Raw genomic sequence first — 244,871 nt, 5'->3', positions numbered from 1 at the left:
CCTTTCCCTGCGGGGTTTCAGGTAAGTCTTACCTGCTCCTGGATCCCGGCAGCATGGCCAGGAGGCTCGGCTGCGGAAGGTCTGGACGCTGCGATCGCGTCACTGCCGGGTGTCGTCACTTCCGGCGCAGGAGCATGGAACGGCCGCCGCCATCTTGGAAATGGGCGGCGGACCGTGGAAGGAACCCGTGCCACGGCCGCTTCTCCACTAGCGGCCGTGAGAGGGGGGTCGGCGAGGGGGGATCGCAGGGGGGGGGGGGGGACGGAGCCCACCAGCCCTGAAAAAACGCCGCACCGAGGCAGAGTCTGCGGCAGCATGGAGGCAGATCTGTCAGGAGCGGGGGAGGCCTGCAGTAAGATGGGCCCACAGGAGGAGGATAGAGGGGAGAAAGAAGCTCCTTGTGAGCAGAAAAAGAAGTGTGCCACTTGTAGGAAGAAACTGGCGAGCTCCTGGAGGAAGCAGCTCTGCCAGGGGTGCATAGACAAGCTCATCAAGAAGGAGTCTGGATCTCTTTTTAAAGACTTCCTACAGAATGACACAAGAGATGTCCAAGACATTTCAAAGCTTCAGGGAACAGAAGCCGGGGCCGGCCCAGGATGAGCCCCAACCGGGCACTTCTGGCACCCAAGGGGGGAAAAAGAGGAAGCTGGACAAGGTAGCGCCGGTAAGGGACTGGGAAGAGGCCGAACAGTCGGACACCTCAGACTCGGAGGAGGGTGAGATTGAGGCTCAGGGCCCAAAGGCAGACAGGTTCCTTTTTCAGGTGGAAGACACGGAGGACCTGTTTAAGGTGATCTATGAGACCCTGGATCTGGAGGAGGAACAGCAGGACCTCTCTCTCCACGACCAACTGTACGCAGGGCTACAGGCAAAAAGCAGCCGTACATTCCCAGTACACCCTGCCCTATGGTCCACGATCAGGAGAGAATGGGAAGAGCCAGAGAAGAAGGCTTTCCTTCCCAAGAACCTCAAGAGACGTTTCCCCTTTAAGGAGGAAGATGCCTCGGTTTGGGAGACTTGCCCAAAGCCAGACGCCCCTCTCTCGAGGATCTCTAAGGACACGGACCTGTCCTTTGAAGACGGTGGGTCCCTAAAGGACCCGATTGATCGGAAAGCGGATGCCTTCCTGAAGAGGGCATGGGAAGCGTCCGCAGTGAATTTTAAACCTGCAGTGGCAACGACCTGCGTGTCCAGAACCCTGGATGTGTGGTTGGGGCAGCTCCGTTCGCATCTGGAACAAGGCACCCCGGGGGAAGAGATTCTGAAATCCCTTCCGGTGCTGGAGAAAGCGGTAGCCTTCATCGCGGACGCATCAGCAGAGACCATCAGACTCTCTGCTAGATCTACAGCGCTCATAAACACGGCGAGGAGGGCTATCTGGCTGAAATCTTGGCAGGGGGATCTGGCCTCCAAGTCTAAACTCTGTGGCCTGCCGTTTGAAGGAAAACTCCTTTTCGGCCCGGAGCTGAATTCAGTCCTGGAAAGGTCGGCCGACAGGAAAAAGCTTCCCGGTCCCCAGCAGGCAGGTTGGACGGAAGGGGTTTCGCCCATCCAGGCGATACACGTTGAGGGAAGCTAGGTTCCAAACCCAGCGCCCAGGCTGGGGCGCGAGAAGAGGCAGGAACGAGCCGAGAGGCAGGGGAGGGTTCCTTTTCAACCCCAGCCAGAATAGACCCAAAACCCAGCCGAAGTGACTGGAGAGGCCAGGTGGGAGCGAGGCTGGGGCGCTTCCACGCACAATGGCTAAGGATAACCCAGAACACCTACATTCTGGAGGCCATCCACAGGGGGTACAGAATAGAGTTCACAAGGGCCCCCCCTCAGATTCTTTGCAACACCCCTGCCAAAGGACAGGGCCATGGCGGATGCGTTGGACCTCCTACAAGACATGCTCAGTCAGAACGTTATCTGCCAGTTGAGAGAAAGAAATGGGAGAAGAATCCACTTCCCCTTTCCTCCTCTAAGGAAAAAACCGTCAGGTACTTACAGGATGATATTGAATCTGCGGAAGGTGAACGAGTTCGTGAGGCCCAGCAAGTTCCGTATGGAATCCATATACACGGTGAAGGAACTCCTTTCACCTGGGGTGTTTATGGCCTCGATAGATCTGCAAGACGCATACCTGCATGTCCCGATAAGAGAAGATTCCAGGAGATTCCTGAGGTTTGCGCTGGAAGGCGAAAAGGGTCCGGTGCTATTTCAGTTCAACACACTCCCCTTCGGCCTGTCGTCGGCCCCGAGGATATTCACCAAGATTCTAGCGGAGCCTTTAAGAGTTTTGAGACTGAAAGGGATAAACCTCATCCCCTATTTGGACGACCTGCTTTTATTTGCGGACACAGAAGGAGGCCTGAGATCGCACATCGAACGTACGATATATTTTCTGGAAAGTTTGGGGTGGCTTATCAACAAGGAGAAGTCACAGCTAACCCCCTCCAAGAGGATTACGTACTTGGGGTACGTCCTGGACTCCGCACAGGCCCGATCGTACCTAACATCAGAAAAAGCCCTCAACCTGCGGCAGGACACAAGGGCCCTCCGGAGGATGTCGACCTGCACGGTCAGGACCGCGATGAGAATAATCGGGCGGATGACAGCGGCAATACCAGGGGTGCAATGGGCGCAACTTCACTCCAGGGTTCTGCAAAATCACACCCTTTCCCACTGGAACGGCAGCCGAGCAGGTCTGAATTCCAGGATCCGCATCACGCACGAAGTGAAGGAATCGCTAAGGTGGTGGGGAAGCATCCTCACCTTGGAACGAGGAAGAAGTTGGAGGCTGGCCAGCCCAGTGCGGATCACCACGGATGCAAGCATGACTGGTTGGGGCGCACATATGGAAGACGGCCTGGCCCAGGGCACGTGGGGTGCAGTAGACTCCAGCAGGTCGTCAAATTACAGGGAGCTGTTGGCAGTTTTCAAGGCACTTACGACCTTTCAGGAAAAGATAAGGGGGAGAGGTGTCCAGATTCTCTCCGACAATACCACTGCAGTGGCGTATTTGAACAGGCAGGGAGGCACAAGGTCCCCAAGGCTGATGGAGTTGGCCGGATCCCTCCTGAGCTGGGCGGAGGAAAACCTAGAGTTCATCACGGCAGTACATCTGAAAGGGGACCTGAACCAGTTGGCGGATCAGCTGAGCCGAAGAGAGGTCATCCAGACAGAATGGTGCCTCAGCCAGTCAGCGTTCGATCAGATTTGCGCCAGGTGGGGCTCCCCCTCTATCGATCTATTTGCCAACGGCCAGAACACAAAGCGGGAAAGGTACTTTTGCCTGCAGAAGGACCCCAAAAGCGAGGGGATAGATGCGCTAGCCCAGCAGTGGGAAGGAGACCTCCTTTATGCCTTCCCTCCATTCAGACTACTGCCGAAGGTGATACAGAAGATCCAGTTGTCTCAAGCCAAAGTTATTCTGATCGCGCCATTCTGGCCCAAGAGATCTTGGTTCTCCCGGTTGAAGGAGCTCAGTTTAGCAGACCCTTGGATGATGCCACCCACACGCGATTTACTCACCCAAGGGAGGGTGATGCATCCTCATCCAGAAAGGCTGTCCTTAGCGGCGTGGCTTCTGAGCGGGACAGGCTAGCAGAAAAGGGGCTGTCGGCAAGAGTGGTCGCCACCCTCTTGGATGGCCGGAAGAGGTCGACGAACGCCTTGTACGACAAGGTCTGGAAGAAGTTTTCCGCCTGGAAGGTCAGAAACGAAGCATCGGGCACGCCCATTTTGCATACAGTTCTTGAATTCCTTCAAGCCGGGGCGGATAAGAATCTGGCCGCCAATACCCTCAAAGTACAGGTAGCGGCTCTGTCGAACTTTCTCGAGCTGAGGTTGGCGGCAGACCCATTAGTAATCAGATTCCTGAAGGCTATCTCCAGGCGCTGTGCCCCGCCCATGCCAAAACTCCCCACATGGGACCTGGGCACAGTCCTGAAGAGCTTTCAGCGGGGGCCTTTCGAGCCGCTGGATGAGTGTTCGCTCAGATCTTTGACTCTTAAAACCATCCTCACGGCACTAGTTTCTGCCCGCAGGGTCAGCGAGTTGCATGCCCTTTCAGTGATCGAGCCGTACTGCACCATCTTATTGGATAGAATCATCCTCCGCACGGACGCGGCCTTCCTACCTAAGGTCGCGTCACACTTCCATAGATCTCAGGAAATAGTAATACCTTCCCTGGCGGCCGATCCGGACAGCACGGAGGACTATAGCAGGTTAGACGTTAGAAGGTGTTTGATCACGTACATCGAACGCACAAAGACATGGAGACACTCGTCCCGGCTTTTCGTCCTATTCCAGGGGCCAAAGAAGGGGGACGGTGCCTCCAAGGGCACAATCGCCAGATGGATCAGGGAGGCAGTTTCGGAAGGTTACAAGTCGGCAGGCCTGTCACCACTGCCCGGCCTAAAAGCCCACTCCACGAGGGCCACTGCGGCCTCCTGGGCGGAAAAAGGGGGGGCCTCCCCCGGACAGATCTGCAGAGCCGCAACGTGGTCCAGTTTCGCCACCTTCACTAAGCATTACAGGCTGGATCTGATCGGCAGCAAGGACCAGGCATTTGGCAGGAAGGTCCTACAAGCAGGGTGCCCGCCCTAATGTACGTATTTCTATTCTACTCCTCTCAAGTGAGCTGTCCTAGAAGATGACTCGGGAAAACGCAGTTATTTACCTGTTAACTGTATTTCCAGGAATCTTCTAGGACAGCGTAACTCCCCCCCGATTACTGTTTGATCACACAATTATGTGCAGGTATGTTGCGAACCTATGGGGGATATCTTTATTACCGGTTTTCTTTGTTTTCTCCTAGGCCTTCGGTCATATTCTTATACTGGGGGCCAATGGGAGAGAGGACGCCTATAAAGGGAAAAAAAAAAAAAAAAAAAAGGTGGAGCGGGTGTTTCCTGGGAGGAGCCCTATCTCTCAAGTGAGCTGTCCTAGAAGATTCCTGGAAATACAGTTAACAGGTAAATAACTGCGTTTTTGGGTCTGTTTTTCCTCCTAAACTCCAATGTATGTTAGCTTATGTCTCCATGCACGCAAACTGAGGCAGGAGAAAAAACCTTCTGCCAGTACATCCAGGGGTAGCAGTGTTTTGGCAGAAAAGTGCCTAAAACATCTAAAAGCTCTTTAATGCTAGGCACGAATAGCACTTGATCATTACTTTCAATGGTCATAAATTCTGGCTAATAAAATGAATTGACTCCCAAATACTTGATGCTGGTAAATGCAGCTAAACACATTATGCACTTGTACCAGTGCCAGGCATTTTATTTTTGTACACTTAGAAGCCTCCTCCTGGCAGCAGCGGTTTGAACAGTCCAGTGTGCATGAGGCCTAAAGGATATTTCTACTTTTTGCAGTCAACTTTGAGAATCTTCCAATTCTCACAGCATACCTAAAACCTTTAAAAAAAAAAAAAAAAAAAAAAAAAAAAAGAAAATTCTTGAAAAGATCTTAATTTCAGGACTCTCGGTCCTGAAGAGAGCATGCAAGGTATGCAAGTAACTAACTTGAATGTTTAAAAATTGCTGGTTGAATTGATCAAATGGGGACCACCCTTGGAGGATATGAGCAATGGGCCTGTCCAAGCTGTGTGTGTTTTTTTTTTTTTGTTTTTGTTTTTTTTTTTTTTATATGTATAAAGGGTCTGGGGAGGATGGTTAAATATTCCTGGCCTAGCTCCAGTAGATCTGGACCATAGTTAGATTTCTAGGTTGACACTCCCTTATCTCTGTACTGCAGTATACCTTCTGTATGGCTTTACTGGAGGTATGTACTGCTATATATCTACAGTCACCTACCTCCAGTAAAGCCATACAGAAGACAGTGGCATGACTCCAGGACCCCTGTGGCCCTGGATGATTGCCGCTTCTTTTAAATGTAACTTAACAGTACATCAAATGAGGATTGTTACTGTATGTTCTGGAACCGGTTTGCAATTGCTTAATAAAGCTTTTGACAAATTGCTGGTTACCATTAATTTTTGCTATGTTAATGAGAACATGTAACATACAGTGGGTGTTAACTGTACTTACACTTTGGCTTAAATCTAGAGATTTTCACTAAACTTCAATTTGACTGCAAAAGTTAACTTCTCAAAGTGCCCTAAAGCAGCTGTCCACATGCTTGGAATACAGTGTAGACATTTCTGAGGTCTTTAGATCAACATTACAAACATTTCAGAGTGGTGGTGGCAGTTAACATACCTGCGTTAACTACTTAATAAGTTGCCATCAGAGTTGAAAGGGTTGACCAAGCATCAAAAGAAGAAAATTGTCAATTTTTATATTTTGGTAAGCTAGAAATGGATATTTAGCCAGTACTGGTTCTGAAAGTTGGCCAAAAATATTAAGTGCAGTATCATAATATGCCACTTTTGTACCTTGGCTACAATCTAGATTTTGGAATGTCCAGACAGATCCATCAAAAACAGAGGTGGTCATCATTCAGTCCAGATGGTTTCATTGTGAATGTAGGCACCAACCTTCTAGCTCTTGAAATAGAACCATTATGTTCTGACACAGCCAGCAAGTTAATATCTAGGAAAATTCCCCTTCATGAAATATCTGCAGAGCCCTGCCTGGATTTCTGAATGACTGCATGGTTCTGTCCTACATTCTGCATCTCTGGGGGCACATAACTAGTACAGTAGGCAGGCCCATTCCTTCATGGAATTTGTAGCTTTTGGAGAGCAGTGCACATGATTGCAGTATATATGCATTGTAGCCCGAAGGGAAGGGCCTTTGTGGGTGGTGCCCCAGGATAACCTAAATTTTAATAGCATGCCAACAATGGGGTGTGTAGACAATTTATGATTTAAATGGTTTTTTTTGATGGGTTTCGTGATGTATTTGATATGTATGGGCTTCAGAGGAAAACATTGCACTGAGCGATTTGACGCTGCATCTACCTAGGTGAGTATAGAGCTGGCATGGGACAAATGCCACTGATCCCTCAGTTCTTCCCCTCCCCTCTGACAATTGTGGCTCTCTGCTCTGGCCCTCCAGTGCTCATTGAAGTGGAAGGGGTGTGAACAGCTGGCTCAGGCTCTCTGCAGCTTGCTGAGGCTGAACCAGCTGCCGGTCCAGGCTTCTGTGCAAAAATCCTGACCATATGGTCAGGATCTGCAGAGCCTGTACAGTCTCAATAGCATCAGCTGACAGCAGGCTTCAGCCTGCTGTTGGCTGCAAATGGGTCGCAGGAGTGCAGAACTAACTCCTGTGCTTGATAGAACAGCTGCCAAAAGCTTTGTCTATACCTTTTTGAGGAATTCATGCAGCAAGGTTATGTACAATATTTAAAACCATCTCACCTGGCCTAGCCATAGCAGATTGATGGCCGTGTGGGATACTCCTCCTTGTGACTGGGCATCATGACGTCCTGTCAAAAGGAGCTGCTCACTGGGCATCATCTGTCACCGGCTGTCCACGGGACACAGCGGATGATATAACTACACCAGCCTGTTACCTTTGTCCATGTGACCTATCACAGCAGTTTCAGAGGCCCTAAAATGCCAGGTTAGTACAAACACCCTCCCCCCCCATTGACCCCTTTTTGGACAGACAATCCAAGGAATTTGGTAAGGGGTATGGTGAGTATTTTGCAGATTTTTTTTTTTTTTCATCAAGGTTTTGAAAGAAAAAAATACATTTGTTTTTCTTTCTTTTTCCAAAAACTTGCAACAAATGAGATCTGCAAAATACTCACCATGCACCTTAGCACATATCTTTGGAGAGTCTGCTTTCCAAAAATGGATAATTTGGGGTAGGATACTTCTACAATCCTGGCATTTCAGGGCCAACACTAGAAGCTTCTGCCACACAGCCCCGTGTTTTTTGTTTTGTTTTTTTGCTAGATAATTACTTTGAACCCCCCGAGCATATGTTTAAAGCAATGGGCCTAGAGAATACAATGTTGGGTGTTGCAAGTTTTTATGTTGTCACAGTATTTGTGACAATTTTTCAAATGCTAATTTTTTGGACAAAAACTTTTTTAATAATGCACAAAAACACCATATATTGATCAATTGTTTAAACTATAAGATAATGTTATGCTGAATAAATGGATACCAAACATGACATGCTTTAAAATTGCACATGCCCATACAACGGCGACAAACTACGTATATTTTTAATATAGATAGGCAATGCTTTAAAAGTATTTACAGGTCACCAATTTATATTTAAACAGGAGGTCTAGTACAGAAATTGCTGCCCCCAATCTGATCACAGCGATACCTGACATGCATGGTGCAATCTGTTTACATACTGACACAGGACTGACGTTTGCATGAGCACAGGAAGGGCGGTGGGGATGGGGATTTTTTTTCCTCTGTACTGTCACTTTTCTTTATATTGCCTGCGATAAGTGATTAAAAAAAATAAAAATATCCCCTCTGATAGCAATAGACAAAGACAGGTTTTCTTTTTTTAGACATCTTGGGTCTATTTAGACTCTAGATCTCTCCTCTGCCCTTAAAGCATCTTACAACACCAAGATCGGTGTGATCAGATGCTTTCCCAATTTAAAAATGATGCTGTTAATATCTGGTGAAATGGAAATTAAGTGCTCATCACTTCCAGTTTCTTAGACCATAGAGATGATTGGAGCCATTCTGGTCTGACTGTATAGTGAGCTGGCAGAACTTCTGGCTGCATTCGAAGAGTCCCCTGTGGGACAGAGCCCATGGAAGGCAGCGGAAGGGGGGGGGTTCCTTTTCTGCTGCTTTTAATGATCCAGCAGCTAATTAGCCACTAGGATTGCTTCAGCATGAAAGCTGACCAGCTGAAAAAAAAATTATACCAGGGTGATGCCTGTAGCTGCAGGCATCACCCCGGTATAACCACTCAAAGTGCAGCAATGTACTAGTATGTTGCTCGTCCATGTTGGACATGTATGTAACAGCTGAGAACACGGGCGTATGATAAATCGGGTCTGTGGACCAATATGACCACAATCCCTTTTTTTTTTTTTTTTTTTTTTGTAATGCCCATGTTGAGGGTTAGGCCCCCAAAAGTGATAGGTTTCCATGCGAATTGTATGACTAGCTAAATTTGGGTGGGCTGCGATGTGGTGATGTGCGTATAAATTGCTTTGGCTCACAATCAATTGGTACAAATCTGTGAAAAACAGCGAAGGAACTAAATGCTAGTGCTGGCAGCAAACTGGCCTGATCACTTTGTTTTTGGGGACAGTATGCAAAGGAGGCACTAGTATAGTTCTGTTCATGATCAATATATTGATCCATACAAATACTATACTAGTAATGGCAGTGATCAGTGACCTATAACGTGAGCGTGATAGTATGCAGGCAATCTAATGCTAACTGACCCTGGCTGGGAGGGTAGCTTACAGACTGACTATCCAATGTTGCTAGTGTCAGTAATACAGTGATCAATTCTATAAACTGACACTGCTAATGGCACTGGCTGGGTGACAGGGTGAGCAAAGGGTTAATAGGGGCGATCAAATGGTTAAATGTGCGATCGAACGTGTGCGTGTAAAATATAGTGCTTTTACTTACAGTGCGGTGTTCTCTTCTTTCCCTGGACCGATGGGGGCAGCGAGGGCGCAGGCGTGTTCACATTCGGAAATAGTGATGAAAGGTTGCACCACTTTGACCAGAACTGCTGCTCGCCCGCACAATACAGGCAGGTGGTCGGCAAGTGGTTAAGAAAAAACAAATTAAATTCTTACTGCAGTATTTTTTTTAAATTTTTTTACATTGTGTGGTGGTTTATGTAAGGATATATTTTACTTATAAAGGGCGTGTCCCTTTCCCTTAGATGAAATATTACAGTGCCTCCAGCCGTTAAAATACGGCATATATTTAGTATACCAATAATTTGGACACCTTGATAATTTGATCACCACTTATTATTATACCTTGAATTCTTTTAGCCAATATGATTTCGTACCATACATACAATTTGCCTTATAATAGATAAATATAAAAATTTATTTATGTACAAAAATGATATATATATTAACGCAAAAGACTGGTGATAAATGAATATTGGTACACACAATCAAAAATATACCCTACCAATGTAATACATAATAAGGTTTCTAACTAATTACATCAATATCACAATTTTTAAATGATCTGCTTATTAATTAAATTTATTAATAATTAATAATTTCGAGTATCTCAAAGGTGATATTCTCACAAGCCGTGGCCATAGGATTGCAAGAAGCTAGCCCTTGATATATTATACTCTGATTATTAATATTCAATAAATTATGAAATATAAAAAAATTTATAATATGGCACCAAACAATTTTTAACAGTAAAAACAGGATCTCTCTACATATATCTCGAACTACCCAATATTGTGATACACTAAGGTAATTCTATGATTCCACACAACGGAGAAAATAGGTAATACAAAATCAAATAAACAATCTCACCGCACCCGGCATTCAGACTAGGCAACTCTCCCGTGGATTTAGCTGGCAGTGGAACGCCTTTAGACTGATGACCACAGGGGAAATTGAGATAGAGTTCAATAGTGTGGGAGAATGTAGGAAGTTATAAGGATAGAGGTTTAGAAATTTAGTAAAGTTTTAGGAAGTTTGAAAGTATGGAAGAGTAGTTATTCAGCAGAGATCTCTTCAGATGTCAGGGTCTTCTTTTGATGAGGTCTTTTCTTTTGATGAGTTTTTTTTTCTTTTTTTTTCTTAAAGGTACAAGGGCTTTTATACCAACTAATCCATTGTTCTAAGATACCTTCCCACCAGGCTTCTTGATTGGCTAGTTGAGAAATGTGTGTACATAAGCTATTTCTCACCTGCCCGCCAGGTGGCGGTCATGTATCATAGAACAATTTGAGTATTTGAGATGACTCATACCTCGGGTGGAATCTTTAAGGTAATTTCAGGGATCAAATATACGTCTTTTTCCAGATATAAGTGATCATACCTATAATATTCTAACTAGGGACCATGGAATATAGGTGTATATTCAGTCATTCCTTCTTGAAATACCATCCTGTTTGTTTCCTGATAAGACATGTAACTAATGCTAGTTTATAATACATCTTACTTTCCATCATCTCAATACTCAAGTTAGTGATATATAGTTCCCATTGCTGAATATTTGGTGGTGTGTGAAACCTATTCTTTATAACACCTCTTTTATAATATGTTTTTGTAGTATATCTTTGTAGTTCTATACAGTCAATTTTTAGACTTAAATGTCCTGAATTTGTTTTAGAATCACATTTTCTATGTGTAGGGAAAAACTCTCTGTTTGCCTGGCTCTTGTATTGGAGTCACAGTAAACAACTGTTAATGCTTTCACCCTTGGTGGACAATAGCATATTGTGATAGTTTGAGAGTTCTGTTGGTTTATCACACTCTGCAAGGTTTGGGTAAGCTCTCAGACAATCAGTTTGGTTCCTCTATTGTCATGTCCAGACCTTGTATATGTTTACCTGCTATTGAAGTCTGAATAATGGTGTTTGACCACCTGTAGAACTTCAAAATAGTATATTGTCTCTGGGAGGAAAAAAAATCCCTTCACCCACCGTCTACACCTCTCCAGCCAGATGGTCATTCGACTTTCTAACCAAGACAAATTAACCCCTTAACATCCGGCTATATTGAGCTGCTTGTCATATAATATTATGTCTTGATAAAGTCATATTTTTGAGACATAATTCAAAAGGTCCACAACAAATCCCCCTTTGTTTGGGGTACAGGCACGTGTATAGGGGTGTCTGCATCGCAAAACATGAGTGGGACCTTTGGCTAGAGTGATCGTTCGTCTTCTCCGGTGAAGTGAATGAAATACCAAAAAAAATTTTTTTTTAATAATAAAATGGCAGCGGTGATGCTGGTTGGTCCTCAACTTGACTCGGCGTCTTTAGATGGACACTTCTGATGACGATCCTGGTCTTGTGATGAGGCCGGCCTGGCCTGGCACATCCACCTTGGGGTCCATGGGTCCTCCGCACGACAGGTCTTAGACGGTCTCCTAGGCGGGTCTTTTCCTCTGGACTGGCCCTTGGTGGCCTGGGACATCAGGTTATCGTCTCCGGATCGATCTCTGGCATCTGGTCTTTCCCACAGGACATTATAGCTTCCTTCTAGGGTCTGGTCATTGACACCTCCGATCGCCGGTCTAGTCATCGTCTGGGCCTTCCTTTCTAAATTATTAAAATGAACAGTTTAAGTATTGGATATATACAAACTTATATTACTGGATCCTGTAAGGGAAAATATGAATTATATGTTCTAAGGAAATTTAATGATTATCTCAGAATCTCCAGATAGGAACTGGTGGGTTAGTCTTCCAACAACTGCAATTGAGACTTTGGATGGCAAGCACGTAATTGGTTGATGTGCACCCATCTATCACTGATTTCACCATACCGGGTAACCTGCAATTTATATGCGACCGGAGAGATTTTATCAATGATAGAGAACGGACCTTTCCAAGATGGAAGGAATTTCCGTTCCTTGATCTGGTCTCTTGCAAAGTTGTATAGATAGACCTTGTCACCAATCTCATATTCCTTCTTGGAGGTTTTGAGATCATAGTATGTCTTAGCACTAGTTGCAGCTCTTTCCAAATTTCGCTGGGCAAAGGCAAAAGCATATTGCAGATGTTTACGTAAATCCTCTATGTACTGGTGTGTGGTGGTAGCATTGATCAAATTTTGATCTGTAGTGCGATACAATAAGTGCTGGGGCAGTACCATCCGTCTACCTGTCATCAGTTCAAAAGATGACATTTTTGTAACTGTATTCGGAGTAGCCCTCAACGCCATCAGGACCAGCGGGAGTTTGACATCCCAATCTTTGCCTGTTTCCTTAACAAATTTCTTAAGGACGTTAACGATGGTCTGATTGTATCGTTCTACACCACCACTAGAGGCTGGCCGATAGGCGATATGCAATTTCCTTTTAACCCCCAAAATTTTCCACAATTTGGCCATCACTTCGCTAGTGAAGTGCGATCCTCTATCAGACTCTATCCTCTGTGGTAGACCAAAACGTGAAAATACATGATTTATTATTAATGCAGCACATGTCTCGGAGCTATTATTTGGTGCTGGTATACACTCGACATACTTGGTGAATAAACATGTAACTGTTAACATATACCGATTACCTCGTGAAGATTTTGTTACGGGCCCAATAAAATCCATTTGAAGGTCTGACCAAGGCATACATATCCCCCTTTTCTGGAGAGGTGCTCTGTGAGTTGGCTTGGTAGGTTGAAATTGGGGACATATTAGGCAACCTTGGCAGTACTCCTTCACATCACGTAACATATGAGGCCAGTAGGCATAATCCCGCAGGATCTCATACGTGATCTTTTCTCCACGATGACCGGAAGTGGGAGCATCATGGGCATGCTGTAGCATTAAACCTCTAAATTTAAGTGGGACGACCCATTGTTGTACGCCACCCTTTGAGGTTCGTATCAACAATCCCTGGTATAAAGAGAATTGGGATTTGGATTTCATTAAGATACGTAAATCCTCCTTCCCACTACATACTTCCTTATTTATGGGATTTTGGTTGGGATCTTCTATATGACTATAAAACAAGCCAATTATTGGGTCTTCTTTTTGGGCAGTAATTAAATCCTCACTAGGAGAATCGTGACTCCACTGTAATGCATTCGGATCACCAGCTGTTCTGGCCTGTTGCCTGGTGACAGCTTCAACCTGTACGGTACCTAAAAATTGATCAATGTCTAACAGTTCACCGGTGATTGCCCCTTCCTTGGCTAGAGAATCGGCCAGATCGTTCCCTTCTTTCTCGGCACCTAAAACCTTGGAGTGGCCTTTGGTCTTCTTGAAGTGCAGGGTGATATCATTGGACCTTACCAGTTCATCAATGTGACAAAAGAGCTTACCATGTTTCACGGGTTTGTGATTACTCTTGTTCATGTTGTTTCGCTTCCACCTAGGGAAATACTCCACAAAACTATTCCTGACATAATTGGAATCGGTTATGATGGCACACTCTTTAATGTTGAATTTTATAGCCATCTCAACTGCTCTAAGGATTGCAGTAAGTTCAGCAACCTGACTGCTTTTTGGTCCAAGTTTGTATCCCGCAGAAATTGGGGTGACACCTTGGGTCCAAACGATTCCAATACCTGCCACTAGTTGGAGCTGTTCCCCATCCTTGTGATGAAAAGCACAACCATCCACATATACACACGGCAGCTGTTTACAGTATTCTTCATCGTAAACCTTGTAGGGAGAGAACAGTTGTTCTTGCAGAAAGTCAGTGTCCGGGGCCTCCATAGCAGGCGTAGTTGCGGAACAATCATGGAGCTCGGCTAGGCCCTGGGCTACTGGACTTTCCTTGTTCTGTTTGTACCGAATTTCAAGAGGCCACCCTTGCAAAGACAAAGTCCAAGCAGTGATGCGGCTATTAGACACATTTCCTCCCTTTATACGTTCACTCTTTAAATACTGTAAAGGCTGGTGTGCCGTTTCAACAATGATTCTCTCTCCCTGAATGTAACTGCGGAAATTCTGTAATGCCCACACGGTGGACAATAGAGCTTTTTCACAGTCACTGAACTTTACTTCAACCGGGGACAAAGTTTTACTGGCATAGGCAATCGCCTTACTGACATCACGTTTCTGGTAAAGAACGGAACTCATACTTACCTGCGTAAACCCTGTCTCTAGATAGAAATTTTTACCCCCTTCGGGATATCCTAGACACGGCGCTTGTGTGAGACGTTCCTTTAATTCCTTCATGGCGTCTTCCTGTTTCTTACCCCACGACCATTCGACATCCTTCTTCAGTAGGTGAAGCAACGGCTTGCTTATCTCGGCGTAGTTATCAATAAATTTACGCGAGTAGTTTACCATACCTAGGAATGATCTCAATTCTTTAAGGTTAGTAGGGACTTTACAGTTCAGAACCGCCTCAACCTTCTTCTTTTGTGGGTTCAAACCTTCAGCAGTAACTTCATGGCCTAGGAAGTTTACCTTCGTGCGACACCACTGGGCTTTTTGTAAGGACAGTTTAACTCCTGCTGCTTTTAATTGGCCCAGGACATGCCAAAGTTCTGTAATGTGTTTGGCCATATCAGTACTTTTGATCAGGATATCGTCCACATATGCCAACGTCCCCCTTTCGAAGGCGTCTGGCATGGCCTTGTGCATGAACGCAGCAAATTCATGTCCGGAATTTATGAATCCGAAAGGCATTCTCACCCAACAATATTGTCGATTCCCAAAACTGAAAGCCAGTTTGTATTGGTCTTCCTCACTCACCTTTATGGTCCAATACCCCTGTGCACAATCCAAGGCTGTGAAAACCTGGGATCCTTGGAGCTTGGCTAGACACTGGTCTATGTATGGGACAGGCCATCCTGACATGTACACACGTTTGTTCAGCTGACGGAGGTCAGTGCACAAACGCCATTGTCCATTGGGTTTTAAAATACCCAGGATCGGGTGGTTATAGGAGCTGTGGATGGGCCTAATTATACCCCTTTCATGTAACTTCCTGATAATCTCAGCTAGAGATTCATAGGAAGCTAATGGTAACCTATACTGTTTTACGAATACTGGTGGGGCATCTGGATCTGTTTGGATCCTAGCGATGTGTAGGTCAGTAGTCCCACAATCGTAAGAATCCTTGGCAAAGATCTCTTGGAATTCAAGGAGAAGCTCTCGGAGCAATTGTCAGTCAAGATCACTGGCACACGCGTCGGCGAGGGCCACCATCTCTTCCACTAACTCCTTGAATCCAGGAAAGCTTTCCGGCTGACCTATCTCACATGCCTCTTCAAGTTTTGTGGTGAGGTCATTGGGTATGTGATGTGTGTGTGTGTGTGTTCTCCTGCCATCCAGGTTCTTTGGGGTACTCTTGTTCTTTGATTGGGTGATCAAAGACAATTGATGTCTCTTCGATTCGACAGGTGCCATCTTTAGAATCGAATGGATAAATGGACTCTATGGTGAAAATACCCTCTGGTAATGAATGGAATGTTTGTTCAATTAATTGTTCCTCCAACAAATATTCATCGGGGATGAGTCCAATCACCTGGTTAGTGACCCCAAAGGTGTAATATTCAGTCTCTACCGCTAGACCAATAAGGGTCTCTTTGGGTAAGACGATGTCCTGATTAGACAGATTATGTATGTAAATGTACATCGGGGATTGATGTGTGTTGACTAGGGGCGTGTGTGTAATGTTCAGTCCCTCCCCCTGCATTCTATGGGAGAGGCATACTAATGCATCTGACCCCTTCAGTCTATGTCCCTTTTTAACTTGGATGGGGAGTATGAAGTTATTTATGCCCTTAGGGATTGTAATCTTCTGGGCTACCTGGACTTCAACAGCATAAGGCATCTGTTGCTGGGATTTTAAAGCTAAGTCCAGATTTTGGTATTTTTCGGGGTCCCCCTTTAGTCGACTCCATAAACAGTCATTAATTAGGTCGACTTGCATTGCAAATCGATGTAATACATCGTTGCCAAAATAAATTTTAGTTTGGGGAGTATCCAAGACTAGGAACACATGGGTGGCTGTTTTGTTTCCTACAGTGACGTTTAAGAGACACCTAGCCATTGAATTGTGATCATCAGAGTCATCAATGGAGTCTGAAATCCAATGACGCTGAGGTGTGGAGAAACGGATCATTTCCATTTCGGTCAGGTGTTTTATCAACCCATGGCTTACAAAGCTGTGTTCCTGTCTCAAATCTAGTTTGGCATATTTTGACCTATTAAGACCATTTATCCGGATGGGGACAAACAAGTCGCTGTTAACCCTTTCAATACCTGTCAAGAATTGGGTGTGGTTTCCCCATTTTCTTGGTTTATCCTCCTGATGAAAAGATATCGTAAGGATGTCATCTTGGAGGGAAATATCTTTTATTTTATCTTGGGGAATTCTAAAAATGTGTTCCTCATCTCTTCTGATAGGGTTATGGTCATCAGGTTTGATAACCGTTACATCAGGAAGTTGGCTGTTCCTGAAATGGATTTTTAATGATCCAGGCCTTTCTTCCACCAGGTGGCAGTGTTGTCGGGAATGGGGAGTTTTAAAATTCCCATATTTAATTGGGGTATTTACCTGTGACCACAGTACTTGGTTCACACAGTCAACTATTGTGTTCAGCCTTTTTAGGAAGTCCATCCCAATTATCATGTGGTGCTGGGAGATGCTGGCAATGATGATGGGGTGTCTCAGCTCCTTATTACCCAGTTTCAGTTTAAGCCAGGCGGTACCCATGACTTGTAAAGGGTCTCCACCTACACCAATCAATGAGCTGTCAAAACTTTTAAGTCTCGGCTTGGTGGGCATGACATTCGCCACTTTATCAAAATGTTCCTGTGACATGATGGTTGCTTGGGATCCAGTGTCTATTAGGCCGACAATAGAAAGATCACTGGCATCCTGCACCTGCACCGTGGCATAATATCTCCCATCAGATTCAGTCAGCTCACACATGAAATTGGTGTGGTTGAAGATCTGTGGGCCCTTCAATGACATATGACTAGCTCTTGTCTCACCGCATGTGGTGGACACATCACCCTTATCCTCCCTGGTGGGATTCTTGGACTGTCTCAAGACAGAAGCACAACTAGAAGTTGGTGCTCCGTCTGGCTTGTCAATCCTGACGACTTCCGATGCCGCGACTATATTAGGGGCAATAGATGGACACTGAAAAACAGGAGAATCGTTAATAACCAACAACTGGTCCCCCTTTGCCTGAGAACTAGCTTCTCCATTAGTAGGCGTGTCAGGGACGGGGCACACATCTCCTGTCATTTGACTCAGTGTTCTCCCCTGTTGGTTTAAGGCTTGGTTGCCTGTTAATTCTGTGACCCTTGGTTGGTCACAGGAGCTGCTCCTAAAAAAGGATTGGATGGAAATTGAGTGACAAGCCTGTCCATTTGTTCAGCCATTTTGCTGACCTGTGCTTCTATTTGCCCAATACGCTCAGAGGAGTCATTCTGTTGATTCTCCCTTTTCCTATACTTGCGCTTGTATTTTGGACGAGACTGGTAATGAGACTCAGAGTCAGAACTACAGCTCTGGTCCCGACGCCATTGTTCTCTCTGAGGTTTTGGGGTCTCCCTGTCATTAAGGGGAGCCTGGGGTACTGTATCCCCCCTTTGAGCTTGAGGGTGTTCTTGGTGTGGAGGAAATCTTTGGAAGTCGGAGTTCTTATTAAAATTGGGATTCTTATTGTAATTATGGTTCCTGTTGAAATTGGGGTTCCCATAAAAATTCCCATGTTGGTTTTGGCGGGGATAATAGAACCTCCGAGGATACCATTGCCCCCTTTGATTCTCATCACTGTACTGGCCCTTACCATACTTTTTATTCTTCTCACTTCCACTACCGTAGTTCCCTAGCTTTTGTCTATCCTTTCTCACCCACTGGTTTTGGGGTGCAAAGTTATGGACCTCCTTCACTTGCTGGGTTTGAGGTACAAATCTAGGGGAACCATTGGTTTTACCCCCACGGACTACTTCCGCATATGATTTCTTCTCTGCCTGCAAATTTGGATTTGGAGGGGAAACGGTAGTGGTTGCTACTATCTTGGGGCTATTTTTGGGTTCTCTTTTTATCCCGCCCTCACTGGACTGTTGGATCGAGAATAAATAGTCACTCTCTCTCACCAACCAATCAAGAGAGCATCCCTTTCTGTAATCCTTTGCAAGTCCCAATTTTATGTAAGCAGGTAATGCTTCATAGAATAGGGTCTTGAATTCTGGCTGGTTAGGATTGGGATCCTTTTCAGCCAGGAAATAGGCATTTCTGAGGACAGCCAGAAATTCTGCAGGGCTTTGGTGAGGACCACACTTTAAATTGTAGGCCGCAGCCTTGGCAGAGGTTACAGTTTTATAAGGCCCAAATTCCATGTGGCACTTATGTTTAACCTCTCTCCAGGACTGATTGGAATAGGCCCTCAAGGTCTCAAAGAATTGCCGGTATTTCTCTTCAAACACCCATGGCAGCAATTCTATTTTGGTGTGGTCATCTCTAATGCCCAGAATCTCTAACGTCTGTTCATATGTTTTCATGTGTTCGGTGATCTCAAGGGACCCTTTCTTAGAAAACATAGGAACAGTGTCCTTCAGGAACTTAATGACCTTTGGGGTGTCATATCTCCTGAATGACCCCTGGGATTTCCCTTCCTGCCTATATGAAACCTCATACTTTTCTTCTGAGCGCTCTGGAGTGTATCTTAAAAGCCTAGGAGGTGACCTATATTCTGACCCTGCCTCACTATCAGATACTTCGCTGTGATGCGGGTATCTCCGCTCATCAGCCTCCGGCTTGACTGGGTTGGTCCGGTTTTGGACCCCAGAATTTATTTGGGCCGTCAACCTCATAATCTGCTCCTCCAGAGTTTTCTGCTCAGATTTTATCAATGTAAGTTCTGACTGGTCATGCTTATCCCCTGGGTGAACTTTAATTTTGACAGGAGATAACCTCTCTGATCTGAAGTACTCCACCTCATCTTTTAAGTCCTGATACTTCTCTTGAAGTTGTTTTAATTCCTGAAAGTTTCATACAGGTCCTGAGCACTTCGAAAGTCTCTGACCAATCTATCATAACATTTCTGGGATTCGTCTAAATGAATACCGGCATGACCAAGCTTCCCTTTCAAAGATTCAATGTCCTGATTTCTGCTTTCTAACAAGAAGCGGGCTTCTGACAACTCTTCCCTTAAAGTTATGGTTCGCTGGGCAGCTCCAGCGGTCATGAACCATAACATGGGCCAAGCTTCTAGGAGAAGTCTGTCACGGCTTCTATCACTTTCTACTTTAGCAAATGCCATTAAAAACTCAACAACCTGGCCCTTTTGGTTGAACAGGTCCTCAAAGGTACTCATAGCCTGCCTTTTCTCTTCATCCACGAATTCATTATTGCTATCCCCCAAACTTAATCTCTTGCGGATGTAATCTATTACTTCACATTCAACATACTTCTGCCAAGCACCGACAGCTTTCCGGGCTGGCCTTGGAGTTTCCTGCTCAATGCCTTGAGCCGCCATATTTTCCTCGTTATGCTTGGAAGAGGTGGATCCGTGATTACTGGATGCCATTTTGATACAAAATATATGTTTGACCAAGTGTACAAATATATAATCACCAGTGCGTTTTGTGTTATGGTACGATTTCTATGGATCTCAGCAGCGCCTCCAAATTTATCCTGTGGTGGTTTATGTAAGGATATATTTTACTTATAAAGGGCGTGTCCCTTTCCCTTAGATGAAATATTACAGTGCCTCCAGCCGTTAAAATACGGCAAATATTTAGTATACCAATAATTTGGACACCTTGATAATTTGATCACCACTTATTATACCTTGAATTCTTTTAGCCAATATGATTTCGTACCATACACACAAAATTTGCCTTATAATAGATAAATATAAAAATTTATTTATGTACAAAAATTATATATATTAACACAAAACGCAAAAGACTGGTGATAAATGAATATTGGTACACACAATCAAAAATATACCCTACCAATGTAATACATAATAATAAGGTTTCTAACTAATTACATCAATATCACAATTTTTAAATGATCTGCTTATTAATTAAATTTATTAATAATTAATAATTTCGAGTATCTCAAAGGTGATATTCTCACAAGCCGTGGCCATAGGATTGCAAGAAGCTAGCCCTTGATATATTATACTCTGATTATTAATATTCAATAAATTATGAAATATAAAAAAATTTATAATATGGCACCAAACAATTTTTAACAGTAAAAACAGGATCTCTCTACATATATCTCGAACTACCCAATATTGTTGTGATACACTAAGGTAATTCTATGATTCCACACAACGGAGAAAATAGGTAATACAAAATCAAATAAACAATCTCACCGCACCCGGCATTCAGACTAGGCAACTCTCCCGTGGATTTAGCTGGCAGTGGAACGCCTTTAGACTGATGACCACAGGGGAAATTGAGATAGAGTTCAATAGTGTGGGAGAATGTAGGAAGTTATAAGGATAGAGGTTTAGAAATTTAGTAAAGTTTTAGGAAGTTTGAAAGTATGGAAGAGTAGTTATTCAGCAGAGATCTCTTCAGATGTCAGGGTCTTCTTTTGATGAGGTCTTTTCTTTTGATGAGTTTTTTTTTCTTTTTTTTTCTTAAAGGTACAAGGGCTTTTATACCAACTAATCCATTGTTCTAAGATACCTTCCCACCAGGCTTCTTGATTGGCTAGTTGAGAAATGTGTGTACATAAGCTATTTCTCACCTGCCCGCCAGGTGGCGGTCATGTATCATAGAACAATTTGAGTATTTGAGATGACTCATACCTCGGGTGGAATCTTTAAGGTAATTTCAGGGATCAAATATACGTCTTTTTCCAGATATAAGTGATCATACCTATAATATTCTAACTAGGGACCATGGAATATAGGTGTGTATTCAGTTATTCTTTCTTGAAATACCATCCTGTTTGTTTCCTGATAAGACATGTAACTAATGCTAGTTTATAATACATCTTACTTTCCATCATCTCAATACTCAAGTTAGTGATATATAGTTCCCATTGCTGAATATTTGGTGGTGTGTGAAACCTATTCTTTATAACACCTCTTTTATAATATGTTTTTGTAGTATATCTTTGTAGTTCTATACAGTCAATTTTTAGACTTAAATGTCCTGAATTTGTTTTAGAATCACATTTTCTATGTGTAGGGAAAAAACTCTCTGTTTGCCTGGCTCTTGTATTGGAGTCACAGTAAACAACTGTTAATGCTTTCACCCTTGGTGGACAATAGCATATTGTGATAGTTTGAGAGTTCTGTTGGTTTATCACACTCTGCAAGGTTTGGGTAAGCTCTCAGACAATCAGTTTGGTTCCTCTATTGTCATGTCCAGACCTTGTATATGTTTACCTGCTATTGAAGTCTGAATAATGGTGTTTGACCACCTGTAGAACTTCAAAATAGTATATTGTCTCTGGGAGGAAAAAAAATCCCTTCACCCACCGTCTACACCTCTCCAGCCAGATGGTCATTCGACTTTCTAACCAAGACAAATTAACCCCTTAACATCCGGCTATATTGAGCTGCTTGTCATATAATATTATGTCTTGATAAAGTCATATTTTTGAGACATAATTCAAAAGGTCCACAACAATTGCGTGTTTTTTTTTTTTTTTTTGTAATACTTTTGTCAAAGTAGTGCAATGTTACTATAGTAAAATTATACCACTCTGGGGGGGTGTGATCAGGGTTTTTTTTTTTTTTTTTTTTTAACACTTTGCATTGCATGAGCAGTGAAGGTCACAGTTCAAAGCAAGCTTAGCATTGCAGAGCAGTCATGAATGAGTTAAGTTCATGACAGTTCAATATAATGTGCGGTTGGCTAGAGCTGGTCACATGGTACAGGGTGCTGTGATTGGCCCCATGTAAGCCAATCACAGCTCACCAGAAAGAGAAGCAGAGCTGGTATGAATCGGATTTATTTATAACAGCTTTGATAACATTGAGATGCGATCACATGATCACCAGGTCCCGTTCACTGGGATCTTCATTCCCTTGGACAAAACGGTTGCGGGTGGGGAGCACTGCGCACCCCCGTGTTAGTACAGCCATACCCATATATCGCTTTGCCTGTAGCTGCCGCCCATCCGCAGTACACTGTAGGCAGGAGGTTGGCAAGTGGTTCATATGTATCCTAGACATTTTTCCCTCTTTTCTAGTATGTTGTATATTTTTTGATAATAAAGGAATTACAAAAAAAGAGTGACGAGTCCCTTGAAACTTGGCATACTTGCCACCATCTTACATCAGCAAAGGATTGACAGCTGTCATCTTCACAGTGCGGCTGGAGATGCTGCTGGCTCTTTTCCTTCATACTACCTCCTGGTGCTTTGGAGCCCCTGCATGCCTGGTAGCCATCCATTGCCTCTGTGTATCTTCAGCTGATCGGCTCTGGTGTCTCAACCTGCTGTGTTACTATCCACTGGCGGATTGGTGAATTTTGACATGCAAGTGTGCTGCATTCAATAAAGGTGTTTTTTGTTTGGTATTAACCTCAGCACCCTGCTTTTTTGCTATTTTTCAGATGGATCCTGAATTTCAAAGTCATTTCTGATTCCACATCGCTTTTGAGCTTTCTCCTGGCTACTTTTGAGGTCAGGCATTTCCTGCGGTATCAAGTTTGGCAACGTCAAACCTGGCGTTTGTTTTTTCCTGCGAGTTGCATGCAAATGTTGGGCTTGATGATATTCACTTTTGAAGCTGTCTCATTTGCTAAATTCCACTCTTGAACTTTGCAAAGGAACATTTCCACAGCATGAGACAAATCCAGTGTCTTGGACAAGATGATTTGATTACATCTTTAAGCAAAGATATCTTACATGGTTGTCACAAACCAAGATGAAGATTTTTTTCAACTCAGTGGGGCTGCTTTCCCCAAAGGTAGAGTCTAAGAGGAAACTGATCTGCCAGGGACCCCTTAACCACTTCCAGTCCGGACACTTTTACCCCCTTCCTGACCAGGGCAATTTTCAGCTTTCAGCGCTATCACACTTTGACAATTGCGCGGTCATGCAACACTGTACCCAAATGAATTTTTTACCATTTTTTTGAGACGGATAAAGCTTTATTTTGGTGGTATTTATTCACCGCTGGGATTTTTATTTTTTTTGCTATGTAAATGAAAGTTCAAAAATTTTTGAAAGGTTTTTTTTTTTTTTTTTTTTTTTTTCCATAAAATTTTGCAAATATTTCATCATAAATCTTGGCCAAAATTTATTCCGTTATCTCTTTAGTAAAAAAAATCCAAATTAGTTTATAACCAAAAATTATAATTTTTAAACTTTTTTTTACAATATTTTTTTATATTTTTTTTACATACTGTCACCCTAGCAGTACAGTGTCACCATGGTGACACTGTACTACTTGGGGGTGATTGAGATTTTTTTTTTTTTTTTTTTTACACTGATTGCTTTTACACCTATATAGGATGTTAAAACAATCATTTCTCTTTCTCTGTCTGCATTCTTGCACTCATTGAGAAGTATTGAGTGAGCTGTGATTGGTCACAGCTTGTCACATGGCATCAACGGCGGGCAAGGTGTTCTCACTGTCAGTGCGGTCAAATGGCTGACGCGTTTCGGGGATGAATCCCTTTCCTCAGAGCTTATGACCAACCTCTGATGCTGATGTATGATGAATGGAAAGTAAAGTAAGAGCCTCGCTGTTGATGCTACTGAAGCTGTGCTGTCTGTCACTGTTTGCCGCCGATCGCCGCTAAAAACCGGCTGTGACCCGGCGACTGACATCCACGGCGATCAGAGGGACAGATAGGGCGGCAGCGCGCCTTGTGCGCGCCCCCTATCCGTTTACAAAACACGCGTTTTAAAACGTGGTTTTGCCTGCCAGTGCCGCCCTGCCTCCATATTTCTACAGTAGCAGGGTGGCAAGTGGTTAAAACACATTTTAAGTAGTTCAGGGAGTATACACTGTGCACTACACTGAAGTGGTGATGAGCAAGACCTGAAAGTGGATAGAGAGGGACTGGAGCAGGGAAGGTAAGTAACCATTACACTACCCTCCTCTTTTACCTGCACGTTGAGACAGAAGAGATGGAAATACTGTACAAGCTGGAGGGCAAAGTTATCTAATGGCAATGATCTAAGAATGTTCTTCCAGGGTTTAGCCTTTCCAACCCAACAGGTAATACAACTTACCTCTAGAAATCTTGGTATCTAAGACTTGGACTTTTCTTAGCACAAAGCTGCTTGGGGTGAAACAACTTGAGTTGGGTGGGAAAATCTATTAATAACCAGGCATTCTATTAGAGGCATGAAAGGAGTTTGATATGTGGAGATTAGACGGGAGGCATAGTTTGATCAATACAGATTTGATCCACATAAATGTCCAGTGAATACCAAGATAACATGGAACAAGCTTGGTATGGGACATTAGAGGCAAAAATATTTTAAGGAGGGCTGGTTTATCTCCTCGCTAGAAGTTTGGGGCTTTGATATAGCGACAGTTAGCAAATCTTTTGTATCTGGAAGCAGAATTGTAAATACACTCTTAAACCTAGGACAACAGTTCTGACTTTCCCAAACTTTCATGTATCTTCCAAGTAAATATCAAAGTATTGACACCATTGATTCGGCTAAAAAAATTTCTTTGGTCTGAGGTCACCAAAATCTACTTCTTTTCTTCCTTAAAGCAATATTAAATCCAAAAACCAAAATTGTAATATATTGCAGTTTACCAATCATTTGATGTGGTGACTGCATTTGTTTTCTTTTGTAGGCTTTTCCCCTCTGTTTTCACCTGGTGATCTGGCCGATAACGCGCCACTTGTATCATCGTGCCTCCACTCTGGATGAAGGAGCGCAGGGGGCACATATGAACAGCAACATTGTCTTTCTGGGGGAAGTAAGTGTTAGATGCACTAGAAGACTTAAATACAATACCAATTTGAGGCCAAACTCCAGCTAATATTTTATAAGCGATAACGGCAAACAGTTTTCCTTTTTGGGAATAATGTTTTATATAAATGAAAGCTTATCTTTTGTAGGCATCCCTGCCAGGATTAAATGGTTTGTTTCATCCCTGTAACTGATACATTTGCAAAACAGCTTGTTCTGAAAAACAGACCTACTGGATGGATCACTAGATACAAATAGAAGAAAACTAATGCTATCTTCACATCAAAGAACTGGTAAGCTGCAATATAATAAATGTTTGCTATAGGATTTAAAGATTTCCTTTAATCAGAATCCTTTGAAGTTGCTTGTGAAATAGGATAGATGCAGAGATAATTGCAGATATTGGAGGAAAATGTATTTTTGTTTGTAAACTTTTCCAGTGTTTAGTAAATACATGCTTTCATTTCCTTTCACATGTAGGTTATTGCTGGAATGTACACCAAAACAGTCCAAACTACCGTATATACTTGAGTATAAGCCGACCCGAATATAAGCCGAGGTACCTAATTTTACCACAAAAAACTGGGAAAAACTATTGACTCGAGTATAAGCCGAGGGGGGAGGAATAGTGCCCCATCGTTGGTGTCAGTGGGGGGAAGAATAGTGCCCCATCGTTGGTGTCAGGGGGGGGAGGAATAGTGCCCCATCATTGGTGTCAGTGGGGGGAGGAATAGTGCCCCATCATTGGGGTCAGTGGGGGGGGGAGGAATAGTGCCCCATCATTGGTGTCAGTGTGGGAGGAATAGTGCCCCATCGTTGGTGTCAGTGGGGGGAGGAATAGTGCCCCATCGTTGGTGTCAGTGTGGGAGGAATAGTGCCCCATCGTTGGTGTCAGTGTGGGAGGAATAGTGCCCCATCGTTGGTGTCAGTGGGGGGAGGAATAGTGCCCCATCGTTGGTGTCAGTGGGGGGAGGAATAGTGCCCCATCGTTGGTGACCCCTGCTCCAGCCTGGGCTCGCTCGCTCCCTCCCTCTCCCATGGTACACACTTACCGGTCAGATGTCTTCCTTCTCCGGCCGCTCTCCTCCTCTTCACTCGCTCGATCTTCGCGGTGCCGCTCGGCTCCTCTCCTCTTCACTCGCTCGATCTTCGCGGTGCCGCTCGGCTCCTCTCCAAGCTCCACCTCCTCGCCGGTGATTGGGCGCCTGTGTGCCTCTCCTGAGCTACAGTTCCGGCGGCCAATCACCGGCAAGGATTGATCCCGGGGGTGTGTCCAGATGACGGGGACGGCATGTCATCTGCAGACGTTGACTCGAGTATAAGCCGAGGGGGGCGTTTTTCAGCACAAAAAATGTGCTGAAAAACTCGGCTTATACTCGAGTATATACGGTAGGTGGTACCAAAATCTGGTAAATATCCACATAACCTTTCCTTCACCTATGTTTTCTATTAAGGATGGGGGGCTGTAAGGGGCAGATTCATAAAAATAGAAAAGCGTTGCCCACTAGCCTCTATACTAATATTACTTATCTGAGTCCAAGCTTGATCCAGCAATCTACACGAGAGCAGAGGCTCTATTCCTCATTGTCTCAGAGACAGCAGAGGGAGCCAATGGCTCTCACTGCTGTCAATCACAGCCAATGAGGAGGGGGCAGGGTTGAGCCACACTCTGTATCTCTATGGACACTCAGAGCCAACTTGTGAGGGAGCCTGCACAAGTGCCTCCATAGCAAGCGGCATGCTATGGTGGGCTCTATTGGACCTGGGAAGAGGAGGATCAGGGCTGTGCAAAACCATTGCACAGAGCAAGTAAATGTTATGTTTGTAAAACATAAAATTATACATTTTAAAAACTCATTTTAATACTGATTTTTATTTTTGTCTCCACAAAAGATTTTGAATTGTGGACTAATAAGGGACTCATACACATAGGGCATATATGCAACGATAAAGGAATTCTGTCAAGACACATACATTCCAATGTGGAATTATACTGTTATGCTTAAATAGCACATTTTTTTTTTAATCTCTAGAATGACTTTCACATCTGATGATTTCAATGGAATATTTATGTAAAAATATCGACAATCTCAGGGCATGTATGCAAGATAAAAACCTGGCAAACCACCCCTTTATGTTAAAATGGGAAAGGGATTTGGATTCAGAAATTAATCTTTCGAATGGTATAAATTGGTAGCTTGCACATACAAATTGTTTTAACACCTCAATCACTGAAGCAAATTATAAAGTTTTATTGCACATGTATGTGGACCTGACGATTCTGGCTTCACACATTTTAGATGTACCCTCACCATAGAGGTTGCAGACAAGAGGGAATGGTATACCAAGTTTATTGGACATAAGAGTTAAACATTCTGGATATGCATACACAATTTCACCTAATCCCTTACATTAATTAACTGCAAATCCTAATTATATGATCTCCTAAACAAACTGGTTGAGGGGGCACCTGGACATAAAAACTAATCTCATTTGCTTTTATTGCAGCAAAAAAAAAAAGTGATTGTGAGCTCATGGCAATCAATATCTGTACCATTTGAACTGGTAAAAATCTAAATTGGCATGGTTAATGGTAAACAAAAAACTATTGTCTGTCTTATGATGTGAAAACATTTGAAAGTATGGGATCCATGCACAAATACGACTAGTGGAACATAATAGAACTTTAGATTTCAACCCTATGGGATGAGTAATGGATAACAATTAGACGAGTGACAAACTGATTTAACCTGGTTTAGACCCCTGTATATTTTATTTTTTTTTTTTCTTCTGGCAACTCTGGCCTCCTCTACTACTCTTTACTCATTCCCAGTACAGTTGTTCTTGGTTCCTTTTGGTGGTTAAATGGTGGGATTAATGCAGTGCCCAACTTTGCAGTGTTTCTATATCATAACATATACCATCAATACATGTGGAAAATGAAAAAGTGAACGCTGAACCCATTGTATATAGAGTCATGGCCAAAAATATTGGCACCACTGCATTTCTATCAGATAATGCACCATTTCACCCAGAAAATTGTAATTACAAATGTTTAGGCATTCTCATGTTTATTTCTTTTGTTTGTGTTGGTATGACACACAGTGGAGAAACAAAAAGCCAAATCTGACACACTCCACGCAAAACCCCAAAAAATGGACTGGACAAAATTATTGGCACCCTAAATTTAATATTTGGTAGCACACCCCATGTAAAAAATAACTGATATCCTGTAACCATCAATGAGTTTCTTACACCTCTATACTGGAATGTTGGACCACTCTTCTTTCGCCAACTGCTTCAGGTCTCTCAGATTGGAAGGGTTCCTTTCCCAACTGCTGTTTTTGAGATCTCTCCAGAGATGCTCTAGGGGATTTAGATCTGGACTCATTGCTGGCCAGTTCAGTACTCTCCAGCATATTGTCTTAAACCATTCCTGGTTGCTTTTTGACGTGTGCTTTCGGTCATTTTCCTGCTTTCCTCTGATGGATACCCTACTTTCTGACACTGGGCCCTACTTTGCACCTCAGAATCCTTTGGTAGTCTTCAGATTTCACAATGCCATGCACACTGTCAAAACATCCAGTGCCTGAAGCAGCAAAACAACCCCAAAACATCAGTGAACTTCCTTTGTTTTGACTATAGAAACTGTATTCTTTTCTTTAACCACCTCCCGCCCGCTGTATAGGGAAATGACAAACAGGCAGGAGCTCTCTTGTTCTGGGAGGACGTCATATGACGTTCTCCCACTCTAGCTGCGCATTCCCGCCTCCGGGATACACGGCGTGGCGATTAGTGGTGCGCTGTGTTCCTAGGACATAGTGGATCACCAATCGTGTCAAAGAGTCAATGATGTAGGCTCTACCATGTGATCAGCTGTGTCCAATCACAGCTGATCACATGTAAAGAGGTTATTCACAGTCCTTTCATGCTGACAGCGCGTGAGGAGAACTGGTAAGCGGCAGTTCCCAGAGCGGGCATCTACACTGATAATCATGGCACTGATTATCAGTGCAGGCCCATCAGTGCTGCCTTTCAGTGCCTGTCATTGCCGCCGATCAGTGCACATCAATGCCACATATCAGAGCTGTCTTTCAGTGCCCATTAGTAATGGCTGTCAATGCCCATCACTGCTGCCTATCAGTGCCCATCAGTGATGCCTGTCAATGCCCATTAGTGCAGTCTATCAGTGCTACCTGTCAGTGCCTATCGGACACTAAGAAAAACTTAGTGCCCAGCAGGTAAGTGGTTAAAGGCCTCATTTCTTTTTCTGAAAACAGCAGGATGATGGGCTTTACCAAAAAGCTATGACTTCTGTCCACAGTACATTCTGCTAAAAGGATTTTGGCTTCCTCAGGTAAGTTTTGTCAAACTCCAATCTAGCTTTATTATGTACAGTGAAGGAAATAAGTATTTGATCCCCTGCTGATTTTGACCATTTGCCCACTCACAAAACATGGTAGGTGTATTGTAAAACTGAGAGACAGAATAGCAACAAAATATAAAAATAAATGCATGTCTAACAAATTATGCACTGATTTGCATGTTCATGAGGGAAATAAGTATTTGATCCCCTATCATTCAGCAGGATTTCTGGTTACCAGGTGTATTTCATACAGGTAACAAGCTGAGATTAGAAGCAGTCTCTTAAAGGGAGTGCTGCTAATACCATTTTGTTACCTGTATAAAAGACACCTGTCCACAGGAGCAATCAATCAGATTCCAAACTCTCCACCATGGTAAAAACCAAAGATCTGTCCAAGGATGTCAGGGACAAGGTTGTAGACCTACACAAGGCTGGACTGGGCTACAAAATTCGCCAAGCAGCTTGGTGAGAAGGTGACAACAGTTGGTGCAATCATTCGCAAATGGAAGAAACACAAAACAACTGTCAGTCTCCCTAGGTCTGGTGCACCATGCAAGATCTGACTTCGTAGAGTGTCAATGATCATGAGAACAGTGAGGAATCATCCCAGAACTACACGTGAGGATCTTGTCAATGATCTCCAGGCAGCTGGGACCACAGTCACCAAGAAAACAATTGGTAACACACTACGCCGACAAAGATTGAAATCCTGCAGTGCCCGCAAGGTCTCTCTCCTCAAGAAAGCACATGTCCAGGCCCATCTGAAGTTTGCCACTGAACATCTGAATGATGCAGAGGAGGACTGGTTGAAAGTGTTGTGGTCAGATGAGACCAAAATCGAGCTCTTTGGCATCAACTTAACTCACTGTGTTTGGAGGAGGAGGAATGCTGCCTATGACCCCAAGCACAACATCCCAACTGTCAAACATGGTGGTGGAAACATTCTGCTTTGGGGGTGTTTTTCTGCTAAGGGGACAGGACAACTGCACCGCATCAGAGACGATGGACGGGGCAATGTACCATCAAATCTTGGGTGAGAACCTTCTGCCCTTAGCCGGGGCATTGAAAATGGGTCGTAAATGGGTGTTCCAGCATGACAATGACCCAAAACACATGGCCAAGGCAACAAAGGAGTGGCCCAAGATGAAGCACATTAAGGTCCTAGAGTGGCCTAGCCAGGCTCCAGACCTTAATCCGATTGACAATTTGAACTTTCAGCTCCCTCCAGATTTTGAAACATCAGCCACCAAACCTTAATGACTTAGAGAGGATCTGCCAAGAGGAGTGGGCTAAAATCCCTTCTGAAATGTGTGCAAACCTGGTGGTCAACTCCAGGAAATGTCTGATCTCTGATTTCCAACAAAGGATTTGCCACCAAGTACTAAGTCATGTTTTGTGAAGGGGATCAAATACTTATTTCCCTCATGAACATGCAAATCAGTGCATAATTTGTTAGACATGCATTTCTTTTGTATTTATTGTTGCTAATCTGTCTGTTACAATACACCTACCATTTGATTTTTAGACTGATCATTTCTTTGTGAGTGGGCAAACATTCAAAATCAGCAGGGGATCAAATACTTATTTCCTTCATTGTATCTGTGTCAGCTGAGAGGTCCTCCTGCGTCTCCTGTCATATTGTCCCTTTTCATTCAGATGGCAACGTATAGTGTGAGCTGACAGTTGTACCCTGTGCCCGAAGGTCAGCATGAATTTGTCTGGAAGTTGATTGAGGTCCTTTATCCACCATTCGAACGATCCTTTTGTTGCAATCTTTGATCAATTTTTCTGGAGATGGACTTGTAACCTTGGTATTGTCCATGCTTTTTCCACAGTTTTTGTTCTCAAATCCTCAGACAATTCTTTTCTGCCCTTTCTATTCTCCATGCAGCACACAGAACAGAAAGGTTGAGTCAAATTTTCACCATTTTAACTGGTTACTGATGTGATTTCTATATTGTCAGCACCTGTTAATTGATACCATTTAGTTTAATTACAGGAGCATCACAGACTTGGAATGCAATTATTTCTTACAATTTTAAGAAGGTGCCAATTTTGTCCAGTCCATTTTTGGAGTTGTGTGAAATGTCAGATTTGGCTTTTTGTTTCTCCACTTTTTTTGTCATACCAACACAAACAAAAGAAATCAACATGAGAATGCCTAAACATTTGTAATTGTAACAGTTTTCGGGGCGAAGTGGTATATTAGGTGACAAATGCGGAGGTGCCAATTGTTTTAGCCATGACTGTACAGTGGTTTAATGATGCATGTGTACTGTGCAAATTGTACTGTACACTGGCAGAATATTTGTTACCCTTTTTATAAAACCATAAAAATCAATGAAACAAAAAAGTTACTAGTGGCAGTTTAGTCTTTCAACTTTCATTTCATAGAACAATTAAAGTGGAAAGTTAGTCAGAAAATTGAGTCCTACTAGATCAGCGGTTCTCAACCTGGGGGTCGCGACCCCTTTGGGGGTTGAACGACCATTTCACAGGGGTCGCCTAAGACCATCGGAAAACACATATTTCCGATGGTCTTAGGAACCGAGACACCGCTCCTGTCTCAGGCAATGTGTGGTGTCAGTGGGGGGAGGATATGCTGCCCCTGTCACCTGGCCACACCTCCGGGATCACTCAACAGCTCCGCCTCCTCGCTGCTGATTGGCCACCGGAACTGTTGCTCAGGAGAGGCACACAGGCGGCCAATCACCGGCGAGGAGGTGGAGCTTGGAGAGGAGGAGCCGAGCGGCAGCGCGCGTAGATCAAAGAAGATCGAGGGAGCTGCAGGAGCGAGTGAAGAGAGAGGCCAGAGAAGGAAGACAGCTGACAGGTAAGTGCATACCTGGCTGCAGCAGCAAAATTGCAGACTGTAGATGGGAGAGGGAGAGAGCGAGCCCAGGCTGGAGCAGGAGTCAGCAAGGTAAGTATCATTGGTGTCAGTGGAAGGGATAGTGCCCCATAATTTGTGTCAATACCAACGATGGGGCACTATTCTTCCCCCCACTGACACCAACGATGGGGCGCTATTCCTCCCCCCACTGACACCAACGATGGGGCGCTATTCCTCCCCCCACTGACACCAACGATGGGGCGCTATTCCTCCCCCCACTGACACCAACGATGGGGCGCTATTCCTCCCCCCACTGACACCAACGATGGGGCGCTATTCCTCCCCCCACTGACACCAACGATGGGGCGCTATTCCTCCCCCCACTGACACCAACGATGGGGCGCTATTCCTCCCCCCACTGACACCAACGATGGGGCGCTATTCCTCCCCCCACTGACACCAACGATGGGGCGCTATTCCTCCCCCCACTGACACCAACGATGGGGCGCTATTCCTCCCCCCGCAAAATGACAGTTATGAAGTAGCAGCGAAAATAATTTTATGGTTGGGGGTCACCACAACATGAGGAACTGTATTAAGGGGTCGCGGCATTAGAAAGGTTGAGAACCACTGTACTAGATCATTTAAGGCTGGCCCTCTTTTGCAGTTATAGCTATGTAAAACATTAAAAATAAGTGCTTATATTGTTTAAAATCCAGTAATACACTGCTACTCATGGGCTCTGGGCTTCAGCAAAATTGCAGCCTCCAGAAAGAAGAAACAGGAGCAATGCTTGAGGCAATTTACAGCACACCCTCATTTTGGTAGAATTATTATTATGGAATATATGTTCATTGCCAAAGAACATTATTTTTATTAAGTTGTAATGGGTAACGTTCTACTTTAACCCCTTGGTGCCAGCACCTCCCGGTCCTTTAAGGGTTCCAGAAGCCGGGAGGCGGGGCGGGAATTAGGGTCATGTGACCGCCATGACACACCGTCACGGCAGTCACATGATCGGGAACGGTCCCGATCGAAAGAGGAGATCCGGACCTTTCTGTGATACCGGACATGTGTGCTGGGAGCTCGCAGGGCGTGCGCGCTCAGCACGTATGTTCTTTTTTAATAGAATGCAAATGTGCAGCCGCTCGGCATCTGGGCCCAGACCCCAGGAGGCGCACATTTGCGTCCAGGCGGCGTGAAGATTTTAAGCAAGAATTCTGGTCACCACAAGCATCTACTCCAATTATATGCCAGTTTGCTTTTCTCCAGAATTGGCTTTGCTAAAACAAATAACAAAATGTCAAAAACAAACTGTCATTACCAACAATTAGTTTTTATTTTCTCTGGTTTACATTTTTCACGTGAAAATTTGGAGTTGCTATCAGTATAGATATCCCTGACGGTTTGTTTCTAATCCTCTGGAATCCATTATTTAACCTCTTCACTCTGGTACCTCCCGGCCCTTTAACCTCCCTAGCGGTCTGATTATGTCCATATTTCTGTGCTCAAAGCGGTACATTTTTTTTGCATGGAAATATGTTTGTTTTTTTTTGTAGGCCTGTAATTTTTAGGAATAACTCACTGAAATCTAACTGAAATCTGTCTACAAGAGTCCAGTAAACATCCCGGGTATGTTAAAATTTGAAACACGAAATCATAAATTATAATTTAATAACTAATCATAAATAATGTAATTCAATAATATCAAAGCAAAAATACTGAAATTTGAAATATAGCGCCAAGTTCGCACATCACTGAGCTCAGTCGCAAAATCGTTTTCAGTGTCTGACGAATTTCCCCACGAATCATCACTGAATTCTGCGAGTAGTTCTAATTTACTATCGCTGTTCTCTAGCTGGTCCAAAAAGCGTCCCTTTAGATCAAAATCGGTTTTAGACACCATGGACGTTTCTCAGTTTCCAGGCAGAAAGAACAGTAAAAATTCAGGCAGGGCACAGGACAAAGCACTTGGGACAAAATGTATGTGAAATGCTTTGATACAGTAATGTTTTACTATGTGATTTTAGTGAATGTCACTTTTTGTCATTTTCAAATTTCCCGCCGCTCCGTCCCCACGGACAGAACCCAGATGACAGATGCCGGCATCCGCCGGAGGACATTGCCAGGGACACTGCAGGAGGGACATCGCGGGAGCGCAGGACAAGGTAAGAGAAGAACAGATCCCGGAGCAGTGCCGCATGGTAAGCCCGAGTGTAGCTCGGGGTTACCGCTTGTGGTACTGAAACTTTACCCCGAGCTACACTCGGGAATACCGTCAGGGAGGCTACAGGGTTTCAGACGCCGGGAGGTGTGGTGGGGTTTTAGGGTCATGTGACCCTAATCACAGCGGTCATATGATCGTAAAAGGTCCTGATCGCAAGGAGAGATTAAAACCTTTTCGTGAGACACCGGTTTATGTGCTGGGAGCATGCAGAGGAGAGATCTGGTGTCTGTCGCAGTAAAGAGTACCTGTAACTGCCCATGCTATCACAAAGGATGTTGGTCATCCCTTGTGATAGCAATAAAAGTGATCAAATAAATAGAGAATAAATTAATTACAAAATTAAAGCGTCCCGCCCCCCGTGCTCAAGTACAAAGGTGAACGCATGGGTATGTCCCGCACATGTATGTAAACGGCGCTCGAACCACATGTGACGTATTGCCACAACTATTATAGCAAGAGCAATAACTCTAGCACTAGAACTCCTGTGTAACTCTAAACTGGCTACCTGTAAATGTTTTTAAAACATCTATGGAGATTTTTAGGTACTGTAGTTTGGCACCATTCCACTGGTGCATTCAACTTTAAAGCATGATGTGTTAGGTATCTATTTGCCCAGCGTAACATCCTCTTTTATATGCTACCAAATAATGTGTATTATGTTGTGTTTTGTGCACTAAGATTCATTAAATTGTATTTTTTCCTAAAAAACTTGCGTTGAACAAACCACTGCACAAATGTCATGTGACATAAAAAAAATTGCAACACTCAACATATTATTCTCTCAGGCTTCTGCTTAAAAAATAGATAATGTTTGGGGTTCTAAATAATATTCTAGAAAAAAAAAAACGATGCTTTTTACATGAACCAGATGAATGTCAGAATTGGCCCGGTTGGGATGCAGTTAAAAAAAACATTTATTCCACTTAATTAAGGAGTTTTATTAGTTTCACATGTGTATAATGATATTCATATCTCAATAGCTTTCTGGATATCTTACTTTCTCTTTTTTTCTACTGTTTTTTTTTTTTTTTTTTTTCCCATTCATTCTTTGAAAAACCGGTGGCAGTTATTGCTCTTATTTAAGGAAGGGAGGCAGCAAATGTACATGCTGGGTACAGTGCATTTCTCTCTGAAATTCTGAGGAAAATGGGTCGTTCCAGACATTGTCCAGAAGAACAGCGTACCTTGATTAAAAAGTTGATTGGAGAGGGGAAAACATATAAAGTGCAGAAAATGATAGGCTGCTCAGCTAACATGATCGCAAATGCTTTAAAATGACAACCAAAACCTGAAAGACGTGGAAGAAAGCGAAAAACTACCATTTGAATGGATAGAAGAATAGCCAAAATGACAAGGACTCAGCCAACAATCAGCTCCAGGAAGATCAAAGAAGGTCTAATGTTACCTGTGAGTACTGTTACAATGAGAAGACGCCTATGTGAAGCCAAGCTATCTGCAAGAAGCCCCCGCAAAGTCCCACTGTTGAAAAAAAGACATGCTGAAGAGGTTACAATTTGCCAAAGAGCACATTGACTGGCCTAAAGAGAAATGGCGCAACATTTTGTGGACTGATGAAAGTAAGATTGTTCTTTTTGGGTCTAGTGGCCGGAGACAGTTTGTCAGACGTCCCCCAAACACTGAATTCAAGCCACAGTACACTGTGAAGACAGTGAAGCATGGTTGCGCAAGCATCATGATATGGGGATGTTTCTCATACTATGGTGTTGGGCGTATTTATTGCATACCAGGGATCATGGATCAGTTTGAATACATCAGAATACTTGAAGAGGTCATGCTGCCTTATGCTGAAGAGGAAATGCCCTTGAAATGGGTGTTCCAACAAGACAACGACCCAAAACACACCAGTAAACGTGCAACATCTTGGTTCCAGACCAACAAAATTGACGTTATGGAGTGGCCAGCCCAATCCCCGGATCTTAATCCAATAGAAAACTTGTGGGGTGACATCAAAAATGCAGTTTCTGAGGCAAAACCAAGAAATAGAGAACTGTGGAATGTAGTCCAATCATCCTGCGCTGGAATACCTGTTCACAGGTGCCAGAAGTTGGTTGACTCCATGCAACACAGATGTACAGCAGTTCTCAGAAACAGTGCTTATACAACTAAATATTAATTAAGTGATTCAAAGGAAAGCAAAATCTTCAAACAGTTTTCAGTTTATATAGTGAATGTTTGAGTTTGTAAAGAAGAATACAACACTGCTATTTTTTTGAACAGTCTAATATTCACTTTTCTTCAATTTTTTTTTAGAGGAACACAAATTTGATATATTTTTCTTCATGTTTTGATTTGGAATAGAATGTGTAGTGTTCTCAATGCATTTGTGTGTATGGAAATAAAAGCTATTAGAAGGATTTTGGGCTTTATTCAACACATTGCTATTATTTTGAACACAACTGTATATGCCTCCACTGAAACTGCAATAAAAAGTATCCTGCTTAAAAGCATTTGGTATCCTAAGAATAATTGTTTTGAAAACTGAGTATGGTTCTCTTCTCACATAAATTGTGCAGTGTATACTGTTCCCATAAATGTTTATGTAAAAGCTGTACCCAAATAGTGATATGATGAGGAACGTTGAAAAAGATTAAAGATTTAGAGGGAGAGGAGGGGAAAGATAAATGATTGAAGGATGTTTTATTTTATGCGATTAAAATTAAAGGAAACACATGGTTATGTTGCAGCAACTTTTCTTGATATTTGAAGACGTCTGAATTTTTTCGTGCACATTTGTTAACTCTGGTCCCTCCAGGACTCTGAACTAGATCAGTGTGGCTGGTCTGCTGCAGTGTGCATGTGGCTGTGCTGCTGGAGAAACTACCCCAGGTCACCACTAGAGGGAATGCTTGGACAACTGATAGACTGCATGAGATAAAATGAGCCTCCTGTGTCAAGATCTCCCTCTAGTGGATGCTGGCAGTGGTCATTTCAGCTGGGAAGCAGGATGTCAACAGAGACCCCATAGGGGCTGTAGGTCAGCGTCACAATTGTGCAGGGGGCACACATTCAATTAAAGTACACAATCCCAATTAATGTTTTTGCAGCTTGGTAGGGGAAAAAAAGGATTTGTACTGAAAGTCCAGTTATCCTTTAACCAATTCAAAACCAGGCACTTTTACCCACTTCCTACCCAGGACAATTTTCAGCTTTCGGTGATCTCAGTTTGAATGACAATTGTGCTGTCATGCAACACTACCCAAACTAAATTTTTATAATTTTTTTTTACCACACAAATAGAGATTTGTTTTGATGGTATTTAATCACCACTGGGTTTTTTATTTTTTGCTAAATAAACAAAAAAAGACAGAAAATTTAAAAAAAAATACGTTTTTCATTTCTGTTATAAAATTTTGCAAATAAATAATTCATAAATTTAGGCCAAAATGTATTCTTGTTCTGCTACATTTCTTTGGTGAAAATAACCCAAATTGGTGTATGTTATTTAGCCTGTAAGAAAGTTAGAGTCCACAAACTATGGGATATATCTGAAAATCAATCAATCCTGATGTACTGATGACACTGATCTGATTTCTTGAGGCCCTAAAATGTCAGGACAGTACAGATATTCCCAAAATGACCCCTTTTGGAAAGTAGACAGTCTGAGGTATTTAGCAAGAGGCATTGCGAGTTTTTAGAAGTTGTACTTTTTTGTCTTAATTTTTTTTAGAAATTAAGAAATTAAACTTTTCTTCACAATTTTTTTTCACATACTGTCACCATGCAGTTTTTTTAATAAAACACTAACCAGAGTAATTTAAAAAATAATACAAATTCCTCCTGCACTATATGGAGTACCTAGAGATTAAAGCTGCTCACACTCTAAACTGATACCTCATACAGTGAACCAAAATAAACCAATAATATAGTGCAGTGCTAATACAGTACTATCCCAACATCAAATCATATAAATAATCTGGTAAATAATCCACACATGTGAATTAAAGTGTTAACATACTAAATATATATACACCAATAAATAAATATACCAATAAATAAAGTGCCACAATGTGCTCCAAATCCAAGTGTTCAATTAATAAGTGACCTACAATCCTGATATACACTTCAGGACCTGTGCCTTAATGAGCCATTAACATGTGTATCAATGTAAACTAACCCCCCCATACATATTGCATAAACCACACACTTAAACGTGATCAGTGAACACAAAGTGACCAACTTAAATAAAAAAAATCTTCAAATAACGTTCCAAAAAATTAAAGTTCATAAATCCTCTATATACGTGCTCCACGTAACAATAGCTCATGCAAAGTGACGATTTTCTGTGATGGTGTCAGCACACCAATCCTCTTGTGGCTAAAATGCCCCCTCACCTTCAATCTTCAACCCAAAGGGCCACTAAGCCTCCAAGATCATTCCTAGATCTTTCTCCAGTAATGGTTAGTATCCTCAGTAATCCGTCCTTGGATCCCTTCTCAGGTTCATGATCAATACTCAAGACCTCTCAGGACAGTTTCACCAGCTAGATATATCACTCACCATGAACCATGATGAGTGAAAAAAAAGGATCTTGTTCAAAGCTCAAATATCAGCAATGTACAGTAAAAAAAAAACACATGCATGGGTGTACTGCATGAGTTAGGACTCATCTGGGTGTTCCAAGATGGTGCCTGCGCCGGATGTGTGTCACCACGGACCGGAAGCTGCATCACGGCGTATCTACACGTTGCGTCACTATACCATGTGACAGGCGGCTGAGTGTACTTGTTTGTAAAGTAGTGGAGGTTCTACATCCAAGGTTCCTCATTGTATAGATCGATGCTGTGAGGAATCTGATAACCGCTATGTGTTATGCGGGGAGGAAAATATCTGAGTGCCTTTTGGGCAGTTCTGGGACAAGGTCATCTAGCACTCAAGGTGAAGGGGACAAACTGCACCCCCCCCCCCCCAAAAAAAAACAGCACTAATCAACATGCTTACCCCTTAATTATAAATCCCTTCTGCAAGCCCAAATTCTACCCAAACAAGAATGCAAAAATTCCCCATCCTCACACTCCAAACCCCCCTTCCAGCACATATCTTTGCCCCAACCCTAACAAATCTTCCATGCCCCAAAAATCACCCCCTAGCACACATGCTCTTTCCTTCCAAATCCCCCATCCTAGTACAAACCCTCTCCCCCAAAACCCCACTCCTAGTACAAATTCTCTCCCAAATCCCCACTCCTAGCATAAATCTTTTACCAAATCCCCCCTCCTAGCGTAAACCCTCTCCACAAATCCCCTTTCTTGGTACAAATATTCTCCTAGAATCACCCTTCCTAGTACAAATTCCCCCCATTTCTAGCACAAACCCTCTCCACCAAATCACTCCTAGCGTAAATCCACTCCTCAAATTTCCCCTCCTAATACACATTCTCCCCCCTAAACCACCCCTCCAAGCACAAATCCTACCCCTAGTACAAATTCTCCCTCCCAAATCCTGCCTTCTAGTACAAATACTACCCCCCAAATCCCCCCTAAATCCTCCCTACTAGTACAAACCCCCTACAAATTACCCTTCCCAGCACAAATCCCTGCAAACCAAAATCACCCTAGTAGCACATATCACCCCCAACTCCCCCCACCTGACACTAATCCACCCCTCCTTCCAAATCCCTCTCCTAGCACAATCCCCCCCATTCCCCCCTCCTAGCACAAATCTTCCCCAATCCTGCCTCCTAACACATCCCCACCTCAAATTACCCTTCCCAGCACAAATAGCCCCCACCCCTCCTCCGCAAGCTCCCCCTCCCCCAATCTTACATGCGGGAACAACAGGAGTAATGGAGTAGTGAGGAGATGGGGGCTCTCTGTGATCCAGCTACAGATACAGCAGATTACATAGGATCGCTATTACATCCGACAGTACACGGCTTCAATACCTGCCCCCATCTCCTCCAAAGACTGCTCAACTCTTGGAAATGTGGATGGGGGCGGGTAATGAAGCCGTGTACCGTTGGATATAATAGCGATTCTATTTAACCTGCTGTATGGAGGATTTCTGTTATGACAGGAGGTAGAGATCACAGAGAGCCCCCATCTCCTCCCTGCTCTCTCCTCTCTGGACTGATTACTTTAGATGTGGTCGTGAGTGTAGGGAGGGTAGGGGAAGCTCAGCGGGCATGGCACAAAGTACATGAGAGCAGGGGGCACCCAGCCTGGGAGGGGAACAACTGAAATCTGGGGGGCACAGCCCACCCCAGCACCCCCCTAAATCCAGCCATGGTGTTCAGGCAGCACCACTGGGGGTGGGTCTGGTGTAGGTGGTGCCTGAGCATGTCATATGATGTCATGGTGCAAAGGAGCAGAGCCGAGCGGCTGGAGCCTTGTGTATGGGTCTGCAGGACGGGAACAAGGCAAGCTGAGAGAGGGACTGTCAGTGCTGTGTGGACTGAAGGGACCACCTGGCGTGGAGAGCAACTGTCACTGTGACTCAAGGCTGGACGTGTCGTGTCATTATCATCTGTGCTGCTGCACACTACTGTCAGTGTCACTGTGAGAGTCAATTTCATGTGTGTGCCTGCCCATTCTAACTTCTTGCCCCCCCCCCCCCCCCCCCCAGGGTACTTATGTACTATATCAAAAATAAAATAAGAAATGTATTTTTTGCCTTAACCACTTGCCCTCCAGAGGATTTACCCCTCTTCCTGACCAGGCCATTTTTTTTTGATATGGCGCTGCATTACTTTAACTGAGAATTGCGCGGTCATGGAATGCTGCACCCAAATGAAATTTATGTCCTTTTTCTCCTACAAATATAGCTTTCTTTCAGTTGTATTTGATCATCTGTGCGTTTTTTTATTTTTTGATCTATAAACAAAAAAAGACCAAAAATTTTGAGAAAAAAAAACATTAATTTTGACTTTTTGCTTTAAAACATATCCAGTAAAGAAAATTGAAAAAATTAAAATTCGTCAAATTTAGGCCAAAATGTATTCTGCTACGTCTTTGCAAAAAAAAAAATCCCAATATGTGTAAATTAATAGGTTTACGTGAAAGTTATAGCATGTACAAATGAGGGTATAGATACTGGAATTTTTTTTTTTTGTATACCAGTAATGGTGGTGGTCAGCGACTTATAGTGGGACTGCCACGGGCATTCTGACACTGGGGGGGAATTAACTGCCACTGGCATCCCAATGACACTAATACAGTGATCAATGCTAATAAAAAGCACTGACACTGTAATAATGACACTGGGCAGGAAGGGGTCAACATCTGGGGCGATCAAAGGGTTAACTGTGTGCTGTTTTACATCATGTGCTGTGTGTGTTTTACTAGGGAAACATGCTGCTGTGTATTTCTCTGCTGTGCAGAGAAATACGCAGCAGCATGTGCTTGCTGGCAGGAGAGAGACCTATTGTGTTTACACACAGGGCTCTTCCCTGTCAGTTTTACTTTGTGATTGCCAGTCCGGGACCCAGTGATTGACATCCGTACCTGCTAACGGTGGCGCGGGTAGGGCACCCCATACCCGGGAATGCAAATCACGTACAGTTGTGTTCAAAATAATAGCAATGTGTTGAAAAAAGTGAATAAAGCTCAAAATCCTTCTAATAGCTTTTATTTCCATACACACACATGCATTGGGAACACTACACATTCTATTCCAAATCACAACATGAAGAAAAATATATCAAATTTGTGTTGTTCCTCTAAAAAAAATTGAAGAAAAGTGAATATTAGACTGTTCAAAAATATAGCAGTGTTTGTATTCTTCTTTACAAACTCAAACATTCACTATATAAACTTAAAAATGTTTGAAGATTTTGCTTTCCTTTGAATCACTTAATATTTTGTTGTATAAGCACTGTTTCTGAGAACTGCTGTACATCTGTGTTGCATGGAGTCAACCAACTTCTGGCACCTGTGAACAGGTATTCCAGCCCAGGATGATTGGACTACATTCCACAGTTCTCTATTTCTTGGTTTTGCCTCAGAAACTGCATTTTTGATGTCACCCCACAAGTTTTCTATTGGATTAAGATCCAGGGATTGGGCTGGCCACTCCATAACGTCAATGTTGTTGGTCTGGAACCAAGATGTTGCACATTTACTGGTGTGTTTGGGGTCGTTGTCTTGTTGGAACAACCATTTCAAGGGCATTTCCTCTTCAGTATAAGGCAGCATGACCTCTTCAAGTATTCTGATGTATTCAAACTGATCCATGATCCCTGATATGCGATAAATAGGCCCAACACCGTAGTATGAGAAACATCCCCATATCATGATGCTTGCGCAACCATGCTTCACTGTCTTCACAGTGTACTGTGGCTTGAATTCAGTGTTTGGGGGTCGTCTGACAAACTGTCTCCGGCCACTAGACCCAAAAAGAACAATCTTACTTTCATCAGTCCACAAAATGTTGCTCCATTTCTCTTTAGGCCAGTCAATGTGCTCTTTGGCAAATTGTAACCTCTTCAGCACGTCTTTTTTTCAACAGTGGGACTTTGCGGGGGCTTCTTGCAGATAGCTTGGCTTCACATAGGCGTCTTCTAATTGTAACAGTACTCACAGGTAACTTTACACCTTCTTTGATCTTCCTGGAGCTGATTGTTGGCTGAGTCCTTGCCATTTTGCTATTCTATCCATTCGAATGGTAGTTTTTCGCTTTCTTTCACGTCTTTCGGGTTTTGATTGCCATTTTAAAGCATTTGCGATCATTTTAGCTGAGCAGCCTATCATTTTCTGCACTTCTTTATGTTTTCCCCTCTCCAATCAACTTTTTAATCAAGGTACGCTGTTCTTCTGAACAATGTTTGGAACGACCCATTTTCCACAGAATTTCAGAGAGAAGTGCACTGTAACCAGCATGTACAACATTTGCTGCCTTCCTTCCTTAAATAAGGGCAATAATTGCCACCTGTTTTTCAAAGAATGAATGACCTCACTAATAGAACTCCACACTGCTATTATTTTGAACATGCCCCTTTCAATTAGTGATTCAATTACACAGAATCAGCAGCATGCATGTCATGACTGTTGGGTCTGTTGGATTTCTATTACTCTACTACACCTGATAGTAAATTATTTGCCATGTAGAAATATCATTTCTACCAAAAACAGTGATTGATCAGGTTAGTGATGTCTGACTGCTATTATTTTGAACACAACTTTATATATACGCGATTTTGTGCAGCCCTATATCAGTACTTCTACTAGGTCAGCGGGCAAGCTGTTAATATCTACCTTAAATCACATTGCTAATTGCATATTGTACTTGTTTGTAGCCTAATTTCTGAAATTTGCACTTAAAACTGTATTTTTTTTTAATTTTTGGAAATGCCAGTAAAAACTTGAGTGAGCCAGTACAATTTGGGTGTCGTGTCAATTTCAATCTTGTGGGTTGGCAACACTGATCTCAGTCCACTGAGAAACTGTGGTATGTGCTGGAAAAACAGGTCTGATCCATGGAGGCCCCATCTGGCAAACTACAGGCTCTGCTACTGACTGTTTAGTGCCAGATACCACAGCATACCTTCAGAGGTCTAGGTGTAGGATCCATGCCTCGACGGGCCACGGCTGTTTTGGTGGCAAAAGGGGACCTACTCAATATTCAGTGGGTGGTCATAAAGTTATGGCTGTTATGTGTACATTTATGTGACTTTTATGTGCAAATGTAACGGACTATTAATACTGTAATATTTGAAATAAAATTATTTTTATTTAACACACTTGATGAAAGGTTGGCATCTGCAAGATTTTAGGCCTTTCTTTCATCCTCTTGCAAATTTAGCTTTTTGCAACAAACCAGCTCTTCGCTATTTTAGATAAAATAGTGGGCAAATTCTGTGATGCGTTAACGGGATATCTGACCCACTGTGCAGCCAGATGAGGCTTTGTTCTGTGATATATAATACTCACAGCTTGTCACACGATCATAGCATCGCTGTTTGTTCTCTGTAGCAAAGCCGACAGTCCTCTGTATACCCACCATGTACCGAGCCTATCAACCGACTTTGCCGACAGCCAACCTTTACTTGCAGGAGAAATGGGACAGAAACAAATATGCAGAACACAGAAGAAAGGTAAGTGCCCTTTCATGAATGTTATACCAGCTGTCATCTGTTCTACCATCATTGGACTCAGGCACTCAACTACCACGCTTTATATGGAACCTGTCCTACTACCTGGCGCATCCAAAGCTCCCATCTACTTCTGGATGCTGCCATTGTCTGACGTCTTGACGCCATACTGATTCGAGGGGAAACCTATTATTGTATGTTTCTGTCTGGAATTGGTTCTGCTTCAAAGACTGGGCAGCCACCAGGACAGAATGTGAGCCTCAGGTGTGACAGCTTCTGATAATTGTGCATGGACACATAGAATGACACTATTTAGCTTCTAGGAGCTGAAAAAAAATGCTGATAAGAGCTTCTAGGAGCTGAAAACCGCTAAGGAGCCTAAAAGATTCCTTTTTGCTATTAATATGTTGCTCATCTATGCAAGTGCTACCTAAAAAATCCAAATGATTCTCATCAAATTCTAATAAGTTGATCTGAATTCTACATGGGCATAAATGGAGGATTTAGAATAATGTTGTCTTCAGGCAATATATGGATATAGTAAAGGTATAAACAAAAGGAAAAAATGCCATCATTAGGGGTGTAACCACCCATCAAAGGGATCTCTGATTCACCCTATCTTGGGCTGTGGATTATTAACCGAATAAAGCATATTAGGAAAAAGCAGCTGACTAGAGCAAACTGCAAAAAAAAGCGGTATTTTAAATCCAATGCAGAGTAAACAATAAACATCAATAGTAGATGCAAATAATTTCTTTATTTTGATCATTAAGATCTTTTGAAAGGGTGGGCATATGACAACACACAGTCGATCAAGAATGTAAAAACAGTGAATATAAAAACAAATATAAACATAGTAAAGGTGCCTCAGTTTTCAAAATATTATGGTGTTTAGCCAGCACTATATTTGTAGCATTTATTGCTGATCACTCCTTTCTAAACCAATAGTTTTACTGTCATTTTTTACAAGTTTGCACTGATGCTTGTCAGAATTAAGGTCTTTTCTATGAACAATCTTTCACAAGCCTTAACAATAGGCAGTCGGGTTACATTTTTACCACTTCCCAACCACTTATCGATGCTGATCCAAATTGTTAAAATAGGGAGCAGATGCAGGTGTTCACACTGCAGCATTAGCATTGCCTCACATTGCAGCGTGGCAAAGACATGAATGGACACGCACACACCCACACAGGTTGAACTGGATGGACTATTATTATTATAATACAGGATTTAAATAGCGCTTTAAAATATAACAGGAGACAATACAGCAACAATACAGTTCAATACAAGAGGGTTAGGAGGGCCCTGCTCCTTGGAGCTTAAAATCTAAGAGAACTTGTGTCTTTATTCAACCTTATCAGCTATGTGACTATGTAACCCATTGTAAACGTATCTATGGCATTTTGTGCGCATTTAAGGCACAGTTGTATGTCATCAAATGTGATCATTTCCTATTTCATCCTTGCCTGACACAACTTGAGTGCCATGCAAGGCATCCAAAATGCTCATTAACACTACAGGTGTTTTAATGCATGTTAAAGGCTGCTTTAAAATATAATCCCTGTGAGAGCCCTAAAAATCCCATCTGTCAAAAGTGACAATGAATGGTGCTTGATGATTATGAAATGAGGCTTCCTTATACAGAAAATACTGTATATATTCTGTGTGAACATTCCCCTATCTTAAAGGAGGAACTCTAGCCCATACATTTTGTTTCAGTATCTTCTAAAGATGGTAAGTATTACAATATCTGTCAGGTTTGCATCACTGTCTGGGTCTGATTGCAAAGATTGCTCCTCACTTCATGTCTCAGAGTAACAACAGGAAGTGAGAGAAAATCTCCCTAAATAAAGGGAAGCCCCAACTCTGACAGTTGTTACTGGAACAGAGTTTGGGAGATTTGCCCTCTACTTCTGTTCCAGAGACCACTCTAAAATGTTCCGTTTTGGTGACAACAGCTGCAAGGACAAAATATGAGAGTACGTCTCCCTACAGGGATCAAAGAAACTTTCAGATGCGAAAACGTGTTTAAAATAAATGTCAGCTCTGAAGATCATGTTTACTGCTAATGTTTATTAAAGCTGAAGTCCAGGCACAAAAACTTTCACTCACGTATGTTCCTCCATAGCCACAAAGGATATAAATTAACTTTGTGTGCACCAAATGCCTTTGCAAACCCAGATATTACCATACAGAAGTAGTAGTGACATCATCACTGTGCTATACATAGCCTGTGCAGAGATCAGAGCTATGGGAGGGGCCCAGCAGCTCCACCCACTACAGGCTGCCTGCAGAAAACAGGAGGGGGAGGAGACAAGACCAGCCACTATGTGCAGGGATAGAGAGCAGCTTTGGCAGGTCTTTATTACAGGAAGCTCCTGCACAGATTTAAAGGTTCATACTGGATTACTGCACAGATCTCGAAGAAATACACCACACCCAGATTCAAGGAAGAAAACACATGACTCTAATGTATAGACAATATTTGATTATCCCAGAGGTCAGTTTTATTGAAATGTCATTAATGAATTTCATTAAAAAAGCAAAGGCTGTTCACTGGTAGAACAACAAAATTTGAATTTGCCTTTTTTTTTTATCAGACTGATAACTAATGCTCATAGGTAACCTTAGATCAGTGTTCTCAACATCTTTTAAGTCAAGGCACCCTTTAAAATCCTGTGCAATCCCAAGGCACCCTATTCTAAAATGTAGAAAACTAACCTAATAGTTTTACATAATGCAACATTACCCATACACACAGGACATCCAACATCCAAGTGATTTATTCTTCCAAAACAAATACACCTTTGCACACTAGTACTGACTAGGACTCCAAAGTTTCTCTTCTTCCTCAATAACTGTTTGCTGGGAACCAAATGTTATTTTGTAGCTTTAAAAAAAAAACATTGCATATCAACTGATTCTGACATCCATGAATAAAATGAGCAATAGTTTCAGTCTGAGAGTTTCTAGCTCTCTTTTATAAATGATGACTGGGTCATATATTATGCAGACTCACAGTTTGTATGTCATTGGATGCTGAAATGAATCTAGCCCAGAAGATAAGGCGCCTACACTTTCAAATTAAAATCAGGGACACCATCACATGCAGAGCACAAAACATGGTGCTTCATGACACAACTATACACCCATAACCGTACGCTGTAAAGCATTGTGTGCCATTGCTTGCTTTTACAGAGCCATGTGCAGCCTACTGCTCACCTAGATGCCCATGCAGCTTAAATACACTGTATATTTTCGGTGCCCATGGTGTTCTGGTGCTGCCCTCAGCTGTCCATAGATGTGAATAGGTGAGGACAGCATTACGCAGAGTACAGAAAAGGAGTACATGCTCATAGACATAATGTCCATAACACAGGTAATGTGTATTTGATACATTACATCCGTGAGCATGCACTACTTTTCACCAATAGTGGCACATAGCTACGTAGAGCTGCTTTCACCCATTCATGCCTATGGGTGGCTGTAAGCAGTTCTACGACATCCCGGCACCAGAAATACGCAGTGTATTTAGGCTGCATGGAAAAATGCACCCATGTTCATGAAATGTTACTCCATCTGTCATTGTCAAAGCAGTAGTATGTTCTTCTCTTGTGCTATGATACGCAAACAGTGGAACACGACTACCACCCTATCTATCCTTAACTAGTCTAGAGAACTATGTCAGATTCTGTGGATGAAAGAACTGGTCTCACACAATCACGATAGTCATAAATCTTTTATAGACAAATGCAATCATTAGATTTTATATATGAGAAAAGAAGAATTCAAAACTCTGACCTGAGACCCACCTAAAAATGGGAAGGAAATTTTGGATCCAGATCTGAGGAAGCTTCTTTCTTTCCTTTCATACCATAACGGGGAGATGTTCTGTATTCCACAGAGATAGCAGGGAACAATATAGCTAATAACAGCAGTGGCAAAAAACAGACCAAAGTGAGCCAAATAAATTACATTTATTGTTAGGGTTCACAAACACTTCAAACTGTCAATAAATAAACAGAGACTAGTAAAAACTATAGCTTCTGTGCCTCTAAACATCAGTACAATGTCTCTTGTTTCAGGTATCAATGGCTGTACCAGCAGTGAACACAAAAGGCTCTCAAACGCCTGCCCACCTCCTGGTGAACATGAAAAGAATACAGGTATGAAGCTGCAGGAGATCAGATGTCGAACAACTGACAAGGTGTCTCCATGTTATGCATGCTGGTGATTTGATGATGGGGCAGGTTGTGTACATCAGGGGTAATGAGGAGGCAGAAGTAGCAGAGCAGGACTTATACCATTATTCACAGCATTCTGAACCAGAAAGCTGGAAGCACAAGGTATAAAAGAAAAAAAAAGGAAGGGGCTTAGAATTTACAAATTTTAGCACATTAATAAAATGTCCTTGTGCTTGGGTTTATAGCTCAACTTTGGCTTCTAGGGTTGGCCATAAAGGAGGCAAGATGTGGCACATTCATACAACCTCTTAACTGGCTGTAATAACACATATCTCCTGCTACAGATTTGATTGCTCAAAAGTTTTGCTTTGAGTTCACTATACATTTTGACACATTTCTTAACCCTGATGAGGAAAGATTTGTTGAACCAATCAAATTGGTCTGAGAGGTAGCCTAGAGGATATCACAATGTATATGGTCATGCAACTGCCAACCCCTCCGATACAGTTTTCTAAATGCAAAAAAGTAAAATTCCAGCTTCATTCTAACTAGCCATAAAAAACTGTTCTCTCTCCCCTTCTAACATCTATGCTAACTAACCTATGTAAGAAAGGTACGTATACTTACCTATATATTCAGCCCACTTCATTCAGGTTAATGATTTCCCTTGTGTCAGCCAGTGGCGGCTGAAGGGGAGAGAAGAGAGCACTCCGACAATGGCTAGTTATGCCCAAAGCAGTGATGCCATCCATAGGATTCAATGGTTAATCCATTGTCGGCGCTCCCTCCTCTTCCCTACAGCGGCGCTGGCTGACACAGCAGAGTGGACCAGAGGTAAAAAAGGTAAGTATATGCATCTTTCTTATACAGGTTAGGTGTTAGGAGGGGGAGGGAATGATTTTAGGAGTAATTTGGATAAAGCCAAAATTCCACCTTAATATTCAAGTATATCACATCACGGTCTGATAACCCACATATTATTGTACAGTATGCAATTACCATTTCATAGAGACTAAACATAATATATAAATCCTTGCTCAGCATCCAAATTTGATCAAAAGTTCTTAAACGTATATTATCAATATATCTGGTGAGTTCTTATTTCCTTAATTTTCACCATGGATCTCTAAATGCTCAGTTCCTATATCTTCAAGGTGATGTCATCCTCTTCTTTTTTTTACCCCTCAAAAAAATATCAAATAAACCACACATAGTGTATTATCTCTTTCACATATAATAATGCAAACTAAAATACACTCGCGTGGAAGTACTCAAAAAGTGCCAAAATTTCACCACGTGTCACTGTATTATATCTGTAATTCTTACTCTTACCCTCTTGTCGGAAATCAATCCCGTGGATTCCTCCTTAGACGTTCCTCCTCATATGTGATAAATGACCCTCCGTAGAAACAAAATTCATACAGTGTAGTATTTTCAATACATAAACATCATATAGTGCCACTCTGTGCACCCTAAACACAAACCAGTGACCACCAGTCCGTGCATAACAATAAGGTGAACCACCACCTCACGGCTATTGCACCTTACCAAACTGCTTCTAAATAAAGCCTTGGATACAGGGGCATATTTACTGCTAGGCAAACAAGGCGTTTGCCTATGGCGGCATTTTTAAGGGGGGGCGGTGGTGCTTCCCAGCTGTCACTTGTCCTCCACTCCTCTCCCCCTAGGTGATCAGTGATCTTTTCCCCCATGCTGCAGTCCCACCCCACCTCCCTCTGGGTCAGCCCTCGGCTGCAGTGACATCACCAAGGAGCCGGAGAGCGGACATCTGGGCACAGCTCCTAGGACAGGAGTTTAAGAAGAGGCTGCATGTCACAAACACTGATGGCGACCTCTAGTGGCCCACTGGCCGAAGTCCCCCAGGGCGCGGAGTCTAAGCCCAGGTCTGCTGGTTCACCAGAGCCCCTGATGGTGGGGATGGACTTGAAGCAGACCAGGACCAGGTCGTGACCCCTGAGTGACACCAACCGTGGTAAAGGCAACCGCCAATGGCGTGTAGCGGGTAGGAGCCAGATATGAAGAGGTGTGACGTGGTCAGGCAAGCCGGGTAGGTAACAGCGAGGCAGACGGTACAGATCGGTAGACAAAGAGTAATCGGGTCACAAGCCGGGTTTGGTAACAGCAGGTCAGACAAAAGGAGCAGGAAGAGGATGGTCAGGGCGAGCCAAAGGTCAGGGCAGGAGAAGACAGCGGTATCAGGTCCAGGCAGGGTCAGCAACAAGGCAATCGGCATACTGGAAGAGCAGGAACAGGGAAAAGACCATCAGGCAACTTGTGTCTGTGTAGGGCTGGTTTAAGTAGCCCGCCTGGCACTGACAGGCGCGCCTGAGTCCTAGTGCCTGCCCACCGCCATCATAGGTGGCAGGCGCACCTGGGTCCTAGTGCCCGCTTGCCTGCATGTCTTGTCGGACACCTACGCATGTGCAGACTCATGCGTCGCGGTGGTCACTGACACTGCGCTGACACTGCGGCTGTAGGAGTGGATCCTGGCAGCTCATCCTTTTTTATGACTGCCAGGTGAGGGGAACAATCGTACAACATCTCTTGCTCTCTCTTTCTACAGCTCTTTCTTTCAATTTCTCCCTCTTTACAGCTCTTTCTTTCAATTTCTCCCTCTTTCTTTCTTTCTTTCTTTTTCTTTCCCTTTCTTTCTTTCTTTCTTTCTTTCTCTTTCCTTCTTTCTTTCTCTTTCTTTCTTTCTTTCTTTCTTTCGCTTTGTCTTTCTCTTTCTTTCTTTCTTTCTTTCTTTCTTTCTTTCTTTCTTTCTCCAGCTCACTCTCTCTCCAGCTCTTTCTTTTTTCTTCCTTTCTCTTTCTCTCCACCTTTCTACAGCTTTCTTTCATTTCTCTCTCTCTCTCTCTCTCTCTCTCTCCCCTCTCTCTCTCTCCCTCTCTCCCTCTCTCCCCCCTCTCTCTCTCCCCTCTCTTTCTCTCTCTCTCTCTCTCTTTCTCCCCCTCTCCCCCCCTCTCTCTCTCTTTCTTTCTTTCTTTCTTTCTCCAGCTCACTCTCTCTCCAGCTCTTTCTTTTTTCCTTCCTTTCTCTTTCTCTCTCCCTTTCTACAGCTTTCTTTCATTGCTCTCTTTTTCTTTCTTTCTTTCTTTCTTTCTTTCTTTTTTTCGCGCTCTTTCTCTCTCTCTCTCTCGCTCTCTTTCTTTCTTTCTTTCTTTCGTGCTCTCTTTCTTTCTTTCTTTTTTTCTTTCTTTCTTTTTTTCTTTCTTTCTTTCTTTCTTTCTTTCTTTCTTTCCCTCTTTCTTTCTTTCCCTCTTTCTTTCTTTCCCTCTTTCTTTCTTTCTTTCTTTCCCTCTTTCTTTCTTTCCCTCTTTCTTTCTTTCTTTCCCTCTTTCTTTCTTTCTTTCCCTCTTTCTTTCTTTCTTTCCCTCTCTTTCTTTCTTTCCCTCTTTCTTTCTTTCTTTCTTTCCCTCTTTCTTTCTTTCTTTCTTTCTTTCCCTCTCTTTCCCACTTTCTTCTCCCTCTCTCTCTCTTTCTATGGCTATTTCTTTCTCCTACAGCGCTTTCTTTATTTCTCTTTCTTTTCCCCCTCTTTCTCCCCCCCCCCCTTTCTCCCCCCTCTCTCCCCCCTCTCTCTCTCTCTCCCCCTTTCTCTCTCTCTCTCCCCCTCCTTTCTCTCTCCCCCCTTTCTCTCCCCCTTCCCCCCCCCCTTTCTCTCTCTCCACCTTTCACTCTCCCCCCCTTTCCCTCTCTCCTCCCCCTCTCTCTCTCTTTCTCTCTCCCTCTTTCTCGCTTTCTTCCTCTCTCCCCCCCCTCTCTCTCTCTCTCTCCCCCCCTCTCTCTTTCTTTCTCTTTCTCCTACAGCGCTTTCTTTATTTCTCTTTCTCTTCCCACTCTTTCTCCCTCTCTTTTTTCTCCCCCCCCCCTCTCTCTCTCTTTTTCTCCCTTTCCTTCTCTCTTTCTCTTTCTTTCTTGCTTTCTTTCTTTCTCACTTTCTTTCTCCCCCTCTTTCTATCTCTCTCTCTCTTTCTATGGCTATTTCTTTCTCTTTCTCCTACAACGCTTTCTTTATTCCTCTTTCTTTTCTCCTTTCTTTCTTTCTTTCTTTATTTCTTTCTTTCTTTATTTCTCTGTCTTTTTCCCTCTCTCTCTCTCGCTCTCTCTCTCTCTCTCTCCAGCTTTCTTTTTCTCTTTCTTTCTTTTTTTGCTTTCTCTTTCTACAGCTTTCTTTCTCCCTCTTTCTTTCTCTCTCTCTTTCTACAGATCTTTCTTTATTTCTCTATCTTTCTTCCTCTCTCTTTCTTTCTCCCTCCCTCCCTCTCTCTCTCTTTCTCTCTTTCTCTTTCTCTTTCTCTTTCTCTTTCTCTTTCTCTTTCTCTCTCTCTCTCTCTCTCTCTCTCTCTCTCTCTCTCTCTCTCTCTCTCTCTCTCTCTCTCTCTCTCTCTCTCCCTCTCTCTCTTCCTCCCCCTCTCTCTTCTTTTTTTTTTCCTTTCTCTCTTTTTCTTTTCCTCTCTCTTTTTCTCCCTCTAATTTGGGGGGGGGGGGGGGGGGCACACGATTTTTGTGTTGCCTAGGGCAGCACAAAAGCAAAATACACCACCACCACCAATACATAACATTTTTGGCTCTATACACCACCACAATGGATTTGAAATGAAATGAACAAGATGTGCTTTAACTGCAGACTGTCAGCTTTAATTTGAGGGTATTTACATCCAAATCAGGTGAACGGTGTAGGAATTACAACAGTTTGCATATGTGCCTCCCACTTGTTAAGGGACCAAAAGTAATGGGACAATTGGCTTCTCAGCTGTTCCATGGCCAGGTGTGTGTTATTCCCTCATTATCCCAATTACAATGAGCAGATAAAAGGTCCAGAGTTCATTTCAAGTGTGCTATTAGCATTTGGAATCTGTTGCTGTCAACTCTCAAGATGAGATCCAAAGAGCTGTCACTATCAGTGAAGCAAGCCATCATTAGGCTGAAAAAACAAAACAAACCCATCAGAGAGACAGCAAAAACATTAGGCGTGGCCAAAACAACTGTTTGGAACATTCTTAAAAAGAAGCAACGCACCAGTGAGCTCAGCAATACCAAAAGACCCGGAAGACCACGGAAAACAACTGTGGTGGATGACTGAAGAATTCTTTCCCTGGTGAAGAAAACACCCTTCACAACAGTTGGCCAGATCAAGAACACTGTCCAGGAGGTAGGTGTATGTGTGTCAAAGTCAACAATCAAGAGAAGACTTCACCAGAGTGAATACAGAGGGTTCACCACAAGATGTAAACCATTGGTGAGCCTCAAAAACAGGAAGGCCAGATTAGAGTTTGCCAAACGACATCTAAAAAAGCCTTCACAGTTCTGGAACAACATCCTATGGACAGATGAGACCAAGATCAACTTGTACCAGAGTGATGGGAAGAGAAGAGTATGGAGAAGGAAAGGAACTGCTCATGATCCTAAGCATACCACCTCATCAGTGAAGCATGGTGGTGGTAGTGTCATGGCGTGGGCATGTATGGCTGCCAATGGAACTGGTTCTCTTGTATTTATTGATGATGTGACTGCTGACAAAAGCAGCAGGATGAATTCTGAAGTGTTTCGGGCAATATTATCTGCTCATATTCAGCCAAATGCTTCAGAACTCATTGGACGCTTCACAGTGCAGATGGACGATGACCCAAAGCATACTGCAAAAGCAACCAAAGAGTTTTGTAAGGGAAAGAAGTGGAATGTTATGCAATGGCCAAGTCAATCACCTGACCTGAATCCGATTGAGCATGCATTTCACTTGCTGAAGACAAAACTGAAGGGAAAATGCCCCAAGAACAAACAGGAACTGAAGACAGTTGCAGTAGAGGCCTGGCAGAGCATCACCAGGGATGAAACCCAGCATCTGGTGATGTCTATGCGTTCCAGACTTCAGGCTGTAATTGACTGCAAAGGATTTGCAACCAAGTATTAAAAAGTGAAAGTTTGGGGGCGCTCGTGAGCAGCAGCCAGGATGGCTGCCTATTAATTTACTGTCTCGGCCACCGGACACATCGGCCGATTTCTGACCCTCAGGGGGGGTCCCTCCGCTTCCTCCCTGGCCCCCTGTCCTTCCAGCACCCTGATGGGGAAAAAAACCCCGGCCCCCCGCACCTCCAGCGTCCGGCAGACCGTTCGGGAGGTTGCCTACCCGCCGGTTTTCGCCCGGGACAACAGCTGAAGCCCTGGCTGCAAGTTTGGGTCCCCTGCCATCACTACCTGCAGGTGAGATGGATCCTGGCAGTGGGGAGGACCTGGATCCCGAGCCATCCCGGCGGTCGCACATTCCATCCCTGCGGGATGCCGAGCTCCTGCGCCGCTTTAAAAGTATGCTGCAATCAGAATTGTCCTCCGCTACCTCCAAGCTGGCCGACCGTCTTTCGCGGGAAATTCGGGATTTGGGCGATCGGACGAATGATCTCGAAGATAAAATGGACGCTGCGGCCACAGTCATTGAAACTCACGAACAGGACCTGTGCGACCTTAAGAAGGAATTGGCGGATGCACTACTGCGGCTTGAGGATTTCGAAAACCGTTCCCGCCGTGGCAATTTTCTGTTAAGGGGTATTCCGGAAACGGTCACGGATCTTACCTCCACTGCTACTGCTCTGTTTCAGGAGCTGACACCCGCTATTCCCATTGACCGGCTCGAATTTGACCGCATACATCGTTCTTTGGGCCCCAGACGACCGGATGGGCCCCCGAGGGACATTATCATCAAGTTTACTTATTACCGCACTAAGGAAACTATCCTCTTGGCGGCCAGAAATAACCCTGATCTTAGCTTCCAGGGGCACCGCTACCAGCTTTTCGCGGACCTCTCTCAGACCACTCTCCAGAAGCGACGCCAGTTGAAGCCCTTCACTTCGGTCCTGGTGAAACACAGAATTAAATATGCCTGGGGCTTTCCGTTCCGCCTAACCTTCACCTACCAGGGCCGCAGTCATTCTGTGGCTACGCCGGAGGAGGCCCATTCTCTCCTAGAATCTCTACATCTTCCCTCGCCGGAAGCTGCTGATCGGAGCCCGGCTCATTCATCTGGATCCTCGGCAAGGCCGCCCCCTCTGGGCCGCATCTGGGAGCGGTCGTCCAACAGGAGGGGGGCTCTCCCTCAGACCCCTTCGCGATCAAGTCCTTCCTGTTCTTCTCCAGGCTGAAGATGCGCCTTGGAACTCCCACATATCGTCTCACCGAGGGACTACCCTGACGAGATCGTGAGTTTGGCCCTTAGGGCCTCCCCGGTTTGTCGACATTCTAGGTTGAGACTGCTCCGGCTTGCCCTTTTGGGTTTCATCCCGGGTTGGGGGGGGGGTCTCTTCCTGGACTTAGGAATCGGGACTTTTTGCTGCCGCAGCCTGTTTTGGGTCCATGTGATGGTGCTTGGGTCTACGTTTGTGGCATTGGGTGATGGTTCCCTTGGGCTCCGGGGTGGGAGGTTGACCCGGTGGGCCTGGTTGGGTGGAGGGGGGTTGGCCCCTGTGGTTCTCCGGGTTTCTATGGGGAGGTCGTCGCGGAGGTTCCTGCTCCTGGGACTTTTAGTTTATTAAGATTTACTATATTCTATTATGTACATTGCCTTTTTGCCCCCTGAGGGCTTCTGTTTTGATGTTTCCATTTGCAGCCATGTGTCCGGTGGTAGAGTTACCCCTAACTGTATCCTTCATGTGTAGGATGCACGTCACCATTGGTGTGACACGATTGCACTGTTGTGTATATTTTTTGTGTCTTTTTCTTTTTTTCTTTCTTTGTTCTTCTCTTTTTCTCTGTTTTTTTTTGTTTTTGTTTTCTGCAGGGTTCCGGGACGCCATGGTCCGATCGCCATTGGGAGTGGAAATTGCTGGCTGCTTTGGGCTTTTTTCTGCTGAGCGTGTTGCGTTGATACCGCCATGGCCTCACCCCTTTTGAAAATACATTCACAAAATGTTCAGGGCTTCAATTCGCCTCAGAAACGGGCTAAAGTTTTTCATCACCTCAAGTCGCAACAAATTGATGTGGTATGTCTACAGGAGACCAGGTTTTCTCAGTCCTCCGCTCCGCGTTATCTTTCACCTCACTATACCATCTTTTACACGGCCTCGGCTCCTGAGAAGCGTCGGGGTGTTCTGATAGCTTTTAAACGCAATCTCCCCTTTGTCTGTGCTCGGAATATAGCGGACCCCACGGGCAGGTATTTGCTTCTGCAAGGCACCCTCTGGGACCAGGAGGTTACCTTTTTCTCTTACTACACGCCTAACCGTTTCCAGCATAAATTCTTTTCGCATCTTTGCACCATTATTTCTCGACACTCTAAAGGTCTTCTTCTTGTTATGGGGGATTCGAATGTTACCTTAGATTCCACACTGGATAGGCGCTACGCACAAGGAGCGACCCCCTCTCATGACTTGGTGCTGGAGGAACGTATGCGCTCTCTTTTGCGGACGGCGGGGCTAGCGGACGTCTGGAGGGAACTTCATCCAACTGAACGCGACTTTACATTCTATTCTAACCCTCATGACAGTTTTTGTAGAATTGATCATATATTCATGCAGGTCCAGCAACTCCCCTCGGTCCGGCGGATAACTATTCCCTCCTCACCCTGGTCAGACCATGATCCTTTGGTACTCCTCCTTGCCCTTTCCGGGTCAGAACGACGCCCTTTTCATTGGCGCATCAATGACTCTTTACTGACCACTCAGGCTACCTGCCAAGAAATAGAATTCTTCTTACGGACATACTTTACGGAAAACTCAGGATCGGTCTCTTCAGCAGTGCCCCTATGGGAAGCGCATAAGGCCACGGTGCGGGGTCATGTTATACAGCTGGCTGCAGTCCGGAAGCGGGAGCGGGAACGTCGACTCTCGGAGCTTCATTCGCTCCTGGCCTCTGCGGATGCGCGTTGGAAGTCATCTCCATCCGTGGCCCATAAACGCGCTCGGGACGCTCTGGCGACAGAATTGGACCTCCTTGCCTCTTCAGAGGCGGAACGGGCCTTGCGTTGGACCAAACATAAATTCTATTCCTGTGCTAATAAGCCCGGTCCCATGCTAGCCAGGAAACTCAATTCTGTGGGGAAACCCCATAAACCGATTCGGCTTCGACTTTCCACGGGTGGCTGTACTTCTAATCCCCAGCAGATTGTTTCCCGATTCTCGGACTTCCTTTCGCGCCTCTATGCTGCCCCAGATCCCTTCCCTGTGGCCCAGGCAGAGGCATTCTTTCAGGACCTCCATCTTCCTGGATTAACCGAGGCAGCACAGGTGGCCCTCAACGCAGGTGTCACCGTACCAGAAGTGCTACAAGCAATCAAATCTTTACGGTCCACCGCGGCCCCAGGTCCAGACGGCTTCTCCGGTCTCTATTATAAAAAATTCTCAGCCCTATTGGCGCCCTTTTTAGCTGCCTACTTTAATGAGTTACAACAGGGCTCCTTGCCCTCTCCGGACGCACTTAGGGCACATATCTCTATGATTCCTAAGACGACCGCTGATGTCCAGGAACCGCAAGCCTTCCGGCCCATCTCTCTTCTTAATGAAGACTTGAAAATATTGGGCAAGATCCTTAGTTTTCGCATCAATAAATATTTGTGTAGCCTGGTCCACAGGGACCAAGTAGGGTTCGTCCCCGGGAGGCAGGCGGGTGATAATGTCCGTAAGGTGGTCCATCTTATACATTTTCTGCAACAACGGAAAATACCAGGATTCTTACTGTCCTTGGACATATATAAAGCTTTTGATTCTCTATCCTGGGAATATCTGCGGTTTGTGCTGTCTCGCTGGGGTTTCGGGGATTCGATTCTCTCTTGGATTCAAGCCTTGTATTCCTTTCCTTCGGCTTCCGTTAAATACGCTGGGTATTTCTCGGATCCCTTTCCTGTTGGGCGAGGGACGAGGCAGGGCTGCCCGCTGTCCCCGGCGCTCTTTGTCCTGGCGCTTGAGCCACTGGCTTTAGCGCTCCGGACCGACTGCAATGTATCGGGGGTTCCATACGCGGGACAGGAGTTTAAGCTGAGCCTCTTTGCGGACGATGCCCTCTTGACCCTTACTAATCCTCTGACGACGTTTCCTAATTTGCAACGGGTTCTTGAGCGCTTTTCCTTGATCTCGGGTCTACGTATTAATTTGGATAAAACCGTTGCTCTCAATATTACTTTGGCTTCAGATTTGGTTTCGCGCCTACAATCCCACTTCCCTTACCGGTGGGCTTCCTCTTCTCTTGAATACTTGGGCATTCGCTTGACCCCCACCTATGACTCCCTTTTTGCTGCAAATTATTATCCTTTGCTTAGCTCCTTATCTTCTCTTATGCATTCCTGGCAATTTCCGCACCTGTCTTGGACAGGACGGGTTCATTCAGTGAAAATGACCATCTTGCCGAAATTGTTATATTATTTTCGCACCCTCCCAGTGCGGGTTCCCCCTCATTTTCTTCGGTTGCTTCAGGCGAAGTTTATGCGTTTTATCTGGGCCAATAAGCATCCCAGAGTTTCTAGAAATACGCTCTTTGCTCATAGACTCCAAGGTGGTCTTGGGGTACCCAATGTAACTAAGTATTATCAGGCGAGCCAAATTGCCCCGCTGTCTATGTTGCACGCTTCCTCCGATGTTCCTCTCTGGGTCCTGCTGGAACTGCCTAATTGTGCCCCTATCGCACTATCGACACTTCTATGGCTTCCCCCTGCCCTGCGCCCTACGGCGCTGAGTCCGATGTTGCTCCATGGCCTACGAGTCTGGGACTCGGTACGTTACTCCAGTGGCCTGATGTCACCTTTCTTGCCCTTGCTTCCAATCGTTAATAACCCTCTTTTCCCGCCTGGTCTAGATCACCCGAGGGCATTTTCTTGGTGGGTGGCTCATGGTTTCTCACAGGTGCGACACTTTTTGATTTTTCGGTCCTTTCCCACCTGGAATGTCCTCCGGGAGTCTCGGGATGTTCCCCCAGCGGAATTTTTTCGGTACCTTCAATTGCGGCACTGGCTACTCTCGCTGAGGGCCACTTCTGCTTTCCCATATCAGACATCTGCCTTTGAACGGCTTTGCCAGCAGCGTCCGGGCGCCCCGGGCCTTATCTCCCTTCTTTACGCAGCTTTGAACAGATGCTCGTCGCACACTTCTCTTTCATATGTAGTTCAGTGGGAACGCGACCTGGGAATGGCTGTGGATCCGGAGGACTGGAATAAAGCCTGGTCCCTCATAGCTAAATGTTCGTTTAATACGACCACGCTGGAAGCAGCCTATAAGGTATTGTTTCGTTGGTATTGGGTGCCGGCTCGTTTGGCCCAGGCTAACCCTGCCTGTAGTGATCGATGTTTTCGGGGTTGTGGCCATCGTGGCGATGTACTGCATATCTGGTGGTCATGCCCGAGGTTGGTTCGTTTTTGGTCTCGTGTGTTTGGCCTCCTTTTCACTTTGTTTCATCTCTCCATGCGCCGGGATGCTCGGTATGCTTTGCTTCATTGCCCCATACCGGGCCTCTTGGCTCGTCCGCAGCGGTTGGCTTCCTATTTGTTTTTATCGGCCACTAGGACAATTGCCCAGGCCTGGAAGAGTCCGTTTGTACTTTTTCAGGGGGTGCGGGATCGTATGACTACTATGATGCTCAATGAACAGATGTCGAGTATATGCAACGACTCTCAACATAAATTTTTGAAAATATGGGAGCCATGGTTGCAATATGCCTTTCCCACGCTCCCCCCGGCCAGTGTAGGGAGGTGATGGAGTTTTGTATTGGCGCTCATGGACCCTTGCTCTCTGGTGTGTGTTTTTGTTTTTTTTTTTTTTCTCTTTCTTTCTTCTCTGCTTTTCTTCTTTCCTTTTCTGTTTGTTTTGATGTGACAGTGGACAGCTGTCTTTAGTTGCGATAATCTGAGTTTCACTGATGTTATTGTTACCTATGTGCCATTGATAGCCCCTACGTGGGCATACGTTTTGCCTTATTGGAATTAGAGCGTTGTCTGCTCTATTATGCATTTTCTATCGGTGCAATTGATAGCCCCTGCGTGGGCGTGTTTTGTTGCCTCTGTTTTATACTGTTTAAAATTAATAAAAACCATTGAAATACAAAAAGTGAAAGTTTGATTTATGATTATTATTCTGTCCCATTACTTTTGGTCCCTTAAAATGTGGGAGGCACATATGCAAACTGTTGTAATTCCTACACCGTTCACCTGATTTGGATGTAAATACCCTCAAATTAAAGCTGACAGTCTGCAGTTAAAGCACGTCTTGTTCGTTTCATTTCAAATCCATTGTGGTGGTGTATAGAGCCAAAAATGTTAGAATTGTGTCGATGTCCCAATATTTATGGACCTGACTGTATATACTCTCTGCGACAATTCAGAGTACAATCACTCTAGCATAATAGACAACCATCGTGTAGCAGACCATCAACTGAATTTAATAAATGTAAAGGCAATAAAATAAAAGATGTACATCAGCGTTAGTATAGAGTTCCTAACATGGACCTAGCTCTCCCAGTCTTAGCAATGTCTCCTGTCTGGACGAGTCTCTGAAGAAGGAAGAGAGGAGACATTGCTGAGACTGGGAGAAGAATCTTTATCCAATAAGTGACATCAGACGCTAACCGGAAGTTCAGCGGTGGCCATCTTGGTTGAGGTCCATGCTAGGAAATGTATACTAACGCTGATGTACATCTTTTATTTGTAAGCGCTTTTACATTTATTCAATTCAGTTGGTAGTCTATTGTGCTAGAGTGATTGTAGTCTGAATTGTCGCAGAGATCTATTCCACCTTGTGTACATGATAGCCTAGTCATGTTTGAACTTTAATTGTTCAGTATTGTCTTCCACATTTTGGTAGTTTGTAGGTCAGGTAGGCCAGTTATCAATATAGATTAGGCCTAAATGACATTACAATATTAATTACCCTATGTAAGACATTTTATTGCATGCCATGCATTCATAATTCCTTTAAGCAAAGCTTCAGGCTCCCCCTAAAATATTAAGTCATTTTAAAAATTAAAAATCATTCAGTAAATTAATAGTCATCTCTCAGCTATGGTCCGAAATAGTATAGATATTAAAGGAATGCGGATAGGAGACGTGGAACATAAAGTTGCAGCGTATGCAGATAAGTTATTCTACGTGGTAAATCCTAGGTTAACATTACCAAATTTAATGAAAATATAAAAATTTTACGGAGAACTATCAAATTTAAAAGTGAACCTCTCAAAATCAGAGATATTAAATATTAGCGTCCCGAAGATAGAGAAGATGGCTTTACAAAATTAATTTCCTTTCACATGGAGAGAAAAAAAAATAAAATATCTGGGAATAAAGTTAACCTTGTCCTTTAGGAAAATATATCAGGCAAATTACATCCCATTAATAAACGAGATAAAGATTGAGTTGAGGAAAAGCTCAAGAGGAACACTTTCCTGGGTTGGAAGAATAAAAATTTTGAAAATGGTGAAAGTACCAAACATTCTGTATAAATTTCATATGCTCCCGATATACTTAGGGATCTTATTTTATCAAATAAAAAACCGAGAGTAAAATATGAAGTCCTATGTAAAGATAAACTAAACGGGGGTTTAAATGTACCTGATTTTAAGAGATATTATTATTCTGTATTGTTATCATGAGTAATAGAGTGGGTATATAATGCAGGAGGGAAACGTTGGGTAAAAATGGAAGGTACACTAAGTGAGATACAGTTAAACAAAATTATTTGGATTCCACAACAGTTTTGGATGTTTTCTGAAAACACAAACACTTTAACTCAAAATTTATTTAACATATGGGATGCAATTCATAAGTAAATGGGATGGAAGTACAATTCTCCGTTGATACCACTTGTGGGAACAAATTTTTTCCCACCAGGGAAAGATGACATATCAGGGAAATTGATAAAAGATAGAAATGCACAGCTAAAGGATGAAGAAGGGGGAAATATGTTCTTTTCAAGAATTGAAACATAAAAAGGAATTATTTTATGTATTAGATGAGTGGCAATATTATCAATTAAGACATTTTGTGGAGGCACTTCCATAACCAGTAAGAGCAGTAGAAGATCTGTATCTACTTGAAAAGATGTTGAGTTTGGGTGTTATAGAGAAACATGGTATTTCGTGTATATATAGGATACTTTCTAAAATATCTGGACCTATTTCTCCACTGTTTTTAGAGAAATGGGAGAAGGATTTTGGAATTCAACTAAATGAATAGCAAAAAAGGAAAATATTTAACTTAGCACACGGAGCGGTGGATATGAATGTGGTGGAAATGAATTATAAATGTATGGCAAGATGGTATATTACACCTAGTGTGGCACATAAGCAACAATCAGAGAATTCACCATTATGCTGGTGAGAGTGTGGGTTAAAGGGAACTATGGTACACATATGGTGGGAATGTCCCAAGATACAGGAGTTTTGGCAGGCAATAGTACAACAAATACAAGAGATCTCAGGAGTTCAAATCCTAAAAGACCCATGGGTTTGTTTATTTCATAATACTGAGTCCATAGTAAAACAATATAAAAATATGATGATATTCCATATATTAAATGTGGCAAAAGGACTGATTCCAAAGTTTTGGCAGGTCCAGGAGATCCCTAGAGTATAGGAATGGATATATAGGGTAGAATATATTTATAGGATGGAGGAATTATATCATAGTGGAGAACATAAAATGGAAACATTTAAAAAAACATGGAGGAATTGGTATGATTTCAGGACCTCTAAGAGATATGCAGAATTGATGGGAGTGTAAAATAGAGAGAAAGATAAATGGAGAGATGAGGGAGTGATGGTTTAATTAAACGGAAAAGATGACTACGAGGAGAGGAGAGAAATAAAATATATGTAGCAACTAGAAGAATAGGAAGAGAAGGGAAAAGAGAGGGTGAGGGTTGTAGATGTGGGTTGGGGACTGGTGGAATATGGAAAATATTGTATTGTAAAAGAAATATTATGGAACGATATTTTATGAGTTCCTTTATTTGTTTTTGTAAATGAAATTAATAAAAATATAATAATAATAAAAAAATGGCTTTGCAATATTAATTACCCTATGTAAGACATTTTATTGCATGCCAGGTATTCATAATTCCTTTAAGCAAAGCTTCAGTCTCCCCCCCAAAAAATTAAAAGTCAGCAGTTACAAATACTGTAGCTGCTGACTTTTAATATAAGGTCACTTACCTGTCCAGGGATCCAGGGTCCTCACCCGAGCCGATTCTTCAGTCGGCTTCGGGTGCAGGTGATGGAATCTTCAGTAAGGGCAACCAAAAGTAAAGTTTCCTACTGCGAATGCAGGTAGTCACAGCCAGCTTCTCACAAGCAAGATGGCGGCACCTGGAACCCAAAGACCAGTGAAGAACCGACCTAGGTAATGACAGCGCTGGATCCCTGGACTTGTAAGTGTCTGCTTATTAAAAGTCAGCAGCTACAGTATTTGAAGCTGCTGACTTTTAATTTTTTTTTTCACAATGACTAGAACTCCTTCTTAGGATAACCAGCTACTGAAAGACTGCAGTGCTCTGTTCCAGATATCTTATTAAGGCATTCAATTAGTTATATAAAGATTTTGACCATTGTCAGATCTAGGCTAAGTACGGTTTATGGTCCTGCTGGATCTCTGTGTACTATAGGCCTTGGAGATGCATTGCTAAGTTTATAGCCGTATTCTGGGAGATCACTTGCCTGTTATGTAGATATAAGCTCGCTCCGCATTTTCTATTGTACAAAACGTTACTGCTGGCTTATGATTTTTTTATTAACAAGGCTATCCTGTGTCTTCTCACACTATTTTTGGAATGCCCAGTTCTCATTATCATCACACTTCAGTAAATGCATCCTGATAAATGATTTAAATGTTGTGCTTCATGCATAAATTTTGCAAAGGTGAAAGAGTTAAATGTAAATGCAACCGAAATTAAATGAAAAATGGAAAGTGAGAGTTATTGTGCTTGTTAACAAATGTGTTTTTCTTTTGTCCACATTTGTTATTAACACAGATGGATAGAGATCTGCAAACACTTATAGAAAAACAAAATCACATTCATTCAGCCAAAATGAACGCTATTCGCCAATCTCATGGTTGCATTGATAACTGGAATTACTACTCCCAGTACAGGTAATCATCACAAGGGCAAGCTGACATTTTTTTGCTGCAAGGATATGCATATATGTATGCACAGTGTGCTTGTACTTATTATGGAAATTGTCAGGGTATTGTCAGTTTGCTGGGAAACAAATGCCAACATCAGCTTCTACAATGATCAGTGACTAAAAATGTCATACTAACAGTTTACTATTCACAATAAGTGTACAGTACTTTTATATTACAGACAGACTTTATTCTCTTGTCCATGTAACCAGCCCTCTATCCATTTTTCATCATATTTTGTTGTCTAAAAAGTTTGAATACAGGACAGCGCCGACAAAACCTGTCAAGAATAACTCAAGAGAACAGCAAGATATTGGAGAGGATCCTGAAGAGGCAGTCTGAATATGGAAAATGGGTGGCAGAATGGGAAAAGGTGGAACAGATTCGTACAAATATATCTCGTTATCAACGACCTGCTGGATCTGCTTGGGTAAGAGGGCGTTAGTTGAGTTGATTATATTAAACTAATTTTCTTTTTTTAAATTCTGTCATTCTGTTCTATGTTCCATTTCTTGGGGAATACCCTATAAGTGTTGTCTCTCCATCCCATGCCTCACAACAATAACACCTGTCATCTAAGTCAGCGTTTTTCAACCACTGTGCCGCGGCACACTAGTGTGCCGTGAGATATTGTCTGGTGTGCCGTGGGAAAAATTGCAATTTCATCCGTAACATGTGGCCTCGGCTCACAAATAGACCAATCATTAGAACAGCAATGGGCAAACTACGGCCCGCGGGCCGTATACGGCCCGGCGGACCTTTTAATCCGGCCCGCGGAGCGTGATACTGTCAGGATGATCTGTCCCCCTCGACGTATCTGCGCATGTGCCGGAGATCGCCGATCGGCTGCTAATGCCTGAAACTGGCACATGCGCAGATAGGTCGAGGGGGACAGATCCTCATAGCAGACAGATTTTCATGCTACACCGGAACGGCGAGAGGAACGCGCGGAGCAAAGGTAAGTGAATTGACACAGGGGGGGCTTGGGGACTTAATATGGGGGATGAATTACTATGGGGGATGAATTACTATGGGGGATGAATTACTATGGGGGATGAATTACTATGGGGGATGAATTACTACATGGGGGATGAATTACTATGGGGGATGAATTACTATGGGGGATGAATTACTATGGGGGATGAATTACTATAGGGGGGATGAATTACTATGGGGGATGAATTACTATATGGGGGATGAATTACTATGGGGGATGAATTACTATATGGGGGATTAATTACTATAGGGGGGATGAATTACTATGGGGGATGAATTACTATATGGGGGATGAATTACTATATGGGGGATGAATTACTATATGGGGGGTGAATTACTATGGGGGATGAATTACTATGGGGGATGAATTACTATATGGGGGATGAATTACTATGGGGGATTAATTACTATATGGGGGATGAATTACTATGGGGGATGAATTACTATGGGGGATGAATTACTATGGGGGATGAATTACTATATGGGGGATTAATTACTATATGGGGGATTAATTACTATAGGGGGGATTAATTACTATGGGGGATGAATTACTATGGGGGATGAATTACTATATGGGGGATTAATTACTATGGGGGATGAATTACTATATGGGGGATGAATTACTATATGGGGGATGAATTACTATATGGGGGATGAATTACTATGGGGGATGAATTACTATGGGGGATGAATTACTATATGGGGGATGAATTACTATGGGGGATGAATTACTATATGGGGGATTAATTACTATGGGGGATGAATTACTATATGGGGGATTAATTACTATGGGGGATGAATTACTATATGGGGGATGAATTACTATGGGGGATGAATTACTATATGGGGGATTAATTACTATGCTTACTATGGGGGAATATTACTATACTTACTATGGATGACACATACACATCATTCATCTACTCTTGGTCCGGCCCCCGGGTCCAATATATGAACCCATTGCGGCCCTCAAGTCAAAAAGTTTTTCAATAAATTTTTTTAACATTTTCTAATGGTGGTGTGCCTCGTGATTTTTTTCATGAAAAAAGTGTGCCTTTGCACAAAAAAGGTTGAAAAACACTGATCTAAGTAATTCAATTTATGCCACTTCCCTGACAAATAGCCTTTCCCCATGCTCTAGTGTTGGAATGTTCCTCAGCATCCTCATGTTCACTACAGGGCTATAATCCCTGCATCATGATGTCAGAGGACCTTTGTCTACCAGACCATAGGGGAGTAGAGGCTGTGAGAACCAGTCTAGCAACACGGAGGAGCTTGCAGTAGCAGAGGGTTAGTTAACTAATGTACTCTACCAAGTCCCCTAGACATAAACCAGCAGTTAACCATTGCAGTGTTAATACACTTAAAATCTGTGATGAAAAAAAAGAAGTTTAAGGATGTAAGAGTGCTGTGAAAGTTTGCATTGTTTTGTTTTTTTTTTTTTTGGTTTTTGTTTTTTTTTACATGTTTACTATAAGTTGTATTTATCTGAAATACAATAATCCTTTCTTTTTTTGTGATTTTTTTTTATTCTAACTCTGTGCATTTATGTTGTTAATAATATATATATATATATATAGTTTATACACTATTTTCTGTATTAACATGCAAACCTTTTTTGCCCCAAAGAAGGAGTTGCCTATAAAACCTCCAAACTGCGTTGGTTCCTTTGTGGGGAGGCGCAACATGGTGCAGCTGCAGTGAACACACGGGGGGAGATTTACTCCTAAAACTGAGTAATTTGGTTCAGCTCTGCATGGTAGCCAATCAGCTTCTAACTTCTAACAGCTGTGTTCAATTAAGCTTTGACAACAAAACCTGGAAGCTCATTGGTTTCTATGCAGAGCTACACCAAATTTTGTATGCTCCAGTTTTAGTAAATCAACCTCAAGGAGTCTTGTTGTAGTAAACTTTGAACCTTGTTTTGAGCAGAATGCCAATTATACAAACACCCCAGCAGGAGAGCGCCACTAGGGAAGTAACTCACTGTTCAATGCAGTCAGAGAAGTAGCCATCAAGAGATGCCAACAGCATATGTTTCAGAGGGTGAAGTGTGGTGCGGTCCAGTCCCAAGAATCTGATCCTTTAAAGAGGATGTATATTGTACCTTCTTCCACAAAAAAATCCTTTACTTAAAATTATTATTTCTGACTAACTATATATGTTATAAAGTATTTACATATTTTAGCAAGTAGTAAATCTGAACTGACCTTTGTAGGGGCAAGTACCGTGGAGCAAATTATCCCCAAAATTCTCTTCATAAGCACTGAAGTCATTCTCTCAGCAGCTCAGCTCCACTGCTTATCACTCCTAGAGCACCCACTCTTTGCTAACAATATTGATTTAAAGGCTTTTGACCCACTGACAGGACTTGTGCTGTGAATTTGAAGATGAATCGCTCCACAGTGGCTGCAGCTTAAGAGATCTGCTATAGGTTATTTTGAAGCTCATTTACTACTGTGGTGTCCATAGCTTCACCACAGGTTCACATTAAAAGAGAAGTTTGGGTTTAAAAAAAAATAAACATTTATACTCACCATCAGATTGATGCTGCATCTGCCCCCCACCAGCTCTAAGACTGAGAACTGAGCAATCAAACACTACTAATCGCATAGTTCTCCCCTGCGCTCTGAGCACAGAGTGGTGACTGTCAGTCTCTGGCTATCTGCTCTGCCCCTCCAGTGCTCACTGGATCACTGGGCTGTGGAGAGTGTGGGAGGGACTGGTTCAGGCTCTCTGTGGTGCACAATGAGGTTGAGCCAGCAGCCAGTCAAGGCATCTGAGTGGAACCTAACTTTATGGTTGGGATCTTTTCAGAGCCTGGACCGGCTCTGTGATGTCAGCCTGAAAGCAAGTTGCAGGAGTGGAGAATGAACTGCACCCCTGTGATCCCCAGGAAAAGTGTGGCCAAAATAACTTTGGCTATAATTCTCCTTTAAACTGTAATCATTTCATGAAAGAATGTAGTGTGTGTGCATTTGTGAACCTACAATGATATTAAAGCACAGTAATGACTGTCATTCAGTTTAATATAGATCATTTTATTATAAAAGTTTGGATGGAAGAGAGCCTCAACAATAATGTGACCTAACTAAATTGTTGCTGCCATTCTTAATTTTAAAGGCAGGATGTCAGAGAGCTACAGTTATGGACATGAGAAGGGATATGGACATCCAACAGTCAACAGACAAAAGTGAGGAAGACAGAACGCAGATGGGTGAGTAGATATTAGTAAATGTCATTAATTTTGCCATGAAAGAGCATAAACCAAACACTTGGCTCTGCCCTTGTGGGTATTGCACCAGTTAGCTAACTACACTCTTTCAGCCCCAGCATTTTAGAAGTGCACAGCACATGCATAGAATGCACAGTATGTAAGCATTCTATTACCTCCCAAGACCTTGAAGCACATCCAAACTCAAAAACAAAAATGGAATATACTGCAAGTTACCCGTCCTTAAATGTGATAGCTGCATTAGTTTTACTAATTGGGGGTGCATTCTGCAGTTTACAGAGGTGGACTGGACAGGGATGATAATACTGCATGATATTTTATTGCTGCACAGGCAGAATGCACAGGAACTTACAAGCTCACTGGACAAAAAGGGAGCAAATAACAGAAGTTCATGATTAGGATTTATATACAATAGTGAATACAATACAGTTTAATTTTTTGAATTATTTTTTAAACATGCATAGTTTGCTACATTTGACTAGAAATTAGTATCACTATTTCTACAGGACCAACAAAGAAGCTCAAGAGTATTTCTCATGTAGCAGGACATAGAAGGATGAAAGAGTCATCAGTTCTTACAGATAGGAAGGGTCAGTTCCCTTCAGTTCAGACTGAAACATCCAGAGACACATCATCTTGGGAGTCAGGTGAGGGTGGCACTGGACAGCAAACTGCTTGCAGTTTACATAAGAGGAAAGCTTCCTACAGTTCAGCATCCAAGAAGACAGATCATACATGTCAAGTGAGGTGTAAATCAAGAAGTCATAAGCTTAGAAATTCAGAAAGTGATTGTAATAATTATAGAGATATGTCTACTGGAAGAAAAAGCCAACTGAAACAACAGCTGGATGAAAACCCTGAAAAAACCTCAGTGAAAGGGAAAAGTCCTTCATTTCATGACCATGATCATGATAAACCAGAGCTAGAAAAAAACTGTGGAAGAGCAACAGCAGTGTCAAAAAAATATGCAGAAAGTGAGGCCTTTGATTCTGATTCAGAAAGAAAGACACCTCTGTCTTACAGTAAATCAGATCAGGACTTTTCATCAGATCAATCTGACACCAGCTCCTGTTACTCACTTCAAGACTCGGAGGGCAGTATTTCACCTGCTCCTTCACAATCCCCAGAGGCCACTGAAGCACTATCCAATCTGAGCCTGAACCTGAAAACCAGAGCAGTAAGTCCAGAAACCACCTCACAGAAGAGTTCTAAGTCTTCAGCAGCTTCAGTAAATCAGACAGAGAGTCCACAATCAACGTCACGCAATGCCAGCAGAAATTCAAAGCTTTCATCAGAAGGTTCCAAGAGAAGCCAATATCGGTTACCAGAATCCACAAAGACAAGTCCAAGTTCTTCATTGCAGAATACCCACAGAAGTGCTGATTCCACATCAGTTGTGACAAACAGGATTGGTGTTTTCTCCTCACAAGGAGCCAGTATGAGAGCTTTCAGTCGAAGTTCAGCATCTTCTTCTACCTATAGAGAAGGAAGCCCTGATGATACAGCTCATAATACTTACAGGAGTTATGAGGAATGTACAAGAGATTCTAGCCAGACTCCAAACTCTTTAGCTAAATTATCTTCCAGACATCAGGATTCATTTTGAATGTGAAATAACTAACCTTCCTTCAAGTAAAATTATAGGCAAAACATTTATTTTCATTTTGGGTAGAGCGAGGGAGGGTTATAACCCGTGTCAGAGTTTTTCAGCATCTGTATCCCATTGTGGAGATTTCCCTTAACTTCCTGTCCCATAGCCAAACAGGAAGTGAGAGGAAATCCCTGAAAATTAAAGCAGTAATAAACACAGCTAAAAAAAAAAAATCCACTGCAAGATAATGTCGTAATGCGCTAGTATGTATTGCATATGTGCACATTATGAAGGGCTTACCTTTAAATGAATCCCTCTAGAGGCGAGCTATCACAGGACTTCCATCTTCACACGGTCTTCCTTCTGGGTACGCGAGCTTCGGCCGTCTGACTGGCCAAGCTGCGATGACATCAGGGGCCACAGCACAGTGCTCTGAAGGAACAGCACAGGTATGTCATTCCTTCAATGTGCATGCGCCGGCAATCAAAAAGAGTCAATATCTCCTAAACAGTGCACGTTTAGGAGATATTCATTTTACCTACAAGTAAGCTTTATTATAAGCTTACCTGTAGGTAAAAGTATTAAAAAAGAGTTTACTATTACTTTAACCACTTGCCTACTGGGCACTTATACCCCCTTCCTGCCCAGGACAATTTTCAGCTTTTGGTGCTGTCGCACTTTAAATGACAATTGCACGATTATGCGACACTGTACACATATGAAATGTTTGTCATTTTTTTCACACAAATAGAGCTTTCTTTTGGTGGTATTTAATCACCACTGGGTGTTTTATTTTTTGTGCTATAAACAAAAAAAGAGCAAAAAATAAAAAAAAAAGTTTTTCTTTGATTCTTTGAAAATAAAATTTTTCAAATAGGTAATTTTTCTCCACTGATGTGCGTTGATGAGGCTGCACTGATAGGCAGCACTGATGGGCACTGATAGGCAGCACTGAAGGGCACTGATGAGGTGGCACTGATAGGCAGCATTGATAGGCAGCACTGATGAGCTGGCACTGCTGGGTGGCACTGCTGGGTGGCACTGATGGGCAGCACTGCTGGGCAGCACTGGTAGGTGGCACTGCAGGGCACAGGTGGGTGGCACTGCTAGGCATAGGTGGGTGGCACTGCTACGCATAGGTGGGTGACACTGATGGGTACAGGTGGGTGGCACTGCTAGGCACAGGTGGGTGGCACTTCTTGGTGGCACTGCTAGGCACAGGTGGGTGGCACTGCTAGGCACAGGTGGGTGGCACTGCTAGGCACAGGTGGGTGGCACTGCAGAGCACAGGTGGGTAGTACTGATGGGCAAAGGTGGGTCGCACTGATGGGTACAGGTGGGCAGCACTGATGGGTACAGATAGGCGGCACTGCTGGGCACTGATCATCAGGGTACTGATCATCAGTGCCGATCACTTCTCTGACAATTGCCAGTTATCAGCAGAACTTTCCTCAAGCTGTGACAGCGTGAGGAAAGTGCAGCCGATAACTGGCAACTGTATTTACCCAGTGATCTGCTGTGTTATTGGACACAGCTGAACTCGTGGTAAAAGGTTGCCGTGATTGGCTGTTTACCGTATCTCGTGATCAGATCATAGGACACAGCGATCACTGGCGGCTCTGGGTGCGCACCGCTGGGGGCGCGCAGGGGGCGTGTTCTGGAATGAGGTCCATGGACATCGTCCCAGAACCGGCTATAGCACAGTAGGGAACTGGTTAAGGGAATTCCTTGGGCACCCCCAGGCTACCAGGCTAGTGTCCCCATTGGAAGATTTCCCCTCTATTACTTTTCTGAGGACAACTCAAAATTTGGGATTTTGTTTTACTTCACTTTTGATAACGGTAAACAGGACAAATAGAGAGGGCGAACCTCCTTAATGGCGGCACAAAAAAACTGACAGACTAATCCCTCCTCACTTCATCCAAAATAAACATTTTTTTTTCCTTTAGCTATAGTTTCACCAAGATAAAAAAGGGACAATAAAATAAATAACAGCATAGGTAATGAGAAAACTTTGAAAGAGTAACAAGCAGAAAGACTGAATATTGTATGCCAATCAAATCTGTTCCTGTTCCATATCAATGAAAAAAATGTTCAAGTTAAAAATACTCATATTTTGAACGGGATACTGACATTAAGTTTATATAATATTTATAATTATATTCACCTGATGAACATGGGTTACATACTGTATAAATGATAAGTTGTGGAGTACCAAATTAAACTGGTATTCCAGTTCCAGTCACCTGTTATTCCCTTTTCTGAGACCAGAGGTGCAGCCAACAACGTAGTCATGTTTTGTCTGGTCTAGAAGGTGGTAAATCATATGTATGTTCTTTTTAAATAAGAGCCATTTAATTCCTTATCGCTGCATAGCCATTGTTGATGTGCTCGTATGAGCCATTCTATCAAAACGTCTGCAGTAGTTTGTATCTTCAATAAAACGTTTTTTTCCCTCTACTAAGGTTTCAGTCGGATGATTTTAAAGTGGAGCTCCAACCAAAAGGGGAAGTTCCACTTTAAGGCTTTGTCCCATACTCCCCGTTATGGATTGGCACCTTTGAGGAATGGGGGGGTACCTAAATTTGACGGGTACACACTCCCACTTCCGCTGCAATTGCCTAGGCAATTGGATATGGAAGTTGTCCTCCCTCCCCTTAGTCTTCTGGGACAGCAAAGCAAATTGGATCATGCTTTGCTGGGTTTTTGCCTTCCTCTGGATCAACTGTGGGTATAGGATTTTTTTTTTTATGGTTGAACTGGATGGACTTTTGTCTTTTTTCAGCCAGACTAACTATGTAACTATGATCTTGTGCTCATATTCCAGCAGTGAGCCTAGGGGCCTAGCCTATGTCAGGCAGGCATGAGTTAAAGCAGCAATTCTCAAACAGGGTTACTTGACCTATGCAGGTCCCAGAAGACTATGGGACCATTCAGAAAGCACAGCACTACTGGCACATAAGCAATGGGCACCCGGCTGTGAAGCCACAAGCTGTCTCAGCTGGGTGCCCACACTGAAGATGTTGGCACTGAGGAAACAGGACGGTCAGTCAACCCGGCCAGGATGAAGACACTGTGGGATCAAGGGACAGGTGACTGTATTGGAGAGTTTATGTAGCTGCTGACTTTTACTTTTTTTTTTAATTCCGAATGGACCTCCGCTTTAACCATACCTGGACAGAGTTTTAAAGAGGAACTAGACCCTTATCATAAAAATTACAACAAGGCACTTTTAGAAATGTATAGTAATCTTCAAACAGATACGTGTAGATATATGACAAAAACACACCCATCTACAAAAAGATTGGGCCCTTAAGACCGTTAAAGTATATCCTTCCACCCTGGAAATATAAACAGTGTCGGTCACCGTGAATATAAACCAAATGCCCCAATGTTCAATAAAAATTTAGCTTTTTCAATTTGAATCCATACACCCTAATAGAATCTTCATATAGTCCACCAGTTCTTAGTGCTCCGTCAATTCTCTATGTTCATCAAACCAATACGTCCTCTTCTATTCTTAGTACCAGATTGACAGGTAATGCAGGCTGAACTCAGACCAGATTCAAGCTCCAGGCTCTCACTACCAGTACTCCGAATCAGCGATGCAAATGCCCAGAAAGAAAGTACAAGATCATCGTGCAAAACCTTCTTAAAAGTTGTATGAATCTTTATTAAAAGCACTTACATCATAGCAGAGTATATGCAGCTTTAAAATCAGCCTAATAGCTCACTATCTCCTTTTGGCAGTCTGGACCTCATCCAAGATGGCCGCCACAATACTTCCGGTAACGTCTGACGTCACTTTCTGACGCTTTTCATCATCACGACTTTATCAAAGGTTTCTTTGATTACCTGTCAATCTGGTACTAAGAGTAGAAGAGGACATATTGGTTTGATGAACATAGAGAATTGATGGAGCACTAAGAACTGGTGGACTATATGAAGATTCTATTAGGGTGTATGGATTCAAATTGAAAAAGCAACATTTTTATTGAACATTGGGGCATTTGGTTTATATTCACAGTGACCTACACTGTTTATAGATACTTATAGATATCTGCAGGGTTTTATTCTTTGCATGCCCCATTTTTCTTTTTCTCCCCATTCTTCGCACAGTGGCCATTTTAACTAAGGGCAGATAAGTGCAATTTCCCTTTATTTACCAGAACTCTGCCTAGAGCTCTAGGTGTGCTTCGTGGAACTCTCCCCAGAACTCTGGGTGTGCCTTCTGGAACTTGTGACAGGAACTTCCCAGGATGCATCTCTGAGGCCCTGGTTACATCACTGGTGCCTCACTCAACCAAGAATTGGAAAAACATCACATTGTACGTAAAAGCAAAAAAATGTGTTTAACTAATGAATGTAAGATGGATTCATACCAATATGTAGAGCTGTATGATGGCATAATGTTTCAGCTAATGGACTAGTCAAGGGACCTATTTTCATGTTATTCTAGTCCTCAACATGCCCCCAACTCTGTTTAAAACTGATAAAAGTGAGCGCTGGTAAATTACTAAGATACTAAAATAATGTAAAATCCCGATCATAAATTAGCAGCTAGCTCTCGGGATATCGGCAACAGTCCCAGATTCAAATGTTAAAGGTATTAGTGCAGCGCTATAAACGCATGTATCATGTTATAAACACATATTACATCAACAAATAATTTAATAAAGTGCAAAAAAGTGCATCAAAGGTGCAATCTAAGTGTTTCACTCTATGAATAGTGACCAACTGTGAACAGTTCATACAACGAATTATAAGTACTGATAATGTCCTTTGTGGAAGGATATCAATTCAAAAGTGCCCTCATTAGCACATGCGGTAAAGAACAGATGTGCAGGAATTTGTGAAAGGAATCCACCCTTGGGACGGATGTACACTCACCAGACCAAAAGTATTAAGGCGCATGGGTTATACACATCACACATCTGGGGGTGCAGCGGTGTACTGACAGAGCCAGGTCTAGTCATCCGACTCCATCCATCCATCGGGGTAGATACCATGTGGTCCTGGGGAGGAATTAGCTCAGCCACAGGAGCCAGAAAGGTGCTTTATGGTGTAGTATTTATTTGTATCATACATAAATTACAATTAAAATCATCCACGTAGAGTATGCAAAAAAAACTGTATAAAATAAGTACCAAGATGGCCGCCGCTCCTCGGTAGCGGCGGTGTGACGTCAGCAATAGGGCGCCCCCAAATCTCTACTCCTATGTGCTTATGAGTAACACACCAGCAATAACAAAGGGAGCATGTACTGTAGTCAGGTCATTACCCACCTATATCTTCTTTACTCTCACTGATTGCCTCCTAAAGTGGTAGAAAAGTCTCATTAAGAGACTAAAAAATGTGCCCCCTGCAAGCTTAGGTTATGTTAACCCAATTTTGCTTCCGGTTCCAGTTTTTTAGCCGCTTGAATGGCTGGGTTGTGGTGACGTCACTCAACCGCATGCGCACTGGAGTCACTTAGCCGTGGCATGCAAAGCGGGCTGTAAATGCTGTCTGAGGTGCACATGTGTACATCTCTATACAACATTGAATACAAATATTATTGAAGAATAAGATAAGTATATCACCTCATTCATTATCCCCACAAAACAAGCAAAAACCCTTTGCAGTGGGAAGGGGGACCTATTGCAAGGGTAAATGTTTTTTTCACCATAATTCACCATGAAAGCAGCATTCAGATAAGGAGAGGGAGGGTCAAGAATGTGAGCCAATAAGGTATGCTGAATGCAAAAGTGCTAATAAGGAACATGCTGATAGGAGAAGAGAGGAGAGTGAGCAGAGCATTTTTTTACAGTCTACAAGTGGAATAGAGAAAGTGAGGACATCAACCTGGCTGTGCTCTGTGGCAGAGCTGTGTTTTTATCAGGACTGGATAGACAAAAATCCAAATACTTTGGAGAGTAAAACAGCTATCTTATATGTCTTTCATTGGTATATCTAGCTGTTTGCCTGAGGATCAGCTTTATCACTAAAAAAACAATATTGGTCAATAATACATTTACAGTATAACTAAAGGCAAAGCTTTAGTTTTGGATAAAGTGGAGAGGGATTAGAACCCCTGTTAGTTTTTATTGTTGTCTGTGCCTCCATTAACGAGATTCAACCTCTCTATTTGTCCTGTTTACCATTATCAATGAAAGTGAAAGTAAAGAAATCCCAATGTTTGGGTTGTCCCAAGAAATGTAATGGAGGGGGCCAGGGGTGAACTGACAACTCATGGGGCCCCTGGGCAATAGAGGATCATGGGGCCCCTGTATCCTTGCCCAAACTCAAAAAAGCCTATGAAAAAGGTACCAGGGGCGTCTCATGGGGCCCCCTTGACCCCGGGCCCTTGGGCAGTGCCCGAGTTTCCAAATGGTCAGTCCGCCCCTGGAGGGGGCTCCTTCCAACAGAGGCAACTAGTTCAGGTGACCTGGGGACCCAAAGGGATTACCCTAATTTGCAGGGTTTCCACTCACTTCCTCTTTGGCTATGGGACAGGAAGTGAAAGGAAATCTCTGAAATGGGACACAGTTGGTAAAAAAAAATCTAACACGGGTTATAAACCTCCCTTGTTCTATCCAAAATGAAAAAATTAAGTTTTGCCTATAGTTCTACTTTAATTTAGCATTAGCTGTATTAGGGGACATTTTGTTCTAGTTTTATTGAGTATTGTGGTCCCGATTTAAACCAGCCATCAGCAAGTTCTAGCCTGCTTTCAGCAAGTTTGGATTACATACAAGCATGTATCAAGTCTAGTAAGGGATTTAAAAGCATTCCAGAATAAATTGTATGACTCATGAACTTGCACTACCATATATGAAGAAATAGGTATTCTTCCATCTTATATCTCAGTTATGTTTTTTTCAGTTCATTATATACGGGCGCACAAAATGCTTGATTTAATTTAAGAATTCATAACGATTGACATTCATCATACAGTCCCAGACAACATTCAAGCACGACAATACAGGCATTTATATTTGAGTATGTTTACTTTTATTATGTAATATTCAAAATTACCTAGAAAAGATACACCTAGAAAAGTGGTTGATAAGAATGAAAAAACTAGGACTTCCTGTTAATATACTTAAAGTGCATGTAAACCCTCACCTTGTAAAACACACAAATCAGATTTAAATATAAATTAAAGGCAACAATTTGTGTATACATATAAAAAACATATTATATACCTTTTTTATATCAGATCACATACCCTCCGTTCTCAGCTGCATAAGTTGCTGGGGAGTAGAAGCAGCAGTACACTGATCTTCCCAGTGAATGACTATGGGGGGGGGGGGGGATCATGTCAGCACACAAGCCTGATTATTGGAGGAGAGCACACTGAGTCCCCAGCACAGCCAGAAAACTGACCATGCTGTGCTCTCAGTTGTCAGTTTTTAATAGGAAAGCAGAGGGACTGGCAGATACACCACGGATTTCACACAAAGGAAGCAATACAAAAAGAACAGGATACTTTTTTATATAAGTACATGCAGACACATGTCTCAGGAATATGAAATGTTTAGTTTACATATCAAGCCTTTTTTAAAGAGAAACAAAAATAACCTGTAGAACTTTAAAGATAACGTTCTAAAGGTTATTTTAATTTCTCTTTAAAATAATAATAACATCATACTTACCTGCTCTGTGCAGTGGTTTTGCACAGAGCAGTCCTAATTCTCCTCCTCCCGGGTCCACCATGGCATTTCTGACTCCAACCCCTTGATGAGTGCCCCCCGAGTAAGCTGTTTGCGCTGGGGGCACTCATGCGTGCTCACCCCCCAGCTGCCTCTATGTATCTATGGGACACACAAAGCGTAGCTCAGTCCCGATCCCTGATCCCTTCTCCCTTCTCACAGGCTGTGATTGGCAGTAGTGGGAGCCAATGGCAGTTCAATTTTGGGTACCAATTCACAAAGAACATTGGGGAACTGGAGAAAGTTCAGAGAAGGGCAACCAAACTGATAAGCGGCATGGAGGAGCTCAGCTATGAGGAAAGATTAGAGGAACTGAATTTATTCTCTCTGGAGTAGAGGAGATTAAGGGGGGATATGATCAACATGTATAAATACATCAGTGGTTCATATAGTGAACTCGGTGTAGAGTCATTCACCCTGAGGTCATCACAGAGGACAAGGGGGCACTCTTTACGTCTGGAGGAAAAGACATTAAATCTCTAAACACGGAAAGGTTTCTTTACAGTAAGAGCTGTGAAAATGTGGAATAGACTCCCTCAAGAGTTGGTTCTGGCCAGCTCAGTGTATTGCTTTAAGAAAGGCCTGGATTGTTTCTTAGATACACAGAATATAACTGGATACTAACATTTATAGGTAAAGTTGATCCAGGGAATATCCGATTGCCTTTCGGGGGATCAGGAAGGAATTTTTTCCCCTGCAGGAGCAAATTGGATCATGCTTTGCCTTCCTTTGGATCAACTGTAGGTATAGGATTATAACTTTTTTTTTTTTTTTTTTATGGTTGAACTGGATGGACTTTGTCTTTTTTCAGCCAGACTAACTATGTAAATATGCTGTGTTTCGCCAATGAGAAGGGAGAGACCTGGAAGAGCCGTTGCTCTCGTGCACATCGCTGGATCCAAATCGAGCTTGAGTAAGGTTTAGGGGGTGGAGAGGGGAGCTGCATACTGAAGGTTTGTTACCTCCATGCACAGAATTCATGAGGGTAAAAAAACCCTTAACCCTTTACAACCACTTTAATGTTCATAATCAAAGAAGTGACACATTCCTCTACAGTACTTTTGTACGATAGTGGCTCCCAGCAACTTCTGGATACAGTCTGGGAAACATGGAAGCAGAAGGTTACATCTCACAAAAATGTAATTAAACACATTGCTCAGATGTATAATAGGACAGTCATGCTTATAGTTCAGGAACATATGCAGCAAGCCCAAAAGCTGCAGGCCACTGATTTTAAATGGGCTGCTAAAACCAGAACCTTTAACTTAGGAAAGAGAGTGTTAGCTTTGATGCCTACTGTAGAGAATACATTTCTGGCAAAGTGGCAAGGTTCCTATGAGAACAAAAGAAAACTAGAGATGTTAACTAACAGGTATACAAGCCTGGGAAGAGAAAACCTCTCCAAATTTATTGTGTTAACCTAATAAAAATCCTGTAAGGATTGTGTGGTTCTTTCAGCTAATGCAATACTAAAGTAACATGACTTCTCCGTGGGGAAGAGGATACTGTCACTCATCCATGTCTTCCCCATTCAGAGATTACATTACATTCAGTGTCAACAATGCACTGGCTATTCTGATCGGAGGAGGAAGGAGTAGTGTGCGTTCCCGTTGGACCATCTCTAATACAGTTCAGCCCAAAGACCTGAAGACCATCGCCAGATGTTCAATGCCAGGAAGGTGACCGGGCACCAAGCAGAGAAGATTTCTACAGGATCTAACAACCTGCATGGAACATACCTCATTACAGATAAGCTGTAGAAAATTTTTTTGCTAAACTTCACCTTTAAATTTTATAGGGAGCACAGGCTAGGGACTGTCACTTGTCCACTGAATGTTGTGAAAATGTACTCCTTTCCACAGGTCTGCTTGAAGGAGTGGGGGTATCTGAGGCACCAGCTGGCAGAATTGTTGAAGGTTTTATCAAGGCTTCCCATTTACACATGATGATGGGTTCAAGGGTTTATGGCAACATTTTAATAAGTCTTGTTCTGTGTCCTGGAGTTCGGAGGCTTTCTGAAGCTTTTAGGAGGGGATAAAGCCTACATTCCTAGGTCCACATCTTACCTACACATTGTAGTAGCCAGACTTTGTTAGTCTACAGGCCTTTTATATGTGGGCAAATGCTCAGTGTCTCTCTTTTGTTCTTTCTGCTGTGGGAACCTGCTGCGGTGTGAAAAGGTTGACTGCTTACAGTTCACTAAAAAGGTACCAAGGGCTGCCTGTTTGGGGGAAAACATTAGGGGGTTAGTTAGGAACTAACCTGAATTTCGTTAGAAGCTCAGATACATTGTTTAGTCTATGTGAATGCTGGGATATGGCCTACATTTTTCGGATGACATTAGAACTACAGAAAAACGTTTTGTCTTTGATTCGCATTCATGCAGTCCTTCCAAAGCCAGGAGGGAGAGTTGTCTACGCTGTGGCATAAATGCTGCTGCTGATCGAATCCCAACCACGGCATCACCTGCCTGGAGTTTGCATGTTCTCCCTGTGTCTGCGTGGGTTTCCTCCGGGTACTCCAGTTTCCTCCCACACCCCAAAGGCATGCTGGCAGGTTAATTGGCTCCTGTATAAATTGGCCCTAGTATGTGTATGTATGAATGTAAGTTAGGGACCTTAGACTGTACACCCCTTGAGGGTTAGGGACTAATCTAAATGTACAATATATATGTAAAAGCGCTGCGTAAATTGACGGCGCTATTTAAGTACCTGAAATAAATAAATAAATTTGCCAACGTCAGTTGATAGGTATGATACAGATGTGATTCATGCAGTCCTTTGAGGTGATGGCTGTCAGGAGAGTGAGTGTACACTCATCAAGCCTTTGGACGATCTTCCATGGGATGGACTGCAGAAGGAGAGAGATTATTTTGTCACACTGCAATACATGCAAAAAGAACGAGAGCCTGCAGGGAAAATAATAAGGGTGGGTTGCGAACTGTGACCATGGTAAAAAAAAACTGACTTCCTTTTTAATAACTTAAGTTAGCCAATAAAGGTTATAACTTACTCTTCAAACTTTTTGCATTAAATAACAGTACAAAACCCTACTATAGCTAGAACTAAAGAAACAATCTTAATGCGTGTGCAATCACATAGGAACCTGCATAGGAAGCATAAAACACCATTTATTCATCAATGGTCCACCCACACCAGGGCAGTGCATTCCAGTTCATTCAACACATGCAAAGTATGTCACACCTCAATGTGTGTTGTATTAAAGCAGGTCATTTGCATGGGTTACTTAAGCCCAGTCATAGATTGTTTGAATCTCAGCTGGTTCAGCAGAGACCATCCGAGATGCAAACCATGTATGGAAAGGCTAAATATACCCAAGTTGATCGATCGATCAATCTGAGTACAACCAGCCTGCCAGACTTTACATGCGATCATCACTATTGGCTATTATAGCCACTAGCAATAATCACTGTGTTCTCCCAGCGGGTACAGCTTTCCCTGCCGCTCTGCCAACCGCCCCCACCCGGCCGGGAGAGCACAATGGCTCGTCAGGAGAGATTCCTTAGGCAACACTGTCTGTGTTGATGGATGAATTTAGCGAATTTCTTCAGGGGTCCCCATGATCCTCTATTGCCCGGGGTCCCATAAGTTGTCAGTCTGCCCCTGCCTCCACCTATGGTCTGCCTTAAGGTGGGAATACACGATTAGAAAATCGACCGATCGGTCATCTGATGACTGAGAGGCGTTCATTCATTGGTCAAAATAGTGGCCCACATTAACCAATCTAAAAAAATCGTTCATCGGCAATACGTAGTGTTGACGTCTTTCGTACAAGTGGAAGTGATGCAGTGTGTGTGTGACCTTGTAGCCATGCCCTTCCGGCCAGAATGAGCGATATACACAACAATTAACAGCAATGAGTATAATATAGTTTATTACATTAACTATATACATAAAAATATAATATGCAGAATTCTGGTTTCATTATCTCATTAGGACAATCTACTTTTAACATTTGGATTTTTCGTTCGTGTTTACGAAGATTCTATGGATATAAACATCCGGGTCATCTTCTGTTTCCTCTCATGCGTGATAGCGCTAGATAGAGTTTTTTGTACAACTGTCATACCACCGCATAGAAAATTGGTCATTCGTATGCGAAACAACATTTTTCACTGTTGTTCAACCAGATTTTTTCATTCACAATATGGTTATCGGTTAAAACATCCTGCTCATCAATGAAGAGAAAATCATTCGATCAGTGGTTCCGCAAAATTTTTTGTACGAAAACACAGGCAAAACAAATCCATGGGCAGCAGTTGGGTAACCATTACAATACATGAACAAAAAATTGTGACAGTGTATGAGCAACAAACAAGCAATCATCATAATCATACTGGCAATTGTGACAAAATGTAAGCAACAAGCTAGCAATCGTAACAAAATGAGGATAACAAATGGGAAACTGTGACAATATGTATGCAAGGTATGCAAATATGTAATCTTTGAAGATCTAGCTTCTGGAAGCATCCCCTTATGGTTGAAGCAAGGAAGAAGAGGAGCAGGAATAATGGGGCTATTCACATCCCTGTGGCTTGGGATGTAGGGCTCTGAAATAACCACTAAGGCTCCTTGCACACTAGCAGTTTTTTTTTAACCCCTTGATGCCAACAGTACACAAATATGAGGCCTCTCGGCGGCTGGGCCTTGAGGCCGAGCGGCCACATATTTGCTTACCATTTGAAAACACATATGTGCTAAGAACTCGCGCCCTGCATGCTCTCAGCACATATGTCGGTGTCTCTCAGAAAGGTCCCGATCTCCCCTTGGGATTGGGACCTTTTCTGATCTTGTGACCACCATGACAGCGAATCACAGTGGTCACATGACCCTAAAACCCCGCCCTGACTCCCGATGTCTGAAACCCCTTAAAGGGCCAGGGAGGTGCTAGCGAGAAGAGATTAAGCTGAAAAAGCACAGGAAAAATGCTGGATATAAAATGCTGGTAATAACATTTTTAGTAGTGTTTTATTAGCATTTAGGAGCATTAGCATTTTATTTACATTTTTACAGTACATGGTAGGAAAAAAAACTGGAAAAAAGCTGTTCAGAGTGTTTTAGGAGCATTCAACGATTTTTTTTCTGCTGGAAAAACGCTTCCAAAAACTCTACACCTTTTTTTGTGCTTCTAAACATTGAAGCTTGAAAAACAACACTAGCCTAAAATAGTGTGCATGAACACATAGGATGAAACTATTTAGCTTCTAGAAGTAGAGAAAAGTGCTGATAACAGCTTCTAGGAGCTCAAAAAAATGCTGGGGTGCATGGAGCCTAAAAGTATGGGCTGCTCCTCAACTCAAGTCTTATCTTTGCAACTGATTGTAACTAAGGAATGAGGAATGTCCCTTCACCATTTGGAATGACTGAAAGGATTTAAATATGTTAATCTGTTTTGTTTCAGCAAAGATTTAAAAGACTGTGTGAACTCTTTTTCTCCTTAGCTTAAGATGGGAATGCCTTGTGGAAATGAAAGTTTTATTGGGATTCATTGCCATAATACCTGAGGAAGATATGGTACAGCCTGGCTACTGCGTGGTGATGGTTAGGCCAGGTCAAGCCGGGTGGGGGCCTCCCAGAAGTACCTCCTATATTGGCAATCAGAGGAGGGTCTACAAAGGAGCATGGGGGAGCTCTTGTCCATAATGGGTATGGTATCGACACAGCTCCAGATGATCCACATTGGCTCACAACTGATATGATCCAGATATATTTAGACAGAATAAAGGTGAATAAGGCACCTGGACTGGATGGCATACACCAACGGGTCCTTAAAGAATTGAGCTCTGTCATTTCAAAGCCATTGTTTCTAATTTTTAGGCACTCTTTAATGACTGCATAGTACCACTGGATTGGCGTAAGGCCAATGTGGTGGCAATATTAAAAAAGAGATCAAAATCTTTACCAAGTACTTATAGACATGTTAGTTTGACTTCTATAGTTGGGAAGATACTGGAGAGTTTAATAAAAGACCACATAGATGAGTTCTTGCTGGAAAAAATATTTTGAGCAACAGACAGCATGTATTCATGAAAGACAGAAGTTGTCAAACAAATCTGATTTCTTTTTATGAGGAAGTGAGCAAAACCTTGGACAGAGGGGTGGCGGTGGATGTGGTATACTTGGATTTTGCAAAAGCGTTTGACACAGTTACCCACACCCGGCTAATGTGTAAGGTAAAGTCTACAGGCTTGGAAAAATCCATATGTAAATGGATAGAAAACTGGCTAAAAGATCATATTCAGAGAGTAGAGGTTAATGATTCATACTCTGAATGGTCTAGGGTTGTCGGTGGTGTACCCCCAGGTTCAGTGTTGGGACCCTTATTTTTTAATATATTTATAAATGATATAGGGTCTGGGATTAAAAGTAACATTTCAGTCTTTGCAGATGACACCAAGCTGTGCAGTGGAATAACGTCCTTGCGGGATGTCTTCAACTTACAAGCCAACCTCAATGCACTGTGTAATTGGGCAACTATGTGGCAAATGAGGTTTAATGTTGATAAATGTAAGGTTCTGCACTTGGGGGTTAAGAATATGCATGCATCATACATACTAGGGGGGGTACAACTGGGGGAATCAATGGTGGAGAAGGAACTGGGAGTTCTGGTAGATCACAAGCTTAATAATGGCATGCAATGCCAAGCTGCAGTTTCTAAAGTGAGTAAAATCCTCTCTTGTATTAAAAGAGGTATAGACTCCAGAGAGAGAGATATCATATTACCCCGGTACAAATCATTAGTAAGACCTCATCTGGAATATGCAGTTCAATTTTGGGCACCAATTCACAAAAAGAACATTGGGGGACCGGAGAAAGTACAGAGAAGGGCAACCAAACTGATAAGAGGCATGGAGGAGCTCAGCTATGAGGAAAGATTAGAGGAACTGAATGTATTCTCTCTTGAGAAGAGGAGATTAAGGGGGGATATGATCACCATGTATAAATACATCAGTGGTTCATATAGTGAACTCGGTGTAGAGTTATTCACCTTGAGTTCATCACAGAGGACAAGGAGGCACACTTTACGTCTGGAGGAAAAGAAATTTAATCTTCAAATACGGAAAGGTTTCTTCACAGTGAGAGCTGTGAGAATGTGGAATAGATTTCCTCAAGAATTGGTTCTGGCCAGCTCAGTGGATTGCTTTAAAAAAAAGGCCTGGATGCTTTCTTGGATACACAGAATATAACTGGATACTAACATTTATAGGTAAAATTGATCCAGGGAATATCAAATTGCCTCTCCAGGGATCAGGAAGGATTTTTTTCCCCTGCAGGAGCAAATTGGGTCATGCTTTGCTGGGTTTTTTGCCTTCCTCTGGATCAACTGTGGGTGTAGGATTATAACTTTTTTTTTTTTATGGTTGAAGTGGATGGACTTTTTTCTTTTTTCAGCCAGACTAACTATGTAACTATGATCCTGTGCTCATACCACCACAGTGAGCCTAAGGGCCTAGCCTATGTCAGGTAGGCATGGGTTGAAGCAGCCATTCTCAACCAGGGTTACTTGACCTTCCAGTCAAAGGTGCCTGTATAGTTCTGGGTCCAATACCACATGGCAAAGTCTCTTTTAAGCTATGTGTAAAGGGACATTCTTCTCATTGGCCCCCAGTTAATGAAAGTGTTACTAAACCCAGGACCCTGCATTCACTATATCTGGTCTCCCACAGTACACAGAACATTTATTTTAGTAAATATAAACTGCAAAATACCTTTTCTCATCAACACTTACAGCAATCCTGTGACTTCTATCAGTGTCTAGCCAAGCACAAGTTTGTAGGAGGAGATTTCATTCTCCTCTGACTGTCCTATGAGGCTGCATGACCCCTGACCTTCTGTCTGGACAGCGTTGATTGGCCCTGTGCTGATTACTTGCACCCTCCCAAAGGAAAAAAAACTCTCTTGCAATACACACCAAACTGAGCATGTGCAGATTGACTCCTAGGGTTCTATACTGTCAGCAGATGGATTGGGGACTGTGGAAGAAGGGGAGGAGCAGAGAAGACAGGATCAAACAGCTTTTTTACACAGTGCGGATGATTAGCCCCTTAGTGAGTATCAGAAGCATGTTTTACTGCATATACACACTGATTTTACTGTTGTGAGTTAAGTAATACTTTAAACTTAGGAGGGGTTCCCTGAGATCTGAAACTAATTTAAAGGGTTCTTCTGAGGTAAAAAGGTTGAGAAAGGCTGGGTTAAAGATTACAAGTGCTCCCCTACCACATGGCTATGTACATGGAGAATATGTTCCCTAGCACATGACTAGACCATGACACAACAGTACTAGGTAAAATGGAAGTCTACTCACTTCCACCTCATTGTTGTGGTGTCCCAAAGCTCTTTCTTTGGCCGAAGGTCAGTACTCTTCCAGGTTCCAACCATCAGCTGTTTTGATTGGTCAGGCCGAGTTGACATCATTTCCACGCATGTGTGAGAGTTCATTCATAACAGCAGATGCCAAAATTGTACCTGGACTTGAGAATGCATAGCTCAGTGTGCAGTGCAGATGCAGGTAAGAATTTTCAATGCAGAAGAGACATAACATGTTTATTCTGAATTTCAAATTGCTGCCTGTTCAAAATGTTTTTCTTAAATAAAGTTTTAAATAAAACTTTAAAGTGGAACAAAAGTTATAGATTTAATTTCAGTAAGGCCATCCCTAGCATATAGGGTTAATAAAAAAAGTAGACCTCAAATCAGAGTTTCCATTCAAGTAGCCCTGCATCCCTCCTCAATGCATATACTGCACCTACACTACTCTGCAGAGTAAAATTTTATTAGCTGCTTATCAATGAGTTCATGATCCATTGTGCACTGTGAGTTAGGACATCCAGACTGCTGCATACTGCTGTGAGTAGGGAGTGGAGCAGCCGGGCCGTGGTGTGTGTATGTGTCTGTGGACACACAAGTGCCCCATAGCAAATGGCTTACTATGGTGGCATTCAGAGAAGAGGAAGATCCAAGATCGCCAGTGGGGAACCCCAGAAAAAGAGGTTGAGGGCCACTCTGTGCAATACCATTGCACAGAGCAGGTAAGTATAACATGTTTAATTGAAAAAAACAAAGGTTTACAATCACTTTAAAGAGAGAATCATGTAGCAAACATATGGCGCTGCTCGAAGCTGGATAAAGCACAATCACCCCACCGGTAAAGGTATTCACAGGACACCATGGGACGGGTATGACACAGAGGCACTCCATGACCAAGCCCATTATGGTTGAGGTGAAACACATCAAAGGGCTTGGCCGGATTGATGGCTGAGGCCATGCACATCACAGTATCTTCATAGAACTCCTTGGGACAGGTATGACACAGAGGTACTCCGTGACCAAGTCCATTATAGTTGAGGTGAAATGCATCAGAGGGCTTGGCCAGCTTGATGGCTGAGGCCATGCACATCACAGTATCTTCATAGGACTCCTTGGGACAGGTATGACACAGAGGCACTCCGTGACCAAGTCCATTATGGGTGAGGTGAAATGCATCAGCGGCTTGGCCGGATTGATGGCTGAGGCCATGCACATCACAGTATCTTCATAGGACTCCTTGGGACAGGTATAACACAGAGGCACTCCGTGACCAGGTCCATTATGGTTGAGGTGAAACGCATCAACGGCTTGGCCGGATTGATGGCTGAGGCTATGCACATCACAGTATCTTCATAGGACTCCTTGGGATGGGTATGAGCGATGTTCATCCTCTCTCCCTGCACACTTTAAAGAGAGTATACACCAATCATACATAACTTTGTGACCACGAACAGGTAAAGTGAATAACATTGATTATCTCATTGCATTGGCATCTGAAAGTCGGTGGGATATATTAGGCAGCAAGCAAACATGTTGTCCTTGAAGCTGATGTATTGAGAGGATAAAAAAGGGCATTGCAGTTTGTTGTGTATGGGGCTGTGTAGCCGCAGATTGGGTGTCCATGCTGATCCATGTCCACAGCCATAAATGTGTACAGTGGGTATGTGGACATGAGAATTGGACCAGGGAGCAATGAAAGACAGTGGCCTGTGATGAGTCACGTTTTCATCACATCATATGTATGGATGGGTGTGTTGAAGAAGGCAAGTTGATGGAGGCAGTGTGATGCTTTGGGAAATGACCTGCTGGGAGACCTTGGTCCTGCCATTCATGATAATGTTACCTGGCACATACCACCTACCTAAACATTGTTACTGACCAAGTACACCCCTTCATGGGAATGGTATTCCCTGGTGGCAGTGAGGTCTTTCAGCAAGATAATGGGCCCTGCCACACAGCAAAAAATGGTTCAACAATGGTTTGAGGAACACATTGAGTTTAAAGCGGAGCTCCACCCAAATGGTTGACGTTCCGCTTTAAGCCTTTGTCCCCTGCTCCCCAAAGGTGCCAATCCTTAATCCCAAATTTGACAGGTACCCGTTCCCACGCTCCCACTTCTGCTGCGATCGGAAGTTGTCCTCCTACCCTCCCTGCCCGTAGTCTTCTGGGACACGTGACAGGCCCCAGTAGACTACTGGACCATTCATAAAGCGCAGTGCTTCTTGCGCATGCGCAGTGGGCACCCGGCTGTGAAGCCACAAACTGTCACAGCCGGGTGCCCACAATGAAGAAGCCGGCGCCAGGAAGAGAAGACAGCTGGGGAAACCAGCGGTTGTGAGGACACCACTGGACTGAGGGACAGGTAAGTGGCTGTATTTTAAAAGTCAGCAGCTACATTTTTTGTAGCTGATGACTTTTATTTAATTTTTTCCAGGTGGAACTCCGCATTAAGGTGTTGACTTGGCCTCCAAATTCTCCAGATCTCAATCCATCTATGGAATGTGCTGGAAAACCAAGTCCGATCTAGGGACACCCACCTTACAACTTAAAGGATCGGCTACTGGTGGCTTGGTGCCAGATAGCACAGCATGCTTTCAGAGGTCTAGTGGAATTCAGACCTCAACAGGTTATGGGAGGTGTCATAATGTAATGGCTGATCGATTTATATCTTATTAATGCCATCCTAATAATTAAAGTGATTGAAATGGCAGAAGGTTTTTTTTTTACCTTACTGCATTCTATGCATTAAAGTGTTTGTAAATCCTGAAGGTTTTCTACCTTCATGCATTCTGGCTACTGAATTAGCTATTTCCTTTTTTTAGCTGTAATTCATGGAGTCTATGTCTGTCATCTGTGTTAGACATTCTAATTCTATGGGAAGGTGTTCGGGGTCGCTGAGCTGATCACTTAGGTTTAAACCATGTTTTATGGGGGCAAATCCCCCAAAGAATTTTAATATGATGATGTAATAAAAATGTGTGATTTTACAGATGTTTGTCTCAATTTTTACCTGAGCAGAGAGTTGCTAGAAATATTAAAGTCCTGTTTACTCTTTTTATTTTGTTTATTAATTTTTTGGGGAAATGTGGAGCTGATGTTGGTGCTGTATAAATCCTGTATTATTATAAAAATAATAATAATAATCATCTTCATCATTTCTACCAACCAATCAGAATTCATGTAGCACAGGTGGGACTTTGGCAAAGCAAATCTTATTTGGTTGCAGCTGATTACTGCATTTCACTGCTGCAATGAACAGGCAGAGGGTACAAACATTATGTGCCTTTATGAAAGTGGAGCAAGGTAGAACATGAAATATGTAATGTAATGAAGACATGGAGTGTGCAGGTAAGACAGCAATAGTCAATGAATGGAAGAGCTGGAGCAGCACTTTCCCTCCAGTCCACTAGTGGCCGCCACTGACTGAAGCGTCTTGTGTGCCGCTTCCGCCTGTTTATAGCCTCGCTCCCGGCATCCTTTGCCCTCTTCTACCAGCTCGGTCCAACATGGTGGGTCATCTTTAGTAATCTATCTGCTATGTAATCCATTGCCATCCTCTGTGTTAACCCCGAGAGCCGGCTCCATCCCCCCCGTGCAGGCTCCGGGGTCCTGGCGCTTGTCCTCTGTATGGGATATGAGCGGCGTGTGGCGGTGCTGAGTGCAGTATGAGGGACGGAGTGGAGCCAGGCGTCATGGAGGCTCGCCGGCTTCTTCTGGACGGTGACCGGGGATGGTGGCTGGGTGTGTGTGAGCTGTGGCGGGGCCGCTTATGTACCGGGCGGTGGGTGCTCCGCTGGCAGACTCTCCGTAGTACAGGCTGGGGTTGCGGCCTGCAGTAGGAGACCTTTCCGTGTCTGGGGCCCGGATGTGGGGCTGAGAGGAGGACGGATGGTAATGTGTGTACATGGGGGGCAGACTATGACTGGGGGGGAAGGTGTACGTAGAGGGGTGAACTGTACACCACAGAGCAGGGTGGAGGAGGGGACTCCATGACTGCAATGAGGTCCTGTAATGGAGGAAGGGGTGATTCCAGGCACATCTCCCCTCTGGCTGCTGAGGGCCCCTCTCCCTCTGGCTGCTGAGGGCCCCTCTCCCTCTGGCTGCTGAGGGCCCCTCTCCCTCTGGCTGCTGAGGGCCCCTCTCCCTCTGGCTGCTGAGGGCCCCTCTCCCTGTGGAGCCCAAGACCCCAGATTTCCTTTAGACATTGTGTGTGAGAGGTCTGAGGCCAAGTTCACATGAAAGTGTTTGCTCGGGCGCAGCACCCGAAAGGTCCATGTAACTTTTCAAAGTCGCAGCTGCACCAAGCTAGTGCTTTTGCACGAGGCGGCCTCTGAAAGCTCACTGCACCCCTGTTATTGTTGCCATACAGCAGCATGTTCTGAGTGCGGGAAGGCATGCATCTTACACTCCCTCATACTTGTGAACTTGGCCTTAAGGAGGATCTAAAGGCCAAACCTTGTATGTTGGATATAGTAATGGAGGATTATAACCCCTGCCAGGTTTTTTTGGTATCTGTGTCCCATCGTGGAGTTTTCCCTTCACTTCCTGTCTCTTAGCTGAAGCAAGAGGAAATCCCTCCAAAATGAGGGACTCCTGGGGTGTCACTGGAACTAGCGTCCTCATGGGAAGATTTGCACTCTATTCCTATTATGGAGGCAGCCCACAATTTCTGTCTTTTTTACTTTCACTCTTGGTGATAACTGTAAACAGAATAGGGAGGGTGACTTCCATTTTGGATGGCTTAAGGGTGGGTTGTAACCCGTTAGATTTTTTGACATCCCATTGGGGAGATTTCCCTTTCCGTCCTATTGGGGAAATTTCACTTCCTGTCCCATAGCCAAACAAGAAGTGAAAAAATCCCTATAAAGTGAGGGAATCCCTGGTTGTCACTGGAACTAGTGTCCCCATTGCATGTTTTCTCCTCTTCCTGTTTTGGTGTCAAGCCAAATTTGTGATTTTTCTTTTACTTTCCCTCTTAGTAATAACTATAAACACAACAAATAGAGAGGGTGACTCTTACGGGGTTACAGACAGCAATACAAACTAAGTGTTCAAATCCCTCTCCACTCTAAAACAAAAAAGTTTAGCCTCTTATATATACAGTTTAAGCTCACCATACATGCTGCAATCTGTACAATCATCCTTTAGCTCTCTCGCTCAACCTGTATGTAAAGCAAGGCTCTTCCCAGTGGGATACAGATTGGAAGTTTTAGGTATGCCCTCATATTACATCGTTTCAGTAGCTGTAAAGTTGAGTGTACAAAGAGAGTAGGGTGACCCTTAATGCTCTATACAATCAGATTGTTCTCTATCAATACAACATTCTTTACACACAACTATGTACTAGGACAGATCTAGTCTGCATTCAGTCAGGTGGATTTTGCATGAGCTCTAAAGGAGATTGTGTAGTGTATGGTCACTTTTTTTTTTTTTTTTTTTGTTTACAAACATTTTTATGTATTAAGAAATAGGCTACAAAAACAGCTTAACAGCATGAGGTATAACATACAACAGAAAAAGGCACATCTGTAATATTCGTTTCAATAAGGTACAGTTATGTAGAACATAAAAGGTAAGTACATGAGCAAGGTAGGCAGAGCAATAAGGCCACCAACAGAGACACCATCGATTTAAATCATGAATATTCATTGGTCAGACAATAAATGTCTGAGTTCCAAACATCCCATTGTTTTGTCAGATAAGTGCATGCTTTCCAATAGTGTATAGTGAATCCGTTCCATGAGCATCACCTTATCGACTCTCCGTAAAATGTATGGTCACCTTTAGCTGTTTGTGCTCTATAGAATAGTGTATTAGGGGGGTAAACCCAAATTGTTTAACTGCCCTGTTTGCTTCCTCTTGTACACAGCCAGTCTGATTATCCTAGGTGGTTGGTTACTCTGAGTAAATACCTGTTGATCCTGCCAGCTTCAGCCTACTTGTTGGGTGTCTTGTAATGGGCTGAGAACACCTCTTGCTGCAGTAGTGTTGTCCCAGACCTGTGCTCATGCTGGGATTGTAAGCTCCAAGGAGTAGAGCCCTCGAACCCCTCTTGTATTGGTACTGTATTGTCTCATGTACTGTCCCCCCACTATAATGTACAGCGCTGAGCAAACTTTTTGGGCTATATAAATACTGTATAATAATAATTACAGACTATGCCAACACACAGCATACCTGCTGAGTCCCATTGCTGACCTGAGCTGCAAAAGCTTTCGTTTTTAATAGGGTGGCTAATTGTTAAATCTTATGTAAATTCCTAGTCTTTTTTTTTTTTTTTTTTTTTTCCATTTTTTGTTTCATTTTTTTATACTGCTGAATGTGCCCTAACTGGAGAATTCTATTTGTATCCTGTCCCAGTAGAGGAAATCTTCTTTGAAATGATCTACCCTTTTTACACTTAAATGCCTATTTTTATTTTTTTTGCACTCCATTCTCACTTAGGCGAGAATGAGGTCATCTTGCTTCTGAAGCCTCATGGGATATGCACATCACATATCTCAGGGGGCATCAGCTTCGACACAATAGCCGGAGGAAGGTGGCCCTGATTGCACATTGTCAGGTAGCCACTTACCTGAACCAAAAATAGCCTAATGTCAGTGCCATAAAGGAAGATGACAGCGCAGGAGTGGTTTGGCAAATCACAGCAGGACAATGCTGGGTTCGCTGGGCATGTGAGGTATGTTTGAGGAGAATCCAGCAAACCAGGTAAGAGGGGAAAAGACAAAAAGAAAATGTATAGTGGAAGATCTTCTTAATGTCATGTTGTTCTGAAGACCTGCATCGAAAGTGATTGTGGTACTGTATGTGTCCCAGTCATTGATACTGCAGGGATAGTAGCATGTGAAAGCATTTCCCGTGTTTGGGGTCCTGTCACTGTAGCCACCAAACCCTGAGGCTTTCACACACTGATAATGGCATTTTGCAGTAAAACTGTGCCCTTGATGTAGAAAAGTAGTAAAATAGGTCAGTTATTCTGTGGTGGGTTTTTTTTTGTTTTTTTTTATCCGGTTTTCTTAGTAGTACTGTAAAGTATTTATAACCTTTTTTTTTTATGCGTTTAATGCAGGGACGCGTCAGGACAAAGACCGTGAAAAAGGCTGCTCGGGTCATCATTGAAAAATACTACACCCGGCTGGGCAATGACTTCCACACCAACAAGCGCGTATGTGAAGAGATCGCCATCATCCCCAGTAAAAAGCTGCGCAACAAGATCGCTGGGTAGGGGAGTTTAAAGTAATATTTATTAAAATGCTATAATGTGCCCTTAGGAATGTGAAATTCAGCATGTCACGCTTAGACTTGTGGACCAGTCACCCTTTTGTGGGTGTGCATATATGGCCAAAAGAAACACTGGCTCCTCAATGGGCCACAATCCATGCAATAGAAAAAATAAAGCAGGTGTGCTTTTGGCCCGTGAATACACACTGTGTGAATGGGTCTTTGATCAAAATGGGAATGTTGATTAATCCTTTTTTAGTTTGTATGCAACCCCCCCAAGTCAGTCCATATGAAAAGTAATTGCTGGTGACCAAGTTGCCTAGTCATTGATGATGCAGGGGAAAAAATGTTTTGAATGGTGAGGCATGTTCATTTTGCTGTGTGTTAAAAATGCATTTTTAATGTTGTGTGTTGTCTACATGCATTTTTATATGAACACATTTAATGTCCATCGGTGTGAAATGCCCCCAAACCTTGCACTGTGAAATATTCACTTTGCGTTTTATATCTGCAGGTATGTCACACATCTCATGAAACGCATCCAGAGAGGCCCTGTCAGAGGCATCTCCATCAAACTGCAGGAGGAGGAGAGAGAGAGGAGGGATAACTATGTTCCTGAGGTGAGTATAGAGATTGCAGTTTGGTTAATGGGATTTATTTTGAGGTGAAACTATATAGACTATATTAAGAAATTAAATGAGCTGTAGTGACGACTGACTGTAAGGTTTCACAGTCCTTGCTTTTGTCTGGAATTGGTGACTTTGCCCAACTTTGAGATGTATACATGTTAAACGTCAATACATGAGTAGATTACCTGTACAGTTCAGTGTAGATTACTCATTAGCCTGCATACAGAAAAGAACCACTTTTTTTTTTTTTTTTTTTTCAAATTTTAGAATTTTTACTTGAGTGGTTGAGTGGTAATTGTCTTGAATCTTTAGGTTTATCAGATTATTTGAGTGTGTTATGCTTCTGATTCCCTTGTGAGGTGTAAAGGTACTCTGCAGTCAGTTGACAATTCGAGATGCGTATAAGGAACATAAGGGTCAATTCACTAAAGGTTACCGCATGTGTTATGAAGGTCACGTGACTCATTTTTCAGAATGAGATCATATAAGAGTCAATTCATCAAAGTAAAATATTGACACTGAGGTAAATAGCGCAAAAATACATGAGAAATCAAAGTCAATTCATTAAAAAAACGCACACATTCATTATTTATTACCTGGTGTTTGCTGGCAAAATAACAATTAGAGGAACTCTGCACTGGCCAGGTAGTGAAAAATATACAATGTATCAATGTGAAAATATTCTTCTCTGAGCTCAGGTATGAAAATAAATTGGGGGAGATTGAGGTAGATCATTTTGTGACTGAAAAGCACACTAGAATGTTTTTTGTTTGTTTTTTCATAGTTTCACATTGCTGTTTGCCATCTGGTGCAGTTTTAGCCTGCAAAAAAAGTGAAACACCACCAAAAATATCACAACGTTTAAGTGCTAAATCTCGCAAAACATAAATACTTTACGCATTCGGTAAAGAACGCATTTTTTTTATTTGACTAATTTTGAAATACCGCATGAGTTATTTTATCTCAAAATTAATGCGGTATTTATCTTAGTGAACTGACCCCTTATTCTCCATGCTTAGTATATTACACCCAAGCATTGCTGTAGTGCACCAGTCCACCCCATTTGCCTTTGTCAGTAATATAGGATCTGATAACCCATGCGTTTGTTGGAGAGCTATTCCCATTCCCAGCACTGGCTCCTTGGTCTGTGATTGAGAGCTGCTAATCCCTATTTATTGGTCACAAGGGAAGAAAAGTGGGATATACAGGTGAAACTCAAAAAATTAGAATATCATGCAAAAGTTCATTTATTTCAGTAATACAACTTAAAAGGTGAAACTAATATGAGATACTCATTCCATGCAAAGCAAGATAGTTCAAGCCGTGATTTGTCATAATTGTGATGATTATGGCTTACAGCTCATGAAAACCCCAAATCCACAATCTCAGAAAATTTGAATATTGTGAAAATATTCTAGGCTCAAAGTGTCACACTCTAATCAGCTAATTAAGCCATAACACCTGCAAAGGGTTTCTGAGCCTTTAAATGGTCTCTGTCTGGTTCAGTAGGAATCACAATCACGGGAAAGACTGCTGACCTGACAGTTGTGCAGAAAACCATCAATGACACCCTCCATAAGGAGGAAAAGCCTCAAAAGGTAGTTGCAAAAGAAGTTGGATGTTCCCAAAGTGCTGTATCAAAGAACATTAATAGAAAGTTGTGTTGAAGAAAAAGGTGCACAAGCAGCAGGGATGACCGCAGCCTGGAGAGGATTGTCAGGAAAAGGCCATTCAAAAGTGTTGGGGACTTTCACAAGGAGTGGACTGAGGCTGGAGTCAGTGCATCAAGAGCCACCACACACAGACGGATCCTGGACATGGGCTTCAAATGTCGTATTCCTCTTGTCAAGTCGCGCCTAAACAACGTCAGAAGCGTCTTACCTGGGCTGTTGCTCAGTGGTCCAAAGTCCTCTTTTCTGATGAGAGCAACTTTTGCATCCCATTTGGAAACCAAGGACCCAGAGTATGGAGGAAGAATGGAGAGGCACACACTGCAAGATGCTTGAAGTCCAGTGTGAAGTTTCCACAGTCTGTGTTGATTTGGGGAGCCATGTCATCTGCTGGTGTTGGTCCTCTGTGCTTCATTAAGTCCAGGGTCAACGCAGCCATCTACCAGGAGATTTTGGAGCACTTCATGCTTCCTTCCGCAGACGAGCTTTATGGGGATGCTGACTTCATTTTCCAGCAGGACTTGGCACCTGCCCACACTGCCAGAAGCACCAAAACCTGGTTCAATGACCGTGGGATTACTGTGCTTGATTGGCCAGCAAACTCGCCTGACCAGAACCCCATAGAGAATCTATGGGGCATTGCCAAGAGAAAGAGGAGACCTGAGACCGAACAATGCAGAAGAGCTGAAGGCCGCTATTGAAGCATCCTGGTCTTCCATAACACCTCAGCAGTGCCACAGGCTGATAGCTTCCATGCCACGCCTCATTGAGGCAGTAATTGCTGCAAAAGGGCCCAAACCAAGTACTGCGTACATATGCATGCTTCTACTTTTCAGAGGTCCGATATTGTTCTATGTACAATCCATCTCATATATTTCACCTTTTAAGTTGCATTACTGAAATAATTGAACTTTTGCACGATATTCAAATTTTTTGAGTTTCACCTGTAATTGCAGTAAAACTGTTTGCATTTAGTAGAGTGGATGGGGGCCCTATTCTAACAACCTGCATCGAAAGTGATTGTGGTACTGTATGTGTCCCAGTCATTGATACTGCAGGGATAGCAGCATGTGAAAGCATTTCCCGTGTTTGGGGTTCTTTTCACTCTAGCCACCAAACCCTGAGGCTTTCATACACGATTGGCATTGTGCAGTATGTATTTCAATAAAGCTGTGCTTTGATGTGAATAATTTAGTGAAAGTAGTAAAAAAGGTCAATTACCTTTTTAAGTGTTTGTAAACTGTACACACCTTTTACTACTGTAATAATCATGGTGAGCACATTTGCTAACAATCTGTGTTGCAAGAAAGCTATTGCATACCCAGTGCAGGCTTTAGTCTCGGTTCACACTACTGCGACCTGAAAGTGCGACTTTGCTAGGTGACTTGAGTGCTACTTTAAAGCAACTCTGAAGCAACTTTTTGGACATGCTTGGGTAATCTTCCTGTAATTTCAAATCCAAATCGCATCCTTATAGATGAGGATCGGACTTGGAGGTGACTTCCATGGGCACAAGTTGGATAGAAGTCGCCTTGAAGTAGTACAGGAACCTTCTCTAAAGTCGGAGCGACTTCAGTAGTGCTAATTAAGACAGCTCTCATTGACTCACATGGGATTTCACATGGGATTTCACATGGGATTTGACTTGAGACCCCAAGTCGCATGACAAGTTGCAGCAGTGTGAACCGAGCCTTAAGGGTACTTTTTCATGGGCATTTTGCTATGGTGAGAATCTAGTTCCTGCTGCTGGGTTTGACAGCTGCAAGCAGCTAGCTGTAGTCACTGAGCACATGCACTGTAATGACAGGCTATCAGCAGCCACAGGTATTTTGTAGTTGTTTGCAAAGCTAGCGATCACCTGCATTGGTAGCTTTGATATCCAAAAAGTGGCTTTCTAGATATCAGGGCTACCAATCGCAACTTTATTTCTCTTGCTTCCGGACCATCTATCTGATAAGTTGTTTTTTTTTTTTTTTTTTTCCCTCTTGTTTGAAATCACATGTTTACAAGTATATGCTTATCAGGTGCTGGAATACTGGAATACCTGATTTGCACTTAAATAGCAAAATAAGATTGGGTATGACAACCCAGAGCATGCACCTTTTAAAAAAATTTGCAAAAGTAGCATGCGTTTTTCCTTCCTATCAGATTTATTTTACAGTGCCACTTTTACAGATAAAGTTCTGATAGTAACTTATGAAATTGCAGGCTCTAGGGCAGTTATTTTGGCCCTGGTTTGGTGATTTGGTCTGACAGCATAACACAGGAGTTGTTTAGATTCAATTGACTGCTTGCCTTTTTCAAGACGGTGACAGCTTTGGCACTTGGCAATGAAAGTAGTGCCCATATTTCTACTCTGTGTGCTTGTTTCAAGGATAGGGATGGTGCAAATCTCCAGCAGATTGACCGCCCCAGCTCTGTTCCTGTGAGCTGTGTGGAGGGGGGGTGTCTCCTCCCTCCAGTCAGCTCTTGGAGCTCTCCTCACTGAGCTTTGCAGGGTGAAATGTCAGATCTCCGCCCCCTTTTTTCTGAGCTCTCAGATGGCCTTTATAAATACAGCACTTTGCACTGATGTAGAGAAGAAAAGCTTGCTGATAGATGTATCACCTGAGCCCAGTAGCGTCACTGGTTAAATGTAAGGGTTTACAACCACTTTAAATGCTAAGTTAGACTTGACAAAAAAAAAAAATCATTTTTGTTTTGCAGGTTAAGAAAAGTTTATTTTTTTTCAAGGAGTCTGCAGAGCATTGCACCCACAATCAGCAGATCGTGAATAGTCTCCAATTCCTGCAGACTGTCAGCATAGCTGTCTGGCCGTACCTTGTACAGGCTGTTGCCTGAGAGCATGAAAAAATGAATGGACTACCACAGCGTTCAGCAGTGTTCTCATCTTCATTGAGAACTACAATCCATCAGCTGTAACAGCTGATGGTACTTGTAGGCATTCATCTTAAAGGAAACTGATTGAATGGAGTGGCTATGTGGGTGGAGCTCCACACAGCCGCTTTATTTTTCAAATTGTGACAGCGAGGGCCGTGAAATGATCCCCCGCCCACTGTCTCAGGATTTTATTCTTTTGTGTTCTTGGGGATTTTTTCCTACCCCATTGGCAATATTGTGTATATTCTTGTGCAATAGCAGCTTTCACCTTGTCGAGGCTGGGTGCAGTGCTGAACTGCACTGATTCTGCAGCAACTGGTATGTGCTGTTAGCTTATGCAATCCGTTAACTTCTGCCTTTTTTTTTTTTTTCTGAAGCTGAACTTTAACCACTTGCCAACCGAACTATAGCCGAATGAATGCCACAGTGCGGTTGTCCAGTTCTGGGAGGGCATCATATGACGTCCTCACAGAACGCGCCCTCTCGCGTACCCCCAGGGGCGAGCGCCCGGCGTTCTCCTATGGACACAGCTGATCACGTGATATGCTAATGGCCCAAACACAACGGCCTTTTACCACGTGATCGGCTGTGTCCAATGATACAGCAGATCACCGGTAAATGCAGTTGCCAGTTATTGGCTGTACTTTCCTCATGCTGTCCTAGTGTGAGGAAAGTACTGCCGATAACCAGCAATTGTCAGAGGACGGATTGGCACTGATCATCAACTGATGGTTATATGCCCATAATTGTTGCATATCAGTGCAGCATCATCAGTGCTGCCTATCCGTGCAGCCTCATCAACGCACATCAGTGAAGGGGAAAAAGTTACCTGTTTGCAAAATTTTATAATAGAAACAAACAATTTATTTTTTTTATAGCGCAAAAAATAAAACACCCAGCGGCAAGTAAATGCCACCAAAAGAGAGCTCGATTTGTGTGAAAAAAATGATAAAAATGTCATATGGGTACAGTGTTGCATGACTTGTCATGCAGAGTGCAAGAGCGCTGAAAGCTGAAAATTGGCCTGGGCATTGAGGGGGTATAAGTGCCCTGTAGGCAAGTGGTTAAGGCTCGGAATACAATACAGTACACTGATCTTTTTTCCTTTGTTGTACTTCTGCATGTGTAAAAGAACAAGGTTTGGTTTACAATGGAGGAAAAAATGGAACCACAGCTCTGTAATAAGAGCTCAGCATTTAGATATGGTCAAGACAGGAAAAAAAAGCTGTGGTCAATGTCAGTTGTCTCTATGGCATTCTGAATGATTTGAATATTGCACATACCTTACAACACGGATGTCAAACTGGTGGCCCTCCAGCTGTTGCCAAAATACAAGTCTCATGAGGTATTGCAAGATTGACAGTTACAAGCATTACTCCCAAAAGCAGAGACATGATGGGACTTGTAGTTTCGCAGAAGCTGGAGGGCCGCCAGTTTGACGCCCCTGCCTTACAACATTAAGATATCACATGCCTTGGGAAATGTTGACCGAAAATTTCAAACGGCATCCCTCCTCTACACAGAAGCCGCTGATAGTGGGAGCCGCTTCAGAATAGGTAAGTATAGGGATCCTTTCTTACAGGGTTATATAGAATAGGCTTACAATGGGGGTGGGAGTTGGTCTAACCTTTTAGTTTTTGACTGGAATTCCACTTTAATTCCTATTGGATGAAACTCCTTAGCAGGCAGTCCAAGGGTGGGAACACTCCTATTGTACTGGTTCTGTGGAATTAACTTGGTTTAAAGGTTAAGTTCATATTTTGTAACGTGCTACACCCATATTCAGGGGGTAATATGTAATGATTGGACTGGACCACATCCCCCACCCCTCCCCCTCACTAGCTGCCACAATTGACCGGAAAAAAAAATGCGGCAATGTCAGGCTCCTCCCACTTGGCTGCATCACTTATTCACAGTATTCTGCTTGTAGTTTTCAATGAACTACCATGGCGTTCCACAGCGCCGTGGTAGTTCATTGACCCTTCCTGTCAGTAAGTATTGGCTTGACCATACGGAGTGTACGAGCAAGCAGTTATACTGACCGGTCAGGGGGAGACCTGCATGGCACCAGCAATCTGCTTATGTGCAATGCTTTAGAGGCTCCACAAACACAAAATAAATGCACTTTTTGTTTTTTTTGTTTTTTTTTTATCTGCAAAAAAAAGTGCATTTATTTTTTTGTAAAAAGGTGAACATCCTTTTTTAAAATGCATTGGGCCCATTTCCTGCATTAAGATGGATGTGAGGATGCTCTCCTCTGGCTGCAGGAAGGTCTGGCGTTAGAGCAGAGAGGAATTTTTAGGTGTAATGGGGTTAGGCATTGATGAGCATAATGCAGGATTGCTTTTATTACAATAACTATGCTTAACCCTTTCCAGCTGGTGGGAGCTAGCCCTTTATCGGGTTTAATGACCGAGACATTAAATGGGCTTTCTTGCCATGTGATCAGCTGTCAGTGGGCATGTGATGAGCCTATTCCAGCTGGCTCTTGATTGTGTGTAAAAACAAAAAAAAAAAAAGGTTGATTGGTGATGGCATGGTCACTGCTGGGTATGCCAATTGACTGTGCTCCCAGCACAAACAATGAATGTCTGTTTTTATGGATATATGTGGCGGGTTGACCTTAAAGCCCACCCCAAGTCTTGGCAGCAGTTGGCTGATTGAGTGGCTGGTGGTAATCACTGTCAGAAAGTTGTCCCTTTTGGTATGATTCACATAGTTGCCTATATGGTCTAATATTGTGCAAAACCATAATAATTGGTAACTCTGACCTGATTTCAGTATATTGTCATGAGTAAACCCTTGTAAATTGCCTGTAACTTAGAGGGGGGGGGGGGGATGTACAACTGCTGTCACAGAAATGGGACCTGCTATTTCTGGCCTCCTTACAATGACCATATCCTAGATGTACCTGGCACTTATAATTTTTTTTTTTTTTTTTTTTTTTTTTTTTAATGCACACATTGGGAGAAATATGTGCATTTAATTATTTTTGCCTTGGAGCCTGCACAGCAAGGTAACTGGGACTAGTGCATTGTGACTGCAATGAAAATAGATACAGACCTAGGGTTATGGAGCTGGAGGAAGTAATCGGTGGGTTATGAGTACAATGAAGTGACTGAAGCGCCTCAAATTGCGCCCCCCCTGCTGCTTTTAATTTGTGACATTGGCTACCTTCGTACTCAAAGTATGGGGACACAAGTGACCTAATCGCCTTCCTCCCAGGCTGCCGCACCAAGTGTCTGATGTATTTATGGCAGGAGGGTCCTTAGGGACTTGTAAGTGCTTACGAGACTAGCCTGAAGCTTACAAAAGGCATTTTAGCCAGTTATGTGAACCTGTTCATGCTAAATTACAAGTGGCTCCATGGACTAAGCTATAAAGGACATTCTATTACATAATGCCTGTGTCCAGTGTGAATTGAACACAGTTGAAATCAGTTATGGCAATTATCAAAACCTTCACAGCTTAAGTCCAATTGAAACCTCTGTTAAGCCCCCAGTCACATCGGGTGCGATTTGCATGCCAGGCGACTTGCGAATCGTATGCCAAGTTGCACCCTATTGTCTGCTACTAGAGCAGTCGTATCGGTGCAGTTCTGACTTGGTCGGAGCCGCACCGATTTCAAAAGTAGTGTACGCACTACTTTTTATGCTTTTTGCATAGACATCTGTGTCAGATGTCTTGCAAATTGCAAGGAAATCGGCAGGTCACCCAATTTTGAAATCGTGCGACTTCACTGTAAGTCGCACGATTTCAAAATTGGGTTTGATGTGACCGGGGTGTAAATCCGCTAAAAATGTTGTCGGTGCATCAAAACAGATGGTGCCCAATGTTTTATCTTTCTGAAGCAAACACAGCCTGAGAGACGTCTGTCCCCTACTAGCATGCTGCAGAGGGACCCCTGCATTTTAGAAGTGGTTCTCATTGCAGAGGGCAGACCTATAGCTCTGCAAAGCTCATGCTGATTTCGAGAGCTTTGATCCAGCAGGGGGCTTGTCAGACCTCTGCATAGAAGTAAGCACTAATGTGCATCAGTATAACATTTATTTCTGGTGGAGGTGAAACACCTTGCAAAGTTTTCAAGCAGGTCACTGCACCACTGCACATTTCAGATGTTTCTCCGTTTACCAAGCAGTAAGAGAAGCCTGGCCACATTTGTGGCCATACTTCTCTTGTGGGTCAGAGGAGTACAATTCATATTTGTCATGTGACCGAGTCCGCTGATGGCAAGCTATTGCCTGCTGCCAGGACAGAGCCACTTCAGGATTGGGAAACATCCCGACAATATTGCTGGGATCCACTCCGCTGCCAGATATATACAATTTGGGGGGGTTGTTTTATTTTCCATTCTCTGAGTGCTCCAATGTCTGAGCACATGGTAATTATATATAGTGTTTATGTTCTGTTCTTCCATTTCTTGTAGGTATCTGCCCTGGATCAAGAGATTATTGAGGTTGATCCTGACACCAAGGAAATGCTAAAGTTGCTGGTAAGTGCACATCCATTACCCAGGATAAGGGCCAGCTCACACCACAAAAATGCAATCTGGATACGTTTTTGCTTAAAGTTCACACCACACTCTGTTCCGTTGCGGTTATGTGTTTGCTGTGTTTCAGTACAATTCTGTGCAGAAAAATTGCAGCATGTTGTTTTTTTGTTTGTTTTTTTTCCTGCATCTGGAACTGACTGCACTGGTGTGAACTAGGGTCATTGGAATACATTGAAAACACTGTGCATGCATTTTTGATGCAGAAAATCTGGTGTGAGCCAGCCCTGAATTGTAGCTTTTGTATTGAAATAAAATCGTATTAGCCTTCCCTGGGTTTTTATGATCATGACTGTACATGGCTAAGTTTGCAAGATCCAGTGTTTCCATATTCTGAGTTTTGACACCTGCATCGAAAGTGATTGTGGTTTGATCAGTGGCCCAGTCATTGATACTGCAGGGAAAGCAAGCCTTGAAAGATTTTCCCGTGTTTGGTTGTAATTTTTGTACATTCCAAACCCTGTTCCTTTCATACAGCTTTAAGTGTGTAAGGAGTGAATGAATACAGTGACATCTTATGAAGCTGTTAATGTGGAAGGTTGAAAACATTTTGTGGAACTGTACTTGTTTAAATCTTGCTGGGATGAGTAAATGAAGCAACAAGTTTAAAATGTATCTGGCCTAAAATAGGTTAAAATATCCCACTTTCCTGTAGAAAATGCTGTTCTAGATTACTATCATTGCTGAAATTATGTTTGAAGGCCCAGATACTTGGTCATGTGATCTCTTTAGGGGATAATCTAAGTTCAATGGCAGAACCATCTCCTCAGTAGGTATCATAGATAAATGTATAGGCCTTCAGTCATGAGGTGAGCACTGAAGGAACCTAGATCTTTCTCTAGGAAAGGAAATCCTTAAATCCCCTGTATTACTCTTTATCAATTCAAGCAACACTGTTAACGGATGTATACATTTTTATAGCTTAACTCCAGGTACAAAACAAAATCTACATTTTTCGATTACACATGCACAAATTTTACTGCCAAGATTGTGTTCCATTCTTTCAATTCTGGGCTCACATCCTTTTGACACTTCTGTTAATTTCAGCATTACATCCATCTGTTACCTGTTTGTTCACTAAATGCTGAATTGGCAGCAAACTGCTCATTCACAAAGCAAAGAGCAGGCAGGTGACACAATATGATTCAAAGTTAAAACCGAATACAGTTATCTTTGCCATGCAAGTATCAGAATCACAAGAATGTCAGAATTGAAAATAAACCATTGCAAGTTCATGGCAAAAAAAGTTTTTGTATTTGAGTTGGTAGTATGTGGTCTTATTCCTGCTGTTTTTCTGATTTCAGGACTTTGGCGGCCTGTCCAATCTGCAGGTGACCCAGCCCACTGTGGGAATGAACTTCAAAACGCCACGAGGGGGTGTTTAATTGTTTGTATCATAATTTCCAATAAACTTGGGAAAACCCACATATATGTACTATTTCTTTCATTATGTGTGCTGTAACACTAAGTTGACTGCATCCTTTTCAGTACTGAAGTCATTTGGAGACCTCAACCCAAAGCTATATGGTGTCAAAAAAAGTTAACACTTTGTTCCACTGGTGGTGCCTGTGTTGGTAGATTTCCTGTTGCAGTTGGGCTCCAGCACATTTGATTAGACAAGGGACAATAGGACAATTGAAGACGTTGGAAGTACACTTGTGGAAGCAAACTACTAAAGCAGACTTCTTTTAATGGCCGCAAAAGATTTATACAATGAAACATTCGCAAAGCAGCCACTTGCACAAAGTGTAGTTCTGGCCCACTTTTTGCACTTGTGTATGCCTTTTTATTGTTTAAATGATAATGGTAAAAACTTATGGATGTTAAGACACCTACCATGAGAAATTTCTAAGCTGTTATAATGGACTGCTGGAAAATAAATTGATGCCTGACTGACTGGTTCCAGTTCTGTCTGGCTTACAGACCTGGGCCAAGCATTCATAAAGTAAAGTCAAAATGCCAGATCTGCATAATGGAAGGTTAGTAATTCTAGTACTGAAGCCACTGTATCGTCACTTGAATTATTTTTAGAAGATGTATGGAAATGCAGCTAAACCATCTGACTGACTATATTCAACTGCCATTTGATCATAAGGCACTCCGCTTGCCTGTCAAACTAAAGATACTGTCAGACTCCTCCACCCCACCGACCGCTCAGTGTCTGCCTCCACTAGCTTCCAATAGTACAAATAAAATTCAAAATATTCTGGTGCTGTTGGGGGTTCCTTCCCTCCCTTCCCCTCTAATCAGCTCTCACTGAGCTCTGTAGGGTGTGGCTTTGGCTCCCTGCCCCCTGCTTTTCAGAGTCGGGAGATCATGTGTAGGTTCTGCACTTTGGATGTGGTGGGTGCAGCTAGCATCGTGTTGCGTCTGTGTTTGGGGCTGGTTACTTCACTGGGTATATGTAGGGGTTTGCAACCACTTTAATCCCCCTTACCCCCAGCGCCTCCTGGCCCTTTAAGAGGTGCTAAATGCTAAGTGTTGGGCATTCTGATCATTTGATTGGCAGTCTCCACTGTCACATGATCAGAAACTTCCCGATCACAAGTATGCATCGGAAGCTTTCTGGTACCCTCGGTTATTGTGTTGGGAGCTCGCTCTCAGCACAGTAAAATGTTTACATTGGGATGCATATATGCGGCTGCTTGGCATCAAAGCTCACATGCCAAGAGGCCCACATATGAGTAAGGCCAGCAGGAAGTGGTTAAATTTCTGCAAGTACAGAGTAAATATTTGATGTGCCAGAAGTATGGTTTGCTTCTTCCTTCCTCTTGTATGTGAAAACCCTGTCCCAAGTTTCCAAGCATGTGGTGTCAGCCCTGCCTACTTAATTCCCCTTGTTGTGCACAAAGTGCAGGAAGTTATTAGCTAACAAAACTTCTGGCAAAATCAGGTATGTTTTGCACTTATCGAACAGCTACTTGAAAACACCTCCAATGTTTAGCAGACCAAAAAAGAGATCAAATTAGAGAAGTCCATTGTTAGTTTACATATTTTTAAATAGTGGGATCTTGTGAGCTACTATGGCATGTAAAAACATTTTTTTTTTAATGTCTGAAACCAATCCTGTGCTGTGAATAACTAAATTAAAACAAAAATAGTGGGTCGCCTACACATACTCATACCAATGTGTCATAGCAAATCCAGAAATATATACTAGTGTTGTGCTCCACTGACGATCAAAAATATGTGATATCAAAACCAAAATATTATCTAAAACAAATTCTGTATAAAGATACAATATAACTATAGCAGCAAAAAGTCAATAATTCAATCCGTGACTTCATACTCCTTTTTGGTGATGTAACAAATGATTTGTGTGCAATCCACCAATAATAAGTTGTGATATCAACCAAATGTGCACCTTCCCCTGTTGTGCTCTCACCTGGTATATATGACCAAACCGTAAAGTGAGGTCATTATAAGGCTTGTGTCCCTTTTAATTGGACTTAAAAACTGGATGGGAATGTCACTTTTCAACGTTAGGGATCCCCTCACTTCCTTAGGACTCTTCCTCCATAGATGTATGTACCATAAAAAGTACTGAAAACATAGTGCCTGATCTTCTTTTTAAAACATTTATTAAATAGTAGTGCATTCACATATAATTGTAGTTAAAATCGATTTAAACCACTATAAAATCAATCCACAATGTGCATTTGTAATCGCTGCTGTGTACTTGCGGTGTGTTGCCTGTCTTCTTAAGCATTGTGATGTCAGAGCCCCTCCCCTCTGACATCACGACGCTTAAGGAGACAGGCAACACAGCAAGTACACAGCAGAGATTACAAATGCACATTGTGGATTGATTTTAAAGCGATTTTAACTACAATCGTGTGTGGGTGTGCTACTATTTAATGATTTAAAAAGAAAATGTTTTTCTTTATTTTTTTTCATTACTTTATGGTACATTACATTTATAAAAGGGAGTACTGCAGATACTTGTTTCAGTGAGCAATGAAGGGTGAATGCAAGTGGGGTGTTTTGTTTTTTTTTTTTCTTTTTTTAGGGGGGTCCACATGTTTACAGTATACCTAAACTAAAAGTGAAGATTTCCAAAGTAACAGATAATCTAGAAATGGTAAAGTAACACTGCATTTCTGAGTCTTGGGCCTAATAGCTGTATATCTTTAATGTGCTCCAAGATGCTGTATTTCTGCCAGTTTCACAAAATGTGGTTGTCATTACTGTGCTGCTCACGGGCCTTGCTGGAAGGAAGGCTATACCTGAGGACCTGCAGTGCAGAGATTCTCCTGCTTCATCCATTCTGTGGAAATGTATTTCTCTAGTCATCTTCTAGGATGCCACACCTGAGATGACTAGCTCCACCTGACAGGAAATACAATTAAAAAAACAGTTTAAATTCCCTGCCCTTCCCTCCACTCAGTTTTTGATTGCATTTCCCTGGCAGCGAAACGTTTTGGGTTTTTTTTTTTTTTTTTTTTTTTTTTTTTTTTTTAAACCTAAGGCCTGGGGTTAGGTGGTCTCCCCTGGGGAGGGGGGGGGGTTAGGCAGCTGAGCAGGGGAGGGCAGGCTGTGAACTTGGGTCACTCACCCACCCCAGGGGGTCCCAGTATGTAGGAGCTTTCTGGCCACGGGATGTGTGCCTGGTGTTCTGGGGACAGGCGCCCTTTATCCCTCATGGCAGCGGGGAGGCGTGAACAGAAGAGGACCAAGCTGTGAGGCTATCTTACGGGTGCCTTGGGACCAGCGGCCGATACCAAAAATCGTGTGGTGTGATTCTATGCAGGTAGGCATAGAGCCCAGGGTCTGTGGGCGTAGGACCAGAAGTGGGAGCGAGACTGCTGTCCAGGCCTCGTTCTCAGTTGGATTTCCGGTTAGGGCAGGACTTTCACCTTAATGATTGCAGTGCTGGTCAGTGTTCCCTGGCCAGAAAGCCAGGCAGTGGCTACAGCCAGTGAGAAGACCATGGGTGGTGCATCTGACACAGATGGTGGGCGAGAGGATGGGGGTAGAGTCCTTACCCACTTCCCTATAGTTGTACCTAGGGAGAAGGAATACTGTTGTAACTGGGGCCCCTTGTTCGTCTTTCCTTAAAGCTGTGGTGAACTGCCCAGGAGAGCACCCACAAGACACCTAAGGCTGTATCCACAAGTTGTCAGGGAAAGAAACCTCTGCAGTTATGAAACATTTGGTTTGTTAGCCACCTTACAACCCTTTAAGACAGCTCTGACATCCAGGGAGGTGGATACTTGGTTCTCGAGGGAAGGGTCATCTTCCCAGCAGGGACTTGGATGGGAAAGCTGTGGGGGGGGGGGGGGGGGGCACTTGGGTTCCTCATCTTCTCAGGTCACGGAGGAAGACCTTGAGGAGGCTGAGGTCTGTTGACCAAAGCTCCCTGGAAGAGGGGGAAGATTTGATAGATGCTAGCATGGAATCTAAACTGGGTAGACACCTTTTTGCAGTGGAAGATAGAGGGGCTCCTAAGCGCTATTTATGTTTCAGAGGACATCCCAGAACCAATAACGCAGGTCTCAGCCCAAGATAAGATTTATAGGAGTTTTTCTGAGGCCACAGGCTAGGTTGCTACCTGTGCACCAGACTCTCAAAGATATTGTCTTGAGAAAGTGGAAGGATCCAGAGAAGTTGTAAAATTAAAGACCTAGAAAAAGCGGTACCCCTTTGGGAAGAGGAGGAAGAGACATTCTTCAAGACTCTCAAGCTAGACACTGCATTATCATAAGTGTGTAAAAAGAAAAAAAAATCTCACCTGTCCTTTTGAGGATTCAGGAAACATCAGGGAGCAAAAGGACAATAGGTCTGAAATGCTGTTGCGTAGAGCCTGGGATGCCAATGCTGCTACTATTGCTCCAGCCCTGGAATCCGCTTGCATCGCTAGGAATACTGATGCTTGGATGCATACAGTAATTGATCACTTCTCTCAAGGTACCAAGAAAAAGGGGGGGAAGTCCAGACAGAAGAGGTGTTAGAATCCCTGCAGGTGGGCAGTAAAGCAGTCTCCTGCTTAGATTCTGCAGTGGAGATGGTCAGGACATCAGCTAAGACTGCAGTGCTTCTCAACTCAGCCTAGAGGGTAGTGTGGCTTAAGGCAATTAGACGTCAAGAGCTCAACTCTTCGGTCTGCCCTTTGAGGGTTCCTTACTGCTTGGCGTGGGGCTGGACCAGGTGTTATTGAGGACTGCTGAAAAGGGGAAAAAAGTTCCCTGTCAAGGCCAAAAAGGATAAGGGGAAGAAGTTTTTTTTTTTTTTTTTGTTTGTTTTTTTTTTTTTGAGCCCCCCTTAATCAGGGCTGGCCAGCAAAGATTTAGGAAGGACTTGCCCAAGAAATGGGCCAAGAGGAGACAGGGAACTTCCTTTTTTCTGGCTTCAAACCCACCAGTAAGTACCCCAAATGACATAGATTTCAGGGTGGGCGGAAGGCTGTCCATTGGGGGAAGATTTTGGAGAGCCCTTACATCATGCAGTTGATAAGGGAGGGGGGGGGACGACAAGTTGTAATTCTCTTCACTCCCCCCCCCCCCCCCCCCCCTCATACCTTTTTGTCCTGTTCCCTGGGGGGATAAGTCAACACAGGCAGAGGGTCTCTTGGGAGGGATCAGGGGTTTAGCGGATCGGGAGGTGTTGTCCCTGTGCCAACGGACCAGCTTTTCTGGGGATTTTATTCCCACATCTTTGTGGTCCTGAAGCCTTTGGGGAAATTCCACTTTATTTAAACCTAAGAAGGTTGAACAGTTTCCTGCAGTACAAAAAGTTCCGTATGGAAACTATTTACAGCGCATGGAAACATCTGCTCAAAGAAGTTTTTATGGCCACGGTGGACCTCAAGGATGCCTACTTCCACGTTTATCGCCCTGGAATACCAAGCCTTCTTACAGTTTGCCGTTTTCACAGAACAGGGGGTCAGTCATTGGAAGTTCTGAGTCCCCCCTTTAGGGCTGGTGGCCAACTCCAGAATATTTTGCCAAGGTAGTAGCCTATTTACACCTTTCAGGGGATTTCCCTCATCCCTTACCTAGACGATCTGATGATCTATGGATTCTTACAGCACCAAGTCCTGAGCGACCTGGAAAAAGTGATCCTCACCTTGGATCTTTGGGGTGGATTGTCAATCGGGAGAAGTCCTCATTGACTCCCTCTCAAACCAAGGTGTTCCAGGGGTATGTAGTAGACTCCAGAGGCTCTTTTTACCCCAGGGCAAGTGGGGAAAAAGTAGTGAGGGCTGTTTCCGGGTTGGGGGCAGTTCCAGATTGCTCTTGGAGGCACATCATGAGAGTCCTTTGACTCATGACAGCCTGTATTTTGGCCATGGAGTGGGCACAGTTACATTCCAGGGAGCTTCATTTCTTTCTTCTATCCTCTTGGAACAGGACAGTGGAGTTGCTGGACGAGAGGGTTTCCCTCCTGGAGAATGTAAAAACCTCACTGGGGCGGTGGCTCAAGCCCCAGAATCTGGGGGAAGGAAGACCATGGGCGCAGTGGGTCACAGTTTGAGAAACCACAGATGCAAGCAAGTGGGGCTGGGGAGCTCATCTAGAGGGTCAACAAGCCCAGGGCCTGTGGGAGCCACACCTAAGGGGGACCTCCTCTAACTGCAGTGAGCTGTTGGCAGTAGGTCAGGCCTTGAAGTCCTTAGAAGACAGGATTGGGGGAAAAGAAGTCCAGATTCTGTCAGACAATATGTCAACAGTGGCATATCTGAATCATCGGGGGCACCAGATCCCGGTAGCTCCTGGACCTAGCTCAGGAGGTTCTAGGATGGGCAGAGAGCATGGTCCTTTTGGTGTCGGTGGATTTTCTCAGTCAACCGTTAACTTGCCAGGGAGAGTGGGAACTCCATCCTGAGGCCTCTTCAGATAAATCAGGTTTTTAGCAGACCGGAAATAGAACCTTTTTCCTACAGGAAAAACAGGAAGGTGAGGCAGTATTTATCCCTGGCGAAGGAGCAGGGGTCCGAGGGTCTGGATGCATTAGCACAGGAATGTGATTTCGAGCTGGCATATGCATTCCCTCCTCTGGCATTGATCCCATGGGTACTACGGAAGCTGAGCCAGTCAAGCTGCAGACTGATCTTGCTGGCCCCATGGTGGCTGAGAAGAGCCTGGTCTGTCACCTTGAAGAGGTGGTCAGTCACTCTCCCACAGTGTATCCCAGTCAGGAGGGATCTCCTCTTACAGAGGCCAACTCTGCACCCCAACCCTGAGTTTTTTTGGTTAACGGCTTGGCTCTTGAAAGGGAGATCCTTAGAATAAGGGGGTGTTCTGACAGGGTGATAGATACTCTTCTCCTCAGTAGGAAGCTGATCACTAGAAAAATATACGCCAAGGTGTGGGGAGTGTTTTCTTTTTGGTGTCAGGAGAAGAGGGTTCTATTCCCATGGTCCCTGTGATGTTAGACTTTCTCCAAGCAGGGGTGGATAAAGGTATAGCAATAAACACCCTAAAAGTGCAAGTGGCGGCCTTATCAGTTTTTTTTGGATCGGAGACTCGTGTCAAAGGCCCTAGTAAGAGGTTTCTGGGGGCCAGGGAAAGGGTGACCCCCATTAAGTTACATAATTTTCTGGCTTGGGATCTGTCCTTCGTGTTAGAGGCTTTAACCAAGCCACTGTTTGATGTAGAAGCACAGATTTCTGTTACGATTTTATCTTTTACGTTCGCTTTCCTTTTAGCCATCACAATGGCAAGGAGGGTAGGTGACCTTCAGAGCCTGTCGATCAAGGAACCCTTCCTGGTGGTATTAGAGGACAGGGCAGTGCTTAGGATCCTTCTTATTTGTCTAAGGTGGCCTCATGGTTTCATAGGATACGGGAGATTGCCCTACCGTTTTTAGATGTCAACGATATTTACTGACATGTTTGAATAGAGTAAGTGACTTCAGGAAGTCGAGTCACCTTCTGATTTTGTTTAGTGGCCCGGGGAAGGGACGGCAAGCATCTAAGCCAACAATAGCTAGATGGATTAGACAAGCCATCTCCTTAGCTTATGAGCAGTCAGGGTTTCAGTTCCTTTACACCTGAGGGCTCGCTTTACTAGATAGCTGGCAACCTCTTGGGGCAGAAAAGGCCAGAGCATCAGTTGAACAGATTGGCCGAGCAGCCACATGGAAAAGCCAGGCCACCTTTGTGAGACACTACAGGGTAGAGCTGTTGTCACCTCAGGACCTGGTGTTCAACAGAAAAGTATTACAGGCAGTGGGCCCTAAGGTAGGCCTGAGTTCCTTGCTTCTCATCTCAGGTGTGTCATCCTAGAAGATGACTAGAGAAAAGTACCAGTTACACTTACCGGTAACGGTGTTTCTGGAAAATCTCTCTGGACAGCAGGCCTACGTCTAACCCATGTCTGGTGTTGTTTAATTTGAGGCAGAATACCTTCCATGCATCAGGGTGTGGAGGAATACTCTTGCATGACTGAGGAGTGTAGGGAAGGGTGGGGAATTTAAACTGTTGTATTTTTGATTGTTTCCTGTCAGGGGGAGCTAGTCATCTCAGGTGTACCGTCCTGGAAGATTTTCCAAAAACACAGTTACTGGTAAGTGTAACTGGTATTTTTTCTAAATCTTTTGCTGCTGCATAATTATCCCTTTTGTCAGATGATCTGTCAGCAAGGGGATAGCTCTGAAATGACGCAAAACCATGATCTACCAAGATGGCCACTGCCACACAGGCACAGTGCCGAAGAGCTGCCAGGAACACACATGCAATACTGGAAACTAGTCCTTTGTTCTCTGCCTGCATTGTATCCACAGTTTGGGTCCCCTTTTAAAGTAACCTGCTTTTACCTGACTTGATTTACTGAGGAAGTGGAAGTTCTCTGCTGTGCTGTGTATACTGATAAGCAGCAGAAAGACCTTTGATTAGGTTAGAAAGCAAAAAAAAAAAAATCTAGTCTAGTGAGGGGGAAAAGGACGTGGAGCAATAGAATCTACATGCAGGGAAGAATGGGGCGATACAAAAAAACAAAACAAAATACACCTGTGAAGATCCCTCCCAACCAATGTGTTACAAATGGCAACTGGCCTTGGGCTGTCATGATCTCCTGAGTATACACTGGTGTCTGCTATCAGGCGGAGGATGGAGGCATATTCTCTGGATTCGCAGCTGTGGGAGAGGAGTGCTAGCCACAGCGATTTGAAATCCCCGCTGTTTTCTCTCCTTTCCTAACACGGGCTAGAAAGTTTCTGACTGGTCAGCACTGTGATGGTGCTGACCAATCAAGAGCCATTTAGCCTGTACTGCCATCCCTGCAAAGAGAGGAGAGAAAGCTGTGGGGATTTCATGCTAATCTGAAGGCCACGTGAAGTTTGGAGATCTTTATTGACTCTGTAGACAGTTGGCAACTTCTGCACACTGTGTGCTTCAGCATGTGCTGACATCACTCTGTCATTTTACGTGGCTTACCACTTTGTGGCTGAGTTGCTGTTGTTCCCAGGTGCTTCCACTTTGTTATATTACCACTAACAGTTGACCATGGAATATTAAGTAGCAAGGAAATTTCACAGATGGACTTATTGCACAGGTGGCAACCTATCACGGTACCACACTTAAATTCACTGAGCTCCAGAGAGCGACCCATTCTTTCACTAATGTTTGTAGAAGCAGTCTACATGCCTAGGTGCTTGATCTTATACACCTGAGGCCATGGAGGTGATTGGAACACCTGAATCCAATGATTTGGAGGTCTGGCCCAATACTTTTAGCTATATAGTGTAAATTGTACATTCATATCAGTCCTTAACCCTCAAGGAACATAAAATTTAAGGTTCCTAACTCACATTCATACATACATATACTGGGGCCAGTATAGACCAGGACCAATTAATCTACCAGCATGTCTTTAGTATATGGGAGGAAACCGCAGTACCTGGAGGAAACCTGTGCAGGCACAGGAAGAACATGCATCAAAGGATAAGTACACCTTTTTGGAACATGTTACAGCAGCTACAGCCTCTCCACCTGATCCTCCCTCCCAGAGACACCGAGCAGCCTCGGCGCTTGCTGTCACTATTTGAAAATACCATGGCTGTGTCGTTCATTCAGTTTCCTGTGAATAACGTGAACTACAAGTACCGTTAGACTTTGCAGCTGACTTGTAGTTCTGAATGGACTGCAACATCACTGGTGAGTTGCCTCGTAGTTCATCCACAAGCCCTGCAGCTTGTAAACAGGTGGAGGTACAGGCTGAAAGCTGCAGGGCTTGTCTGCGTGAATCTGGCACTGCACCCCTGATCCACTAATCAGGGGTGCAATGCTTTCCAGTCTCCGGTAAAATATAATAAATGCACATTTTTTGTTCCTGAAAAAATGTTTATTTATTTTTTCCCCTAAAGGTGAACTTATCTTTAGGTAATGTAAAAAAACTTTTTATGATCAGCTCCCCCTGAACTATTTGTTAAAAAAAAATAATAAAGCGTTACAATCACTTTAATTGTACATAACAAAGTGCAAGCCACAGAATAGCAAAAAAAGCATTCACATGTATGCAAACAAAAAATACTCTAACTATACAATGAATCAAACCAAATTTGTTTCTTGTTTTATTCTCTGCAACGCATATATAATTGTTTAGTTTAATGACTCTAAACCTACACTAAAATAGCTAATGTACACCAAAAGAGCTCAAGGCAAAATTTCATTTAGGCTAGGTTCACACCTATGCAGTTTGCGTTTGATCCGTTTCTGCAGTGCGTTTTGTGTTTTTGCACATGCAGTTTTGATGCATTTTCAATGCATTTTGTGATGTTTTTTACTTGTTGCTGGGCAGATTAAATGCAAAACGCATCAAAAACACACTACATGCTTTTCTGCAGTGTCTCCATTGAAGTCTATAGAACAAAAACAAAAAGTTTTACGTTTAAAAAAGTCCCTGACCCTTTCCAAAAAATGCACCGGGTGAAAACACAGAGATGTGAACCTGTCCCATAGGAAATCATGTTAAATGGACCAATGTGCATTTCTGCAAAACGCTGCAGAAAACGCATAGGTGTGAACCTAGACTTAGAGTTAGTTTTGGGGGGGGTTTTTTCCACCTGTATCCCATTGGAGAGAGTACCCTGATGAGGGAATTCACCAGAACTACTGTCTCCATTGGAAGATTCCTCCTCTATTCTTGTTTTGGTGACAACCCAAAACCCTTTCTTTCACTCTCAATGATAAATGGTAAACATGACAAATAAAAAGGGTGACGGGGCACAAGACAGTCATAACTAACTGACAGGTGTTTCAATCCCTCTCCACACTATCCAAAACTATAAAAAAATGTTTTCTATATGACTGTTGCCACTAATGGTAGTGTGTGTGTGTGTCTGATTACACATGGCAGATCTACTAGCGTAGATGGTGTACAATCTAATAATAAAGTATGATTACTGCTTGTTTTGTAAGAGACAATGGTTTCTGTAGAGGAAATGCACCAGAAACAGCTTGGACTTAGCAACACAGTAGTTCCCACGTCGTGCCACGCACTTTAGAGTAAATCTTTTCTGAGCAGAAATCTGCTTTTAGAGTTCTTTCACACAGATAGTAAGGTGTACTGTCCTCTGAAAATCAATCCACTGTGAATTGCATTTCAGAAGGATGTATAGCAGCAATTGTCAAGTATTACGGAGGCACTACTGCTTCTTCCTGACACCTGTTTTTTTTTTGTTAGTTGCTAAACAACAATTTTACATTGTGAGATTGTACCATAACTGTAAGCATTTGGCTCATGGTTGCAGTGCAGCCCCATTGATCTTAGTCTGATAGTTTATCAGGCGGTCCTGTCTATCAAACTCTGCAGCTTGAGTTAAAATTTCCATGGCCGCAAAGCAAAGTACCACAGCTGTGGCATGTGTACAGCCCTGTCAGACTGTAATGTTAGAATTCCAATGTGGCCTGGTGGGAACATAAAAAGCGTAGCTTATCTGCCTGTTTTCACTGCCCCCCCCCCCCCCAAAGCTGCCAGTGTGAACACGGCACAGCCACATCACTCATTCACAGTTTTCTGTGAATGAGAAAGCTACAAGTCCCGGCAGCCTTTGCGTACGGTACACAGATACAATGAAAGGTCTGCAGGAGACCTGCATGGCATCAGCGATCTGTTGATTGCTGGTGCATAATAAAAATATTATGAATGCACATTTTTTACCTGCAAAGAAATGGGCAGTTATTATTTTTTGTTGAAAGGTGAACTTATCCTTTTAAATTACAGCTGGGTTGTATTCTTAGCAGTTAAATGAAAATGGTAGGCCATGTTCGTATTTTTGTAAAATGATTAAATAAAATAATAAAGTATGTTCTTTTTTTGGGTCTTAAAAACGTGACCAATCTGCTGCAAAATATTATTTCTGCTCATGTTTGCCCTACTGCTAGGATCTGCTGCAGCACTCTGACCAGACTGAGGTTGCATGCAGCTCATATATAAAGTATAGGTCATTCATTTTTTCTTTTTGAAGGAAAGGAATTAGTCAATAAACAGGATTCTGGAAAAACTCTGTGTGCAATAACTAGCACTTCTGACACTTACACATGCTTGTTACTGCATTGAAGGCAACCACTATTAATATTGCTGCTACTACTAACTACATGATCTGGTTATATATTGTTGTCTTGTAGACATGCTCAAATACATTGCTCTTTTAGGCATACAGGCATGTATGGTCTACATTTGTGTTTGTGTATTTGTCTTTATTTCTTTTATTTTTAAAATGCAAAAAAAGCAGTGAAAAACTGCCTTATGGCCACTAGATGGCACTAACGATCATAAACATATTATTTATTTATTTATTTAAGGTATTTTTATAGTACCTTCTACATAGTGCTTTACATACAGGTGAAACTCGAAAATTAGAATATCGTGCAAAAGTTCATTTATTTCAGTAATGCAACTTAAAAGGTGAAACTAATATATGAGATAGACTCATTACATGCAAAGTAAGATAGTTAAAGCCATGATTTGTCATAATTGTGATGATTATGGCTTACAACTCATGAAAACCCCAAATCCGCAATCTCAGAAAATTTGAATATTGTGAAAAGGTGCAATATTCTCAGCTCAAAGTGTCCCACTCTAATCAGCTAATTAAGCCATAACACCTGCAAAGGGTTCCTGAGCCTTTAAATGGTCTCTCAGTCTGGTTCAGTAGGAATCACAATCATGGGAAAGACTGCTGACCTGACAGTTGTGCAGAAAACCATCATTGACACCTTCCATAAGGAGGGAAAGCCTCAAAAGGTAATTGCAAAAGAAGTTGGATGTTCCCAAAGTGCTGTATGAAAGCACATTAATAGAAAGTTATGTGGAAGGGAAAAGTGTGGAAGAAAAAGGTGCACAAGCAGCAGGGATGACCGCAGCCTGGAGAGGATTGTCAGGAAAAGGCCATTCAAAAGTGTTGGGGACTTTCACAAGGAGTGGACTGAGGCTGGAGTCAGTGCATCAAGAGCCACCACACACAGACGGATCCTGGACATGAGCTTCAAATGTCGTATTCCTTTTGTCAAGCTGCTCCTGAACAACAAACAACGTCAGAAGCGTCTTACCTGGGCTAAAGAAAAACAGACCTGGCCTGTTGCTCAGTGGTCCAAAGTCCTCTTTTCTGATGAGAGCAACTTTTGCATCCCATTTGGAAACCAAGGACCCAGAGTATGGAGGAAGAATGGAGAGGCACACACTGCAAGATGCTTGAAGTCCAGTGTGAAGTTTCCACAGTCTGTGTTGATTTGGGGAGCCATGTCATCTGGTTTTGGTCCACTGTGCTTCATTAAGTCCAGGGTCAACGCAGCCTTCTACCAGGAGATTTTGGAGCACTTCATGCTTCCTTCCACAGACGAGCTTTATGGGGATGCCGACTTCATTTTCCAGCAGGACTTGGCACTTGCCCACACTGCCAAAAGCACCAAAACCTGGTTCAATGACCGTGGGATTACTGTGCTTGATTGGCCAGCAAACTCGCCAGACCTGAACCCCATAGAGAATCTATGGGGCTTTGCCAAGAGAAAGATGAGAGACATGAGACTGAACAATAAAGAAGAGCTGAAGGCTGCTATTGAAGCATCCTGGTCTTCCATAATACCTCAGCAGTGCCACAGGCTGATAGCTTCCATGCCACGCCGCATTGAGGCAGTAATTGCTGCAAAAGGGGCCCAAACCAAGTACTGAGTACATATACATGCGTATACTTTTCAGAGGTCCGATATTGTTCTGTGTACAATCCTTGTTTTATTGATTGCATGTCATATTCTAATTTTCTGAGATTGTGGATTTGGGGTTTTCATGAGCTGTAAGCCATAATCATCACAATTACGACAAATCATGGCTTGAACTATCTTGCTTTGCATGTAAAGAGTCTATCTCATATATTAGTTTCACCTTTTAAGTTGCATTACTGAAATAAATTAACTTTTGCACGAAATTCTAGTTTTTTGAGTTTCACCTGTATATATTGTACATTCACATCAGTCCCTAACCCTTAAGGGGCGTACAATCTAAGGTCCCTAACTCACATTCATATACCATGGCCAATTTAGACAGGATACAATTAACCTACCCATCTTGGGAGTGTGGGACGAAACTGGAGGAAACTCACGCAGGCACAGGGAGAACATGCAAACTCCAGGCAGGTGGTGCTGTGGTTGGGATTTGGACCAGCGACCCTAGTACTGCCAGGTGGAAGTGCTAACCATTTAGCCACTGTGCTGCCCACAGACAGATATTAGACAAAGTACAGGAATAATTTGTGACTTCTGTGTAAATGCTTGAGACATTCGCATAGTGAATTTTTCTTATCAAAAGACCTAGTGTATTTATGTAGCGGTATACCTGGGAAACTCTATTGAATGGCTTTCTGACAAGTCCAAAAATTGAGCTGATGACCAGTGGGCCATTTGATCACTACCAGGGGGTGATGTTCACCCTGTACAGTGCTGTCCTGTCCATTTGCTTTCTTCCCTACAGCACAGGCTAGCTGCATTGAATAACCCATTTGTCTTTTCAGTACTAAGCAGAAAGGCGTGAACGTCTCAAATTATTATTATAATACAGGATTTATATAGTGTCAACAGTTTGCTCAGTGCTGTACAATATAAAGGAAGACAATACAGCAACAATACAGTTCAATACAAGAGGGTTAGGACGGCTCTGATCCTTGGAGCTTACAATCTAAGAGGGAGGGGCTGGTGGTACAAAAGGTATTAACTGTGGGGGAATAGAGGAATAGAAGATTCCATTATTAACTGAAGGTGGGATAGGCTTCCCTGAAGAGATAGGTTTTCAGAGATCGCCTAAAAGTTGGCAGAGTAGGCGATAGTTGGATAGATTGGGGTAGAGAGTTGCAGAGGATTGGGGAGGCTCTGGAGAAGTCCTGGAGACAAGCATGGGATTAGGAGACAAGAGAGCTAGAGAGCAGGAGGTTGTGGGAGGAGCGGAGAGGACGGTTTGGGTGATACTTGGAGACAAGATTGGTGATGTAATTTGGGGCAGATAAGGAACGGTTAGTAAGGTGGATGAGTTTGGCTGCAGCATCCATGATAGACTAGAAAGGGTATAGCCTGCGATTAGGTAGGCCAATGAAGAGGGAGTTACAATAGTCAAGGCGAGAGATAACAAGGGAGTGAATAAGTTGCTTAATGGTTTCCGAGGTTAGGAACGGGCGTATCTTGGAGATGTTGGGGAGGTGAAGTCTACAAGATTTGGACAGTGATTGGATTTGGGGCTGAAAGGACAGATGGGAGTGTAGGATTACACCTAGTACCCTGGCATGAAGGGAGGGACTGATGGTTGTATTATTGATCTTGATGGAGAAGTCAGGGGAGGGGGCACTGGCTGTAGGGAACAGTATGAGCTCTGTTTTGGAAACATTTAGTTTGAGGAAGTGGAGTGATATCCATGCCGATATGTCACTTAGTAGGTTAGTAATGCAAGAGGAGACTGAAGTGACCAAGGGAGGAGCTGTAGATGGAGAAGAGAAGGGGTCCAAGGACAGAACCTTGAGGGACCCCTACAGAATGAGGCAGTTGAGAGGAGCAGACAGAGTTAGAGGTAACAATGAAGGAGTGCTGCGATAGGTAGGAGCAGAACCAGGAGAGAGCAGAGTCTTGGAAGCCAAGAGAGTGGAGTTTTTTGAGGAGGAGGGGATGGTCAACAGTATCAATAGCCACAGAGAGATCAAGTAGTAAGAGTACGGAGTAGTGGCCATTGGTTTTAGCAGTTAGTAAATCATTAGTGAGTTTTAGTAGGGCAGTTTCAGTGGAGTGTAGTGAGCAAAAGCCAGACTGTAAAGGGTCTAGAAGGTTGTTGTCAGTAAGGTGGGAGCTCAGGCGACTGTAGACTAGGCGATCTAAGAGTTTAGAGGTAAACAGGAGCAGGGAGATGGGTCTTAAGTTGTTCAGGTTGGTGGTGTCCAGCGAGGGTTTTTAAGTATGGGAGTGATCTGTGCATGCTTTAGAGGGGTGGGGAAGGCACCATTAGAGAGGGAGAGATTGAAAATGTGAGTGGGAGTGGGAATGGGAGCATAGGACAGAAGAAGAGGGTGACCGTAGTAGTTGAGAGGGGACAGGATCCAGGGGGCAGGTGATGAGACGGGCTTCTGAGAAAACTTTAGTGACCTCTTCAGTAGTAGTAAGGTCAAAAGAGGAAAGTGTTGAGGGAGGTTTAGTATAAGCTATGCTAAGTGGGATGGATGTCTGTGCAGTGGAGATGCCCCTATGAATTGCATCAATCTTGTTTTTTAAATTAGTTACTAGGTGGATGTGGAAAAAGTAGAGTTAAAATTAGAGAAGAGATGACGAGGACTGGATGATAAGGTATTAATAAGAGTGACAACGTAGGCTTGTTTGGCAGCATGAAGGGAGGAATTGTATGTTAAGAAAGCAAATTTTTTATAGGGTGAATGCTTGCTGAGATTTGGTTTTTATGCCACAATCGCTCCAGTGTACGGCTATGTCTCTTAAGATTTCTGGTGTCGTCAATCTGCCAAGGTTGTAATGGTCGGGGCCTGATACTTCATGTAGTTAGAGGAGCAAGTGAGTCTAGTGTGGATGAAAGCGAGCTGTTGTAGACAGCAGTGGCCAGGTCAGGGCAGGACAGGGGAGAGATTCTGTCATAGAGGCAGTCAGTTGCAGAGTGGAAAAGAGAAGGGTTAAAGTCATAAAGGTTTCTGTAGGTAATTGTTTGCTGCTTGGAGGGATATGTGTTTGAAGACGAGGACACTATGAAGGTGATGAGATTGTGATCAGAGAGAGGAAAAGGGGTGTTTGTGAGGTTGCAGGGAGTGCAAAAATGGGAGAAAACAAGGTCTAATGTATTCCCATCAGAGTGAGTGGAGGACTGTATACATTGTGTTAAGGCAAAAGATTAGGTTGAAGAGTTGGGATGTAGCCGGGTTGTTCACATTAATGGGGATGTTAAAATCTCCAAGAATGATAGTGGGTATTTCAGAGGAGAGAAAGTAGGGTAGCCAAGCAGAGAAGTCATCAAGAAAGTGCGACACCGGTCCAGGAGGCCGATAGATCACTGCAACCCTCAGAGTAAAGGGAAAAAACAGCAGAGTCTTGAAAGAAGAGAAGGATAGGGAGGACTTGAAAGGTGCTCAGTGGGGATAGAAGCAAACCAACTCTACCTCCTTTCTGACCACTAGGTCTGGGTGAGTGGGTCCAGAGAAGGCCTCCATAGGAAAGTGCTGTGGGAGAAGCAGAATCTGCTGCTTGAAGCCAGGTTTCTGTAATTGCTAGTAGGTTAAGGGAGCGGGAGACAAAAAGGTCATGGACAGAGGTGAGTTTATTACAGACAGTGGGAATTTCAGAGCGCACATGAAAAAGGAAGGGTGGTTTTTAGATTAAGATTAAATTGAGTGGATTGCGGCTATTCCCAGAGGAAGGAAGGTACCTGGTGTGGGGGGTGAGATAGTGGAGGACCAGGGTACGGGGAGATATCCCCAGAGGTTAGGAGAAGGAGGGTGAGGAAAGTGAGATGGGAGTGGGATGTATACAAGTGCACATGCCTTCCAGTCCTGGTGTTTGGGTCAGCAGGTGAGTAAAGTATTAGCAGGAGGTGATGAGAGCAGAAGTAGGGAGATGGTAAAAGTGTGTGTGGGGGGGGGGGATATGTATAAGCTTTGGAGTGCAGCACAGGGGTAAAGAAAGGAGATTTTGAGAGCAGAGGATAGTAATATGAAAAGGAGGAGTAGAGGGGGCATTTTAAAATGTAGATGGAGTGGGAATCAAAAAAATCAAATCAAATAAACTTGTAGGAGATGCTTCTCAGGGTGTTTTTCTTGCAGTCCATCCAGCATGCAGTAGAGTTCTTTGTTGTATCTTCCTACTGCTTGAGTTATCCTGCTTTAGTTGAACTGCTGTATTCAACTGCTGTTTTGCACTCTAGTAGAAAATGCACTCACGCAGGACAATGCCCCCCATCTGTGACCTCCCCCATAAGCTGGTCTAACTTTATAGGGAGATGATCAAACGAGCAACTCTTCTCCGCCCCAATTAGGAACTGATAAGGATCACATGAATTTGGGGGGAGCAGGGGCGGACTGACCATTTAGGCACTCGGGCACTGCCCGAGGGCCCCGGGGTCAGTAGGGGGCCCCATGAGATGCCCCTGGTACCTTTTATAGGCTTTTTTGGGTGTGGTTTGAGTGTGGGCGAGGACACAGGGCCCCCATGATTTCCTATTGCCCAGAGGCCCCATGAGTTGTCAGTCCGCCCCTGGGGGGAGGTTGGTCAAAACCAGATCAAATACAGACACAGGCCAAAGTCATAAAAGATGATTCTCTGATCACAGAAAGGCAAAGAAGGTGAGAATCAATCACCACAGACAAATAGATATAAGACTAATTATCCTGAGTTTTGCAGAAAGTCAGTGCATAGCACGGAGACAGTTTAAGGTGGAGCTCACAGAACAGCATTTACCTGTAGAAAAGCAGAGAGGAGATGATCAGGGGCTGTGTTCAACTGCTGTTTTGTACTCCAGCAGAAAATGCACTCACGCAGGACAATGCCCCCCATCTGCGACTGTACCCCCTGTCATTCAAATTTATACCTTCATTGCGTCTTACAATTTGTAATCTTGTCATTTTCAGGCTACCTATAAATATAAGATGACAGCATGGACTTCAGCCAGATTGGTTGACAATATCACACCTATGGACACCCACTCTGCTCTTGCTCACCTTTAGTCAGGCAGACATATGTCCTATTCACACAAATGGCTACTTCAGGAAAGCTGATTTACTACATTTCTGGAAAACTCTTTCAATATATTTACAAAACATTTGCAGCGCTATTTGCCCTGCAAGACTGCATGTACATTCACTGCAAGTGCCAGCAAAATCAAATGTTACTAGGCTATTTTCTCTCCAGATCAGATGTTCATTCATGAAAATAGTGTGAAATGGAAAAAAAAGCATTATGACCAACAGATGGAACTAACAAACACAATATATAAGTATTTATGTCCTATGATCATCAGGTCCATCTAGTGGCCATATTGCAGTATTTTTCTGATTCACGCTATTCTGATAAATGAAGAACATCCAACCTGGAGAGAAAATAGCCTAGTAACATTTGTACATGCAGTTTTCCTGGACGAATAGCTCTACAAATTTCTTATGAATACACAGCATTGTATTTCTTGTGCTTTCGGTAGGCCAGTTAGATCTTGCCTGTAGATCTAACTACCCTATAATGGCTATGAGCTTTTGTACAGAATAATAGCACTAGATTGGTTTTGATGACACCCACAGCACTTGGCAAATTTCCCAGTCTTGGTAGTATATTGTTTCTTTCACTGACTGCCCATGGTTTCAGTGTGGTACTAGTTACAAAATGTAATGTCTTATATAAATTTATGGATTAAATTATACACTCACTGGCCAATTTATTAGGTACACCTTACTAGTGCCAACAAAATATCCCCCACACCATTACACCACCACCACCAGCCTGAACTGTTGATACATGGCAGGATGGATCCATGCTTTCTTGTTGTTTACGCCAAATTCTGACCCCGCCATCTGAATGTCACTGCAACCAGTCTGCCCATTCTCCTCTGACATCAACAAGGCATTTTTGTCCGCACAACTGCTGCTCACTGGATATTTTCTCTTTTTCAGATCCTTCTCTGTAAACCTTAGAGATGGTTGTGTGTGAAAATCCCAGTAGATCAGCAGTTTTTTAAATACTCAGACCAGCCCGCCTGGCAACAACAACCATGCCATGTTCATGTCACTTAAATCCCTTTCTTCCCCATTCTGATGCTTGGTTTGAACTAGATTGTAAGCTCCAAGGAGCAGGGCCCTCCTATCCCTCTTGTATTGAACTGTATTGTGTCCCGTTATATTGTAAAGTGCTGAGCAAACTGTTGGCGATACATAAATCCTGTATAATAATAACTTCAGCAAGTCGTCTTCGCTACGTCTACATGCCAAAAATACTGCCATGTGATTGGCTGATTAGCAGTTTGTGTTACCAAGTAATTTAACTGGTGTATCTAACAAAGTGGCCGCTAAGTATAAAACCCCAAGCAACTTTCTTAGTACTAGTTTCCACTTGCTCCTTTTTTCCAGGATAATGAAGACTGCACTATTATCAGCCCAGGTGTACCTGAGCATCTAGAATAGATATAGTAGATGCTTCTTTTCTTGTACCTATCCCTGACATGATGCAAATAAGAATTGCATTTAACAAAGATCTACCGTATTTTTGTTACAGTTCTGTGCCCTATGGGAAGCGTACTTATCCCATGTTGCTAAGTGCTTTCTTAGCATAGTTATGGGGTCCGGCCTGTCCTCGTCTCCTACTGCTGCAACAGATCTGACAACAGCTTTGAAGGAGACAGCTGATTTATAAGTGCAGTTTGTCTCATATGTGAACATTTACCACAGACAAGCAATGGCAAGAGTAATGCAGAGCCTGACGTGTGCCCACTCCCTCTGAATTTCTCTTGCTCCTGTGTGTCTGTAGAAAATGTTTAGAGCCAAGACAAGCTGCACTTATGAATCAGCCGTCTCCTTCAGCACTGTTGTCAGATCAGCCACAGCAGGAGGGGAACAGGGCAGGTTGGATCTCATATCTATGGTCAGGAGACAATTAGTACATGTAGTATTTTGTCCAATAGAGGACAGAACTGTAACAAAATTTTAATGACAAACCTTCTTTAATGTTTTCCTTTATATGCTACCCTATCAGGGGCGGACTGACAACTCATGGGGCCCCCGGGCAATAGGGGATCATGGGGCCCCTGTGTCCTCACCCACACTCAAAAAAGCCTATGAAAAGGGTACCAGGGGCATCTCATGGGCCCCCCTACTGACCCCGGGCCCTCGGGCAGTGCCGAGTTTCCAAATAGTCAGTCCACCCCTGTATCCTATCATTGTTAAGGGAGAGAAGTGCCAGCACTGATGATGTTTGCTGCTTTCAGTCATGGATAGCAGGGTGTGTGCTGGATATACACAGCTAGTATATAAAGCAGACGGTTGAGTCAGACCTGTTTATAGTAACAAGCAGGGAGCAGCACCACACTCTTCACACTTCTACATCCTCAGGTAAGTGATGGGGATGATCTTGTGTGCTTTTCAGCTCCAGCAGAAGAGGACACTAAAGTGTGCTGTGCACTTAGTGAGGTGTCAGGGAAAATCCTTTCTCCAAAGAGAACCAACATGGGTTCTGAGTTCTCTAGAGCAATCTGCTTAAACAGAACCTGTAGTGAAATATGTAAGTTTTCATTGCTGATCTCCCTCTGGAAATGCTAGTTGTCCTCTTGACCTGGTACAGATATGTTGATCAGGAGTTCTGACTTCACTTGCTGCATATTATTTCTGAGTCAGTAACTCAGAGAGTATTGAAACTAAAGACAGCAAGACAATCAGATTTTTCTGAAGAACGAAAGAAATGGCAGCCCTTACATTTTGCCATCTGCAGGTTTCCTTTTTTTCTTTTTTTTAATAAATCCAACATAGTTGGCAGGCGACTATAAAATAATGTATCTGATGACAGTTATTACACTGATATATAATATATGGAGGTTAGGGTGAGTGTAAGAAAAAATGCACTGTCCCAAAGCATAGGGTCATTTTTCTTTTCCTACAGATCACTTTAGAATGGATTCGAGACCTGACTGGATTGAGGAGACTGACCAGCCTGCAATGGTCGTTTTAGCATCTAATCACTTATCCAGGATGGCAAGAAGAGCCAATCAGATCACAGAAGAGGTGACTAAGATAAGACAGCGAGTGGACAAGGTGAACTTTGAAAAACAATTTTCTTTCCTTAAATTGCTTATAAACCTCTGAATTGAAAAATTAACAACGCAATATCCCCCTATAGTGTGTACTAGCCTCAATCCAAAACACCTAATGTGCTACCTATGTGGTCTTTTCCTTCTGCAATTTGCATGAGTCACTTCTGACAGTTTATACCGAAACCACAGAATCCTGGAGGACAGCTCCGTTCCCCCAGGAAGCACACAGAAGATGATTGACAGCCTCAGCTGTGCATGTTTCCCTATGTGACAGTGTAGAGGGAGGCGTGTCCTTTCCTTCCACTCAGGTCTCAGATTGCGCTCAGCTCCCTGCTCTATGCTGTGTGGTGTGTGTAGTCAGATTCCCACCCCGTGCCTTCTGTAGCTCTGAAATGCTGTGTAAAATGTGTTCTTTAGGAAGATGTATTAAGAGAGGGCTGCATATAAACAGGTACAGAACAGGAGGCTTTGTCTCTTCTCTGTGTATCACCTTAGGCTAGTCACTTCAGCTGGTATATGTATAGGTTTACAACCACTTTAAGGGAATTGTAGTGTATTTTCATTTAGGCTAAATTTCCATGAAAGCTATTTTTGACATTTTTTTTTTTAATTTGTTGTTCCATATTTTCACGGTTGTTTTTCGAATACAAACTTGTAGTTTCCCCACATGTGGCTGTATATGTATGTCTGATAGGTGCACTTATTAACCCTGCTGAATGAATGTTAACAAAAAGCCATCTAGAGGCCTAGAGTGTTTTCTTTTAATAAAAATCAAATACTTAGGATGTGCTTAAAAAATTTTTGCAGTTCACCCAGTGAGAGAGTTCATGTACTAGGTTGTTTCCTGTGCTGGTCAGATGTTTTTCATTGAATTAAAATGAGAAATACTGAATTCTGCTAGCTGATGCTTACTACATTCTGCCAATGATACTTAGCGCCATTTAGTGGCCAAAAGTGGTATTTTCTATTTTAAGCACTTTCCCGCAGCCCTATAGTAGAACTACAACTACAACTACAGGGTAGCAGGGCTGCGCAAAATCACGTATATATACGTGATTTGCATCTCCGGGTAGGGGGCGCGTGTGGCGCCCTACCCGCACCACCATTGGTGGCTCTGGATGACAATCACCGGGTCCCATCCGGAGAATCCCTGTCGACGATCGCCGAGTAAAGCTGACAGGGGACAGACCTGTGTGCAAACAACACAGGTCTCTCTCCTGCCAGCAAGAACATGCTGCTGTGAATTTCTATGCACAGCAGATAAATACACAGCAGCATGTTTCCCTAGTAAAACACACAGCACATAATGTAAAACAGCACACAGTTAACCCTTTGATTGCCCCAGATGTTAATCCCTTCCTTCCCAGTGTCATTAGTACAGTGTCAGTGTTTTTTTTATTATCACTGATCACTGTATTAGTGTCACTGAGGATGTCCGTGGCAGTTATTCAGTTCCCCCAGTGTCAGAATGCCCACCGCAGTCCTGCTGTAAGTCTCTGATTGCCACCATTACTAGTATAAATAAGATAAAAATTCCAATATATCCCGCCGTTTATAGATGCTATAACTTTCATGTAAACCAATTAATTTACACATATTAGCTTTTTTTTTTTTTTTTTTTTTTTTAAGCAAAGACGTGTAGCTGAATGCATTTTGGCCTAAATGTATGAATACATTTGATTTTTTTACTAGATAAGTTTTATAGCAAAAAGTAAAAAATATAATTTTTTTTTTCAAAATTGTAGGTCTTTTTTTGCTTATAGCACAAAAATAAAAAATGCACAGGTGATCAACTACCACTGGTAGAAATCTATGTTTGTGGGAAAGAAAGGACATAAATTTAATTTGGGCGCAGCATTGCATGACCGCGCAATTGTCAGTTAAAATAATGCAGCGCTGTATCGCAAAAAATGGCCTGGTCAGAAAGGGGGGTAAATCCTCTGAAGGGCAAGTGGTTAAATCAATGAAAACCGTTCAATCAGCACATGAAATAGCCTAATAATAGGCTATTAGTTCACTGGGAGAACTGCTATGCATTTGTTTTTTTAAGTACACCCTACAGACTAGGCATGGCATTAGCAGAGAAAAGCAGGAAAGTACAAATTTAATGCAACATTAGTGCACTGGAAGTACAGCATACATAAATAGTGAGCAGGTATGGGTACCTCGTGTATATTATTAATTTGAAGAAAGATACATGGGAGCTGTTGTTGCTAGCATGTTTACAAAGGTCCAAGCTCCAGAGATGTCACGCCTAAAGTTTCTTCACAATTTTTTGCCACTGATCCACAGCATGGGAAATAGGTGTTCCAGCTTCACTGGCTGCATACTTGATGCAGATCAATGACTTATAAGTTGGCTTTGGTGCCTCCTTCATTTTTCACAGATTCCCTTTAAAAACAAAAAATTTACATATTTTTTACAATATTGACCAAGAAAACACTGGAAGAACATACCCCAACAAGGTTAAACTACGGCTGGATTTGAAGCTATTCACTGCTAACAGCATCTTTCAGTTCCCTCTGTACTTCATGGATATTCTCCAAACCATGACCTATTTTTTCTAGTGGATGATCTTGCTTCAGAACATTTTCATTTTATGCTATGTAGTTTTGTAGCCCTTTTTGTAAACAGGCCGATTGCACTGGCTGCCATACAGAATATTATATGGACAATATTGACTCAGTATTAAAGTGTATTACAGATGACAGCAGTGCAAACACTGCAAATGCACCAACAGATACAAACTACCTTTTTGAACTGTTTACTCAAAATAAACACTCAATAGACAAACGCTCATAGGATACATAGTAACAGACCATCAATACAAAAAGAAAACAAGGGAAACACAACAGTAGATATATTGTATGTCAGCTATACCGAACTAAACAAGTAAAAAAGGTACAGTGTCAAAAAAGACAATATTATACATATATATATATATATATATATATATCATGTGTGTATGCTGACCCCAAGAACTACCCACATTAATCCCACAATAATCCTTCTTGTGGGCAGGAAGCAATTAGCGTCGTGTTGAATTTTACTTGACTGTTTTTCCCTTTAGTATGCCAGTGTCCATATGCTATCCCCCTCCCTCTTCCATAGGTAACATATTCACTCTTCCTCAATGCACAATGTGGCTGTTTGTAGAAAAAATTTGGTGGGAAGATTGAACATCATGGCCAGATGTCATTCGATGTCTGAAGGTGGATTTAGGGTGATCTCACATTAAGGGTTTTATTGTCATTGATTAATTAAGCTTCACCTCCCAAAATTCCAAACCATGGATTTTTAAAGAGAAGTCAAATGTGCAGACACGATCCAAATGTCCTCATTCCAGCAGATTTTCTAAACACAGCAGATTTCTTCAAACATTAGCAAGATCAGCCTGGGTTATGCAGCAGGTTTATGCCAGTGCAGAAGGGAAGAGGTGAATAGCCTTGGTAGACACCTCCAGGCTATTTAGCTGATGGCAGAACAATAGCAGTTATGACAGGTGTTATGTGATGTCCAGAGTTCCCCCAAGAGCTGTCAATAGTCAGCATCCGCCTGGCACCTTAAACATAAAATGGTCACCACAAAATGAGTTGATCAATTGGCTGTCTTATGTCTTTGAGTTGCTTTAGCTGAAAACTGATAGGGAAAGCACTTGATTGATCCTCCCTTTACATAGCTTCTGATGCCTTGAGAAATCCAGCATCTAACTGTTGCACAGATATTCTGTCATTTAGCAAGTTTTGTTATGCAGTTCTAAAATATAAATTGATGTAATGGATTAATGGTTTGTGTTCATTAAATATGACAGCCTGTATCTATCCTATATTTTAGTCCCATGGTGAGAGTTTCCAAATCCAATACGGTTTTATGGATAATTACAGGTCATTGCTGAATTGAGATTATCTCATAAAAAGATAATTGCAAATGTTTATTACATTTCATGCTTAGTGTTAGCTCTGATAATTTGATTAAACTATTTTCTGAGAGATATGCTTAGAGTCGTTGTAAACCTCTGAAATGAAAAATGAACAAAGCATCACCTTCTATATTGTGTACTTGCCTTGATCCAAAGCACCTACTGTGATTTCTGTGTGCTCTGTCATTACTCTGCTATCTGCATGAGTCACTTTTCACAGTTTATGCAGACAACGTGACCAGACAATCCCAGGAAATGCGCCCCCAGCACACAGCAGGTGATTAACAGCCTAAGTTGTGCATTGTTTCTTATGAGATTGTGTAGGGGGGGTATCCATTCCCTCCACTCAGGTCTCAGATTACACTAAGCTCCCTGCTCTATGCTGTACAGTGTGTGACATCAGATCCCCAACCCCTGCTTCTTGGAGCTACATACATAGTTAGTCTGGCTGAAAAAAGACAAAAGTCCATCCAGTTCAACCATAAAAGCTAAGAGATGCTGTGTAAATTCTGGACTTTGAATGGCTGTAGAGGAGTGAGGACTACAGATAAACAGGTACAACCTGTAGGAGGAGTGTATCACCTGAGGCCAGTCACTTCAGTTGCTATATGTAGGGCTTTACAACCACTTTAAAGCCACAAACCTGACTGATTACAAAGTAGTATGTCACAAATACATAAAGCTTAGGTTGCTGTTCCAAAGCAATCATTAGATCTAGGGTTATTGGCTGTTACATTTGTATGCAGATCTCAAATTTTGTCCTGTGAAAGTTGATCTTGACTTTGCTCCTGCCTTCTATCAAGCTTTACATATAACTTCAGCTAAAGTGATTTTTCTTATGATCTTTTTTAAGATATGCTCATTCTAAAGTGCCCTGATTTGTGACAGGTCTTGTTTAATCTCGCTATACACAGCTGCTTTGATAAACTGCATTCCTGTTTATTAGTTTGGCTCCAGTTGCCAAGTAGTTCTAGTTTTCCTTCTGCTGTAGAACAATTGGTAGCTTGGTACCTGGCAACCCCTAGTCATGCTCAGTACTCTTTGATGAATTACTTATTTTTCAATAGTTATTAAGTGTACAAAGTTCATTTGTGTTTTGGCATATGCATCTACATAGATGTAGAAAGCTTAAATGTTCCTGGATGCTGACCTGAAATGCTTTAAATCGGTGTTTTTCTTTCAGATGATCCAGACCTTTGAACGGACCCAGGGAATTCTAAGCCATGGGCAAAATCCTGAAATGGAAATAGTGGAAGATCTGGTGAGCTATATGAATAAACTGAGAACGTGCCTGTTGTAGATTATAAAACTAACAATGCAGATTGCTAATTAGTGATCCCTGAATTGCATATACATTCATTTTTGTTCCATATTGTTTGGTATGTTCTATTACTGGCTGAGCAAATTATTATGAAGCCAGACAGTGCTGGAACCCGTCACACTTAGAAGGTTTTTTTTTAAATCTTCTCTATACAGGAGGATCTGGAAAATGTCCTACATGACCTTGCTCAAAGGAAGAGATACCAGCAGAAGCTCACCATCTTTATTGTGGGATATGAGGAGACCTGTGGACAGAGGAGAAATCTCCTTACACAGTTACAAGAGGTCTGTCCTAAGGTGGCTGCACCATCTGGTTCAAAATCCTCCTATAAATTTACCAACAACTAGTGTGAGAGCACAGTTATTTTTGTTTTACAAAGGAGTTTATGAAATATTTTTAGTTTTTTTTTTATATATACAGCACAATAACTTAGTGCAAGATTTACAAACTTAGTCAAGAGTAAGTTAGTAAGCCAGATGTGTACACAGGCGTGAGACAACGGGGTCATTATCAGAACCACAAAACCAGAGTATGGTTGCACATAAGGCCAGATTTTTAAATAACAAAATAATAGCCCTCCTCCACAGGGCCTGCTCCTTACAAAGGGCTGTGGCGGCCTCCATAGAATGGGGAGAAGTGGCCCAGATGCCACCAATAAAACCAAAGAGCAGAACTAGCATAAAAAAGGGCAAAGAAGGTGCAAGAGGGAGGAAAAGGGAAATAGGGGAGGAGGAGGGAAAAGGGTTGCCTCATGAACATTATTTTTGGTTAAAAATTAAGTGGAGCATTTAGGGAGGCCTTGCCATTATATAGCAGCTGGTAAATTTAAAGGAAACAATCTGATTGTAGTATCTGTGGCTAGTTTTAGGGGTCAATGAAAACAGATAGCATGTAGGAAATTATTTTTTGTGGTTCTAGTAATCATAAAGTGGTTGCATGGAAGAGAAACCATATACACTATATTGCCAAAAGTATTGGCACACAATTAATTGGATTCAGGTGTTCCAATCACCTCCATGGCCACAGGTGTATAAAATCAAGCACCTAGGCATGCAGACTGCTTCTACAAACATTTGTGAAAGAATGGGTCGCTCTCAGGAGCTTAGGGAATTCAATTCAGTATGCAGTATACATAATGATAAATATACATGTTATAGTATAGGCAATGATAAAATAATGTAACAGATATGTCGGTCCCCTGTAAGGGGGACATATAAATGTAATAAGAGGATATGGAGGTAATGAGTAAAATATAAATATAAAATAGTATGAAACTCCACATCCTCATTCGGAAACACTTCACCATTCCACGCCCAGATCACTTCCGGTTTTGAGTTCCCCTGGACAGCGTGCACTCTAGCGTGCGTTCCAGCAGCTTCGGAAGAGTGGCGGCCATCTTTGTCATCCCATCCTCAGCTCCCCCTGCAGCTGCTGGTCGGCACATTGGGTTCTCGGATGATGGATAGAGTGCCCACGTCATGACAGATTATATTGAGCCTGTTTTCACTGCCACTTTGCAAGTGTTTTTAACCATTGTCATTAAAGTTATTTTGGATATACTGCACTTAGAAGCACCTTCGTGTCTCATCCTCCCTTACATACAGAGTCTGCTTCAACTCCTGGAAGTGCTGCCTAGTGCCTGTGTTCCAGTTCCTCATCCATTATTGGCTGATATTCCTCTATCCAAGGCATCCTCCATTGATGCGCCCTACATACATCTCCAAACTTTGTGTGGCCTTCAGATTAGCACAACAACAGTGCATAAAGAGATTAACAGAATGGGTTTCCAGGGCCGAAGCAGCTGCATTCAAGCCTTACATCCCAAAGTTCAATGCAAAGCATTGGATGCAGTGGTGTAAAGCACACCACCACTGGACTCTAGAGCAGTGGAGACATGTTCTCTGGAGTGACAAATCATGCTTCTCTGTCTGGCTACTGATGGAGGTGTCTGGGTTTGACGGAGAACGGTACTTGCCTGACTGCATTGTGCCAAGAGTAAAGTTTGGTGGAGGGGGGATTATGGTGTGGGGTCGTTTTTCAGGGGTTGGGCTTGGCCCTTTAGTTCCAGTCATGGGAGCACTTAAGGTGTCAACATACCAAGACATTTTGGGCAGTTTGATGCTTCCAACTTTGTGGGAACAGTTTGGGGATGGCCCTTTCCTGTTCCAACATGACTGCACACCAGTGCACAAAGCAAGGTCCATAAAGACATGGATGAGCGAGTTTGAAGTGGAGGAACTTGACTGGCCTGCACAGAGTCCTGACCTCAATCTGATGGATCATCTTTGGGATGAATTAGAGCGGAGACTATGAGCAAGGCCTTTTTGTCTGACATCAGTGCCTGACCTCACAAATGTGCTTCTGGAAGAATGGTCAAACATTAGACACACTCCTAAACCTTGTGGACGGCCTTCCCAGAAGAGTTGAAGCTGTTATAGCTGCAAAAGGTGGGCCAACTCAATATTGAACCCTATGGACTAAGACTGGGATGCCATTAAAGTTCATGTGTGTGTAAAGGCAGGCGTCCCAATACTTTTGGCAATATAGTGTATGTTGTTGGTATTAATCAAGTTCTGGATATAATTTAATTTCTTGTCACACAAGACCATCATTATACAATTCATAGAACTGTACCTCATAAAAATGTATTCCTCAAGTTTTTTAGTATATACTCCAACCTGAATGAAGAAGGAGACCAGAAACTAGTACAGTCTACCATGGATTTGGATGGAATAGCTCAACAGGTAAGACTGGGATTATTTTGAGACTGCTTTTCTATTAGTAACATCTATAGAAATAATGTTTAAAAAAGCATATAAATATGAAAAGTCAATATTAACTCCTTTTGAGAGTACAGATTGAAAATAGAGTAATGCTGTATCCAGCTATCCTCTTTGTCCTCACCAAGATTCCTGTTCACTATAAAAACTCTTTATTCCCCACTTTAAAGTAACTCCACTGATCAATGAAACAGCAAAAAAATAATTCTAAGCTACAATAAGTCAAATTCCTTACTAGATTCATTTTGACACAGACATAGCAAATACTGAGGACAAGTATTGTATCATACATTGGTGGCTAAGGGGTTGATATACCAAAAGCAAATAGGCTGCTTTGCAAAGGGAATTTGTCCCAGAGCTTAGTAAATGCAGTGAAGTTTTTCAAAGAATATCTAGTCAAGAGCAAGGAATGTTTTTAAAAAACTGCATTTTTGCTTGCACATGATTGGATGATGGTAGTCAGCAGTCTTCTCCACATTCACAAAGCTTGTAAAATGAACAGCCTTTTTGCTTTTAGTGAAACAAGCTCTATATGTCAGTTTGACTGGACATGGACTGCTACTCTTTCTTCTATTAGAGGCTCAGATATTGCTCCAGCTTTGGCATTTTGGTGATTCAAAGTTGAGCAGGGACATCAGGTCTTATGAATCAATTAGATGCCAACTAAGCAAGATTCTGAGGGTTTTGTGGCTAAAACAAAACTTAAGTGTAAACTTTTAATAGAGGAACAGGTTGAGCAAGAAGCAATAGCAAATAGTAAAACTATATTCGCATTAAAGTGGAACGTTACTGTATCTGAGCACCACAAACTGAAAACACTATTTAATTCATTTTTCATATTCAAAGCAATGGCAGCAAAGTTGTGGATTGTTCTCAGACGATCATCATGCACAAGTTGCCGAATGGTTTCGACATTTTCAGGGTTTGAGCTTGTTGAAGGTCTCCCTGATCTCTCATCGTCTTCCACTGATGTTCTCTCATCCTTGAAGCACGTGTGCCACTCAAAACACCTTGAATGACTCATTGCAGCATTGCTGTAAACTTGCTGAATCATGTCAAAATGTCTCTGTGGCAGATTGCCCATTTTCCTGCAGAATTTCATGTCTGTTCTTTGTTATAACGTGCTGTCCATGATGAAATAGCAGACGTGGTAATGCACGGGGTCAAAATAGCACCAATTACACAGCTCCCGGTGTACACAGGACGATGTCTTTTGGCACATTGACTTAGGAAGGTCGGTGCTCCCTGTGACTGTGTGTGCAGCCTTGTACTGCCTTCTGCTGGTGTGTCAAAAAACTAGTCTCAAAGCTTTTTGATACCATCTTATAAACAGATATCTTGCGTGTATATAAAATTTGTTTTGGAAATATTTTTTGCTTGTCTTTTTTTTTTTTAATAATGCACATATTTACAGGTGACACAAGCTGTGAAGTCATCAGAAGCTGCCATGTCTCGCCTTGCTGACATTCATGCAGGGATCATGAGCTGTGTGAACCAAAAATTGTCTGCAAGGGCCCAGGATAAACGGTAAGATCATGGGATACCTGGATTTAGTGAACAATGCTTTGCTATAGAATAGAAGTAAAAATTATGGAAACACCAGTAAAAGTGATGCAAAGGAAGAAGATAATGTTGTAAAATAGTCCAAACAAAGACCTAAATACACAATTGAAATTTATATATGCAAACTTTCTTACTAAAATATTGGTTATTGTATTTAACTACTCTTGTGATTTAGACTCCCCTGCCAGACAGCATAGCTAGAACAGTGACCTCAGTGCTCCATGCAGAGCAAAGTGATAGTGTCTTTGGAAAGGACATCCACCTGCCCCCATATAGCCTATATGCCGGATATGGAGGAGAATGTTACCTTCTCCTCTGTGACGATGCTTGTGCAAAGTAAACCATTGATAGGCCCAGACACTGTCACATGACCAAGGAATGATGTTTTAACTCCCCCATGTCTACTGCACAGCCAATCTTAACATCAGTTGCACAGCAGCTAGGAACTGCAAAGGAATGTAGGTATGGTTAGTATATGGAGGTCAGGGATGCCCTTGCCAGAGACACTATATGAGTTGTGACAGTGTCTCTTTAAGCAACACTGTATGATCACCAGACTACTGCAGCGGCAAATTAGTCATCAACCCTCACCTCTTCCTTCTTGTAAACATATTCAGATTGACTTAGAATGATGATCCTTTGCTCCTAGAGTGAGTGTTATTCTGTAGAAAATCACAGGTGGCTGATATCAAGATGGATTCAGGTACATAATGCTAGATTATTTAAAAATACCATACACTTAACTTTTTAGGATGCATCTGAAATTCTGTTTCATGTATATCAGGCTAGACACATTCAAATTTTTACATATTCTTTACAAGCAGCAAATAAGCTTTACAACGTGATCTCACTGATCTCTATAGCTTTAGGTACTGTGGAGCAATGCATCCTCAAACTTCACAGCGTAAACAATAAAGACGTTCATTTAGCAGCTCAGCTCACCCTAACCCCCCTCCAAGCAATGACTTTGTAGCTTTCAAGCCTTATAATCTCTAATGTAAACCCAGAGCAGGTGCTCCCGGAAGGGGGCAGAATGAGCTGATCTGAGAGAATTACCTAAAGTGATTTTAAACTCACTTTTTTTAGACCCCTTTCAGCAGCTGATTTAATCACTTATAGTGATTTTGTCACTTATAGTATAAAGCTTCTTTATCTTTACATATTTGCCTATGTTCCAATTTTAAGCTGGTGCCATGTTCGCTGCCTCAGGTTTCTTTTTCAGGGTGGCACCTTTCTCTTTAAGCATCCTATGGAGCCACTCTTGCATGCCAGGATTAGAGTTGCATTGTGTGCACACACAGCCCCGTAGCCTAGGATGGCAAGCCACTTCTCCCTTCCTCCTTTTCCCCAGTCAATTCCCCAAGCTAACAGACTGTCTAAACCAGGGGCGGACTGACCATTTGGAAACTCGGTCACTGCCCGAGGGTCCGAGGTCAGTAGGGGGCCCCATGAGATGCCCCTGGTACCTTTTTCATAGGCTTTTTTGAGTTTGGGCAAGGACACAGGGGCCCTATGATCCCCTATTGCCCGGGGGCCCCATCAGTTGTCAATCCGCCCCTGGTTTCAACCATGCACTGTCCACTGTTAAAGTGTTAGTAAACTCTTTTTTTTTTACTTTTACTTACAGGTAAGCTTTTAATAAAGCTTACCTGTAGGTAAAATGCACCGTTTAGGAGATATTCGTTCTTTTTAGAACTGGCGCATGTGCTCTGAAGAAATGGCATACCCATTCCATTCTTTCAGAGTACTGTGCCGTGGCCTGGGACTACCGCACACAGGAGAGATAGGAAGTTCAGGGAAGCAGAACTGAGAGAGCAGGAGCAATGAAGGCTGAAAGCTGCAAGCGCTGGATAATACATTTTAGCAAATAGTTTACTAGGGAGTGTTTATTTTATTGTGCTCAGTGTGTTAAACTACAAAACGTGGAGGGTTTATTGCTACTTTAAACAAGTTCAGTGCTTCTGCTGTGAACTTTGACCTTTGTAGCTGCAGGTACTTTAGAGTAATTCACCCTCAGAGAAAGCTTATTCTGAAGCTTATTTACTGCATGTTAGGAATGTGTGAATTCTTGTGTTTAACAATATAGTGTAGGTCTAAAATACATAATATTTTCTTTTAGATACATTTATGGTTATTGTACATGTTATTATAGAAATTATTATTGTGTGAATTGTGTACTATTAACTGTAGAGCTTACTGTTTTGCACCTAAAATGTTTATATTTGCACATCTTTTTCATTCAACTACCAAATGACTGTAACGTCATGTAATCTTTCACAGGAAGTCTTCAGATGACAGGTATGTTATATGGCTTCAGGAGGGAGGAAAAAATCAGGTGAGAAAGTAGAAAAACTATAAATATGTTTTTATAACAGGAAGAAGCGCATGGACTTACTTCAAGTGGTTGTAAACCTCTACAATGAAAAATGAACAAAGCATATCCTTCTATAGCGTGTACTTGCTACTATTTAAAACACCTGGTGTGTTTTCTGTCTGCTCTGTCATTCTTCTGCTATTTGCATGAGTCACTTCTGACAGTCTTTGCGGACACCAGGCAATCCTGGGAGTTGACTCTGCACCCCCCCCCCCCTTCTCCCAGCACATAGTACATGATTGACAGCTTCAGCTGTGCATATTTCTCAGGTCTCAGATTGTATTCAGCTCTCTTCCCTATGCTGTGCAATGTGTGACATGAGATCCTTGCCCTCTGCCTTCTGGAGCTGAGAAATGCTCACTAAATTCTGTACTTTGAACAGCTGTAGAGAAGAAAAGGCTGCAGATAACCAAGTACAACTTACAAAGGAGGATTTGTTTAATCTCTATGTATCAAAAAAGGCTAGTCACTTCGATGGGTATATGTAAGAGTTTACAAACCTTTTTACGAAGAAATTTGCTAAGCAGTCTTTGGGGGAGATTTACTAAAACTGGTTCACACAGAATCGGGTGCAGCTGTGCATAGTAACCAATCAACTTCTAACTTTAGCTTGTTCAGTTAAGCTTTTTCAATAAAACCTGGAAGCTGATTGGTTACTATGCACAGCTGCATCCGATTCTGTGTGCACCAGTTTTAGTATATCTCCCCCTTTGCGTCTAAACGTATCACATAGTACTACCACAGAGCATCCCAGATGTACAACAGTACTTTCTGATAAACAAATATTTTCTTTATCTGTGTTCAGAAGTGAAATATTAAAGAGTTAGAAATATATTTTATGTCTGTGTATTCAGGTTAATATGAAACATTGCATATAAAATGTGTTTTTTATATTTGCCCATTTATCACTTAAAAGCGAAGAGATGTTGTTTAGGTTACTCATGTTAAGCAGCATTCAACAAGCAGAACGTTTGTGTTGGACTTTCATTTTAGATGGCTGAGCATGCACCTCAATCACTAAAGCATAAAAGCACCCTTTATTATATTTTTTCTTATTTATAAATTTAGAATTTATAAAAATAATGAAAACAGTATAAAATATCAGTTTTCAAATAAAATTTACTCAGAACCACACTATTTACTCTTTAATGGTGTCACCATGCCCCTAAGGCCCAATGTACACTGGACGTTTTCTATAACTCCCCTAGAAGCCTCTTTCTGGCAGCAGCATTTTGAGCGAAAAATAAAAACCGCCTGACACTTTTAAGTGTGTAATGCGTTAGTCGTGTTCACTCACGTCAAGCGTTTGTGTGTTAATTAATATAAGTGGGCAGAATAAATAATTTTGCTGGCTATTCATTTAAATTAAAGCTGAAGTGCTAAATGTGCCTTGCATTAACACCTGTTTAGATGTGTTTACACACAAGTCAAGCATTTTTTCTGTCCATAATTCTGCTGCTCCTGGATGCACTGTAAGTGGAGTTTTTTCCTGCCACTAAACCCCTCTTATGTGCATGGATACAAAGGCTAACATGCAAGGGAGTTTAGAGGCAGAAAAAAACCTGCCAGATGCTGTGATGATCGCGGCGTCAGACCCCCAGCCCTTCTCACCAACTTGTGACCGAAGGACTAGCCAATCTAAAGCCGCGCTGCCACGTGCGTAACAATGCCATGCTCAGCTGCAACCTGCACAAAGATTTTCCAGCTCACAGGACCACAATCTATGTACCGCAGCCTGAGAGCGATTGTTACTGGGTCAGGTTAATTACGCAATTAACCCTTCACACTGCCAGCACCTCCTTTTTGTACAGAGGAGGAGGAAACTCACCAATCTTAGCAGTAACACTATAATGTTTGAATAACCGTCTATATACACACTGTCACCACAGGCAGATGTATGCAGAAGTTTAAAAACACACAGTAGCGCTCTTCAGAGACAGGGATTCTTAGTTTGCATTAAAGAGCTTTAGAAACAGTTCAACACTTTTCAGAAAATAGGATTTATTACTAAAAAGGTCAAAATGGTGCAATAAAAATATTTACAGAAAAAGATGTAGCATATATATATATATATATATATATAAATAAATACAGAGAACAATAACACAACAGAGAGATGGCCTCATTTGGGGAGGGGTGTTTAGGCGGGGAACTCAGGCTATGACCAAATCCCTCCCAGTTTATATCATGGTCAATAACCTTCCATAGATACATGTAGCATCCTATCCACTGGTAGGATAATATGCAGAACGATATTCTGAATGTCCAGACATCAGATATGGCATATCTGCCTGTGACGGTTAAAGAGATATCACTTTCTGCTCTCGGGTAGACGTAATCTAGGGGTGTAAGGTATCAGATGACTTGTATTAAAATGACCTCTCTGAATATATGCTTTGTATTCTTGTACGTATTTCTTATGAGAAATTATGAAAGTGTATAAACAAGTGGTCTCCAAATGAGATATATGTTTTACTGCTATCCCGGAATGCTTTTGAAGTCCAGTGACTGACGGGTTTATAGCTTTATGATCAGCTTCAGAGCAAGAGTGGGACAGACACCCTGGCATCAGCTAATTGGGTTTACAACCATCAAGGATATCCAGCTGTGCCCTGTGCACTCCTGAACTCAGCACACGCAGACCACATGTCATGCAACAGAAAGGGAGGGGGAGCTGATTTGGAGTGAAAAATGACGCAAGATGGAGGATCTTTGGCAAAATGGATATTCACATCCATATTTGTACATACAATTGCTACAGATGCCTCTAGCAGCAGCTGTAAAAATGTCCAGCGTGCATGAGGCCCTATGATCACACATATAGAAGAATTGTTAACAAATGTGAATTTGAATTTTTCTTCCTCCTTAGCATGCCGTAGCTATTAATGTTGGTCAAAGACATAGACATGAAAGTCTGAAAATGCAAAAAGTAAAAAGCCTGTAAGGTCTCAAAAAATAAAACTACTAACTTAAACTCAAGATAATGATGTTGATGTTAGTCAGGTAAAGTCAAGAAAAGATGCTTAATGATGCTTTGCTTTGGTGGTACCCCCTGTGACTTTTGGCCACACATTCTGTGCACTAAATGTCTGGCTGCGGCAAATACAGTGTCAATATAATTTAGTTCAATTAGCTACATAAATATATTTTTAAAATGTTCTTCCCAAAGATATTGACATATATTTGAAATGCTACAATTTTGGGCATATTCAATATTTTTCTAAATATATTTCAATCAATAAATATATATATATATATATATATATATATATATACACATATATATATATATATATATATATACTGCATGTTAAAATGCATTTTTATTACAAAATATATGAAAAATATTTTTTAAAATACATTTCAAATATACTGTATGTCTTTAAAAATACAAATATACATTTTTGGAATGCATTTACAAATATATGTAAAATTATATTTTAAAATTACTTTTTTATATGTTAAAAAATCTGAAGAATATATTTTAAAAATATATATTTTTAAAAATAAATTTTCATATATTTTGTAATATATAAAAAAATGCATTTCAGCATGCAGTATATATATACTTATACAGTCAGGTCCATAAATATTGGGACATCGACACAATTCTAACATTTTTGGCTCTATTCACCACCACAATGGATTTGAAATGAAACGAACAAGATGTGTTTTAACTGCAGACTGTCAGCTTTAATTTGAGGGTATTTACATCCAAATCAGGTGAACGGTGTAGGAATTACAACAGTTGGCATATGTGCCTCCCACTTGTTAAGGGACCAAAAGTAATGGGACAGAATAATAATCATAAATCAAACTTTCACTTTTTAATACTTGGTTGCAAATCCTTTGCAGTCAATTACAGCCTGAAGTCTGGAATGCATAGACATCACCAGATGCTGGGTTTCATCCCTGGTGATGCTCTGCTAGGCCTCTACTGCAACTGTCTTCAGTTCCCGCTTGTTCTTGGGGCATTTTCCCTTCAGTTTTGTCTTCAGCAAGTGAAATGCATGCTCAATCGGATTCAGGTCAGGTGATTGACTTGGCCATTGCATAACATTCCACTTCTTTCACTTAAAAAACTCTTTGGTTGCTTTTGCAGTATGCTTTGGGTCATTGTCCATCTGCACTGTGAAGCGGCGTCCAATGAGTTCTGAAGCATTTGGCTGAATATGAGCAGATAATATTGCCCCAAACACTTCAGAATTCATCCTGCCGCTTTTGTCAGCAGTCACATCATCAATAAATACAAGAGAACCAGTTCCATTGGCAGCCATACATGCCCATGCCATGACACTACCACCACCATGCTTCACTGATGAGGTGGTATGCTTAGGATCATGAGCAGTTCCTTTCCTTCTCCATACTCTTCTCATCCCAGTACTCTGGTACAAGTTGATCTTGGTCTCATCTGTCCATAGGATGTTGTTCCGGAACTGTGAAGGCTTTTTTAGATGTCGTTTGGCAAATTCTAATCTGGCCTTCCTATTTTTGAGGCTCACCAATGGTTTACATCTTGTGGTGAACCCTCTGTATTCACTCTGGTGAAGTCTTCTCTTGATTGTTGACTTTGACACACATACACCTACCTCCTGGAGAGTGTTCTTGATCTGGCCAACTGTTGTGAAGGGTGTTTTCTTCACCAGGGAAAGAATTCTTCGGTCATCCACCACAGTTGTTCTCCGTGGTCTTCCCAGTCTTTTGGTGTTGCTGAGCTCACCGGTGCGTTCCTTCTTTTTAAGAATGTTCCAAACAGTTGTTTTGGCCACGCCTAATGTTTTTGCTATCTCTCTGATGGGTTTGTTTTGTTTTTTCAGCCTAATGATGGCTTGCTTCACTGATAGTGACAGCTCTTTGGATCTCATCTTGAGAGTTGACAGCAACAGATTCCAAATGCAAATAGCACACTTGAAATGAACTCTGGACCTTTTAGCTGCTCATTGTAATTGGGATAATGAGGGAATAACACACACCTGGCCATGGAACAGCTGAGAAGCCAATTGTCCCATTACATTTGGTCCCTTAACAAGTGGGAGGCACATATGCAAACTGTTGTAATTCCTACACCGTTCACCTGATTTGGATGTAAATACCCTCTAATTAAAGCTGACAGTCTGCAGTTAAAGCGCATCTTGTTGGTTTCATTTCAAATCCATTGTGGTGGTGTATAGAGCCAAAAAAGTTAGAATTGTGTTGACGTCCCAATATTTATGGACCTGACTGTATATATATATACACTTGGCAGCTGTAGATTAATTTATAGCTGTTGTTCTGGTACTTGGCAGATGTATTGTGTCTTTTATAATATAGCACTTGTACTTGATTGTATGTGTCCTAACTGTCTCTAAATTATCACACCTAATTTATATATATCAGCCAGGGTATTTCATTCCAGATAATAGAACATAATCTTGGAAAAAGAAATGTTGCAAAAATATATATATTTATATTGTAGGGGAAGGAAAAAGCTAGAGAAAGTTTTGGACCAAGCAAGGCAAGACATAGGACGGCTTACTGATCAACTACTGCAGGCTGAAAAAGGTGAGGTGCTTCTTGTAGCAATCGTGCACACCGAGATGGACATGGTCATCCATCTTGTTAAGAATCTTCCACTTTGTATCATCTCTCTCTCCCAAATCAGGATTCCTCCTCCAATTTCCCCCCTCCCTCAGGAATGTGGTCTGTGTGTGTTTGCTGAGTTCAAAAGGCAACAGGCCCCAGTGGGAGAGCTCCAGGGCTGTAAATCCCACACTAGCTAGGTGCCCCTCTGTTTGCAAGACCCTTGCTGGAGAAGGGGTCATCAAGCCATAAACCAGCCCTCACTGAGCTTCAAAAGACATTCCAGGTGGTCATAAAAACAGACTTACATTTTAAAACCCAGTTTTCCATATAATTTTAAATCTCCAAATAGGAAATAATTATGCAAACATGGAACACATATTCGGATGGCTCACTGTAAGACGAGTCGCCGGGTATATTACACCCCCTATCTGACATACACAGGAGAGCAGAAAATTATATTTCCTTAACCATTCAAGCAGATATTTCATATTTCATATCTAACTACTCGTGGATAGAATGTTATATGTACTGAGGAAAAGTTATTGGCCATAGTATAATTTGGGAAGGCTTTGGTCAAGGCCTGATCTCCCCACTTACACAACCCCCTCCCCAAATGAGGCGATTGGTTCTCTGAGTCAGGGAGACACCCTGTGGAGTTCCTAGAAAAGCTAAACTGAGTTGAGATAAGTTGAGGAATTCTCCCTTTTTTTACATTGGAACCAACTTTGGAAGAAAACGCCCTTTTGCTCAGAAAACTTGACAGCTGCTTAACTCAAGGCTTTTGGCAAGTACTTTATCTATCTAAATTCCTTTCTGTTATCTCTTTGCTGTACTATTGTTTTCTGTATATTTATATATATTGGTTACATCTTTTTCTGTAAATATTTTTATTGCACCCTTTTGACCTTTTAGTAATAAATCTTACTTTCTGAAAGTGTTGAATTGTTTCTAAAGCTCTTTAATGCGAACTAAGAATCCCTGCCTCTGAAAAGCGCTACTGTGTGTGTGTTTTAAACTTCGGTATATCTCAGCCTGTGGTGACAGTGGTATACCGACGGTTATTCAAACATCATAGTGTTACTGCTGATATTGCCGAGTTTCCTCTTTCCCTGTATAAAAAGGAGGTGGTGGCAGTGTGAAGGGTTAATTGCGTAATTAACCTGACCCCGTAACAATCGCTCTCAGGCTGCAGACACACAGGTTGTGGTTCATTAGCTGGAAAATCTTTGTGCAGGTTGCAGCTGGGCATGGCATTGTTACGCACATGACAGCGCAGTTTTAGATTGGCTAGTCCTTCAGTCACGAGTTCGGTGAGAAGGGCTGGGGTCTGATGCCACGATTGTCACACTCCTCTCTGGTATTACCTATATGCTATTTACATAACAGACTATTGGCCCTATTCAATATAGAATTCTTATCAACCCATATGAACTAACCACAATGCTTTATTTACTCATCTGACATCAGCAAAATGAATTCTAATTAGTTCTGCACGTAAGAATAAAGATCTCTTTACTAAATAAAGCTGTATGCTTTTGTTCCCTTTCTAATAGCCCATTCTGTGCCAAGTGAAATCATTGCCCAGTTTGATATTTGATGTTTCAGTTTGTATTATAACGTGCAGAGTTTTATTACATAGTATTCATTAAAGTGTTACTAAACAAACAATAGTAAAATCAGTCTGTATATGCAGTAAAGCATGCTTGTTATACTCACTGTGGAACCTAAGGGGATAATCCTCCTCATTGTGTAAAAAGGATGTTTGACCCCGTCTTCTCTGATCCTCCACGTCTACTGTGCCCAATCCATGTGCTGATAAAACAGAACCTCGGGGGTAAGCTGCATATAATCAGTTTGGTGTGTATTACTAGAGTTTTTTTGTAATCAGCACTGGGCCAATCAGCGCTGTCCAGACAGAGGGTCAGGGATTATACAGCCTCATAGGACAATCAGGGGAGAATGAAAACTCCTCCTACAAGCTTTAACCAGTGCTCTGCTGGACTATGATAGAAATCACAAGACTGCTCTAACTGCTGATGAGAAAAGGTATTTAGCAGCTTATATTTACTAAAATAATTGAATTTCCATGTTCTGTGTGCTATGGGAGACCAGATATAGTGAATGCAGGGTCCTGGGTTTAGTAACACTTTAAATAGCAATGTTTGAACTATGCTGTCATGTTTTAGTGTGTAAGGCCTCTTTCACACAGATGATCCTATCAGGTCCCCCTGTCAGTTTTTTCAGGCGGACCTGATTGGATGGTCCAATCACCCCAATGGATAGACAGGTGTAAACAGACTTGTGTCTGTTTACACCCATCTAACCTGGATCTGATCTGGTCCATTAAAAAAAAAAAAAAAAAAAAACAGAAGAGGGTCCATCCCCTTCCATTTAGGCAGATTGGATCGGAGGGCAGACAGGTGTAAATGGACAGCAGAGTCCATTTACACCCAGCCGCCCACACAGCTAAGTGGGCTATGTCTGTGTCCACTCTGCAGAAACTGTGCAGACATAGACCTGTCATCCACCCACTCTGCTCTGATCAGCAGGGCATCTGTGAGAGAATTCCCTGCTGATCAGAACGGAGTCTGCCCCATGTGAAAGGAACCTAACTGTAACATCAAGCAAAGAATAAAGTATAGACTACAATAACAGATTTTGTACCAATCCTTAAAGCTGAAGTTTAGTTATGTAAAGAAAAAAATGTTTTACATTTTTTTTGTTCTTTTGTTGCACTACTTACCTCTAATGAAGTATGTCTCGTGATGTGCAGGATGCTGGTTGCTGCAGAAATCTTCACTGCCGGGCTGATCTGTTCTCTTCCTGCTGCTGAAATTCGGGCGCTGTGAGGGTTAACAGCTTTGGATCTCCAGGCTCAGCTGCATTAACATGATCCAACAGGTACACACACCCCCTTCTGCCCTATCCTCCATTGAGAAAGATCCTCCAGTTCAGTGATTACACTGCTTGTAACATGATCTGTGAATGGGGGAGAAAGTCCTGTGACTGATCAGACTCTCCCCCATTCACAGCCTGTATTACATGCAGTGTAATCAATCATGAAACCTTTCTCAATGGAGAAGAGGGCAGGAGGGGGTGTGCCCCCATTGGAGTATCTTTAGTGCAGGTGAGACCTAAGACCCGAAGTGCCAGACGTTCAGCAGCAGAAGGAGGACAGGGCAACCCTGCAGTGAGGATTTCTACAAAACCCAGCATCCTGAACATCATGGGACATCCTTCATTATAGGTAAGTAGTGTAACTAAAGCTGCAGAGAAAAAAAAAAAATATTTTGTAGCTAAACTTTTCAGCTTTAAAGTGTAACTAAACCCAGGAGCCTGCATTCACTATATCTGATCTCCCACAGGACACATGGAAATGCAATTATTTTAGTAAATATAAACTGCTACATACGGTTTTTCATCAGCAGTATACAGCAGTCTTGTGACTTCTATCAGTGTCCAGAAGAGCACTGGTTAAAGCTTGTGGGAGGAGTTTTCATTCTCCCCTCTAGGAGGATGCAGAACCCCTGACCTCTGTCTGGACAATGCTGATTGGCCCTGTGCTGATCACATGCACTCTCCCAAGAAAAAAAACCTCTCTCAGAGAAGACAGGATCAAACAACATTTTTACACAATGCAGAGGATTAACCCCTTAAGGATCCACAGTGAGTATAACAAGCATGCTTTACTGTATATACAGACTGATTTTACACTTGTTGGTTTGGTAACACGTTAAATCCAACCTATACTTTGACATATTACAAATGTTGTTTGAGTAAATATGTTAGTATTTGTGTTCCACAGCACCTACCCATCAATGAACCCATGCAACATCACACTTTTTATTCCTGATCAGCACTGACATCATTTCCCTGCACATATGCTTCATGTCTAAACAACGCATGCAAGCAGTGGCTCAATCGCACCTGAGGGTCACCTCCGTAACCCTATTCACATGAAGCTTTCTATAATATGTCATGCACTTTCTAAGTTGTAAAGGATGGTCTGTTTTGCTGGCAGAGAAGGTTGGCTAAAGACTTATTTCATAATTTTCATTCATCATAGATCTAACATTAAAAGACCAACAGATGAAAGAACTGGTGACACAAAATGAAAGACGATTTTTCGAAATGCAACACGTTAAAAGTCAGTTGGAAGTCACAAAAGTAGGTACCTAGGTAATTATTAGACATTGTGAAACCTTTTGTCTCGGAAAGGGCATAACAAAAACGTTTTTTTCACAGATTTAAGAACTTATTTGAAGAAAAACTAAAGTTTACAAACAAATAAATACTGTGGTGGAATTGTGGCACACATAGGAAAACACACAATGCTCATAGGTGTAACAGTTTTGTATAAGGTGCTTAAATCAACAAAAAAATATATGTGAATCAACTAGAGCCAGAGCTTCTACAGAGAAGCATTTCACTTTATGACTAATGCTCTTTACCAGTGGCTGCAGATTTTTGTTGATCCTTAGGAAAAGCTGAAATATACATCGGTATTTCTGGCTCATAAAAACGTAAGTGTCAGGGCTCCGGGTATGACCAGAGGTATGTGAACTGACGCAGGGAAACGCAGGCTTCAGATATGTTATAACAATATAATTTATTAATACTAACAATACATAAACGCAGTGCAATACTAAAACATAACACAGTGCAAACGAACCAAACCAAACCACCCACAGATAACAATACATACAGTGCGAGCGTAGTCAGGCAAGCCGGGTCAATAACAATCGGGCAGGTAGGAACAGGAGGAGCAGGCAGAGAGTAGTCAGGTCATGAGCCGGGTACAGCAACTAACGGGCAGGTAGGTACAGGGGGTCAGGCAGAGAATGGTCAGGGTCACAAGCCAGGGATCAAACAGGAGAAGTCAGCAGAGGTCCGGATCAGGCAGGGTCGGCAACGAATCAGTCAGACAGGAACAGGAATGCAGGTAACACGATACAGGGGCCCATAGAAAACCACACACCAAGGCACAGACTGCAGGTCTGGCCATCCCTTAAATACACCTCCGGTGTTTTGGCTGACTGCAGGGTTGAGTCTCTGATTGCTGAGAGCACCCGCTGGGCAGCCCTGGTACTGCAGCCCACAAGGCAGGTGAGTCCTACCATTACTGGCAAGTCCATTCCTGACAGTAAGATTATACTATGCATGTAATGTTAATTTGTTTTTCTGTGATGACTGTTTTTCTGTCACTAGAAAAGCCTGCAAACACTGCAGGATGAGACAGCAATGCAGCGAAGCCTTCTAGAGGCTGAGCTGAGGAGACGAGAAGGACAACTAAAGGATCTTGAAGATCAGGAAACTGCAAAAAGTAAACAGCTGACAGATGCCAGTACTCAGGTATATAATACTACAGATAAAGGATCATAAAAATCTAATTCCATACAGTTTTGTTTTGCCTCTCTTGACTCCTGTGGAGTATATAATTCAGGGATCTGAGGGCATCCACAGGTGCAATACTATAAATCAAAGAGTATTCTATATATCAAATAAATACAGTCATGGCCGAAATTGTTGGCACCCTTGATATTTCTCCAGGAAATCATGTATTTCTCACGAAACGTATTGCATTAACACATGTTTTGCTATACACATGTTTATTCCCTTTGTGTGTATTGGGACAAAACAAAAAAAGGGAGGAAAGAAAGCAAATTCGACATAATGTCACACAAACCTCCAAAAATGGGCTGGACAAAAGTATTGGCACCCTTTCACAACTGCGGATAAATAAGAATGTTACAAGCATGTGATGCTCCTGTAAACTCACCTGGGGCAAGTAACAGGTGTGGGCAATATAGAAATCACACCTGAAAGCAGATAAAAAGGAGAGACGTTCACTTAACCTTTGCATTGTGTGTCTGTCTGTGCCACACTAAGCATGGACAACAGAAAGAGGAGACGAGAACTGTCTGAGGACCTGAGAACCAAAATTGTGGCAAAATATCAACAATCTCAAGGTTACAAGTCCATCTCCAGAGAACTAGATTTGCCTTTGTCCACAGTGCGCAACATTATCAAGAAGTTTGCAACCCATGGCACTGTAGCTAATCTCCCTGGTCGTGGACGGATGAGGAAAATTGATGAAAGATTGCAACGCAGAATAGTCCGGATGGTGGATAAGCAGCCCCAAACATGTTCCAAAGACATTCAAGCTGTCCTGCAGGCTCAGGGAGCATCAGTGTCAGCGCGAACTATCCGTCGACATTTAAATGAAATGAAACGCTATGGCAGGAGACCCAGGAGGACCCCACTGCTGACACAGAGACATAAAAAAGCAAGACTACAGTTTGCCAAAATGTACTTGAGTAAGCCAAAAGCCTTCTGGGAAAACGTCTTGTGGACAGATGAGACCAAGATAGAGCTTTTCGGTAAAGCACATCATTCTACTGTTTACCGAAAACGGAATGAGGCCTACAAAGAACAAAACACAGTACCTACGGTAAAATATGGTGGAGGTTCAATGATGTTTTGGGGTTGTTTTGCTGCCTCTGGCACTGGGTGCCTTGACTGTGTGCAAGGCATCATGAAATCTGAGGATTACCAAAGGATTTTGGGTCGCACTGTAGGGCCCAGTGTCAGAAAGCTGGGTTTGCGTCCAAGATCCTGGGTCTTCCAGCAGGACAATGACCCCAAACATACGTCAAAAAGCACTCAGAAATGGATGGCAAAGAAGCGCTGGAGAGTTCTGAAGTGGCCAGCAATGAGCCCAGATCTAAATCCCATTGAACACCTGTGGAGAGATCTTAAAATTGCTGTTGGGAAAAGGTGTCCTTCCAATAAGAGAGACCTGGAGCTGTTTGCAAAGGAAGAGTGGTCCAAAATTCCGGGTGAGAGGTGTCAGAAGCTTATTGATGGTTATAGGAAGCGACTGATTTCAGTTATGTTTTCCAAAGGGTGTGCAACCAAATATTAAGTTAAGGGTGCCAATACTTTTGTCCAGCCCATTTTTGGGGTTTTGTGTGACATTATGTCATATTTGCTTTTCTGCCTCTGTTTTATATTTGTTCCAATACATACAAAGGGAATAAACATGTGTATAGCAAAACATGTGTTAATGCAATACCTTTTTTGTGTGAAATACTTGATTTTCAGGAAAAATATCAAGGGTGCCAACAATTTCGGCCATGACTGTATATATATCTATGCTATGTCAACTAGTATATGCAATACCAAGTGTATATACAACTCATTACCAAGTGTATAAGAAAACAATATGCTCAATATCAGGTGCATGTGCAAACAATAAACTATTACAATTTTAAAGAACAGTCTCTAGTGTATTGCTTGTACAGTAGACCTCTTAAACCACACATGATTTCCTTCATTATTCTTAGTGTTCCATTGATCAGACCATATATATTGACTACCACCACCACTGTGCCTGTGCACTCATCTCAAACTTGAACCTGTATGAATCAGGTCAAATGCACCTTCCCCATTGGGGATCAATCCAGCTGCCACTTTGGTGATGCCACTGGTGGCATTCCTTCCACTGGTTTTATCAGCTTTTATCTATCACATTAGAGAGAATAGGCTCGCAGACCCTTTAAGAATTATGACTGACGTTCGTGTGCATTCTGCAAGTAAGCTCACAACATATGGGGGCCCCACATTGTGTAGTACATTAAACCTGCTTTTTTTAAAATAAGAATTGCATGCACATAAACAAAATAAAATCACGATATTTTAATATACAGTGGGGTTGCTGCACCAGCATCACTTGTTTACAGCTGTCAATCACGTCACCTGGCTCCACCCTACATGTGTCGTCACGTGACTTTCTGAGGGAATCAAGACTGTGCTCAGAAGATTTATTGCCAGTTCCTATGTTGAACAATCAACACTGACAGCAAAGTCAACAAAAAGAACATGACTGGAATTCTAATAGCATTATGCTCCTTTCTCTATACAAAACTACTAGAGATAGGCGTTAAAATGCATTATTTGTTTCCTTAGATATTTCTCACACTCATATGTTAACCATTCTTATTAAGTGGGAATTCTTAGATTCTATGAGTGAAGATGACGTTGTTCCAGCCATCACAGAAGAGGAGGAGGATGTAAAGGACTTTATGGAGATAGCCACGCAAACTGTCTTTACAGTAAGTAAAACAAGTTGTTATGGGATTCAGATAAATTATATTCACTGTGTTAGGGAAAGTCCAGAAAAAAGACTCAGAAGAAGTTTTGTTTATTTTAGATAATTACCCACTAATGGCCTTATACATCAAGAACTTGACCTATTTCCCCTTAACTACTAATCACTTTAAATCCTGTCCTAAAAGTCTCTAGCTTACTGGTGGCTGTGAAGAAATACCTACAGTTTTAAGTATGAACACATTAATACATATTGTTTTGCCATTTCATTGGGAATGTGTGGAGTACCTCTCAGGGGTTTAATTTTTTTTATTGAAGTTTAAGTGTAAATGCAGGTACAAGTAAGCATTAGAATCAACAATCAGGATCAAACTATATCTTTCACAGCTAGCAATAGGCATCAAAAGGAAGATAGTGCCTTAGTGAACAGTAGTTAGTTAACAGCCATAAAGAAATAATTGCACTGCTGGACTTAAGTCCTCTCAAGGGCTTCTTAAGTCCAAAGTAAGAAGAACGCTATTAGATCTCTTTGACCATATGTAAGATTTACTCACCCCACAAAAGCATATAGCAGGTAAAAACTATGAGTCTAAGAAATCGTGTTATTTTGCCATGTGTGTCACACTATGGCAAGTTCCCTTAACTTTCTGTAGACACAATAGGAAGTGAGAAGAAACTCTCCAAAATCCCCTCTCAGGCAGTTGTCACCAGCTCAAGTGCCCCCAGGACGATTTTACCTTTATGCCTGTTCTGGTGACAACTTAAAGTGTTACTAAACCCAGGACCCTGCATTCACTATATCTGGTCTCCTACATTACACACAGCATGGAAATGCAATTATTTCTAGTAAATATAAACTGCTAAATATTTTTTCTCATCAGCAGTAGACAGCAATCTTTGACTTCTATCAGTGTCCAACTCAGCACTGGTTAAAGCTTGTAGGAGGAGTTTTCATTCTATTCTGACTGTCATATGAGACTGCTTGACCCTTGACTCTCTGTATGAACAGTGCTGATTGGCCCAATGCTAATCACATGCACCCTTCCAAAGAGAAAAAATACTCCATAGCGATGCACACTCAACTGAGCATGTGCAGAGTGACTCCTAGTGCTCTGTGCTATCAGCACATGGATTGGGGACAGTAGAAAAATGGGAGGATCAGAGAAGATGGGATCAAATAGCCTTTTTAAATGCAGAGAATTAAACCCTTAGGTTCCACAGTGAGTATAACAAGCATGCTTTACTGTATATACAAACTGATTTAACTATTGTGGGTTTCGTAACACAGGTAGGAACACTTTGGGATTAGATACACTTTCATCTATCATGACACTGAAAGAAGTTTGCACAACTTAATGCAATTTTCTGGTATTAATCTTGTTGAAAGGTGTACCAATGATTTACAGCCATTGTACACAGTTTTTACTCCCCGTTCCTACTATGGCCTGCTACTGCATGTTTTCTTCTCCCACCTTTTTTCTAAAAGAAAATAATCTTTTCATTGCCCTTACCTCTGCTTTCTTACATTTTGAAGGACTTTATCACTGAACACACTGACGTGTGGGCATCTGAAATGGAGCTCCAGGTCTTGGATACTGACAAGAGTGCCACAAAAAATAACCAGCCTGTTTCCTTTTTACAAGCATTGGATGAGAACACTCCAGACACATTATCAGCTGTGGTGAAGGAGCACAATTCTGTTAATGTGTGTGTTGCTGTAAAAGAGGATGATGATTTTTTTCCTTCACCTGAGACCAATCAACCTAATGAGACACCAGCACCAAAACATGGTGATAACTTAGAACCTGTAGAACAAGGCAATATATCTAAACTGAATGACAGTATGGGCAGTAATATATCTGCAACAGAGTCTGAGAAACCCGGGGATGTCTCTCAGGCAAGTACAAACTCCATATCTTATACCTCTGAAGAAAACTTGACATTGAATGAAGACAAGTCTAATCATCCCAATGTACCTCATGTGACAGAAAGCACGGATGAGTCTACGGTGTCACAGATAGTTGATCAGATAACAGATGTTATGCCCTTATTTTCCATGTGTAGTAATGAATCTCATGTTGATGAACCCTGTCAGGAGACTGATGAAAGTACCCATCATCTGTTGTCAGTAGCTCAGGAGGAAGAACAATTTAATCCTATTGCAGCATCTGATGAGAGACAACTGTCTTCCCTAACTGGAAACAGTAATGGTCAGGTCACTGGGAAAAATCTTGGTGCATCAGTGATGCCCACTGAGGATATGGACTTTTTAACATTAATTCCAACACCCAACAAGTATTCCTTTTTAATGATATCATCACCTGAAACTGCTGAAAATACACATCTTGAACTATCTAGCAAACTGGAAGAAGATGTACAAATAATGCTCCCTGCATCCAATACTGCTGAATCGCATTCTTCTTTAGATCTGAATCATGACTTTTCTATGTCATGGTCCAGTCAAGAGACACATCATAGAACATCAATACCAGAACCCAACAATACTGCACTACTTACATCTTTTTCTGTACAAAGCAACCTTGCTAACACACCTTCTCATCAAACTGACAGTGTTAATACCAAAACGAAAGACAATGTTCATATGGAATCACCTGCTACATCTCCTGAAACAATCCATTATACAATCAATGACCCTGTGGGAGTTATAGGTATTGTCCTAAATTACATATTGAGAATATATTAAAAGGAGTTAGCAGTTTGGATTTAGAGTGACGCTATTTATTGGTGAACTAAAAAGATTTTTGTGCAAACTTTTGAGGAATGCTGGGCTCTTCTTCGGGGACGATATTGCCAGTGTGCTTTAAGAGCTTGCACTACAATCTTTTCAACTCAGCCAATAAATGGTATCACTTAATCCTACTTTTGTTAAAGGCTAACATGGTATAGCAAACAGTATAATGATTTCAGTGAATGATTTCATATCAAATATTGTAATATTGTCACATAAATGACAAAATTCAAGGTGAGATAATTGCAAAAGATATTACATCAAAAAATGAATGTTTGTTTATCCTCTAAGTGTGCTTCATTTGTAGCTGACTCAGATGGATCCTCTGTTCTGTGTGAAGATGTTGAGGGAATAGACATTAAAAAGGTATTTGTGTTTATGCTATATTTCTGAGTTGAGTGTATCAGACTACTAATGATTAAATTAATTGGTATGTGAGTGGAAGCTTTTTTTTTTTCTTGCTGACACTGAAAAGTGTTATTCCTTGTTGTACTAAGAATTTTATTTACTTAAATTTGTTTGTAATAAATACTGTCCTTCCCTCATAACTGTATAGATTTGAGTACAATTTTCTTCAGATACAAAGAAAAAAATGTTTGTTAAAAATTACAGATACTGATCCACTCACATGACAGGTAAAACACAAAAAGATTAAGAAAGGTTTTAAGACTTTCTGTTGGTACCGTTGCAGGCAACAAAGATGCCACATACAGAACAGGGAAATGTGCCAAATGAGAAATGGCTGAGCAATGAAAGTTCTGCGGAAATGTTGGATATTTCACAAAGATTGCACTTATATGTGCAAGAAATAAAAGACCTGCTTATGAATAATGGTGGGTAAACTGTGAAAATGTAATCTAGAGCAATATGCATTTTATACCATCTACAGTTGTGTTCAAAATAATAGCAGTCAGACATCACTAACCTGATCAATCACTGTTTTTGGTAGAAATGATATTTCTACATGGCAAATAATTTACTAGAAGGTGTAGTAGAGTAATAGAAATCCAACAGACCCAACAGTCATGACATGCATGCTGCTGATTCTGTGTCATTGAATCACTAATTGAAAGGGGCATGTTCAAAATAATAGCAGTGTGGAGTTCTATTAGTGAGGTCATTCATTCTTTGAAAAACAGGTGGCAATTATTGCCCTTATTTAAGGAAGGAAGGCAGCAAATGTTGTACATGCTGGTTACAGTGCATTTCTCTCTGCAATTCTGAGGAAAATGGGTCGTTCCAGACATTGTTCAGAAGAACAGCGTACCTTGTGTAAAAAGTTATTTGGAGAGGGGAAAACATATAAAGAAGTGCAGAAAATGATAGGCTGCTCAGCTAAAATGATCGCAAATGCTTTAAAATGGCAACCAAAACCTGAAAGACGTGGAAGAAAGCAAAAAACTACCATTCGAATGGATACAAGAATAGCCAAAATGGCAAGGACTCAGCCAACAATCAGCTCCAGGAAGATCAAAGAAGGTCTAAAGTTCCCTGTGAGTACTGTTACAATTAGAAGACACCTATGTGAAGCCAAGCTATCTGCAAGAAGCCCCCGCAAAGTGCCACTGTTGAAAAAAAGACGTGCTGAAGAGGTTACAATTTGTCAAAGAGCACATTGACTGGCCTAAAGAGAAATGGCGCAACATTTTGTGGACTGATGAAAGTAAGATTGTTCTTTTTGGGTCTAGTGGCTGGAGACAGTTTGTCAGACGACCCCCAAACACTGAATTCAAGCCACAGTACACTGTGAAGACAGTGAAGCATGGTGGTGCAAGCATCATGATATGGGGATGTTTCTCATACTACGGTGTTGGGCCTATTTATTGCATACCAGGGATCATGGATCAGTTTGAATACATCAGAATACTTGAAGAGGTCATGCTGCCTTATGCTGAAGAGGAAATGCCCTTGAAATGGGTGTTCCAACAAGACAACGACCCCAAACACAACAGTAAACGTGCAACATCTTGGTTCCAGACCAACAAGATTGACGTTATGGAGTGGCCAGCCCAATCCCCGGATCTTAATCCAATAGAAAACTTGTGGGGTGACATCAATAAAGCAGTTTCTGAGGCAAAACCAAGAAATAGAGAAGAACTGTGGAATGTAGTCCAATCATCCTGGGCTGGAATACCTGTTCACAGGTGCCAGAAGTTGGTTGACTCCATGCAACACAGATGTACAGCAGTTCTCAGAAACAGTGCTTATACAACGAAATATTAATTAAGTGATTCAAAGGAAAGCAAAATCTTCAAACATTTTTCAGTTTATATAGTGAATGTTTTAGTTTGTAAAGAAGAATACAAACACTGCTATTTTTTTGAACAGTCTAATATTCACTTTTCTTCAATTTCTTTAGAGGAACAACACAAATTTGATATATTTTTCTTCATGTTTTGATTTGGAATAGAATGTGTAGTGTTCCCAATGCATTTGTATGTATGGAAATAAAAGCTATGGGGCATAATTCCTGTCGCTAACACCAACAATGGGGCACTATTCCTCCCACAGTCACCATCAAAAGAGCACAATTCCTCCCACTGACAAAAATTATGGGGCATAATTCCTTCCATTGACACCTTTGATGGGGCATAATTTCTTCTATTGATACCAACAATGGGCCACTATTCCACCCACTGACACCAACCATGGGGCACCATTCCTTCCACTGACACCAACAATGATGCACTATTCCTTCCATCAAAAGGGCACAATTCCTCCCACTGACACCAGCTATGGGGCACAATTCCTTCCATAGACACCATTGATGGGGCATAATTCCTTTAATTGACACCAACAATGGGTCACTATTCCTCCCACTGACACCAACCATGGTGCACCATTCCTTTCACTGACATCAATGATCGGGCAGTAGTTGTCCCACTGTCACCATAAATAGGGCATTGTTTACTCCCACTGGATGCCAGGATATTTTCTACTTCCACTGGCCCTAGTCTGACCCCCCCCCCCAAAGCCTGAAGGACAATAAAATGGCCCTTTGTTTAGAAAATTTGGAGACCCCTGATCTATATCATATTTATGCCTATTCCCTTGGCTACTTGTTTTGACTTCTGCTTTGCTTGCTTCTATAGGCTTTTACTCTTTAGTTGACGGTTTAACTGCAGAAGTGAAAGACTGCAATGGAGATGAAATATCCAGGAATCTTATGCATCTTAAACACTTGCCAGCAGGTAAATCTTTACATGTGCATGCCAAACAAGTTTTGTGGTTGAGCAACAAAATTGTCTCCTCCCATGCCTGACTGCAGGACTTCTCCAGGACTTCCCCCATCCTCTGGAACTCACTACCCCAAACCATCAGACTGTCACCTACCCTCCTCACCTTTAGGCGCACCCTGAAAACATATCTCTTCAGGGAAGCCTACCCCACCCTCACCTAACAGCTGCCACTCCTCCTACCACTCCATCCCCCACAGCCACTTTCTCCTGTACCACTATCCCCTCCTTCCTAGATTGTAAGCTCGAAAGAGCAGGGCCCTCGAACCCCTCGTATATTGTTTTGTTACTGTATTGTCTCATGTACTGTCCCCCACTATTTTGTACAGCGCTGAACAAACCTTTTGGCGCTATATAAATACTGTATAATAATAACTATATAATAATGTGAAGTCACACTGCCAATGGTATGAGTCCTTAATGCAAAACAAGTGCATTTTTTTATATCATCTGGTGATCAACTGTCAATAAGCATGATATTAAAATATCTTCTCACTAAATCAGGGTATAGCCATTGCAAGTGTTTCACTGACCTGAACATAGTGTGTGGAGACTATAAGTAGAAAGCGAGTCTTTGGGGATAATAACTTTATTAAAAAATTGCAAAAGTAGGCAGCTGATAGCATAAGCAGACGGCTCAAACCTTTAGCATCAGAATTTGTGTCTTCACCACCCTCCCTTCAGTTTCCCTACATCTTTGTTATAGTGGGGATAATAGACACCCCCTGCCTCCATCCCACAATGCAATGAATGATGCATGAACAACCTATTAGCATACCTGTGCTTTGTTATGTGGTGGATTGGTGGGAGGGATTATTTATATGCAAATTAGGGCTTTGAAAAGTCACTATTTCAAAAGATGGTTCAGTAGATCACCAGGTTTTACCACTTGAAGACTTGCATTTATTTTAGATATACTTTGAACATTTTAATGCCAGCTGAAACACATGGTAAATTACTGGTGCAAGAGTAGGCAATGTTCACACAGGTTGGACACTTGTAATACTAGTTCCATAAAGGCTCCATGCACACTGGGCGTTTTAACAACGGCGGTAGAGTTAACTGTATAAAGTTTTTGAGCAGTTTTTCTTTAGCATTTAGCCGCGTCTGCATTTTTACACAAAAAAAATGAAAATTTTTGCTAAAAAAAAAGTCCCAAAACGCCAGTTTACCATGTTTTGCCTCGTTTTACCACATTTTTCCGCATTAGAGCGGTTTTACAGCTAAAAAACTCCTCTAGAAACTCACTAGTTCTGGAGCTTTTTTTCCAGCCACAAAACGCTGATTAAAGCCTATGTGTGCATGGATAACATGCTGGGGAGTTTACTGGCTTTAGAAAAAAAACGCCAAAAGCCAAAAACAGCAGCTGTATAAACATCCAGTGTGCATGAGGACTAATGGTTACACATGCATTGTGAATCATGATGGTATGGTTCACCTGGGCAGTCATTTGTGCTTGACCTGGTCACTTGTGCAGCCACTTTATGTAGTGTCACATGACTTTGTATTACATTATACATGACGCATAAATTAACTTCTTTCCTTAGTGCTGCACAGTTTACTACAGTCTGCCTCAAGAAGTGATGAACAGAAGCTGACAGCTGATGAACCTGCACAAAGTGATGATGTAACACATAGAAACACTGAAACTCAGACTGACAGGTTTGCAATTTTGTAATATCATTTGTAATGTTCAATTTTGACAACTTTTAGAATTATTGTGTATTTTCTGTTTAAACAGTTTATATGCTCTATCTGGATAAAAACATCAAACTTATAATTATAGAATAGCAAGTGCATTTAGCTTATTAGGTGTTTTGTTTTTTGCACTCAAGTATATGAAAATAAGTCTGTTATTTTCTTCCATATCTGTTCTTTCAGCCGTTTCCTGGTGAGAAGCAGAGAAGCTGGCGACCAACATTCCATAGGTATTCCAGTAAGTAAGCTCTTTGTACACATTAGAAATTGCTTGCAAATTGACAGTGGTGCATGCTAGATATACACAGCTCAAAAAAATTAAAGGAACACTTTTTAATCAGGGTATAGCATTGAGTCAATGAAACTCCTGGAATATTGATCTGGTCAGTTAAGTAGCAGTCAATTTTTGTTAATCAGTTTCAGCTGCTTTGATGTTAATAAAATTAACAACAGGTGCACTAGATGGGCAACAATGAGATGACCCCAAAACAGGAATGGTTTTACAGGTGGAGGCCACTGACATTTTTTTCCCTACTCATCTTTTCTGACTGTTTTTCACTAGTTTTGCATTTGGCTAGAGTCAGTATCACTACTGGTAGCATGAGGCAATACTTGGACCCTACAGAGGTTGCACAGGCAGTCCAACTCCTCCAGAATGGCACATCAATATGTGCCATTGCCAGAAGGTTTGCTGTGTCTCCCAGCACAATCTCAAGAGGATGGAGGAGATTCCAGGAGACAGACAGTTACTCTAGGAGAGCTGGACCGGGCCTTAAAAGGTCCTTAACCCATCAGAAGGACCGGTATCTGCTCCTTTGTGCAAGGAGGAACAGGATGAGCACTGTCAGAGCCCTACAAAATGACCTCCAGCGGGCCACTGGTGTGAATGTCTCTGACCAAACAATCAGAAACAGACTTCCTGAGGGTGGCCTGAGGGCCCGACATCCTCTAGTGGGCCCTGTTCTCACTGACCAGTGTGACGATCGCGGTGTCAGACCCCTGACCTTCTCACCAAACTCGTGACCGAAGGACTAGCCATTCTAAAACCGCGATGTCACGTGCGTAACAATGCCACGCCCAGCTGCACCCTGCACACCGATTTTCCAGCTAATTGGACCACAATCGATGTACCTGCAGCCTGGGAGCGATTGTTACTGGGTCAGGTTAATTACGAAATTAACTTTTCACACTGCCACCACCTCCTTTTTGTACAGAGAAAGAGGAAACTCGGCGATATCAGCAATAACACTATGATGGTTGAGATAATCATCTGTATACCACTGTCACTGCAGACCAGTTATACAGAGGGTTAAACAAACACAGTAGCGCTCTTTTAGAGGCAGGAATTCATAAGTTGCAGTAACGAGCTATAGAAACAGTTCAACACATTTAGAAAGTAATATTTATTACTAAAAGGTCAAAAGGGTGCCATAAAAATATTTACAGGAAAAAGATGTAACCAATATATATATATATATATATATATATATATATATATATATATATATATATATATATATATATAAATATACAGAGAACCACAGAACAGCAAAAAGGTAACAGGAAGAAGTTTAGGTAGATAAGTACTTGCCAAAACGCCTTGGGTTAAGCAGTTTCCAGTCTTATGAGCTTTTGATCTCCCTCTGCTAGTTCGATGTTAAATGCAGGAAGATCTCTCTTTCTCTCTCTCACACACAAAGCATAACAGCCTCTTTTCTACCCAAAATCATCTGGTGCCTTCTTACAACAGACAAGCCAATTACCTTATTTGGGAAGAGGATTGTATAGAGGCAGGGAACTTAGCAATGTACACTGAACGCATTCCTGAGGGAGGGGTAAATGAGGGGATAACATGAAGAATTCTTAAAGAAATTAGGGCCGTGTCTGCCTCTGGTGTAAACGATTGCGACAACCAGCACCAACATAGAGCTCAATTGGCATTTGCCATTGAACACCAGAATTGGCAGGTCCACCACTGGCGCCCTGTGCTTTTCAAAGATGAGAGCAGGTTCACCCTGAGCACATATGACAGACGTAGAAGGGTCTGGAGAAGCCATGGAGAATGTTATGCTGCCTGTAACATTGTTCAGCATGACTATTTTGGTGGTCGGTCATTGATGGTCTTGGGAGGCATATCCATGGAGGGACACACAGACCTCTACAGGCTAGACAATGGCACCCTGACTGCCATTAGGTATCGGGATGAAATCCTTGTACCCATTGTCAGACCCTACACTGGTGCAGTGGGTCCTGGGTTCCTCCTGGTGCATGATAATGCCCGGCCTTATGTGGTGAGAGTATGCAGGCAGTTCCTGGAGGATGAAAGAATTGATACCATTGAATGGCCCCCACGCTCACCTGACCTAAATCCAATAGAACACCTCTGGGATATCATGTTTTGGTCCATCTGATGCCACCAGGTTGCACCTCAGACTGTACAGAAGCTCAGTGATGCCCTGGCCCAGATCTGGGAGGAACTACCCCAGGACACCATCCATCATCTCATTAGAAGCATGTCCTGACGTCAGGAATGCATACATACACGGGAAGACCATACAAACTACTGAGTACCATTTTGAGTTGCTGCAATGAAGTTTCAGCAAAATGGACTATCATGCTGCATAATTTTTTCACTTAGATTTTGAGGGTGTCTTGAATTCAGTCTTCTGTAAGTTTTTAATTTCCATCATATGATGGGGCATCCTACGTTCCTAACACGTTACCCAGTCCATATCAGTATAGATATCCAGCATGATATTTTTCCCCATTGAGATCTGATGTGTTTTCAAAGTGTTCCTTTAATTTTTTTGAGCAGCGTATATAACTATCAAAAGTATTTTTACCATAAGCCAATCTGATTTACAAAAATAAAATAAAAAGGTTTAAGCACTTAAAAAAATGTTAGCAGCATATGTAAGACTTAACTCACACAAATGATCTGTGTTTTTACCACCCCCTGACCTCCCACCTCCACATTAACATGGCAGCCACTGCGGATCACTTTTCAGAGGGGTAGTAGAGCCTGTTACCCATGTGAATGAGCCCTAAAAGAGTACAGCAAGCTCTTACATAAAGATAAAGAAAAATTGTAGTATACACAGCACTACACATATCTTGGATTACTATACCACCTGGTATAAGCAGCAAGGGAAAATGATTTAAAATGGATGTGCTGTCTCTTTAAATTGATAATGTGCAAAGTGCAATTAACAAATTCATAATTTTATACACAAAAATAAACAACCACATGATCAATTCATCAAATTGTAATCAAAATAACTAAAGTGCAAATACAACATAAATAAAGAGCCCCAACTTCATAAAGTGTTCTGATGTGATGGCAAAACTAAGCTCAAATATTCTAGTGAGTTGCCCCAATATCTATATGTGAACTGCTTACTGAAACAATCAGACCTCCAAGTTATAGGAGGTCAATCTTGCACAGATGTATCAAATGGCTCCAACCCTTCTCAAAGTGCTCCAGCAGATCGCCCACATGATCATCAGAAAATAGACAAAATACTTCATGGGCCAATATAGCAAACTATATAGGCTTTATTGTACAAATATACTCACAAGAAAAGACATCAGTAAGCATTAGCATCAAAATATGCTGTCAACGCCCAACTTCCAGTGTGCGTGATGACGTCGCAGGTAAGCTCAACCCAATCTATTTTAGATGTGTTTTTGTGTATATTGTGTATTCCAATATTGGATTGCTACAGTTTCTTTTAGTGACACTAATCACAGGTGGTAAAGTTTTTATCTTATTGAAAATCATGTACCTCCTTGGTTTTGGTTTTACTGAAACAACAAATAGTCTAATCATGGAAAAAATACCAAAGTGTTATAGCTAAGATTATCTTCCTCTGTATAGTAAATCTTTCCACAGTTTGCTTTACGGCTTATAAACTCTTACCCACTTTGGCATATCTTCCTTACAAATAATACAGGTATTATAAATCAAGCAGCACTGATCTGAGATAAGAGCTAACCATTAGTCTTGCTGAGAAATCATTGGAATATCCTGAATCCATATCGAATGTAGTCACTCTGCTGGATCTCAGTTTATTCTAACCTCTTTGGCATTTGATATCCCTATCTGCAGACTTCTTCCACAGTGCACTTAGAAAGTCATCCACTTGCAACTCTGGAGACACATGAAAAGAGGCCGGTAGTATAGATTCAAGTGATTTTCAGACCTCTAGCATACTGCATAGACAGGAAGATCACTCTACTTTCTCCTAGTTCAGCTGTACTATTACTGGTTCAGTCTCATGCACATGGGGCGTTTTAAAAATCCTAATAGCATTAACTGTATAAAGTCACGTTGCAAACGCAAGATTTTCTGCATTTTCTAGTGTTTTTGCATTATTGTTTAGTTGCAGTATAGCTGAGTTTTTCCACGTTTGTGTTTTTAGCGTTTTTTTAAAAAAAAACCTTTTTGCTCAAAAATGCCCCAAAACGCCGGTTTTGTGTGTTTTATCATGTTTTTCCAAGTTTACCAGCGGTAGAGCGTTTTAACAGCTAAACTCCTCTAGAAACCCACTAGTTCTGGGCTTTTTTCCAGCCAAAAAACGCCAAAAAACGGCCCTGCCAAAAAACGCTGATTAAAGCCTATGTGTGCATGGACACAGGATAACATGCTGGGGAGTTTACTAGCTGTAGAAAAAAAGGCCAAAAGCCAAAAAGAGCCGCTGTAAAAATGTCCAGTGTGCATGAGGACTATGTCCTGGATCTTCTTGCTGATTTGGCAGAGAAGGTGATACTGTTTCATTGTCCAGTGAACAAACTGAAGGCTGATCTGTGACATTAGAAGCTGCAGAGCTGAAGCAGATGTATGACCCGTCTGACTGTGCAGTGTGACAGAAGCGCATTAATCGCAAAACAGGATTACAGATAATTTGAGAAGTAAAATAGTAAATATATATGCATTAAAACCCTGTATTTATTGATTTGCCTAAAATTTGACTCTTAGGATGGCTTCACACTGCCACGCTGCACTTTTGCCAAGACACAGCTAACCTGTGATTTTTGTATGGGTTAGCTGTGCTTTCTCATAGACTGCATGCTGCATCTTCAGTGCACTTTCTGAAACCATACCACAACTGTGGGACATCATAGAAGTCTATGGGGAAACGCAGCAAACCAGCATAAAATTAGTGGGTTAGCTGCGCTTTGCCAAAAGCGCAATGGGACTGCATTGGGGCAGTGTGAAGCTACCCTAAAATGCTCATACAAGTCTCACAATTAGCAAAATTTATACCTAAATGGCTGAAAATCAGACAATGTGGCTAAAACGCCTACTTGTGATGCTGGTAAGCAATAATGCAATATACTATATCTTGGCGTAGATGAAGTTGTGTGTATTGCTGCAACTGATACGATCTTTGTGGTGGCCAGTGCTGTCGATATACTGTATACTGTATATTTAGCTCAAGCACTAAACAAGCAGTTTCTAAATTCACAGTGTTATGTATTTGTAAGAAAAAGACAGAGCCTCTGACGTCTGGTGTTTACATTCTGTAGCTTTGCCATGGCTCTTTGATTTAGCATTAGAACAATACACTAAAAAAATAAAAATAAAATAGCAATGATAAAAGCTATGTTTTTGAGAAGAACGTCTCTATTTTGTAGCTTCAGATGCTACACAATTTATTAATAGACTAAATCTTATTTTTGTGCATAGAGCAGAATTCCTCCTGGCAGCAACTCAGCCAGTACACTTCAAGCTTCAATATTTACCCGTCTTGATGAAGAGCACAACAGACGGGTATTGCAGCGGGCAAGTGACCAGGGCAAGATACCACTTCATGTATACCAGGTGAGATGGTCAAGGTGCAGCTGGCATATTGTATGAATTCCATTGTGCTCATCTCTCTTTTTTACAGGATGCCAGTAGAGTGATGTCACAGTACCGTAGACTGCGCCAGGAGGGGCTGCATTCCCTAGCTTCAGGATATGTACAATATATTTCCTGGAACAAAGCTGAGAGCCACTTACAAAGAGAGTGTCTTATGAGACCACACATCATACCTGCCTTGTCCAAGATAAAAGTACTGAAACACCAGGTAGGATTGTTAACTTGCTCTCAGAAACTAAAGTTCAACTTCAGGTAACTTTTAAAAAAATATTTTTAGACCATGCGGTCATATTTTCATTACTATCTGTGCTCCCACTGGGGAGATTTACTCACTTTCAGACTTGTCTGTGTGTGACAAGGACAGGAAGTGATGACACATGACTGACAGGGACAGAGACATCAATAGAAGTCCCAACAAAATCATAAGCTCCAAGGAGCAGGGCCCTCCTAACCCTCTTGTATTGAACTGTATTGTTGCTGTATTGTCTCCCATTATATTGTAAAGTGCTGAGCAAACTGTTGGCGCTATATAAATCCTGTATAATAATAATAATAATAATATATCAGCATTATATCAAATATAAACTTAACATTATTGTGAATATAGTGCCAAAAATGTATACAGTGCAATATTAATTCCCATAAAAAAAAAAACAATGCACAGAACTATCATCAGTGATTAAAAGTATTTAAACAGTCTGTGTTCAACTCCACAATTGTATTTCCACCTTTGTGCCCTGTGTAGTTTAAATTAATGAAATGTCTATGGGATTCCAGTGACCCCTTATGCCAAAGTGAGTCATGAAACCCTTTGACAGATGAATATATTTGGTAGGACATCCTTCTCAGTCAAGGCTTATTGGTGCAGAGTAAGTAGGGTTACACACCATTGCTCAATCCTCTCCTCTCTTAATCCCAATGTAGTCCCAGGCGGGGGCGGACTGACAACTCATGGGGCCCCCGGGCAATAGGGGATCATGGGGCCCCTGTGTCCTTGCCCAAACTCAAAAAAGCCTATGAAAAAGGTACCAGGGACATCTCATGGGGCCCCCTACTGACCCCGGGCCCTCGGACAGTGCCCGAGTTTCCAAATGGTCAGTCCGCCCCTGGTCCCAGGTTGCTCCTAAACTGTAGCACCAAACTTGCTGGTGCACCTCTAATGGCCCCATTATTACTAGATTATCTAATTCTAATCTTCCACCTATGAAAGCACACATTTTTCTAAAGCTGGCACATATCAGCTTGGGCATTATATGAAATGAATAATATATATAGTTGTTGGATGACTGTTTGAGCCGGTGTATGTGGTTATCATATAACTACTTTTATTGTTTCATTGCACAAGTTCGAACAAGTTTAGTTGCATGTAGACAGGTCCACGACAGGGGGGGGGGCAGGAGGGGCACTTGCCCTGGGCACTGTGTCATGGAGGAAGGGGTGCTAGGAGAATGTCAATGCTCCATTCTCCATCTACCTAAATAACAGGAGTGATGTTGCAGGAATTGAACAGATCCTGTAACAGCACTTGGGTGGGAGAAAGTAGGCTGGATAGGCGTCCACTGAGAAACACACATTACTGCCGGAGAAGAGGAGGTGAAGATGGGCGGGACCACCAGTGATATTCTTTGTCTTCTGTGGGTACCTCTTCAGACTTTCTGGAAAAAATGCAACTGCATCTGTGGTGTCACTGATGTCACCACTCAATCTCTGTGCTGGGAGTGAATGTGCTCTCAGCACAGAACCATTGTCCACCCAGCTCGTTTACACTTGCAGTTGGGGGGATATTGAAAAAACACGTGGTTGTGTAATGGCAACTTTGGGAATTCCAGAAAAACTCTGGACACGAACTTGAGGAAAACAAGCTTTTTATTTACCAGCTGGTTGACCTAGCCAGACTCGTGTCTGCAAGCTAAGTGCCTTGAAAAGCATCTTACATGATGTATATTTCAACAAATACGTCACAATGCATATATTTCCTCTTTACTTTTTTTGTACCTTTAAAATACATTCTGAGCAGTTCAGGATATAGACTTGCGGTTTCACATATAGATAGAATGTCACCAACTGAAAGTTAGGGTGTAAGCTGCTAGACTGGAACACATTGTTCCACAGGAAATGAGGGGGAGGAAGTGAGCTGATGACCTGGTTCTGCAAACAGATGCTTTTAGAAATGTTAAAGCTTAAAGGGGAACTTTGCAATATTTGGGTGCTGCCACAGTTGAGCAGCATTTTTACAGCCACCCACCCAACTTCTCCCTCTTAACCTCTCGCTACCCATGTAACACATATGTGCGGCAGCCATATACAGTATATGCCACACATATACATCGCTTTGTTGGGTGGACAATGTTTCTGTGCTGAGACGTGCTCACTCTACACTCCTAGCACCGAGACTGAGCTGTGACACCAGTGAGACCACAGACGCAGGGGCTTTTTTCTTAACAGCAACACCACAGATGCAGGGACATTTTTTACCTACCAATGACACCACTGACTCAGGGACATTTTTCCTTTTAGTGACACCACTACAATATGGACACAGGTACATTTTTCCTCACAATGACACCACCAACGCAGGGACATTTTCCTTCCAGGGATACCACCAGCCTAGGGGCATCTATTCTTTATAGTGACACCAGTGGTGCAGGGACATTTCTGACTTCCATTGGTACCACCACAGGGGAAGGGGGGACTGTATGGGGGCGCAATTTGGCATCTTCACCTTGGGCACTGGTTGACCTTGTCCTGCCACTGCATGTACAGTACAGTAAGTATTGTATAGGTATATCTATTAAACACTGGGCTCTCAGAGGGACAGGCAGTGCAATCTTTCCATGTTAACCTAACATTTTACAATACCAAGCCTGTAGTCTACATAGAGCATTGAACTTACAAGTGTTTTATTTTAAATATACATTTCCTGTTCAGTGTTCTTGTGTTTAATTGATGCTAAATCCAGATTACAAATAGTTCAAATATGTGAGTTCTGTGGTAAACACTTATCAATGCTTAATTTTTACAATCATAGCACAGAGTTGGTATTGCTGTCCATCCATTGCCCTAGTTCAGCCCAATGACCACTTATACTTTGTCACTGTTTGAACAGACCATGCTCACTGTTGTAATTTTATGCCCCTTCTTGGACTGAGGAAATATTTTACAGCCCTTCTAAGATCAGAACTTTGTGGTGACCATGTGAGTGGTGATTCTATGCTATACCACTGTGTTCCAGTTCTGTGCTTTTACTGTCTGTTTGGCTACTGTTCACCATTTCTGTTCTATACTGTTCAGTGACCATTGTGCTCCAATTCTGTGCTTTACTGTTTGGTGATTACTGTGCTCTAATTCTATGCTAAACTGTTTGGTGACTACTGTGCTCCAGTTCTGTGATGTACTATTTGGTATTCATGTTGTAGGTTTTCCTTCGCTGGCAAAAAAAGAGAGAGCAAAGTCAAGAGGAGAAGCTGAATCTTTCTATAATCCTCAACCAGACCCTACAAGGAATTCAAGAGGAGAGTGGGATTTTTCTGATTAAACCTGTGCTGTCATGGTCTGGAAGGTAGTACTTACTGTACATTTACCAGCAATTATTAAAAGAAAGTTATGCTGAAATATCAGAATACAACAATATATAACATGTTCATAATTCCTTATTGAAAATGTTATGTGTGGTACGAAGTGTAGCAATTAAGTAATGAAACATTCAGGGAAGGGGGACTTTTTACTGTGCAATAAAAATAGGCACCTAGCATGTTACAGGAACAATGTTGTATCTCATATACATCCATCAATGAAAATTAGAGTTTTCAAGATGAAACCATTAGTTTCATTATGGTTTTACCTTGATTTTTTTTTTATTCAAGTGTGAACTTTCTTGCATGTAATGTAAAGATGGTTTGAAGAATATTTGTATCAAAGATCATGAATACAAGAAGAATCATCATTCTTACAATCTTTATTAAAAAAAGCCCGGTTTTATTTGGAAGCCTTTAAGTTTCTGGAATTCCCATGCTAAAGTGAATATATGCTTGGCCCATCTTTAATTACTGGAGCTGCACTATGTGTACATTTTAAGTGAATTACCTGGTGTTAGAGTTCCATCAGACAGTTTATATTTTTATTTGTAGATCACCAATACGAGAGAGTCACTCGCAAATTCTGTCACATTATAGATCTCGTCAGAGAAGAAAGTTCCCACCACTTGACCAGGTAACAACAAAAGTCTAATTTTTTTTTTATTATTTAAATTCTATATTTATATTTGACATCTTGAGCAAGGTAAACATAAAAGAAATGGTCATGCAACATATTATCTTTCATATGTCCAACCTTCCAATGAGTTTGTAATTAACTTCCTGGTATTTGTTGCTAATACATCCGCAATGTGAAGAGTGAATGAAGTGATCTATTTGCTCAGGAATAAAAGAGATGTATAGGTCACTCTTCCGAAAAGTTTACTTTTGTATCATTGTTAGATACTATGGTGTACCTGCTGCTAAGTTTGGTATAGCTAAGAAGGTCTACATAATAGTAATATTTGGATTTTTGATGTGTCATTTTGTGTGGGTACAAGTCTGTTCTTCTTTACCAGGGTGGTATTTTGTGCTGTGGGAAAGCCCCACCATACGTGCCCAAGGAGTGGAAAACCATGTACACTGATACAGAGATACAACCAGGAGTGGTCACCCCTAAACTGCTGGAGATGGATGTTCGCAGGTATTTGTGCAGGGAATGTAGGTGAGTGCAAGGTCAAAAACCTAATGTAATAATATAGTGGATATAAAAAGTCTACACACCCCTGTTAAAATGTCAAGTTTCTGTGATGTAAAAAAATGAGACAAAGGTAAATCATTTCAGAACTTTTTTCACCTTTAATGTGACCTATAAACTGTACAACTCAGTTGAACAACAAACTGAAATCTTTTAGGTGGAGGGAAGTAAAAATAAAAAACTAAAATATTATGGTTGCATAAGTGTGCACACCCTTAAACTAATACTTTGTTGAAGCACCTTTTGATTTTATTGCAGGACTCAGCATGACACATCTTGACTTGGCAATATTTGCCCATTCTTCCTTGCAAAAACACTCCAAATCTGTCAAATTGCAAGGGCATCTCCTGTGCACAGCCCTCTTCAGATCACCCCACAGATTTTCGATCGGATTCAGGTCTGGGCTCTGGCTGGGCCATTGCAAAACTTTAATCTTCTGGTGAAGCCATTCCTTTGTTGATTTGTATGCTTTGGGTCGTTATCATGCTGAAAGATAAAGTTCCTCTTCATGTTCAACTTTCTAGCAGAAGCCTGAAGGTTTTTTGCCAATATTGACTGGTATTTGGAACTGTTCATAATTCTCTCTACCTTGACTAAGGTCCCAGTTTCAGCTGAAAAAAAAAGCCCCAAAGCATGATGCTGCCACCAGCATGCTTCACTGTGGGTATGGTGTTCTTTTGGTGATGTGCAGTGTTGTTTTTGCGCCAAACATATCTTTTGGAATTATGACCAAAAAGTTCAACCTTGGTTTCATCAGACCATAACACATTTTCCCACATGCTTTTGGGAGACTTCAGATGTTTTTTTGCAAAATTTAGCCGGGCTTGGATGTTTTTTTTTCATAAGAAAAGGCTTCTGTCTTGCCACTCAACACCATAGCCCAGACATATGAAGAATACGGGAGATTGTTGTCACATGTACCACACAGCCAGTACTTGCCATATATTCCTGCAGCTACTTTAATGTTGCTGTAGGCCTCTTGGCAGCCTCCCAGACCTGTTTTCTTCTCATCCAGTTTTTGGTAATATCACTGTTGCGCCATGTTTTCTCCACTTGATGATGACTGTCTTCACTGTGTTCCATGGTATATCTAATGCCTTGGAAATTCTTTTGTACCCTTGTCCTAACTGATACCTTTTAACAATGAGATCCCTCTGATGCTTTGGCAGCTCTCTTTGGACCATGGCTTTTGTTGTAGGATGTGACTAATGCAGGCCATAGATGGGGAGAAAAACTGCAGATTTTTCTTTTAAAAAACGAAAAATCGGTTGTTCAAGTGGCCGACGTTACCATCAATGGTAAAAAAAATCGGCCGATTTTCTGCCCGTCTAGAGCCGGCAAAAAGTGTCCCTGCAGAGAGCTCTGCTATTTCTTTGACAGTTCTCTGACAGTTCCTTGACATTTATAGAAGTTGCAACAATGTATCTATTTGTTTCCATTTAGGATACAGATGTTTTTATTCGGAAACAAATAGATACAATGTTTCAACCACTGTAAATGTCAAGGAACTGTCAGAGAACTGTCAGAAATAGCGGAGCTCTCTGCAGAGACACTTTTTGCTGGACTGGAATTCTTCTTATTTTCATCCTACTTCTTCTTCTTCTTCTTCATCCTCATCCTCATCCTCTTCTTCTTCTTCATCCTCATCCTCTTCTTCTTCTTCTTCTTCTTCATCCTCATCCTCTTCTTCTTCTTCTTCTTCTTCTTCTTCTTCTTCCTCATCCTCTTCTTCAGCCTCATCCTCTTCTTCTTCTTCTTCTTCATCCTCATCCTCTTCTTCATCCTCATCCTCTTCTTCATCCTCATCCTCTTCTTCTTCTTCTTCTTCTTCATCCTCATCCTCTTCTTCTTCATCATCCTCATCCTCTTCTTCTGCATCCTCATCCTATTCTTCTTCTTCTTCATCATCCTCATCCTCTTCTTCATCATCATCATCCTCATCCTCTTCTTCTTCTTCATCATCATCCTCCTCTTCTTCTTCTTCTTCTTCTTCTTCATCCTCATCCTCTTCTTCATCCTCATCCTCTTCTTCATCATCATCATCCTCTTCTTCTTCTTCTTCTTCTTCATCCTCATCCTCTTCTTCTTCATCCTCATCCTCTTCTTCTTCATCATCCTCATCCTCTTCTTCTTCATCCTCTTCTTCTTCCTCTTCTTCTTCTTCATCCTCTTCTTCATCGTCTTCCTCTTCTTCTTTTTCTTCTTTTTGTCTTCCTCTTGCAGGTCACTGCTCATGCGCAGATTTTTTATCGGTAAAAAATCGGCCGATTTGCCCACTAATTGCCGCGAAAATCGGCCGATCAGCAAAATCGGCCGATTTTTTTCCAACTTTACCGAAAAAAAAACCGGCCAAAATACCGAAAAACGGCCGACCAAATCGCCCACTAACGATCCGAAAATCGGCCGATTTTATTTTCGGCCGAAAAATCGGCCGATTTTCGACCCATCTATGTCCTGCATAAGGCTGGCCATACATTATACAATTATCTGCAGATTTTTGGTTTAGATTTACCAAAAACCATATAATAGGAGGACAAACCTAAACAACACTTTCAGTTGTATCCAATTAGGCAGGCCCTTGCACTACATAGTTGAAGGTAAATCTAAAGGAAATTGGGCAGAAAATCTGCAGATAATTGTATAATGTATGGCCAGCCTAAGAAAATGTCAGGACAGACCTACTAGAACAGCTGAACTTTATTTGGGGTTAATCAGAGGCACTTTAAATTGTGACAGGTGTGTACTGACTCCTATTTAACATGATTATGAATTTGATTGCTTAATTCTTAACACAGCTACATCCCCAGTTATAAGAGGGTGAGCACATTTATACAACCACATTATTTTAGTTTTTTATATTTACTCCCCCCCTAAAAGATTTCAGTTTGTTTTTCAATTGAGTTGTACAGTTTATAGGTCACATTAAAGGTGGAAAACATTCTGAAATGATTTATCTTTGTGTAATTTGTTTACGTCACAGAAACTTGACATTTTAACAGGGGTGTATAGACTGTTTATATCCATTGTATATCATGTAAATAGCAGAACAAGGTTAGGGTCCCCTTGGATATGAATATGCATGGAACTGTGCATGGGACTATAGTTACTTTGGAATATGTAGGCCTACAGCCTTATGCTAAAAGGTCTTACTTATTGCACTGTAGATCTGCTGGCGATTATTAGGAGGTTAATATTGCAATACAACCTAGTAATAAAACTATAAACAGTGATGATCTTGACCTACTATTGTTTTGTATGTTCTGTTTTCCTTTCTACATTTTTTACAGTTTGAGGTCTCCCGGATTTCTATAAATATGAAGTATTTGCTCGTAGTGACCAATGAATTTCATTTTTTGCTTTCTGGCAAAATGGGGCAAGAATTCTGATTAGTCAATATGAGTAAAATGTTGTTCACTTTTGTGAAGTACCTTCTTTTCCCCAGATAAACATATCCCATTGGTTTACACAGAACAGGTGAATATTTTCGCTATTGCTGTTTCCTTCTGGAATAATACATACTTTCATTTTTTCAGTGTGTCCCAGATACGCAGTTCTGCAGCTAGATTACCCCTCAGAAGCCTTCCACTTCAAAAACTTGTCGGCATTAAACAGACCTTTTCATTACCAGCAATGTGACTTGTGAACATTCAGTTGTGCTTTTTATTCCTCCTTCAAATTTTTTATGTGAATATTTCTATAATGAATCCACACAAAAGAGTATAACAACAATCAACGATCTGTTATTTATTATGTGAAAATCACTTAAAGCGGTATTAAACCCAAACACAAAAATGGAATATACGGCATCTTACCAGTCCTTAAATGTGGTAGCTGTATTCATTTTCTTTTTAAGTTTCTTTTTGTCCTTTATTTTCACCTGGTGATATGGACAGTAACACATTTCCTGTCTTATGGTGTCGCCACTTTGGATGGGGGAGCAACACAGACAAAGTTGGACAGCAGATTTATTAATCTGAGGATTTATTAATCTGAGAAGAAGAACATTTTGCATGCAGATTTAGATGGACTTGGCTAACAAATTAAAACCAAACTCCTGCTAACACTTTTTAAGAAGGTATAGTAACAGTTTTTTTTTTTTTGGATTGTTGGGATAAAAGTTTCACTTAAGTGTATAAATTGGTTGCTAAGATGCAAGGTGGTCCTAGAAACCAGAGGATGACAGCAGTAGAAAGGGTGGAGGAGAGGAATCTTGATGTGCTGGAGAATACAGGACAGCCAGGCAGGCTTAAGCAGAGAGAAAGAGAGAGACACACACCCAGGCTGCTAGATGACATAACAGCCCCCATTTAAGTAGTGCCCAGGGCATGTGCCATAGCTGCCATACCCTGAATACGCCACTGTAAATGGAATTTATCAGAGAATTATTATTGTTTGGATTGAACTGTCACTCAACCTGGACTGGACTGGGGTCTGCCATTTAGTGATGCCTGCTATAGAAGTTATGGTGAATATGGACTAAATTTAATTAAAAAGCCCTTAAAGTGGTTGTAAAGGCTGAAGGTTTTTTTTTACCTTCATGCATTCTAGACACTCATCCCTAAGGGTAGAAGTGCCAGAAGCACTGGAGGGAGACCTGAGATGAGGAGGATCGGGGCTGCTCTGTGCAAAACCATTGCACAGAGCAGGTAAGTATAGCATGCTTATTATTTCAAAGAAAAAAAACTGAACCTTTATAACCACTGTAATGTTAATCTGTGCATAGCACAGTAAAGTCTTCCTAAAACAGAAAAATGTACATGTCTCATTCCATCACATATCTCAAAGTAAGAAGATTAGTTTTCATTTCAGCAAAGCCACCCCTTGCAGAAACTCGAGGAAAATCCCACTGCTGTGTAATAAGCACCAACCCATGGGACTTGTGGGATTCTCCTTGAGTCTCTACAAATTTCCTTAACAATCTGTCTGTTAATGGAAATTTTGCAACTTTGGACTAGTTACAAGGCAACATCCAGCTGGATTTACTTTCTGTTGGTGTCCAGCCATATGACAGCAGGATTCCTTTAAAGCCTTCATAAATCTTTCTGAGTTGCAGTCTTTACCCCGTTTTTCTTTAATTGGGTTAGTTGTGGACAGGGGCGGATTGACCGCTTGGAAACTTGGCCACTGCCCGAGGGCCTGGGGTCAGTAGGGAGATGAGATGCCCCTGGTACCTTTTTCATAGGCTTTTTTGAGTTTGGGCAAGGACACAGGGGCCCCATGATCCCCTATTGCCTGGGGGCCCCATGAGTTGTCAGTCCGCCCCTGGTTGTGGACATATATTATTTACTACGGCACACTTCATTTTTTTTTTCTTGGTTGTTTTGGTCAAAGGGTGGATATACAGTTTCTTTAATTACCTTCTGTCTTAGGTATGAGTGTATATATGTTGAGGATTCAGCAGCTCTCCTGTAGACATATGCTCCCTTGTTAGCCTTGGGGATGAAGTTGCGACGTGTATGTGCGTTGCCTCTGCATCTTTATCTTGCTTTTGAGTAATTGTGATTTCTACTTGTGGGGTGGGCAATAGTATTTACATATTTATACATGTTTACACATTGGGGATTCCACCTGCTCTGATAGTGAGGCATATCACTTTGTTTTTGATAAATTATGCACATGTTAAAGTTTGTTATGTGTTTGTCCATGTAATAAAGTCTTATTTCATTGTCTGGAAAATGTATTGGGTAAAGTCTATATTTGTCCACAATTTTATCTATTGAGTATTCCTTTGGAATGTGTAACCAGAAGGTGACTTCAACTGGTCTGGACTCATAGAGAACCCTGAAGTTTGGGTAGGGGTTCTCTCAGTCTAGACCCCTAACACTATATAAACATGTAGTTAATGGCAGACATACAGCCCTGAGGAAGTGCGTTTATCCTTGAAACACAAAAGTGTCTGCTCTGCAGTGGGTGGTGTTTTTGCCTGTCTAGAGCTACAAATTGGGACTACAGTTGCCTTCTGGTTCATGTTATGTGCCTCACACTCATCTGGCTTTGTGAATATAACTGCCAGTGTTTTACATTCTAATAAATGGTACCAAACTAAACTGGCTGTACCCTTCTTGTTTTTTTGTTCTTCATTTAAAAAAAAAAAAAATAATCACCTTTCTCATTTCATCATACATCCCACTGCTTTACAATCTGCAGACATTCAAATATTGCTCCCTTCCAATATTGTAACATGCAGATTGCTGGTGTACAGAACTCCCCAGATATCTTCTTTCTTGATTGTGTGATAGGCTCATTGCTTTTTCCCAGAGGTCTACACTTGTATATAGGTGATATTTCAGGCAACCCCTGCAATATGAGTGTCATTGTTAGTGAAGTACTCTCTAAGGCTCTAGTGGTTATAATTAAGGATGACCCTCCCATTTAGAAACAACTCTAACAAATAACACAGTAAAACAATAACTCTATCTTAAAAACAAAAAAAAAAGATTCTATAAAGTAATTGTTAAGTAATTCTTAACATTCTTGCAATGCATACTATAGCTCAACTAGAGAAGCTGTTCTCAACAAAACTGGAATTGTGTTTAAACTTTGTATTTCTGTATTTTTTTAATTAAATATTGTCTTAATCTAAGGCAGGGCTCTCCACATTTTCATTAAAAGAGCCACATGGTATATTTTACAAATGTTTCTAGGCCAAAAAAAACTGTTTTATATATGAATGCATACATTTAAATTAACTATTATATTTTATTTTGAGCTTTTTGGTATCCGTATGATATGATTCAGAACAACAGAGAAATAACTTAAAGTGTTACTAAACCCACAATAGTAAAATCAGTCTGTATATGCAGTAAAGCATGCTTGTTATACTCACTGTGGAACCTAAGGGGTTAATCCTCTGCATTGTGTAAAAAGGCTATTTGATCCTGTCTTCTCTGCCCCTCCTCTTGTTCAAATGTCCAAGTCTTATCTCCTGATAAGACAGGCTGAACCCGTAGTCATTCTGCACATGATCTATTTGGTGTGTATTGCTAGAGAGGTTTTTTTTTTCCTTGGGAGAGTGCATGTGTTCAGCACAGGGCCAATCAGCATGGTCCAGACAGAGGTCAGGGGATTTGTATCCTCCTACAGCAGACAGAAACTCCTCCTACAAGCTTTAACCAGTGCTCTGCTGAACACTGATAGAAGTCACAAGACTGCTCTAATTGCTGATGAGAAAAGGCACTTAGCAGTTTATATTTACTAAAATAATTGCACTTTCATGTTCTTTGTGCTGTAGGAGACCAGTAATAGTGAATGCAGGGTCCTGGGCTTAGTAACACTTTAATTAGAACAAAGTAAAGAAATTCCATAAAACCATTAATACAGATTGAACAAAAATAAATACTGTCTGTACCTTTCTCATCTTCTCAGTCCCCATCAGAATCCTCCAACATCAGGATTCCCATCAGAGTCCTCCCTTACCACTATCCCCCCCACCAAAAGGGTCTCCATCAAAGTCCCCCCTTACAACGGATTCCACATCAGAGTTGCCCCTACATTAGGGTCCCCATCAGAGTCCCCCTTTACATCACTGACCTAATGAGAATCTGATCTTACCTTACATACATGCAGCGTGGCTGTAGCAGCAGGGCTGGAGCCAGGAGGCAGACCATGCTTAGGTGGCAGAAGATCCATCCTCCTTTGAATGCTGGGGCAAGCATAAGCATGTGATTGGTCGTTAGTGGACTGCTGCTCACCTGCAGTGAGACCTATGTGCAAGCACAGTGGGCCACTGTTGAGGATATGCCACTGACCCTAGCTATGGGGTAGATAAAATGTTGTAGTAGGCTCAGGGGTGGACTGACAACTCATGGGGCCCCCGGGCAATAGGGGATCATGGGGCCCCTGTGTCCTTGCCCAAACTCAAAAAAGCCTATGAAAAAGGTACCAGGGGCATCTCATGGGGCCCCCTACTGACCCCAGGCCCTCGGGCAGTGCCCGAGTTTGCAAATGGTCAGTCCGCCCCTGAGTAGGCTGCATTTGGTCCATGGGTAAATTTTGGAGATCCTTGATCTAAGGGATGATGAACACAGGAAAGCTACATTAGCATAATTCATTGGTGCACTATAGATATAAAGATGCTGGTGGAAGAGCCCATCTGCACTGGTAGTATTTTCACCTCTGATTGCTTTTGAGTCTTACAAGAAAGAGCAATAAAGGAGTATTGGTTTAACCACTCTCTATATAGCAAAATAGGTAATATGAGGTTAATGTACTATTCAGATCACTTAACAAAGTGAAGTTTCAGGGAAAAGGGAATTTTAACTTAGAGCATGATGTGTAGATGTGATAACTTCAATTATCCAATCATATGCAAGCAAAAATCCTGTTTTGTAATTTTATCTGCAAATGATTGTGTATTCTTTGCAAAGTATTTTGTCACTTAGCTTTTCACTTTGCTTTACCTCATTCACTAAGCTAAGAGAAAATTAACCCCGCATTAGACGGTTAATGCATAAATGCAGCTTTAGCAAATATACTAGCAGTTTACATAAAACTGAAATAAAAAGGTGCCGCAAATTAATTGAAAGACTGACATTTGTAACAGAACATTCTGATTTTTTTTTTTAATAATCACTGATGTTCTGTTTAGCTATGTACATACACTTATGTACCTGTAAATGCCTTATAGACATTTGTTAATTCACCATATCCACCCCATTTTAAGGGTTTTGTTTTTGTACCTCTAGGTCTGACAACCCTTTGAAATTATTGAACTAAATGATAAAGATGCTAATGTTATTAGTTAAAGAGACCCTGTCATCAACTTAAAAACTTGCAGGTAAAAGCACAGCATAAATAAATGCAAGGATTTTTAATGCTTGCTTGCAGAGTGTTTTCTTTCCATAAATGATTTTTTATTCACTTACACTTGGAACATTCACTCAAGAAGAGTCAATCTTCTAGCAAAACGTCCTTTCCTTACGTCATAACACTCTCCTCTACTGGGATTGGCCCAGCTCCTCCAGTGCTCCCTACATAACATTTTTTGTAGCAGCCAGGAAAGGGGAAAGCTGCAGAGTGTCATTTAGGTGACAGTTCTGAGTCTGTTGGGACTACTGACATTACATCCAAGATGGTAGCACTCACCAGCAGTCTCAGGGCTTTTGTATGTCTACACAGGGGAGGCTTTTATAGGTAAATGACATAATTAAAATAGATTCAATTCACATATAATCTCAGTGGAAGATTTTTGTTAAAATACATGGACTGGTTACATGGCCTTTTAACCAGTTGTGGACAATGGGCATACTACTTGCACCCAATAAAATGTATTTGAAGTACAGAGGGCAGGGGCATATTTACCACAAGGCAAACAAGGCATTTGCCTAGAGTGGCATTTTTCAGGGGGGCAGTGCCATCCCCCAAAAGAAGGGATGGAAGAAGGGACACACTCAGCATGGAGACCAGGTGGGATCTGAGAGAGACTACGGGTTGTTTGATGGTGTATGCAGAGCCTTTCTCTTGTTCCCAGGGATGTCCAGAGCTATGAAGGTGAGTGTCTTCTCTCTCGCCAGGGTGGGGGGAGGTTGCCACTGTATGGGGGGGGGGGGTGGTAGTGGAAGGCTCTCTCCGGTGGGGGGGAGGGGGGGCTGGGGTGTTTTTGGTCAATGTCAGGCTCTCTTCGTGGGGGAGGGGTGGTGTTGGTCGGTATCAGGTTCTTTCCATGGGGGGGGGGGGCATCTACCGAATTCAAATATTCCTTGTGAAAAATTATAATGGTAAAACAAAAGGGCCTGGATTGGAGAACGTCTAAGACAGTGGTGGTCAACTTTCTTGATATGGGGAGCCTCAATTGTGACCCCCAACATCACCAAAGGGCCGCACATAAAATTCAGTGAATATTCAGTGTCAGAGACAGCAGACACACAAAACGATAAAGTCAAAGACTATGGGCATGATAAAAGAGATTGTCAGACTGCAAACATAATACAGGACATGGTCAGTGATTGTGCACATGATACAAGATATGTTAAGACTGCAGACATGATACAAGAGATTATCAGAGACTGTGGACATGATACAAGAGATGTCAGAGACTGTGGACATGATACAAGAGATGTCAGAGACTGTGGACATGATACAAGAGATGTCAGAGACTGTGGACATGATACAAGAGATGATCAGAGACTATGGGCATGATACAAGAGATGTCAGAGACTATGGACATGATACAAGAGATGATCAGACACTGTGGACATGATACAAGAGATGTCAGAGACAGCAGACATGATACAAAAAATAGTCAAAGACAGCAGACATGATACAAGAAATGGTCAGAGACTGCAGACATGATACAAGAAATGGTCAGAGACTGCAGACATGAAACAAGAGATGGTCAGAGACTGCAGAGAGGATACAGCAGATGGTCATAAACTGCAAACATACAACAGGAGATGTTTAGAGACTGAAGACATGATACCAAAACATGATCAGAGACTGCAGACGTGCTACAGGAGACTGTCAGAGATTGTGAATATGCTATAGGAGTTGTTGGAGACTGGGAACATGCTTCAGGAGACAGTCATCAGGAGACATATTACATGAGACTGCTTGGGCAACAGAGGTCTAAGAAATATAAAGTGAATTCTGCAGTCCCCAGAGTTCCCAGGATACTGCTGGAAGGCAGCACCCTTGCTTAGGTGTCATAGGCGGAAGTTAGGGTGCAAAGTTAGTCTTCTCTTCTAGTGTGATTTTGTAGAGGTGTGATAAGATGTTTTTACATGGATGGAGAGCCACTAAAGTTAAGCATGCCTTGCATTTTGGTAAAAAGCTCTGCTTTAACTACAAAGAATTCAAAACATCTGGTGGTGGAGCACTTTACCCTATTCTCCCTGCCATTTACATGACAATGACTGCATATCTATTAATCAGGGGATAAAATTATAATGAAGGAAAAGTGTCAATGTCCAGTTCAAGCTAAGGAAGTAAATACATTATTGGGCTTACATGGGGTGTCCATTGTCTACACTTTGCCTTACTAACCCAGCAGCTAATGGGAGGAAGGACACTGGAGGGTTCACATACAGCTAATCAGCTGGTGCCTTGGACAATTCATAAGAAGCATCAACAGCAGGCAGCCCAGGTTTGTCCTACGTAGATTTAAGGTGTACCTGTTATAAGCTTTACTAACACGCCTACAACCTTATTTTCTTGTTTGAAATAACAATTTGTGAATATCTCACATATTGTACCCACATTTATGTCATTAATTGATCAAATGTTCAAGCCCAACTCCAGAAGATTAAAAAATAATCCCAGCCAGTGAAGTTATTCTTGCACTGCAAAGGTTAATTGCTTGTTTAGGTCTAGGAGACATAAAAAAGAAGATCTACTTACACAATCCTCTGCATTGCGACCAGGTCACATGGTGTCTTCTCCCCTATGTTCCTGCAGTCTACGGTCCTGACATCAAGAAGACCAATGCAGGGTAGATAGCCCTGCATTGGATGTGATGATGCAAAAGGACCATCAACCACCAGAGTCTGGGGAAATACCATCTACCGGAGGAGTGGAGGATTGGGTAAGTGAAAGTGCTTCTCCCCAAGACTAAATTAGCACTTAACCTTTGCAGGGGGCACAGCCAAATTCCAAGGGATAATTTTAAAATTTCATGGAGTTGGGTTTGAAAGTGCATGCAAAGCCAAACGTTTTATATGTTTTGGATACTAGATATGGTAGGGAAGGGTTAACCCTTGTCAGTTTATCTTTTTTGCTGTCCATGTCCCCTTAGGGTGATTTCTCATCATTTCCTGGAGACACAACAGTAAGTCAGAGGAAATCTCTACAGTATGAGGGATATATTGCCTCTGAATTAGGTGTGAAGACCAGAAGTTTAGAGAAGCAGCACTGAGAGAGCAGGAGTCAACAGCATTGAAAGTTGTAAACCACAAGTGCTGGGATAGGAATTTTACACTCACCTTTGACAAAGGAGCTAACCCCCTTGCCACGCTAACAAAAACAAAAAAAATGAGCCTTTAATAAATATTAGTAATAAACTTTAAAAAAAATTGCGCAAGATAAAACATTTCAGCTAGCACCATTTTAATCTCCAGGGTCTCTGCTTTCAGAAAATGTATACGTGTGTGTGTGTAAACCCAGGACCCTGCATTCACTATATCTGGTCTCCCACAGTACACAGAACATGGAAATGCAATTATTTTAGTAAATATAAACTGCTAAATAGCTTTTCTCTTCATCACTATATAGCAGTTTTGTGACTTCTCTCAGTGCCCAGCAGAGCACTGGTTAGATCTTGTAGGGGAAGTTTTCATTTTCCCCTGATTGTCCTATGAGGCTGCAGGACCCCTGAGCTTGTGTGACCTGGACAGTGCTGATTGGTCCTGTGCTGATCACATGCCCTCTCCCAAGAAAAAAAAAAACTATCAATACACACCAAACTGAGCATGTGCAGCTTGCCCCAAGGCTCTGTTCTATCAGCAAATGGAGTGAGGACAGTAGAAGTTGAGGATCAGAGGAGACAGGATCAAACAGCCTTTTTACACAATGCAGAGGATTAACCCCTTAGGCTCCACAGTGAGTATAACAAGCATGCTTTACTGCATATACAGACTGATTTTACTGTTGTGGGCAGGGGCGAATTGACAACTCATGGGGCCCCCGGGCAATAGGGGATCATGGGGCCCCTGTGTCCTTGCCCAAACTAAAAAAGCCTATGAAAAAGGTACCAGGGGCATCTCATGGGGCCCCCTACTGACCCCGGGCCCTCGGGCAGCGCCCGCGTTTTCAAATGGTCAGTCCGCCCGATTGTGGGTTTACTAACCCTCTAAAAATGAAACGATTGCCTGGCAGGCAAAGTGGTTAGAAGTGATAATGGTTGTCAATGTGACATATTTCTTATATTATGTAGTTATTATGACATATGTATTTCTCATGTGACTCTGAACAGGGAATGACACGTGAAGACTGGAAGTTGGGCGGAGGTCGCACAGGCAGGCAGTTCTGACTTTGGAATCCCGTCTACACGCTATACCCCATACTGACCGCACGGGGCCACTGTCGGCCATTTGTTTTGTATTTTTCCTGTCGGTGACGTCAGCCCGGCTCCGCCCCCTGCCCGCTACTCTCCGGAGTTCCTGTGTAATCTTCCCGCTTCCGGCTGCTCGAGTGATGGCGGATGAAAGTGGAGCCTCGCAGCGGGATCCCCCGGAACTAGATGAGGATGAGGAGGCTGCGGGCACTGACAGCGACACCGAGGGGGAGGACATCTTCACCGGGGCTGTGAGTGGCGTAGGGGACGGTGCTGACGGGGGCTGTGAGGGTCCTTCCTATGGCAGCTGCAGGGCTGGGCTCAGTCCATGACAGGCAGGGAAGTCCCTGTGTGCGGGACTGATGGCGATCATATGGGAGCTGCAAGGTCCGGGATCGCCCTGTGTGCTCACTTCTCTATACTGGGGAGGAATTAGAGGAACATGGCGACCAATCAGCTTCTCGCATAAGCTTGCTCAGTGAGGCGTTGTAAATGAAAGCTGGAAGCTGATTGGTTGCCATGCACAGCTGCTGCAGTATTGGTCTGTGATGTATGCTGTCTTCTGGAGGCTCTATAGAAGGTGTGCAGACTGATCTGTGTAAATGAAGGACAAGGACAGAGTGTGCGTGCTAGGATTGTAGAGATGTCACGTGATCAGAGTGCTGTGACCCATGACAACCAGACGGGGAAGATGCAGGTGGTGGGGGAGTACATGTTAGGCCTGTGACAAGCCAATGCAGCATGATTTTATATTCAGTCTGCATTTGAGGTCACTTATAGGCAGGGGCGGACTGACAACTCATGGGGCCCCCGGCAATAGGGGATCATGGGGCCCCTGTGTCCTTGCCCAAACTCAAAAAAGCCTATGAAAAAGGTACCAGGGGCATCTCATGGGGCCCCCTACTGACCCTGGGCCCTCTGGCAGTGCCCGAGTTTCCAAATGGTCAGTCCGCCCCTGCTTATAGGGCTCATTCACACTAACTGTTGAGGGGTGGTAAAACCTTGCATTTTACTCACATTTTTACCAACCATCCCATTAGCTGCAGTGGCCAGTGCTGTGACCATGATGCTTTGCTGCTACACCAGGAAATCTACCCCCTGTCACTTTCAGTGGGCATAGCACCCGCCAAGTGCGACCTGTTGAAGTGTGGCTGCTTTGCAAGCACTCCACAACAGCATGCTGTGCGCTAGTGTGGGGTTCAAGGGGGCTTACAGCAGGCAGTGAAGAGGTGATGCAACTCCTCTTCACTGTCTGTCAAATGCTCTCTGAAGAGAGATCCAAACTTGGATTGCTCATCAGAGATGTGAATGTGCCCATAAGGTCTTCTCACGCTGCCATGTCTGCACTGAACACAGGTAACAGTTGCAATTTAAAGTGATACTAAAGGCTTAACATCTTCTTTTTCAGTAATAAACATGTCTATACTTACCTGCTCTGTGCAGTGGTTTTACACAGAGTAGCCCCGATCCTCCTCTTTTGCAGGTTCCCTGCCGGCTCTCCTGGTCCCTCCAAGCAGCTTGCTATGGGGGCACCCAAGGAGGCACGTGTTAGAAAGTATCAAAGCTGCTTTTTTTTTTTTAATTATGTCTTTTATAAAATGTTTCATGACAAAAACACAACAAAATGTCATTTATATTCAGAATGCAAACTTTTCGCCTAAATTTCCCATTCCCACCTCCCCGTTTCTGGCTACATCACCCAACCCCCCCTTACAACTTACCCCGGTCCATATACCTCTTCCCATCTCTTACAAACAATCCAGTCCATACCTATAACCTTTCTCCTCAATCCTTACTTCCAACTCTTCCTTTTCTTACTATGCTTTCTTTCCTTCCAACCTTTCTTTTCCCTTTTCCTATTTCTACTACAGCCGTACAAAATATTCCCTTCAAAAGTGCCAATGCTTCTGATGTGTATGAGCCCTAAAGGTTCATTTATGAATGTGATGCTATCTGAAGGGTAATCTTCAGAGAATCACTCTTCAGAGGGCTTTTTAAAGGTGGTGAATAAGAAAAACTTAGCTCTCTGCAAGGGCACACAGAAAAGAATGTTTTTGTTTGTGCTCTGTTCAATCTTCCCTGTAGCTGTCACCTACATTGCAGCGGTGTGTGGAAATCATGCAATATTGCTGCATTTTTCTGCACCGCTCCCAAGGTGAACTGTGCGAAAACACCCGCAGCTGGGAGAATCTGATAGTGGGGTCATCGGTGTAGCGGGAGGACCATTCTCTACGTATGGCTCTCTTTTTTGTAATTGCCCCATCCCCCCCTTCCATTGCACCGATCACCCCTGACTGTCAATTCCTCCTGCTGCCTAGGCTTGCTGTGCACTCCCCTGGTCCCCCCTGCAGTGCTGCCAGTTTGCTTCCTCCCCTCTCCCCCTGCCTGCTGCAGGGGGGGGTGTTGGGACAGAGAACGGGGAAGGGGTTGATAAATATGTAATTTACTGCCCCCTTCCTTGTCTGCATGAACATGTAGAGTGATGCGTACTGGTCGCTCACTCTGTTCATTCATAAGTGAAGCATACTAATCTGTTTACTATGCTTCCATTTATAAACGAACAGGAGCTTCATTTATAAAGGGACTGGGGAATGTGTTCTGAGTCCCTTTCTCTGCCCCCCCCCCTTCACAAAAAACAACTAAAAAAAATAATAATGTAACAGTTTAAGAAAATAAATTAAAATGTGTAAAAAAAAAAAAAAAAAAAAAAGAAACTAAACTGTAAAAAACCATTGAAAAAGAGAAAAAATAATAAATGCAATCTCTGCCCACACACCTAAAGCATTGTGAAAAAAAAGTAAAAAGAAAATATTTATATAAAATAAATGACAAATGTGCAAAAAAAAATATTTGTAAAAAAAAAAAAAAATGTGAAGTGAGCAGTTTGTGTGTCTGGAGTCGCCTGTTGCTCTATAGGGACGCAGCAGCTGTATGAACACAGCTGCAGGTCCTAATCTGACAGGTGTGTGTGGCCCCCGAATGCACAGTGTTTGGGGCTGTACACGTGCATCCACACATCTGTTAAATTAGGACCTGCATCAGTGTTCATATAATAGGAAGAAGGGTCAGCCGTACACCGGAGGATAGATGAATGTAGTGTGTATTTATTGATCCATAGGACACACAAACCACCAGGACATGCATACAGGACCTGTTAATGCATTTCACACGATCTCATGCTTAATCATTATGATTAATGATTATTATGATTAAGTACAAGATCGTGTGAAACGCGTTAACAGGTCCTGTATTCATGTCCTGGTGTTTTGTGTGTCCTATGGATCAATAAATACACGCTATATTCATCTATCCTCCGGTGTGCGGCTGACCCCTAATCCTGTTGCATGGTGTGTGGTGGCGAGCCAGAGCCTGCACCTGTTGTGGATTGATCTGGATTGTTTACTTGAGCTGTATATCTCTGTTCTTTGGATTCAGTGTTCATATAGTTGCTGCATCCCCACAGCATAACATAGGATTCCTCCACACAGCTCCTGCTACATTAAAATAAATTGGTTCATGTTGTACAGGCCACAGTACCCATGTGAATGAGCCCCAAGACCTCATTCACACACAGAGCTTTGTTTTTTACCTCCGTACTGTTTATATCGTTTAGATTTAGCAGGAATTGTGTAAGTTGTGTCCACTAATAATGATTGTATTGAATTTTTTTTGTGAAAAGGAAATGATGACACAGGAAATAGCTTGCAGAAATAAAAGCATCTAAGTGCAATATGAGTTTATAAAATGTGCATAAAAGCACAGGTAAACGCACGTGATTCCATATAAGTTTTTATCTGCATTTTTAAATAGCACAGTCAGCAGGATGAACGAAAAAGGAACAGATTCCTCCATCCACACATTCGCGGTCAGTAGAGGAATCCTCCCTGCTTAGACAGTGGGGGTGATTTACTAAAAATGGAGGTGGAGCTGTGCATAGAAAACATTCAGCTTCCAGGTTTTAATATCAAAGCTTTAAATGACCAACCTGAAGTTAGAAGCTGATTGGCTACTGTGCACAGCTGCACCAGATTCTGAGGGCTCTAGTTTTAGTAAATCCTCCCTATTGTATTCTGACAGTAGCAGTGGCAGAATACACTGATCAGTGGCTGCAGTCATTGATCGAGAACTAGCTTGTTCTCTGGAAGCCAATCATTAGATCAACTTCTGTTGAGCGGGAGCTGCCACACATAGATCAAATTTTGGCTGATCCCAGCTAAACCGGCTGTATTTGAATCCATCTATGGGCAGCTTTAACAAGTATTTAACCCTTGAAGTGCAGTGTAATTTCCATAGTTGTGCTTTGATTAGCCAGGTCTGGTCAAAGAGAAGTATAGCATTTGCAAAAAAAACCCCAATATATACTCGCTTAGGTGGATGCAGCATCGATCCAATGTGCATCTGTTCCCCGCCACCTCTGCATTGAGAACTGAGCGATCAAAGACCATTGATGGGTCAGTTCTCCCCTCTGCTCTGAACACAGAGCCCTGACTGTCAGTCATCAGCTCTCTGTTCCGCCCCTCCAGGGCTCATTGCAGCACTGGTCTGTGGAGGGGGTGGCTCAGCCTCCTAGCAGCGCTGCGGAGTGGCTGACCAGTGCTGGTCCTGGCAACTGGGTGGTTCTCAAATGTAAATATGGGATTTTTCCCGAGCCTGGACCAGCTGAGTAACATTAACTGATAATGGGCTTTAGCCTCCCGTTGTCTGAAAATGGATCACAGGAGTGCAGAACGAATGGCACTTCTGTGATCCATAGGAGATGTATAGCCGAAAAAGCTTTGGCCATACTTCTTTCATTCTGTTTTCTAAATAATTCCAGAGGAAAAAGGGACATCCCAAAAGTGGTTGCAAACTCCCATCTGAGATAGTGCAAAAAAATGTTTTTACAGGAAATCTTGCACTGTTGCCCTTGAGAGTTATTGGAAGCAACAGGGTGACATTTCCATAAAACATGACTTTTGTAGCTGATTTGGGTGAACTGGTCCTTGAATTAAGTAAATATGCCACTCTCTGTTTTGGGTAGATTTAATTACTGACAGGGATATGACATGAGTAATTCCATTGTTTAAAGTGACAACTAGGAACTGTCTGAAGCCAATCCAATTTTTCCCTCTTGTTTTTGTCACCATCATTACTGTTTGTATTACTGACAAGTTACATTGCTAAAGAATTTCTTCATAAGCTGAACTTTCGCAAGACTACAAAGCATTTGCTGATGTGAGCCATTTAGTGGGATGCAGGAATTATCAAACAAGTCAGACATTCTTCATTGGAAAACAATAGTCAGCTTTTTCTGACCTCACAGACCACCTCCCCCCACCCAGCATCTAAAGCACATGACTAAAACATCCCATATATGATGCCATGTGCTGGATCTCAGAAAAAATCCAATTCTCCTCCGGTGACTTATAAAGTCCACAGTTGTGCTGTAATACAAAACCTGAGGGGCTAAAAGCTAAATACTATTACATGTAGTACAATTAAAAGATATTTTATAGTAAATGTATATGTGCAGAGATATTGTTGGGTCTTCTAGATGTTACAAATGTGTACTGTTAGAAATGAGTAAATCTTCACTGAAAACCTCTGCAGATATGTATATACAGGCGAAACTCCAAAAATTAGAATATCATGCAAAAGTTCATTTATTTCAGTAATGCAACTTAAAAGGTGAAACTAATATATGAGACTCATTACATGCAAAGCAAGATAGTTCAAGCCGTGATTTGTCATAATTGTAATGATTATGGCTTACAGCTCATGAAAACCCCAAATCCACAATCTCAGAAAATGAGAATATTGTGAAAAGGTGCAATATTCTAGGCTCAAAGTGTCCCACTCTAATCAGCTAATTAAGCCATAACACCTGCAAAGGGTTCCTGAGCCTTTAAATGGTCTCTCAGTCTTTAGTATACACTAGAAATGGATGGCAAAACATTTGTGTATCGATATAAAAAAAAAAAAGGAGAAACAGCAGTACACTGATCTTCCCAGTGAATGGCTCTGTCTGAGTGTGGGAAGGTGGGGGGGGGTCAAGGCCAAGTCTGATCATTGGCGGAGAACAGGCTGAGTTCCCACCATAGCTAGAGAACTGACCACGTTGTGCTCTCATGCCTAGTGTGGCCAGTTTTTAATAGGAAAGCAGAGAGACTGGCAAGAACACCAATCATTTCTCACAAAGGAAATAATACAAAAAGAATAGGATACTTTTTCATCCAAGTACATGGTACAGCAGGCACATACGGTATCAGGAGTATGAAATGTTGGGTTTGCATATTCTGTAACAGTCATCAAGCACATTACAATCTGACAGTGCAAGCTTTATAGAATCAACTTTAGATTTACCCAAACTGTAATATGAGGACCTACCTAATTTGTCAATCAATTTTTATCCAATGAGAAGCAGGCATTGGCACTGCCAATCAGTTTGTAATGTGTGTGGTGAGCTCAAGGCTGACCATACACTATACAGTCTGATTGTAAAATCTCTCCTTATTTAATACTAATAAAATGATCTTGTAGCTTTGTCTTCATATTATGTATTTTGGTAAAGCTAAAGTAGATTGTACAGAGGTTGTACAATCACAATGTAGAGTATATGACCAGTTTTAAAGGATAAGTTTACCTTTGGGGTGAGCAGTTTTAAAGGATAAGTTCACAGCTGGGTGAGCAGAGCCCTGCATGTTCACTTTTTATTAAAATTGTAACAGCGGGTACGGGGAAGAGATCTTTGGCTCGTTGTCACTAGAGGCGAAGGGTTTGAAGAGGCTGCAGCAGTGGGAACATGTTCCACCTGTTTTTAGGGTGGAATATGTAACATGTTCCCACTGCTGCAGCCTCTTCAAACCCTTCGCCTCTAGTGACAACGAGCCAAAGATCTCTTTCCCGTACCCGCTGTTACAATTTTAATAAAAAGTGAACATGCAGGGCTCTGCTCACCCAGCTGTGTCATTCATTTACAGAGTTCTGTGAATGGGAGAACTACAAGTACCGACAGCCTTTACTGTGCAATGAACTACCAGGCACTGCTGAGCCCATTACTTTTTCCTGTTATTGTGTAACTGCCTGCCCGTCCGAGGTACGAGCAGACAGCTTACACTGACAGTCTGCAGGAGTCCTGCATTACACCCCCAATCTGCTGATTGTGGGCGCAATGCTTTGCAGGCTGCTAATAAATATTAAAATAAATGCACATTTTTTTTAACATGCAAAAAGTGTGCATTTATATATATTTATTTATTTTTTACAAAGGTGAACTTATTCTTTAAATCTACCAACAATACCCTAGGTTCAAATCCAATGCATGTTTTCTGCTGCATTTTGCGGAAACGCATTACAGTCCATTTAACATGATTTCCTATGGGACAGGTTCACATGTTTTCCCCCGGTGCGTTTTTTGGAATGGGTCAGGGACTTTTTTTAACTCAAAACGTTGCATTTTTGGTTCTGTAGCCTTCAATGGGAATGCTGCAGAAAAGTATGTATTGCGTTTTTGATACATTTTTGATGCGTTTTGCATTTTAAATCTGCCCAGCAACAAAAAAAAAGAAAAAACGCAAAATGCATCAAAAACGCAATGCAGAAACGCCTCAAACGCAACCTGTATAGGTGTGAATCTAGACTAAGTGGTGGTGGGCAGTCCTTCCTTTTGGACTTTATTTATTTCAGGTACTTGTATAGCGCCGTCAATTTACGCAAGTTCTCCCACTTAGAAATCATGGAGGGGTCTGAAATTCACATTGTAGGTGCATTCCCACTCGAGACAGAATTAAAAAAAAAAATTCAGGAAATCACATTGTATGATTTTTAAAGAATTTATTTGTCTTGCACTGCTGAACATAAGTATTTGAACACCTGAGAAAATCAGTGTTAATATTTGGTACAGAAGCCTTTGTTTGCAATTACAGAGGTCAAACGTTTCCTGTAGTTCTTGACCAGGTTTGCACACACTGCAACAGGGATTTTGGCCCACTCCTCCACACAGATCTCCTCTACATCTGTCAGGTTTCGGGACTGTCGCTGAGCAACACGGAGTTTCAGCTCCCTCCAAAGACGTTCTATTGGATTTAGGTTTGGAGACTGGCTAGGCCACTCCAGAACCTTGATATGCTTCTTATGGAGCCACTCCTGGGTTATCCTGGCTGTGTGCTTCGGGTCGTTGTCATGTTGGAAGACCCAGCCACGACCCATCTTCAATGCTCTGACTGAGGGAAGGAGGTTGTTGCTCAAAATCTCACAATAAATGGCCCCATGTATTCTCTCCTTAATACAGTGCAGTCGTCCTGTCCCCTTCGCAGAAAAGCACCCCCAAAGCATGATGTTACCACTCCCATGCTTCACAGTAGGGATGGTGTTCTTGGGATGCAACTCATCCTTCTTTTTCCTCCAAACACGACAAGTGAAGTTTAGACCAAAAAGTTCTACTTTGGTCTCATCTGACCACATGACTTCTGGATCATCCAGATGGTCATTGGCAAACTTCATACGGGCCTGGACATGTGATGACTTGAGCAGGGGAACCTTCCGTGCAATGCATGATTTGAAACCATGACGGCGTAGTGTTCTACCGACAATGACCTTTGAAACTGTGGTCCCAGCTCTCTTCATATCATTGACCAGCTCCTCCCTTGTAGTTCTGGACTGATTCCTCACCTTTCTTATCAGTGATACCCCACGAGGTGAGATCTTGCATGGAGCCCCAGTCCGAGGGAGACTGACAGTCGTCTTTAGCCTCTTCCATTTTCTAACAATTGCTCCAACAGTTGATCTATTTTTACCAAGCTGCTTGGCAATTGCCCCGTAGCCCTTTCCAGCCTTGTGGAGGTCCACAATTTTGTATCTGGTGTCTTTTGACAGCTCTTTGGTCTTGCCCATGGTAGTAGTTGGAGTCTGACTGACTGTGGGGTGGACAGGTGTCTTTAAAGAGCTCAGACAGGTGCTACTAAGTTAGATTAACAAGTGGAGTAGAGGTGGACTTTTTAAAGGCACAGTAACAGGTCTTTGAGAGCCAGAATTCTTGCTGTTTCTTAGGTGTCCAAATACTTATGTTCAGCAGTGCAAGACAAATTCTTTAAAAATCATACAATGTGATTTCCTGAATTTTTTTTTTTTAATTCTGTCTCTCAGAGTGGGAATACACCTACAATGTGAATTTCAGACCCCTCCATGATTTCCAAGTGGGAGAACTTGCAAAATTGCAGGGTGTTCAAATACTTCTGTTCCTCACTGTATTGTACATTCACATCAGTCCCTAACCCTCAAAGGGTGTACATTCTAAGGTCCCTAACTCACATTCATACATACACATATTAGGGCCAATTTAGACCGGATCCAATTAACCTACCAGCATGTCTTTGGAGTGTGGCAGGAAACTGGAGTACCCTGAGGAAACCAATGCAGGCACAGGGAGAACATACAAACTCCAGGCAGGTGGTGTCATGGTTCGGATTCCAAGCAATGACCCCAGTACGGCCAGGCGGCAGTGCTAACCATTTAGCCACTGTGCTGCCCCACTTTGTGGTGCTCTCATAATAGAAACATAGAAAAGTGACGGCAGAAAAAGTCTGAGAGGTCCATCGAGTCTATCCGTTTTTGCCCACAGTATTCTGTGAATGGGAAAACTACAAGTCTCGGCAGGCTGTGCAGCTGTCAGCTTGTAGTTCTCAATGAATTACTACAGCGCAGTGGTAGTAATTGAGCCTTCCTATCAGTAGTATCTGCTTGCTCATACAGGATGTACGTGCAAGTAGATCTACTAACGGGTCAAGGGGAGACCTGCATGGCACCAGCGATCTGCTGATCACTGGTGAAATGCTTTGGAGGCTCAACAAGCAAAAAATAATAAAATATATATATTTTTTTTTAACCTGCAAAAAATTTGCATTTATTTTGTTACAGAAACAATTGAGTACTGTCCGTAATACTTTTTCTATTTGCACTAACATACAATATACTTTTATATTTTTTGTTAAAAAGGGAACTTATCCTTTTAAAAGCATTCTAGGCAACAGATTAAAACATAAAAGGGGAAATAGAGTCCACTTAAAATGGAAACAAGAAAAGCTCTATCAGCACTGTCAGTACTTTTTCCTAAAACAAAACATTTGCAGTTCTTTATGTACATTCATAATGCTTCAAGATTCGGTCCTGGTTATGTTAGACAGGCCTAGCCTCAGTGACCAATGCAGTGGTGTGGGGACGTGCAGGATGGTCTTCTTTGTGACCGGTAAACATCAAATATTGCACATTGGAACACTGCAGTTTTCCGGGTTCCTTAAGTGCCTTTGAAGAAGGTTTACACTAAAGCTTTACCAAGATAGCCCTCCATTAACATTTCCCAAACTTTGCTGTATATCTTTTTCTGGAATCCCCATAGCTTAAAGCGAGGCTCCACCCAAAAGGGGAAGAAGAATTGGCACCTTTGGTGAGCGTGGGGGGGGGGGGGTGATTCGGGAGTGCATACATGACTTTGACAGGTACCCGCTCCCACTTCCGCTCTGACTGCCTAGGCAATCGGAAGAGGAAATTCTCACTCCCACCCAACTATCAGAAGACTGTGGGACCATTCACAATGCATAGCGAGCACCCACGCTGCCACAGCCGGGTGCCCACAGTTAAGATGTCAGCGCCATGGACAGAGGGAGGCCAGTTGAATCCGGCTGAGGTGAGCACACCGCTGGATCGCAGGACAGGTGAGTGGCTATTTTTTTTAAAAGTCAGCAGCTAAAGTTTTTGTAGCTGCTGGCTTTTATTTTTTTAGTCAGTAGACTGGAGCTCTGCTTTACATGCACAGGTTTGTGTACACAAACTATATGCCGTACAAAGCAGATGGCTGTATGATCTTTAGTCACCTTGTGGGAACATTACCAGATACTGCAATTTCCTGACTATCCATCAAGCTCATCCATTTATAAATCTGTATGTTGACTTTGTATGATGTTCTCTGCATCTTTGCATCGTTTCTTCCCATAGGCCAGAACATGATTGTAGAATCGCTGACTTGTACTTAAACCTGCCATACGCCAATGGATGTGTAGGGCTGTTAGACTGTGAACTCCAGTAGCAGATAAGTACTGTGTAAAGAGATGAGTAATGTCATTGCTTTGTTGACATATCAACAATGATGTTCTGTATTTCTTATTGAAAGACAAAATATCAATAGTACAAGGCTTGTTTTACATCAGTTTAATGTACACCAATTTACATTTAAGACTATGCCAGATCATCTAATTTTCTGTAAATTTAACGACAAGACATGAAATAACAGTCATGCAGGTGCTCTGGGGATGCTCGAGAACCTAGTGATGTGAGGCGTGAAGGTCATAGAGTGCTTTATTCTTTTCATTGAGATTTCTTACTCTGGAGAGAATCACTGCAGGGATATGTCCCATTGTTAAGACCTGTGATGGCACATTACAGAGGTTGCTATTACAATTTCACTTAAAGGATAAGTTCACCTTTCGTAACATGTTACATCCATATTCAGGATGTAAAATGTTACGATCAGACCAGCCCCCGCTCCCCTTTTTGACAGTTAGCAGGGATCTTCTCCCCATTTGCTAGCTGTCAAATAAAAAAAAAAAAAAAAAAAACACGGCTCTGTGATAGTTAATTTATTCTTCGTGTCAGTATACCCGATTGCTCATACATCTTGTACGGGCAAGCAGATATACTGACAGATCTGCTGGAGTCCTGCATGGCACCAGCGATCTGCAGACAAAAATAATAAATGAACTTTTTTATACCTTCACAAAAATGTGCATTTATTATTTTTTACTAAAAAGTGAACTTATCCTTTAAAGCTGCAGTTCAGTTATGGCAGTTTTTCCAATTATATTGGAGAAAAAAAGGGACTTTTAAGATAATGGTCATACAGTATAATAAAATAGTAGTGTATTTAGAACATAAAAAATAGTAACTACTCAAGCCCGATATAACAAGACTCACACATAGTAAAATACTACACCATCATGCTTATATTCCCCATGTTGCCTGTTTATTATTTTAAATAATTGGAGCACTGTCTTCTGAAGATCCATTTATAGCATAATTGCAACATGGTCATGGAGGGTAAACAATAAATATGATACAAACCACCCATATGCAGTTATGTGGAGATCAGCATTAACAAGACAGGAACAAAGGGAGCTGCTGCCAAGGACCACAGGAGAACACTGTCCTAAAGATCTATGTTTTAAGCAGTGTAATCAGCTCTGAATAGTCTCCTGGAAATAAATGCCCAGAAGAGCATTTCAGACAAAGTGAATGGGTGTGAAACCTTATGTATTACAACCTCTCAGTCTCTCAGCAATGTAAAGCAAAACTGTAGTCTTTGTTATCCAACAGGCGTTTGTGATCCTAAGCATAGCAAAGCTCTTTGCCATGATTGATATCACTTGCTTGGGTAGTGTTCTCCTGTGGGACAGTGCCTACCCTTGATCCCATTCTGTTATCCACATGTAATAGATGGCTTTTATCATGTTTATTGCTTATTCACAATTATCCACCATTAACTCCTAAAGAAGTTGGAAATCAACGAAACGTATAGTTGATTGCTCATCTCTCTTCAGATGTTGCGATAATGCTATAAATGGATTTTTAGAAGGCAGTGTTCTAATTATTTTGAATAGGCAGGCAAATTAGTGAATATAAGCATTGTGGTGTGCACTTTACGATGTGTGAGCCTTGTTATGTCGGACTTGAGCATGTACTATTTTATGACCATTTAAGCTCCGATTCACACTAGAATGCGGTGCGGGAAATCTGCGACCTGTGGGCGTTTCCCACACCATGTTGAAAATGCAGTGCCCTTGCGGTCTGCAGTGGGTTTCAGTGCCATGTTAATGACAACCCAAATGCAGGTTGCAAACGCAGTGCATTTTCATGCACTGGATTACATGTTACAAAACAACTACTTTAGTGCAATGTGGTGCAATTGAGCACATACAGAATGAATGGGCTCAGATTGCACTACACAGAATCGCAAGTGAACTGCACAGGAATGCGGTGCGCTTCCTGTGTGATCATAGGCGATTCATAGCGTGAACCTAGGCTAAATAAAAACGACTATTTTTATTTTGCTGTATGCACTTTGACTGTTTCCGGTGCCTTAAAAAGCAGTAGTAAACTCCACTGGGATACTTGTACCTACAGGTAAGCTTATAATAAAATGAATTAAATAATTCACGTTTTGGATATATTCAGTGTTGCTCCAGCCGGTGACGTCACGGGTGCATGTTCTCTGAAGAAGCAGCAGACCCATGCCATTCCTTTCCAGCTCTGTGCTGTGGCCATGACTCCCATGTACATGTGCGGGAGTGACATTATCACGGCTCAGCCATTCAAGCGGAAGGAAGACTGGGTGAAGCTGGAAGCCTCTGCAGCACTGACAGGACTCCACTGGAGTGCTTCATTTCAAAGTAAGTATTTCATAATGTGCTAGTATGCAGTCCATACTAGCATCTTATGCTCTTAACTTGCAGGGAGATTTTTTTTTAATGTGAATCAGTTTACAGGGGATGCACGATTTGCATTGCCTGACGCCCAGGACATGTAGTTTTAGGTGCCGGGCAGGTAGTTTTTGTTTTACATTTAGCAGGCGGGCAAGCAGCAGGGCTTCTCAGATGGAAGCATTCGTGACGGCTGCACTGCTGCTTGATTACTTCCACACATTCCGAGAGTGCTCCAGGGGGCTTTGTCCCCTAAGTGATTTGAAAAAAAAAAAGAGAAGTAAAAATACATTTTTTTTATTGTGTTAAAAAAAAACCCCTTACACCCAAGCACATAAAACTCCCCCCCCCCCCCCCCCCCCCAAAAAAAAATTTTTTAGACTCCACCCCCAAAATTATCCTTTAACACAGCAAACATCGGAGGGTGATTTGGGTTGGCTGCTCAGCAGGTGCTGGTACTGAGCGCTCCAGTGTACAAGGGTAAGTTGTGTTTTTTTTTTTTTTCCCTCATTTGGGCCGGCTCTTCATTTGCTCTTTCAGCAGATGCGCTTCTGCTGAACATTAAGCCCTGGTTCACATGTTTGCGGTCATGCGGACCGCGTTTTGCACGGGCATGAGACTCCCGTGCCCTGGGACATGGTGGGAAGAAGTCCCTGCACTTCTTTGAAAACCACAGCCCGCACGGACGGTTGCAATTTCCAGTGTGGGCGGCGTGCCATTAAAATGAATTGCACCTGCCTGCGGGGTCCGCATTCTTCTGTGTGTGTGGTTTCGGCTGCACGGATTTTTGTGCGGATCCGCAGCGGCACCACCCTCACATATGTGAACCTAGTCTAGGAGAGCTTTTCCTGACGAGCACCCAATCAGTGCTTATCACTCTGCAAAGTCTTTCCCCTCCCTGCTAGTCCCCGGGTGCGGTGCTTGAGACACACAGGGAGGTGAGTAGGCGATAAGCAGTGCAATGTTAAAAATATTAAAAGTTTGTCACCATAAAGTCCATTTTTATTTTTAAAACAAACGAGATCCCTGTGCTCAAATCCCAAAAGCTAGTGCATGCATTTATCCATCCGGTGCTAAAGGGGTGTAACCACATAACACTAGAAATTCAGAAGAACCCTCTGCACAAAAGACAATGGGAGAGAGCTACAAGGTTGTATCTCTCCCCCACTTTGTCTTTTCCCTATGCTAGCATTGTGTCCACAGTAGCATTTGCGTAGGCAGGGCGGAGTAGGACTGGCCATAGAGGGATTACTTTGACGCAGTTGGCCAGCTTAAGCATGTATTGCAATATGTGTGAACTAAATATCCCTATTTATTGCATGGTCTGCTGGAAAGGGTATATACCAGTGTGCAGAGGGCCCTTCAGAATTTCTAGTTTTATTTTTAAAAGCCCCAGACATTCTTACATGTACCTCAGATTTAAATAGGGTTTTGGTTAAAATTTTTATTTTTTTTTTATCAGGACAAGTAGATTGTCATGAGGCATAAATAGATTGGGACCCCGATTTAATCATTGGACAAGTAGTTTTTTTTCAAAATTTCCACACCTCTGGTTTGCTACCACTTTAAAGATCCCTTACATTTTTCTTCTATATATTATTTATACTTGGGATGTTCGTACCATTAGACACATTGAATAATCCCAGGTCCATATACACTCTTTTTGGTCTATGGCAATATTTACACAGTTACATTGGTCCAGCTTGAACCATACCAGTGGGATCCCCATGGAAGGTGGAAATCCCTTTAGTAGGCACCACTACCAAAGTGATCTCTATTTGCTTCCGGGTCCTGGCTGTCTTGCTGCATTGTAAACACAGGAAGCCACTTGCTCGGCATTGCAGGACTTCTCCAGGACTTCCCCCATCCTCTGGAACTCCCTACCCCAATCCATCAGACTGTCACCTACCCTCCTCACCTTCAGGCGCACCCTGAAAACCCACCTCTTCAGGGAAGACTACCCCACCCTCACCTAACAACTGACGACCTCCACTCCTCCCACCACTCCATCCCCCACAACCATTTCCTCCTGTACCACTTTCCTCTCCCTCCTAGATTGTAAGCTTGAAAGAGCAGGGCCCTCGAACCCCTTGTGTATTGTATTGTTACTGTCTTGTCTCATGTTCTGTCCCCCTTGCTATTGTACAGTGCTGAGCAAACCCTTTGGCGCTATATAAATACTGTATAATAATAATAATGGGAGCCAATCGGAGCACATATTTTGCATTTTCTCAATGAATGCAAAGCCTTCTCTGTGGAGAGGAGGTGCGGTGACATCATGATCTCCTCCTCGTCCAATCAGCGATTACTTTGCATTCACTAGGAAAATGCTAAATTTTTTCTGACAGGCACCCTTGCCAGGCAAGTGACTTTCTGTGTTCAGTAAGCAGCAGGGCAACCATTGGCAAGGAAGCCGGAAGTTTGAAGCCAATGCAATGGCTGTTGTGTCAGTGCCCACCGTAGTGATTTCCAGCTTCGATGGAGATTCCACAGGTATAAGGTGAGCTAGACTAATGTAACTATATAAGAATTACTTAACCTAGACTGCAGCTTTAGGCTGGCAACACAACTTGGTGCGTGGAAAGTGTCGTCATTTCATCATCTCATCACTTTTGATGGGTATTGTAGGGTTTTTACGAATCAGTATGTTGATTGATTATAGGGGTGTGGAATGGTGGATAAATAGTTGACCTTGCTAAAAAAAAATGCAGTGCTGAGTGCAGAAGGATACAGTGTACATGTAAATAGTTGAGTTTCTGCTTGGGGTAATGTTTATCTTTTCTTACACATCTTCTTTAAGGAACTGCCTCCAGGTTGTGTTAAATAAATGTCATTGTCAGCAACACAGGCTCACTTAAGCGTGCAGGTGGCTACTGGAAGAACAGAGGCGTGACCAGCCTGCTCTAATACATATAGCGTGACATCCGTGAGATCACCTGTTTCCAGATTCTCCTTTTGTACAGGTGATGATTCATTACATCACAGTGAGAGGATTGTTCCAACTGTACTGGATTCATACTAGTTGACTATCAGCCTAGGTTCACGGATATGCAGTGTGGGAAACGCAGCGAATCATGTGCGTTTCCCCCACCACGTCTCAATCTCGCGATCTGCTGCCGGTGTCAATTAAAGGTTAACAACTCCCCAGAAATTTTTACGTCATCCACTCGCCTATACGCCCCAGCCAATCAGAGGAAGCCTTGTATTCATTGATTAAAATGTAAGGCTGAAGCAGATGGGAAGTCACATATACTGCTGCTGGAACACAACGCAGTTAACTGTATGTAGCTAATGCTGCTACAGCCCATGACGGCACACGCAGCGTCTGTTATGTAAAGGAAAAAGTTTGCGTAAGCTTTGCCAAAAGTCAGCTTAAAAATCCTATCTGTCTAAAGTGAAACTGTACTCTGTCCATGCAGGGTAAAACAGTGAGCTCACTCTTACTGCCACCCTCTCCAATTGTACAAAGTCATCTTCCTTTCCCTCCTGTGCCTCTGTGATTGGTTGCTGAAAGTGAGAAAAGGATACAACGCCCAAACTGCATAACAAGGACCTCCCCTACCCGTTAGATTGAACTAGGTGCCTAATCTACCAAGCACCAGCGCTGTCATTTAGGAGGAAGAAGAGTAAGTCACTGTTATCTATTCAACTTTAAAAAAGCTGGCATGATCTTCTACATATGTATGCATACCATACAGATACATCCTCTTTTATGAACACTGTAGGGGTTTATAGAAAGCTGAAATATGTTTTACCAATACATCTGTAATCGCTAGCACTGAGAAATAACTTGTTCTCACTAACAAAGGCATTTGTTTACTTCTCTTTCTCCAAGCATAACTGGTTCTGCTCACAGTTATTGGAGACTTTGTGTATGTATACTTGACATGTAGTCTTTGCCAGATAAGCTGAACAGGCTAACCAACCCTTTAATTCCAGTTAGCAGCAGCTATTGCTTGTCAGTTGTAAATCTGTCAGAATAGATTTGAAACCACAAAAACTAGCACAACATCTGTTATACTCTGACAGAGGGGTCAGCGCTACATCTGTTATATACTCTGCTGTCAGTTGAGGGGAATCAGCACTACATCTGGTATATACTCTGCTGTCGGAGGGATCAGCATTACATCTGTTATACACTGCTGTCAGTTGGGGGGAATCAGCGCTCCATCTCTTATACTCTGCTGTCGGGGGGAATCAGCGCTACATCTTATACTCTGCTGTCAGTTGAGGGGAATCAGCGCTACATCTGTTATACTCTGCTGTCAGTTGAGGGGAATCCGCACTACATCTGGTATATACTCTGCTGTCAGAGGGGTCAGCGCTACATCTGGTATATACTCTGCTGTCAGTTGGGGGGAATCAGCGCTACATCTGTTATACTCTGCTGTCAGTTGGAGGGATCAGCATTACATCTGTTATACACTGCTGTCAGTTGAGGGGAATCAGCGCTCCATCTCTTATACTCTGCTGTCAGTTGGGGGGAATCAGCGCTACATCTCTTATATACTCTGCTGTCAGTTGGGGGGAATCAGCGCTACATCTCTTATATACTCTGCTGTCAGTTGGGGGAAATCAGCGCTACATGTCTTATACTCTGCTACATGTTTATACTAAGGCATAATTATTTTATTGCTCTGGTAAGGGTATTTATTCCTTACTTTAATAGAAGTGAACACGGTTTTTCACTTGTGTGGCACAACGCATGATTCACTAATACACTTGCACTCTAATCAATGTAGAGGATTCACAAGTGTGTTCATTTGTGGAGTGCATTCACTTATAGTTTATTTTTGTAAAAAGGATAATGCACTATGTATTTTTTCTTTTCATTTTTCTTTGAGGTGATTTTGATCGTCCAAGCCTGTGGGAGGCTCTAATATTGAGATTACTGTGTGGGATAACATATAAGACAACTACAAACACTGGGGTTATAGTTTTGGACTTTGGATTTTTGGACATAATTTTAATTTTTGATTTTTTTTTTTTTTAATTTTGTATTTATATTGAGTGGCAATTTTTGATTATTTACAAAGAATAATGGACAAAAATGTCACTCTAGATGTGCACAGCTGGTAGAGACATCAACAAAAAGACTTGCAGCTGTAATTGCAGCGAAAGGTGGTTCTACAAAGTTTGGACTCCGGGGGGCTGTACACAAATGCACGGCACACTTTTCACATATTTGTAAAAAATTTTGAAAACCATTTATCATTTTCCACTTCACAATTATGTGCCAGTCTATTACATAAAATCCCAATAAAATACATTTGTTTTTGGTAGTAACATGACAAAATGTGAAACTCTTCAGGGGGTATGAATACTTTTTCAAGGCACTGTACCAAAACTGTAGCAGTTGTGTATAGTAACCAATCAGCTACTAGCTTTAGCAAAGCTTTGAAAATGAAAGCTGGAAGCTGATTGGTTGCAATGCACATCTGCTTCAGAATCTGTCTGCTCCAATCTTAGTAATTTCCTCACTTTGTGTTTAACAGCTTTTGGAGGAAGAGTATTTTCTAGTACAACCAAGTCTGTCATTCATTTGCCAATTCTGTGAAAATATAAAGTGGTAGTAGAATTTTTGATTGCTGTGGGACACAATGTGTACTTTGCTCAGGTATATTTTGTGCATGACCAAAATACATGTAAAGTTCACATCTTCTAGACAGATGCAAATCACTACACCTATAGGTAGATTCAGCATGTGGCTCAGTGTAATGGGCATCTCATGCTGGCTTTCTTCCAGATTGAATAGGGGAAAACTCCTGCTGAGATCTTGTCTGTAACTTTACTGTAACTGTAACTCTACTTGTATCTATGACCCCTGTCCTCATTTGGCTTAAGCTCCTCACCTCACTATTCCCTGCACACTTCTCTTTCAGAGTAAACAAGTAATCGCTCCAGAGCCCAAGAAGGAGACTCCACAGGAAACCTCAAGAGAAAATGGCCTCTTCCTGGATGATGATGACCAGGATATTTTTGCAGGTATACTGTTGAGTTTATTGCATATCCTCTGCAGTTTGTGGTCGCTGTGTTTAACAGTCTTTCATATCCTGCAGAATCTACCGTCAAGCTGTCAGTGGACAGTTCTCACAGTAGTCAGAAGGAGGAGCCGCAACTCACAACCCCTATGCTCATTGCAGCAGCCTCTGCACCCCCCAAGCAGAAGACCTATGAAGAGGTAATTTAGGTGCAGAAACAATAAAGCATGTTATTTAATGACATTTCCAGAACTTAATATGGTTCTAAAGCCTTAAAGTGGAGTTCCACTCACACTGTAAAAAAATAAGTCAGCAGCTACAAAAACTGTAGCTGCTGACTTTAAAAAAAAAACAGACACTCACCTGTCCCATGATCCCAAGCTGTCCTCCCCGCAGCCCGTTTCACCAGCCGTCTGGTGGTCCAGGCGCTGGCATCTTCAGTGTGGGCACCCGGGTGTGACAGCTTGCGGCTTCACAGCTGGGTGCCCACTGCGCATGTGCGAGTAGCGCTATGCTTCCTGAATGGCCATGTAGTCTTCTGGGACCTGTCACCTAGGTGATCGCAATGGAAGTGGGAGCGGGTACCTGTCAATTTCGTGTACCTTCTGCATTAAGGTGAAAAACCACCTGTGCTGCAGGAAAATCCCCTCCCCCACACACCCTCCCTTATCCTTACTTGAGCCCGATCTAATCCAGTGATGGGCATTAGAGCTGCTGTCTCCCTCCTTCCTGGGCAAAATGATAGAAGGAGCTATTGTCTTGCACAGCTTTCAGTCAAATGCTGCGCTGCCTCAGTGGGCCGAGCCACCTGCTCTTTGTCAATGGATGCAGACAGGGCAGCTCGGGAGCGAACCTACATGGGTGCCCCCTTGGAAAGCCGCTTTCCATAGAGGTACCCACTGAAGAGAAGGTGACAGGAGCGCCGGCAGGTGACCCTAGAGAGGACCAGGGCTGCTCTGTGCAAACACATTGCATAGAGCAGGTAAGTATAACATGTTTGTTGTAAAAAAAAAAAAAACGAAATAAAGCTTTTACGTTGCATTAAAGAGTCTGTGTTAGTTCCACCCCCTTTCAAGCTATCAATTAACCAACTCTAGTTTATTGCTTCAATATCATAGAAACAATCAAACATGCTGAAAAATCTGTAACTAATTTTGGGATTGTTAATAACAATATAGTGTAGCACAACAAACTACTATCTCATATAAAAAAATCAATAAACAATAATAAAAGTCCAGGTGGTCATCAATTCAAAAGGCCTACTGAGGAAGCACGAATCTGGGGCGTAACGTGTAATAGGTGGATGAAGCTGAGCCCTAGACATTTTGAATTGATGACCATCCAGGAGAACAGGGTGGTGAGCCATGTAACGAAATATACATTATATGCTGGATTGTTGCTTACATCTTGTAAGTGGTTTTAATCTGGGCACTAATAAATCATTTTAAAATAGAGAGCACTGTGGTTCCACTTTTCTGTTTTCAATAATACATATTATATGAGAGTGTCAGCTGGAGGAGTGTAAACTGTGGCAGTGTCAGGAGAGGAGCTGGAGGAAGACCACAGAGGGTGTACACAAGTGTGGCCATATGTTGAGCTCATAATGACTTATTGATGAGGTCATAAAGTGAGGTGAGCAGGTTTTTCACCTAATGGTGTTGGCACTAAAGAAGAGAGAAGATTTATTTTACACATTGCACAGTGGTGTTATAAGAGACTTTTTCATGGGACTTTAATTTATTGTTTTTGATTGATTTTTATGAGAGATTTGTTTTGTTACACTATATTGTTAATTTTGGTACAGGTGTTGTGAAGTCATTAACAGTGTTTTAGCAGCAACTATTTAGAGTAATATCATTTTATTACTTATGTATTATTTTAGGGTGCTTCGCTGATTGAATAGGGTTTGGATCTAATCTTGGGATTGTGTCCTCATGCAAAAGAATGTCATTTAAAAAAAAAAAAAAAAAGCAAGCAGGCACCTAGATGTGTCTCTAATACAATGCTTTTACATCTAAACATCAGGCCATAGTGACTGTCGAAGCTTCAACACTTCTAATAGTACCAAAGTTTGCTTGGCCCTCATGTTGCCCATTGAGGCTAGCCCATCATGGTGATCAATGTGTGGGGGACGGAGGTAGTGTTCAGAGCTTTGCCTTTAAAAGCCGCAATGCATTAGGCAATAAAGTAGGTTATTAGAGGCCAGTGCAGGTCTGTTCAGACACTTCTAGGTGTCTGCAATTTATACTTTTTTTTTTTCTTTTTATGACAGGGTCTCTTTCTAAGTTTATAATTGCATGTAAATTAAATAAATAATTGGTTTCTGGCTGTTCTCAGTTAGAAGAGGAAGAGCAAGAGGACCAGTTTGAGCTTAACATCAATATCACAGACCCTGAGAAGATTGGTGAGCGATCTTTCAGAATGACTAATTTTATTCTGTGTAATGTGTGGTAACCTCTTGTATCCTCCTGAGATGTCAGGCAAACTCACTGACTCATTCAGCAAGCACTTGGTAAACACAACTGCCTCTTTCATTATTTTGACATGTTTGTGCAGAGTTACCTTTTTTGCTTCAATCATTCTACATGTAAATGTTCTGAAAAATATATACATAAAAGCATACATATATATGAGAATACAATATTTTAGAGAATAATAGCCAGCAAGTCACAGCTAGTAAACAGCTCTATTAATATTTGTTTTATTGGTGTTTGATACTTGAAAAGATGACTGTGATCTTACTGTTGGATTGGTAGCCTATGATTGAGTAACAAATCAAATTTTATCCTCAGGTGATGGAATGAATGCGTATGTAGCTTATCAAGTTTCAACCCGGGTAAGCAGCAGAAATACGTATATAAATAAAAAAGTTCTCCAATGTAAATGTATTTCTACTCCAATATTCTCTTTGCAAAAGCGTAATTTTATTTTAAATAGTACAGTTCTTTATGGTTATGGCTTTTCTCAGATTGAGTATATGACCTGCGCTCCTTTTTTTTTTTTTTTTTTAATTCACCATTTTCAAATTATTCATAATTTTATATCCTTCACTATGTGAACATACCTTGTACTTTGTTTATTCGCACTGGTAGGCTGTGTTCCTCACTCACTGTGAAACTTTAGTCGTGAGGCCTAATGCACACAGGACGTTTTGCAAACTCTCCTAGAAGTCTTTCCTGCTGGCAACAGCGTTTTGGCAGGAAAAAAAAACTGATTCTTTTAAAAGTGTCTAAAGCTTTTAGGCACGTTTACCGGCGTCAAGAGTTTAATTCATTTCATTGGCCAGAATAATAATTTATCCTAGGTATTAAAATGAATAAACCCTCAAGTGTTGGTTTAGCAGTGTCAAGCATTTTCTTTGCCAGAACTCTGCTGCTCCTGGACACACTGGCAGTGGAGGTGTTTTTTTTTCTACTGCCTCTAAAAGCTGCTGTCACTAAATGCTGCTAAAAGCCTATGTGTGCATGAACACATAGGCTAACATTCAGGGGAGTTTTGAAAAAAGAAAAAAAAAAAACTGCCTGACGCCCTCAGAAAAAGCTGAAAAAATGTTCAGTGTGCATGAGGCCTCATGTGGACAATTGAGCCGTTTGTTGTTATTAATCTGGGTAAGCACATATGCTTATTTGACTTTCCTCTTAATTATGGTTTTCTTTCTTCTTTTTTTTTTTTTTACCTATTTCAGACCAATTTACCAATGTTCCGAAGCAAAAATTTTACTGTGAAGAGAAGGTTCAGTGACTTCCTGGGCCTGTACGAGAAGCTGTCAGAGAAGCATTCCCAGAATGGGTTCATTATCGCTCCACCTCCTGAGAAAAGCCTCATAGGTGGGTAGTGGGCATAGGAGAACATTGTGTTTGCAATAATAAGTTTTAGATGAAAATTACATTTTGTTTGTAACAATCCTATTCTATCATTGTGGTACTAAATCAGCAGCTCTAGAGTACGAAGTACTCCCAGGGAGACTTCAGAGTGCAGTAAAATGTTTGCAAACATCTCCCTCTAAAAGTGAAAGTCAGTTACGCATGGCCAGACAAAGCCCTACTGCCTCTGGGTAGGTGTTCTGGTTCACCAAAGGCCATATGATTGTTTTAAAGCTTAATTTGCAGCCAAAATCACAAACAGAAATACCAGAACAAGGGACATACAGTGGGGATCGAAAGTTTGGGCACCCCAGCTAAAAATTTGTATTAATGTGCATAAAGAAGCCAAGGAAAGATGGAAAAATCTCCAAAAGGCATCAAATTACAGATTAGACATTCTTATAATATGTCAACAAAAGTTAGATTTTATTGCCATCATTTACACTTTCAAAATAACAGAAAACAAAAAAATGGCATCTGCAAAAGTTTGGGCACCCTGCAGAATTTATAGCATGCACTGCCCCCTTTGCCAAGCTGAGACCTGCCAGTGTCATGGATTGTTCTCAATCATTGTCTGGGAAGACCAGGTGATGTCAATCTCAAAGGTTTTAAATGCCCAGACTCATCTGACCTTGCCCCAACAATCGGCACTATGGGTTCTTCTAAGCAGTTGTCTAGAAAACTGAAACTGAAAATAGTTGACGCTCACAAAGCTGGAGAAGGCTATAAGAAGATAGCAAAGCGTTTTCAGATGTCAATATCCTCTGTTCAGAATGTAATTAAGAAATGGCAGTCATTAGGAACAGTGGAAGTTAAAGCAAGATCTGGAAGACCAAGAAAAATATCAGACAGAACAGCTCACAGGATTGTGAGAAAAACAATTCAAAACCCACGTTTGACTGCATGATCCCTCCAGAAAGATCTGGCAGACACTGGAGTTGTGGTACACTATTCCACTATAAAGAGATACTTGTACAAATATGGTCTTCATGGAAGAGTCATCAGAAGAAAACCTCTTCTACGTCCTCACCACAAAAATCATCGTTTGAACTTTGCAAATGAACATATAGACAAGCCTGATGTATTTTGGAAACAAGTTCTGTGGACCGATGAGGTTAAAATTGAACTTTTTGGCCGGAATGAGCAAAGGTACGTTTGGAGAAGAAGGGGCACAGAATTTAATGAAAAGAACCTCTGTCCAACTGTTAAGCATGGGGTTGGATCAATCATGCTTTGGGGTTGTGTTGCAGCCAGTGGCACAGGGAACATCTCACGAGTAGAAGGAAAAATGGATTCAATAAAATTTCAGCAAATTTTGGATGGTAACTTTATGCCATCTGTGAAAAAGCTAAAGTTAAAGAGAGGATGGCTTCTACAAATGGATAATGATCCTAAACACACCTCGAAATCCACGGGGGATTACATCAAGAGGCGTAAACTGAAGGTTTTGCCATGGCCTTCACAATCTCCTGACCTCAACATAATTGAAAATCTATGGATAGACCTTAAAAGAGCAGTGCGTGACAGACAGCCCAGAAATCTCAAAGAACTGGAAGACTTTTGTAAGGAAGAATGGGCAAAGATACCTCAAACAAGAATTGAAAGACTCTTGGCTGGCTACAAAAAGCGTTTACAAGCTGTGATATTGCCAAAGTGGGCAGTACAAGATATTAACTCTGCAGGGTGCCCAAACTTTTGCAGACACCATTTTTTTGTTTTCTGTTATTTTGAAAGTGTAAATGATGGAAATACAATCTAACTTTTGTTGACATATATTATAAGAATGTCTAATCTGTAATTTGATGCCTTTTGGAGATTTTTCCATCTTTCCTTGGCTTCTTTATGCACATTAATACAAATTTTTAGCTGGGGTGCCCAAACTTTCGATCCCCACTGTAACTTAGTCAGTAGGATGTGTCCCTTGTGCTGATTCTATTTCTGTTAGTAAAAACCCTCCATTGTGAAAGAATGGGTCGCTCTCAGGTGTTTCGTTACACTATATTGTTAATTTTGGTACAGGTTCTGTGTTACATGTGTAGTATAAGCAATGTGATGTTGTAGCAATTGTAGTAAGCAATGAGTAAACATAGTATGTAATCTGTGTATTTATCACATGAGCGGTGTAAGCGTGTACAGGTAGATATATTGGTGTAAAATTATTAGGTATATGCAATATGGAGGTAGTGAAATTATTAGAAATGCCGCATTTACTACTGTATGTGAACAATATATTCTAGACTGGAAACACTAACTCTTCAGCACCTCAAAGGGGTCAGTGCCAGGAAGAAACCAGGGAATCGGATGTATTGATGGCCTTGGAATAGAATCTTGGTGATGCAGCCCTCCTCAGGCTGGGAGATCAAACCAAAACTGGAAAAGAAGCACACAGGTGGCGCAAACACCTAGCGCATTATCCAAGGTTTATTAAAATTGTTAAAAACAGAAAACATACTCACAAAATAAGATGCATATAAAGCCACAGGGATGGCCCAACGTGATGGCAGTGTGTCTGACTGGTGGTGAGGTCAGCCTTACTGACACGTTTCGAGCTCAGAGAGCAATGGAGGAGTCTTGCTATAGGCGGCACTTGTTGCATTCATATATATTAGGGCATTAACCTTTGTTGGCTCCAGCTCTGAGGAAGGGGACACGTCAGCAGGCCGACCTCACCACCACTCAGACACTCTGCCTTCATGTTTGGCCATCCCTGTGGCTTTAATAAACCTTGGATAATGCGCTAGGTGTTTGCGCCACCTGTGTGCTTCTTTTCCAACAATTTATTCTACCCTTTGTTAAGCAATCTTTGTTAAGAAATACTGCTACAGGGCCGCATGGGTGTGCAAAATCACGTGTGTGTGTGTGTGTGTGTGTGTATGTATGTATATATATATATATATATATATATATATATATATATATATATATATATATGTGGTTTTGCATTTCCGGGTAGGGGGCGTGCTGTCGATCACCGGGTCCAGGCCAGTAAGTGAGCGGCACCCGGTGATTGGCGAGCATCGCCGACAGGGAGGAGAACTGTTTGTAAACAAAACTGTTCTCCCCGTCAGCTCGTACACACTGCTTTGGATGGCTGTGCACAGCACAGCCATCCAAAGCAGTGTGCTTACAGAGACACACTTTGATTGCCCTTTGTTAACCCCTTCCTGCTCATTGCCATTAGTACAGTGCCAGTGCCTTTTTTTTTTTTTTTTAGCACTGATCACTGTATTGGTGTCACTGGGGATGTCAGGGACACAAAATAAGTTCCCACCAGTGTCAGAATACCCGCCGCAGTCCCGCTATAAGTTGCTGATCGCCGCCATTACTAGTAAAAAATAAAAAATCCCAGTATATATAACGCCATTTGTAAATGCTATAACTTTCACGTAAACCAGCTAATTTTGACGTGTTGGGATTTTTTTTTTTTAGCAAAGACATGGAGCAGAATACATTTTGGCCTAAATTTGACGAAATTAGATTTTTTTTTTTTTTTTTTTATCTTTTACTGGACATGTTTCATGTTTAATAGCAACAAGTCAAAAATATTGTTTTGTTTTTTTCTGAAAATTGTCAAGTCTTGTCTTTTTTTTTTTTTTAACCATTAGCCGCCCGGCCTATAGCTGTTTGGCGGCATTAAAAGCACTTTAGCTTTCCGGGTGCACGCCATTTGGCGTGCTCCCGCACATGCGCGGTTGCAGAGCCATGCAGCGGCGCGATCTGTCACCGGCCGTGTACCTCGGACACGGCCGATGACAGATCTGAGTACCGGCTCCCGTTGCCGGTACCATGTGACCTGCTGTGACCAATCACAGCAGGTCACATGACAGTTGTATACAATGAATGGCTTCATTCATGCCATCCATTGTATACTAGTGCCTAGCTGTGAATGGTCACAGCAGGTCACATGCACATGTCATGTGATTAGCTGTGGCCAAATCACAGCTAAGCACAAAAAAAACCAAAAAAAAAAACCTGAATGAATCGATTTCATTCAGGTAAATGCTTGCTTATAGCAAAGTAATTCTTTGCTATAAGCAAATTGTGTAAAGTAAAAAAAAAAAAAAAAAATACTGATCACTTCCCCAAAGTAGTACAATGTTACTATGGTAACATTGTACTACTTTGGTCATAGTAAAATCTTAAAAAAAAATCTTAAAAAAAAATGAAATAAAAAAAATAAAATAAAAATATATATATTTTTTTTCATACTGTCACCAGTCAGTGTCCCTGTTCACCGCCATGCCAGTTATATGATGACGCTGTACTGCACTGGTGACAATATGTAAAAAAAAAAAAATAGTGAAAATAATTGTTTTCATTTTTTTCATTTTCCGAAAAATTATGACAAAAAAAATAAAACTTCAGAAAACTCGCCATTCCTCTTATGAAGTACGTCCGACTGTCTACTCTGCAAAAAGGGGTCATTTGGAGGATATCTGTACTATTCTGACATTCTTGGACCTCAAGAAATTAGATTGGCCGTCAGTACTTCAGGATTGATCAATTTTCAGATCTATACCATAGTTCAGTGATGGCGAACCTTTTTGAGCCCGAGTGCCCAAACTGCAACCCAAAACCAACTTATTTCTTTCAAAGTGCCAACACTGCAATGAAACCTGAATATCGAGCTTTTGGTTTAGAAAAAACAACTCGTACAGTAGTGCAAACTAATTAACAGTACAGGGATGACCAGAGACTGCGGACACAGTACAGGGATGACCAGAGACTGCGGACACAGTACAGGGATGACCAGAGACTGCGGACACAGTACAGGGATGACCAGAGACTGTGGACACAGTACAGGGATGACCAGAGACTGCGGACACAGTACAGGGATGACCAGAGACTGCGGACACAGTACAGGGATGACCAGAGACTGCGGACACAGTACAGGGATGACCAGAGACTGCGGACACAGTACAGGGATGACCAGAGACTGCGGACACAGTACAGGGATGACCAGAGACTGCGGACACAGTACAGGGATGACCAGAGACTGCGGACACAGTACAGGGATGACCAGAGACTGCGGACACAGTACAGGGATGACCAGAGACTGCGGACACAGTACAGGGATGACCAGAGACTGCGGACACAGTACAGGGATGACCAGAGACTGCGGACACAGTACAGGGATGACCAGAGACTGCGGACACAGTACAGGGATGACCAGAGACTGCGGACACAGTACAGGGATGACCAGAGACTGCGGACACAGTACAGGGATGACCAGAGACTGCGGACACAGTACAGGGATGACCAGAGACTGCGGACACAGTACAGGGATGACCAGAGACTGCGGACACAGCACAGGAGATGACCAGAGACTGGGGACACAGCACAGGAGATGACCAGAGACTGGGGACACAGCACAGGAGATGACCAGAGACTGGGGACACAGCACAGGGATGCCCAGAGACTGGGGACACAGCACGGGGATGCCCAGAGACTGGGGACACAGCACGGGGATGCCCAGAGACTGGGGACACAGCACAGGAGATGACCAGAGACTGGGGACACAGCACGGGGATGACCAGAGACTGGGGACACAGCACGGGGATGACCAGAGACTGGGGACACAGCACGGGGATGACCAGAGACTGGGGACACAGCACGGGGATGACCAGAGACTGGGGACACAGCACGGGGATGACCAGAGACTGGGGACACAGCACGGGGATGACCAGAGACTGGGGACACAGCACGGGGATGACTGCTGACCTTTGGGGAGGGAGGGGGAGCGGGTACCTGAATTTGACAGGTACCCGCTCTTACTTCCGCAGAGTTTTTTTTTTTTATCTTACCTGTTCCTCGATCCAGCTGCTCGCTGTCTTCCCGGCTTCTGTAGTGTGGGCGCTCGTCGGACAGCCGGATGCCCAGTGCGCATGCGCGAGAAGCGCTGCGCTTTGTGATTGGTCCGGCGGCTTCTGGGATCTGTCATGTGTCCCAGGTACCGCCTTACCATTCACAAGGAGCACTGCTTCTTGTGCATGCGCACTTGGGACCCGGCTGTCACGCACACTACAGCCGGGAAGACAGCGCGCCGCTGGATTCTCCTGGCGTGCCCACAGATAAGGCTCGGCGTGCCGGCTGTGGCACGCGTGCCACGGGTTCGCCACCACTGCCATAGTTTGTGAACTCTATAACTTTCCTACAAACTAAATAATACATCCTAATTTGGGTTATTTTCACCAAAGACATGTAGCAGAATACATCTCGGCCTAAATTTATGAAGAACAATTATTTATTTGTAAACTTTTATAACAGAAACAAAGAAAAACGTGTGTTTTTTTTTCAAAATGTTTGGTCTTTTTTTGTTAATTTAGCAAAAAATAAAAACCCCGGCGGTGATTAAATACCACCAAAAGAAAGCTCTAGTTGTGTGAAGAAAATGATAAAATTTTAGTTTGGGTACAATGTTGTATGACCGCGCAATTGTCATTCAAAGTGTGAGAGCGCTGAAACGTGAAAAATGGCCTGGGCAGGAAGGTGTAAAATTGCCCGGTATTGAAATGGTTAATAACGCACAAAATAAATAACACACAGGCGATCAAATACCACTGAAAGAGAGCTCAATTTGTGAACAAAAAATTAGGACATAAATTTCATTTGAGTGCAGCATTGCATGACCACGCAATTGTCAAAGTAACGCAGCACCATAATGCAAAAAATGGCCTGGTCAGGAAGGGGGATAAATCCACAGGAGGGCAAGTGCTTAAAGGACTTTTGTTTACATTAATAAGGTATTTATTGTTTACACTTAGTACCTTGAATATATCACTAATCTATGCACATATTTTGTATGTATATTTTTAGCACTGGATATTAAGATGATCTATTACAGATTTAGCCATTTGCATGATTCACATGTGTGAACTTCCTCTGTTATAGTGTATTATGCATTTATTCAGGTATGACTAAAGTGAAAGTTGGGAAAGAGGATTCCTCTTCAGCTGAGTTTTTGGAGCGAAGACGAGCTGCTCTGGAGAGGTAAGAAACCTAATAACAAGAATTATAGAATAGTGACATCCTTTTTTTTTTTTTTCTTTTTTTAAATAAAGATATTTTTATTGAGTTTTACAACACATAGAAAACATCCCAGAAGGGCCAAGCAAAACTCAGATTACATACAGTGAAGTATATAATATAGAATATCCAGTATAGCAAATTTGGTGCTATCAAAAACAGTGATGTCAAAAAATTATACAGTTAAGGACTGTGAAAAATCAGGTTCCTGGATCTACAGAGGTAGCCTTATGAGTATTGTCTATTCAGCGGCCCCATACATTCTCAAAAAGTCAAGGTCGTTTAGGGAGCTTATAGGTTAGCCTAAACTAGGGGAGATTACTACTTACCATAGTCTTCCAAGCTTCGAGTGACAGAGGAGGGGCACCTTTCCAAGACATAAGGATTTCTTTACATAAAAAGTATTCGTAGCAGCTGTTTATTATACTTGGAAAGAGGTAAATCTCCAAAGATGCCCAAAAGGCAATTCTTAGAGTGAAGGATACTGGGCAGTCGCAAAGTGGAGAGAAAAGTATTTACTTTCGACCAGAAAGCAGAGACAATGGGGCAATTCCATAGGCAATGGAGGAAATCAGTATTTACACCACAGCCCCAGAAGCAAACTGGTGAACAATGTAGGGCCCAGTCTATGCAATCTGGCAGGAGTGAAGTAACTATGGTGAAACAATTTTATCTGAATTTTGAGGCTATAACCATTTATTATAGTAGTGTTCAAATTCAGACCAATCAAGCAGAATATCTGGCGAAGTCCATTTAATCTGGGCCTGTGCATATCTAGGATGAGCCTTCGCACACAGTGCCAGGTAATGGTCAGAAATCCGCCTGTTGGGGCCTGAAGAGCGAAGCAGCTTCTATAAAGGAGACACACAGGTGGGATTAGTTAAAGTGGAACTTTACCCATAACAACTTGATAAAAAAAAATGTTCTTTAGCAAAGAATATACATTCCACATTAATAATTATGCTACCAAAATTAGTGTGTGCTGTAAATTGTCCAGTTTCTTCTTGCTGCCTTTTTGCTGAAGTCTAGTGCCCCAGTAAATCATAAAAGGGAAATAAACCCATCAATTTAACAGTTTAAAAAAAACACAATCCTGGCATTCCAGGATTGTAACTCACATTTGCTTGTGTCCTCAACCAAACTGTCAAACCATCAAATGGCTGGTTTCATAACTGATCACATGTACAACACCATGGCAATTGCAGATCAAACAGAAGCAGCTTCCTTGGCTGTAAAGGATAGGAGAGTTTATTTCCGCTTTAAGGCTGTCTGCAGTTTGGTCTCACAAATTTGGAAGTGCCTAAAAATGCCTAAAATGCAGAGTAACTGAGCATGTGCAGAACAGGGTGAGGCAGTGTTTTACTGGATTTTAAACAGTATAGACACTTAATTTGTAATGTTTTACATAGCTATACCTGCAAAAGGTGCTTGGCTATATCTAGCAGGACTTGATTTTCTGACTAAAGTTCCACGTTAAAGGGGCCCAATTTTTTCTGAACAGCATGCCTAAGTTGATAAAACAAATGGGTATAAGGAAAATGAAAATCAGCTTGTAGTTGAGAGAATATTTTAAACGTTCGGCCTGCATAGAGTTGATGTAGATAATTAACGCCTCTAGCAGATCAGCGTCTAGAGTCCAGGATAGAAAAAAGCGCTGGAAGAGCAGATTATGCCAAAGTGGAGTATTCAGGGAGATATGCCAAATAGATTTCTGCAGGCGGTTTTTAATTTTAGACAAAAGTGTAAGGGAAGTACGAAGAACTGTAGTGCCCATGGGGGTGGGAACCTCATGTCTATATGCCAGATTATGTAACATTTTATATAAGGAGACAATAGTTGCCTCCACTTTTGTATAGGCTGGAGAAGGGACCAGCCAGTCACTTATGTACACTAATTAGAAAGCTAAATAGTAGTAGTAGAAGTCTGGAAGGGCCAGGCTGACCATATGAGTAGGAAGTTTAAGAATCTCCTGGGCTACTCTGGGATGCTTTCTTTGCCACAAAAAGTCCCGGCAAATAGAATCTAGCTGTTTAAAAACAATCATAGGGATTTTACACTGGAAGTTAGCCCCCGCATAAAGAAACTTAGGGAGGAAAATCATTTTGAGAAGGTTGACCCTGAGTAACATCTATTTCTTGGTCACAGGGAAAAGAGTCCCTTGGAGACCCACACTTAGAAGTTGTCACACTGATGGATTATATATAAACCCTCATTTGTTCTCCCACAGGTACCTGCAGAGAATTGTCGCCCACCCAACACTATTACAAGACCCGGATGTTCGTGAATTTTTAGAAAAGGATGAGGTAAATTTTTATTAGCCTAGGAATTCTTAGTGGAGAGATATCTGAAGAATGTGTGTTGCAAGAGAAAAAAAAAAACCAAGTGATGTTTTCCTCTTTTAGCTTCCTCGTGCTGTCAGCACTCAGGCTCTGAGTGGAGCTGGACTCCTCAAGATGTTCAATAGAGCTACTGATGCTGTCAACAAAATGACCATCAAGATGAATGAATCTGATGTTGTGAGTACCAAATTAGTCCTTTTTTAGACATTTTTTTTCCTGACTGATTTGCAGTAAGATTTAAGATACATTTATCCTTTGTATACGGTCAAACAAAAGCAGAACGTAGTTATTCCTATGTCTTACCTTCACTTTTCTATTAGACTGTACATTCTTAGTAGCAGTTTTCTCCAATTCTCTAGAATCAAGAACCCTAAATTCCTTCCAGAAAAAAAGAGTGAAAAATAATTAGTGTAATAATGGCTTCACTGCCTTGTTTTTCAGACCGTGCATTATAACACTTGTATAGACAGTAAGCAAGCTGTTCCTAACCTTTATTAAAAATAGTCATGTTTGCTCACTGTTTACTATAGAAAAAGTACAGATTCAAAATGTATATTCACCCAAGAACAAACATGTAATATATTGTAGCTTACCAGCCCTTCTGCATGGTGGCTGCATTACTTTTCTTTTCCATTCCATTTTGTTTCCTTTATGTCCGTGGGTGACCATGAACTTCTTGTCCTTGGGTGATCATGCTCACATGTTACTGTATCAATTGTGAAGCAGCACTGTCACCTATTTTGGACTACGGAACACCTCCCACTATCTTATCTCCATACCAAAAGGGAGGTGGGTGTTCTGTGTTTCATACTTGAACTGAGGCTGACAAGAGTGCTTGAGATAATGCTGCACTGTGCACAGGACAGCCCTGGATTTCTGGCAGGATCAGCAGGTTTTTTTACACTTGCAGATAATACTAAAATGCTTTTAATTTTTTTAATATTTACCAGACCAAAAAGGAGTTTTTTTGTTTTTTTTTTCATATTTAGGCTTTATTCTCAGTTTCATAGGCCCTCTCTGAAGAGGTCTTTGTGCCTGGGGAATGTTAAGGAGTTCCTTGCAGCTGCCTGCAGCCATCCTGTCTAAATCAGTGATGCACTGAGAGACACTATGTCTGTTTGGATCTTAGAGCACATGTCAGCATTTACATCTGTACAGAGATGGACACAACTCTGGACACAAGCAGCTGTACAGCCACTGCTTCTCTCATCGTTTTATTGATTTTCACATATTCGCTGCACAGAACACCTGTCATTTTCGGGATCCAGAAGGTCTCTCTCTCCTCATTGGCTGAGACACAGCAATCACTTTAAACATTACAGATAGAACTTTGCTATTCTACTTTTTAGAAAAACTGCCTGTCAAACAAAAATTGCTGCATTTTCTTTTTTTGCAGCACAGTAGGTAATTAAAAGGAGATTTTCCCTAAATTAGGGGAATTTCCATCTTAGACAGTTGTCACCTGAACTTATTTCAAGATTGGAAGCTTTACCCTTACTTCTTGCTCCAGTGACAACTCTAACATTTTGGATCAATTTCTGCCTTGGTGACAGTTATCACCAGGACAAATGAAGGGATGAATTTCCCCATTGGGGATGCATACTAGAATAAAAAGATGACTGAGCACCTAGGAAAAAAAAAAAAATGTTTGCCTTTTTAAGTACACTTTTAGGCACTGTGGGGCATTAACACACTTATACACAGACTAAAACTATTCACTTGGCTGAAAAAAATCTAAATCTAAATACTTTTACAGTAAGAGTGTTCAAGCACCCAGGTATATTATTGCTTTGCTAACTTTCATTCACAACAACAAGGTAAATGGAGCTTATTTACCTATTCTATTTCCCTTGTGCTAAATATAGTAGAGGCTCGGGTTTGTAACACTGAGGATGTTTAATGTGTTCATGCTAATGATTTTTTTTTTTTTTTTTTTTTTTTTACTTTTGACCATTCTTTAAAGCCCAACTCCAGGCAAAAACAATTTTTTTTTTTTTTTTTTTTCCCCCATGCAGTGGGGCTGTGCCCACACTGCACGGGTCAACTGCTCTTTTTGACTAAGGGTGAAGAGAGAGCTTATTCTTACCTGATCTATCGTTCCACTGGAAAACTGTGCTCCCTGCGGTCCAGCGGTGGACTGGTCCTGGTCTATGGAACCTGCTCTGGGCTTTATGATGTCAGGAACCACCCACAACTTAAGAATGATGGAGCGTGAGGGTGCTGCAACCAGTTTTGTGTTGGGACGGTCCGAGAATTAGGTAAGCATATCTCCTTTTTCCTCACCCCTAAACAAAAATGAGCAGTTAGGCCATGCAGTGCGGGCACAGCACTACTGCCTGGGAAAACTTTTTTTTTTCTTTCTTTTTGCCCAGAGATGGAGTTAAAAACTTTCATTGAATTGAATGTTTCCTTTAGTGGTTTGAGGACAAATTTCAAGAGGTGGAATGTGAGGAGCAGCATCTGCGGAAACTACATGCAGTGGTGGAGACTCTAGTAAATCACAGAAAAGGTAATTTTATATTTAAAAAATTTAGTGTTTTCTATTCAATATCCAACAAGTAAGCATAAGAAAGAGGAACCTGTACTACAGACTGAAATCTGTATTTGTGCTCTACAGCTCTTGGGGCTCCTGGAGATCCTCTTCAGGACTGCAAAAGCAACCTGTAAGCACGTTAAAGCTGAGCTAAAGTTTTCAGCGTTCCTTGTCCCTCGACAGTGCCGGCTTTTTCTGCTGGGTGCCAGGCCATGTCGGCGAAGTAAGCTGAGCTGCACATTCACAGCTCAGTTTACATGCCAGGGAATGCTGTGAGCAGGCAGATTGGTGTATTTTGTTGCAGAAGAGACATTGCATGTATTTTTTTGCAATTATTATTATACGGTATTTATAAAGCGCCAACAGTTCGCTCAGCGCTGTACATTACAATGCGAGATAGAACATACGACAGTACAATAACAATACAATGCGATACACGAGGGGTTCGAGTGCCCTGCTCCTTGGAGCTTACAATCTAGGAGGGAGGAGATAGTGGTACAGGAGGAAATAGCTGTGGGGGATGGAGTGGTAGGAAGAGTGGAGGAGGTCAGGAATTAGCAGGGGGTGGGGTAGGCTTCCCTGAAGAGGTGGGTTTTCAGGGTGCGCCTAAAGGAGAGGAGAGTAGGTAATAGTCTGATGGATTGGGGTAGGGAGTTCCAGAGTATGGGTGACGCTCTGGAGAAGTCCTGGAGCCTGTTTGCTTGCTGTTTGACAGCTGAAGTTTAATTCAGCTTTAAGAGGTCTGCTGTTATTTGTCAGGTGCTGTTTCCTTGGAAAATGAAGATCTTCAACAGCACATCTTAGTGTAGTGGTGATCTTGTTGTTAGTTCACATAGAGCAACAAGCATCACAAACCTTTGTTCTGGGACCTCACAGGATCCCCTTTTCAAGGCATGTGATGCACTAACATGTGGCACAGGGCTTTAATAGTGCCAACAAACTATCAGAAACAAACACAAGTACAAAGCCTTTGAAGTCCGAATCCGGTGCAGTTTGCCAACATTTGGCAGAGTACAGGTTGCCTTTAACTCTGTCTTCCTGCCAGGCCTTGCTTTCCATTTTTCACCTGATGTGACAAGGCCATTTTTGCAATTTTCACAGTTTTTCACTTACAACTTTTGAAGGTTTGTAAATGCCCCAAACCATGTTTTTTGAACGTGCAGGTCCCATACAACAGGGGTCTCCAAACTTTCTAAAGAAATGCCAGTTTACCGTCCTTCAGGCTTTATAGGGGTTGGACTGTGCCCAGTTGAAGTAAACAATGCCCAGTTTTTTGTATCGGGGAGAAATAGTTGGTGTCGTTGGAAGCGATAGTGCCCCATTTTTGTTGTCCATGTCAGGAATTATGCTCTGTCAGTGGCAGGAATTATGCCTTGTTGTTACTGCTGTGTCAGGAATTATGCCCCATCATTGGTGTCAGTGGCAGGAATTATGCCCCAATGTTGGTGTCAGTGGCAGAAATAATAACTCAAGGGCCAGTTAAAGGCAAGCAAAGGACCGCAGTTTGGCAACCACTACCCTAGAATTAAAAGATGGTACTATTGATTTTGTAGTAGCTACAATGTGACGTAGTGAGTGTACAGCTTGTATAACAGTGTAAATTTGCTGTCCCCTGAAAATAACTCAACACACAGCCACTAATGTCTAAACCACTGGCAACAAAAGTGAGGACACCCCTAAGTGAAAATGTCCAAATTGGGCCCAATTAGCCATTTTCCCTCCCCAGTGTCATGTGATTTGTTAGTGTTACAAGGTCTCAGGTGTGAATGGGAAGCAGGGGTGTTAGATTTGGTGTTATCACTCTCACTCTCATACTGGTCACTGGAAGTTCAACATGGCACCTCATGGCAAAGAACTTTGAGGATCTGCAAAAAAAATTGTTGCTTTACATAAAGATGGCCTAGGCTATATGAAGATTGCCAAGACCCTGAAATTGAGCTGCAGCACAGTGGCCTAGACCATACAGCAGTTTAACAGGACAGGTTCCACTCAGAACAGGCCTCGTCATGGTCGACCAAAGAGGTTGAGTGCACGTGCTCAGCGTCATATCCAGAGGCTGTCTTTGGGAAATAGACGTATGAGTGCTGCCAGCATTGCTGCAGAGGTTGAAGGGGTGAGGGGGTCAGCCTGTCAGAGCTCAGACCATACGCCACACACTGCATCAAATTGGTCTGCATGGCTGTCGTCCCAGAAGGAAGCCTCTTCTAAAGATGATGCACAATAAAGCCCGCAAACAGTTTGCTGAAGACAAACAGACTAAGGACATGAATTACTGGAACCATGTCCTGTGGTCTGATGAGACCAAGATCAACTTATTTGGTTCAGATGATGTTAAGCAGATGTGACGGCAACCAGGTGAGGAGTACAAAGACAAGTGTGTCTTACCTACAGTCAAGCATGGTGGTGGGAGTGTCATGGTCTTGGGCTGCATAAGTGCTTCTGGCACTCGAGAGCTACAGTTCATTGAGGAAACCAGGAATGCCAACATGTACTGTGACATACTGAAGCAGAGCATGATCCCCTCCTTTCGGAGATTGGGCCGCAAGGCAGTATTCCACCATAACGACCCCAAACACACCTCCATGATGACCGCTGCTTTGCTAAAGAAGCTGAGGTTAAAGGTGATGGACTGGCCAAGCATGTTTCCAGAATTAAACCCTATTGAGCATCTGTGGGGCATCCTCAAATAGAAGGTGGAGGAGCACAAGGTCTCTAACATCCACCAGCTCTGTGATGTCGTCATGGAGGAGTAAAAGAGGACTCCAGTGGCAACCTGTGATGCTCTGGTGAACTCCATACCGAAGAGGGTTAAGACAGTGCTGGAAAATAATGGTGGCCACACAAAATATTGACACTTTGGGCCCAATTTGGACATTTTCACTTAAGGGTGTACTCACTTCTGTTTCCAGCAGTTTAGACATTAATGGCTGTGTGTTGAGTTATTTTGAGGGGACAGCAAATTTACACTGTTATACAAGCTGTACACTCACTACGTCACATTGTAGCAAAGTGTAATTTTTTTCAGTGTTGTCGCATGAAAAGATAGAATAAAATATTTACAAAAATGTGAGGGGTGTACTCCCGTGAAATATTGTATGTGAAGGTGGACTTTCTGCTTCCTCTGTTTAGCTTTATACTAAAATAAAGGCCCATTCCCATGTGTCAGATTGTCGTATTTCGCATTATTCGTGTGCCAGCTGCGACACACGATTTTCGTGCCACAACCAAAAGTGCCTGATCCAACATGCTGGATTTTTTTTTAGAAAAACAAAACTGATCGCACAATCCTATGCTAAAACGAATGCCATTTTTAGTTTTTGATTGTCAGAGCATTCCGTTTTGGACTAGTCTATGGCCTGCTTTACTGTGTATTCCCGTAACATACAGCATGCACGTACTGTGAGGGAAAATGTTAATTTGGTTGATTAGGGTTACCTTGACAGTTAATAAGGGGTTAAACAGGAACACATTTTAGGTGATATCATATGCAAATCAAAGGTGTCTCCTTTGATCTTCATAGGAATGAAACAAAAATAATGTTACTTTGTTTTTTGTTTTGTTTTTATCTTGCCTATGCAGTGTTTCTAAACACCAGTCACAGGTGATTCAGAAGAAATGCAAAGTAAAGATAATGTGAGTGTGTGGTTGAGAGCAGCTGTTCCTGTAGCTGTATAATTACTCTTCAAGTCCCAACAGACATGAAATGGCTGTAAGTGTTGAGGGAAAGCCGCAGGAGAGGGCTGAAAGGAGGACACAGTTGTTTCAGACAGTCAGAGCAGCTGACGAATAAAGGGGATCTCTGAGAAGGTTGCACAGCACTGCAGAGTTGTTGTGAATGTGATTGAAAGCCCCTGCACTCTATTGAAGCTAATCAAGCACACAGTAGCGTCGATTTGCTAAAACTGAAGGTTGCAAAATCTGGTGCAGCTGTGCATGGTAGCCAATCGGCTTCTAGCTTCAGCTTGTTCCATTAAGCGTTAGCAAAAAAAAAACTGGAAGTTTCTCTGTAGAGCTGCACCCGAGTTTGCAAGCTCCAGTATTAGTAAATCAGCCCCACTGTGTAGTACATGTAGAAGGCACACAAATATTTTATTTGCTTTGAAGCATAAAATCCAAGGCACCTTCTCACAGCTGGAGAGCTGCTGGTAATGCATGCAGCCTGCCATATAAGTGACTGTACGTGCTGATGCATCTGTGTTTACCTGCACATGTGCATACAGCATGTGCAGTACATGTGTGTGAGGATAAATGCTGATGTACAGGAACTCTGGCAATTAAGTATGGACATGTACAGAAATTCACTTGAATGGCAGGCTGTACCACCTACAGCTCCCTAGGCTTGGGAAAGTGCTGGGGATTTTATGCTTGAGGATTTTGGTGCTAATAAACATCCATGTGCACACGAAGCCTGTTTTGGGAAGAAAAATTCTTTGGGAATTTTCGCTTTGGAAAACATAATCATATTATCTTTGTTATAAAGTAAACAATTCCAATTATTTTAGTATTGAAACAGTAAAAAGAAAAAAAAAAAAAAAACAACAAACTTTTCTGTTAGCTGAAATAAAAGTATTTGCCAATCAAGCGGCATAATCAGACTTATCAGCCTTGTAACAGATATACAATCCCAAAAATGTATCACCATTTTAAGCCATTTCCTGGGCTGCTGCTATTTATAAATAGAGCAGTGAAATGACAATCACCTGACAGGTAAAAGGCACCCGAAAGTGTGTAGGCTGGCAACCTGGCCTTACCCTTATGCCATGCGACACCTAATGGTACAGTGAATAAGTTTTTTGCTTCCCTGACTATGCACAAGTCAGCTGATATATGCTAACAGGCAACTGCAGATCAAACAGACTAAAATGGCAGCTTCCTTGGCTGTAAAGGATAAGGAGGGTTTAGTTCTGTTTTACATACTCAGAGAAATTGGGATGTTAAGGCTATAATTTGGAAAGGTGGAAGCATTTTTAAATGAAAGCTTAACTTCTGTAAGATATCTTCTCCCAAATTCTCTACCTTTAGCTCCAGGGTCTTACTCTACATGCCTCATGGGAACCTTAAAAAGTACCTTTCCCGGAGGGCGGACATGTGCTATGATGGGTGTGTCGAGTCTTTGAGGCATTCTGATATTAATAGAACCATTCTGGCTAGTCTACTGCAGTTTAAGGGGAGCTCCAAATCATTCCTACAGGAAGAAATGCAAACTGAAAGTCAAACCAAACTGTGTACCTCTCTGGACCCTCACTCAGTTTGGTCCATGAACATTCTTGAGGGAGTTGTGATCTCCTTTATTTCTGGTTTTGTGGCTATTTGGTGTGTCTGGCACTCAGCACAAGGATGGCTGCTTTGCAACTCCTGGTGATCTGCCTAACCAGGACCTCATTTGTATTTTGTGCAAAGCTGAACGAGGTACAGGAAAGGTTTGTGTTTTCTGTGCTTTTTAAAGAGCCGGCTGGATCTACCGTACTTTCATCAGTAGTCCTTTTCAAGATTCCTGTTTCCTCTTCTTATATGTCTCACCGTGCAGGTAGTTTATTTTCTTATGACTCAGTTAGTAAAATGTGCTGCTTCCCAAAATTGCAATGGCTTCAAACTCCCACCACCACCTCCTTCAGCGGAATCTGACATAGAGATGCCTCATATTTCCAATTCTGCTGAGGATCATCCAGAGAACTCAGATGTTGAGTATCTGCTTTCCTTAGTGGAGGAGACCCCACCAACTGTATTTCAGCCAGCAGTTGTCTCACCAAAACAAGAGGCCACTGTCTCTTCTGCAATAAAGATTCTACCTGCTTGCATAGATACAGTGTGTGTATCCACTCTGGCTCAGGGGGTTCTAAAAATTTGTGGCAAATCAAAGGATCAAAACTTACTGATAAATCTGGCTCTGTATAAAGGTCCAGCCCTACCAACTACATCGGTGGCTGCTTGTGATTTGCTGGAATTGATTTTATCCACCTTCAAAGTAGTCCCATTCACTCAATTCCACTATAGAATATTCCCACTATTTGGGACAAATACAGTCTTTCTCTTGACCATCTGATCCTTTACATCCTCAAACCAAGATATGTCTGCTATAGTGGCTTCTCTCCCAGGCATTAGCAGAGGCCTGAGTTTTCTTTTCCCTTACACGGGAGGATTATCATGAATGGGCACCATGGTTCTTGGGTGGGGTGGAGTTCTGGATCATCTGTTTAGAGGTGCATCGAAATGAATATTCTGGACCGAAACCGAACATTCAGGATGCATTTGGCCGAAAACCGAAATGAATAGGATTTATATATATATATATATATATATTGTAGGAACTAGCACCAAGGGTAGAGCTTTTGAAACACACAGTCACTCACCTCCTTTTTTTCCCAATTTTATTTAAAAGAAGGTTCCATACAACATAGGTTTCCCACTCGGGTATGCACCATCAATGCAAACGAAAATAAAGATTCAGCCTCATGTCTCGGTCCTCTTGACCATTCACATGCAACACACTGCACCTGGGCTGACGCCCTTTCCCAGCACTCCTGCTTCTCCAGCGCACAGGCTTAGGCCCTGTCTGCTCTGTCAGACTATACTGTGCCTCCATGCACACTTGTGGCTGCTCCCTTGCACCCACCTGGACTCCTCGGAAGGGTGGAGCCCAGAACCCTGGTCCTCACTCTAGAAGAGACCCACACACACCTGACCAATCAGTCTCCTGGCCATTCCCAAAACCTGGTCCGAGGATTGGAGACTTCATCCCTCCCAAATCACTTTGAAATCTCCAGGTCCCAAAATGGACTTGACAACCAAATGAGGAAAGTGAAAAGCCAGTTTCCTCTGCATTAAACAAGTACCATGGAGCCCCTCAACATGCCTTGTTGAGAATCCCAGGTGAAATGTCCCTTCTACACTGTGACAGCAGTGATGTATTTGTTTTGTGCTGCCCTAGGCAACAGTGGCGAGAAGGTATCGTTGGTGGTATGAGCGGCAAGAAGGTGTCAGTTAGTGGTATGAGTGGCGAGAAGGTGTCAGTTAGTGGTATGAGTGGCGAGAAGGTGTCAGTTAATGGTATGAGTGGCGAGAAGGTGTCAGTTAATGGTATGAGTGGTGAGAAGGTGTCAGTTAGTGGTATGAGCGGCGAGAAGGTGTCAGTTAGTGGCATGAGCGGCGTGAAGGTGTCAGTTAGTGGCATGAGCAGTGCCTAGGTGTCAGTTAGTGGTATGAGCGGTGCCTAGGTGTCAGTTAATGGTATGAGCAGTGCCTAGGTGTAAGTGGTATGAGTCAGCCACCTGGCAGTCTCTGTCTCTGGTCAGCCGGTCAGCTCCCCCCCTTGTAGTATACATGGTATACACAGTAGTAGGATGGAGATCACTCACCAGGCGGAACGGGGCAGAGACCGAGGGGGGGCATGTATTGCCCTCACAGCCGCATTTCCCTTCCCTCTTCCAGCTCTGTGACAGAGATCCCTGTCTCCCCTGGACACTGCCATCCTCCGGGATCATCTCTCAGACCTGGCTCCCCTACCGCCATCCACTGAGGAGAGCTCCAACCCTCAGAGTAGCCTATAGCCTGGCCGAGCACACTGGATGCTGGGAGTTGTAGTCCTTCCCCTGCACAGCCTGCTGGGATTGTAGTTCGGGGCAGCGGGGAAGGACTACAACTCCCAGCATGCAGTGCGCCTGACTAGGCTATAGGCTACTCTGAGGGTCGGAGCTCCCGGAGCTCTCTGCAGTGGATGGTGGTGGGGAGCCAGGGTTGAGCGATGATTCTGGATGACGGCAGTGTCCAGGCGAGGCATGATGCTCCCACTCCTCACTGTATTCCTCTGCTATAGTGACATCAAAGACGTCCCTTCTTCCGAGGCACGGCGCCGCCCCCCTATAAATTGCCGCCCTAGGCAAGTGCCTCGCAACAAATACGCCCATGTGTGACAGGTTGCCACACTGTCACTATATATTTTTTATTTAATATCATGCATTTAAATTAATTTTCGGCCAATAGGCTACTTTCACACTGAGAAGTTTTTGAAGCGCTTTTACGTTTTAAAAAAAAGGTGGAAGAAAAGCCCAAGACAAATGTATCCCTTTAAATTCAATGTCTTCATACTGGTTTGTTGCGCTTCCCTTGCGGTGTTGAAAATCCTGCTTGCCACATTTTCGGTGCATATTTGACAAGTTAAAAAAAAGAAACCGTACCTCCTCATTAAGGCCTGGTTCACACCAATGCGTTTTTTGTGCTTTTTGCAGAAAAGCACTACAGTCTGTTTTAACATGGTTTCCTATGGGACACATTCACGTCTATGCTTTTTTGAGCTGCTTCGATTTTGGAAAGGGTCATGGACTATTTTTAAACTGAAAACAGTGTGTTTTTTTGGTTTAATGGACGTCAGTAAAAAAAAAAATTAAAAAGTACTAACACGCATGTGCAAAACGCAAAATGCACTACAAAACGGACAAAACACAAACTGCATTGGTGTGAACCTGGTGTGAAATGCATTGAAAATGCATAAAAAACATACACGTGTTTTTGATGCGATTTGCATTTTTAACCTGCCCGGCAACAAGTTGGACAAACAAAACTTCAAAAACACAAGTAGTATTGCAAAACACAAACTGCATCGATGTGAACTAGACCTGAAATGTATTGAAAACGCATTAAAAACGCACACATGTTGCGTTTTTGATGCGTTTTGGGTTTTTAATCTGCCCAGCAACAAGTTGGCATTTGCAAAATGTCGATAACAATATTCCATCCTGGAGTTAAAAGCAGATAGTCTGCTGGACCCATCTTCTTAGATATTGGGTTCAATTGGACTTGCCACAACTGTGGCCTACATCAGTAATCACGGGGACACCAGGAGTTTTGCAGCAGAAATGGGAGGTTGTTCCAGCAATGGTGCACATTCCCAGGGTGCAGAAATGGCAGACAGATTTTTTCAGCAGACATCTGGACCCAGGTAAATGTTCTCTTTGTCTGGAGGTGTTCCGGATCATATGTCTATATTGTGGAAGAGTGGATGTGGATTTGCTAGCTTCTTGGTTCAGTTAGAGGCCGAACACAGATTTGTCCCCAGGACATAGGACCCCACAGCGAATGCAGGGTATGCCCTGATCCCATGCCATTCCTTTGCTGCAACTTTTATCCTGTCTCCTTTGAAGCATAGAGGCTAAGAGAATTCCAGTCATTCTCATAATCCTCAACTGTCCTTGGAGAGTAGGGTATGTGACCACGTTCTTCTGTTGACCCTCTGTGGCCTCTTCCACATTGGCCGAATGTGTTCTCTTAGGAATTGATCTTCAACCCTGCTTCTTGGTTGCTGGCTTTGACAGGTGGCCTGGCTGTTGGAACCCAAGTTCTGAAAGATAGGAGAATTTTGGATTCTGTAAGCCTGATCGTGTTGAAACTTGTGAATCTTATTACTGCTAAATCCTCATCAAAAGTGGAGACTTACTTTCACTGGTGTGAGTGTCTGGGAGTTTTCATTAGTAAGACCTCATCTGGAATATGCAGTTCAGTTTTGGGCACCTATTCACAAAAAGAACATTGGGGAACTTGAGAAAGTACAGAGAAGGGCAACCAAACTGATTAGAGGCATGGAGGAGCTCTGCTATGAGGAAAGATTAGAGGAACTGAATTTATTCTCTCTTGAGAAGAGGAGATAAGGGGGGGAGATATGATCTCCATGTATAAATACATCAGTGGTTCATATAGTGAACTCGGTGTAGAGTTATTCACCCTGAGGTCATCACAGAGGACAAGGGGGCACACTTTACGTCTGGAGGTAAAGAAATTTAATCTCCAAACACGGAAAGGTTTCTTCACAGTAAGAGCTGTGCAAATGTGGAATAGACTCCCTCAAGAGTTGCTTCTTTCCAGCTCTCAGTGGATTGCTTTAAAAAAGTCCTGGATTGTTTCTTAGATACACAGAATATAACTGGATACTAACATTTATAGGTAAAGTTGATCCAGGGAATATCCGATTGCCTCTCAGGGGATCAGGAAGGAATATTTTCCCCTGCAGGAGCAAATTTGGATCATGCTTTGCTGGGTTTTTTGTCTTCCTTTGGATCAATTGTTGGTGTAGGATTATAACTTTTTTTTTTAATGGCTGAACTGGATGGACTTTAGTCTTTTAATACAGTTAGATTAGCTATGTTTTCCCAGGTGCTTTTTCAGTGGGCCTGGTTTGCTCTTTTAGCCGTTAACACAATCAAAGGTCAGGTGTTTACACTGTCTTCTTTTTTTCAGTACTTTTACTATTCGTTCCCTGATTCATAGAAGGGATTTCACATATTACTTCCACTGCTAGGCCCCTGTACATGTCCTTAATTAATAAAATGTGTGTATTTTAGTGAATTAACCCCAGTGTCATGCCTATTTGTAAACCGATATAGAGGCACAGCATATAATTCATCACAGCTGTGGCAAGAAATGTATAAAACTCAAGATCCATGCAATCCATTAAAGCAAAAATATGCAAAACCATGGCAGTCATATAGAACTTTAAAGTGGAACTTCACTCTCGCAATCAACATTGACTATTTTTAGTCCTTATGCTGCTAGCATTAGTAAATAGATGGGAAAGTATATCATATTTACTTTTCAATTTTATTTTTTTTTTACATTTCCTCAGTTACTTTCTGGTTTTCATTCCTAGGCAAATGTTGTCATAAGTCATAATAAGCTGCAGTTAATTACATAAATTGGGAACTTAGCATGCACTTCTGGTACCACTTATAGTGGAGTTCAACCCAAAAGTGGAAGCTCTACTTATCTGCCTCCTTCCCCCCCCCCCGCTGTCACATTTGGCACCTTTTGGGGGGATGGGAGAGCGGGTACCTTTTTTTGCTAAGTACCCGCTCCCACTTCCGGCTCAGTTCGCCACGGCAAACTGAGCCAAAAGTTCACCCCCTTACCCCTGCAGCCCTCTGGGACACATCACAGGTCTCAGAAGACTGCGGCCCATTGACATGCGCAGTAGGAGACCGGCTTGACTATCCCTTAGTCAAGATGGTGGTGCCAGCACTCAATAGCCAATAGAAGAAATTGCTTGGTGTGAGGACACCGCTGGATCCCTGGACAGGTAAATGCCCTAATATTAAAAGTCAGCAGATACAGTATTTGTAGCTGCTGACTTTTAATTTGTGGGAGGGGTGGGCCAGAACTCCTCTTTAACCACTAGCCTACAGGGCACTTATACCCTCTTCCTGCCCAGGCCAATTTCCAGCTTTCAGCGCTGTCACACTTTGACAATTGCGCAGTCATACAACATTGTACCCATATGAAATTTTTATAATTTTTTTGAGACAGAGCTTTCTTTTGGAGGTATTTAATCACCTCTGGGATTTTTATTTTTTCGTAAACAAACCAAAAACCACTGAAAATTTTGAAAAATAAATTTTTTTTTCTCAGTTTTTGTTATACAATTTTGTAAATAAGTGATTTTTCTCCTTCACTGATGTGCGCTAATGAGGCTGCAATGATGGGCACTGATAGGCTGCACTGATGGACACTGATAGGTGGCACTGATGAGGAGGCACTGGTAGGTTGCACTGATGGGCATTGACAGGCATCACTGATACATGACACTGATAGGCGGCACTGATGGGTGACATTGAAAGGCAGCTCAGATGGGCACTGATATGTGGCATTGATGTGCACTGGTATGCACTACTGATGAGCACTGGCACGTGGCACTGATGAGCACTGACAGGTGGCAATTCTGGGGCCACACTGATCATCAGGGCACACTGATCATCAGTGCCCTGATGATCAGTGTACATGTACCCTCCGCGGAAAGCCGATTACCGGCTCTCCTCTCCTCTCGAGCTGTCAGCGTGACAGCCCGAGAGGAGAGAAATGCCGATAACCGACATTTCCGTGTTTACCCGTGATCAGCTGTGATTGGACACAGCTGATCCCATGACTGAGCCGACATCTTGGGCTCTTTCCGTGATTTGCTGTGTCCGAGGGACACAGCGCAACGGCGATCGCTGCGCGCTCCCTGAGCCGCGCATGCGCGGTGAGAATGGAAGGACATGACGTCCTATCAGAACGAGAGAACCACCTTGCACCCATCATTGTACTATATGGCGGGCGGAAGGTGGTTTAAAGCACAACTAAACCCTCCTTTCCTTCACAGTCAAGAAAGCTACCATCTTAGCCATATATTTGATCCGCAGTCGCCATGGTGTTACACATGTTATCAGTTATGATTGGTTGGTTTAGTTACACTTTAAAGACCTCAGAATACAAGGTGTCGTCTGAGTAGTATGAGTCCTATAAAGTCTGTATATGTAGGCGATGTGTAGAGGCCACAGGCTCCAGAACCTGCCTCATTCTTTCCTTGGTTTAGAGAGCAGGCAGAAGGATGCACTTCAGGGGCCCCAACAACCAAGACTATATTTGGTAATAGTTCTGCGTGAAGACTGTAAGGTTCATCTTCACCTGAACAGAATACTATCTAGGTAAGCCCTAAAGTCTTTCAAAGGGAAATCACTGCAATTCCCCCAGAAGTCCAGATATATAAAAAATATGAGCCAATGATGATAATCCCACCTTCTCTGCTGGCAGAGAAAGGAAAAACACAGAGGTGGTGACTGGGGATTTTCTTTGCATGTTAATAGTCTTGATCAGGCAGAAGAGCAATCTTATAGCTGTCATGGTGGAGGAGGGGGCAAAAAAAGCCTTACGGGTTCTAAACCGTTACCAATCTATCCACCTGTGAAAGAAATATGGGCTTCATCTTAAATGTACTGTTTCTGATTACAGAGCTGGCTGTGAATACAGCTCAGTTTGCCAAGAGCCTGGCCATGCTGGGGAGCTCAGAGGATAACACAGCTCTTTCCAGAGCCCTATCCCAGTTAGCTGAGGTGGAAGAGAAGATCGAACAGCTACATCAGGAACAAGCCAACAGTGACTTTTATCTGCTTGCTGAGCTTCTAGCAGATTACATCCGCTTACTGTCTGCAGTGCGAGTGAGTGGCTTGTCTTTACATATTCATTAAGTGATACATATCTTCATTCCTTTCTTGCCTTCCTGGTTTTCATATACAGTAGAATGTAGTTTAACTTTCTAATGTAGTGATTAATTGCTCTATTTTACCTACTAAAGGGTGCTTTTGACCATCGAATGAAGGCTTGGCAGCGCTGGCAGGATGGCCAGTCAACATTACAGAAAAAAAGGGAGAATGAGGCCAGGCTGTTGTGGGCCAACAAACCAGATAAATTACAGCAAGCCAAGGATGAAATATCTGAGGTAAGAAAAAAAAAACAAAAAACTCTGGGACAAGGAAAGGTGCAAGACTGCTTCACTAAGAGAATGTGAACTTATTAGAAGAGAGAACCCTCTCAAACAGTCTGTCTTACACCACCAAAAGCTAACAAACTGTAATTTGGTGTGTGTGTGTGTGTGTGTGTGTGTGTAGACAGTGAGGGAGAGATATATAGATAATGTATATTTTGTGTTTCAATTGTGTCTGGGATCTTATTAACCACTTTACTACTACCGCGCAAGAGATGGCTGAAGTGGTCCTGCACGCGCCCAGCGGCACACACCCGGTGCTACCCTTGATCAATGTATCCTATGGATGATCAGTGCCCAGAAGTGCCGCCTATGAATGCCTATCAGTGCAGCCTCATCATAGCACATCCGTGAAGGAAAAAAATGTTATAATCGAAAAAAAAAACCTTTTAATTTTTTGCTCTTTATAGTGCAAAAAACAAAACTCCCAGTGGTGATTAAATACCACCCAAAGAAAGCTCTATTTGTATTTGTGTGAAAAAAATGATAAAATGTCATATGGGTACAGTTTTGCATGACCGCACAATTGTCATTCAAAGTGTGAGAGTGCTGAAAATTGGCCTGGGCACGAAGGGCGTAAAAGTGCCCAATAGGCAAGTAGAGAGAGAGAATAAACTTGCCTGACTGCATTGTGCCAAGTGTAAAGTTTGGGGGAGGGGGGATTATGGTGTGGGGTTGTTTTTCAGGGGTTGGGCTTGGCCCCTTAGTCCCAGTGAAGGGAACTCATCAGGCATCAGCATACCAAGACATTTTGGACAATTTCATGCTCCCAACTTTGTGGGAACAGTTTGGGGATGGTCCCTTCCTTTTCTAACTTGACTACGCACCAGTGAACAAAGCAAGGTCCATAAAGACATGGATGAGCAAGTTTGGGGGGAGAAACTTGACTGGTGTGCACAGAGTTCTGACCTCAGCCCGATAGAACACTTTAGGGATGAATTAGAGCGGAGACTGTGAGCCAGACATCAGTGCCTGACCTCACGCATTCGCTTCTGGAAGAATGGTCAAACATTCCCACAGACAGACTACTCCTCAACCTTGTGGACAACCATCCCAGAAGAGTTGAAGCTGTTATAGCTGTAAAAGGTGGGCCAATTCAATATTAAACGGACTAAGACTGGGATGCCATTAAAGTTCATGTAAAGGCAGGCGTCCAAATACTTTTGGCAATATAGTGTATGTGTGTGTATATACAGTGCTCAGCATTAATGAGTACACCCCAACAGATTTTTCAGAAAACCTTTACTTTCCTTTCAGAATGAACATTTTCTATGGGACACTATACTACAAAATACTCCCACAAATGCAGGCCATTGATTGCAAACAAGATTTGTTAATTTGCATGCACACAAAAGTATTTTTCCTAACAAATTCATTCAAGATCATGTTGCAAAAATGAATACACTCCAATGAAAGTCTTAGGAGCAAAGCTAAATTTTAGACAACAAAATCCTAATTAACAAGAATTCAACTACAGGTGAGTCTAATTATTCATTAAACAGGTGTCCAGCAGACAGTTGATTATAAAAGGGCGTTACTTAACAAAACCCCTTCCCGTATCATGCTGTCAGCAATGGCACCACATGGAAGAGAATTGTCACAAGGCCTGAGGGGGAAAATTAATTTTTTTTTAAACGGGAAAGGTGAAAGCTACAAGAAGATGAGCAAAGCTTTACTTATCAGTCTAAATACTGTGGCAAAAATCTAACAAAGGTGGAACTGAAACCATCTCACAGAGACGTCCAGGCCATCCTGGACAATTCAACAGAAGCGTCTTCTGTTGAGAAGGACTGAAGAAAATTGCCATGCAAGTTCACTGCAGAAAGCCAGACTGGGGTGATTGTTTCCCACGACCCAATATGACGTACACTGCAGAGGAATGGCATGCATGAGTGTCATCCAGGAAGGAAGACTCTCCTAAAGCCCATACACAAAAGAGCCTGCCTAGAATTTTCTAGGGCCCATGCTGAAATTCTGCTACGTTTCTTTGATGAAAATAACCCAAATCACTATTTATTATTTAGTCTGTAGGAATCTAATTTTTTGAGGCCCACAAATGTCAGGGCAGTACAGATATCCCCCAAATGACTCCTTTTTGCAAGGTAGACCGAGGTATTTAGTAAGAGGCATGGCACGTTTTTTTGAAGTTGTATTTTTTGTTATAATTTTTTGGAAAATGAAGAGATTTAAAAAAAAAATGTTTTCACAATTTTTATTTTTTTTTAATTCACATACTGTCACCAGTGCAGTACGCCCTTGTCATATAATTAGTGTGGCAGTGATCAGGGACACTGACTGGTGACAGTACGAAAAGAAAATTAATACTTTCTTTACATTTTTTTTATTTTTTTTCTTAAGATTTTGTTTCATAATACACTGTGACCCAGAGTAGTATAATGTTACCATTATAGTGACATTTGTACTACTTTTGGGGAAGTGATCAGAATTTTTTTTTTTTTTTACTTTTTACACATTATGATTGCTTATAGCAAAGAATTTGTATGCTATAAGCAAGCATTTAACTGAATGAAATCAATTCATTCAGGATTTTTTTTTTGTGATTCACTGTGATTGGCAGAGAGAGGCTGTGATTGGCCCAGTCTGTACATGTAATCACTGTGACCAATCACAGCTAGTGACACAATTGTATATAATGGATGGTATGAAAGGAAGCCATCCATTGTTTACAATTGTCATGTGACCTGTTGTGATTGGTCACAGCAGATCACATGGTATTGGCAACAGGCTGGTGCACGGATCTGTTATCAGCTGTGTACAAGGTACACAACGGTAACCAATCACACCACAGCGAGGGCACGCGCAAGGTGCTATCCAGGAAGGACATCATATGATGCTCACCCTGATTGACAAGAATCTCGCTCAGCCGTCATTCTGCTATTGGTCAGGCGAAAACAGGTTAGGAATGCTGCAAGTTTAGAAAAATATCAGTTGATCCTGCCAGAAATACACAGATTCTAATTTTCTGTGCTCTCTGCTGCACTGTTATTAGGTCTTTCTAGTTAATTTTCCTGGACTATAGAACACCTTCCTCCAATTTTAGAGATATGGAGGGGAAATATGTTCTGAGAGCCGCGTTGGTGAAAATGCTACTTCTTCATAAACACAGTACATTGCGTAGGAATCATCCCCCTAGGACAGGAAGTATGTTACTGGCAGGATCACCAGTTAAAAATGAGGAAGAGGAAAAGAATGAAAACTAATTGATGCAGCCACCATATATAGAACCTAGTAAGCTGCAAATATTATAGTTTTGTTTTTGGTTAAGCTGACTTTAAAGTAGGATGAAATACCACTGATGTGCATCGAGATAGCAGCCAAGTGTACAATAACTGGTTGCTGTGTGAATGTGCTGCCTGTTCTGAAATTATTCAATTTAGTTAATGTACCCCAGTCGAATGCTGCAGGTTGTGATCAGAATAGAGAGTTTTGAATATGATGACCAACACTTGGCAAGTAGCAGGCACAGCCCCACCAAAAAGAAGGCATTTGCCACCTACAGCAGTACATAGTCCTGCTTACAATGATTTAACTTTCATGCTTATCAGTCTAACATTGCTCAAATAAGCATTTATATAATTCCTCCAGTGTTTGTATCTACAAGCCACTTACTATGTGTTAGTCTACAGTCTGGGCACCAGGAGACATAAATCACTTTAGCTCTTGTTTATAATAAGTTTTCAAACAAAACATTTTTATTGCTCATCTCTACCACTCATCTTCCAACCCTTGTTGGTACAGTGTGCAATTGAAAATAACAAGGATTTGGACTGCTATGGAAAAATACATTGTTTTTGTTATTTATTTTTTTAAATTTTTGTGTTTTTTTTTTTTTTTTTTTTTTTATCGTCATGCTTTTCGTACATAAGCTCCTAAACTGTGTAATTTAGCTCTATGTTGCTGCTTACATTAGATTTACATTCTAAACCTTGGTCACCTGTTTTGTTAGTGGGAGTCCAGAGTCACCCAGTATGAGAGAGATTTTGAAAGAATTTCGATTACTGTTCGGAAAGAGGTCACAAGGTTTGAGGTAAGATGACTTTATAGCTGAACATTTTGATAGATACAGTTTTAGAATAATCATGATTACCTACATTTTACAGCTTGCCATAAGACTACAGCTTAAAGCGGAGTTCTAGCAGTTTGTGTTCGATGTTCTCGCCTGAGCTGTCCGGCATCTCAACTGTGGGCACAAAGCTGTGACAGCTTGCGGCTTCACAGCCTGGTGCCCACTGCGCATGCGTGAGTTGCGCTCTGCCTTCTAATTGGTCCTGCAGGTTTCTGGGACCGTGAAGGTTCTCAGGAGATTGCGGGAGGCCGCCGAACTTCTGGCGCACTCCGCTGCGGCGAACTGAGCCGGAAGTGAGAGCGGGTACCTGTCAAAAACAGCTATCCACTCCCCCCCCCCCCCCCCCCCAAAAGGTGCCAAATATGGCAGTTGAGGGGCAGAGGAGACAAATAAACAGAGCTTCCGCTTTAAATTGAATGACCGATTCTTTTTACTATTTGCATTTTTTGATATATCTAAATATGCTTAACTGTCATTTTGGAGGGTTGGTGCAGCCAAAATGTTTTTTCGCAGTTTTGGATAGCATGAAAAAGGATTAGAATTCTGTTGAGGTTTGTTTTTCTGTTGTGTGGGGCCCCCAGATTTTTATTCTTGTTTCCTCTTCAGCTGACATTTTACCAAAAAGGAACTAAGGGGTACTCCCTAACAGGAGCACAGAAAGCAATGGAGATGCTTTCTTTAGGTTTGGGGAAGGCCAGACACCCTGTGAGATTTTTATTTCTGCCTGTGTCCCAGTTTCAAATGTTCACTTTTGTCTAGTGAGCTCATTGTCCTCTGGACAGTAAGTGAGTGTAAATCTCTCTAACAGTGTCCTGGATAGCAGTAAGAAACCTAATAGATGTTCCAGTCCTTCCCCACACTGCCAAATCGAGAAAAAATGTTTTTGGCTTGACACATACACTTTATGACCTTTTATAAGTTGAGGGGTAATATTGGGGGTCCCAACCATTCTTTTCAGGTAAGCAATATGTCCTCAGACACAGGCTGACTGCTACGTAGTCTTTGGGAAAGATGTTTATTCATATGTAGGAACTTTAAAACCAGTGAGATGGTATTGGATTTTCTATTATATATAGAGCTCAGCATTTCTAAATGAATTGATGGAACAAGCTGAATCTTGAACAGTAATCAAGGTAAACCTAGTCATTTCCTAAGGGGCAGTCAGTAATAACTGTGTTTAAACCACTTCTGGGAACTACATAACAATTTAAGCTGCCATTATCTTGGTTGAATTGCTGCCAGTATTGTAAAAATATCTGCATTTTACATGTACACTGAAAAGTGCAGCTTCTGAATGATTTGCAGTCTACCCCAGAAGAAGTACCTGTACTGTTTTCTTTGAGATATATGCAATTTCTATGCTGAACTATTAGTAAGCACTTCAACTACAGCTGGATTCAGCAACATTTTAAAGTGTTCTGAAATACGCATCATTAAGAGTTGTAGCAATTGTGTTTCAAAGATGGAAGTTTTTGAGTTAGATATTTGCCATACTCAGTTTATGAATGTTTAGCTTATGTTAATCATGTGCTTTTTGTTACTGCAAAATAATGTTGGCTGTCACCACCTACTGATGTGTGGAGTACATCTCTTCACCAAGACAAGCATACCAGTGGTATTCAATGTCTGCTCTTTCAGCATGTTAAAATAACTCAAGGGATAATGTTTTTTGTAATACTTAAAGTAGAACTACGTATGACCATTTAAACAAGTACCATATCCAGTTATTGTGATGTGATGCACAAACCTTTTAATAAAGGCAGCTCACAGTGGTTTCAGCAACAGAGGCAGTGCTGTCAATCCAACAAACAGTGGGTAGGACTAGGAGTGGCCAGTTGCTAATTCATAAGCTACAGGCTTGTAAATCAGTAGTGACAGTGCTGATATCCACACCCGCTGTACCTCAAGCCATGCCTACATGAGAGTGGCCACTGTGCACTGAGTTCAGGAGTAGTGCAGCATTGTTGCCACAGTCACAGGAAGCTGTTTTAAATGGGCTTCACTGGCAGACTTAAGCAAGTATCACCAGAACTTGAAAATCATTGTTTCTCTCACCAGAACGGGTTGTGGGTGGATGGGTCCAAGCTTAGTTGAGTAAGATCCATTCTTCTAACACTGTTTACTTCAGCTCTGTCCGATACCCGCAATATCAGCATATTTGTGCTGGCAGATTGGCTTTAGGACATTTTCACTTTAAACTGGGATTTCACAAAGGCGGTCGAACATCAGTAGTGAGCGCACTGTAAACCATGCTACCGCAGCATTCATGGCACCTCTCAGAAATGCACTCTGTCCCCTGGGGAAGAGGATGAGCAGAAGATCTCACATTGCAGGGAGGCTGGGGAAACTAAGTGTTGATGCACTTATAATTACATACTGCACCACATATTTTTGATGGGAATGTTGACGATGCTCATTAGAACTGAGGAAGCTACTTGGAATGGTAAAATGTCTTCAATATGTGACTCCTGCCTCCTTTTTCATACTTTTATTAGTGGCTGGGATCTCACTGCAGTCTCTTGCTCTCATAGCAGACCCCCCCCCCCCCTTATTCTGCTTCTCAACTGTAGAGTTCTCTCCAGACTTCTCCACCCCATAATGTTACAACATGCTCAGTGGCAAATCCTTGTAGTGCAAACTTTGCTTCAGTGTGTTATTCTGGAGTATGAGCTTCATTATTGTTGCGTGCAGAGTGTTTAGAGCTATCATTGAGATTGTAGCTCCCTCTGCTGTTGCTGCTGTCAGTGCAGTTGATTGCACTTAGTTGGTGTTTTCCAGTTTGTGACTGATTTAGAATAATATGCTTCATTGACTAATAGACCTTATGTCTGTGTTGCCTCAAATCTTCCTTTCATTGTTACAGTATTGGTTAAAAATGGTAGAAATCAGACTGGCTGTTATGGGGAAAATTGACCATTCTTCTTTTGAACACTGTTATAGGTCCCATGGTCTTTCTTTTATTGTGTGAAATGTTTGCATTTCAACAGTTTCTTTAGCATGTTAGGACCTTTGCAGGTGGTATTTTTTACTATCGGACTCAGCATTTTTATGTTCCTCTTACAGAAAGAAAAATCGAAGGACTTCAAAAGTCATATTGTGAAATACCTAGAAACACTCTTGAATTCACAGCACAAGGTAAGAGAATAACATGTACTGACCTGTAGTCTAGTATGTACAGTGGGGATCGAAAGTTTGGGCACCCCAGCGAAACATTTGTATTAATGTGCATAAAGAAGCCAAGGAAAGATGGAAAAATCTCCAAAAGGCATCAAATTACAGATTATACATTCTTATAATATGTCAACAAAAGTTAGATTTTATTTCCATCATTTGCACTTTCAAAATAACAGAAAACAAAAAATGGCGTCTGCAAAAGTTTGGGCACCCTGCAGAGTTAATATCTTGTACTGCCCCCTTTGGCAAGTATCACAGCTTGTAAACGCTTTTTGTAGCCAGCCAGGAGTCTTTCAATTCTTGTTTGAGGTATCTTTGCCCATTCTTCCTTACAAAAGTCTTCCAGTTCTTTGAGATTTCTGGGCTGTCTGTCACGCACTGCTCTTTTAAGGTCTATCCATAGATTTTCAATTATGTTGAGGTCAGGAGATTGTGAAGGCCATGGCAAAACCTTCAGTTTACGCCTCTTGATGTAATCCCCCGTGGATTTCGAGGTATGTTTAGGATCATTATCCATTTGTAGAAGCCATCCTCTCTTTAACTTCAGCTTTTTCACAGATGGCATCAAGTTACCATCCAAAATTTGCTGAAATTTTATTGAATCCATTTTTCCTTCTACTCGTGAGATGTTCCCTGTGCCACTGGCTGCAACACAACCCCAAAGCATGATTGATCCAACCCCATGCTTAACAGTTGGACAGAGGTTCTTTTCATTAAATTCTGTGCCCCTTCTTCTCCAAACGTACCTTTGCTCATTCCGGCCAAAAAGTTCAATTTTAACCTAATCGGTCCACAGAACTTGATTCCAAAAATGCATCAGGCTTGTCTATATGTTCATTTGCAAAGTTCAAACGATGATTTTTGTGGTGAGGACGTAGAAGAGGTTTTCTTCTGATGACTCTTCCATGAAGACCATATTTGTACAAGTATCTCTTTATAGTGGAATAGTGTACCACAACTCCAGTGTCTGCCAGATCTTTCTGGAGGGATCGTGCAGTCAAACGTGGGTTTTGAATTGTTTTTCTCACAATCCTGCGAGCTTTTCTGTCTGATATTTTTCTTGGTCTTCCAGATCTTGCTTTAACTTCCACTGTTCCTGATGACTGCCATTTCTTAATTACATTCCGAACAGAGGATATTGACATCTGAAAACGCTTTGCTATCTTCTTATAGCCTTCTCCAGCTTTGTGAGCGTCAACTATTTTCAGTTTCAGTTTTCTAGACAACTGCTTAGAAGAACCCATGGTGCTGATTGCTGGGGCAAGGTCAGATGAGTCTGGGCATTTAAAACCTTGTAGATTGACCTCACCTGGTCTTCCCAGACGATGATTGAGAACAATCCATGACACTGGCAGATCTCAGCTTTGCAAAGGGGGCAGTGCATGCTATAAATTCTGCAGGGTGCCCAAACTTTTGCAGACACCATTTTTTTGTTTTCTGTTATTTTGAAAGTGTAAAAGATGGAAATAAAATCTAACTTTTGTTGTCATATTATAAGAATGTCTAATCTGTAATTTGATGCCTTTTGGAGATTTTTCCACCTTTCCTTGGCTTCTTTATGCACATTAATACAAATTTTTCGCTGGGGTGCCCAAACTTTCGATCCCCACTGTATACATACAGTTGTGTTCAAAATAATAGCAGTGTGTTGAATGAAAAAAGTGAATAAAGCTCAAAATCCTTCTAATAGCTTTTATTTCCATACACACAAATGCATTGGGAACACTACACATTGTATTCCAAATCAAAACATGAAGAAAAATATATCAAATTTGTGTTGTTCATCTAAAAAAATCGAAGAAAAGTGAATATTAGACTGTTCAAAAAAATAGCAGTGTTTGTATTCTTCTTTACAAACTCAAACATTCACTAAATAAACTGAAAAATGTTTGAAGATTTTGCTTTCCTTTTGAATCACTTAATTAATTTTTCGTTGTATAAGCACTGTTTCTGAGAACTGCTGTACATCTGTGTTGCATGGAGTCAACCAACTTCTGGCCCCTGTGAACAGGTATTCCAGCCCAGGATGATTGGACTACATTCCACAGTTCTCTATTTCTTGGTTTTGCCTCAGAAACTGCATTTTTGATGTCACCCCACAAGTTTTTTATTGGATTAAGATCTGGGGATTGGGCTGGCCACTCCATAACGTCAATCTTGTTGGTCTGGAACCAAGATGTTGCATGTTTACTGGTGTTTTTGGGGTCGTTGTCTTGTTGGAACACCCATTTCAAGGGCATTTCCTCTTCACCATAAGGCAGCATGACCTCTTCAAGTATTCAAACTGATCCATGATCCCTGGTATGCGATAGATAGGCCCAACACCGTAGTATGAGAAACATCCCCATATCATGATGCTTGCGCAACCATGCTTCACTGTCTTCACAGTGTCCTGTGGCTTGAATTCAGTGTTTGGGGGTCGTCTGACAAACAGTCTCCGGCCACTAGACCCAAAAAGAACAATCTTACTTTCATCCGTCCACAAAATGTTGCGCCATTTCTCTTTAGGCCAGTCAATGTGCTCTTTGGCAAATTGTAACCTCTTCAGCACGTCTTTTTTTCAACAGTGGGACTTTGCGGGGGCTTCTTGCAGATAGCTTGGCTTCACATAGGCGTCTTCTAATTGTAACAGTACTCACAGGTAACTTTAGACCTTCTTTGATCTTCCTGGAGCTGATTGTTGGCTGAGTCCTTGCCATTTTGGCTATTCTTCTATCCATTCGAATGGTAGTTTTCCGCTTTCTTCCACGTCTTTCAGGTTTTTGTTGCCATTTTAAAGCATTTGCGATCATTTTAGCTGAGCAGCTTATCATTTTCTGCATTTCTTGATATGTTTTCCCCTCTCCAATCAACTTTTTAATCAAGGTACGCTGTTCTTCTGAACAATGTCTGTAACGACCCATTTTCCTCAGAATTTCAGAGAGAAATGCACTGTAACCAGCATGTACAACATTTGCTGCCTTCCTTCCTTAAATAAGGGCAATAATTGCCACCTGTGTTTCAAAGAATGAATGACCTCACTAGTAGAACTCCACACTGCTATTATTTTGAACATGCCCCTTTCAATTAGTGATTCAATTACACAGAATCAGCAGCATGCATGTCATGACTGTTGGGTCTGTTGGATTTCTATTACTCTACTACACCTGATAGTAAATTATTTGCCATGTAGAAATATCATTTCTACCAAAAACAGTGATTGATCTGGTTAGTGATGTCTGACGGCTATTATTTTAAAGACAACTGTATATGTATAGGCACTGTTGACAAATTCATCCTTAAAAGGTCAAAAAACAGATGCTGAAATCTGAGCTCTCAAATATTACTGGAGAGTCTTGATAGCAGGGGTGGACTGACCATTTGGGAACTCGGGCACTGCCTGAGGGCTCGGGGTCAGTAGGGGGCCCCATGAGATGCCCCTGGTACCTTTCATAGGCTTTTTCGGGTGTGGTTTGAGTGTGGGTGAGGACACAGGGGCCCCATGAGTTGTCAGTCCACCCCTGCTTGATAGCCAACCAGCCCTTTATACTGTCTGAAACCCAAATTTAGTGTCTTTTGTTGTGAGCATTTGAGAATGAATTACATAAAATTACAAGCAGCTATAGAGGTCAGCGGTGGTTTGTTTTAAAGCTCTTTTAGTGCTCGTTAAGAATCTATAATTACTTTAATGTCCCTAGGATGGGCACATGTGCTCATTAAAGTATATGGTCCTTTTTTTTTTTTTTTCCTGTGTCCCCACTGAGACTAGTCACTTTACCTGATAACCATTGTCATAGGAGAGAAAATAATGGGAAAGTAGCCAAAACAAAAAAAAGTGAGAAGGACTATATCCTTAGCAGTAGAAACTGTAAGTTGAAAACCTTACAAGAGATTTAATCAATCTGAACTCAATCCAAAACTAAGCAAAAAGAAAAAAAAAGTTTAGGCTGTAAATACATGCATTTGATTTGTTGGACATTAGCACATATAATCTTTGTACAAATATTTTTAACTAATAACCTGTCAACATTTTTCTTTCAGATACTGACTTATTTTTTTTTATTGTTACAGCTGGCTAAGTATTGGGAAGCATTTTTACCAGAAGCAAAAGTTATATCCTAACTGCCAAGGGACACAGTTACAGCCCGGACTATGCTACTTCTCTCCTGCCATGTTTTTTGTTTTTGTTTTTTTTTTATATAAATATTATACCTCTTGCCTTTTAGAGACTATAGAGTCACACTCTTATTATGCTTCTACATCCGCCTGATGCTGTCACTCTTTTTACTCTTGGAGTGCTGAATGAGGTCTGTTGCGCATTGCTGTGCAGCGCATTTTTGGATCTTTATCTCAGAACTGATTTATCAGGATTATCGACTGTTTCCTGTTTCTGGACCCTCGTTCCACATTTCCCCTCTCACTGCCAGATCAGCCTACAAATATTTTACTACAATGGCAGACTGGTTTGACAGGCAAGAGTTAACCTTAAAAAGGACGGTTCTGTCCCAGCACTTAGACACATTTGCTTCTGTTAACATTTCTTGTGTATATTTTTCATTTAACTTCCACATATATTTTCTTATTAACTCTATAAAGTGATAATTAGGGCTTTTAGGGCTTTCTGCGAGAAAACTACAACAACAAATGAAATGAATGGGAGTTTCTTGGGGTGGGTTTATTAATATAAATATATAATGTATATTTTTTGGCTGTGACACAGACACAGAGAATGGAGCCTTTCTATTCTGCAAGAACTACACAGTTATTCAATAAAACTTTGAAAAGCCCTCTGATGTTTTTAGTATGTTTTGTGTTGTATGTACACCTTTTTGTGCGATTGAATCATGTCAACACTCCTTCCTGTTTTCCTGTTTCTAGCAGTATCAAGCCTGGTACACATTAATTTTTTTTTTTTTCTCAACCCAGCGGGCTGAACAAAAAAAACTGACAGATTGCTGTATTAACACAAGCGATGTTAGTACAGCGATCTCCCCCACTGAGCTAATCGGATGCCAGTTGGCTGCTGGTTTTCCAGCATGCTTGTTCAACAGAAGCTGGTCATTATGCCGGCTTCTCTTTGACAGGCTGCTGTACACACTGGTCGGA

At 42.2% G+C, this 244,871-nt stretch overlaps 5 protein-coding genes and 3 non-coding genes across 9 annotated transcripts; all 8 read left to right on the top strand.

Annotated features, from left to right (window-relative positions):
- Positions 1 to 44,704: 44,704 nt before the first annotated feature.
- Positions 44,705 to 71,054, top strand: LOC149434224 (uncharacterized). Its single transcript, XM_089663926.1, has 6 exons — positions 44,705 to 44,851; positions 48,937 to 49,017; positions 64,992 to 65,110; positions 65,396 to 65,573; positions 69,263 to 69,356; positions 69,881 to 71,054. Exons 1-6 carry the CDS (start codon positions 44,759 to 44,761, stop codon positions 70,978 to 70,980), a joined length of 1,665 nt encoding a protein of 554 aa, XP_089520052.1. The 5' UTR covers positions 44,705 to 44,758; the 3' UTR covers positions 70,981 to 71,054.
- A 19,352-nt stretch (positions 71,055 to 90,406) lies between these two features.
- Positions 90,407 to 105,363, top strand: RPS17 (ribosomal protein S17). The gene is made up of 5 exons (XM_089663967.1): positions 90,407 to 90,498; positions 94,059 to 94,210; positions 94,725 to 94,830; positions 103,816 to 103,881; positions 105,243 to 105,363. The coding sequence occupies exons 1-5, from the start codon at positions 90,496 to 90,498 to the stop codon at positions 105,321 to 105,323; spliced, it is 408 nt and encodes a 135-aa protein (XP_089520093.1). The 5' UTR covers positions 90,407 to 90,495; the 3' UTR covers positions 105,324 to 105,363.
- LOC149434223 (small nucleolar RNA SNORA71) lies at positions 93,766 to 93,897 on the top strand. The gene has a single exon (XR_016308797.1). It is a non-coding gene; the product is annotated as a small nucleolar RNA SNORA71 (small nucleolar RNA).
- On the top strand, positions 97,513 to 97,645 carry LOC149434222 (small nucleolar RNA SNORA71). Its single transcript, XR_016308795.1, has one exon. It is a non-coding gene; the product is annotated as a small nucleolar RNA SNORA71 (small nucleolar RNA).
- On the top strand, positions 104,284 to 104,414 carry LOC149434221 (small nucleolar RNA SNORA71). Its single transcript, XR_016308796.1, has one exon. It is a non-coding gene; the product is annotated as a small nucleolar RNA SNORA71 (small nucleolar RNA).
- Positions 105,364 to 126,983: 21,620 nt separating the features above from the next.
- LOC149434219 (uncharacterized) lies at positions 126,984 to 150,028 on the top strand. The gene is made up of 9 exons (XM_089663925.1): positions 126,984 to 127,128; positions 132,230 to 132,307; positions 132,523 to 132,651; positions 135,025 to 135,111; positions 136,562 to 136,674; positions 138,991 to 139,008; positions 144,540 to 144,625; positions 148,713 to 148,813; positions 149,855 to 150,028. Exons 1-9 carry the CDS (start codon positions 126,988 to 126,990, stop codon positions 150,026 to 150,028), a joined length of 927 nt encoding a protein of 308 aa, XP_089520051.1. The 5' UTR covers positions 126,984 to 126,987.
- A 2,702-nt stretch (positions 150,029 to 152,730) lies between these two features.
- On the top strand, positions 152,731 to 177,118 carry LOC149434218 (uncharacterized). The gene is made up of 12 exons (XM_089663930.1): positions 152,731 to 152,760; positions 154,290 to 155,424; positions 155,812 to 155,870; positions 156,196 to 156,337; positions 158,597 to 158,695; positions 160,288 to 160,402; positions 166,133 to 166,262; positions 166,330 to 166,509; positions 169,718 to 169,860; positions 170,429 to 170,510; positions 170,893 to 171,038; positions 174,605 to 177,118. Exons 1-12 carry the CDS (start codon positions 152,731 to 152,733, stop codon positions 174,705 to 174,707), a joined length of 2,364 nt encoding a protein of 787 aa, XP_089520056.1. The 3' UTR covers positions 174,708 to 177,118.
- A 7,030-nt stretch (positions 177,119 to 184,148) lies between these two features.
- SNX1 (sorting nexin 1) lies at positions 184,149 to 244,552 on the top strand. Of its 2 annotated transcripts, none has more exons than XM_089663965.1 (15): positions 184,149 to 184,316; positions 203,384 to 203,486; positions 203,561 to 203,682; positions 205,820 to 205,886; positions 206,275 to 206,318; positions 207,168 to 207,309; positions 214,257 to 214,335; positions 216,599 to 216,674; positions 216,774 to 216,887; positions 219,126 to 219,219; positions 231,994 to 232,199; positions 232,337 to 232,480; positions 236,493 to 236,573; positions 239,676 to 239,747; positions 243,837 to 244,552. In XM_089663965.1, exons 1-15 carry the CDS (start codon positions 184,197 to 184,199, stop codon positions 243,885 to 243,887), a joined length of 1,515 nt encoding a protein of 504 aa, XP_089520091.1. In that variant the 5' UTR covers positions 184,149 to 184,196; the 3' UTR covers positions 243,888 to 244,552. The 2 variants fall into 2 exon arrangements, with proteins under 2 accessions (XP_089520091.1, XP_089520092.1); XM_089663966.1 differs by having other exon boundaries at positions 184,150 to 184,307.
- Positions 244,553 to 244,871: the final 319 nt, after the last annotated feature.

The sequence above is a fragment of the Staurois parvus genome, unplaced genomic scaffold (assembly GCF_062004578.1).
Source record: "Staurois parvus isolate SC_StPar_1 unplaced genomic scaffold, SC_StPar_1.0 ptg001805l, whole genome shotgun sequence".
NCBI lineage: Eukaryota > Metazoa > Chordata > Amphibia > Anura > Ranidae > Staurois > Staurois parvus.
Note: the sequence above shows the minus strand (reverse complement) of the source record. Positions and strands in the feature narration are given on the sequence as shown.

Bases quoted from the DNA above. Each gene is read 5' to 3' on its own strand.
- RPS17 (XM_089663967.1), top strand. The intron at 94,831-103,815 runs GTGAGTATAGAG...CATTTCTTGTAG, and splicing joins GGGATAACTATGTTCCTGAG to GTATCTGCCCTGGATCAAGA. The intron at 103,882-105,242 runs GTAAGTGCACAT...TTCTGATTTCAG, and splicing joins AGGAAATGCTAAAGTTGCTG to GACTTTGGCGGCCTGTCCAA.
- LOC149434218 (XM_089663930.1), top strand. From the start codon at position 152,731: ATGGAGATAGCCACGCAAACTGTCTTTACA. The intron at 155,425-155,811 runs GTATTGTCCTAA...CTTCATTTGTAG, and splicing joins TGACCCTGTGGGAGTTATAG to CTGACTCAGATGGATCCTCT. The intron at 169,861-170,428 runs GTAGTACTTACT...TTTTATTTGTAG, and splicing joins GTGCTGTCATGGTCTGGAAG to ATCACCAATACGAGAGAGTC.
- SNX1 (XM_089663965.1), top strand. From the start codon at position 184,197: ATGGCGGATGAAAGTGGAGCCTCGCAGCGGGATCCCCCGGAACTAGAT. The intron at 203,683-205,819 runs GTAATTTAGGTG...GGCTGTTCTCAG, and splicing joins AGCAGAAGACCTATGAAGAG to TTAGAAGAGGAAGAGCAAGA. The intron at 219,220-231,993 runs GTAATTTTATAT...TTCTGATTACAG, and splicing joins TCTAGTAAATCACAGAAAAG to AGCTGGCTGTGAATACAGCT.
- LOC149434219 (XM_089663925.1), top strand. From the start codon at position 126,988: ATGGATTCGAGACCTGACTGGATTGAGGAGACTGACCAGCCTGCAATG. The intron at 132,308-132,522 runs GTGAGCTATATG...TTCTCTATACAG, and splicing joins TGGAAATAGTGGAAGATCTG to GAGGATCTGGAAAATGTCCT. The intron at 144,626-148,712 runs GTGAGGTGCTTC...CATTCATCATAG, and splicing joins ACTACTGCAGGCTGAAAAAG to ATCTAACATTAAAAGACCAA.
- LOC149434224 (XM_089663926.1), top strand. From the start codon at position 44,759: ATGTACCGAGCCTATCAACCGACTTTGCCGACAGCCAACCTTTACTTG. The intron at 44,852-48,936 runs GTAAGTGCCCTT...CTCTTGTTTCAG, and splicing joins ATGCAGAACACAGAAGAAAG to GTATCAATGGCTGTACCAGC. The intron at 69,357-69,880 runs GTGAGTAGATAT...CTATTTCTACAG, and splicing joins GGAAGACAGAACGCAGATGG to GACCAACAAAGAAGCTCAAG.